Here is a 206,505-nt window from a genome sequence, read left to right as displayed (position 1 = left end):
AGCTCCAGCTCCATCTAGACCTCTCGTCTAGGCAAACTCCATGGAGGCAACCAGAAAGACAGGGTACTTTACTGTCAACCAGACCTTGGTTTGAATCTTGCCAAACTCCCTAAATTCTCTGGATTCCATTCTCACATCTACAAAAAGGAAACAAACCTCAGGGTTGCAGGAAGGATGAAGCCGAACACGTGGCGTGTGCTGTAAAGGGTTACACTGGAAGGCCGGGCGCGGTGGCTCACGCCTGTAATCCTAGCACTCTGGGAGGCCGAGGCGGGTGGATCGCTCGAGGTCAGGAGTTCGAGACCAGCCTGAGCAAAAGCGAGACCCCGTCTCTACTAAAAATAGAAAGACATTATATGGACAACTAAAAATCTATACAGAAAAAATTAGCCGGGCATAGTGGCGCATGCCTGTAGTCCCAGCTACTCGGGAGGCTGAGGCAGTAGGATCGCTTAAGCCCAGGAGTTTGAGGTTGCTGTGAGCTAGGCTGACGCCACGGCACTCACTCTAGCCTGGGCAACAAAGTGAGACTCTGTCTCAACAAAAAAAAAAAAAAAAAAAAAAAAAAAGGGTTACACTGGAGTTAGCCATATCCTCAGCTCCTGATGACAGTTCTTTCCCAAGCGTTAGACAGAGAATGCTCCATGCTGCTATTCACATTTACCCTGTAGAGGGATAGGGGAAGGGCCCAAAGTGAGACAATAAGGCTCTCACCTGAGTTTACAATCTGCTTGGTCCCTGGCCTCAGTTTCCTCACTTTTTCTGGACTTCTTGACCACTAAGGTAAAGAACAAAACTCTTGGACAGTCATTCACTCAACAACATCAAGCACCTACTGCATGCCAGCCTCTGTGCTAGCACCACCTGGATCTCAGTTTTCTCATCTGCAAAAGTACAAATTGTGCTTCTCAACAGTGAAACGAGGGGCATCTTGGGCAGGACAATTCTCAGTGCAGCTCTACAATTCTGTCATTGGAACAACCTAAAGACGCCCAGCACATTTGGAAATGGCCCGGAGGGGTGGGGGGCATTACCGCCCTCGATTGACAACCAACAGGCCACTTTCTATAGGAGCTGGGAAGGGGAGAGGCCTAATTTTCTGCTCTATCTCCAGCAGATTTAGGATGATGCCGAGGCCCAAAATGAGCAGGATTTGGATCATGTTTCCCCAGAACAGGGCCCTACACTGGCCCCAGGATGAACTCGTCACCACCGTTGGGGCTCTTGGTTCTGGTTCTTGGGTCAGCATCCCTTCTCAGGTACTCCCTATCCAGCCAGAATACAATCCAGGATCTTCAAGGTTTCCCTTCCCGTTCGAGTCCTCGGGTATTGGGGGGAGAGGAATGGGGTCTTGCCCTGGTCCCCCAACCCTCAGCACTCGGGAATCCAAAGGTTAACGCAGGTGGCCACGCAGAGGTCCCCACCACCGCTAGAGGGACCATTGCAGCTGCTCAGCCCGGCCGCCTCGCGGTCACGTGGGGAGAGGGCGGGACCAAACATGGAACCGACCAATCGGCTGTGCTGTCGGTGGGCGTGATAGCCAATAGGAGCGGGGAGCGGGGTCCCGGGACTAGGAAGAAACGGCTGCCGGGAGGGGGTTACGGGGACCATGGGGCTTTTGACCATTCTGAAGAAGATGAAGCAGAAAGAGCGGGAGCTGCGATTGCTTATGCTGTATCCTCCCGGACGCAGGAGCCGCGAGGGTAATGGGGCCTCGCCGGGCGGGCGGTGCCAGGCGGGCGGTGCCAGGCGGGCGGTGCCAGGCGGGCGGTGCCAGGCGCCCCCTGCTGGGCGCAGGTGCGCGGTCGGCGGCCTGTACCAACTGCCCACAGTGCGTCACGCACGTGGGCCCTACCAATCACTCTGGCGGGGACCGGTGGAGGCTGTACCACCGGCTGGGGCGGGGGGGGGCGCTCCAAAGGCCAAAGAGCTGGGTCTAAAGGCGTAGCGGCAGGACCAAGTGTCCCAAATGGAAGGGGAAGGTGGGGCCTATAGGTAACTCGGACGCCACCATCCGACGGTCTGACCAGAGCGTGGGGCCACTGTCCTCCCGGGCTCTGACCTTCTTCCCCCAAGTCCGAGGGTGCCAGGCCCCGGCCCCGCCCTAGAGTTCGGAATCCCGGGGGCGAGGGGGCCCCGCCTTCGGCCCTGGGGCGGAGAGTGTGGACTCTGCGGGTCACTTCTATTGTGGGTCCAATAGTAGGTTCTTTTGCTGCTACTTGAGCGGTCTGTGCCCTGGTGGCTGAGGACTTGTAGGCCCGAGGGTCCCGCCGACCTTCTAAGTCCGGTCAGCGGGCGCCTGCGCTCCTTCGTCCTGCTTTGTGTAGCTAATCTGTGATGCAGGAGCGGGCCGGCCGCCGGGGAGAGAAGACATTTATGTGCGCTTGTAACTTAAAAATAATACTCACATCATGTCTGTTTTAAAGAGCTCCGAGAACGGCACAGAGAATTCACTCATTCAGTACATATTCAGTGGGCGCCTACTCTGCTAGGCGCTAGGGTAAAACAGCAAAACAAAACAACTCTGCCTTCATGGAGATGCTGTAATGCAGTGGGGATGAGAGATGGTAACACAGCAAATAAGTAAAATATGCAGTATGTACGGGAAAGAGTGCAGTTAAAATACAACGGTCAAAGAAGGCCACTCTAAGAAAGTGACAATTGAGTAGATATGAGGGAGGTGAGGGATGAACCATGCAGATATCTGTGGGAAATCTGTTAAAGGCAAAGGGAACAGCACGTGCAAAGGCCCTAAAGGAGGAACGTTCAAAGGAATGTCAGAGGGCAGCGTCGTCGCTGGAGAGCGTGAGGAGAGGCAGCTGGGCAGCCATGTCAGGATGGCCTTTGGTTCTTGGCTTTCTGTTTAAATGAGAAGTGCAGAGGAGAGGAAATTGCAATAGTGCAGGCGAGATCGGATGGTGGCTTGGACCAGGATGGAAGTTTCTTGCCTAAGCATGAGGAGGATGAGGAGCCACTTGCTGAAATGGAGAAGACTAGGGAAGGAACAGGATCAGGGAGGGTGGGAGCTCTGTTTTGGCCACATGAGATGCCCCTGAGACATCCTAGAAGTGTCAGGTGGACAACTAAATAGAGGGACCAATATCCCGGGGAGCAGATGGGTGGGAGGCATAAACTTGGAAGTTGTCAAACATGAAGATGACATTTGAAGCCATGATCCTCAATGAAATCATCTAGGGAGTGAGTGTGGCCAGAGAAAAGAGCCCAGGCATCTAGAATGAAGTCAGAGAGATGAGGAGGAGCCATGAGGTGAAGGAGTACCAGGTAACAGGTGTGTCCCAAAGTGAAGGCCAGTCACATGTTGGTGTTGGGAAGGAGGGTGAGCCACTCTGTCAGGTGCTGAAGGTAGAGCAGAAGATGAGGACTGAGGGCTGCCCAGACATTGGAGAGCAGCAGGGAGATCTCTGGGGACTGACCTTGGTAAGAGCGGTTTTGTGGAGCAGTGGGAGAAAAGCCTGATCTGAAGGGTTCTAGAAAGAGTAAGAATACGGGCCTGGTGCAGTGGCTCACGCCTGTAATCCTAATACTGTGGAGGCCAAGGTGGGAGGATCGCTTGAGGCTAGAAGTTCAAGACCAGCCTGAGCAAGAGCAAGATCTCGTTTTTTACTAAAAATAGAAAAATTAGCCGGGCATGGTGGCGCATGCCTGTAGTCCCAGCCACTCGGGAAGCTGAAGCAGGAGGATCACTTGAGCGCAGGACTTTGAGGTTGCAGTGAGCTGTGATGATGCCACAGCACTCTAGTCCGGTGACAGAGCAAGAGTCTGTCTAAAAAAAAAGCAAAAATATAAAAATTAGAGAGGGTGACTATGAACAACTATTTTGAGGAAATTTCCTGCAAAAGGAAAGATATAAATGAATAACTAGATGGGGGAGAGGGATCGAGAGAAGGTTTCGTTTGCTTCTCCTCGGGTGGGAGAAACAACAGTGAGTTTGTCAGCTGGTGGGGATGATTGGGGAGATGGAACCATGGATGATGGTGCTGGGGGGGAGGGGGCAATCAGCAGCCAATTTTTAGGGGCCAAGGCTGAGCCTCAGGAGAGGTCCTCTCCTCACCCCCATTTCCTGGGTTTGAGTCACTGGCCCCGGGTTGGGTGGGCAGTAAGAGGTGCCCGAGTCCAGGACCTGCCCTTTCCCCACCACGCCGCACCAAGCTGCAAGCGCTGGAGGTGTGGGAAGACCCTCAAGCACAGAAGATGGTGGTTCCCTCCCACTGGTGAGCGCACCCATTCCTTTCCACTCTGCAGCAGAGGGTTTGGAATAGTCCAGAAACAGAGGTGAGGGTGGCTGCTGCCAGGTATTTGCTCTTCCCTCGGTCCTTCAAAAAGCTGGTCTTTGTATTTTGGGCCTCAGCTCAAGACACCTCAGAGAGGCCTTCCCTGGCACCTCCTCCAGTGACTTGGAAAGCGTCTTCTGCTGTATTTATAGCACTAGCCAGGATCAAGGGTGCCTTATTTTCTTGTTTGCACTTTATCTGCTGTTTCCCCACTAGAGTGTAAGCTTCATAAGGTCAGGGACTTTGTCCTCCACACCCAGAAGAAGGTCTGGCATGTAGTTACTATTCAACAAATATATATTTGTTGCATGAATTAAGGAGCTTTTGGTCAGCAGAGGTGATAAAATATTTCTATCTTATGTTTTCACATTTATCATGGGCCAGGCATGTGCTCAACTCATTTTGATACGTGGTGGGAAATGGTTAGTCCCCTAAGAGAGAGGCACTGTGATGATGTTACCACCTGGCAAAGCACAGGGACGTCTCCTTAACCTCCTGTGTCCCAGCGGCCTGGACAATGCCGGAAAAACAACCATTCTCAAGAAGTTCAATGGGGAAGACATCGACACCATCTCCCCGACATTGGGGTTCAACATCAAGACGCTGGAGCACCGAGGGTAAGCAGGGTCCCTGTGGGTGAGCAGCGTGGGGGGATGGAAGAGAGGGCCAGCTGACCCTCCGGCCACCCCCTCCCTGCCCAGATTCAAGCTGAACATCTGGGACGTGGGCGGCCAGAAGTCCTTGCGGTCCTACTGGAGGAACTACTTTGAGAGCACCGACGGCCTCATCTGGGTGGTGGACAGCGCCGACCGCCAGCGCATGCAGGACTGCCAGAGGGAGCTCCAGAGCCTGCTGGTGGAGGAGGTGGGCCGCCCCCACACTTTGCGCACATGCGAACACTTTTCTCAGCAGATTCCCAGAGGGGCCCCTGACCCCAGAGAGATGCCTGGGGCAGGGACTGTTCTTCACTGGGCCCCGCCGTGGGAGGCTCACGGTGCCAGAGGCAGAACACATGCTGTAGACTGAGACCTGGGTTCATGTCCCTGTGGTGTTACTCCGTCACTACTCTGAGCTTCAGTTTCTGTACCTTGAAATGGAGATGATGACACCCACATCATTTGGCTTTAGGGAGGATGACCCAAAGCCAGGAGGAAGCTTTGGGAGGCAGTGGAGCCTGGCTCAGGAGTCTGACTCTTTGCTGTGTGATCTTAGGCAAGGCACATAACCTCTCTGAGCCTCCACTTCCTTACCCCTAAAATGAGGATTATAATTAAGGTGATTTTATAGTTTATTGTCTGGTCCAAAACGTTTTTCTTTAAATAAAATTTTAGTTACAGAAAAGTTGCAAAGATAGTATAGAGATACTTTATATACCCTTCACTGCATTTCCCCTAATGTTAACATCTTACATAACGGTGGTATGTCTGTCAAAACTAAGAAATTAACATTGGTAGGGCCGGGCGCGGTGGCTCACGCCTGTAATCCTAGCTCTCTGGGAGGCCGAGGTGGGCGGATCGTTTGAGCTCAGGAGTTCGAGATCAGCCTGAGCAAGAGCGAGACCCCATCTCTACTAAAAATAGAAAGAAATTATATGGACAGCTAAAAATATATACAGAAAAAATTAGCCGGGCATGGTGGTGCATGCCTGTAGTCCCAGCTACTCGGGAGGCTGAGACAGGAGGATCGCTTGAGCCCAGGAGTTTGAGGTTGCTGTGAGCTAGGCTGATGCCACGGCACTCACTCTAGCCTGGGCAACAGAGTGAGACTCTGTCTCAAAAAAAAAAAAAAAAACATTGGTGAATTATTATCTTAACTACAGATTTTATTTGGGTTTTACCAGTTTTCTACTAATGTGCCTTTTCTGTTCCAAGATTTGATTCAGGTTGCTACATTGCATTTTATGTATGTATGTATGTATTTATTTAGAGACAGAGTCTCCCTCTCTTGCTCCGACTAGAGTGCAGTGGTGTCATCATAGCTCACAGCAACCTCAACCCCGTGGGCTCAAGCGATCCTCCTGCCTCAGCCTCCTGAGTAGCTGGGACTATAGGCATGCGCCACCCTACCAAGCTCTTTTTTTTTTTTTTTTTTTTTTTGAGACAGAGTCTCACTTTGTTGCCCAGGCTAGAGTGAGTGCCGTGGCGTCAGCCTAGCTCACAGCAACCTCAAACTCCTGAGCTCAAGCGATCCTCCTGTCTCAGCCTCCCGAGTAGTTGGGACTACAGGCATGCACCACCATGCCCGGCTAATTTTTTCTATATATATATTTTAGCTGTCCATATAATTTCTTTCTATTTTTAGTAGAGATGGGGTCTCGCTCTCGCTCAGGCTGGTCTCGAACTCCTGAGCTCAAACGATCCGCCCACCTCGGCCTCCCAGAGTGCTAGGATTACAGGCGTGAGCCACCGCGCCCAGCCCCAAGCTCATTTTTGCTATTTTTAGTAGAGATGGGATCTCGCTCTTGCTTAGGCTGGTCTCAAACTTCTGAGCTCAAGTGACCCTCCCGCCTCAGCCTCCTAGAGCGCTGGGATTTCAGGCATGAGCCGCCACACCTGGCCACTACATTGCATTTACTTGAAAATCAGGATACTTTTGAGAATGAAAGAGGGAGTTGTTAATAATTATGCAGGGACAACAGGTATAAATGGTCCTAGGAACACAGGGACATGTGGTCACTGGCTGTAACAGCAGCCCTTCCTGGGGGTGTCGAGCAGGTCAGATGAGATTATGGGTGTCAAATGCTGACATTTGGGAGGTTGAGGCCCAAAGGGTCAGATCCACTCACTCACATGGAAGAGTCTCCCAGTCACAAACATGTGTATGGAAACAACTAGAATCAGAGCCAGAGAGTGAGGCCTGTTGGCAGTGGAACAGCTAAAGGGCTATGTGAACTTGGAAGAGGGAAAGATCACTTCCAGGAGACCCTCATGGGCCCCTGGGACACTCATATTCTCTGTGCACGTCAGGTCATCAGATCGGAGCAGCCTAGAACCACAAGGGGCTCAGGGATCATCTTATCCAATACTCCCTTCCTGTTCAGGAAGAGGAAACTGAGGCATGGGAGAGAGAGGTGCCCACTGGGTGGTGGTTGGCTGGATCTAGAGCCCCAGCCCAGCCCAAGACTCCCTCTGCCCCGTGGGGGCCAGCCTCCATGGCTGTGTCCACACTGCCCACTCACCTGGGCCTCTCCCACCACCAGGGGCCTTGCCTGATCTTCCAGGTCGATCTTTGACCCCAGATGCTCCGGGCCATTAGAGGAGGGGTCAGGCTGTCCGCTGAGTCGCCACCCTACCCCTCTATTTTCTCTCCCCCAGCGTTTGGCCGGAGCAACCCTCCTCATCTTTGCCAACAAGCAGGACCTGCCTGGAGCACTGTCCTCTAACGCCATCCGAGAGGTGAGTCGGGCCCTGGGGCAGGCTCGCTGAGGAAAAGGAGCACACGTGTCTTTATTAATTTACTTTTTTTTTTTTTTTTTTTTTGAGACAGAGTCTCACTCTGTTGCCCAGGCTAGAGTGAGTGCCGTGGCATCAGCCTAGCTCACAGCAACCTCAAACTCCTGAGCTCAAGCGATCCTCCTATCTCAGCCTCCCGAGTAGCTGGGACTACAGGCATGCGCCACCATGCCCGGCTAATTTTTTCTATATATATTTTTAGCTGTCCATATAATTTCTTTCTATTTTTTTAGTAGAGGTGGGGTCTCGCTCTTGCTCAGGCTGGTCTCGAACTCCTGAGCTCAAACGATCCGCCCACCTCGGCCTCCCAGAGTGCTAGGATTACAGGCGTGAGCCACCGCGCCCGGCCTATTAATTTACTTTAAAGCATTTATTAACCCCTGCTGTGTGGCAGGACCTGTGCGGGGCACTGGAAGTTCACTGGTTAATAAGGTGTAGTGGTGGCCCACAGCATGGGGGAAAGCAGACCTGCGAATAGGTTATTCCACTGGATAACGGTGGCCAGCACATAATGAGTGCTTTCTGTGTGCTGTGTGCTTGCATGGACTAACTCATCTCGCTCTCACCACAACCTCATGAGGTAAGAACTATTATCATTTTACAGATGGCAAAACAGGCTCAGAGGGGTTAGGTAACTCACCCAAAGTCACACAGCCAGTAAGTAGACAAGAAGGCCTGTCTAACCCCAGAGCCTGCATCTTAACTGTTATTCTAGTACTCAAGCACTGTAGTGAGAAAGAGCAGGGTTAGAGTCTTGATTCTGCCACTTATTAGCTGTGTGACCTCAGGAAGGTTACTTAACCTCTTTGAGCTTTGGTTTCCTCCTTGATAAAATGGCCAACACAGTCCCTGGCTCATGAGGCCTTGGAAGAATGGATAAGAGGTCATGTAGGGTTCCTGGTACACTGCCTGGATCCTGGTAGATGCTCAGGAGTCCTTATTGCTATTACATCACTAAGGGGTGACACTGTACAGAGAGCCCTGGTGCCCTGGGGGGCCGACAAACCCTCACCAGAGGCCAGTGGGGAGGCTTCCTAGATGGGGTGACCCTTGAGCAGGGGCTCAGGGAGGTGCGGAGTTCCCCTGGGCCAGGAGAAGGAAGGGGCTGGGGACAGGCAGTGTCTGTGGTCACTAGCCACCACCAGCACCTTCTGTCCTCCCAGGCCCTGGAGCTGGACTCCATCCGCAGCCACCACTGGTGCATCCAGGGCTGCAGTGCCGTGACCGGGGAGAACCTGCTGCCTGGCATCGACTGGCTCCTGGATGACATTTCCAGCCGCATATTCACAGCTGACTGAGCCACTCTGGATGCTGCTCCCCCTAGCAGTCCAGGTCCCCCACCCCCTCCCTCCCCAGACACCATCCATGGGGGATGGGAGCCAGTCGCACTAACACTCCCTCACCAACCCCGAAACCTGCTGCTGCTACTGCCTCCCGCTGCTGCTCTGTGGCCAGCCGGCTCCCGTGGTGGGAGGGCTGTGCTCTGGCTGTCACCCTGGCTCCTGGCCTGCAACTGACATACCAAGAAGAGAGGGCTGGGGCTGGGAGGGGCTGCCTCTGCTGCTACTGAGGCTGTGGGCCTCATCCATTGCTCAGCTGTGAGAATAAACCACTCCTTGCCCTGGTTCCTGGCTGAGTCATTTGTTGATTCAACAGCATTAGAGACCACCTGGGGACCCACAGTCCTGCAGGAGACAGGGAGGAAGAGATCATTTCAGTCGAGGGTTAACTGCTGCTGTGTCAAAGGGATGTGCAAAAGTGTAGAAGCACAGGACAGGGCTGCAGCTAATTCTTTTGGAAGAGTCTAGGCGGGCTTCCCAGAGGAGGTGACATTAAAGCTGGGCATGAAGGATGGCTAGAGGAAAGGGAGGACAGTTCACCAGAGCAACTGCAACCCTCATAGGTGTGAATTAGAAAAAGGGAGTAGCCCCAGACCAGGGCTCACAGCTTGTTGAATGGAACATAAGCTGAGATCAGCTCCCAACTCGTCGCAGGCAGGAACCCATGTGCAGTGGACAACTTGCACAGCTGTACAAGGCAGCACAGGTTCAGGCAGGGAATCATGCAACAGAGGCATGAAGGGCAAGGGCATGAAGTCGGGTAGGGAAGGGTGTGCAGGGAGAGGGAGGGACGGTGGCTCCATCAGGCAGGGGTAGCTAAGGGCTTCCCTGATGGCTATAGGGCACTCCGAAGCAGGGCCAGGCTGGGAAAGGATGGGGATAAGGGGGCCCCCAAGGCCTCCATCCAAGTGGGGAGAATGAGCGATGTTTTCATGGCTGGTTCTCACAGCTGCTTACCCTACAGAGTTCTGTTCTAAGCACTATGTACCTGCCAGTGCAATTAGGCTCAGCCACATGCAGTACATGCGCAGTATTCCCTTTTATGTGGGAAACTGAGCCCGCAGGAGGTTAAATGACTTTCTAGCTCAACATCTCCCAGCTAGCAAGTGGGGTAGCTGGGATTTAACCCGGCATATTTGGCCACTACACCCTGCTGCCTCCTGTGATAGCTCAGGCCTAATCATCTTCAGTTTGGTCTCTGCTCAGAATGCAAATACCCGGGAGAGAGGGCCCAGCCTGAAGCCCATGCCGACCTCCGGGTGAGGACTTGCTGCCCAACAATCCCACCAGATTGTGTCCAGTGGGGGAAGGGCGGTTTTCCTAAGGGACAGTTGAATGCTATTATCAAAAGGTGAGGAAGAGACACTGGGGTTTACTCTGAAGCTGGCACTAGGATCCTTTCCTGGAGGGGTAGAGACCTGTGCAAAAATCTGGGTTTTGTTAGAGCAGAAGAAGAGAAATGAATGTTGGGTGGACAACCTTAGAACATAAACAGACTGCCCTTGGGCACACAAAATTAGAAGCCCCCGCCCGGAGCTGCTCACAGACAGATACTGTGGTCTGCAGGCTCTCAAAGCCTGCGGTAAGTGAACACACCCGGCCTCCGGAGCCAAATCCTGGCTCTGCCACTCTCTGGTTGATGCTGAGTAAGTTGCCTAAACTGTCTGTGCCTGGATTTCCCTCCTAGCATCGGGATGAGCACCAGATGGGTTGGTGTCTTGTATGTCATAAGCACTATGTAAGTGTCAGCTATCATTTTATTATTTGAACCAGTAGGAGCTTAAGCAAATTCAACCCACATGCATCAGTGAGCCACTATCACAGATGAGTCACTCCAGTGTTCAAGGCCCCCTGGGGGCCCTTAGGAAGCAACACTCTGATTGAAAAGATGAATTTTTCATGGTTAGAGACAAATAAGAAAATAATAAAGTTACATTATTATCACAAAGATCTGTGGCAGAAAGGCTCCATCCTGTGGCCAAGCAGACCCCTGCCTGGCGCCTTTGCAGCCTTTCCTTGTCCCCTGCCATCTTCTGTTTGCCCCTTCTGGTGACGGAGCTGGCGGGGCTGGAGATCTGAGGCCAGGGGCCAGACTGCCCTAGATGGAAAAGGGCTTGGAGAGAACAGGAAGAAAGAAGGTGAGAAGGAAACCAGGCAGTAGAGGGAACTTCGGAGAGTGGGAGCCTCGTGTAAAGGGGTCTTCAGAGCAGTCCCGGTGTGCGTTGTGCAAGGGGACATCTCCAGCTCTTCCTGAGCACCACCTGGATGAACCCCCCCTTTCAGAGCCTCCAGAGTCTGATTCCCAGGGCACCTGTACATCTGAGTTCCGGTAACGAGAGCAGCTCTTCTCTGAGCACTGCACCCACACTGTCGCATTGGAGCCTCACACCTTCATGGCGCATTTCTACAGATTTTGCTTGGGTTGTAATATTGGCTGGAGCAGAGGTGACCAACCATGGGGGCTTTGAGAACACCAGTTTCCACTCGGCCCCCAGGAACAGTACCAATCCCACCAATTCTGTAGGCATCCTGGAGGTGTCAGGACATCCAAGGGCTTGTCAGGTGGAGATGGGATGCAATCCAGAGCTCCAGGCAGCATAGCTCTGTTGGCACTGCCATCTTTATGGGTGACTTTCCATCCCTTGAGCCAACACCAGTGAGCAGTTGGCTCTAGCCTGTTGCCACCATTCCAACCAGAAATTGGCACAAACGCCACTGTGTCAGGGTTGTGGCCAATTTCTTAATGTAGGTGCTGACTTTCTGAATGATTCCCTCCTATCTCTTCTCTATGGCTTGGCTCAGTGGAATCCCTTTTGTTAACACAATTAGTGGTTTCGCACCCAACGTGTTAGCCAGAAGGATGTGCTCCTCTCATTCTTGGAGATGCCAGCTTCAGGTTCACCAACACCAGCGGCAACATTCGGGACAGTACAGTCAGCCTGAAATATGCCTGTAACCGGGTTTTTGATAAAGTCTCTGCACCCTGGGGCATCCATGATGGTCACATGGTAATTGCTGGTCTCACATTTCCGCAGTGGTTAAACCTCTCTCACATTTGTTCGGCTTTCACTTCATCCAAGACCAAGGCTTGAAGGAGCTCTTTCCCATCTCAGCAGCCTCCTCCTCAGATTTTTCCAGGATTCTTTTGTTGATCCGACCACACTTATAGATCGGAGGATGGCCAGTAGTCGTGGACTTGCCTGAAACTACACGTTCAGTGACAACTGTATTGACAGGAGTCTTTCCTTTCCCATTTTGGCTTTGATTTAGCGGTGGTTTTCACCACACCTGTGTTTCGGGCAGCAAACCCATTGCAAAAAACCTCCAGGGCAGTAGATGCTATTACAAACATTCCCCATCCTGTAGTGAAGGGAAACTCATGCAGCTGGTAAGAGTTGTGACTTCAGAGCCCATGGCACCATCCTCCTCCAGCATTTTTTTTTTTTTTTTGCTTCCCCCACGTTTCCAGAAAACACGAATTAACGACTCTTGTGGAGGGAGACCTGGAAATAATTTGGCCATGTCTGGCAGATATTGGACACAAGAAATGTTGGGTGGGTGGATGAAAGAAAGGAATTGGGAAGCGAGGCAGAAGTCGTTTGGAGGTCTGTGGTGAGCGTTTACGATCCGGTAGGGCAGGCTTGATAGCCCGGCAGAGAAGAGAGGAGTGATCAGAACCTCCCAACCAATCCTTACTCTCAAATTGCCCAGGTTTACGCTTCACCGATGACAGAGAACTTTTCAGACGCTCCCTTGGCCATCGCCCGAGCCGAGAACGGCGCTGTCACTTGCGAGCAGCTCCCTGGGCCGGAGGAAGGAGGGCGCAGGCCCGGACCAGGCGGCGGCTGGCGGAGGCGGCCCGGAGGGGTGGGGGCGGCGTGGAGGAGGTGGAGGTCGGCGGTCACCTCCGCTCCAGCTCAGCTGTCATGTCCCGCCAGGCGAAGGATGACTTCTTGCGGCACTACACCGTCTCCGACCCCAGGACCCACCCCAAGGGCTACACCGAGTACAAAGTAACCGCGCAGGTAGGTGGGGCCCAGCGGGGACTCTACCCTTTTAACTGGAGTGGGGGCCGTGTTTTGCCTTAAGGCAAGAATCTGCAGGAAGCTTCCATTTTAGACCACACAAATGAATTTCCCCTTTAAGGGGAGGCTGCAGTTAGCCCCTTGGTTTACTTCTTAACCCTCAGGGGGCGGGGCCGCGGGAGGGCGCTGTCCTTTTTAAAAGGGCGTGGACAGCAGTTTCTGGACTGGCCAGGCGTGCGTGCCCAACCCCAAGTGTGGTGTCGGGGTATCAGGCTGTCAATTTCTCTACATTAACATGAAAATTCTGTTTTAACCCAAATATGAGTTAGTACTCCAATCTCTTGGAGTAAGTTTTGTTTATTGATTTGTTTGATACTTACATGAAAGCCCTTTAAAGAGTTTAATTATGTTTAAATTTTCAAAAAAATAATATTAGTCTATGGTTTAAAAAATTCATACAGTTCAAAAAGACATACGGAGTGAACCTCTATTTTCAGGGCCACAGCAGGAAGTCGGTAGATAAAGTCCAAAGTTGATATATGAAGCAATAACAACATTATAAGCACATCGCATAGAGATGTGGAGGAAACCATGAAAAGAATTAAAGATAAAACAGTAACAGGATAGCAGTAGAATGATATACAAGACCTGGTAACAATGAAGGGCCCCAGGGAGAGGAACTAGGTGGCTGGGGACAGGGGTTGGGAGAAGACTTTTTACTGTAAAATATCTGTACTTTTAGAATTTTCAACTAGGCATATATTAAACTGGTGCATTCGTAACTATTAAAGTCAAGCAAACACATAAAGACACTTCCAAAGTGATCTAAGTGCAGAATCTTAGATGTTTAAAATATGCTTTCCCCCCAATTTTTTTTTTTTTCTCTCAAGACACAGTCTTGCTCTGTTGCCAGGGCTAGAGTGCCATGGCGTTAGCCTAGCTCACAGCAACCTCAAACTCCTGGGCTCAAGCGATCCTCCTGCCTCAGCCTCCCGAGTAGCTGGGACTGTAGGAATGTGCCACCATGCCCGGCTAATTTTTTCTATATATATTTTTAGCTGTCCAGATCATTTCTTTCTATTTTTTTAGTAGAGACGGGGTCTCACTCTTGCTCAGGCTGGTCTCGAACTCCTGATCTCAAGCGATCCGCCCACCTCGGCCTCCCAGAGTGCTAGGATTACAGGCGTGAGCCACCTCGCCCGGCCCCAAATCTTTTATGTTTTTCCCCTGCCTAAAAAATACAAATAAAAAGATTGTCTCTAGGAAGATGGACTCTGGGAGTGGGAAGACTGGCTCAAAGAACTGTAACCTTTTCCTGTAAGTCTTTCTATTGGCTTTTTAAACCAAGTAACATGCATTACTTTCATGTGTTTTTATAATTTTTAAAGATAAATAATTTTTGTTTACTTACCGTCTCTATTCCACCTCTTCAAAGGAACCATTTCTGCTCGTTTCTTATTTATCCTTTCAGGTAAACTCTATATTACAAGTGAATATATGTATCCACTTTATTAATATTTACACACAGTGGCCTTCTGTATCTTGCTTTTTTCACCTGCTGGTATTCCTTAATGGGTTTTTTTTTTAATCTCATTTTTTAAAATTTTAAAATTGAGGCTGGGCACGGTGGCTCACACCTGTAATCCTAGCACTCTGGGAGGCCGAGGCTGGTGGATCATTTGAGCTCAGGAGTTCAAGACCAGCCTGAGCAAGAGCCAGACCCCGTCTCTACTAAAAATAGAAAGAAATGATTTGGACAACTAAAAATATATATAGAAAAATTAGCCTGGCATGGTGGTGCATGGCTGTAGTCCCAGCTACTCAGGAGGCTGAGGCAGGAGGATCGCTTGAACCCAAGAGTTGGAGGTTGCTGTGAGCTAGGCTGACGCCACGGCACTCTAGCCCGGGCAACAGAATGAGACTCCGTCTCCCAAAAACATAAATAAATAAATAAATTGAGGAAGGGCGCGGTGGCTCACGCCTGTAGTCCTAGCACTCTGGGAGGCCAAGGCGGGAGGATCACTCGAGGTCAGGAGTTTGAGACCAGCCTGAGCAAGAGCGAGACCCCGTCTCTACTAAAAATAGAAAGAAATGATCTGGACAGCTAAAAATATATATAGAAAAAAATTAGCTGGGCATGGTGGTACATGCCTGTAGTCCCAGCTACTCAGGAGGCTGAGGCAGAAGGATTGCTTAAGCCCAGGAGTTCGAGGTTGCTGTGAGCTTGATGCCACAGCACTCTAGCCCAGGCAACACAGCGAGACTCTGTCTCAAAAAAAAAAAAAAAATTAAAATTGAAACATAATTTATATAAATGTACACAGATTTTAAATGTACAGCTCCATCAAATTTTCTGTATATACACATGTGTACAAATGCCACTCAGATCAAGACATAGACATTTCCATTACCCCAGAATGTTTCTTCCCAACTTTCCAATCAGTAGTCACCCTCCCACAGAGGTAACTACCGTTCTCTTTCACCATAGATTAGTTTTGTCTGTTCTTGAACCTCATGAATGGAGTCATACAGCAAGTAGTCTTTTGTGTTCAGCTTTTTTTACTCACTATAATATTTTTGGAATCCATCCATGCCGTTGCATGTATAAGTAGTTTGTTCCTTTTTATTTTATTTTATTTTTTAATATTTTTCTTTTGAGACAGGGTCTCGCTCTGTCACCTGGGCAATAGTGCAGTGGCGTCATCATAGCTCACAGCAACCTCCAGGGCTCAAGAGATCCTCCCACCTCAGCCTCCCAGAGTGCTGGGATTACAGGTGTGAGCCACCACACCCAGCTTGTTCTTTTTTATTGATGTGTTGTCCACTGTATAAATATACCACCATTTCTTTATTCTTTCTCCTACTGTTGGACATTTGGGTTGTTTCTAAAAGAAGTTTTAGTTGTAAAGTAGAAACTTTTGTGTATAACCTTTTTATAAACATATGCATTCATTTTTCCTTGGTATACACCTAGGAATGGAATTGCTGGTTCATAGGATAGGTATATGTATAGCTTTACTAGAAATTGCCAAGCAGTTTTTCAAAGTAGTTGTACCACTTTATACTCCCATTCTCCCTAGCTCTTGATAGCATCAGTGTCTTTAATTTGACCATTCTTGCTGGGTTGTGTGATATCTCATTGGAGTATTAATTTGTACTTCTCTGATGATTCATGATGCTGAGCATAGTTTCATCTTATTGCCTATTAAACTGGTGCAGTAGTGACTATTAAAGTGAAGCAAAAAGAATTGTCTTTTGTGAGGGGTGCTCATTCAAGTATTTTATAGCCTATTTTCAAAAGTTGGGTGGTTTGTCTTAATATTGATTTGTAGGAGACCTTTATATATTCTGGATATGAGTCCTCTCTCAGGTATATATTCCTCAATGGTTTTTAAGTATAGTTTCTTTTGCACAGTATTTTAGGCAAGTGTCTGTTGTCGAAAGCCAAGGCCAGGATTTTAGTCCCAGCAGTCTCCCTTACTTGGGGTGCGATCTTGCCTGGGCCGCATCCCCTCTCAGAGCCTCCCTTTCCTCATCTTTTAACTGGGCATGTTAATCCTGTCTGTCTCACTGGGTTCTAGGATAAGGAATGGGAGAGGTTTTGAAAACTGTCAAGTGCTCTAAACCGTAGGGCATTATTTTAAAATTATTATAAACATAACATGATGAAAACCGAGTTTTTTTTCAATCTCCAACCCAAGTCTGCCCTTCCAGGGGTTACCAGCTCCAGTGAGTGTTTCTTCTATGTCCAGAGCAAGCACAGGGCTTCCTCCTGAGCCGGAAGGACCGGCTCCTGAGACAGAGCCTCACCTTGCTGGAGAGTTGGGTTCTTTGGCTTTAGAAGGAAATGCAGGGATTTGGCCCTTTGAAGGAACTGGGCTGAGGTTGGAGCAGTCTGGATGGGCCTTTAGGGATCCTCCTATTTGACAGGTGAAGGAACTGAGGTTCACAATAGAAAAACCAACTGGGCGCAGTGGCTCACATCTGTAATCCCAGCACTGTGGGAGGCTGATGCAGGAGGATCGCTTGAGCCCAAGAGTTTGAGGCTGCAGTGAGCTGTGATCACACCACTGCACTCCCGCCTGGATGACAGAGCAAGACCTTATCTGGAGAAAAAAAAAAATCGCTTGAAGTTACACTCAAAACCTTAAAGCCAGGATGCCTTGATGCCAATGGCCAAAGGGCACTGTCCCTTTGAGGGGAACTAGAAGGCACCTGTGGGTGTTACAGGGTTCACAATGGGTGTCAAATGTCAGTCTCTGGCATGAGCCACTGCACCAGGCCTAGTCTCTGGTTCTTATCTGGTTCTTGCCTTTCGTTCTCAGTTCATCTCAAAGAAGGACCCAGAGGATGTCAAAGAGGTAAGGCTCCCGGAGGAAGAGGGACTGTTTTGTGATTCCATCTCTGGAAATTGTGAAGGAGCTGCCGGTGACTCTGTGAGGAGACCGGCCCTCCATCCTCCTGGCCCTGGGTGGAGGGGGTGCGGTCCCAGTCCTCACACACCCTGGGGCCAGTCTGGGCGTGGGAAAGGCCGCTTCCCACCATTGCTGGTCTAGGTTCAGTCTCATATTCCTCACAGGTGGTGATCTGGAAGCGGTACAGTGACTTCCGCAAGCTGCATGGGGACCTGGCCTACACCCACCGCAACCTCTTCCGCCGCCTCGAGGAGTTCCCTGCTTTCCCCCGGGCGCAGGTGTTTGGTGAGTGGGCACTCGGGCCCAGGACAGTGGGAGAGTTGGGCAAAGGGAAGCTCTGCCAGTGAGGGCTGGACAGAGGGGGCCTGAAACTCCAGGCAAGGACACGTTTACAGAGCTGAAAGGGCCCTTAGAGATAGCCTCACTTGACAGATGGGGAAACTGAGGCTCAGAGCAGCCTGGCCCTTAGCGTGTGTTGGGCCCTTTAACACCTCCATCTTTATTAGCCCCATGTTCAAGATAAGGGAACTGAGGCTCAGGGAGGTGAAGGGCCTTGGCCTGTAAGTGGCAGAACCAGGATTCCTTCCCACAGCTGGCACTCCCTACAGACCTGCGCTGCCCAAAACGGTGGTCACGAGTCACGTGTGGCCGAGGGGCACTTCAGCTGTGACTGGCCTGAACTGGGATGTGCTGTACATACCTAGTACACACTGAAGAAAGAATGTAAGCTATCTCAATAATTTTTATATTGATTACATGTTGAAATAAGATTTGGGATATATTAGGTTAAATAAAATACATTACTAAAATTAGACGGTGTGCACGGTGGCTCATGCCTATAATCCTAGTACTTTTGGAGGCTGAGGTGGGAGGATCACTTGAGACCAGTAGTTTGAGACCAGCCTGGGCAAGACACCAGATTCCATCTCTACCAAAAATAGAAAAAATTAGCCAGATGTGGTGGTGTGCACCTGTAGTCCCAGCTACTTGGGAGGCTGAGACAGGAGGATCACTTGAGCCCAGGAGTTTGAGGTTTCTGTGAGCTATGACGATGCCACTGCACTCTACCAAGGGCAATAGGTGAGACTCTGTCTCAAAATAATAATAAAATAAACTTGTTTCTTTTTCCTTTTTTCAAATGTATCCACTAAAAATTTTTAAATTGCCCGTGTAGCTCATATTATATTTCTATTGGACAGTGCTGATCAGTTACTTGGGTCTCCAGACTCCCATGAGATGTTCTTTAGTAGCAAGGTGAAGGGTCACTGCTGGCAGGTTAGGCCAGAGTTAGGTCACTCTACATAATACCTAGAACAGCAGTGCAACTGTAAAAAAGGGGCTACTTGCCCTGTGACCTTGGGCAGGTCACTTTCCCTCTCCAAGCCTTACTTTTCTCCTCATTACATCAAAGCCATCTGAGATTACTTTGTTTCTTGTTAATTCCCTCCTTTTTCCTGTCTAGGATGTGATTTCCATGAGGGCAGAGACCTTGTTTCTCTCCTCTCCACCTTCTGAGCCTAGCATATAGTAGGTGCTCAGTAAACACCTGGCAAATGAATGAATAGGGAGATTGCTCCCTCCTGCAAGCCCCCGCCCCAGGAGGAGCCAGGGAAGATTGCTGGGAGAAGGGAGAGGAGCCCAGTGGGTTACTCAGAGCCTCTCAGACAGAACCAGGAAAAGCGGGCCTTGGGGCCGGAAGCCCCTGTGGGGTCACTGCCCGCTCTCCTCACCCCCTTGTCCTGGGGGACTGCAGGCCGGTTCGAAGCCTCAGTGATCGAGGAGCGGCGGAAGGGGGCAGAGGACTTGCTGCGCTTCACTGTGCACATACCTGCGCTCAACAACAGCCCCCAGCTCAAGGAGTTCTTCCGGGTATGTGTACCTGCTCCCCCCCCCCCCACCCCCGCACGTGAGAAGCTTACCTGCCCACCAGGCTGCATCCCATGACTCCCCACCTCTGATCTTTCTCTCCTGCAGGGGGGAGAGGTGACACAGCCCTCGGAGGTATCCAGGGACCTGCACATCCTGCCACCCCCTCTGATCCCCACCCCACCTCCTGATGAGTCCCGACTACCCCAGCCACTCCCTGCAGAAAGGAAGGGCCTTGAGGAGCTGGAGATGCCAGGTACATGGGGTGAGGGGAGGGAGCCAGTGCTAGAGGGTCCAGAGTGGGGAGTCACGGGCTGGGGGGTCCACACTCCCTCCTCAGTGACTTTAGTGGAAAGCCTGGGGTGTGTCCCACCCCTGCCACTTCCTGGCTGAGGAACTGTGGACAGGTCATCTTCCTTCTCTGGGCTACAGTTTCTTAATCTAGAAAATGGGCATGACCAATAGGGCTTGCCTCTGCATGGCTGCTGCAAGGATTTAGTGAGAGAGTCATTCCATTCTGAAAGCTGGGAAAAGATAAGTGCGGGTGTTAACGTCCCACACACTCTGTTCCTCAGCGGACCCCCCACCGTCCAGCCCTGCACAGGAAGCCCTGGATCTCCTCTTTAACTGTGGGAGCACCGAGGAAGCGTCCAGTTCCCCTGCCCGAGGCCCCCTCACGGAGGCCGAGCTTGCCCTATTCGATCCCTTCTCCAAGGAAGGTAAGGAGCTGGGACAGCAGGAGTTGGGGCCGCAGGGGTGGGAGGCCCTTAGGGGCAGGGAGGAAGGCAGAGCTGCCGCTAGCCTGCAGGGTGCCTGTGTAAATCTGAGAAAGACGCCCCTCAGCAGTGCTGCCCTGCGGGCAAATGGCAGTCTCAGGGAGAATTAGATGCAGGTGCCCCTTCCCCAGGTGCCACGGTCCCGTGCCAGGGCGCGTGGCTCGGTGTGCTGCATGCCCCTGTGCAACCGTGTTGTAAGGGAATGAGCCATTTCCCGAGATGGGGTCTTCTCCCTGAGGACACTTTGGAAAGAGCAGGGTCACACTGCTATGGGAGGTTTTAGTTCCTTCTGTTGGAAGCCCGAGGTGAGAGTTCCTGGCTGGCTCAGGGTCCAGCTGCAGACCCGGAAGTCAGGAGGTCGACCCTGTTGGTCGGCGTGGGTGAGGTCTGGGCTCAGAGAGCAGAGAGAGGGAAGCCCCTCTGGAGGCTGGAGCCGCTGCTGGCACGTGGGATGCCAGAGACAGAAGGGCTGCCCCGTGGAGGTCAGGGTCCTGAGCACCTTCCTGCCCTGAGATCCCAGGTCCTGACAGTCCCAAGCTCTGAGACACTGGAGTTGTTCGTTCTAAAATGCTCCAAATTGAAGCTGTCACTGCAACCTGGGTATTGAGTGGCTGATTGCATTTTAAGTGACTTCATGAGTCACTCTCTGGATTCCTCAACGGTGTTTTCAAGCCTGTTTTGTTGGCTTCCCTTCTTCGCCCTTTGGCAGACCTTTGGTTTTCTGATCAGTTTCGGGCACTGCAGCTCTCACCCTTAGGTACGAAGCAGTCCAGTCCAGTCCAGATCAGGACATCAATGTCCCATCCAGTCCAGCCTCACCCCTCCACCTGCCTCAGGCCTGACCGGTGGCCCGGGCCCCTGCCACGGTGACAAGGGTGTGAGGAGTGTCCTTCCACTTTTCTTGTTGTGCTTTCTCCATTGCAGGGAAAGGCAGGGGCAGGGTCATGGGCCGCTGTGCCCAGCCTCTGAGGGGCACTCTGCCCTTGCTCCAGCTGAGTCCTCGGGGTGCCCTGTGGGCAGGAGCTTTTCAAGACCCCTCACAGGCTGCCCCCATGAGACATTCACTTGGCCCACCAGAAAACTCCCAAAGCCTTGCCCCCGACAGGTTGGAAGTGCAGTTTTCTCAGACCCTGCCTCATGTCCCTGCCCTGCCATCGTGGGCAGCTCCAGCGAGCCTCTCACCACTGGAATCCTCCAGTCTCCCTTCCTCAACCAGACCCCAAAACCAAGTGTTGAGGTGTCCCAGGCAGTCTTCTCCCTGCTCCGTGGGCAACAGAGGAAGGGCTGCAGGCCCAGCCGGAGCTGTCCTTCCGTAGGCCCCGGTCTTCTCAGGGCTCTTGTGGAACTCCTCACTTGGATGGGGCCGGGGAGATGCCCATCCCCTCCCTCCCCAGGATGGTGGGGAGTCATGGTACTCCCTGTTCCTGTCCCTGCACCTTCCCTTCAAAGGCCTTTGCTCTGTAGATTTAAGAGATTTCTAGGTGCCTCGCATGTGAGCTGCAGGGGGGATGTCTGACCACCCCCTAGCCAGTGCAGGAGGGTAAGCCCTCTCTGGAATGTGAGGATACCTGCATCCCACTGTCTTCACATTTGAGGGCCTCAGCTGGAATTGCAAGACCTCAGAAAAGCCCTGAGATTCTCTGAATCCATTATTCTGAGATTACTCAAAAGCTTGGAGTATTTCTACCCTTGGCCTGATGCACTTGGCCTAGCATCCTTCAGTTAAACTTTGTAGAGGGAATCCTTGGATTTCTAGGTTAACTGGAGTCAGGAGAGAAATAGGACCAGTGATCCAGAGCTCACAAACTAATGTGTACCTAAAGAAAGAAGTACAAAAGCACATGAACCCCACCGACCAAACAGATCGTGGCTAGTTTGCTATACACAGGCAACTTCTGGATTGCCCAGAATCGCTCCCCTCTACCGGGGACAGGTTGATACCCTCATGGACAAGAGAGGTCTGGGGATGGGCAGCGGGTCCTGGGAAAGGAAGGGCCAGTCTGGCCTGAGTCCTCTTTATTTGATGGCAGAAGGCGCAGGCCCCAGCCCCACCCACATAGGTGAGCTGGCATCAGTGGAGGTAGAGTCGGAAAGACTGGACCAGGAACCGTGGGAGCCAGGAGGGCAGGAGGAGGAAGAGGATGAGGAAGGAGGGCCCACCCCTGCCTATCTGAGCCAGGCCACCGAGCTCATCACCCAGGCCCTGCAGGACGAGAAGGTGGGCGCCTACCCTGCCGCACTGCAGGGCTACCGAGATGGCGTGCACATCCTGCTTCAGGGAGTGCCCAGTGAGTATGGACTGGAGGGTGGAGGGTCAGGCCCGTGTCCTAGATGGGACGGTAAAGAAGGGAGCCCTTGTTCCTCACTGACCAGCTGTGTAAACTTGGGCAGGGTTTGATTTTGTTTTTTAACGTCTTGTGGCTTCAGTTTATTTATAAAATGAGGAGAATAGAGACTGGGTCCCAGGGAAGAGGGAAAGGCACGTGATAATGCTCTGTAAACTGTAAGGGACTAGACCAAGTGTTCTGAAGGTAGCTGGGCACAGGCGCCTCAGCTGAGCCAGTCTCTCTACACAGATGACCCGTCCCCTGCCCGCCGGGAAGGTGTGAAGAGGAAGGCCGCCGAGTACCTGAAGCGGGCAGAGGAGATCCTGCGCCTGCACCTGTCCCAGCTCCCGCCCTGAGAGGGAGCAGACTCTTCCCCAGGACTCTAGCTCCAGCACTGCCAGACACCCCCTTTCTTTCCCCAGGGACTGGCCCTACCCCTTGATCTCGAAACCCCAGGGGCCATTTCTGTGTGTAACTGGACCAAGAATGAGAATCACAATGAACTCTCAGCTCCCTGACTACACCTGCACCTTGGCATCAGGGACTCACACTTCTGATCCTGCCTGTCTTTTCTCGATGTGTGAGCAGCGGCTCTGGTCACCAAACTGTCAGTTTACCATCTAGACCCTGGGTCTGCAAACTACAGCCCGCAGCCAAATCTGGCCCATGGCTTTTTCTTGTAAGGCCTGTGAGCTACAATGGTTTTTACATTTTTTTAATGGTTGAAAAAAACCAAAAGAATAATATTCTGTGACAGATGAACATTATATGAAACTTAAGTGTTTGTAAATAAAATTTTGTTGGAACACAAACAGGCTCTTTCATTTAGTATTGTCTATGTCTGCGTTCACACTGCACTGGCAGAGCTGTGCAGCTGCAGAGGTGAGTCTTTGCTGCCCACAAATCCCCCACATTTACTACGGGGCAGAAAAGTTTGCTGACCCCTGCTCTAGAAAATGGGGAGGATAGTCTTCAGGGAAACAGGAGAATGACAGGCCGATGGAACCAATTTGTTAGGTAAAAGGGATGAAGGAGAGAAACCGAAAGCGGAGGTGGGGGTACCTACTTTGAAGGCCCCAAAGTCAAGGACGGTCCAGGGGGCTGGAGTCACGCAGGGCTGGGGGGTGTGGCCCGCCGCCACCGCACCCCTCTATGCCGCGCTATGCTCCGCCCTTCCGGCGAGGCGATTGGTTACGGAAGGGACTACAAACTGGTGCATCCTGGGAGCGGCTCTGACTACGAAACCCTGAGAGGGGCGGTGCGCGGTGGCCTGGGTCTGTAGCCCCAGTTACCGGGGGAGGCTGAGGCGGGACGACTGCTGAGTCCAGGAGCTCGAGACCAGCCTGGGCAAGATAGCAAGACCCCCGTCTCAAAAGCACACTAATGGGAGTTCGTAAAGTTGGGCGCCGTGCGTGATGGGCGAGGGCTAACGCGGCCTGAGAGCGCGGAACGGCGGGGGCGTCGCGGGACGACTGCGCAGTGCATCTTGGGAGGCGGAGTCATCGCGACCCGCCGGAGACCGGCGGTGGGCGCTGCCGGTCGGCGCTGGCACCGCGGGCTGCAAGGACGCTGGAGACCCGGGCGGGGAGGCGGGGATGCGGGCCCTACTAGGTTCGGCCTTAGCCCGCGTCTCCGAGTCTCAGCCGGCCTCGGCGTGGCGTGCCTTCCCGCAGAACAGGGCGAGTGGGTGTCGCTGTCCTGGGATGCTGAGCGCCCACCCTCTCTCCGCAGCCCACCATGCCCAGTTGCCAGCTGCCCATGGGCACTTGCCCGGACATGTGCCCGGCCGCCGAGCGCGCCCGGCGCGAAAGGGAGCGCCGCCTGCACCGCTTTGAGGTGGCGCCGGAGTGCTGCGGCGACTGGCCCCGCGCCGACCCGCTGCGCACAGTGAAGGAGTACTGCCGGCCGGCCGCCGGCAAGCCCCGACCACCGCCAAGCGAGCTGCGTCCGCCCTCGGTGCTGCTGGCCACCGTGCGCTACCTGGCCAGTGAGGTGGCTGAGAATGCCGACGCGTCCCGCGCCGAGGTGGCCAGCTTCGTGGCGGACCGCTTGCGCGCCGTGCGACTGGACCTGGCCCTGCAGGGCGCGGGCGACGCCGAGGCAGCTGTCGTGCTGGAGGCGGCGCTGGCCACGCTGCTGGCTGTGGTGGCGCGGCTTGGGCCGGACGCGGCTCGCGGGCCCTCGGACCTGGTGCTACTGCAGACTCAGGTGCACGAGGGCTTCGGCTCGCTGCGGCGCTGTTACGCGCGGGGCGCGGCGCCGCACCCCCGCCAGGCCACCTTCCAGGGCCTTTTTCTGCTCTATAACCTGGGTGAGTCGGGGTCCCAGCGGCGGGGCAGAGCGTGGGGCCGGGGAGCCCTCCATGGGGAAAGTGGAGGTAGGAGGAGGACGCAGGTTTAACAATTCACCATTAGCTCACTCCCAGGATAGTCATTGCACAGGATCCTCCCAGCCCCGACCTGGGAGTTTGGGCCCATCGCTGGGTCTCAGTTTTCTCAGTAAAAAAGTGAAGGAGGCTGGATTGGAATGGGAGAGCTGGCCTAGATAGTGATTTTCAAACTTTTCTTTAATCTACACTCCCCAGTCAGTGTTGCAAAGCAACTAAGAAACACATGCCCACGAATGTGTCTGAGACAGCAGGTTCAAAATTTTAGATACTTTCTATGGGTGATGCATTCTAATGAACTCTTTTTTTTTTTTTTTTTTTTTTGAGACAGAGTCTCACTCTGTTGCCCGGGCTAGAGTGAGTGCCGTGGCGTCAGTCTAGCTCACAGCAACCTCAAACTCCTGGGCTTAAGCGATCCTACTGCCTCAGCCTCCCGAGTAGCTGGGACTACAGGCATGCGCCACCATGCCCGGCTAATTTTTTGTATATATATATTTTAGTTGTCTATATAATTTCTTTCTATTTTTAGTAGAGACGGGGTCTCACTCTTGCTCAGGCTGGTCTCGAACTCCTGACCTCGAGCGATCCACCCGCCTCGGCCTCCCAGAGTGCTAGGATTACAGGCGTGAGCCACCACGCCCGGCCTCTAATGAACTCTTTTGTCTCGGGGCACAGTGTCTCACACCTGTAATCCTAGCACTTTGGGAGGCCGAGAGGCCAGGAATTGGAGACCAGCCTGGGCAACATAGTGAAACCCTATCTCTGTAAAAAATTAGGTGGGTGTAGTGGTGTGCAGCTGTAGTCCCAGCTCATCCAGAGGCCGAGGCAGGAGGATTGCTTGAGCCCAGGAGTTTGAGGCTGCCATGAGCTTGACCATGCCACTGCACTCCAGTCTGGGTGACAGAGCAAGACCCTACCTCTAATAAAACCCACAAAAGAACTGTATTATGTCTAATTGTAATAAAATGCTGTTTACTTCACAACCCGCTAATGGGAGAGAAGCAGCAGTTTACAAAAGAGGCCCAAGGTTCCAGTGTCTGTGATTGTCCTGGAAGGGAAGCAGGGAGAGCCTCCTCGAAGAATTGGCCTTCCCTGGCGGTCAGGGGAAGGTATGGCAGAACTGGCTTCCAAAGCTCTGGGTGCAGGGCAGCCAGGGTAGTAGGAAATCCAAGTCAGAAAACTCGGATTTGGGTCAGGCTGTACTACATAAGAACTGTGGGACAATCTGAGGCAAGTCATTAAATTATCTGGGCCGGTTTCCTCATCTGTAAACGCTACCCACTTCTTCAGTGTTATAGGGGTCCAGACTGAAGGAGGTTGAGAACCTGTGACAACTCAGATGGTTCAGGGAAGGGGCCAGTCAATGGCTGGATCTTACTTCTGAGAGGGGAGAGAGAGGGAAGGTGGGCTAGGCCTAGAGAAGGAGCGTGGTCGAGGAGGGGTGGGTATGACCCCTGCAGGAAGTGGGCGGGACTGAGGTCTGGAGATGAGCTTGGCCTGGGGCCAGTGGAGGTAGGCGTGGCTGAGGCCAGAACAGGGTGGGAGAGGAGATGGGCAGGGCCTAAGAGGATGGAATGGGAAGTGGGCCTGATCCAGGGAGGACCAGGCGGCCACATCCTGGCTTTCCTCCCTCACAGGCTCATCAGAGGCCCTGCACGAGGTTCTGCAGCTGCCTGCCACCCTGCGTGCCTGCCCGCCCTTGCGCACTGCCCTGGCAGTCGTCGCTGCCTTCCGCGAGGGCAACACTGCCCGGCTTTTCCGCTTACTCAGGACCCTGCCTTACCTACCGAGCTGCGCCGTGCAGTGCCACGTGGGACACGCCCGTCGCAAAGCCCTCGCCCGCCTTGATCGTGCCCTAAGTACCTCCAAGGGGCAGACCTTGCCTCTGAGCTTCATGGTCTACCTGCTGGCTCTGGATGGACCCAGCGAAGCCCGGGACCTGTGCCAGGCCCATGGACTGCCCTTGGATGGAGAGGAGAGAGTTGTGTTCCTGAGGGGTCGCTATGCTGAGGAAGGGCCGCCCCCTGCCAGTAGCTGCAACGTGTTAGTGGGGAGCAAACTTCGAGGGCGCACCCTGGAGGAGGTAGTCATGGCAGAGGAGGAAGATGAGGGTGTGGACAGGCCCAGGTCCCCAGCCTGAGGAGGGAGTGTGCAATCTCCCAGGGCCCTGGCCTGGGTCGGAACACTTAGTTTTCTTTTTCCATGATTGCCAGACAATAAAAGAAACTTATTTTGTAGGGATCAATCTCTAGTCTGTATTTCTTTGGGGTAATACAGCAGGGAGTTGAGACATGCTAAGAGCGTGGGAGCAGAGGAACACAGACTGGGCAAGGCCCTATCCACCTAGGGCGTCAGTTTGCCCACTGGTCCCTTAAGGGGTGGCCTTGGTGATCTCTGAGTTGGCATCTAAGGTTGGCATCATACATGCCATCCTCATACACCCACCACCAAGAGCAGTTGGTGGTTTTGCCATCGTGTCCCCTGCTGTCCACCCTGTGCCAACTAAGCGCCAGGATGAGGAAGATTTTCATTGGAGCTTGCCACTCCCCTCAGGTGTCTGCAACTGGTGGGACCCCAAGCTATTGCCTGAGAAGGTTGAGAAGGTTCCATGGTTGTGCCCTCTCTTGGCATCGGAGAAGACTGGGACACACCCCAGGAAAATGGGTGGGAGAGGGTTAGGATAAAGGAAGAGCTGAAGAAAGATTGCTGGGATTAGAGGTCAGCCACAGGCCTCAGGGTGGCTGCTGCACCCTCCAGGGCCACCACCACGATGCTGAGCTGCCGCTGCACCTCAGCCCAAGCTTCAGATCCAGAGCTTGTGTTCTCGGCCCTGGAACAGGCATTGGCCAGGCCCGGGAATGTGGCTGTGGAGCCCGTGCGGGGTGCCCAGAGCACATGGCTGACAGGAGAAATGGGTCAGTCAGGGGCCAGGAAAGAGGAGCCTCACGCTGGAACTCACCCAGCTCCTGTACGCAGCGAGGCACAAAAGCACCCCCAACACCTGTCTCTTAGAGCAGTGGTGGCGGGAGATGTAGGGTCTAGTCCCAGCTCCAGGGTCACCCTCAACCAGTTTGCCTCCCCTCCCTGAGCCTCGAGTTCCCCAACCGTCTCGAGGGGCTGGGTTGTGCTCTGAAGGGCGGAGAAACTGACATCCTCCTCCCCGAGATGGGTGGTCACGGTCCAGCCCTACCTTGAGGTCCCTCCCTCCCAGGACCTTTGGGACAGGCTCACCTGTAGTAGTGTTCCTCTGGGAAGGCTCTTGGGTTCAGGAAGGCACGTTCCAAGAGCATCAGTTGGTCATTGAGCATCCGGACCTGCAGGGGGCTGGTGGATACAGCAGCAGCCGGTCACACTGGAGCCAGCAGTGTAGCTGCCAACCTGGCGTCCTGCCCTGGACGCCGCCCTCCCACACACCTGCCCGCTGCCCTTGCTCACTCAGGGCTGCCCTTCTGCAGTGTTGACATGTATTGGCCCAAGGTTGCGGCTGCTGCCTCAAACTTCTCCACTGCGGTCACCAGAGGCCCTGTGAGGAACAACCAGTGGCTTAGACCTGTGGGTGCAGGGATCCCCATGCCTCAGTGTCAGGGGTGTCCATACCCAGGCTGATGCTGTGCTGCTCAAGCAGGTCCCCAAGGTCCTGCTGGGCAGCCTGCAGGAAGCTGCGGAGGGTGTCGCTGTAGTCACTGACGTTGAGGGGCAGGAAGAGGCTGTCGCTGAGCCGGAGAAGCACGCTCCCAACTGTCCGCGCTACAGCCTGGTGGCTGCTGAAGCCTGTAGGGAGGGTGACAAGGTGAGGGCTCAGTCTTCAGCCCATCCTCCTCAGGTCTCAGGATGCCCCTTTCCCCACCTCCTCACCAGGGTCCACAAACTTGTCCACGTAATCAAAGGTGTCGAAGGCTGTGTGGTAGGTGGGGTAGATTCGGGCTGAAGTCTTGCTCTGGGGGAACAAGGCCCAGAGGTGACAGGCTTGGGATGGGAGTGGAAGAAGGTGTGCCTCCAGTGAGCTGCATTATCTCCATTGCTTTGTTGTATTTATTTATTTGAGACAGGGTTTTGCTCTGTTGCCCAGGCTGGAGTGCAGTGGCGCAATTATAACTCACTGTAACCTTCAGCTCCTGGGCCCAAGTGATTCTCCTGCTGGGACTACAGGTGTGCACCACCATGCCCAGCTAATTTTTTTATAGAGACTGGGTCTCACTGTGTTGCCAAGGCTGGTCTGGAACTCCCCACCTAAGCCTCCCAAAGTGCTGGGATTACAGGCGTGAGCCACTGCGCTTGGCCTGGCGTCATCTCCATTGAATCCTCAGCACATCCATGAGGTGGGTTCTAGGAGTCCCACTTTACAGAGGAGAAAACTAAGGCTCAAAGAGGCTAAACTGTCTGACATCACACCAGCACACAGCTAATGAGTGGCAGAGCTGGGTCGGTGCCAGTTTCAAGTTTCACATGAAGGAGAAGAGCTGGGGCTCTGCAGTCAGATAAGGGGATTCGAATCCCAGCTCTACCACTCAGAATCTGTGTGGCTGTAAGAAAGGGCTTTTGGGGGTGTCAAACAGGGAGATGCAGGCTGGCACTCGGCTTCCCTCGTCTCATTTCACCCTCATACCCACACTGTGGATCATCCCTGTTTCATACCGTTGTTTAATCAATGCTGAGATGACTGCCTCCCCCCGCCCCCGTTTTAAGATCTCTGGAATCAGGATGCCTCTTATAGTCATTGTCATCCTATAACTGATTGGCAGTGGGGCTTTTTCCCTCCTGAATAGGTATAACATAGTGGTGCATTTTACAATCAACCAGTGGTATCTTACGTTTGATAAAATACCATAGATAAGCATAAACAGATGCTCAGAGAGGTTAACAAAGTTGGCGGAGGTAGCACAGCCACTGAGTGAAGAAGCCAGATTCAGCCTGCCCTAGAACAGCCTGAAAGAGAGAAGGGGGCTGTGGAGCAAGGGACGGAGGCGGGGACGGAGGGGTGCTGCTCACCCGGTCATAGGTGTAGGCGATGTCCATGGAGGAGATGCCCAGGAAGTGAATGAAGGGCGCGTAGTCGCTGCCCGCACCCAGAGTGCCCAGCCTGCAGGAAGGAAGGGGCCAGGCTGGAGGGCGCTGGGCTGGACCGCCGTGCCACAGGCCCCCTTTGCACCCCTGGGCTCACCTGGGGATCAGGCCATACACTGGGCTGCTGCGGTTGAAGTACCGGATCCAGTTGTCGTAGATGCTGAGGTCTCCTGGGCCCGGTGAGCGGATCTGGCCGGGAGGGTAATCTAGTCTTGGTGTGGCCCCTCCTCAGCCCCAACAAGGCACGTCCTCCGCAGGTCTCCACCCAGACCCCAGTCTCCAGCCCACCCACCATCCAGCCAGTCTTACAAGGCTTGCCCCAGCCGCTGTCCCACCCCAGCCCCTCTAAAAGGTATCAGTCACCAGCTCTGCCCACCCATACAGCCCCATCCCTGCCCCGCCCACCCCCTTCCACCTCTTTGGCTGCAGAGAAGACGACACTCTGGACAGGGGGTGTCCCCTGCACCCTAAGGGTAGCATTGGCTGTGGGGGGAGGAGAGAAAGACTATTCTGGCGCTTGCCCCTTCCTTCATCCACCCAGGCCAGCCACTTCCCCCCATACCAAAAACAGAGATGTCCACGTTGAGGTAGGCCACCGTGCGTTCCTGGAGCTTGCTGAAGAAATCCTGTGGGTGCAAGGGACGATGTCAGCCCAGCGCTGTCCCACCCTGGGAACCCCTTTCAATCCACTACCTGTGGGGCTCACTCACCTCTGTGAATTCCGTGGAACCAATGAGCCCAAACTCCTCTGCCCCCCAGCTCGCAAACACGATGGATCTGCGGGGTCGCCAGGTGCCTGGGGAGGGGGATAGAGGGCTGGAGGGCAGGGTCCCCCACATCTCAGCGTGGCTTAGGGGAAAAGTTCGAGACATGGAGAGGAGGGGAGGAAAAGGCGGGGCAGCTGGTGACAGGATGTCCTGGTACCCTTCAGCCAGGCCTTCCAGGAGGCTCTGTCCTCTTTCCAGCCTCATCCTGTTTGTGACATCTCCCGCAGCAACACTGACCCCAACACTCAGCTCCTTCAGTCAGCTGGTCCCTTCTGGCGGTATGCACCCCCCCCCCCCATCGCCATAGGCTTGTCCAGGAAGACCGTCTATCTATCCCAAGCAAACCTCGTTCACAACCAGGGCTTTCTCCATAGCGAGCCTTTCAACAACACCTTGAGGGACATGCCATTATCATCTCCATGTCACAGTTGAAGGAACTGAGCCATAAGGAAGTTACATGACCTGCCCAGGGTCACAAGGCCAGTAAGCAGCAGAGCCAGGTTCACGTCCAGGCCTTGGGCTCCAGATCCCTGAGGCTTGTTTAACCACTGCCCCACACTGCCTCTCGGAACACCCGCAGCCTGGTTCCACCTCCAATTTCTATGCGCACACTGCTCCTCTTACCACGGCCACTGGCCACCTTCAGAGACCTTGATGGGTTTTGTTCTATATCTGCCCTGTTCCGTTTTTCGTAAATGGCACCACCATACATGGAGTTGCTTAGACCAGAGCCCTCTACTTGTCCTCTCCCTCTCCTCCATAGCCAGCAGACCCCAGGCCAGCAGATGGTCTCACCCCTCTGCCCCCCACCCTTGTCCAAGCCCCAGCGCACCTCCAGCCCTGGAAGACCTGGCCCCTCCCCCCATGCCCTTCCCCCTGCAGCACAGGAAGCTGTTTAGAATTTGGGCTCCATCACATCACTCTCCTGATTAAAATCATTCACCAGCTCCCCCGCCTCCTTGGGCTGAACTCCAAACTCCCTGCCTGTCTTGCCACCTCGCCTAGCCTTGCCAGCCTCCATTCCAGCTGCCACCTCCTCGGCCTCCTCCTGGACCTGCCTCCCCTTCCCCGAAGCACTGAAATGCCGCCTCCACAGAGAGACCTGCCTCAAACTGGCCTGGCACATCAGAGGCACAAGAGACATGTTTGTGGTTAACCATCATCTGTCGTCTGTGCCCAAGCGCGGCTGAAGTGCTCCGAGGGCAGAGCCTGGGCACGGCCTTGCTCATGGCAGCGCGGGGCCTCCGCCATCCAGGCAACAGGAGGCGCTCAGAAGCTGCTGCACGAGTCAGTCAGCAGCCCACTCCCGGTACCACACTGGGCTACGCCAGGCCAGGGCTGGTGTCCCGGGCATTTCTGCCCCCAGGGCCCTCAGGCTTGGCACAAGTGGGCACTGAAGAGTGAGGGAGAGGATATGGAACAGGAGGAGTGGGCTGGAGGTGACCTCCTGGGTGGAGAGTCCCTGGACTAGGGGAGGGGGCCACCTCACCCTCCTTCAGCAGGGTCCCCAGGATTCGAGAGAGCTCCAGGAGGACGGCGGTGCCGCTGCTAGGGTCCACAGCCCCGTGTACCCAGCTGTCGCGGTGGTTTCCATACAGCACATAGCGGTCTGGCCAGAGGAACAGTCAGAGAACCAGAGAAGAGGGAGGGGTGGGCGGGGCAGCAGGGCTGGATGAGGGCGGAGTGGGAACGGGGCACACTGAGCAAGAACAGGGGCTCACCAGGCTCCACAGCCCCGCGGATGATCCCCAGGACGTTGGAGGAGTTCCTCAGCTGCAGGTGATTGTGGACACTCACATTCACCTGGCTGGGGAGGGTGAGGGCTGTGACAAGAGTCTTGGCTCTGCCCACTTCCCCCACCCAATGCTGAAGAAACTGAGGCTCGGAGCAGGAAAGGGACATTTCAAGGTCACTTGCCCAGAAGTACCAAGACAGGCAAAAAAGGCTAGAGCCCAGCTCTTCTGCTCCTAATTCTTTTCATTCACTCATTCACCCAGAGTACTCACTGGGCTCCTAGTGTATGCCCAGCACGTTACTAGGCTCTGGGCAATGACAGCCGTGGACCCCCGTGCTTGTGGGGCTTCCCACAAGGATGTGAACAACTGCAGGAGGTGAAGGGGCCTGGGAGGACACCTGGTGGCCAGAGGGTGGTGCAGGCCAGGAGTGGCAGAGGCCCTGATTTGGGATGGAGCTTGGCATCTCAAAGGGAGGGAGTAGCTGGAGTGCACAGGTGGAGATGAGGGCGGTGGGGCAGAGGACCCACAGGACCTTATGTTTCCCGGGCTTCCCCAAAGACAAGACAGACACTTCGGGGTCAGGGGACCAGTTGGGAGACAGGAGAAAGGGGAAGGCCTTGAAGTGGGGAGAGGGAAAACCCAGGGTAGGAGAGGAATAACAAGGGAGGAGGAGAGGGGAGTTGGGGACAGAGGGCACCCAGTGAGGAGTGGCCCCACCTCACCTGTCTTCTGGAAAGTCACCTTCAGGGTGGAAGCCAGGCCCCAACCTGTAGTCACAGCCCAGTGCTCCCTGCCAGGCAGCTGGGGCCAGGGATCCCTTGAGGTTACTGAGGAGGAGGGAGAGGCTCTTCAGAGTAAATGTGGGTGTTGGGTTGAAGTTTAGAGGCCACCGGGGGGGTGGGCAGGACACCCAGGGCACAGACTCACCAGAGCAGGACTTTTGCATCCTCGAAGCCAATGGGCTGTGTGGGAATCGGGGGGAATCCGGAGACATTGGTAAGGTCCAGGCGGAAGGAAGAGGGGTTGGCTGGAAGGTAGGGAGTCAGGGGGTCCCCAAAATACTCATAGTAGGACCCTCGCTCCACTCCCGAGGGAGGCAGGTACCAGGAGTTGGGAAAGGTCTCGTTGGGTAGGCTCAGTCCGTCGTTGATGTCACCAGGGTCTGTGTACACCAGCACCCCAGCCACCCCGTACTTGGCGGCATTCACAGCCTGCAGGAGACAGAGGAGGCTGTGAGTAGGGAAGGGACAAGGACGCGGAACGTCATGTTGGCCTTCCTCTCTCCTCTGCTGCGGAAGCCAGGATGGGTCCACTTTGCATAAAGCATCTGTGGCAGTGCTGCTTGCAACCGCAACATACTGCTGGGCGTGGCCAAGCCAAGGCCTACCAGTGAGGTCTGGTTGAGTAAACGGGGACATCCTGCAATGGAATGCTATGGCTCTGCTGTACGACAGGACAAGCATGTCCTTGTGCACTCGGGTTCACAGCAGCATCCGCAGTAGCCAAAAGGTAGATAGACACAACCCAAGAGCCCATCACGGATGAATGGATAAACAAAATGCGGTATGTAACATGATGGAATATTACTCAGCCTTAAAAAGGAATAAAGTTCTGATACAACATCAACAAACCTTCAAGACTTTATGCTGGGCCGGGCGTGGTGGTTCACGCCTGTAATCCTAGCACTCTGGGAGGCCGAGGCGGGAGGATCACTCGAGGTCAGGAGTTTGAGACCAGCCTGAGCAAGAGTGAGACCTCATCTCTACTAAAAATAGAAAGAAATTAGCTAAACAACTAAAAATAGAAAAAATTAGCTGGTCATGGTGGCACGTGCCTGTAGTCCCAGCTACTTGGGAGGCTGAGGTAGGAGGATTGCTTAAAGTCAGGAGTTCAAGACCAGCCTAAGCAAGAGCAAGACCCCATCTCTACCCAAAATAGAAAAATTAGCCAGGTGTTGTGGCGTGCACCTGTAGTCCCAGCTACTTGGGAGGCTGAGGCAGGAGGATTGCTTGAGCCCAGGAGTTTGGGGTTGCTATGAGCTAGGCTGACGCCACAGCACTCTAGCCCAGGCAAGAGAGTGAGACTCTGTCTCAAAAAAAAGAAAAAAAAAAAAAAAAAAAGACTTTACGCTGAATGAAATAAGCCAGACACAAAAGGACAAATATTTTATGATTCCACTTATATGTGGTACCTAGAATAGGCAAGTTCATAGAGACAGAAAGTAGAACGGAGGTTAAAGAAAACAAAATAGGGTCTAGGGGAGGGCAAATGGGGAGGTGTTAAATAGTTTCTGTTTGAAATATTGAAAAGGTTCTGGAAATGGACAGTGGTGATGGTTAACATTGTGAATGTGCTTAATGCCCCCGCACTGTATGCTTAAAATGTCAAATTTTATATTATATAATATATATACTATACTACATATATATACACATATAGAATGTACTACAGTAAAACCAAAACTGTACCAAAAAAAAAAAAAAAGATGCAGTTTGTGTACTGATTAAGAATGATCTGCAGAGGGGAGCCTGCTGCGGGCTGCGAGGGGCCGAGCGCGGAGCCGCTACCACGCGGGGCCGGACCTCACGCCCCGGCCCGCACAGCCCGGCCCGGAGCCACATGGACGCGCGGGCCCGGAAATCCCCGGCGGGGCAGCGCTGCGGGACGCGGCAGAAAATCTGTTTCAGGAACTTCAAGAACATTTTCAAGCTCTGACTGCAACATTAAACATCAGAATGGAGAAATGGGGAATCGCATTGAGGACTTGTAGAAGAATGTAAATGACTTAATGGTGCAAGCTGGGATTAAAAACTCTATTAAAGAACAAATGACCTGAAGATGTTATTAGATAAGTCACTTGAAACTGTGGTAAAATGAAAACTCTTTGAGTAATAATCTATGTCATATGATTCTGATTTTCCATATTTAATTTAAAAATTCATTTTAGCAAAATAAGACATTAAAAGAACAAAAGCAACGAAGGAAGAATATAATTCAGAGGTGACTAAGTGCTTACCAAACACGGTTGTAAGTAACAGAATATTTCTCAATGCATACCTAATACCCACTGTGGATGAAAAGCATAGCCATATTAGTTCAAATATTTTTCCAAATTAAAATTCTATACAGATCTTTTTTCAAAAAGATCATAAGCAGTTTTCCAACAGAAGGTGCATTTGACTAACTGCATTCCAACTCATTTCTAGTCACATGCTTTTTAGAAAGACTCATTTTAATATGTCCAGTCCAAATAGATTCTCACAGCAATTGTTCTTCAAACTAAATAAGACTTAGAAAACTCCAAACCAAATCAAACCAAACTATTAATAAAAAACAAGTGGGAAAAAAAAAAAAAAAAAGAAAGAAAAAGAATGATCTGCAGAGGGCGGTGGGGGGGACAAGGGCAATATACGTAACCTAAACTTTTGTACCCCCACAATATGCTGAAATAAGAATAAAAAAAGAAAAAGAAAAAGAAATGTCCTGGTAAAAAAAAAAAAAAAAGAAAGAAAGAATGATCTGCAGGATGTATAAAGATGAAAAAAGCACAGTTCAGAAGCCTGGGTCTAGGACACTATTTTTATGTAAAATGGCTGGAAAAGGAGGTAAGATATATACAGTATTTGTACTGTATAGGCTTCTTCTAAAAGAAAACTGTGGCTAGATTATCCATAAACTAAAAAAAGAAGTGGTTACTTCTTTGGAGGATGGCATTACCGGAGAACTTTTTCACTTTATACTCTTTTTTATTAACCTGGAAATTTTCTAATCTGTTTATTTCCACTCTGTTTGTCCCCTTTCTTTTTTCTTTCTTTTTTTCCTTCCATTCTTTTCCTTTTTCCTTCTTTTCTTCCCTCGCTCCTTCTCTCTCTTTTCCCAGCACTTATCATAGGCACTTTTTAAAAAATTTTGGTAAAATACACATAACATAAAATTTACCATCTTAAATATACAGATCGGTGGTGTTAAGGACATTCACACTGTTGTGCAACCATCACCACTACCCATCTCCAGAATCCTTTTTTTTTTTTTTTCTTTTGAGACACAGTGTCGCTTTGTTGCCCTGGCTAGAGTGAGTGCCGTGGGGTCACTCTAGCTCACAGCAACCTCAAACTCCTGGGCTTAAGCGATCCTACTGCCTCAGCCTCCCGAGTAGCTGGGACTACAGGCATGCGCCACCATGCCCGGCTAATTTTTTTTCTATATATATTTTAGTTGGCCAGATAATTTCTTTCTATTTTTAGTAGAGATGGGGGTCTTGCTCTTGCTCAGGCTGGTCTCGAACTCCTGACCTCGAGCGATCCACTCGCCTCGGCCTCCCAGAGTGCTAGGATTACAGGCGTGAGCCACCATGACCGGCCTTTTTCTTTTTCTTTTTTCTTTTTTTTTTTTTTGAGACAGGGTCTCACTCTGTTGCCAGAGCTAGAGTGCAGGAGCGTGATCATAGCTCACTGCAGTCTCGAACTCCTGGGCTCAAGCCTCAGCATCCCAAGTAGCTGGCACTACAGGCACACACTACTATGCTCAGCTAATTTTTAAAAACAAATTTTGTAGGCCGGGAGTGGTGGCTCACGCCTGTAATCCTAGCACTCTGGGAGGCTGAGGCAGGAGGATCGCTCGAGGTCAGGAGTTGAAGACCAGCCTGAGCAAGGGTGAGACCCCATCTCTACTAAATATAGAAAGAAATTATCTGGATAACTAAAAATATATAGAAAAAAGTAGCCGGGCATGGTGGCGCATGCCTGTAGTCCCAGCTACTCGGGAGACTGAGGCAGGAGGATCACTTGAGCCCAGGAGTTTGAGGTTGCTGTGAGCTAGGCTGATGCCATGGCACTCTAGCCCGGGGAACAGAGCGAGACTCTGTCTCAAAAAAAAAATTTTTTTTTGTAGAGACAAGGTCTCAATATGTTTGCCCAGGCTGGTCTTGAACGAACTCCTGGCCTCAAATGATCTCCCACCTTGGCCTCCCAAAGGCATAGAATTGCAGATGTGAAGCCACGGCACCCAGCTTAAACATTTTTTTTCTTACGTTTTTAAACCATAGGTACGCAATACCTAGTCAAGTTTTAGGATTGAAAAGAAATGCGGAGGGGCAACAGGAGGGCTTTAGGTTTGAACAGTCTCAAGAAGTACTTCACAGGAGGACTGAGACTCCCAGCATACCAGAGCCAAATGTTTTGCCCAATCCCTTTATTTCCTAAGGCTCAGAGAGGTCGGGGGAGGCACCCAAGGCCACACAGCCCATCAGTGGTACAGCCTGAATACAGCTTGCCTCTCCTGCCCCAGCCCAGGCTTGGCTCTCACTCAACACTGCCCCTTCTCCTCACTGCCTCCTGTCACTGCCCAACTCCTCCCACCCAGGACCCGTACACTGGAGGCTGCCGCTGCTCACCTTGGCCCCACGCCCTATACCCCCGTAGCGAGTCAGGGCGATGGTGCCCTCCAGTGTGATGCCTTGAGTCTGCAGCTCCATGAAGTCTTCTTCCCTGCCCTGGTTGGCATAGACGAGGAGGCCCTAGACCCAAGAGGACGTGATCCTTAGAGCTGGGCTCAGTACAGGCCAATGGGGAAAGGGGCAGGAAGGCTGAGGGGCAGGAGGAAGGATTTTGATTCAGTTTCCCCACTTCACTTATAAGCTCCCCCAGGGACAATCATCCCTGATGTCCTCTGTGTCTTGGTGCCCTGTAACAGGCCTGGCCTTGAGCAGGAGCTGCTAGTGTTTGTTAAATGACTGCTGGAGGAAAGGAGTAGCGATGGAGTGTGGAGGTGAGTAAACTCCGGGGGGTGGCGCTGTCCCCCAATAGATGCACTTTCCCTCAGCTCCCCCTGGGTCAGGGTGGGGAGAAGCCTGGGTGGGAACCAGGTGGCCCTGAGCTGGGCCAGGGCAGTAGGGGGGTTCCAGGCCCACCTGTGGAGTTCCAGGGGGTGCATAGGCAGCGTAAGGTGGCACCACATCGGGTCCCCCCTGCTCCCCAGTCAGGTTCTCCTCGCTCCGGCGGCAGGAGTAGAGGATGTCCCCAGCGGAGCCCACTGCAGACAGAGGCAATGTCAGGGCTGGGCCCAGCAGCTCCCCCACTCCCTGCCCTGGGCATTCCCAAGCCTGGACAGGACTCACCAACGTCCACGCTGTTGGGCTGCTCCTGGCTGGGGAAGGACAGCAGCACCTCGTACTCAAAGGCCTCAGCGGAGTCCAGGCCTGACGCTGGGTCCGTCCAGCGCTGCAGCAGCAGCTGCACCAGGGCCTCATCTCGGGGGGTGGAGGCCAGGTGCGGCTCCCTGGAGAGTTCTCTGCAGGGTGGGCGGTGGGAGGGGCGGGGCCGGCGTCAGGGAGGGGCCCCTGGCATGCAGGAGGAGCGGGCAGAGCTGCCACTCACCTAAGGTTCTCCCGGATCCTGCTGGCATCCAGCTGCCCCATGACGGTCTCCAGGATCTCCAGGTCCAGGTCCTGGGCGGCTGAGATGCTGGGGGGATTTTTGGGGATGGCAAAGTGCCCCAGGATGATCCCCAGCGCCAAGAGGGCAGCAGCGCCCAGCCCCAGCCCCAGCCCCTTCACCCACTGCATCCTGTGGAATCTTCGCCAGCTGGGGTGGGCTGATTAGGGCCTCCTTATAGATGGGGCATTGGGCCTAGTTAACCATTACTCCATGGGTGGCACTGCCCTTTGGCCCCCAGCTGGCAGAGAAAGTGAGGGAACACCTCGTGGTAAGAGCCAGGAGCCGCTCACATCCACCACATTCTGCATTATTCACCTGGAAGGGGCCTCCAAGGGCGGGCGGCAAGTCCCCCAGGGACACTCAAGCCCAAGAGTGAAGGGTCTCACCCAGCGTCTCCCAGTAAAACACAGGCCAAGCCAGGACTGGAACTCAGAGCCCCTGCATCCAGAGCAGGGCTGTGCCCACCACCCACCAGTACCGCCTCTCTCCCTCCCACCAGTGAATCCAACACATCCTGCTCTGCCCGCCTGAGCAGAATTCGAGTTCAAATTCCATCCTTGCTGGACATAAGCTGCATGACCTTAGGCAATTCACTTAGCTTCTCTAAGCCTCTTTTCTTAGCTTGAACAATGAAGATAATAAAACCTACTTCACAAAACTGTGGTGGTGCTTTCATTAAACAAAATGGCATCTCCTAGCACTGTGGGAGACCAAGGCAGGAGAATTGCTTGAAGTCAGGAGTTCAAGACCAGCCTGAGCAAGAGCAAAACCCCATCTCCACTAAAAATAGAAAAAAATTAGCCAAGCAACTAAAAACAGAAAAAAAAAATTAGCCAAGTGTGGTGGTGCGTGCCTGTAGTCCCAGCCATTCAGGAGGCTGAGGCAGGAGGATCGCTTGAGCCCAGGAGTTTGAAGTTGTTGTGAGCTAGGCTGATGCCACGGCACTCTAGCCCGGGAAACAGAGTGAGACTCTGTCTCAAAAAAAAAAAAAAAAAAAAAAAGATGGCATCTATAGAAATGTCTAGTCCAACATGTGGCACATGGTGAGAGCTCGGTAAATTTTAGTCACTCTTCACTCTAAAACACAAGGCGTACAGCTAAAGGAAGAAAGGGTACCCAGAAGAATTCTCTGTGTCAATCCTGAAGGGGACCCGGTTTATGGGAGGAGGTGGGACTGTTGGGAAGGGAGGTGTCCAGAGGACACAGCAGGGGAAGCCCATACTTCCTTGGCAAGGTGACTTCCTCTTCCAGCCCCTGCCCTATCTGGAATCCATCCATCCGCCCTCCCGTTTATCCACCCACCCATCCTCCATTCTTTTATTCGCCCCTTGCCTGCCCATGCAAGCACTGTTCACTCATTCAGCTCTGTGCCGGGTCCATCTAGGCCCTGGGGACGCAAAGTCCAGCAGGGGAGACAGGCGTTGGGTTCAGCCCTGTGGTAAGTGCCCTAAAGAGGTAGGACCGCCGTGCTCCTAGAGGGGAGAATGAGGAGTTCTGCTTAGGAGGGGACATTTGGGGGATCCTCCGAGGAGGAGAAGGCATTCTGCATGCAGGGAAGGCGAGGCAAGGGCGGGCCGTCGTGCAGATGGCCCAGCATGTCTGAAGGCTGAGAGGGCAAGTGCGACCCCAAGTACTCGGTACAGAGTACGGAGGTGCTGGGCCACGGTGGACTGTGTGTGCCCGTGTGTGATTTCACAGCCCCCTCTCAGAGCAGCCCCTTCCTGCTCACAGCCCCGTTGTGCCAGCACCACCTGCCCTGCACTCATCTCCCCTTGTGTGCTGGTCAGGACAGTATTGTGTGATCAGTGACTTCAGGGAGGTGCACCAGGAAGCTGCCACTCTTTGCCAGGTGACTATCAGCGCCCGGAATGTGACCTTGGATCTTATCAGAGCCCCAACAGTTCAGGGACTGCACACCTTCCTTATGAGGCCACGGGAGGACAGGCACCACCAGCTGGGCAGCAGGACGCCAAAGTCAGCTCATAAGCTGAGGCCCAGACATGGGGATGACACCAAGGCAGCAGCCCCACGGCCCTGCCCTACCCACTCCTGGAAGGATTTAACCCCTTGAACATGTGAAATCACAGAAAGGACACCTGAACAAGTGTGTGACTTCTGAGTGGGTCACTCTGCTGTCAGTGTGGTTTACGTCTGAGAGTGTGTGGCACTGTGTGTGTGACACCCAAGAAATCAGCTCAGGTTGTTAGACTTCGTTGGTGTCTACACTGCTGTAGGCACCAGACATCAACTTGGTCAATTTTCCTTTCCCCTTCTTGGCTGGGCGGGTGGTGTGGCCCTTCCCAGAACATTCTGGATTGTGGGTGTTGATGGAAATCACTTAAAGTAGCTAAAGTATATGACCACCCTTTTATCTTCCCACTTACTCACTTGATGGCTCTGACTCTAAGGGGTCCTCAGTCCCTCCAGTAGAGTGCCGGCTCCTTCCCACTCTCTACCTCCCAGATGTGCTCTTCTCCATCCTTGCCCAGTTTGGGGACTTTGAAGCCCTCTCAACTTCCTATGCTCTCTGCTTTGGTCACATTCACTGGGAAAACCCCATCCTGGTTACATCTGACTCACTCTGCCTGCTGTGCACCTGCACCCCTGCCCCTGGATGTGCCTGCAGAGTCACATGAACTTACTGACGCCATGTTGTGAGGACGCTCAAGCAACCCTATGGACAGGTCACATGGTGAGGAGCTGAGTCCCCCGGACAACAATCAGCACCAACTTGCCAGCCGTGTGAGTGAGCCACCTGGGGAGTGGGTCCTCCAGCACCAGCCATGCCTTCTGAAGACTGCAGCCCCAGCTCACATCTTGACTGCAACCCCAGCAGACCACCCAACCAAGCCACTTCCAAATTCCTAACCAGTGGAAACTGTGTGAGATAGTAAATGTTAATGGCTTTAAGCTGCTAGGTTGTGGAGTCATTTGTTACACAGCAATAGGTAGTCAATGCAAATGACCAAGTGTGGGCTGAAAACCCACAGGTGTCTCCAATTCACACCTGGCCCCCTGAACTCTAGTCTTGTATTTCCAGCTGCCTACTTTACGCCCACATTTGTGTGGTCAAGAAGCATTCTGGACTCTCAACACACTCCAAAAGTAGCTCCTCATCTTCCTCCTTAAGCCTTGTCCTCCAGCAGGCCTCACTTTGAGTACTGGCAGCTCCATCCTTAGTCCCTCAGGCAGAAAATTGAGGAGTTGGGTTTTTACTCCCGCCTCTGTCACACTCCACCTCCACTCTGTCAGCGAGCTGTGTTGGCTGTACTTTCAAAACAAACCCAGAATCCAGCCTGGCCCAAGATCCTGTCCTCTTTCCCCCGGATTATTGCAGTAGCCTCTTACCTGGTCTCTCTGATGGCATTCTTGTCCCCTTTAGCAGTCAGAGTAGTCCTTGTAAAACACAAGTCTGGCCATGTCACAACTGTGCTCACAGCCCTCCAAGGCTTCCATGTCTCTCAGAGTGACAAGGTCACTATCAGGGCCTTGACCTCATCCCTCCTCCTCCCCCTCGCTCGCTGCTCCAGCTGCCCCAGCCTCCACCGTCCCGTCCCCAGAACCTACCAGGCAGCCCCAGCCTCCAGTGTCCCCAGAACCTAGCAGCTCCTCTCTCACTCCCTGGAACCTCTTCCCCCAGCTGCCCACGGGGCTCTCCCTCAGGTCCTTTGTGTCTTTGCTCAAATGTCACTCCTCAGGGACATCTTCCTTGACTACTCTACCTAAAATTGCATTCCTTCCCCTCCCTCAGCCTTCCCCTCCCCTCCGAAGCTTGGTTTTCTCCACTGCATCTATCCCCATCTGACTTGCTCGTTATTTCTTGTCTCCCCTCCCGGAGTGCAGGTCCCACCAGGGCAGGCATCTTTGTTTTATCCACCGCTGAAGCCCCACAGCCAGAGCAGTGCCTGGCACCTGGGAGGTGCACAGCGAGCATTTGTGGACTGGATGCAGAGCTGGCCTACACCAGCACAGCTCCTCAACGCCCCTGCTCTGGCTGTCACTGTCCAAGGGGTGTCCAGGAAAACAAGAGATAAAAGAGGTGGCCAAGGAAGCCCCGGGGAAACAGACCCCTCTGGGTAAGCCTCACTGGGATTGCTGAGCCAGGCATGGGCGGCTCGTGAGAGGGGAGGGGCATCTAACAGACCTCCAGAGCTGGATGTTCCCAAAGAATGATGCTGCAGGAGGAAGGAAGGGGCTGCAGGGCTGCCTGGCCACCCTCTCGGGCAGGAATAGCAGGGCTGCTGGGCGGGGCAGGGAGCCTGCTGGGAGCACTGGTACTCAAAGCTGCTTCCACTGGGCCTCTGAAGCCAGTCTGGGGGCCTAGGAAGAGCCACTGGAGGTCAGATAACAACTGGCAACACTCACTGGCCGCCAACACTGCTCGGAACCCACACCGAATCACTCAGTCCTCCCGAGAGCCCTCTGAGGTGGGCACGGTGGTCAACCCCACGTTACGGATGGAGAGGTGAGTCCAGTCACTCGATCAAGGTCACACAAGCTGCGATTAGAACGAGCTCCTGCACTCATAGTCACGAGGCTATCCCACCTCTCATCACCAGGCAGGGGAGAGGCATCCCGTTCTGCCCCTCTTGAGAGAGATGGTACCGAGGGGGACAGAGGAGCCTGGTTTGTCAACCCAGCCCAGGGTCTTGATGACAGACTAGAAGATCTGGGCACAGCTTGTGACTGACATGGTAACTCCCTTTGACTAACAGATCTTGGGGAAACGTGTGTGAATTAAAAGACTCGGTAACGCCCTGGGGCCCACCTAGATTTGCTGTGGGGGCTCCCATGAAAGGGACCGCTGGGCTGGGCTGGGCTGGGCTGGTACCGCTTGGATGCAGCGTCGACCCCAGTGGCTTCAGGGACTGAGCTCAGGGCAGCCAATGTGGGGGCCCTGGGCCGCAGGGCCATGGCCAGGATGCATGTGGGCATCTGTAAGCGCTTCTGTGGTTTGGAGATAACTGGGGAGGAGGCTCTGTAATGGCCTCAATTTCCTGCAGCCAGACAGTATTAATGTAACCAACTTGCATGCCTTCCCAGGCTCAGAGGCCTTTAGAGGAAGCAGGCTCAAATAGCACCTTGCTGAAGACTGTGTCTTATTGATAGAAGTCCTTAAATGGGCAAATTGATTTAAACATTTAGCTGTTGAGCCAACTATCTTCAACCTCACTGTCAGATGATTTCTTCTGGAAAAATGGCAAGACGGCTATTTGTACAGCTGCTCAAGGACAGGTCAGAAAGTAGGGGGTGGGGGAGGCCTGGGACCCCTACAGCCATCAAGTGGGGAGGGTGGAGTCTCAGGAGAGGTGGGCTGCTAAGTCAGAGATGTTAGCTGAGCTCAGCTCAGCCTGAAGCTGGGACATAATCAGACCTTCACTGATAAGTGTGTAACCAGGTGTTTTGCTGGGCATGGTGCCCTAGAAGTCTGATGTAAGTCAAGCCAGGCCTGAGGAGGAGCCCCAAACCTGAATTTCCATCCTCTTGGCTGGTGTCTCCCTACAGGAACACGGGACAAAAAGATCATCCCTGGCTCTTTTCATGTCATGCTAGAAGATTAGCAAGGGAATTCTGCTTGATTGATCTTTTACCTTGATTAGGCCTGGACTCTGTAAAGCTAGAGGTTACAGTACAGAAAACTGATTAAGATGCAAATGATTTCTGCCCAGTAAATAAGTCTTAGGGTTACAGACTTTTAAAAAGATTGCCCTAGAGAATATTAACCAATTTGGTATCTAATTTAGCAACCTTCTATCAGGATTCCTTCCTCTTTTGTCCCCCTTGACTATATATGTGTCTGCTTTTGGCATTCCCAATGGTGGAGGGGGGTTGGGGCTCACAGGAGGCCCCAGGAGACCCTGGGCCGGAGGGTTCTCTAGTGGGGGGTTGAGTGGGGCCAGATGCATCTCCAGGCCTGAGGAGTGTTGGGTGTTGAGCCCACTACCTCTCCCCCTGACACCCTGTGACTTACAAAGGGGAGGGGGCTTACCCAAGGACACCAGGTGGGTAGTGGCTCTTGCCACTACCCTAGTATTTTTCTGTACTTTGGAGTTAGAGCAGGCGCCTGGATCCTTCCGGGGAGGGCTGTGGCCCCCTTCCAGTCCCGCCCCAGCACTTATCATGGGAACATTGCCCTTGAGGATGTCTTTCTGTTTCTCCAAAGCTGACACCAACCAGACCTGGAAGCTTCTCTAAGACGGGGGGAAGGGCAGGGCCATGTCGGGGAGGAGATTAGGGACAGGCAAACAGAGGGAGCTGGGATGATGTCAGAAGGTGGCCCAGGGGCTGAGCTCAGTGTGGATTTGGTGACCTCCTGCTCCCCACCCCCACCACCCAAGACCAGGGCCCATAGACACCAGGCAGAGCTGCAGCTCAGGGGCGAAGTTTATTGCTGGGACCTAGAGAGGCACTAGCTGATGGAACAGCCTCCTGAGGAGGTGTCCAGACTCTGGCCTTGGGCCCAGCCAGGGCTGACTCTTGTCCCTCTGGTCGTGGGGCTGGTCAGGCGGCATGAGGAGCAGGGCTACGTTCTGGGAGCTGGGATGCTGCGGGCAGAGGCACAGGACTGCAAATGAGCAATGCTGGGCAGGCGTCCCCCCTCCCCACCTGCCACTGCTGCCCACGCACCTGGAACAGGGCCTGGGCTTCCTCCTGGATGGCTTTCACTTCCTCCTGGATGACTTCCACCTCCTCCTGGATGGCCTGGGCTCCCTCCTTCAGGCTCTGATACAGCAAGGTGGGCTGGGCAAAAGGTTGCAGGGCCAGAGGTGGGCAGCTGACCTGGCAGGACAGCCTGGGGCCCCTCGAGCACCGGAGCTGGGCTGGCAGGCAGGCAGGAGGCAAGACAAAGGAAGGGGGTCCTGGGCGGAGGGTCTCACCAGGTTTTGCAGCTTCTCCCCAAGGGCCAGGTTGTCCATTTGGGTACTGCTCAGTGACTCCTGAAGCCTAGGGTTGAAAGACAGACCCACCCCCCACCACCGCCTTAGTCCCCAGGCTCTTGTCCCAGGCAGCACCCTCCCACACTTTTCCTGCACCAGCCACCTGGTCCTATCGCCACCTGGGATCAGTGTGTCACTGAGAGCTCAGTCTTTTTGTCCTGGTAAAACCACAGGCAGGAAGGGAATTTTCTCCCTGAGTGACTTGTATCAGGGGCCCCAGACAGAGACTAACCATGCTTTTTGTCTTCCTTAGCAAGAGCAGGGCAGGCTGCTTCTATGGGCTGAGCTAGAAACCCTCTGAGGTCCCGTTTAGAAGGGGGTGGTTGGCACAGGGCTAGCCATCCCTTTGAGCTACAGTCAGGGCTATCACAGGGTTCTATGTGGTTCCAGGCCGGTGACAAGGTGGACCCTGGAACCAGCCCTGCCCGAGTGCTCCAGGTCAGCTGTGTATGAATGAAGAGCTGATCACTCAGACCCACGGCCTGGGTGCCCACATGCAATGTCACACCCCACCCCACCTCAGGACCTCTGTCGCCAGGTAGGGCTCTGACCCTGGCATTACCACAGAGCGGCAAGTGGCCATGGGAACATGCAGACCCCAGCCGCAGAGCCTGATACCCAGAGAACAGACACCCCTCCCTACAGACTGAACCACCCCTCAAGTTCTTGGACAATTAAAGGTGCAGGTCCCTGGTTGGCAGCTATTGGACTGCCTGCTAACCAGGCGTGTGGGCTCTGACCTGAGAACCTCAGCAGGGGGAAGCCCTGCCATCCTACCGCCCCCACCTGCCCGCTGGGCTCACCTCATACAGTCATTCTGCAAATGCCTGATCTCCTTTGAGGTCCGCTGGGGGCCCCAGTCTTCCTGATCTAGGAACCGGTATTCCAGGATCTCCAAGTCCCTGGAGCAGGTGGGCAGTGAGGGATGGACCAGAAGGTCTACAGGCTGGAGGAGGGGGGTGGGCAGAGTGGGGAGGCCCAGCTTGGAGCCCAGGCTCCTTCAGTACTGTCTGGGCCTCTGCTATGCACAGCCCAGGGCTGAGTCCTGGCTCAGGTTCGAATGCTCCTGGGCAGCGGGGGACACCCTAGGCCTCCCTGCACTTTACACATACATGCACTCATACACACTCACACAGCCTTACGAGTCAAGGTCTTTGGGCTCGGTGGGCTCAGACGTGCTCAGGAGAGTAAGCAGGAATGTGACCGTAGGTTCTGGCTGCAGGCTCAGCTTTTGCTCTGAAGAAGGCGGCTTTGCACAGAAGGTGCCATGGTCACTGAAGTGGCATGAGGCTGCTCACCCAGGAAGCTGGGTTCTCCCATGCCATCTCCCTGGTTTTCAGGGAATCTGTCCTCTGTGTCCCCCCCACCCCATGGAGGAAGTGGTGGTAGAAGGTGTGAAGGAGCCTCAAGGGGGCGCTCCAGCTCTGGAACCTCCTGTGCCTGTCCTTCTGGCCCTGGGCCGGGACTCCCCCACAGCGGGAGGCTGGGGTGTGGCAACTGGGGGCTCAGGCCTCCACCCAGGCAGAGGAAGTTTCTCCAGCTCTCCTGCCTCCCCTGCAGGCTGCATTAGGAGGCCCCGGGGCTTCCTGTCACCTCTGTGCTGGGCTCCTTGGAAACCTGAGGGTCTTCAGGCTTCTGCTCGTCAACAGGTTGCATGGCTGGCTTTACAATGGGCTTGGTGTGGGCTCTTCGCCTGCCCCTGGGAGACTGAGGGAGACAGAAGCCTACTGGTGACCACACCCACCATCCCCCTATCTGTCCGTTCTAGACTGGTTTTCTTGGGGTAGCCTCCAGCCTGTGGAGCCTCCATCACCAGCTCTGTCCAGCAAACCAGAGCCCCTCAAAGTTAGGGTTGCCAGATTTTGCAAATGCAATACAGAATGCCTGGTTCAATTTGAATTTCAGATGAAAATGAATACTTTTTCTTTAGTGTAAGTATGTTCCATGCAATGTCTGGGGTATACTTACACTAAAAAACTATTCATTGTTCACTTGAAATTTGAATTTAACTGAGTGTCCTGCATTTTATCTGGCAATCCTACCAAAGCTACAAGCTAATAGTATTTTGTAAACTGAATCCTTGCGAATGCAAAGTGGGGGTGGGAAGTGGGGAGGACAATATAAGGGACCCTATAGAAGTTTTGTAAAAAACTGGAGAATCCATCCTACGTTTGGTATAGAAATCATCTGTTAGACGGACACTGAGAAACAAAGGGCAAAGTGCCCAGTGTGCTACGCAAGACCCTCCATTATTGACACCCTTGTTTTTGAACCCATCTAATTTTCCATCACCCTCGAATGAGCCTCTGCTCAGACCAACCAGGGGCCTCACTTCCTGCCACCATCCCAAACTCATCCCTACAACCATCTCTTGGCCATGTTGTTCACTCTCCCTTCCCCCCCCCCCACTTGCTGCCAATCTGAATCCTGCCTACTTTTATCTGCTGAGCAAATGCCCCTCCCCCAGGACCCCATCAGAATGGTCCATAGTGGTGCCCGAGCTGGGCTGACCCTGAGGACGTTTCCATCTTTAGGAGGTGGTGCGAGATATTCCACCAAGGCAGCTTGAAATAGCAGCTCCTCCCCAAGTCACATAAAAGCTGAAGTCAATAGATAGAATTGTCACCATTTTTCATCAGATTTTTCAGAACCCTGTGCATCTGCTGGCCAAGTGACCTCAGATGTGGTCCTTCCTCACACTGAGCTCCATCTGGGCCTCTGGGAAACCTGTGGGCTGTGGCAGGGCTTCTCTGCAATGTGCTCTCTGTGTTATACTGAACTTTTCTGGGCAGCCTAAAATCACACAATTCCTGTCCACATGATGAAACATCTCTGCAGAGGGGCCCGTAACCCCAGAGACTCGTTGGGCTCCAGGGTGGTGTTGCTGCTCTAAAGCACACAACTCTGTCCCCAGGTTTGATCTGTCCCAGGGGAAATCTGGCTGCATATAACAAGACCCACAAAACTAGCAAGAACCATGACTCCGATGGTTCACTTTGGAAAGTAGGCCTAAAGAAATGACTCCATAGATGATAAAAATAATTCACAGACCACAGTAGCCGATTTACACCACTAAGAAAAACTGGAAGTGGCCTAAAGGGCCCAAATATAAGACAAAGTAAGGAAACAAAAATGACTTATTAACATGCTAGGATACAATTCACTCACACCCTTTCTGTTCCCCAGTAAACATGGTCTGTAGCATAAGCCTTGGGCCAGGTCTTGAGAATGTACAGATGAACATGATCTGGTTCCACCCAGGAGAAGTTCCCGGGGGATGGGGCTGATCCCAGGTTTGCAGATGAGCACAGTGAGGGGAGATGAGCTACAGCAGAGGTCTGTACAGAAGCCTCGGCCACAAGAGGAGGGAGCCACATTGTCCACTTTGGAGCTCCAGAAAGACTGCTCTGAGGATGTGCTGCTTGATCTCAAACGAGTGGGGTATCCTGGCCAGAGAAGGATGAAGGGCAATCCAGGAGGGCAAACAGTGTCAGGCTTACACTGTAAGCAAAAGCTGGACAGTGCAGAAGGGCAGGGTATGCTCAGGTGTGGGTCACCTCACTGGGACACAGGGTGAGTGGGTGAAGGGCCCATGGTAGGGCCTGGGCTGTGGCGCATAGGAGACGAGGCATCATGCAGATCTTTGTGTTTGTCTATGTGGTTGTTTGGCCACAGTTTGGAGGGTAGGTGGGAGGAGTAGACCCTGGAGGCAGGAAGCCAAGGGCTTTGGGAATGAAGGAGTGAGGCAAGCTGCAACTGCTGTATGTGACAAATGTCTAAATTGTGCTAGCACTGGGGAAGGTGTGCACAAGACCCTGTCACACCACAAAAGCAGATCTCAGCCCAGCGCAGTGGCTCACACCTGTAATCCTAGCACTCTGGGAGGCTGAGGCGGGAGGATCGCTCGAGGTCAGGAGTTGGAGACCAGCCTGAGCAAGAGTGAGACCCCGTCTCTACTAAAAATAGAAAGAAATTATCTGGACAACTGAAAATATATATAGAAAAAATTAGCCGGGCATGGTGGCACATGCCTGTAGTCCCAGCTACTTGGGAGGCTGAGGCAGAAGGATTGCTTAAGCCCAGGAGTTTGAGGTTGCTGTGAGCTAGGCAGACGCCACAGCACTCTAGCCCTGGCAACAGAGTGAGACTCTGTCTCAAAAAAAAAAAAAAAAAGCAGGTCTCACAGTGGTCCATACATGTGGAGTACCAGTGCACTCCATGTAGGGTTGCCAAATAAAATACAGGATGCCAGTTACATTTGAATCTCAGATGAACAATGAATTTTTTTTTTTTTTTTTTTAGTGCAGCTTGAGTATCCATTATCCAAAAGGCTTGGGACAAGAAGTATTATGGATTTCAAAATTTTTCAGATTTTGGAATATTTGCATTATACCAGTTGAGCATCCCTAATCCGAAAATCCAGAATTCAAAATGCTCCAATGAGCATTTCTGTTGAGCGTCACATCAGCACTCAGAAAGTTTTGGATTTTGGAGCATTTTGGATTTTTGGATTGGGGGTACTCAATCTATATAGGCATGTCCCAAATATCTCATGGGACATATTCAAACTAGAACATTAATTTGTTATTTATCTGATTTGGGACATATTTATTCTAAAACAAAATTCATTTTCCTGAGATTCCAGTTTAACTGGGTATCCTATATTTTTATTTGCTAAATCTGGCAAACCTAATGCCAGGCCCACCTGTTGGTGCCTATCAGAGGAAACTGGGAGGCATGAAAAGTTAGTATATGAGAAGGATGACAAGATAGATAAGACCAGTGTCCCCTGGCAGTCCCACCAGCCAAGCACAGACAGATACTTAATTTCAGACTTGGACAGAAGACAGCTCAGGACCCAGGTCTGAGTCTTCTGCTGCATACAGGTGGGCAGCCCTGGCACTCAGGCTCAATTTCCCAGCCTGTAAAATGGGTATTTAGCTCCACAAATACTTACTGAGCCCTAACTTTGTTCAGGGCTCTGACCTGAATGTTGGGAAGATACAAAAAGGAATTCCTCCTTTGAGGGTTAATCACTGCGCCAGGCACAAGGATACTAGCAATCAGTTACTAGGAACTGCTTTGCACGTGACCATCGACCTTGAAAACAACCCCCAAAGCAACTGTTAGAGAGATGGAATTAGCCCCGCTTTTAGTTAGCGAAAACCAAGGCTCAAAGAGGCTAAGTGACTCACAGAAGAGTCAAAGCTGGGGTCAGACTGACCCCCAAGCAGGTGGCAGTCAGAGAGCTTGACAATTTGTCAGCCACATGGTGGAAGTGCATGAGAGGAAGGTAGCCTGGTCGAGGCCCAGATGTTGGGAGGAGCACAGGGCCTTGGTCTAAAGCCTCATCTGAAGGGTGGCAGGCTACGGGGGCTTAGGACCCAGGTGAGGAGGCAGGGCCCGTGGGCTGTGTGGGAGCTGCCCTGTGCAGAGGGAGGGTGAAGTCCATTCCCCAAGGAACAGGGGCAGGTGTGAGCCTCGGGGCTGGCTTCCGTCTTCACATGCTTGCTAGTGGGACCAGAATGCATTGTGAGAGGCAGGGCTCATGCCTGAGGCTGCCGGGCACCACGGCTGCCATCTCCATCTGTGCCTCTCCTTCAGGGCACTCGGAGGCTCTCTGAACCCCTGTCCCCAGCTCCTACTGGAGAGGCACAACCTGCCCAGGCTGGGGGGAGACCACCACATTTGTTTATTCCATGACATTCCCAGACCCCAGTGGGACAGAGACAAATAATGACTATGACTCCAACCTCAGGGAACTCACAGCTACCGTATAAATGCATGTGCAGAACAGACAGAATAGAACTTACAGATGCTATGCTGGCAGTCTGCATGGGGTTCAGGGAGTTAGGGCATGGTCAGTTCTCCCTGAAGATAGCTATTGTTCGTTGAGCACTTGCTATGCATAAGCACTTTCCTTGTATTATTTCAACTCACTCTCACCAAAACACTGTGAGGTAGGTATTATTAATATTGTCCCCATTTTATGGGTAAGGAAACTGAGGCACAGAGGCTAATTAACTTGCCTGGGGTCACACAGCAAGAAACTGGCAGTGCGAGGATTCAAACCTCATCAGACTCCATAACCTGTGCTCTCATCCATTATGCTATGGCTGTGGCGGGGGCCAGCGGGGAGGAAAGGCGAGCAGGGGTGACGGAGCCAGATGCAGGACTCCGCAAGTGGGGCAGGGGCGGGGAAGGGTGTAGGGGGCAGAGAGCAGTCTGAACCAAGGCTGGAGGTGTGGACCTGTAGCAGCTCAGGGGCTGGGGGGGGGGGGGGGGGGGTTCTGCACGCCTTGAGACGGGAGGCTCGGGCACCAGCCTTGCCCTGGAGTCCTCGTGAGCCCTGCTATGGTGTCTGGATCCCCCAGACCAGCCAGGGTTCTGGGTTGCAAACAACAGAAAACAATGGTGGCTAATTTGAGCAAAAAGGAGTTTATTGGGAGGATGCAAGGGACTCACAGAACTCACGGGAAGAAGAGACTCAAAGGGCAGGAGCCGGGGACACTGGTGGAGTACAAGCACTCCCCACAATGCGGTGCTGCCACCTCCATGAATCCTCAGGCATCTCTCTTCATGTCCCTCCTCCAGGTGAGGAATCCCGTCAGCTTAGGTCAGGTGCCCAGGTCCTGGTTGCAGGTCGGGGGAGGAAGTGTCTGGCCTGTTCACTGGCTTGTGGGGGCCGAGAAGCCGGGCAGTCAAAACCCGGCAAACGTCCAACACACCAGCGCATGGGCGATGGTCAGTCATCAAAGGTTTTTGTTTTGTTTTATTGTGGTGAAATATTTAACATAAAATGTACCATTTTAACGATCTGAAGTCCACAGTTCAGTGGCAGTGGTACAGTCACGTTGCTGTGCAGCCATCGCCATGACCTATCTCCAGCACTTCATCTTCCCCGCCGGAAACCTGCGCCACTGCACACCGGCCCCAACCTCTCTCCCTAGCCTGACAACCACCGTCCTGCTCTCTATGAATTTGACTATTTTAGAGACCGCATATGAATGGAATCATACATTGTTTGTCCTTTTGTGTCTGGCTCTTTTCACACAGCGTATCTTCAGGGTTGTAGCAAGTGTCAGAATTTCATTCCTTTCTTTCTTTCTTTCTTTCTTTCTTTTTAAAGAGACAGGGTCTTGCTCTGTCGTCCAGTGGCGCAGTCATAGCTCACAGCAACCTCGAACTCCCGGGCTCAAGGGATCCTCTCACCTCAGCCTCCGGAGTAGCTAGGGCTACAGATGTGTGCCATCATGCCTGGGTAACTTTTCAATTTTTTGTAGAGATGGGGTCTTGCTCACCATGTTGACCAGGCCGTTCATTCCTTTTAAAGGCCCAGTGATATTCCACTGCATGAACATACTACATTTTATCCATTTATCCACTGATGGACTTTTGTGTTGTTTCTACCTTTTGGCTACTGTTAAATAATAGCCTATGAACTATGAACACGGGTGTACAAATATCTATCACAATCCCTATTTTTAATTCTTTTGGGTCATACATGCAGAAGTGGAATTATACTAAAAGATTTTAAGCAAGGGAGAAATAGGATCATATTTTGTGTCTTAGGAAATTCATCCTGGCTGCAGTGTGGACAGCCTGGGGACATGAGCAGATAAAAGGAAGGAGATCCACTAGGAGGCTACTGTCCAGTGGCTGTGGGGGTGGAGGGGTGCTGAGCAGGTTGGGGCTGGCAGACAGGGTAGGTGAGGGAGGACAGAGCCGCAGCTGACCCCAGGTTCCTGGCTTGTGTGACTAGGTCAGCTGGCGGTGACACTAATGGCATAGAGAGCACAGGAGCAGGCAAGCTGTTGGATAAGTAGTTTGAGATGACTTGAGTTGAGATTCTGTTCTCTGAGGCAGTTTTAGGCACTGATTTGTAGCTCAGGGCAGAGTTTTGGGTTGTAAATAAAGACTGACAAGTCTTGAGCAAGGAAGCAGCCCAGAGAGCCTGAGGTCATCGGCAAGAGCAAGCAGGTTGGAAGGAGGGTCCAGCACTGAACTCGGGTGTTGTGACATTGCAGGGGAAGCCAAGAAAAAGGAGCCAGCAGTGCCATGGCCCCAAGGAGGGTGCCCCCGGCCCAGGCAGCTAAGGCCTGAGTCTGGTGCCTTGGGCATTAAAAGATCAATGGTTACCTCTGTCCGAGCAGTAAATGGAATGATAAGGGCACCAGGAATAAATTCAAAGGAAGCAAATGGCAACTTGAGAATGTTCTTTCAAGGAGCTTAACCTTAAAAGGAGGGAGCAAAGGTAGTAGCTAACAATAGATGCCAGTCAAAACTTTTGGTTGTTGTTTTCAACAATAAAATGAAAATAAAGCATTTAGGACTTGGAGGAAAAAGGGGAGCAAGGTCTCAGAGTCAAGAGATTTGGATCAAAAGCCAGTGGAAAAGGCTTTGAGAAGGGCCCATCTCCTCTTGTGGGGGACGGAGGTGGAAATGGATAGTCTGGGGAGAATTTAGTGGCCTTGACTTGTTTGGACTAGGAGGCGAGGATGAGACAGAGGCTGGTTCATGCCACCTGCATGCATGTTCCCTAGGCTTTACCTCAGACCAAGTGGGAGAATTTCCAGAAATAAGCATCTTTGACAAGTTCCCCAGGGGGTCCTGGAGCAGCCACCACTGTACAACATCCAGTCTGGGCTCAAAGGAGCCTGAAAGGGAAGAGGGAAGAAGGGCTGGACTTGGGAGGGCCTTTGGTTCCCAGGCATCTCCCCTGGGCACCGGGGGAGCTCTCAGTAGCCTCACCCCAGACCTGATTTCTTTCCTCCTAGATTTGGAGGGGGTGAGACTCACCTGGAGGCCTCCATTTCAGGCAGCCCTGTCTGGGAGGGAGAAGATGGGTGACTGGACAGAAAAAATAGATGCTGCAGGGGCAGTGATCTACCACAGGGCAACTAGAGTGAGGCCAGGCTGGCAGCCCCTGGACAAAGGGACAACCCTGGTGACACAACACAAAGAAGGCTTGGCATCCTGGGCCTCACACCCTCAGCTTTGCCTTTGGTCCAATAAAAGAAACACAGTCTATAATAGGCAGAAACTCTTTAATCAGGATTTTTAAAACAATTTTAAATGAAATCCTAATTTTTCCTTAAACCGCACATTCTTAGTTCCTCAGGGAGAGAGAAGTTTGCAGTGGTGATATCAACTCAGCATCATCTGGCTACTTCTGATTCTGCAGCACTAACACATTTCCCAGAATTCTGCCCTGCCAGCAAGGGAGGATTAGAGTTCTTCAGGTATGGTCCAGCTCAAGGACATCTGGGTGTACCCTGGCAAGGTGGCTTGCTTGTAGGGTCTGACCAAGCACGAGGCATCGAGCAGATAGCCTTGGAGAGGGTTTCATGAGAGCCCACCAGGCCTGCACCGTTTCATCCCAGTGCCCTGACCCGGCGCTCAGTTGTTCCCCCAGCGCCTCTGCACTCCTCTCAGAGTCTGTCTCCATGAACTTGACATCCAAAGGTGCAACAGCCTGGAGTATGATGGGAGTGTGGTGGGCAGGGCAGGCTTTGAAACCATACCTTTTTACCAGTATTGAAAACAGGAAAAGGTGGAGAAAATTCCCCAGAGACAATGAGATGCATCTCTCACCCTTCAACTCCTAGCACCTACCTCAAGCAGTGTTCTCAGAGTGAGAGGACAATAAGAAGGCCAAAAATTAAAATTCCTATCAATTCCTGCTGCTTTCTAGTATGTGAGAAAAGCTTCTTAGAACTTTACAAGTGTAGTTGTAAAATGCAGGTAGGACTGGGACCCTTCAACCCATATTTTTTTCTCCTCGGGCCTAATAGACTCTGTGCACCTTATTTTGTAAGAAATGGATGTGGGTGACAAGATGGGGCACCTTCTGCCCCTGCAGCAGAGTGGCAGGGCCCCAGCCTGAGCCCTGTGTAGGTGACCATCCCAGAAGCGTGAATCTCAGGAGCCCACAGCACCTGGTGGCCCATCCTGAAGTGTACCCTCTTTGCCCCAAGCAGCCAGAGCTCCATCAGCCCGGCATTCGCCAGACATCCCAACAGAACACAGAACTATAACACACATCTACGTAGTAAACGCTTGTGGCCTGAGACCAAACTAAGGCTTCCCTCCCTCTTTCAAAACTTAGATTTTACAGGTTGAATGTGCAGCTTCTTCCTCAAAGATGGAACTGTCCCCCAGCCCATGAATGTTCTTCTGGGCCATCTACAGAATCTACAAGGAAACCCATACAACCAAAGCCTCTTTACATGGATGGGCTTGTGGCTGGGACCCAAGCCACCAACAGAGGGCAACTCAGGAGGGAAAGCCTGAGGCTGGCTCTGACTCGGGGCCTGTTTCTGTTGGGGCTGGTTCAGGACAGCCACCCTTCCTGAGAGCAGAGGTGCCCTCTCACTTCCATTCCTCATCTCTTTAACCTCTTCTGGCTGGGCCAGTGGTTCTCCTCCCCAGTCTGTGGCCCAACTGGAAAGTGGCTGCACTACCTTGGGGAGGAGGAAGGAGAGGATGACTAGAGACAGGACACCAGTGAGTGGCCAGGTGGCCCTGTTTCCTCAAACAGAGATTGCTATTGGCGCTGCACGAACCCTCAGAGGTGGCCAGGCCTCACATGCGGCAACGGCACATGCACAGGTAACAAGGCTGGGGGAGGGGATCCCGAGCATGCTCTCCACAGAGACGGGGCTATATACAAGGAGAGGAGTCAGGCCAGGTGGACCCCCACCGCATCTCATTCAACCAGGAGATCAAATTGCTCAGCAGCTTCAAACTCGGCATTCATGGCCACGGCCCACTCATCCAGCTCTGATTTCTAGGGGAAGACAAATGGGAGGCAGGTGAGTGGGGGTGGGGGGGACATGGTGGCTGGAGCATTTCACCCACACCCTGCAGGTGCTACCTATCCCCCAAAAGTGCCAGAGCTGAGCCCTGCCCCTCACTCACCAGGATCTCCGGCACCTTCTTCTTTCGTTTCTGTTTCACGACTGGAGGTGAGATTCCAGGGAGTGTCGTGTCTGGGGCCCAAGGCTTCGCAGGGACTCTGGGGTCCTTGGTTGACTTTGAACATATCACAGGCGAGACTCCCGACAAATCTTCTGCTCCTAGCAGCCGCTCAAAGCCAAAGCAGGAGTGGCGGCCAGGGGTGGAGGTGGAGGCAGAGCCCAGGGTCTCCAGCCGACTGTAGGATCGCCTGACTTTCTTAGACATTTCCATATCCCTGGCATCCAGGTCTCCTTCCCTAGAGTTGGACTCACCATTCAGGCTGTGCACAGGAGTGGTGGCTGGGGTGACTGGGACACTGTGGATCTTGAAAAGGTCCTCCTTAGGAGGCTCCCTGTTAGGAGGGTTGTTTTCTTTCTCCAAGAAAAAAGAAATCTGCAACATGACAGAAGAAAGAACGACTTCTGTTACTTAGCAGGAAAACCTGCTTCCAGAACAGCCCAAGATTTAGGGTGGAAAGACAGATCCCTAGGACAAACACTTTAAAAGAAAAGGGACAAATCAGCCCCTGAAAGAGATGTGGGGAAGAGGAAAAAACAATCTGTCATTGCTTCTGAGCTACTTTTGTGACTTTTGTGACACAAAAAGACCTGCCATCATCTGCTGGTGCTGTCAGCTGTTTCCAAAATGTGCCCAGCAACCAGTCGCCTCTGACTGATGCAGCCCCCTACTGTGCATCTTCTAGAACAGCTCGGTGACCTCTGGATTGCTCTCCCTGCTTCTGCCCTTGCTCTCTACAGTCTGTCTGCCACCCAGCTAATGAACATTGTCCTAAGACATCCAGTTAGTAAGTACTTATTGGCACTTGTCCTGTGCCAGGCACTGGGAGTCCAGCTGAGAATAAAGCAGAGAAAACCCCTGCTGGCATGGAGTTTCCATTCCAGGGGAAACAGACAATGAGGAAAAGGTTATTAGGTTAGAGGTACGAGGTGCTACAGAAAAAAAGAGAACTGGATAGAGTATTGGGGTTGGGTTAGAATTTTAAGTAGGTGAAGGTCAATGCTGGTCTCACTGAGATGACATGCAAGCTACAACTTTTTTTTTTGACAGAGTCTTGCTTTGTTGCCCGGGCTAGAGTGAGTGCCGTGGCGTCAGCCTAGCTCACAGCAACCTCAAACTCCTGGGCTTACGCGATCCTCCTGCCTCAGCCTCTCGAGTAGCTGGGACTACAGGGATTTTTTTCTATATATATTTTTAGTTGGCCAGATAATTTCTTTCTATTTTTAGTAGAGACAGGGTCTCGCTCTTGCTCAGGCTGGTCTCGAACTCCTGACCTCGAGCGATCCTCCCACCTTGGCCTCCCAGAGCGCTAGGATTACAGGCATGAGCCACCATGCCCGGCCTCAAGCTACAACTTGAAGGAGGTAAGCGAGTGACTTGTGGACAGCTGGAGGAAAAGTGTTCTAGGCAGCAGGAACAGAAGGTGCAAAAGTCCTGAGGCTGAAGCATGCCCGTCAGGGTCAAGGAAGGAGGAGGCCAGTGTGGCCAAAGTGAAAGGAAGTAAGGGAAGAGGAACTGAAGATGAGGTTCAAGGCTTTTTGCTGAGAGATCAAGAGAGCCAATGGCAAGCCTTTGCCCGGGAAAGGCACAATCTGACTTGTGCGTTAGAGACTCATACATTGTTCCTCGTGATTCCACTCTCGGCGCACACGCTGCTTCCTCAGGGAGGCCACCACCTACCAGCCCCTTCTCACCTTTGCTAGTTACTGTCATGTGACCTCTTTCATTTCCTGCACAGCACCATTGCTGTCTGATTTTGGCTGGTTCCCTGGTTGACTGTCACCCCGACTAGGATGTGAGCTCACGAGAGCAGGGTTCTTCATCTGTCTGGCCAACCTTACCTATGCCCAGTACCTACAGCAGAGCCCTGCATGTCACAGGTGCTCAGTAAGTATTCACTGAATTAATGCACATGGAACTTGGCACTGAGCTTTCTGGTAGACAAGACAAGAGGGGAAATGGGGCAAATTCAATCACTCTTGTGGTCTAATACAAGGAAGTATATCAGTTATCAAGAGAGACATTTCCTGGCTATAAGCTCTGGAGAATGTGCCCCTTGGGTCTTAGGAAAAGGGACACTGAATGGAATGGGGGTCACCCCTGACTACGTCTGCCTCATCCCCTACAGCCAAGCAGTCACCCAGGTCCTTGAAGCTTTATCCTGCTCAATGTCTCATGAATCTATCAGTTAACCAACAAGAATGAGTGGCCATCTTGGAGAGGCAGAAATCCCTGCCCTCAAAGCACTTATGTTTTTAGAGGGGAGAGAAAGTCAACATCCAAGCAAACGCTATCAGATATTGGTAAGGCCTACACAGAGAAATGTGACAGTGATAGGGTAAGAATGGTCAGGGAAGGCCTCTGGGAGGAAGTTCCCTCTGAACCCAGTCTTGTGTAATGGGACAGTTACATGGAGGGGACTGTCCCTTCAGGGAAGAGAAGTATCACCCTGCCATTACCTTAGTTCTGGTGCACAGACACACCACACTGCTGTTCCCCAAACCTCATGATTTTTCTTTGGACTCTAGATCTCTGCACCTGGCTTCCTTTACCTGGAACACCTCTACATGTCTTTAAAGACTCAGTTTCTTTCTCTTGACAGAGCCTCACTCTGTCACCCTGGGTAGAGTGCAATGGTGCCATCATAGCTCACTGCCACCTCAAACTCCTGGGCTCAAGCTATCCTTCTGCCTCAGCCTCCCGAGTAGCTGGGACTACAGGTGCGTGCCACCATGCCCAGCTAATTTTTTCTATTTTTAGTAGAGACGGTGTCTCACTCTCACTCTTGCTCAGACTGGTGTCAAACTCCTGATCTGAAGGGATCCTCCTGCCTCAGCCTCCCAGAGTGATAAGACTATAGGCATGAGCCACTGCACCCAGCCTAAAGACTCAGTTTAAATGTTTCCTCTTCAGTGAAACATTCCCTGAGTTAGGTACCACTATAGCATCTAGTATTTCCTCAGTGCAGCACCCAGTACATTACGTTGTAATCACTTGCTCATTTGTTTTTCTCCTCACTTGACTCTAAGCCCCATTAGCTCTTCAAAGGAGTTGGCATTTCTCATTCATTACATCTTCAGATTTTCTGGTAATGAAACATCCTTGATAATAACCTCTGCTAAAACCATAAAAATGTCATACTATGTGACTTTTCTTAGAACCATCATAAAAAACAAGGACAAAATGGATTAGAAAGAAGACAGAGTACCTGTAGTTAGGACACAGCTCAGCTTTTAAGGGAAGCTCTAAGGAGAATGGCAGAATACACAAGGTATAAAGAGCTAAATGCATTAAGACTGCAGGGAGTAACCAAGACTGGCAATGCATGCAGATGTTTCAGGCTGTTGCAAAACAGCTCCCCGGGCAGACGTGAGCGCTGCCAGCTCTAGAGTTCCACTCAACCTGATTCCATTCAACTAAGCAGATGAAAGCGAACTCACCCTAGGGCTTCTGCGAGGCGAGTGGGCAGCTGGGACCTGTGGGGACAATACCAATTGATCACATAGCTAGCTCCCAGTTTTGCCCCGCTACCACAACCTCCCCACCCACCTTAGCCCTTACCTCTACAGCATGGGCCACAATCTTCTTCAAGACGATGGGCTTTCTGCCTGGAGCCGCCTGGGGTGCCTGGAGAAGAAGAGCGAACATGAGCTCTACATTAGTCCAAGGACATCTAGGGAAGGAACTGAGAAACCCGGGGCTCACCTTCGGCCAGATTTCAGGGAGGACGCTCGGGAGATCAGAGCCTGATTTCCGTTGGGATCTCCGCAAAGACTTAGAAGGAGATGGGGTCCTGGGCCCTGGAAAGAGAAAAAAGTTAAGAGGTAGAAGTGGAATCCAGGCCCTAGAGCCTAGAAAACAGGCTCTAGAGAGAGAGAGAAACTTCCCCAACAAGCCCTTTAGGGGCGACTCCCTCGGCGGTGGCGGGGGGGAGGGACATTCTTCACAGTACTGCGTCCCCCAAACGGCTCGGCCCCATCTCTCCCGCGCGCATCTGCTCACCGGAGAGCTGAGCTGCCCCTCCGGACCGCGTTCGCCTCCCAGACATAACTAGTCTCGGTCTCGACCTCCTCCTGCGCCGCGGGCCCGGGTGCGAATCAACCGGGAGGGCCGCCTGCCTCCAGAAACGTTCGAATTACCCGCCCTGCAGGAGAGGAAGCGGAAGTGACGTACGGCAGGGGTCGCGTGACCGCATTACCACCCACCCCCGCCCTCACCCGTCTTCACTTTTAGCGTCAAGAGGCGTGGCCTAGTGGCGCGCTGGCGTCATCAGCGCGCGCCGCACCCGGAAGAGACGTGGCAGCGGAGGGATAATCGGAACAACCGGGGCTGAACACGACCGGGCGGGAGAATCGGAGAGCGCAGTCTCTGGCTTTCTGCGCCTCGAACCATCTCTCGCGCCGGTCGGGACCGGTGCCGCGGCCGATCAGTAACACGGAGACTGGGGTCTGTAGGAAAGGGGGCGGGGCTTGGAGGGGGTGGGGCTCAGGAGCTACCCTGGGGGCGGGACCGGTGGTATCGGTGCGTCGCTGATGGAGGTGTCGGGCCGGAGGAGGGATCCAGGAGGAATGAGGGGTCGCGGGAGGCGGGGTTTATGCAGGGGGCGTGACCCGGCATAAGGAGGGGCGGAGGGCAGGAATTTGGGGTCAGGGCTAATATGAGAGGTGTCTGAAGGAGTTTAAGAGTGGAAACGAATTGGGCCACCAGAACCTGGCTTCCTACCAAATTAGGCCCCTTCCCCAGGGTCGACCATGGGGCTTTGCAAGTGCCCCAAGAGGAAGGTGACCAGCCTGTTCTGCTTTGAACACCGAGTCAACGTCTGCGAGCACTGCCTGACAGCCAATCACGCCAAGGTGGGGCCTTCATAGGAGCAACTGAGCAGGGCACTGGGTGGGCAGGCGGTATTGACTCCTCCAAATCCATAAGAGGCCCGGCAATGGAGGGCCGGCAGTATTGACTCCTCCAAATCCATAAGAGGCCCGGCAATGGAATGTAGCTCCACGTGGGCAAAGACTTGGTTTATTTTGTTCACTGCTTTATTCCCAGCCCCGAGGACAGGGTCTGACAAACAGTATGTGCTCAATAAATGTTTATTGATTGAACAAACAAAAGGATGAGTCTCCTCTGCGTCGAGAGAAAAAGAGGCAGCTGGGCCTTGGGGTGATAGGCTGTGGAACCCCTGCACTAGTTGTGATATCTCTCTCCCACTCCAGTGCATCGTCCACTCCTACCTGAATTGGCTCCAAGATAGCGATTACAACCCTAATTGCCACCTGTGCGACACGCCTCTGGCCAGCCGGGAGACGACTCGCCTCATCTGCTATGGTGAGGCCTTGGCACCTTGAGGGGATCAGGGACACCTCAGGGCCCAGCTTGGTGACTGGTTTCCAGGCCTTCCTCAAGCAGCAGGACAGTGAGTCTCCCAAGTCTGAGAGGCCAGAGCCCCATATCGTAATCCTGTTAAGTTACTTACCTGCTGTGTAAGCTCACGCAAGTCATTTTCCCTTTCTAGGCTTCTGTGTCTTTCCTAAAAATTAAAACTCCTAGTTACTGCCCTGCGGATCTTAGAGGGTTGAGTGAGAGCCAGTCAAGCTTGTGGATATGGTTGTGAACACTACCTGGCCAGACCAGGGGCTTTCAGATATTCAGGATCCACTACTTATCCAAAGACTAAACAGAGGAAGTGAGTTTCCCATGTTAAAATTAGCTAAAAGAAGTCAGCAGACATATGTGTCATAACTGGAACCTGAGTCTGGCATAAGAGCCTGAGCTCTAGTTTTTGAGAGAGTTAGTGCAAAAGACGCAGCTCTGCAGGTGTCTCTCATAATGAGTGAGTGTGTCTCCTTGCATGAATGTAATGTATATTGTGTCTGCGTGAGTGTGTTCGTTAGTACTTGTGGGTGGGTGAATGGGTAAATGTAAGTATATGAACATATGAACATAGTATGTTGTGTGAGTACAAAGGAAATACATGGTTGAGGGTGCTTGAGTGTTAGCAAACATGTGAGTGTATAGATGTGTATATGTGAAAACTAGTGTGCTCGTAAGTGTAGATATAGGGAATGGCCCTTGTTTGATTACATGTTTATAAGCACACATATATTTGTGTCCATGGATGTGTGCAAGCTTATGTGTATCTGTGTGTTTATCTAGGTACCTTTTCTGAAACTCTTCTTTATTAGCCATTAGCCCAAAGAGTGTGATGAGTGCAGGCCCAGAGAGGACTCACTGAAAGGGGAGATGGCATTTTCTTCCCATCCAACCCCACCTCCCTGTGGGCTGGGCAGCTTGGTACCATTTGCGTTGACTTAGTCAAATGGTGGTAGCCAAGAAGGCTGAAGTCTTGGGGAACACTGATGGAAATGGACCCAGAGTGAGGAGGGAGAGGAGAAGGCTCTGGCATACATGTATGTGTCCATACATCCCTGCAGTAGTCTAGGGCTGTTGCTGGGTTAGGAGCCCTCAGTGTCTTCTTCCTCTTGTCTTTTCTCCCCTATCTCATGGGCCCTAAGATATCTTTCACTGGGCCTGTATCAATGAACGTGCCGCCCAGCTACCCCAAAACACTGCACCTGCTGGCTACCAGTGCCCCATCTGCAATGGCCCCATCTTTCCGCCAAACAACCTGGATGGTCCTGTGGTTTCTGCACTGAAAGAGAAGCTGGCCACAGTCAACTGGGCCCGGGCAGGACTGGGCCTCCCTCTGGTGAGAATCTGTCTGTCTGTCTGTCTGACTATCTGTCTGCCCTGGGCTCCACCTCAGCCAGATTGGTGGGTGGGCACAGTACTGGGCAGGCTGGTGACACAGGTTCCTTCCTCCAGATTGATGAGGTGGTGAGTCCAGAGCCCGAGCCCCTCGACACTTCTGACTTCTCTGACTGGTCAAGCTTTAATGGTAAGCAGTGGCTTCCACCTGCTGTTCGAGCCTTAGCCTCCCTGCTATGCTGACAGCTCTCTCTCCATCCACAGCCAGCAATACCTCCAGACCAGAGGAGACAGACAGCACCTCTGCTGCCCCAACCTTCTACAGCCAGGCCCCCCGGCCCCCTGCTTCCCCAGGCCGGCCTGAGCAGCACACAGTGATCCACATGGGCAGTCCCGAGCCCTTGACTCACGGTGAGCCGGGGGATTATCCAGGCCAGAGAAAGGTAGACAGGAGGTGGGATGGTTCACAGGGAGGGAGCTAAAGGATCCAGAGGCCCACCTGGGGGGGACTCTTCTCCACTCCAAGCACAGGCATTACCTTCCCCCCAATTCTGATATGGGCTGTCAGACTGGGGAGGGCAGGAGATCCCCTTCCCCTCTGCAAAGGAGCCAGTTTCCCTGAGTCTGTTGGTGCTAGTGGCTCCACCTTATAGCCCCAAGGAAGGTGTATGACACACGAGATGATGACCGGGCACTGGGCCTTCATGAGGATTGTGATGATGACAAGTACCGTCGCCGGCCTGCCCTGGGCTGGCTGGCCCAGCTGCTCAGGTACACGGGATCAGGTGGGGCAGGATGCTAGGAAGGGGAGGAGAGGGAATGAGAGCCAGAGGCCCTGGGAGGGACAGTTTCATGACGAAAGGAGCTTATTCTTGGCAATAATGGTATCTGGTGCAGGGGCTGTGCAGTAGGCCTCAGCTGGGCAGTAGAAACCTTGGTATACCCCCCTCTGGGGCTGTCTCTTTGCCTCCTTCGTAGCAGCTTTGGACTCAGACTCTTTGAGGCTCCTTCTTGCTCTGACACTCCTAATCTTTAAAACTCTCCCCCATGCCTGACACTTGTTGGTTTCCAGAACACAGTCCTGTGCCTCATCTGGTTTGAGCTGCACAGTAACCCTATACAGTGGCAGGTGCAGAAGTGATCATCCCCATGGCACAGATGAGGAAACCGAGGCTTAGGGGTGGTGACCAGGGCTCTTCTTCAGGCCTGGGGGCCACCAAGAGCTGAGAGCCTGACCTGACTTTCCCCTCGTCCCTCCCAGGAGCCGGGCTGGGTCTCGTAAGCGGCCACTGACCCTGCTCCAGCGGGCGGGGCTGCTGCTACTGTTGGGGCTGCTGGGCTTCCTGGCCCTCCTTGCCCTCATGTCTCGCCTGGGCCGGGCTGCGGCTGACAGCGATCCCAACCTGGACCCGCTCATGAACCCTCACATCCGTGTGGGGCCTTCCTGAGCCCTGGCTTGTGGCTGGGCCAGCCTAGGACCTGGGGTCCCGTGGAGGGGAGGCGGGGAGGCCTGGGGGCTCCTCTTCTGTGCTTCTCACCCTCAAGCCTGAGACACTAAGATCCCAGGCCCAAGCCGAGTCCACCAGAGTGGCTTCAGGCTGGCCTGGGGTCCCTGTAGGTCAAGGATTTGTCTTGACCTGCTTTCCCCGGGTTTCCAGCCTCCCACCCCCACACCATGAAGGAGGTGACAGGTGGAAATAAACAACAGACTTTATTAAAACACCCGAAGCAGCCTTTTCCTTCTTCCTCCTTGGCCCTGTCCCCAGGCCCCAGGCCTCAGTGGTTCTCCTCCCGGTAGTGGATGGCCAGAAACTCCAGAGACAGGCGGTTGAAGAACATGGCTCCATTGAGCACTAGGCAGAGGAGAGAGCCCCCATCAGCCCCAGTAGCCTTCCCTGCCCCCTCCTTGCCACATCTTAGGGTTCCAAAGCTCCCTTTCCCCTTAGCATCCCCCCTGCTCTCACCACTCACTCAGGATGGTCAGGGCAAAGCTCTGGAGTAACTTGTTTTCCATCATCTCAGAGTAGAGTGACCCCATGGCAGCCCAGCAGATGCTAATCACCTGGGAGAACTGTAGGCCATACAGTGGGAGAGGGCCTGACACAAAAGTGCAGTTTCCATCAGCCCCTCTGGCCTCCCCCAGCTAACCCTTGAGTCCCTGCCTCGGGCCTACCATCAGGACGACCGTGTAGTGGAAGCTCATACGCTCATAGTGGTGGGTGACACACAAGTTGTACACGTCGCTGGCAAAGACACCCAGGTGTATGAAGAAAAGCATCAGCGCAGCCACGGTGAGCATCATGCCCTGAGGGAAGAAGAGCACAGCTAAGCGGTCCTGCCACCGCATCGCACCCAGAGCATAGACACACGTTAGATGCGAGCAAGCAGGCACTGCCTGGGAAAAGCAGCAGAGCTCTGTGGTTCTAGAGTGCCCAGTCTAGACTGGCAGTGGGATTATAGAACCAGGAGGACAGTGGAGGAGACAAGATTCTAGAACACAGGCTGATTCCAGCCAACACAAGAGTGTTTCATGGGTGGCCAGGAATGCTTTGAATTGTGGAGGGGTGGGCAAAAGGGGCAGACCAGTGGGGGCCCATGGCATTGTTGAAGGGACAGCTCCCTCATCACCCCAGCCCTCATTCTGGATGCTTTTGGATGCATGTCAACTGTCCTAGAGAGGAGGTAGTGTAGGCACATTCTACAGATGAAGAACTGTGGCTCAGAAAAGTTGAGGGGGCCGGGCGCGGTGGCTCACGCCTGTAATCCTAGCACTCTGGGAGGCCGAGGTGGGCGGATCGTTTGAGCTCAGGAGTTCGAGACCAGCCTGAGCAAGAGCGAGACCCCATCTCTACTAAAAATAGAAAGAAATTATATGGACAGCTAAAAAATATATATAGAAAAAATTAGCCGGGCATGGTGGTGCATGCCTGTAGTCCCAGCTACTCGGGAGGCTGAGACAGGAGGATCGCTTGAGCTCAGGAGTTTGAGGTTGCTGTGAGCTAGGCAGACGCCACGGCACTCACTCTAGCCTGGGCAACAAAGTGAGACTCTGTTTCAAAAAAAAAAAAAAAAAGAGGAATGTCAAAATATGATTATTAGGTCAGATACAAAACTGGTTGATGTCCACCAGGACAGTAAAGGTTATAACTTTTGAGGTTACTTTTTCTACTGAATATAAATGTTTTTAATCTCTCCTGGACAATATCTACTTATAATTTCAAAGTCTACTTACCTTAATAGCAAAATTAAACAACTGCATATTCCTGTGGGTAATTAATCCTTGGGTGGGCTTGTGAAACAATGCCCCAGTATGACATTACAAGAACATGCTACACTCTTGGTCTTCCAATTTTTGGATAATTTTTCTTAACAGTATTCTGTAACTTTTAAAAAATTCATAAATTTCTTGAAGTAGATCTAAATCTTTATACTCTTCATTTTTTTCATTTTGTTAAGAAAATGAAAGCTGTGACAGCTTCATAGGCTGAAATCTTCTTGTGTATTTTGTAAATAGTCTCTAAACATTCCATTGATTCAGAGGTCAGCAAACTTTTTCTGTAAAAGACCAGATAGTAAGCGCTTTAGGTTTTGCGGGCCATCTGGTCTCTGTGGCAACTACTCAACTCTGCTGTTGTAGCGCAAAAGTGGCCATAGATAGATAATATATAAGCAAATGGGCGTGGCTGTATTCCAGTAAAACTTTGTTTATGGACACTGAAATGAATTTCATATAATTTGCAAGTGTCATGAAATGTTATTTTTTCCCAACTGTTTAAAAACGAAAAAAAAAGGCCAGGCATGGTGGCTCACGCCTGTAATCCTAGCACTCTGCGAGGCTGAGGCGGGCAGATCGTTTGAGCTCAGGAGTTTGAAACCAGCCTGAGCAAGAGCAAGACCCCGTCTCTACTAAAAAATAGAAAGAAATTAGCTGGACAACTAAAAATATATATAGAAAAATTAGCCGGGCATGGTGGCGCATGCCTGTAGTCCCAGCTATTCGGGAGGCTGAGGCAGAAGGATCGCTTGAGCCCAGGAGTTTGAGGTTGCTGTGAGCTAGGCTGACACCACGGCACTCTAGCCAGGGTGACAGAGTAGGACCCTGTCTCAAAAAATAAAAATAAAAAATAAAAATGAAAAAACAATTCCAGTTCACAGATCATACAAAAACAGGGAGTAGGCTGTTTTTGTCCTGCAGGACCCCTGGCAAAAAATAATTAAACCATTGGGTTTTTCCATTCCAAGCCTCCCCCTACCAGCCCATCATAAGCAATGTTTCAAGGACCACCTTGATGAACAAAGTCTTTTTCTTTTTCCTCCATTCCAACTCATTGTGTCCCAGTCAAAACTCCAAGTCATTCCCTCTCCTCTTGAACTCTTGACCTTTGTGAACAAGTCAACTTTGTTCAAGTCAGAAACCTGGGAATTATCCTCTACATCTCTCCACCCAACCCCTCAGCACATCCCGTCAGTCACTTAAGATATACGGAGTCTGTCTTCTAAGCACGACATAATAGGGGTTCTCAAATGTAAATGTGCACCAGAATAATTTGGGGACTTTTATAAAAGAAAATAGGTCAGAGAGGAGCCCAGGCTTACAACTCGCCATAGGTGATTCTGAAGGCAATTGTGATGCACGTGAGAGGAACAGGCCTTGAGAAGCATTGCGCTAGTGGCACTGTGAGGCGTAGTGCACATGCATTTAATCCTCGCAGCCCCGCTGTGAAGTATATACCCCAATTTTAGGAATGGGGACAACTGAGCCGATGCCCAGTTATTGAGGCAGTGGCGGGATCCCAGGCACACTCTCTCTGGCCCCACGTCCCGCATCCGTCCACTGCTTCTGGGCAGCTTGCCTGTTGGGGTGCAGGGTTGGGGAGCCACGACCCGCCCCTTTTTTGGGAGGGCCGTTAGCCGAGGCAGTTCCACGAAATCCTTGCATCCAGGAAACGGGGAACTCAGGGCTCTCCCGGAACCTCTTCACTCGGGGAGGGCAGGAGCGGGAGAACTCTAGTCTCGAAAGACCAGGGCTGAAGGGGGACGTTTCACCTGAAGGACTGCCTCGTTTCAACAACAACTTTATGGTTCCCGGAAGTACCTCCTCCCCATCCCCTTCCTGGCCTCACGCCCGTGGGCTGCAGTTGGAGCGATGGCTGCCGGGCCCGGCCACGGGTCTGGACCTGGGGACTCCCCGGAGGGGCCCGAAGCGGAGGCTCCAGAGCGTCGGCGGAAGGCGCACGGGATGCTGAAGCTTTACTACGGCCTCTCGGAGGGGGAAGCGGCCGGGCGCCCCGTGGGAACTGACCCCCTGGATCCGACTGATCTCAACGGAGCGCACTTCGACCCGGAAGTGTATCTGGACAAGGTGGGGGTGTGTGTGTGTGTGTGTGTGTGTGTGTGTGTGTAGGGAACCAGGCCCCGCTATATTGCACCCGCAGATCATGCCTCTGTCCTTGTTGTGAGGTGTTCATAAGGGGAGGACGACCCTCGGCCAGGCAGTAGGGGCAGAGCTGGAGTCTAAGGGGGCGGGGGCAGGCTTGAACTGGCCCGAGGTGATGTGGGATCTGAGGTCTCCTGGGCTGATGTTCTGATAGGCCCGGGGTAGGGGGCGTGGCCCAGGCGCTGAGTGGCGCGTGGCTGGGCATAGGCTGTCTGAGGATTTCAAATGCTGACAGACCCCAAACAGGGTCGAACCTAGTAACCCCTGAGCTATGCCGCTTGGAGGACCCAAGTATAGAATTCCTGACGGGTGGGGGCAGGTTTTCTTGCACCAAAAGACTATCAGAGGCAAGGCTGGGGGACATGAGTGCCCCCTGACCTGAACACTAACCACCCAACTTCTCCAGCTGCGGAGAGAGTGCCCCCTGGCCCAGCTGATGGACAGTGAGACGGACATGGTGCGGCAGATTCGGGCTCTAGACAGCGACATGCAGACCCTGGTCTATGAGAACTACAACAAGTTCATCTCAGCCACAGGTGATCCCCACTGGGACACACCCCTCACAGTCACCCATTCCTCCCCTGGTGCTAAGAAAACCAGCAGGGGATTTAGGGAAAAAGACCCAGATTCCACTCCTGCCCTGAAATTATTCCACTCTCACCTCTTCCTCTCTGAGCCATCGTGGTCAGACTACCATACAGGTAATAGCTGCTCTCAGAGGGTTAAGAACAAAAAAGGAGAAAGGACAAAATGAAATGAATTTATCTGAAGCACTTAATAGAATTCCTGACACCAAGGAGGCCTCAGGAAGTTTCTCTTATTAGTGGTAGCTTTCATCTCTGATCCAGGTCTACCTTGAGGGTGGTCTTGTCCTTCCTTTCCTATCTTCCTCCCTACCCCTCATCCCTCCCTCCTTCTTTTACTCCTTCCTTCTCTCCCTAATTAAGCAAAGAGAAAATTTATGGCATTAAGGAACACAAAGATCATGGAAAGGCTTCTTTCTTTCTGTCCCCTTTCTTCTCTAGTACTAGAAAATGTTCAACTAGCTAGCATTGACATCAGCTTCTGTCCTGTTTTAAGGAAATGCACTGCTCAGAGTTTTGTAGTAATTTTGGACCCACATGTACTTAGTCCAGGAGGCAGATCTAAAGGGTCTGCCTGCAGTCTGTCTCTGGGGTTGTGTTCTGATATCTGTTCCTTTCCCAGTGTCACAATAATGGGTGAAGTAATATATACTCATTGTTCTTTTATCTGATTTGAAGCAGGTTCAGTGAGTAGGCAACTCTTTATTTGCTAGTACTAGCATCAAAACAATAAGAAATTATAATTTCTGTGCTGAGAAATTTCTCACAAGAATTTTGCAAACATTACATTTGTCATGTTAGAATATGCATAATGTTTTGACTTGTAGCTCTTGCTTAATAGAGATGGGCTTTTTTTTTTTAAAAAATCTTTTTCCTAGGAAAAAGGAACAAAATTATGAAGTGAGGACAGGTGCAGTGACTCACACTTGTAATCCGGGTGGGAAGATTGCTTGAGGCCAGGAGTTTGAAATCAGCCTGAGCAACATAGCAAGACCCCATCTCTACAAAAAATTTTAAAAATGAGCTGGGCATGGTGGTGCATGCCTGTAGTCCCAGCTACTCAGGAGGCTGAGCAGAAGTTTGAGGCTGCAGTGATCTATTATTATGATGATGCCACTGTACTCTAGCCTGGGCAACAGAGCAAGACCTTGTCTCAAAAAAAAAAAAAAAAAATTATAAAGTGGGTGTTAGGAGTCAGGGGTTCTAAATCTGTCAAGACTATAAAGTCTTATATTCAGTGAAGAAATATTCATTGAGTGCCTTGTTTTTTTTTCTTTGTCAAAAGCTGTTCTGCACATTGGGGATATAGCAATGAACCAGCCAGGCAAAGCTGCTACTTTCATGGAGCCCACTTCTAGTTGGGGAGATAGACAATAAATGAATACAAATAAAGGTGGTAATATGTGTTACAAGAAAAAAATAAAGAGAAAAAGAGCAGTGTTGTGTGTGGTGTCTGCCAGTAGCTAGGATGAGTGAGTGAAGGAAGGCCACTCTGAGGTGGTGACATTTGAGCAGGGCCTTGATGAGGAAGATCCAGGCGTGGGAGGGAGAGGCTGCAGGGAGGAGACAGCAGGGCAGAGGCTTGGAAGACAGAGCACATGTGGTGGATTCAAAGTGCAGCAGGGAAGTCAGTCGGTTGAGGGTGGGGGGAGTGGTAGACATAGGTAGGGCAGAGAGTTAGTGGTGACCAGATTACAGAAAGACTTGTAGGTGGTGGTGAGGATCCTGCATTTTACTCTGAGTAAGATGGAATGAGCAGAGGGATGGGGTGATCTGACTTCTGTTTTATATGTGTAATGAATAATTGTATGCTCACCAATTGGATAACTAAAGGAAATGTACAAATTCCTAGATAGATAAACTCTAAAACTTTCTCAAGAAGAAATTAAATATCTGAAAGACCTATAACAAATAAAGAAATTACTAATCAAAAACTTCCCACAAAGAAAAGCCCAAGACAAGATGGCTTCACTGCTGAATTCTACAAAATGTCTAAAGGAGTCATACCAATCCTTCATAAACTTTTCCAAAAATTTGAGGCAGGAACACTTCCCAAGTAATTATGTGAGGCCAGTATTACGCTAAAGCCAAAATGAGACAAAGTTAACAAAAGAAAAGAAAACCACAGGCCAATATCCATTGATATCCCATATCCCCAAATATAGACACAAAAATCCTCAACAAAACACTAGCAAAGCAAACCCAGCAGCATATAAAAAGGATTATGTGCCACGACCAAGTGGGATGTGTCCCTGAAATACAAAGTTGGTTCACCATATGCAAGCCACTCAATGTAATATGCCATATTAATAAGATAAAGGGCAAAAAGCACATGGTAATCTCAATAGATACAGAAAAAATATCCCACAAAATCTAACAAACTTTCATGGTGAAAACACTAATACATTAGGAATAGAAGAGAACTTCCCTCAACTAGCTAATGATAAAACCCCCCAGCTAATATCATAATTAACGGCGAAAGACTAAAAACTTTCCTCCTAAGAGCAAGAACGAGACAAAGATGTCTGTACTCATCATTTCTATTCAACATTATACTGCAGAGTCTAGCCTGGGCACTAGGAGGCATCCTGATTGGAAAGGAAGTTAAACCATGTCTATTTGCAGATTTCACATCATATTATTTTTTTAGTTTTTATTTAAAGCATCTAATTGAAGTTAGACATAATCTTATATATAGAAAACCCCGAAGACTCCACACTCAGAAAGCTATTAGATCCCAAATCAGATATGAATGCTTAAGGAAAAAGCTATTAGAGCTAATAAACAAGTTTAGCAAGGTTGTAGGATATTAGATCAATATACTGTACAAAAAATCAATTGTGAAACAATTAAAGGTGAAATTAAGAAAACAATTTCATCTCCAAAACATCAAGAAGAAAAAATAGGAATATATGTAACAAAAGTAGTAAAAGACTTACATACTAAAAACTAAAAAAACATTGAAAGAAATTAAAGGAGAGAGACCTAAATAAATGAAGACATCCCATATTCATTGATCAGAAAACTTAATTTTAACTTAACATTTAAGATGGCAGCACTTCCCTTGTTGATCCAATGTAATCTCTATCAAAATTCCAACTGCCTTTTTGGGTAGAAATTAATAAACTGAGCATAAAAATTCATGAGGAATTGCAGAAATTCCTCAGAATTTCTGCAGACCCAGATTGCCCAATCTTACAAAGAAGAACAAGTTGGAGGACTTAACACTTCCAAGTAGTAAAACTTACTACAAATGTACAATAACTAAGATGGTGTATTACTGCCATAGGATAGACATCTAGATGAATAGAATTGGGAGTCCAGAAACAAACCTATACATCTATGGTCAATTGATTTTTTTGTTTGTTTGTTTTTTTGTTTTGAGACAGTCTCGCTCTGTTGCCTGGGCTAGAATGCCATGGCATCAAGCTCACAGCAACCTCAAACTCCTGGGCTTAAGCAATCCTTCTGCCTCAGCCTCCCAAGTAGCTGGGACTACAGGCATGTGCCACCATGCCCGGCTAATTTTTTTCTGTATATTTTTAGCTGCCAGATCATTTCCTTCTATTTTTAATAAAGACGGGGTCTCACTCTTGCTCAGGCTGGTCTCGAACTCTTGACCTCGAGCGATCCTCCCGCCTTGGCCTCCCAAAGTGCTAGGATTACAGGCGTGAGCCACCTCGCCCAGCCAATCAATTGATTTTTAACCAGGGTACCAAGATCATTTTTGAGAATACTCTTTTCAACACATGGTGCTGGGACAACTGGATGTCCAGAAGCAAAAGAATTAAGTTGGACCCTTACCTCACACAATATACAAAAACTTAACTCAAAATAGATCATAGACCTAAACATAAGATCTGAAACTATAAAACCCACTACAAAAAGAATCTGCTCATCTGATGGTTTTGGCAGGCCTGGAAGGAGATTGTGTCACAGATTAAATGGCTTATAAGCAAAACCAAGAATTCACTGAGTGAAGATGAAATGCCTCTTTTTTTTTTTTTTGAGACAGAGTCTTGCTTTGTTGCCCGGGCTAGCGTGAGTGCCATGGCGTCAGCCTAGCTCACAGCAACCTCAAACTCCTGGGCGTAAGCGATCCTACTGCCTCAGCCTCCCGAGTAGCTGGGACTACAGGCATGCGCCACCATGCCCGGCTGATTTTTTCTATATATATTTTAGTTGTCCATATAGTTTCTTTCTATTTTTAGTAGAGACGGGGTCTCGCTCTTGCTCAGGCTGGTCTCGAACTCCTAACCTTGAGTGATCCACCTGCCTCAGCCTCCCAGAGTGCTAGGATTACAGACGTGAGCCACTGCGCCCGGCCTGAAGATGAAATGCCTCTTGAACTGCCAAGCCTCTGCATGTCCTCCAGCAGACCATTAGCCCATGATCCCATTTGCTCTGCTTTTGTTTTTCACTGGATAACGCTGTCAGTGCTATGTTCATTAATTCACTGTCCATGAATTGGCAATAAAATAATCATTTTTCTAACAAAATACATGCAACTCCAACCAATGGCTCCAAAGCAACTTTAATCAATGGCTCCAAAAGTAATATAGATGTTTCGTATTTTATATGATTTTATATTGTAGTATCCTTTTTCTTTCTGGAATCATCTCTAAGAAGGGTAAATGGTCTTACCTCATGGACCACGTTGCTGATATGAAAGTTCATTTTGCTGATTTGTGATCTACGTTTTTATGTAATTTAAAAAAAAATCTCTTAATTGCTTTACAAGTGTTAGCTCTGTAGGTTCTTTGTCTTGTGCAGTTCTTTCTCTTTGATTTTCTCCACTAATTTTTTTCCTGCAATTTTTGTGTCTGTTTGTTCCTTGTTGTCATTGTTGCTTTTCTCCTCACCTTGCCCTTCTAGCTGTGTCCTCAAGTGGGGTTGCTCCCCGATCCTGCCTGGATAACCTTCCCATAGTCCAGGTGCCACACACAGATGGGTATGGGCGTGTGAAGGTTCACATGTGACTACAGTTAGATATTACCAGATCCCTCTTCATAAATATTGATTAATTTGCACAACCAACAGCAAATAAGAGAATTCCTCTTTCTAGACACCTTGGCCAACACTAAGTTATCAAAGTTTGCCATCTTTGACAATCTGAGAAATGAAAAGTACTGTCTCTCATTTTTTTATAGTAGTGTTTTCAGTCTTTTTATAGGGTTTTCTGTTTATACAATTATATCATCTACAAATAGTGATAATTTTACTTCCTTTCCAATTTGTGTATCTCCATAATACATTTCTTGCATCTAATTATGTTGGCCAGTACACGCAGAACAATGTGAGATAACAGTGGTAATTGAGGTCATCCTTGCCATGTTTTGACGTTAGCATTGCCTCATTAAACAGAATGCTGATTTTTGGAGGTTAAGGAAATGTTCAGTTTAAATTTTATTGAGTTTTTTTTTCAAAGTCAAGAACAGATGTTGAGTTGTCTCTCATCTATTGATATGGTGGATTAATCATTAATGTTAATGCTAATAGTAGTTATTAGTAATCCTCTAATAGTGAACCATCTTTGCATTCATAAACAAAAGCCATTTGATCATATTTTGTCAATTCTTTTAATATGCTGCTGGATTCTGTTTGCTTGTTTATGCATCTCCATTTATCTAATATGTTGACCTATACATCTCCATTCACAAAAGATATGAAAGCATACTTTTGAGGTATTTTTGTCATGTTTTCATACCAGTGTTATGTTTGTTCCACTAAGTTCACGTGAAAGCTTTTCTCATTTTCTCTGCTAGAGTACTGCTTACACAGAGCTTTGGAATGAGCTGTCTTCAAGCCGTAATAACAAGCCTAGACATTGTCTGGGCTTAGCGCCTTTGTGTGTAGAGGAAGGCGGTAACGATCTTACTTTGACAACATTCTCTATTTCTATGTTTATGTTGTCTTGTTTTCTGCACTCTATTTTGGTAAACTCTATTTTTGTGGCAAATTTCATCCATAGAATATACCAAGTCCTTACCAATTTAGTGTTTTTATTCCTGTTATCTTTTACATATGCTGTAGTTTCAGTTTTGATATCTCAATAGTTGGTTAAGAGTGAAAATTTTTTTATCTCCAAATGATGGGGTCTTTTGTTTTCTAGTTGTGTTATTAATTTCTGATTTCATTGCATTATGATCAGATAGTGCTTATTGTCTGTACCATGTCAATTTCTTTTTTTATTTTTATTTCAGAATATTATGGGGGTACACACATTTTGGTGACATAATTTGCTTTTGTACAGTTTGAGTTAAAGTTATAAGTGTGCCCTTTACCCAATTAGTGTGCCTTGTACCGTTCGGTATGAATTTACTCTGTCCCCTTCTGCCCGCTCCCACCTACTTGATTTCCCTTGAGTTTTATTTTCCATATGTGCACGTAAGTTTGATCAATTAGTTCCAATTTGGTATTGAGTACATGTGGTGTTTGTTTTTCCATTCTTGCCATACTTCACTTAGAAGAATGGTCTCCAGTTCTATCCAGGTTGTTACAAAAGATACTAGATCACCATTTTTTTTTTTTTATGGCTGAGTGGTTCTCCATGGTATATATATATACACCACATTTTATTAATCCATTCATGTATTGATGGGCACTTGGGTTGTTTCCACATTTTTGTGATTGTGAATCGTGCTGCTATAAACAGTCAAGTGCAAATGTCTTTTTTATAAAATGTCTTTTTTGTCTTTGGGTAAATATCTAGTAGTGGGATTGCTGGATCAAATTATAGGTCTACTGTTAGTTGTTTGAGATATCTCCATACTACTTTCCATAGAGGTTATACTAGTTTGCAGTCCCACCTATGTCAATTTGTTTTTGTTTTAAAAATGTATTGAGGCCGGGCGCGGTGGCTCACGCCTGTAATCCTAGCACTCTGGGAGGCCGAGGTGGGCGGATCGTTTGAGCTTAGGAGTTCGAGACCAGCCTGAGCAAGAGCGAGACCCCATCTCTACTAAAAATAGAAAGAAATTATATGGACAGCTAAAAATATATATAGAAAAAATTAGCCGGGCATGGTGGCACATGCCTGTAGTCCCAGCTACTTGGGAGGCTGAGACAGGAGGATCGCTTAAGCCCAGGAGTTTGAGGTTGCTGTGAGCTAGGCTGACGCCACGGCACTCACTCTAGCCTGGGCAACAGAGTGAGACTCTGTCTCAAAAAAAAAAAAAAAAAAAAAAAAATGTATTGAGATTTTCTTTGTGATCTGTATGGTACAGTTTTGGTGTATTTTATGAAGTCTTGAAAAAAATATGGTATAAATTACTTAGGTCTACTGTATTAATAATGTAGGTTTTCTATAGCTTCACTTGGTTTTTGTCCACTTGATCTGTCGTGGATTGATGGAGATGAATTAAAGTCTCCTATGAGAGATACATTTTTGCCTTATTCTCCTTGTTTTCCTTTAAGAACATTGATGGGCCGGGCGCATTGGCTCACACCTGTAATCCTAGCACTCTGGGAGGCTGAGGAGGATCATCTGAGTTCAGGAGTTCGAAACCAGCCTGAGCAAGAGCGAGACCCTGTCTCTACTAAAAAATAAAAAGAAATTAGCTGGACAGCTAAAAATATATAGAAAAAATTAGCCAGGCATGGTGGCGCATGCCTGTAGTCCCAGCTACTTGGGAGGCTGAGGCAGAAGGATTGCTTGAGCCCAGGAGTTTGAGGTTGCTGTGAGCGAGGCTGATGCCACGGCACTCTAGCCCGGGCAACAGAGCGAGACTCTGTCTCAAAAAAAAAAAAAAGAAAGAACATTGATGGTGTACGTTCAGGAGTGGAATTAAGTAAATTAGCTAGGAAATGTTGGCAATAATTGGACAAAAGATGATGGTGGGTTGGAAAGAAAATGTTGCAAGTAGACCTTCCTCAGCTTGCTGATAGATTAAATGTGAGGTGAAGGACAAATAAGAATCAAAGATGACTCTTCAGAAATGGCCGGGAGCCAAGATGGAAAAGATGAGCAGAAGAACAGGTTTAGGAATGTCAAAAGTTTTGTTTTGGGTGTGTTATGTTTGAGTTGCTGGTGTGCTGTCCACATTGAGGGGTTAAGTAGGTCATTAGGCAGGGCTCTGGTCAGAACCAGAGGCAGAAATGGCTCAAGAGAGGGATTGTGGAAGGCACAGATGGTGCACAAGATGTCGTTTGCTCTGCAGATTTGGAGGGAGTTGAGGTTTGCTTTTATTTTTCCCATGAAGTATGTGTATGAAGCAGGGTCCCCAGTTGAAAGTTAGTGAGCATGTATTGGAATGCTGAGAACTGAGGAGAAAATGGGAAAACAGACCCCTAAAGGGTTTGGAAGGATGGCTGGGCAGTGTGGAGTACCACTTTGGGACTTGAGGTCATAAAATTTAAAGGGAGACCAGTTGGGGTGATTTTGTGGCCCATCTGTCTGTTTAGGTGTCAGGGGTAAGTGGCTAGTTGGGCTTAACCTGCATTATGTTTTTTTTTTGGGTTTTGGTTTGGTTTGGTTTGGTTTTTGTTTTTAGAGATGAGCTCTCACTCTGTCACCCAAGCTGGAGTGCAGTGGCATGATCATAGCCTCGAATGCCTAGGCTCAAGTGATCCTCCCACCTCAGCCTCCCAAGTAACTGGGACTACAGGTGCATGCCACTGTGCCTGGCCAATTTTTTAATTCTTTGTAGAGATGGAGTTGGGCTATGTTGCTCAGGCTGGTCTCAAACTCCTGGCCTCCAGCAATCCTTCTGTGTCGGCTTCCTAAAGGGCAGGGATTACAGGCATGAACCCCCACGCCTCTATTCTATTCTACAAAAACTAGAAAAATTAGCTAGGTGTGGTGGCGCAGGCCTGTAGTCCCAGCTACTTGGGAGGCTGAGGCAGGAGGATCACTTAAGCCCTGGAGTTTGAGGTTGTAGTGAGCCATGATCAGACCACTGCACTCTAACCTAGGCAACAGAGCAAGACCATAAAGAAAAGGATGTGGAAAAATACATATGTATATACATACACTCTTTCTTAAAGGGAGAGCAGGGAAAAAATTAAAATAAAGAAAAGGAAAGCTGTTTCAGCTAGTGCTAAGTGCTGTGGGACCTCCTTCAGATGCGGGCATCTTCTGAGGGCAGACACTGAGGATCACCCCCACCTCCGTCCCCCGCCCCCGCCGTGTCCCTTGGGCACCAGGGCTAGGAGCACACAGAGGGGGTGTGGGTGAAAACTCCTGCTGCACTGACATAACGACCCCCATTTGTGCTGTGACCCCAACCCTGGCAGCCGTCTGGCTCTGAAGCATCAATGCGACGCTGAAAAGCGGGCTCAGGCACGTTGGGGAAGGGGGTGTAAGAGAGATTTTGTTCCATGTCTCAAGCTGAGGGTACGCCTGCCCCTCGTCATCTCCTTTTCCCTCTCTCTGACCCTTGCCCGCCCAGACACCATCCGGAAGATGAAGAACGATTTCCGGAAGATGGAGGACGAAATGGACCGGCTGGCCACCAACATGGCCGTCATCACGGACTTCAGCGCGCGCATTAGCGCCACACTGCAGGACCGCCACGAGCGCATCACGAAGCTGGCAGGTGGGCGCCGCAGAGCAAGCGGGGCTTCCCCTCCGGTGGGCCACCCTCGGGGTCTGGGGATAACCACATCCTGGTCCGCAGGGGTCCACGCGCTGCTGCGGAAGCTGCAGTTCCTTTTCGAGCTGCCTTCGCGCCTCACCAAGTGCGTGGAGCTGGGCGCCTACGGGCAGGCAGTGCGCTACCAGGGCCGCGCGCAGGCCGTGCTGCAACAGTACCAGCACCTGCCCTCGTTCCGCGCCATCCAGGACGACTGCCAGGTCATCACGGCCCGCCTGGTTCAGCAGCTGCGGCAGCGCTTCAGGTGTGGCCCTCGGCCCTCACTGCGCCCAGCCCTGGGCCTTTCTGGAGCTGTTGTCCCGTCCCACGCTTTGCTTTCCCGTCTCCCGCCCACCCACCGGTGGCCCTGGCCCTGCCCTTCACTGTGATCTCGCTCCCTGTAGGGAGGGCGGCTCAGGCGCCCCTGAGCAGGCTGAGTGCGTGGAGCTGCTGCTGGCCCTGGGCGAGCCAGCGGAAGAGCTGTGCGAGGAGTTCCTGGCGCACGCCCGTGGGCGGCTGGAGGAGGAACTGAGAAGCCTGGAGGCCGAACTGGGGCCCTCTCCTCCGGCTCCCGATGTGTTAGAGTTCACAGACCATGGCGGCAGTGGCTTCGTGGGCGGCCTCTGCCAGGTGGCAGCGGCCTACCAGGAGCTGTTTGCTGCCCAGGGCCCTGCTGGTGCCGAGAAATTGGCAGCCTTTGCCCGGGAGTTGGGCGGCCGCTATTTCGCGCTGGTGGAGCGCCGGCTGGCACAGGAGCAGGGTGGTGGTGACAACTCGCTGCTGGTGCGGGCGCTGGACCGCTTCCACCGGCGCCTGCGGGCTCCTGGGGCCCTGCTGGCGGCTGCCGGGCTCGCTGAGGCTGCCACGGAAATCGTGGAGCGAGTGGCCCGTGAGCGCCTGGGCTACCACCTGCAGGGCCTACAGGCAGCTTTCCTGGGTTGCCTGACTGATGTGCGCCAGGCTCTGGCTGCGCCTCGCTTGGCTGGGAAGGAGGGCCCAGGCCTGGCCGAGTTGCTGGCCAATGTGGCCAGCTCCATCCTGAGCCACATCAAAGCGTCTTTGGCCGCAGTGCACCTCTTCACCGCCAAGGAGGTGTCCTTCTCCAACAAGCCCTACTTCCGGGTACGGCCTTCCCTCCCCATATTCATCCTGCTGGTTGGCCCTCCAATGCCCTTTTGCCAGCACTTGGGGAACTGGGGACAGGTTACCTGGGCACACAATCATTCCCTGGCACTCTGGTTGTGGTTTTGGGTTCTCTTGAGGCACAGCCGGGAGGGTGGGGAAGGCTCTGGGGGCTTCTGCTGCTGGGCTGAGAGTGGGAGGGTGGCAGGGTCCCCAGGGTTGGCTTTCCCCTGTCCCCAAGCAAGTGAGCTGCTCTGGGGTGCTTGGAATGCAGGATGCTGCTGTCCCTTGGAGAGGGGCTGGGGCACTGGGGGCTTCAGCAGAGGCTCAGGAGCATCCCCTGCCTGGAAGACGGGACCTGTAGTGCATCTGGGCCCTTCTTCCTCACAGGGTGAATTCTGCAGCCAGGGCGTCCGTGAGGGCCTCATCGTGGGTTTCATCCGCTCCATGTGCCAGACAGCTCAGAGCTTCTGTGACAGCCCTGGGGAGAAGGGGGGTGCCACGCCACCTGCCCTGCTCCTGCTGCTCTCCCGCCTCTGCCTAGACTATGAGACAGCCACCATCTCCTACATCCTCACTCTCACTGATGAACAATTTCTGGTGCAGGTGAACTGCCAGCGCATGGGGGGAAGGGGACAGTGGTGCTGGGAACGCAGGAGGCTGGACAGTTCCCTCACGGCCAGACCCAGACCAGCTGCCTGTGCCCACCCAGCCTCTCCCTTGCCTGGTCTGTGTCCAACTACTGGTGGCAGTGGCTCCTGAGCTGCCCTCTGTACCCACTCCCTGTCCTCTGCCTCCCTGGCTCAGGACCAGTCTCCAGTGACGCCCGTGAGCACACTGTGTGCAGAGGCCAGGGAGACAGCACGGCGACTGCTGACCCACTACGTGAAGGTACAGGGCCTGGTCATATCGCAGATGCTGCGCAAGAGTGTGGAGACCCGGGACTGGCTCAGTACCCTGGAGCCCCGGAACGTGCGTGCCGTCATGAAGCGGGTGGTAGAGGACACCACGGCCATTGACGTGCAGGTGCTGCCCAGGCTGGGGGTGCTGGGGGACAACCCTCTGAGGAATGAGACAACAGGGGCCAGCGGTGCCTGTATCCATGGCCTTGTTCCTCCTCAGCCCTGGATCGTGGCATCATTACCCCCATTTCACCTATGGGAAGCTGAGGTTCAGGGTCACTTAGGAAGTCGGAGCAGGGCTTGTGTTAAAGATTGGGCCTCAGATTGTGTCCTGCCTTTGCCCCACTCCACTGGTTCTATAAGTAGTGACCATGTACCAACTAGATACCCGGCCCTGTGGTCACTGTCCTGTGATTCTTGTAACAAATGAGTAGGTAACTTAGAGCATCCTCAGCACCTGGTGGGCTGGAGGTTCCCCATTCTCTGGCCTCCTTGCAGTACCGCCTTTCACCACCAGGTGGGGCTCCTGTATGAAGAGGGTGTTCGCAAGGCCCAGAGCAGCGACTCCAGCAAGAGGACCTTCTCCGTGTACAGCAGCTCTCGGCAGCAGGGCCGCTATGCACCCAGCTATACACCCAGGTCTGGCTCCAACCCCAGAGAGAATGGAGCAAAGAGGACGAGGGTGCAGGGTGGGCTCTGATTCCTTGTCTCTTCCCATCCAGTGCCCCAATGGACACCAACCTCTTGAGCAACATCCAGAAGCTATTCTCTGAACGTATTGATGTGTTCAGCCCTGTGGAGTTCAACAAGGTCCAAAGTCCCCAGTGACCCAGACCCGGGGAAGGTTGGCTGGAGCAGCCCCACACCAGTGCAAGGAGCCCTAGGACCCTGTCTGTGTCCAACTAGGGGTGACCCTGACACCCCTGTCTCTGCCTCTAGGGCTGTTTTTAAGTAGTCCAGAGCCCCAACACCGCCATTCCACAGCCTTGATCTTGGTGTGTGCCCAGCCTGGGTCTGGGGGCTAACCTAGTATGTCTCTTTGCCCTGGTCCTTGTCCCCATAGTAGCCCTGGGTCCTCCCCAAGGATGCCTATTCACACCATGGTTTCTGCCCCAGCCCAGCCCAAGCTCAGGGATCTGGTGTTCTCCCTCTGATTCAGTAATGCTTTTCCATCTCTGCCTCTGATTGCTGGACTCTACTTGTCCCCCAGTGATGGAGCTAACATTGTATCGCTCTCATCTTACCTGGGCCCCGGGACTTTCTGCCTCGTTCCAGCTACTGGCATCTTATGTCTCTCTGGCCCTTGTTCAGAACGTGGGTGCCCCTCCCCCAACACCTGTCACTGAGCTGCATCCCTGTGTTCTTGCCTGCAGGTGTCCGTGCTGACTGGTATCATCAAGATCAGCCTGAAGACGTTGCTAGAGTGTGTCCGGTTGCGCACCTTTGGGCGCTTTGGGTTGCAGCAGGTGCAAGTGGACTGCCACTTTTTGCAGCTCTACCTGTGGCGCTTTGTGGCTGACGAGGAGCTCGTACACCTGCTGCTGGACGAAGTGGTGGCCTCAGCTGCCCTTCGCTGCCCCGACCCAGTGCCAATGGAGCCCAGTGTGGTCGAGGTCATCTGCGAGCGCGGCTAGGCCCAGCAGCTGCTGTGCGCAGGCCTACGCTGGCGTCTAGCCTGCCCATGCTCTGGTCTTGGCCCTGGTGGTCATTTCCAGCCCCCGCAGGTGTCAGGACCCGCCTAATAAACGTGTGTGGCCTCCGCCTCCCTCTTGCTTGTTGGGCGGGACTTGCCGGGGGTGGGGTTTTGAGGTTGAGGTGCCTCCTGAGGCGACCGCGTCGGGTCCGCCCCTGAGAGCCGATTGGCTGGTGCGCTGGGCCCAGGATGGGCCGGGGGCGGGCCTATTTAAAGCCCTTCGGACAAGAGCGGTTACTGTCCGAGCTCAGCGTCGAGACAGGTGCAGGCTCAGCGGGCCGGATCGTCTGCATCGCCCAGCCCATCTCCTAGGGGATGGGGCGGTCTGTGTTTCCTTGACCGACTTTTGTGAGCTCCCACTCTCCGGCAGAGCAGAGACCATGGCCCCTCCTCAGGGTCCCCGGGCCCCGCTGGAATTCGGGGGTCCTCTGGGTAATGGGACAGAAGGGGCTTGGCGCAGAGGCTGAGCGAGGGAGAGCTGGAGGGGGTGAGCTACGAGCCAGGACTGGGGCAGGATTTGAAGGTGGAAGGCTTTGGGGGAATCCTGGGGTTTGCGGGGGCGGAGGGGGGTGTTTGGAGAGAGAGAGCTGAGAAGGAGCCGGTCCTGGGTGCTGAAGAGCGGGGGATTTGTGGAGTGGACTGGGAGTTGGAGCAGGACGGTCTTCAAGGAGGTCTGAGGGTGGTGGACCAAGATGGAAGTCAGGGAACGGGACTGAGGCAGAGGAGAGCTTGGGGGCGGAGGGCTGGGAATGCTGAGGGAGCCCAGGAGAAAACTGGGCGCCTGTGGGGTCAGGGGGAGGGAGCTGGGAGCGGACGCCCGACGCCATGGCTCCCTCCCTCAGGCGCTGCGGCGCTGCTGCTGTTGCTGCCTGCCACCATGTTCCACCTGCTCCTGGTGGCCCGCTCCGGTCCCGCGCGCCTCCTGGGCCCACCCCCCTACCTGCCGGGGCTGGAAGCGCTGTGGAGCCCGCAGGCACTGCTGCTATGGCTCACCTGGCTCGGCCTGCAGGCGGCGCTCTACCTATTGCCGGCGCGCAAGGTGTGGGCTCTGCTCGCGGACGCTCAGGGGAGGCGGAGGGGGCTCGGCGAGGGGGAAGGTACCGCCTCAAACCCTTATCAGAGCCCCTTGTATCCTTAGGTGGCCGAGGGGCAGGAATTGAAGGACAAGAGTCGTCTGTGCTACCCCATTAACGGTGCCTGGGGGACGGGCCCTTGCACTGCAGTTGCGCGGGTGGGGGTGGAGCTCAGGTGTTGCTGGGAGGTCCGTGGAGATTAGCCCCGATTCCAAGCTCCCTTACGTGCCTTTTCTACGCCCAGGACAGACGCCGGGGGGATCTCTCCGCGTCCATTGTCCTCACACCCCTACCTCATTTACTGCTACTCTATGCACCAGAGCAGTGTGGTAGGGTGACCTCCCAGAAGGCCACGGGGGCACCTAATGCTTGGGGCGAGGTCTGTGGTCTCCCTGAGCTTTGGGGCGTGTATGTATGTATTTGAGGGGAGGGGGTACAGGTGCACAGCCCCAGGGCTCAGTGTGTGCTGTGGTTCAGGCTTCCAGGCCCTGGTCCTGACAGCCCTGTTGGTGGGGCTGGGGATGTCAGCCGGGCTGCCCCTGGGGGCACTCCCAGAAATGCTCCTGCCCTTGGCGTTTTCGGCCACCTTCACCGCTTTCATCTTCAGCCTCTTTCTCTATATGAAGGCTCTGGTAGCCCCTGCCTCCGCCCTGGCACCTGGGGGGAACTCAGGTGAGAGGGGGAGTCCCAGGGGGTGGAGATGGAGGCAGGCAGGGGAGCCTGCCTCCACCTTCACCCCCCATTATTCTCCAGGTAATCCAATTTACGACTTTTTCCTGGGACGGGAGCTCAACCCTCGCATTTATTTCTTTGACTTCAAATATTTCTGCGAACTTCGGCCTGGCCTCATTGGCTGGGTATGCTGGGCTTGACTGAGCTGGCTTTGGGCCAGGGGGAGGGGTGGGATGGGGGAGTCTTGCTTAGGAAGGGCAAGGCCAAAATTGTGCAGACATAAATCATTAATCATTCATTCATTCCACAAACATTTGCTGAGTCCACCATGTGCCCTAGGCACTGCTCTAGGTACCGGGAGACAAAAGAGAAAAAAATTATAGGAGAAAAAAAATCTCTGCTTCATAGAGCCTACGATCTAGAGGAACAGACAGACAAAAAAAATAAGTATAGATAGCATGCCAGGAATGATGAGTGCTATGGAGAAACAAAGCACTGTGGGAGCTAGGACAGCACGTGCAATTTTAAATAGAGCAATCGGGCGTAGTCTATTTCCAGGAGAGTGATCACATGCTCCTTGGTGGTCAAGGCAGTGCAGAACTTAAAATTAATCACTGGGTTAGCAATCCATCTGTCACTGGTGGCCTCTACAGCATTCTACAGCATTTTAACTGGGTTCTTTGGTTATAATCATCCATGCTGGACTGCAGCCAAAATTACAAGGTCTCTCATGTCACCCTGGAAATGATCTCATCTGAGGCAGGGGCGCCAAGTGCCCACCATGGATCTGGATCCTGGCCTGACCACCAGCACATCAGCCTCTGTGGCTATTTCCTCATCTGTGAAATGGGATAAAATTAAAGCTTTCAGCCAGGCACAGTGGTTCACGCCTCTAATCCCAGCACTCTGGGAGGCCAAGGAGGGAGGATCGCTTGAGCTCAGGAGTTCGAGTTCAAGACCAACAGTGAGGCCCCATCTCTACTGAAAATAGAAAAATTAGCAGGGCATCATGGCGTGCACCTGTAGTCCCATCTACTCGGGAGGCTGAGACAGGAGGGTCACTTAAGCCCAGGAGTCTGAGGTTGCAGTGAGCTATGATGACACCACTGCAGTCTACCCAGGGTGACAGAGTGAGATTCTGTCTCAAAAAAAAAAAAAAAAAAAAAAAAAATTAAAGCTTTCTCCCAAGATTATTGTGAGGATTAGAAGAGGTAAACTTAATGAAAGAATCGAGCTCAAAGCTACTAAAACACGGGTCCTCAGTACAGGTTGGCTCCAGCTAACCACTGAGTGCTTACCATGTACCAGGAGTGCTGTGCTTAGCGCTCCATGGCAGGATGCCATCAAGTCCTTAGCTCCATCTTCCACATGGGGGTGGGGAAAGTGGGCTTTGGAGAGCATGAGCAATCTGGCTGAGTGGTGAAGTTGATTCAAAACCAGGTCTGTTTGAACGCTGGAGTCCCAGTGCCCACCTGCTCCTGGGCTGCTCCCCACAAAGTGAGAGCAAACAGGCTGCCAGCACTTTGGGAGGCAGTGCTCCACAGTCCTTGTGTCCCTGGGTACGGGCCCTGAATCCACTCAACAAAGGGCTACCGTGTGACTGTGATAGGTGACAGAAGGGCAAAAGCCACCAATGTTCTGCCCAGGTGCTGCCACCTCTGTGGACATGACAACCCTGTCCCCTTTCCCCTCAGGTCATCATTAACCTGGCCCTGCTGGTGCAGGAGGCGGAGCTGCGGGGGAGTCCCTCACTGGCCATGTGGCTGGTCAATGGCTTCCAGTTACTCTATGTGGGTGATGCTCTCTGGCACGAGGTGAGGCTGAACTGGGCAAGGGAGATGGGAGGGTGTCTGAGGACCTGGTGGGTACTGAGCCAGCGTGTCTGGGTCCTGTCCCTGCAGGAGGCTGTCCTCACCACCATGGACATCACACATGATGGGTTTGGCTTCATGCTGGCCTTTGGGGACCTAGCCTGGGTGCCCTTCACCTACAGCCTGCAGGCCCAGTTCCTGCTGTATCACCCACAACCTCTGGGCTTGCCCATGGCCTCCGTCATCTGCCTCATCAACGGTCAGTCAGGAAGGGGCAGCAAGGTGTGCCTATCACTTCCCCTCCCCCTGTCATTCATTCCCTGTTTATGCAGCACCCACTAGGTAGGTGTTAAGCCTCAGGAGCTTCTCTAAAGCTAGGGGCAAGGTCCTGGGTGTCCAAGCAGAGTCTGGGCTGTGGACAGGTTGGGTGGATGGCCAGGGTCAGGCAGAAGGCTATGAACCTCAACCTTGACCGCCTGCTCATACTCTCCCCCAGCCATCGGTTACTACGTCTTCCGTGGGGCTAATTCCCAGAAAAACACTTTCCGAAGGAATCCTTCTGATCCCAGAGTGGCTGGTGAGCTGGGTCTCTAGGGTGCCATGGGTGCAGTCGGGCAGCTGGGCTTCCTGGGAGTTCCCCACCCTGCTACCTATCTTTCCCAGGCCTTGAAACCATCTCTACAGCTACAGGACGGCAGCTGCTGGTGTCTGGGTGGTGGGGTATGGTCCGACATCCCAACTACCTTGGAGATCTCATCATGGCTCTGGCCTGGTCCTTGCCCTGTGGTGAGTGGCCTGGGTGGGCATGGGCAGGGCCCTGTGAAGGGCAGGGGTGGCATGGTGACCACAGATGCCCAGTCTAGGTATACTGTAATATAGTCACGGAGCTGGGGATGGACCCAGTGTGGCTGGGGCACACCTTTGTGCCAACCTAATATTGTGGGCCTCACTGCAGACCTTGAACCTTTCATTGTTGAGCCCTGATGCCCTGTGAGCCATTAGACATGGGAACGTCTGTGAACTGTGGGGTGGTGGGGTGGTCACAGAGCCTCCCCTCCCTACAGGGGTGTCCCACCTGCTGCCCTACTTCTACCTCCTCTACTTCGCTGCACTGCTGGTGCACCGTGAGGCCCGGGATGAGCGGCAGTGTCTGCAGAAGTATGGCCTGGCCTGGCATGAATACTGCCGGCGTGTGCCTTACCGCATCGTGCCCTACGTCTACTGAAGCAGTTTCACTGCCCCAGGAAGGGCATGTGCCCACCCATCCACCAGCACACCCAGGACCAGGACCCTGGACACACTGGGGACTCACGGGCCTGCAATCTACCCAGCCTTCAGCTCCACCAGGCAGGGATGAATGGCCTCAGAGAAGAGGTGGTTTGAGGCAAGGAGAAAATGAAGCCAGTGCCCCCAAATGGAAATGCTCTTCCTCCTTTGGATAAACATCTGGAACCCTTGGTGCATTTCTCTCCCACTCTGGGGCCAGGGTATTGATGACTGGCTGGGTCAGCACTGATCAGGGAGAAGCTGGGAGTCGGTATGTGGACCCAAGAGTCTGCGGTCAGCTGGGACAACAGCTATCACTCAGAAATGGTCACTGATTGCTTGAGCCCAGGAGTTTGAGGTTGCAGTGAGCTGTGATCATGCCACTGCACTCCAGCCTGGGCAATAGAGACCCCATCTCTTAAAAAAAATAAATAAAGAAATGGGCACTGCCAACAGGGCAGACCAGTCACAGCTTTATTAAACTCAAGGATCCCTAGTTTAGCCAGGGAGCTCCTCAATGAGAGTCCTTGGGGCAGGTGGCATGGGGCCTCCCCACAGCCGCTCCAGCTCCCCAGTGAGGGCTGCCACCTCCTCCGCTGCCACAGCATGGGTTCTGTGGGCCCGGGTACAGTCTAGAGCCAGGGGTGTGAGGGCTGCCTCATTTTCGTTGGTCCAAGCCAGCAGAAACTGGCACTTCTTCCGGGCCCGGTAAAGGCGATCTCGCTCTTCCCTATCCACGGCCTGTTTTCGGGCCCAGCCCAGGGTCTGCACCAGGTGCCCCAATGCTGCCAACGTGTAGCCTTTTTGGTTGGCTGGGCCCTCGCCCTGCAAGATGCGGGCAGCCTCGAGCATAGCACCCCGCGTACCCAGGGGCCCAGGGGGGTGCTCGCCCGCTTCTAGCACGTGGGCTGCGGCCTCCAGGGCTTCCTCCGCACAGGCGAAGACTTGCTGGGTGCCCAGGGCTCCGGAAACGCCCAGCAGCGAGGCACAGAACTCAGACAGCAGCGCGTCGTCACCGCCATGGTAGAGGGCCAGAGTGTGCGCATAGGCGAACAGCACGTTGGGCAGCTGGAAGCGAACGAGCGGCGAGAGTGGGCCACGGCTCAAGCTGGCCAGCGCGGGGATGCAGGTGGGTACGGCGGGCGTACAGGCCCCCGGGGCGTCTCCAAGAACTCGCTCGGCGGCCGCGGGCTCCGCGGCGGCACCATCCTTCACCAATCCCAGCGTGGTCCTCGCAGGGGCGGGCTCCCGTTCCCCGGCGTCACTGCCCGAGGCATCATCCACCTCCTCCAGAAGCCGCGGTCCAGTCCTGCGGCCCCACCACCACGGCCGCCACGGAGGCAGCAACCGCCCGGCCTCGCCGCGGCTCAGCAGCCGCTCGAAAGCCGTCTTCTCGGCCGGCGCCAGCTGCTCCCAGAGTCCTGACAGGCCGCCGGGCGCCGGGCCGGGGCTGAAGCCTGCCTCCGCGGGCTCGTCCTCAGTCTCGCGTTGCTGGCGCAGCCGGCGCAGGGCGCTTGCCAGGCGGCTGGGCGAGGCGCTGCGGCCTCGGAGCTCTCCCAGCACCTGGTCTCGGTAGAAGTCTTCGGCGCAGGTGCCATGCGCCCGGTAGCAGCGCAGCGAGCAGTAGGGCACGTTACAGCGAGGGCAAGTGTAACGCGCCGGCTGGGCCTCTCCTGCCGGGCAGAAACCACAGGGCCCGGCCGGCTCCATGGCAACCGCGCTGCGTGCTGCCCGCGAGCGCACACCGCTCTTGTCCAACTTCCGGCGCTTCTTCGGTACTTCCGCCTCCGGCTGACGGAGCACTCAGGTTAGGCAATGCTTCCGAGGGTTCTCGGCAATGCCCACCCACACGCGGAAGCCACGCCCACCCCACTCCCAAGCAGTGCTTGGGCAGGCGCAGAAGCCGGTCGTCACGTACAAGCCCCGCCCAGCACGATGGCGCAGCGAGATCAGAAAAAGAGCTCAAGCGAGCCTTCCGCCGGTCCCAGCTCGCCCCCTAGTGGTCGCACTAAAACGTGGCCCCAGATTGCCTGAAGGAAAAAATAGCTTCCTTTAAGCACTGTGATGCGCTGTGGCAGAAACCAGTCTTTGCTAAGCATCTGACTTGGGCCACTAATTGCGCCAGGTCTGTGGAAGATGAGGGGGGACCTTGCGTGAAGGAGCCGCTATTTCACTGGGGGGCATAGACAAAGGGGCAGTTAGAGTGCAACAAAGACCAAGATGGGGACACCTAGCCTCCCCCGGGTGTGTTGGGGGCATTTCCTCTCTTCCGCAGAAAGCAATATTTAGGAAAGATCTGGGCTCTTATTTGATTTCCTCCTCCAAACCGGTCTCTTCATTAAATATCTATACTCTCATTAAGTATCACCGCCATTCATCCAACTTATTTTTTAATTCAGCAATACCATTTCTGGGATTCTATCCTAAGAAAATAATCCCGAGGGGGGAAAAGTCTTATCAAAAAATTGTTCATCTATGTGTTTATAGGCAGAAACTTAAGAGTTAGTGCCCTTCCCCTGCCACTCACACTTTCATCCAATAGTGAGGTAAACAGTAGAACTCTGGCCCAAGCCAAGATCCAGAAACCCAGGACTAACTGGGAAGATGCAGACATGGTTGGAAGAGGCAAAGAAGAAAGGAGAATTTAAGTCCAAATTCCTGGCAAGGCAGGCAGGCTTCTGAGAAGAAAAAGTTTAAGATGTCAAGTACGTCTAGGTTGAATAGAACAAGAAAGCCAAACTGAAGCTTGACCCCTGAGATCAGAACCCTCCAGGAAACATCCCATAATGTGGATCGTGTCATTGAACTTACTAGGTGTGTAGATTCCATACTAGGTGCCCAGAACACAATGAGCATCAAAAAGAGATGAGGTCCCTATCCTAGCAGAGCTTAGTCTTGTGGTACTATAGGGGTGACGAAGCAAATTGTGCTAAGCTAGGTGCAGTCTTAATCCACGGCACCCTTGGACGTAAGCCCTGTTTTTTTTCCTCTCCCCTCACATGCAATCCTACATCCTGTCATTTCTGCCTCCAAAATACCGTGTTATTTGTTTTGATACAGATCACACTATTTCCCTACCAATATCTGGATGTACTTAAAGATTTTTTTTGCATCCCTACTACTACTGGTGGTCTAAGCTACCTTGCCCATTCACCTGGATGACACCATAAGTGGTTTTCCTAACTTTCCCTCCAGCCCTCCAGAAAGAGCTACCAGAGAAATTGAGATCACAGTCGGATCACATCTGTCTCTTGCTCAAAACCCTCTGTGACACCTCCATTGTACCTGGACCCAAACCCAAACCCAAACCCCTCCTATCCACCCCGAGACATCACCTCTGCACCTGCAGTTCTGTTGGTGTCATTCTTTCCCTAGCTCATCACTTGATCAGCTCATTTCAAGTCTCTCACATCTCATCTTCAGAGATCTTCCCTAGGGACACTCTTCAGTATGTCTGTGTACACCCTGCCCGCACTTTCATTATAGCACCTTTTCTTTCTTTGAGGCCCTAACACTTATAACTGTTTTCCTCACTTTCCACCACAAAAATCTAAACCACTAGAAGGCAAAAGCCATGTTTTTTTTTTTTAAACACCAGAGTTAAAAATAGCCAATATTTGCACGCTTACTATGAGGCAGGTGCTAAGCTAAGCATTTTATATCCTTTGCTAGAGGGAACCTTGAATTGGCCCCAGAAGAACTCTACTTTTGCCAACGCCAAAACAAACATCAACTATCCAATCACAGGTGTCATTACATAAGCAAGGCCAGTCAAGCAATCACAGAAGTACAAACATGGTCACGGTCACTATGGTGCCAATGCAAAGGCAAAATCGATTTCTAAAGCTGAGGCAGACCAGTTTCCCGCCCTGGACTCTACCAAGGTCACAGCTGGTCCCAAATTCAGGGAAAGGCCAGATTCATCTTCTACCCAAACCGTTTCCCTCCCTCCTTTCCATTGCCGTCTCCATAACAAACCTCCCATCACAATGATTCCTGCTACCTTCTGTTTGTAAGATGAAAAAGAAGGACTTGGGGGTAAATTATCAGGGATTTCCCCAACTCTGCATCTGAAGGGCTGGCATCTGGGGTTACTGCTTCTTCACAGGAAGCCTTCTCTTGTAGTTTGCCACTTTCCCCCAGACAAAGGGCCTCGGCTCTATCTGTCTCACCATTCTTCTAGGGGACAGATGAAGAACCCTAGAAGCCATGCCTCTCCCTGCGGCCCTGCAAATGAATGAAAACAGTGAAATGACTGGGCTAAGTGGCTTTTTATTAGAGAAAGCCAGGATTACAAGGAACTTAAGAGTTGGCATTGGGGCCCTTCTTCTTGCCAAAGGTGGGCACAACATTGACAAAGCGCCGATTGTACTGCATCCGCCGCTTGGCCCGGCCTGTCTTCTTCTTCTTCTTCTCCTGTTTGGCCACCTGGGAAAAAGGAAGGCTAATCAAACTCTGGTTGACCTCTTCCACGCCTAGCATCCCTTCCCCTGGGTTTATCTCCAGGGAGGGAAAAGGCAGATCGGGCAAAAGTCCAGGGTCTCGACTTAGCTGTGATAGGAAAAAACAAAGTCCAAACAATACTCTCACTCACCTTAGGAGTCTGACCTCTGACTTTCCCAGCACGCGCCAGGGAACCATGGACTTTACCTGTGGTGGGAAAGGAGGACAGCAGCAGGTAAGAGAGCAAGAAAGCAGCACCCAACAGAATCCCTCCTCCTTCAACTCAAGCCTTTAAAGACAAGCTGGGCCCAACAGGTAGTGAGAACAAAGTTGCAGAAATTGGCCTATGACCAAGTTCAGGATTGTTCAGACTTTAAAGAAGAATCGAACACCACCTTCAGAATGCAGTCTGACCTACTGATTTTTTAGTGAGACAAATGAGAGCCACATAAGAATCTGGTAAGTGGCTGAAAAATAACTACCATCTGGATCAGTCTCCCATGGACCTCTTAGGAGTTCTTTCAGAGGGCGGTAAACATGAAGGATTACCCTGATACGAGGACACTGGAAATCACTATCTGTTTTGCCACAGAAATGACACTGAGCTGCCAGGACCACGCACCCCATATCCATTAGGAGCTTATAGGCAGCTGAAACAACGTTCCTCCCCCACTTACCTCCAAGCATGCGGCCGGCTACTTCCAGAGTTGTCAGGGCTTCCACCCCACACTGGCCCAGGGTAGCCTCATCCTCCAGGGGCGTGCCTGCCAGGAGCACAACTTGATCTTCCGGGGCGATGCCCTCTAGTGAGGCTACATGGGCCTACAAGGAAAAATAAGACTCAGAAGCGTTCTCGAGCGGCTCGACGATGAAAAGCAAAAGAGGATGGAGTCCAAGGAGCACCAAGTAACCTTACCTTGATCTGGGCGACCGTCTCCTGGCCGGTCACCTCGAGGGTGTGTAGCTCCTGGGCGCGGACAAAGAGCTGCATGTTGGCGACTGAAGAAATAAAGGCGGCTTGTAAGAGAAGAGAAGAAATGCTCTGTTAGAGAGACGGTCAGGGAATGGAAAGCAGCCCAGAGGGATCGCGCCGAGAGGGAACTGGTTGCGGTGGCTCACGTGTGGAAGGCCGGGTCTGCCAGGGAGCTCGGATCCTGACTGGACCAGGGCCACGGAGCAACCCCCGCCCCTCGATTTCCCCTGCGCCCTCTGACCTCGCGGGCAAGCTGCTACTAAGCCCTCCGAATTTAGCTGTGGCCCAAGTCTTACCTGAAGCACAGCCTCCACTGCCGCTACCACGAAGATGGAGTCGAGAAAGAGGAAGAAGCGAGGACGCGCACGTCCTCACCGCCGGTTGCGTGCTACGTCACTGCTGAGCGACCGCGCGGGCTTCTGATTTTTGCACCGCCCAAGGCCGCCCTAGCTCCGCCTCCTTACGCTCTGCGCAGGCGTTCTTCCGTCCCAGGCAGCGCATGCAAGACGGGGGGAGGCGGGGGTGGGACCAGGCCGGTTGCGCGCGCAGTAGGCTGGAGTAGGCGGAGCATTCCAACATGGCAGCTACCATGTTGCGGGTTACCCTACGCGGCTGGCGACCCGTCGTCCAGCGGGGCTGTGGGTTACGGCAGCTGGTGAGAGTTCTGAGCTTGGATCTGAGGGCAGCGGGCTGGGTGTGAGGCTCACTGTTATTCATTGTAACTCTGAAAGTCGCATCGCTAGTTGGGGCCTTAGTTTTCCCTTCTAATCGGGGTCACTTGTCTCGAGTGTAGATACAAGACTGAAAGAGAGTGGCAGAGACTGGAGTTCGCTTTGGGACCAGTGTGGTGGTTGGAATTTGGCTGCAGGACAGCCCAGGTTAGTCAGGATTCAGAGGAGCTGCACATCGACTCTCGCTGCCTAATTTTTCCAAGGGGAAACCGTTCCACAGAGTAGGGGCCGGTCCCAAATCATTGGCGACACCTTTGGGAACCCAGAGCTCCTGATGTGCAAGCCACGTCATTCTGCTTCCCTTCTCTCCTTGTAACCCTGACCCTATCAGAACTCCAGAGTGCCTGTTGGGAGAAGTGTCCAAAAAGGATCTTTAGGCTGGAGAATGAGAGGACAGACTGGAGTGTGACCTTGAGTAGATAGTTTTTAATTTAATTTTTTCTTTTCTTTCTTCCTTTCCTTCCTTTATTTTCTTTCTTTTTCATTCTTCCTTCCTTTCTTTTTTTCCTGTCCTTTCCTACCTTCCTTCTTTCCTTCCTTCCTTTCTCTCTCTTTCTTTCTCTTTCTCTCTCTCTGTTTCCCTTCCTTCTCTTCTCTTCTATTCTCTTCTTTTCTTTTCTCCCCTCCCCCTCCCCTCCCCTTTCCTGAGACAGAGTCTCGTTCTATCGCCCCTGCTAGAGTGCAGTGGCATCAGGATAGCTCACTGCAACCTCAAACTCCTGGGCCCAAGCGATCTATTCCTGCCTCAGCCTCTCGAGTAGTTGGGACTTACAGGCGTGTGGCACCACACTCAGCTGTATAATTATTTCTTAATGTCAACCCTTTTCAGGTGTAAAAAAATGCCTAATCTGTCACATTATAAGAATTAAGTGAAAACAATGCCCATAAAGCACTTAGTACAGTGCCTGGCAGTGTCTATATGAGGCTAAAACTTTCTAGATAAGGGGAGGGGTACTATCATGTGAGTGTAAATGGGGAATTATCGTGTTTGCTTCAAGTACCTAATCCAGAACTAGAATGTTTCACCAGGATGTTCAGAGGAAACTTAAATATTGACAAATGCCATATTGGTTGTTCTTACGGTTGATCGGCTTTTTGGAAATATACTTGTTTTTTGAGTCCTACAGAAATCCTAAGAGAGGCAGGCTGTTCCGTGCACCTGAGCTTCTCTTGAAGTCCCACCTGCAATCTGCACCCTGGAAAACTGAAGTCTAGTGCTTTCCTATGTCAAGCTAAATAATAGGCAGTGACTGTTTAAAAGAAAATAATATTTATTTGGTAATGGGCATAAGCTAAGTGTGTATTCAGGGAGGTAAAGGAAGACAAAAGCTTTTAAAGGAAACATGAGGATTACATAATTGTTTTGAGGTAATTATCCTTGGCTACCAGGATCAATAACAAGGGTGGCACCAGTCCAAGCTTCATAGTCAGTTGCTGGGCAGATATCCTTAAAGAAGTGTTTTTTTGTGTACAATTGCTGTGGCCTTTGTGCAAGTTTGTGGTTTTTGCAGTCTTTTGCGACAGTTCTCATTATCAGGCATTTGTGCATGAGAACCCTCTCTTCGTGGCCTTCCCCGGCTCTATTTGTCAATATTTTTAATCCACGTGACTTCATTTTAATTCTGACAACTTTCACACCTACCCCCAGCCTTTTATTTACACCATTTTCTCTGCCTATAATGTTTCCTTTCTCTTCCTGCTGAAGTTCTGCCTATCCTGTGTTGGGTGGGCTGTTGGAAGCAAGGGTTTTTTGTTTGTTTTGCCTCAGAGCCAGGCCCAGGGGCCTCCAGATTACCCCAGCTTTGTGGAGTCCGTGGATGAATACCAGTTTGTGGAGCGCCTGTTACCCCCAACCAGGATCCCCAAACCCCCAAGGCATGAACATTATCCCACCCCCAGTGGCTGGCAGCCTCCCAGAGGTGAGCTGGGTGATGGGGATGGTCTGAAGGCTGTAGGGAAGCATTCTCCCCGCCAGTGGTCAGCCTGCCCTAGCTGAGGTTCTGGATTCCCTAGTGGGTTCAGGACTCATGTTGAGATACACCCAAGGAAGGGCCCAGGAGTGGAGCCCTCTGATTCACTGGTACCCATCCATCGACACTATTGGGATGGGATCATCCCATACGGAGAAAAGTAAAGCACAGAGGGAAAACCCAAGAGCTCGGATCTCTCCTCTCCCCCTAGCAGACTATGTTCCATAATTGAGAACACAGCTGGGGAGTCACAGAGTTCTGGGTTTGAACTGGGCTCTGCTACTTACTGCTGGTATGATTTTTAGTTAATCACTTAGCTTCTCCCAACCTCGGTTTCAGCAAAATGAAGGTAATCTGTTCAGCACATAAAGCCCTTAGTGCAGAGCCCAACATATGGTAGGTTTTCAGTGCTTGTAAATCTCAATCCCTTTGTTCCAGAGATTGATTTCAGCCTCCCTGACCCAGTGGAGAAGGGCAAGGATTGGCCCCATAGGGGGTCCCTTGGGGTACCAGGGCAAATAATTTGGTCCTGACTCTAAACTGAGGAGAAGAGATTCTCTGACCTGAAGTCTGAAGGTGGCTTCATCCAGTTGGGTGCCCTGACCCTCTGCAGACTCTGTGAGGGGAAGGGCTTTGGCTGAGCTGGGGTGAGGCCCAGAAAGAGTTGGCTCATCACTCTCCCTCCTTGTCACAGACCCACCACCCAACCTGCCCTACTTTGTGCGGCGCTCTCGGATGCATAACATCCCTGTCTACAAGGACATCACACATGGCAACCGCCAGATGACTGTGATCCGGAAGGTGGAGGGGGACATCTGGGTAAGTGGGTGGGTAGGTTGGGTATGGTCCTGACCCTTTGAGGGCTGTAGGGATGGGAGTCCTCTAGAGGGGAGGGACTCTTGGCCAGGCCTGATTTGTCATCTTCCTCCAGGCCCTGCAGAAAGATGTACAAGAGTTTCTGAGCCCACTGCTGGGGAAGACACCCATCACCCAGGTCAATGAGGTGACAGGTACCCTGCGGATTAAGGGCTACTTTGACCAGCAGCTCAAAGCCTGGCTCCTGGAGAAGGGCTTCTGAGGCCCAGCTGAGCAACCTGCATGGTAGCATCACAACATACTGTAGGAGGGGACCCCAGGAGGAGGGATGTGGGTGTGGAGCCCCTGGGACAGGGATACAGAGAGGGCTAAGGGCTTGGGCAATGCAAAGTGTCGGGCCTTTCTTGCGTAAAGGGATAAAAGGGACCCTATGCACAGGTGTCAGCGCTGGGGGAGAGCTACCCAACACTGGAGACGAACCAGGAACACCCAAGCTAGTGGGAGATATTGGCTGCTGTCCCTCTCGCACACTTTGGCTCCTTCCTGCATTGGGGTTCCTTGGGCTCAGCTATTCAGATTCGAGGGGTTATTATCTGGTGGAAACAGTAGCCCAGTCTAATTGAGGGGGGGGTAGCACAAGGCAGACCCACTGGGCATGTTTCTTCCTTCGCCCTCTAGGGCTCACTGCTGCAAACATCCCTGAGCCATTGCTCTAGGCCAGACTTGATATAGGCCTCGGAGCACAGATTTCTCAGGCGTGGGTCCTGGAAGCCTTAAGTTCCAAGTGCAGTGCTGAGCACACCAGCACAGAGTGCCCGTTTGAGCCCCTGGGCTCTTTCTATCTGGTTGAGAGAGGTAGGAGGCCCTTTTTGGGTCTCTGTTCCATTTCAGACCAGGCTTGGGCCTGACAGCATTTCCAGCTCCTGGATGTTAAGGGATTAGCTCTGGCTGGTCCGACCACCAGGGAGGAGTGCCTGGAAGCTCCTCGCAGCCCAGCACAGGGCCACCCTCCCCAGCCTGCTGACCTGGAGTCAAGGCTAGCCTTTTGTCCTGCCATCCCATCCCACCCAGCTAGCCTTCACACTTGCCCCATCCTTGGAGTCACAGGCTAAAGGCCTGAGGTCCCACCCCATGGCAGCATCAAACTGGCTAAGAAAGACAGCTTTCAAATCCTGGCTCTCCTACTTGATCTCTTACCTAAGCCACTGTATTGAACTTCTCTGGGGCTCAATTTTTCCACATGTAAAATGGGCACATCTTCCTAATCAGTTCATGGTCAACAGCGTCCCAAGGGTAGTGCTGGCTTACGTGAAACCCTCACTCCTGGAGATTCCAGGCTATTCTCAAGTCTACAGCCTCAGCAAGGAAATGGAGCGACACACTGATGCTATGACACAAGCCCCACCAATCGTTAATGCAAGTTTTTATTTGGCTGTATATACAATTTAAGCTATTAAAATTTGTACAATATTTACAAATTAAATAATCATCTGAAACCGTCTCCAGCAACTCTTGTAACACAAAACCGAGGGGATAAAGACCGGGGCAGGCAGGCCTTGGCTCCTGTGGTCCCTCCCTGGCCCACAGCCTTTTCTAAACTGGAAAGATCAGGAGCCTGGCACTCCTGCTTCTCTTTCTGGAGTTTAAGCATTCAAATTCAAAAGACAAAATTTAAGCCAAAAGACACACTAGCAAGGAATTCCAATTCTAAACCCAAGAAAAGTTCTGCAAGTTGAGAAGTGGCCTTCCTTGGATTCTGGGGTCCGCAGTGGTTAAGGAGCAGGCACACTAGCCTTCAGCCTGGAGCGCGGCTGGGCAGTGGCTGCTGGGTGAGATGGGTCAGTCTCACCTTAGAGAAGCTGCAGGGGAAAGGGGCCTGGGGGGAGGGGAGGGGCAGGGTCCCTCAGTGCTGCCCGCCTGCCCCCCCACCCCCAGGCACTCCTTTCCCTGAGTTGTGTGGTTGCCAGTAAGACGTGGAAATGCCACAGGGCATAGGGGGCACAGCCACCACCACAAAGGGCTTACTGGGGAGATTAGGGTAAGAAAAGGAAATTGGTACCAGTCTTGTTGGGTAGGCCGGGGAGCAAGTTCCTGGCCTGCCTCCAGCCCCTATGGAGCCCACACTTGGGAACGGGAGCTAATACTGTTCGGCACTGCAGTGTGACTCCGCACACACAAGCAGGGCTAGGAGGAGCTGCCCCTTCTCCCAGAAAGGAATCGGGGAAGAGGGCTTCCCAGAGGCTGAACTTTTTGCCTTCATAGCCCCAGCTGGGCCCCAGCAGGACACAGGGCTGAGGAGTTGGAGAGGAAGGCTGGAACTGCCCCACCACCAAAGCCCCACAGCTGCCAGGGATTCTGAGGGCTGGAGTCAACTGGGAACTCAGGCCTCTCTGCACTTGGCCTAGGGGATGCCACCTCCTCTTCCTCAGAGCTGGGGGTTACTACTCCCTGGTGCAAATGGAGGGAGCTGGCACTTGGTGGCAGGATGTGTTCCAGCAAGGACTGCTCAAGAGAGCAAGGGCAGGGGCAGGACCAGGGCAGTGTCAGTGGGCAACAGGGGACTCCAACTTCTGCAGGCGGCGGCGACGCAGCTCTGCAGCATCAGGCTCTCCATCCTCAGGCAGCTCCTCGGTGCCCACTGACTCAGGAGCTGGGGACAGAGGTCAGAAGTGGAATCCAGGGAAGTCCCCTGCCCCACCCCCAGGGGACTGATCACACCTACCTGGAGGCTTTTCAGTTTCAGGGGCTGGTGGGGAGGCTCCTGGAGAGGGGGTGGTGGCCTCGGAGCTGGGGATGCTGGTGGAAGAGGCAGCAGCAACAACTGGGGGGGCAGTCTCCTCAGTGGGGTTGACTGAAGTGGCAGGCCGGGGGGGCCTGGGAAGAGAAGGGAGGAGAGGTGGGCCTGGCTTGGGCAGATTCTCCTGCCCATGGTGAGCCTTGCAGGAGAGTCTAGACTGATGTGCCTCTGCGGCCCCAGTGACCAGCAGACACAAGTGAACATGTGCTGAATGAACCCTCAAGGGCCAAGTGGTTCTGTCCCCTCTGGATTGTGAACCTCTTGTAGGCATGGACTGTTGACCTGTTCACTTTTACCCTGGGGTGTCAGGCATCTCAGAGGGTAAATAAGTCCTAGAGCACTCAAGCCTTGGACTCCAGTTCCTCTCCAAGCCTGTGCTGTCATTACTGGGTGCTAGGCACTGGGTACTTGTCACTTAAGGAGAGCACCTAAGAGGAAGGTTTGGAGTGGGGGTTATGAGACGAAACCTGTTGGGTACAGTGTACAATTCAGCTATGTAACAAAAACCACTTGTACCCCCTAAGTCTACTTAAAAAAAAATAGCCCTTACAACCCTTCTATTCTGATGAAGTAATGGAGGTCACAAAGCAAGTGAGCGATGGAACCAGCACCTGGACTTGGGCCAGGATGGCTCCAAGTGACTTCCTATTACTTGTTCCCTCAGTTCATGGGCAGCAATTCCCAGTCACAGTGTCAGCATACCTGAGGGTGTTATGTGTTGAACTAATAAAGCACCGCGAATTCTGAATAGTTTGCCTTTGGAAAAATACAGAGGCACAAGATGCAAGGGCAGCTCTCTAATAAACATCGCTCCTACTTAGATCCAGACATACCTTTGGAGCGGGAGGATAAAAAAGCACCAGGAGGCCGGGCGCGGTGGCTCACGCCTGTAATCCTAGCACTCTGGGAGGCCGAGGTGGGCGGATCGTTTGAGCTCAGGAGTTCGAGACCAGCCTGAGCAAGAGCGAGACCCCACCTCTACTAAAAATAGAAAGAAATTATATGGACAGCTAAAAATATATATAGAAAAAATTAGCCGGGCATGGTGGCGCATGCCTGTAGTCCCAGCTACGTGGGAGGCTGAGACAGGAGGATCGCTTGAGCTCAGGAGTTTGAGGTTGCTGTGAGCTAGGCTGACGCCACGGCACTCACTCTAGCCTGGGCAACAGAGTGAGACTCTGTCTCAAAAAAAAAAAAAAAAGAAAAAAGCACCAGGAGTCACCAAGAACTCCCCGAAACCCTGGGCGGGCCTGAAGATAGGTGGCCTGAATCAGCAGCTGTCACAGGTGGCATGAGAGCCAAAGGCTGAGAACCACTGCTGGGGACCTCCTGGCAGCTCTGCTCCCCCACAAACCCATCCCACGTCCCCCATGCACACGCACCCCAACGAGGCCAGCACAGTGAGGTACTGGTTGATCTGCAGCATGGCGGCGTCCAGCAGCGTGTGGATGTTGCGCAGGCTCTGCAGCCGGGCCTCCAGGTGCTGCCGCTCATGGCCCTCCAGAGCTCGCAGCTCCTCCGGGGTCAGCCCGGCAAAGCCCGCGGGGGGCACAGGCATTGGGGGGAAGGCTGGAGAGACGTAGAGGCTCAGTCTGGGCTGCCTGGGCCTGACACCACCCCAGCCTCCAGAACAACCTGGGGAGTGTCCCAGCTTACCAAAGGGTGGAGGCAGGGGCATACCCATCCAGGGAGGCGGGAAGGGGAAGCCTGGGGCAGGGCCGGCCTCTGCCGCAGAGCCAGAGCCAGAGCCAGAGCCGGAGCCAGGTGCTGGGGCAGAGGCAGCACTGGTGCCAGCAGCTGTGGTTGTGGCTGTTCCACTGGGCCGAGAAAGGGCTGCTGAAGCAAGAATGAGAAGTGACTGTTGCTGGGCCTCTCGTTCCATCCCTGCCATCCCCAGGCTGTCACGGCACCCAAAAGGCTCACCTGCACTAGTGGACGGAGGGGCCGCAGCCTCTCCTGAGCTGGGGGGAGGTGGGACAGGTGGAAAGGGACCCATGGGAGGCCACAGCGGGAACATGCCTGGAGGAAAAGGAGGCAGGAGGCCCTGGGGGACTGCAGAGAAAGGACAGAGTGGTGAGAAAAGGGCCGAACTGAGATAGACCCAACTCCCAGGCAGCAGGCTTGGCTACTGAGAGCTCTGTCCTCTTCCCATGGGCCCCTGCACTTAGCACTTGTCAAACCGACAGCAAGCATCTATTTCTTACCTTTTCACCCCTCTCCAGCTCTGATTGTGGGATGCTGGAGGACAGGGACTCTGATTCCCCAGCATCTCCCATACCCAGACCAGGGCAAGTACCCAATGGTGTACTGAATGGATAAATGAGGGGACACTCACAGTTAGGGGGCTGGGGCAGAAGTGGTGGGGGATGGGGGGCAGGGGGTGGCCCCTGATCTGCAGGCTCCGGGGGTGGTGGTGACTGGGCTGGTAGCGATGCCCGCAGGACATCCATACGGCAGGTAGGGCAGGTCTGCTGCCGCTGGAACCAGGAGCGCAGGCAGCTGGGGGTCAAGACCAGGCAGTGGTCAGCAGGTCACTAGGGGACTGCCTGTGGGGCCTGTGCCCTGATGTGCAGGCTCCCTGGGGCCTCTTTCACCTGGTGTGGAAAATGTGGTTGCAGGGCAGTCTCTTGGCACCAGTCACCATCTCTTCTCGGCAGATGATGCAGACGTTGTCCATTGCCTGGAGTTCCTCTGGGGTGGCATCTGGATACCTGGTTAGGATGCAGGGATGTGTCAGATCCAGAGCTGGAAGCAGGGGGACCTCGGGCAGAGGTTGGGAGAGCAGCCAAGAGAAGCCTACTTACAGTGTGTTCATGTTTCGGATGGCTCGGCGAGACATGATGGCATCTGTCACAGCTTTCTTGAACTGTCTGAAAGGACAGTCAGTGAAAACAGGAAGAGGGAGGGGAGGGGTCAGGTCAGGAGGGTGGAGGGAGAGGGCTGGGCTCACCTCATGGCCAGGTACATGGGCCGGATGGCAAAGAGTGGGAAGGTGTGCACCTTGATCATGATGGTCATGAAGGCCATGTACAGCAGAACCTTGATGAAGCCTAGGGGACGGATGCACAGGGCAGGGGGTCACTGGGTCTGGCAGGCAGGGTGGGGGATGCTGGTCCAGGTCAGAAGAGGCCCAGGCTCCTCTTACCTGTAAACAGCTCCGTGTAGAGCATGTACACGGCCTTGTTGTCCCAGGGGTTCTCACTCTGGAGGTCCACGGAGTGCAGCACATACTTGATGAAGATGGTGAGCACCATCGTCATCAGGATGGCGTACTGAAGGAAGAGGAGGATGCGGGGACATAAACACACAGCTCCCCTTGCTGCAGCCACACTTTGCTCCACCCAGGCCTGTGTACAGCAGGGTGCAGTGGTACAAGCACAGGCTCTGGACACAGCCAATGTCCTCCTAGCTCCCCGACTCACTAGCTGTGACTTTATCGGCAACTCACTGAATCTCAGTTTGCACATCTGTACATGACAGAATTAATTGATCCTTTGTAACCGTGTTGTCTTGCTGATTAAGAGATGTGGGTCAGGAGCTCAACACAGGGCCTGGCATGCAATAAGCACTCAACAAATATGAGCTATTGGCCAGAAAAGGTGGCTCATTTCTGTAATCCTAGCACTCTGGGAGGCTGAGGTGGGAGGATTGCTTGAGCTGAGGAGTTCGAGACCAACTTGAGCAAGAGCAAGACCCTGTCTCTAGCAAAAACAGAAAAACTAGCCAAGCATGGTGGCCCATGCCTAGTAGTCCCAGCTACTAGTAGTCCTAGCTAGTAGTCCCAGCTACTTGGGGGGTTGAGGCAGGAGGATCGCTTGAGCCCAGGAGTTTGAGGTTGCAGTGAGCTATGATGAGGCCACTGCACTCTAACCTGGGAAGACAGAGCAAGACCCTGTCTCAAAAAAAAAAAAACAAAAACAAAACCCAGCTGTTGTCACTGAACACATTCTTCCTCTGCCAGGGACTCGCCTCCCCAGTTTTCCATCAAGCTAATTCCCTCCTGTCCATCAACAGCCATCTCTGGCATCAGCCTCCAGGAAGCCTCCCCGAGCCGCAAGGCAGGGCTCCTGCTCCCTTCCAGCCTCTTTTTGTATTCTTCCCTGATCGCCTAGGAATGAACGTGTGAGGGCAGGGGCCAGATCTGACTGATCGATGCTCTTTGGTGGCAGCATGGGGCTGGCCACATAGCAGGTGCTCAGGCACGTGCAGTGCCACCTCAGGCTTGTACCCCCAATCTCCCAAGCCAGTTTTACCTCAAAACCAAACACCAGCTGCACAGAAGCCCCACGAGTCAGGATGCTGTGATAGGCGTGGCTGACGAAGAGGAAGTCCAGGATACCCAGGAGGAACATAAGGGCTGTGGGGACCCCCCAAATGGGGGGGGTGGGGTCAGCCCAGGGCCTGACAGCCATTTCCTGCACTAGGACAGCCCCACCCCCAAGCCCACCATGGCCCCAGCCATCTAGTCAGGTGGGCACACTCCACTAAACCCGGCCCTCTGGGAACTCCCATTTTGCCTTGGGGGGTCACTGGGGCTGCCCAAGCTCCAGGTGAGGAGGCAAAGAGCTACGGGCCCAGGCAGCTGAGAAGCCCTGGGGTGGAACAGGACAGAGACGATGCAAATTAACTTCCTAAATTATCTTTCCTGTACAGCTGTGGGCTGAGGGGGCAGCCTGTGCTCTGGGGCACGGGTCCATGCCTAGTGACTGTTCATGGTCCAGTCCTCCATGGTGCCTCTCCTCCCTTCGGTCCCCATCCCCCATGAGTCTCACTCACAGACAATGCGGCAGTGAAAGAGCCAGGAGATGTTGGGGCTGCGTTCCATCTGAGGCAGAGCAGAGAGGGGGCCTGTCAGGAAGGCTGGGGCTCACCCCACAACCCCAACCTAGGCTGCACTGCCCCACAAGCCTGCTCCAGGGAACCCCCTGACCCGACTCACAAAGTCCACACGGTCCTCCGCCAGCCAGTGGAAACATTTGAGGAAGAGAAGGAGAGTGAAGAGTGCAACAAAGCGGGGGCTGAAGTCATCCCGGAAAACGGTGAAGGCCAGACAAGTTTCAGTGACGGCATACCAGGAACGTTCCAGGAGGTGCTGGGGGTCAGGCAGGGAAGAATATGGAACCAAGACATGATGCTTGCCCCGTGCCCTGCCCCTCACCTTTGGGGCAGCCAACCTCTTACCTCCATCTCTGCTGCCCTCAGCTGCCCAAAGAACACCTTGCCCATCACCTTGCCCAGGAGGAACACAAGGACAAAGGCCTGGATGTACAGGACCTAGAAGTAGGGAGAGGCTATGGTTTGAAGTCACTTTCTGCTTTCCTCTACCTGGGGCTCATCATTCAGAAACCTCCCATGCCCATCACAGTTTATTTAAAGTTAGGCAGCTGGTATCTACTGCTCTTCTCCCCTCCCTACCTGACCTGTAGCCCCGCCCCTGTCCCAGGCAGACTCCTCCTTCCCTCTCAGGGAGTTCCTCCCTCCCTGAGGCCTGAACTCACAGCCATGCTGGGGCTGGACTTGGTCAAGTACACCACAGTGGGGTAGAACTGGTGTTTGAGGTAGTAGGCGTGAGCCACCACGGCCCCCGTCAGCGCCAGGCTGGCCGCCATCATCACTGCGGTGCGGAACATTGCCCTGGCCCGGAGACCTGCATGGGGAAGAAAACAAAAGAACTTATGTGATGCTCATGCTGTGCAAACCCAGCACAGTGCCTGGCACAGCGTCAATAAATAAAACGGGGGGGGGGATCGCATTTCATCCTCAGAATCATCAAATCAAGAATAGTACATGCTCCCCCATTTTACAAATAAAACTGAGACTCAAAGGGGTTAAGTGATCACACTGACGCAAGGCCTGGAACCTGGGTTAGTCTTGTTTCAAATCTAGGGCTCTTTGCACGCTGCCTGCCAAACCTCCTCCTCTAGGGAGGCAATGAGGGAAGGCAACAACGTCGGAGGAGGTAGGAACTGCCACCACTGACCCTCGAGTGAAGGTGCTGGGATGGGAGGCTAAAGCAGAAATCTGCTCCAGGGCGGGGAACGCGGCCTAGGCAGGGAGAAGCTAAGGCGAGGGGGGGGCCGCAGCCTGGGTAGGCTACAGCGCCGGTGACAGCTATGCCAGGGTGGGCAGCTCGGACGCGCGCCCCACGGGAGCGAGCTAGGTACGTCAGCCTGGAACCCTTGCGCCCCCCAAGCCCCAGGGCAGTGTCAAGTCAGGGCCCTGCAGAAACGGCCGACCGGCAGGGTGCAGTGGCGGGGCAGAGAAAGACCCGGGCTGCCTTCACGGCCGCGCACCTGTGAGCACCAGGAGTTGCGAGCGTCGCAGGCGGGGCCCAGCCTTTGGGAGAGCGGCCGCCTGGCGCTCCAAGTCTACGGCCAGCTGACAGGCCGAAAGCGGGCGTCGGGGCTGAGGGGCGCGCCAATCCCGGGGAACTCTAGGGGAAAGTCCAGGTCCCGACCCCAACCACAACCCGGGCTAGACTTCGCCATACTCACCAGGAGCCCAGCGCCGCGAGCCCGCTCAATCCCCGCGACTGCGGCGGCCGCTCCGGTTAACAGCACTCCCCACCCCCTGCGAACCGGAACTTCGGGGGTAAGACACCTCACTTCCGGCGGCGCGGGGCGCGGGGCGCGGCGTGGGTCGTACCAAGGCCGCTCCCCCCGCCCCCGCGGCTCTCGGCGCCCCCTGGGGTGCCGGGAGCGGCCGTGTCTGCAGCTTCGTGCCCACGGGGATGGGCTGAGCAAGAGACGCGAGAGGGGGTCGGAAGGGAGTAAGCGGGGCGGGGGGGAATCGAGTCCCCCTGTTTATTAGTCACAGATGGTATGTCCTGGACCGCTGGGTGGCCTCAACCTACTGGTGGGGGACTCTGGTCGCAAAGCTGGTGGAAGGTGGAGCGTGAGCGCGCCGTACCACTTGGAAGGGGAATGTGCAAGGGACAGACTTTACAGGCAAGGGGAATAAAATGTTTTAGAGCCTCATTCCAGGGAGAGTCACAACAGTTTGACAAGGTGTTCCCTGGGAGAATTGCACGCAGAAAACAAAAATTTGTCTTCTCCATGATCCCTCCCAGTGTTGAGTGAGTGGGAGTGAATTTGGTCCCGTGTCTGTCACTGATTGGTTGTGATAAAGTTACGCGGACCAATAAGGAAGAGAAAGGAAATTTGCTGGCCTATAGAAAGAGAAGAGCAGGTGAGTGGTTGCTAGGGGTGGAAGGCTGCGTTGCCTAGGACTGAGTCCTACCCCAGCTGGCTGATAGTAGCGAAAATGCAGTCCGTGGGCAGGTGATCCTTGTCCGGCCTCGGGGAACATTTGCTGCGCAGCGAAAGGGAAGGGCAGCCAGGTGTGCCCAGGACCGAGGAGAAGACAGACCTTTAATTTCTGCTCGTCTTGGGATGAGAGTGTTGTGTGCAAAGGAATTGACTTCAGCGCCGCATGCCCGCACCCCTCTCCGTGCCCACAGTTTTGCTGGCGTTGTATTGTTTAGCCCTGGGCCATAGCCCAGACTCCCATGGTCCTGGGCTGCCCCGTAATTCAGTTTGTGTCTGGGTCGCAGGCATCTCAGTCCGCTTATTGAGAGAATGGTGCTAATGCATCCACTTTGTGCCTTGCGTTTTCCTCCGTCATCTCATGTAACCATCAGTCACCAACGTTTGTGAGCTAGATGGTGCTATCCCCATTTTAAACGTGGAACCTGTGAGGTTCAGAGGCTTAACCAGACCTCTGCTAGGATTGTCGCTGGGTCTGCCTCTAAATCCCTGGGCTATTGGTCTCAGCCACCTTCCCCACCACCTGTAGACCTGGCAAGTTCGGCTTGTAACGAGTTACTGAGTGGCCCTCCACCCCCATAAGGCCATCTATCACTTTCTAGTGACTACGTCCAATGGTCAGCTTTCAGTCCTTGCCTGACTCAACCTCTCTCCCATGCTTGAAAGTCTTCTCCCTAAGCGTCTGTGACCCACACGACCTTACTTTTCTCTTTCCTCTCTGGCTATGCATCTGCCCCCTTCCTCTGCCCATCCCTTTATTTAAATGTTGGTGTTCACGTTGGCCCCTTCTCTTTACCTTTCTTGCATGATTTCCTCTGCTCCTGTGGATTCAACCCCCCACCCAGAGCCTGATGACTCCCAGCTGGGTCTCTCCTGCTTTTAAAATAGTTAAGTGCACCTAGACACCATCCACACCCTCACTCCAAAAAACTTGGGCATCGTGTTCACTGTGTTCCTCTCCATCTGCCCCCACATCTAAACTGGTAATAAAGTCATTTGTTCAGTTGATTAGTCTACAAATATGTATCAGCTGTCTCCTGTTCTAGGGACTTGGGGTGTCAGTGAACAAAACAAAGATCTCTGCCTTTGGGGAGATTATCCTCGTTGATGTGATAAGCCACCAAACCGTAGGCATAATGTGAGTGAAAAATCTAATATGTTGGAAGGTAATACGTGACCCAGGGAAAAAAGTAGAGCAGAATAAAGGGGATCAGGAGTGTGGTGGAGTTTTCAAAGCAGGTTGCAGTATCAGCAAGGATAATGGGGTAAGCCTCCTTGAGAAAGTGACATTTGAGCAAAAACTTGAAGGAGGTAATGGCATGAGCCAAGTGGATGTCTGGGTAAAGAGTTGCAGCTAAATAAAGGTGGACTAGCCCTGATTTGTTGAAGGAGGGCAACGTGGCTAGAGTGGAACTAGTAGTAGGAGAGGGGGCCAAGGCCAGATTGTGTTGGCCATTACTGGGACTTCGGTTTTTACCCTGAGTGACATGAGGAGCCATTGGACAGTGCTGAACAGAGGTGTGGCATGCTCTAGCTCCAGTGTTGGTATAGTCTGTGGTAGGATGGAGGGTAAATGTGGGAGCAGGCAAACCAGTTAGGGGGCTCTTGCAGTGTGTTACGCAAGAGCAGAAGTCCTGTTCACTCTACTTCCTGAGTATCTCTACAATTCATTCTTTTCTTGCCATCTCCACTAGCACTGTGCTGTAGTCCAGACCATCATCATCTCATGCCTGGGAAAATGCAACAGCCTCCTTTCCCATACTCTCCTCCTTATTTATTATCCATACAGTGGCCAGAAAGACTTTCTGACACCTCAGCTCACATCTTGCCTTCCCTGCCCGCACTGTCCTTCAGACATAACGCCCTGTTTGTGGGGGCCTCAGGTATACCATGCCTACTGTGCCCCAAGTGGGCCCATCACCTTTTGCATACGTCTTTTCCCTTCCCAGGAACATCTTTCTCCTCGAGTATCATCACAAGAAGCATTGCCTAACTTCTCAGGCTGAGTGGGGCCTCTTCCCACAGTGCTCTGTGCTTTCTTCATCATGGTACTTGGTACCCTGTGTTGGCATTGGCTAGATTTAAGTCCATAGCCAATGCCAACACAGATTACCCACACTGAACTCAAGGATGGGGTCCTGAGTCTTTTTATCTCACACAGAGCAGACAAGTCAACTTCTGAGCACAGACTATTACCAGTGTTAAAGAAGGTCATTTCATAACAATAAAGGGGTCAGTTAATCAAGCAGACATAACAGTTCTAAACACTTATGCATCTAATAATAGAGCTTTCGATTACCAGAAACAAAAACTGAACTGCAAGGAGAAATAGACAAATCCACAATAATAGGCAAAGATTTCAATAATCTTTTCTCAATGATTGATAGAAAAAGTAGAAAATCAGCAAGGATAGAATAGACTTGAGCCACACTATCAACCGTCTTGATCTGATTGATGTTTATAGAATACTTCACCAAAAACAGCATAACACATGCTTTTCTTAAATGCATACAGAGCATTTACCAAGACAGACCATATTCTGGGATGTAAAACAAGACTTAACAAATTCAAAAGAATTCAAGTCACATAAAGAATATTCTGCTGTGGCCACAGTGGAGTTAAATTTGCAATCAATAACATAAAAAATCCTCAAAATCCTCAAATATCTGGAAACAAAATAACACATTTCTGAATAACTCAAGGATCAAAGAAGAAATAGAGATAGAATTTTGCATTGCTGTCTAGTCTGGAGTGCAAAGGCATGATCATAGCTCACTGTAATCTTGAACACCTGGGCTCAAGCGATCCTCCTCCCTCAGCCTCCCAAAACACTGGGATTACAGGTGTAAGCCACTGTGCCTATCCTCTTAGAAACTCTTTTGAATCCAGTGAAAATGAAAACACAATGTTTAAGAATTTGTGGGATGCCAATAAAAGGTATTAGAGAAATTTATAGCTTGTAAGTGCTTATATCAGAAAACAGGAAAGATCTTAAATCTATTACTTGTGTTTCCACCTTAAGAAGGTAGAAAGATTATGTTTAAAAGGCAGCTAGAGGCCAGGCGCGGTGGCTCACGCCTGTAATCCTAGCACTCTGGGAGGCCAAGGCAGGTGGATTGTTTGAGCTCAGGAGTTCAAGACCAGCCTGAGCAAGAGCGAGACCCTGTCTATACTAAAAATAGAAAGAAATTATGTGGACAGCTAAAAATATATAGAAAGAAAAATTAGCTGGGCATGGTGGTGCATGCCTGTAGTCCCAGCTACTCGGGAGGCTGAGGCAGGAGGATTGCTTAAGCCCAGGAGTTTGAGGTTGCTGTGAGCTAGGTGACGCCACGGCACTCTAGCCCGGGCAACAGAGTGAGACTCTGTCTAAAAAAAAAAAAGAAAGAAAGAAAAAAAAAAAAAAAGGCAGCTAGAAAAAAGAAAAGAAAAAGAAAATAGAAAGAAAACAGCAGGACAAGACTCAGTGGCTCAAGCCTCTATCCCAGAAGTTTGGAAGGCTAAGGCAGAAGATTACTTAAGTTTGAGACCAGCCTGGAAACATAGTGAGACCCTATCTCTACAAAAAAAATTTTAAAATCAGCCACACATGGTGGTGCATACCTGTAACCCTATTTATTTGGGAAGCTGATGCAGGAGGATAGCTTGAGCCCAGCAATTTGAGGCTGCAGACAGCTATGATTATGCCACTGCATTCTAGCCTGGGCAACAGAGTGAGACCTTGTCTCTAAAAAATAAATAAAAAAACCCCCAGCAAATCAAACCTAAAGTAAACAAAATAAAGGAAGTAATAAAGTCCAAAGAAGAAATCACAGAAGAAAATAGAAAAACAATAGAGAAATCAATGAAAGTAAAAGTAGGTTCTTTGAGAAGATCAATAAAATTGATAACCCCCTTGGCAGGTGTGGTGACTCATGCCTGTAATCCCAACATTTTTGGGAGGCTGAGGCGGGAGGATCACTTGAGACTGGGAGTTCAAGATTGCAGTGAGCTGTGATTGCTCCACTGTATTCAAGCTGGGTGAGAGAGTGAGACCCTGTGTCTAAAAAATAAAAGTAAAAATAAAAATGCCTATCATACAAAGTGGTGGCGATGGTGTGGAGCAACTAGAACTCTCATATATTGCTGGTGAGAATGCAAGATGGTATAGCCATGTTAAAGGAAAGTTTGGTAGTTTCTTATATAGTTAAACATACATTTACCATATGACCCAGTAGTTACATTCTTAAGTTACCCAAGAGAAATGAAAATATATGCTTACACGACTGGTGACAGCTTCTGAAGTGGTTGCCAGGAGCAGGGGCTGGGGGAGGGAATGAATTGCACAGTGGCACAAGCAAACGTTTTTGGGTTGTGGCAACATTCTATCGCATGGTAGCAGTGGTAATTATATGACATACATATTTGTTAAAGCACACCAAATTGTATACTTAAAATTGGTAAATCTTATTTTATGTCATTGTATGTTAATTATACCTCAATAAAGTTGACACAAAAGTTGTTGTAAACAAATATACATTTTGACCTAGACTTTCCCTTTTCAGGAGCCTATCCTGTTTAAGAGCTTGTACATGAGCCCAAAGATGTAAGCCCAAGGATGATAGCTATGGCATTGTTTGAAATAGTAAAAAAAAAATAATAGAACCACATATTCATTAGGAAGAGAATGGTGAGATCAATCTGATCCAATAATAATCTTTTCAAAAAGCAGACTGAAAAGAATATCAGACTCTTCCATAATAAAAAGTACCGAAAACTAGAAATAGATGGAACTTCCTCAACCTGATAAATGGCATCTGTGAAGAATCCACAGCTAATTTCATACTTAATGATAAAAGTTCGATTGCTTTCTCTCTAAGATCAGACACAAGAAAAGACAGGTCCACTCTTGCCACTTCTTTTTAACACTGTACTGGGAGTTCTATCCAGGAGAGTTAGATAAGGAAAAGACATAAAAGGCTTCCAATTGGAAAGGAAGAAGTAAAACTATCTTTATTTGCAGATAACTGGATCTTGTTTATAGAAAATCCTAAGGAATCTATGCCCCCCCCAAAAAACAATTATAGCTAATAAATGAGTTTCAGCAAGGTTTCAGATTAAAAGATCAATATGCAAAAATAAATTATGTTTCTATAAACTAGCAATAAGCAATCCCAAAAATGAAACCAAACAAGCAATTCCATTTACAATTCATCGAAAAGAATAAAATGCTTAGGAATAAATTTAACAAAAAAGTATTAGACTTGTGCACCAAGCACTACAAAACATCATTGAAAGAAATTAAAGAAGACCTAAATAAATGGAAAGACATCTCTTGTTTATGGATTTGAAAAACTTAGTATTATTAAGATGGCAATACTCCCCAAATTGATCTAAAAATTTGACACATGCTTCTGCTGGGTCTTAGGAAAAAATAAATAAATAAATAAATAATAAATAAAAAAATAATAAAAATCTGACACAATCCCTACAAAAATTCCACCTGCCTTTATCGCTAAAATTGGCAAGGTGATCCTAAATTTCTTGTGTAAATGCAAGAGACCAGAATAGACAAAACAATCAGAAAGGGGAAATGGAGGACTCACACTCCCTGATTTTAAAACTTACTATTGATAGAAAGCTACAGTAATCAAGATAATATGGCACCAGCATTAGGACAGACAAGTCAATGGAATAGAACTTAGAATCCAGAAATAAACATTTATGGTCAATTGATTTGGGTTTGTTTATTTTTACTTTCTATTTTTTTGTGAGGAGGGGTGTTCAGTTGCTTTATTTGTTTGTTTGTTTGTTTTTGAGACAGAGTCTCACTCTGTTGCCGGGGCTAGAGTGCCGTGGCATCAGCCTAGCTCACAGCAACCTCAAACTCCTGGGCTCAAGCGATCCTCCTGCCTCAGCCTCTTGAGTAGCTGGGACTACAGGCATGTGCCACCATGCCTGGCTAATTTTTCTATATATATTTTTAGCTGTCCAAATCATTTCTTTCTATTTTTAGTAGAGACGGGGTCTGGCTCTTGCTCAGGCTGGCCTCGAACTCCTGACCTTGAGAGATCCACCCGCCTCGGCCTCCCAGAGTGCTAGGATTACAGGCATGAGCCACCCGCACCCGGCCGCCTTGTTTGTTTTTATTGAGACACAGTCTCTCTGTGGCCCTGGATAGAGTGCAGTGGCTTCATCGTAGCTCACTGCAACCTCCAGGCGATCCTCCTGCTTCAGCCTCCCAGGTAGCTGAGACTACAGGCCTGTGCCACAATGCCTGACTGGGCTTTCTTTCCTTCCCTCCCTCCCTCCCTTCCTTCCTTTCTCTCTCTCTCTCTCTCTCTCTCTTCTTTCCTCCTTCCTTCTTTCCTTCCTTCCTTCCTTCCTTCTTTCCTTTTTTCCTTTCCCTTTTCTTCTCTTTCCTTTCTCTCTCTCTCTCTTTCTTTGTTTCTTTCTTTCTCTCTCTCTCTCTCTTTCTTTCTCTCTCTCTTTCTTTCTTCCTTTCCTCCCTTCCCTTCCCTTCCCTTCCCTTCCCTTCCTTCCTTCTTTCTTTTCTTTCCTTTTCCAAAGTACCGTAAATACTTTGGAAAAGTATCTGGGGTCTCACTCTTGCTCACAGTAGTCTCAAACTCTTGAGCTCAAGCAGTCCTCCCAGAGTGCTAGGATTACAGGTGTGAGCCACCGCACCCAGCCCCATCAATTGATTTTGAACAAGGGTCCCAAGACAATGCAATGGAATAGTCTTGTCAACAAATGGTGCTGGGATACCTACCTCACACCATACACAAAATTTAGCTCAAAATGGATCAAAGACCTAAAACTGTAAAAGTCGTAGAAGAAAACTTAAGCATAAATCTTCATGACCATGGGCTAGGCACCAAAAACACAGCAACAAAAGAAAAAATAGATAGATAAATTGGACTTCATCAACATTTAAAAGTTTTGTGCTTCGAAGGACACCATCAAGAAAATGAGGGCCGGGTGCGGTGGCTCACGCCTGTAATCCTAGCACTCTGGGAAGCTGAGATAGTTTTGTATTTTCTTTACCACTTCTTATGCTTATACTTTATTTCTCTTATCTAAGTGCATTGGCTAATGCCTCTAGTAAAATGTTGAATAGCAGTAGAGATAGTTGGCATCCTTGCCTTGTTCCTGAACTTAGTGAAATGTTTCTAGTGTTTTCACTTTTAGCAACAGGCATGAGCTACTGTGCCCAGCTAATATTTCACTTTTTATTGTTATTGTAGAGTGTATTTCTTCTACTTATTAAAAAAAAAGTGAACTGTAAAAAATACCTCCTAAAAGGCAGGTCCTTCAGGAGATATTCCAGAAGAAGTCATTGTTATCGTACAAAATGACAGCTTCATGCATGTTATTGCCCCTTAAGACCTTCTAATGGGACAAGATGTGCGGGTGGAAGATAGTGATATTGATGATCCTGACCCTGTGTAGACCTAGACTAATGTGTGTGTCTCTCCTTTTAACAAAAAAGTTAAAAAAAATTTGTTTAAATATTGAAAAGCTTATAGAATAAGAATATAAAGAAAATATTTTGGTACAGCTGTACAATGTGTTTGTGTTTTAAGCTAAGTGTTATTACAAAAGTAAAACATTTTTTTAAATTAAAAAGTTTATAGAAGGCCAGGCGTGGTGGCTCACGCCTGTAATCCTAGCACTCTGGGAGGCCGAGGTGGGTGGATCACTCGAGGTCAGGAGTTCGAGACCAGCCTGAGCAAGAGCGAGACCGGCCCCCCCCCCCCCCCCGCCCTGTCTCTACTAAAAATAGAAAGAAATTATCTGGCCAACTAAAATATATATAGAAAAAAATTAGCCGGGCATGGTGGTGCATGCCTGTAGTCCCAGCTACCTGGGAGGCTGAGGCAGTAGGATCGCTTAAGCCCAGGAGTTTGAGGTTGCTGTGAGCTAGGCTGACGCCACGGCACTCACTCAAGCCTGGGCAGGAAAGCGAGACTCTGTCTCAAAAAAAAAAAAAAGTTTATAGAATAAAAAAGTTACAGTAAGCTAAGGCTAATTTATTACTGAAGAAAGAAAAAGAATTTTTAAATAAATTTAGTGTAGGCCAGGCGCGGTGGCTCACGCCTATAATCCTAGCACTCTGGGAGGCTGAGGCGGGCGGATTATTTGAGCTCAGGAGTTCGAGACCCTGTCTCTACTGAAAAATAGAAAGAAATTATATGGACAACTAAAAATATATATACAAAAAATTAGCCAGGCATGGTGGCATGTGCCTGTAGTCCCAGCTACTCGGGAGGCTGAGGCAGGAGGATTGCTTGAGCCCAGGAGTTTGAGGTTGCTGTGAGCTAAGCTGACGCCAGGGCACTCTAGCCCGGGCAACAGAGTGAGACTCTGTCTCAAACATAAATAAATAAATAAATAAATACATTTAGTGTAACCTGAGTGTACAGTGTTTACACAGTCTACAGCAGTGGACAGCAATGTCCTCGGCCTTCACAGTCACTAACTGCTCACTCACTGACTCACCCAGAGCAACTTCCAGTCCTGCAAGCTCCATACATTTTAAGTACCCTATACAGGAGTACTATTTTTTTAAATCTTTTATAGTATATTTTTACTGTACCTTTTCTATGTTTCGATATGTTTAGATACATAAATACCATTGTGTTACAGTTGCCTACAGTATTCAGTAGAGTAACAGTGTGTATCCTAGGAACAATAGGCCATACCATATAGCCTAGATGTGTAGTAGGTTGTACCACCAGGGTTTGTGTAAGTACACTCAGTGATGTTGCCAAACGACACATTTCTCAGAACATATTCCTGTCATTAAGTAGGTTATTAAGTATGAAATGTCCGATCCCCCTAAGTACTAAGTTTGACAGTTGATATCTCTGACATTTCACTTTGACGCTTCTTGTTTTATTTTTATTGTGAAGGTACATCCTCAGTCTTTCAAGCACATGGTTTGGCTTGTGATTATCTTTCAAAATTTTTTAGATCAATTTTTGTGGAACCATGGATAAGTCAAAAACTCGTGTTGGCCGGGCGAGGTGGCTCACACCTGTAATCCTAGCACTCTGGGAGGCCGAGGTGGGCGGATCGTTTGAGCTCAGGAGTTCGAGACCAGCCTGAGCAAGAGTGAGACCCTGTCTCTACTAAAAATAGAAAGAAATTATATGGACAGCTAAAAATATATATAGAAAAAATTAGCCGGGCATGGTGGTGCATGCCTGTAGTCCCAGCTACTCGGGAGGCTGAGACAGGAGGATCCCTTGAGCTCAGGAGTTTGAGGTTGCTGTGAGCTAGGCTGACGCCATGGCACTCACTCTAGCCTGGGCAACAAAGTGAGACTCTGTCTCAAAAAAAAAAAACAAAAAACCAAACTCGTGTTATTTTTGAACATGAGTTCCATCGTGAAACCAATGCAGTGCACACAGACAGCTCAAAATATCAAGGAAGGGTTTGGGAAGGATGTGGCTAATGAACACACAGTACATGGATGGTTTGAGACATTCCTTTCTAGTGATTTTAAGCTTGAAAATGAGCTATGCGGGCAACTTGAGACCAAGGTGGATAATGATGAGATGAAAGCTGTAGTGGAAGTGAATTCATCTCAACCTGCACGTGAATTAGCAGTAAGGTTTGATGTTACTATTCCAACAATATTGGACCATTTGAAACAAATGAGCAAAATAAAGAAGCTGGGTAGATGGGTACCACATGAACTAAACAAGCGTCAGAAGAGAAATCATCTCAAAGCTTGCCTTTCTTTCCTGTCATGACATAAAGCCGAACCATTTCTACACTGTGCTGTGACATATGATGAAAAATGGATTCTTTCTGACAATTGCAAGTGTTCAGCACAATGGTTGGATAAAGATGAAGTGCTGAAACACAGTCCAAAACCAAATATTCATCAAAAAAAGCTACTGGGGTCTGTTTAGTGGTTCAGCGCTGGTATTATCCACCAGAGCTTCATGAATCCTGGTCAATAGATTATAGCGATGTCCACTGCAACCGACTGTATGAAATGAGGAGGATGCTTGAGATGAAGCAGCCGAGATTTACATGCACAGCCATGCACATGAGAAGAAAAATAAAAATAAAGTAAAAATTAAAAAAAAAGCAGTTAAGATTGGTCAACAGAGACAGGCCAATCCTCTTGCAAGACAATGATCGACCACGTGTTGTACAAACAATGCTGTTCAAACTACAGCAGTTGAACTTAGAAACTCTCTGTCATCCACCATATTCACCAGACTTGCACCAACTAACTACCACTTCTTCCAGGCTTTCAACCACTTCTTGCAAGGAAAAATATTCAATTCTCAACAAGCTGAGGAAAATGCCTTTGGCGACTTCATCACCACTCTCTCTCCAGGCTTCTTCGCTGCTGGCATAGACAAGCTACCATTAAGATAGTAAAACTGTGACAATAGTTTAGGCACATACTTTGATTAATTGTACTGCTTCTTGTTTGAGATATAATAAACTAAACTTTGATTTGAAATTGAACATTTCATATTTAATGACCTAATATTTACATAGCAGTTACAATGTGTTAAGCATTGCAAGTAATCTAGAGATGATTTAAAGTATACAGAAGGACATGCACAGGTTATGTGCAAATGCTACCCCATTTTATAAAAGGGACTTGAGCATCTGCAGATTTTGGTATCCTCCGGAATCCTGGAACCAATCCTCTGCTGGGGGAACCAATCCTGGAACCAATCCAAGGGACAACTGTAGTGGCTCTGAGTCTGGGGGTTAGAGGATGGACAAGGCCGACTTTCTAGTGGGGAAAACACACAAGCGGCAGGGAAACAAGATGATTGCAGATTGATGAGCACTACAAGTAAGGAGTTTGCATTCGATGAAAAGATCATTCCAGCTCTAGAGAGGGCCAACTGCACAAGGAGGTCTGGAGACTGTGTAGGGGACCAAGTGGTAGTCCAGGCAGCAAATGACATAGCCTTGGCCAAGGGAGGAGGCAGTGGGGAGGAGAGGAGGGCATGGATTAGGAAGATCTTTTGAGCTAGAATCCACAAGGTTTAGTAATAAATTGAATGTTGGGGACAAGAAAGAAGGTAGAAATATTCCCTAATATTCATCTAGGGGAACAGCAACATTTCCCCAGCAGGGAGAACGAAGCAGCCTAAATGAATCTCATCCTAAGGCAGACCTACTGTGTGATTCTATAATATTTACGCAAAGTTCAAAACCAGGCGAAACTAACCTGTGATACTAGAGGCCAGAATGGTGATGAACCTTGCAGGGGCAGGTGGTGGCTAGAGATGGGAGTGGGGGTGTGGGGAGCAGACAGTGGGGCCGTTGGTAACGTGCTGCCGCTCCACCTGGCTGCTGGTTACACGGGTGTGATCTGAAAATCCATTAATCTATATTCACTTAGGATCTGTGCCCTCTTCCCTGTGGCTGCTGTGCTGCAATTAAAAAGTTTACTTACAAAACAATTTCCAGGTTTTTTGGTGTGTGTGTGTGGGGAGTAGTGGTGGTTTTTTTTTTTTTTTTTTTTCAACTACTGTAGTTAGATGGGGAAAACTGAGGAAGGCACTTATGGAGTTCATGGGGGCAGATGATGAATCCAAGTGCAGGTGTTGAAGAGGCAGCTGGGGGTACAAGTGCGAACTTGGGGGAGTAGTCACAGCTGGGAAGAGCTCTGGAGCCTCTGGAGGGATCTAAAGCCAGTAGAACGGACAATTTGGAGAGCAAATCAGGGAACACGTGCACAACAAAGGGGGCCAGAACCAGGCCTGGAGGGCTGGCTGCCCTTTGCCCACTGCACTCAGGGCTCATCGCCACTTTCTCCAGCTCCTCCCCACCCCCCCCATCCCCTCCATGGCCTAATAGACATCCAGCCAGGGCTTGGAAGCCCTGAGCCTCTGGCCCCTTCTCCTACAGTGGCCTGTCCTTCAGTACCTCTCTCCTCTCCCTGTTTTTTTCCCACTCTCTGATACTTCTTATCTTGGGGAGAACCCCTACCTTTGAAACCTTCTCACAATCCATTAAAAAAAAAATACTTGACAAATTGCATTTCATCGAAATTAGAAACTTTTGCTCTGTGAAAGACAATGTTAAGAGAATGAAAAGATAGGCCGGGAATGGTGGCTAATGCCTGTAATCCTAGCACTCTGGGAGGCTGAGGCAGGAGGATTGCTCACGGTCAGGAGTTCGAGACCAGCCTGAGCAAGAGTGAGACCCTGTCTCTACTAAAAATAGAAAGAAATTATCTGGACAACTAAAAATATATAGAAAAATTTAGCCGGGCATGGTGGCACATCCCTGTAGTCCCAGCTACTCGAGAGGCTGAGGCAGGAGGATTGCTTGAGCTCAGGAGTTTGAGGTCGCTGTGAGCTAAGCTGACGCCATGGCACTCTAGCCCGACAACAGAGTGAGACTCTGTCTCCAAAAAAAAAAAAGAGAATGAAAAGATAAACTATAGATTGGGAAAAAATATTTGCAAATCATAAATCCAACAAACAGCGTGCTTTCAGAATATATAAAGAACTCTCTAGGACTCAACAGTAAGGAAAAAATCTAGTTAACAAAGGGGCAAAAGGCTTGAACAAAGAAGATATATGGATGGAAAATGTGTTAGTTTCCTACCACTGCCATAACAGAGTGCCACAGAATAGGTGGCTCAAAATAACAGAAATTTCCCATCTGCTCTCTCCTCCAGCTTCTGGCGATTTCCCTTAATCCTTACTTTGTAGCTGTATAACTCCTTTGTCTCTGTCTTTGTGTCCTTTGTCACATGGCTGTCTTCCTTCTGTGTGTCTGCATCCTTACCTCTCTGTGTGTCTGTCTCTTTCGTCCTCCTCTTATAAGGACACCAGTCATATTGGATTAGGACCCACTCTAATCCCGGTGAATATGATCTTAACTTGATCACATCTGCAAAGACCTGAATAAATATTCAAATAATGTCACATTCTCAGCTGGGCATGGTGGCTCATGCCTGTAATCCTAGCACTCTGGGAGGCCAAGGCAGGAGGATCGTTTCAGGTCAGCAGTTCAAGACCAGCCTGAGCAAAAGTGAGACCCTGTCTCTACTAAAAATAAAAATAAATTAGATGAGCAACTAAAAATAGAAAAAAAAAATTAGCCGAGTGTGGTGGCGCGCACCTATGCCTGTAGTCCCAGCTACTTGGGAGGCTGAGGCAGGAGGATTTCTTTCTTTCTTTTTTTTTTTTTTATTTTGAGATGGAGTCTCGCTTTGTTGCCCTGGCCAGAGTGAGTGCTGTGGCATCAGCCTAGCTCACAGCAACCTCAAACTCCTGGGCTTAAGCGAGCCTACTGCCTCAGCCTCCGAAGTAGGTGGGACTACAGGCATGCGCCACCATGCCCGGCTAATTTTTTCTATATATATTTTAGTTGGCCAGATAATTTCTTTCTATTTTTAGTAGAGACGGGGTCTCACTCTTGCTCAGGCTGGTCTCGAACTCCTGACCTCGAGCGATCCACCCGCCTCGGCCTCCCAGAGTGCTAGGATTACAGGCGTGAGCCACCGCGCCCGGCCCTAGAGGATTTCTTGAGCCCAGGAGTTTGAGGTTGCTGTGAGCTAGACTGATGGCATAGAACTCTAGCCTGGGAGTGAGACTCTGTCTCAAATAATAATAATAATGTCACCTTTACAGGTATAGGGTAAGGACCTCAACATATCTTTTTGGGGGACACAATTCAACCCACAACAGAAAATAAGCACACGAAAAGATGTTCAACATTATTAGCCATTAGGGATATGCAAATTAAAGTCACTATGACTATTACAATGACTAAAATAAAAAAATACTGACAATACCAAAATAGCCACTCTGGAAAATAGTTTGGCAGTTTCTTAACATACAATTACCATATAACCCCTCCTAGGTATTCACTAAGTATCTCTGCTAGAGAAATAAAAACTCAGGTCCATATAGAAACCTATACCCAAGAATGTTCACACCTTTATCTGTAACAGCTCCAAACTGGAAACGACCCATTCATACCATGGGCTACTATTTGCTAATAAAAAGGAACAAACTATTCATACATGCAACAACCTGGATGGATTTTAAGGGCATTATGTTGAGTGAAAAAACATCTCAAAAAGTCATATATGGGCTGGGCACTCATTCCTGTAACCTTAGCACTCTGGGAGGCCGAGGCGGGAGGATTATTTGAGTTCAAGAGTTAGAGACCAGCCTGAGCAAGAGTGAGACCCCATCTCTACTAAAAATAGAAAAATTAGCCGGGTGTGGTGGTGCGCACCTGCAGTTCAGGTACTGGGGAGGCTCAGGTAGGAGGATCGCTTGAGCCCAGGAATTTAAGGTTGCTGTGAGCTATGATGACCCACTGCACTCTACCTGGGGTGACAGAGCAAAACTCTGTCTAAAAAAAAAAAACAAAGCCATATACAGTAGTTCCCCCTTATCTGTGGAGAATACGTTTCAAGACCCCCAGTGGATGCCTGAAACAGAGGGTAGTACTGAGCTATATATACCATGTTTTTTCCTATATATGTCATGATAAAGTTTAATTTATAAGTTAGGCACAGTAAGAGATTAACAACAATAGCTAATAAAATGATTTGGCTCACGCCTTTAATCCTAGCACTCTGGGAGGCTGAGGTGGGAGGATCACTTGAGCTCAGGAGTTCGAGACCAGCCTGAGCAAGAGTGAGACCCTGTCTCTACCAAAAATAGAAAAAATTAGCCGGGCATGGTGGCACGTGCCTATAGTCTCAGCTACTTGGGAGGCTGAGGCAGGAGGATCGCTTGAGCCTAGGAGTTTGAGGTTGCAGTGAGCTATGATGACGGCACTGCACTCTAGCCCAGGCAACAGGGAGAGATTCTGTCTCCAAACAAACAACAAAACAACAGTGATTATAACAATATACTACAATAAAAGTTATTTGAATGTGGTCTCTCTCTCTCTCTCTCTCTCTCTCTCTCGTACTGTACCTCAGGTAACTGAAACCGGGAAAGGGAAACCTCAGATAAGAGGGGCCTACTGTACTGTGATTTCATTTATAAAATGTTCTTGGAATGACAAAATTAGAGATGGAGAACAGATTAATGGTTGCCAGGGGCCGGCAAGGGGCAGAGGGTGTGACATGAGGGACAGCATATAGAAGTTTCTTTAGGTGATGGAATATTCAACATCCTCATGGAGGTGATGGTTACACAAATCTATGCAGGTGAAAATTTCTAGAACTAGACACCAAAAATCAAAACAGGGCCGGGCGCAGTGGCTCACGCCTGTAATCCTAGCACTCTGGGAGGCCGAGGCGGGTGGATCGCTCGAGGTCAGGAGTTCGAGACCAGCCTGAGCAAGAGTGAGACCCCGTCTCTACTAAAAATAGAAAGAAATGATCTGGCCAACTAAAATATACATAGAAAGAAAATTAGCTGGGCATGGTGTCACATGCCTGTAGTCCCAGCTACTCGGGAGGCTGAGGCAGGAGGATCACTTAAGCCCAGGAGTTTGAGGTTGCTGTGAGCTAGACTGACGCCACAGCACTCACTCTAGCCCGGGCAACAGAGTGAGACTCTGTCCCAAAAAAAAAAATAAATAAAAATAAAAACAGAATGCATGTAAAAACTGACGAAATCTGAATAAGGTTGATAGTTTATTTGTACCAATGGCAACTTCCTGGTTCTAACTGTACTATGGTTATGTGAGATGTTAACATTGGGGGATGCTCAGGGAATGGGACATGAAAATTTTCTAAATTGTTAAGGGACATCTGTGTGAGTCTAAATTCTTTCAAACCAAAGATATTTTTAAACTATTTTCCCCAGTGTGGAGTGTCAGATCTGGCCCTGAGGGGAATGGGCCTGGAAGCCCCCCCAGGGGACTCGCCCAGGCACAGGCTTCTCTGTGGTCTCCCTTACTGACCTCTAGCCTTATTTACGGTGGGGAGAGGAGAGAGGTTGAAAACACAGCTGGTCTGGGGGATTCATTCGGTTTCACTGAACACCTTCTCCGTGTCAGGTTTTGTCCAATTCGGGGCCCCGACACAGGACAATTCGGAGGCTGGAACTCTCCACTTCCCGGCTGGGTGGCTGGCAGGAAGTTACTTAACCTCGCTGCAAACAACCCAAACTCTGTGTGTTAGTTGTTTTTTCATTTATAAAATGAGGCTACTGATCATACCCACTTCACGGGGTTGCTGTGAAGAACACATGAGCTGATTCCATTCTAGCCTCTTCAATAAGCACCAGAAGATGTTTAGGGCTGTGGCTATGGAGGCTGCTGGCTTCACTGCTTCCTTTCCGGCAGAGGCCAACAATACACGAGAGGAACCACACGTGAGCATGTACACTCACAAAAACAGGGTGGCTTGATGAGACCATGTGGTCAGGGAAAGGGAGCATGGGAGGTGGCCTGGGGAGGCCAGGAAACCCAGACAGACCAGAGACGCCCAGAGATACCTAAAGACCTAGAGACCCAGAGTCCAGAGACATCCAGAAACTCTGAGAGATTCAGAGACCGAAAGACTCAGAGACCCATAGAGACCCAGGGAGACTCAGAGAAACCCAGAGGGACCAAGAGACCTAGAGAGGCCAAGAGTTTCAGAGATATTCGCACAGTTCCAGAGACCCTGCCCCAGCAAGGCGCAATCAGTGAGTTAAAACTTGCCCTTCAGGCCCTTGCAGCCCAGGCCTCCTTTCCAGGCACAGCACCTTGGCGCTGCATTTATCAAGAGAGGGACGGGGGTCATGGCTCTCCGCGCCGTCCTGTGAGGTTTCAGGCCCTGGGGTCCAGCTGGCCTGCCTTCATCCCTCTTGAAGGTGATGGAGCTTCGGAAAATCTTTTACCCCAGGAAGCCGCAGCTGGGAGGCGGGTGGTGCCTGGGTTCACAGGTAGAGGCAGGAGGTATGGGCCAAGCCCCGCCCCTCCTCAGGAAGGGCCGGATTGGTGGATGGGGGGAGTAGGGCGGGGCAGGACGGGCTATATAAGCCTACTGGCTGGGCGGCTGGGAGTTACTCTGTGGGTAGCTCCAGAGCTCAGGTAAGGTTTCTTGCGGGAGGAGGCTGGGCTGCTTGTGGGAACCTAGGTGGAGGTGCCCAGATTGACCCAAGGTGGGGGGTGGCATCTTCTCCTGAGCCCCTTGGTTGACGGCTCTCTCTGGGCATGAGGCCTAGTTTGAGAAAGTAGCTAGAAATGTTTTAGGTGGCCTCACCTCAACTTGCTCTAAATCCAAGTATTTGTCTAGTATCATTTCTCTCTCTGGGCCTCAGTATCCCCGCCCCCACCCCGCGGTGTACGGGGTCAGTGGCCCTTTCAACTCTCTTCTTTGGTGTAGGGTGGGGTGGTGGTGGTGGTTATGGGTTGGTGGGCCTGAGGAGTGATTAAACTCTTGGGATTTTGGAGTCAGTGGGCTTCACCTTTAACCAGCTGTGAGGCCTCATGCTTCAGGTTCCTAGTTTGAAAATAGGTCTTTTGTTAAACGTGCCTTCCTGCCAGGATGGAATAAAATGACAGCCCAAAGGCATTTAGCACAGCTCCAGGCACTTAGGAAGCCCTCTGCAGTGTTTGCTGCTGCTGCTGTTACCCTCTGGCCTGGCCTGGGGTGCCAGGAGGAAGATGAAGGGGTGGCACAGCCTACAGCAACTCTTTGCTTTTTTTCTGGCCTCGCCCCCTCCCCATGCATCCTCGCTGCCCTCTGCTCTGAGCCCCTAAGTCTCTGCATCAATCCCTCCCCCATCCTGGCCCCTTGTCGCCACCCCCTTGACCTGTGCAAGGGGGTAGATGCTAAGTCCTGAGCCTGCTTTCTCTACAGGCCACCCTGCCTCGCCCCACTTCCAGCCCCTGTGAGATGAGCGAGGCCCAAGACCCTGCCTATGGCCCTGTGGTTATGACCCAGGTGAGGCTGAGGGGCTGCAGTTGGCAAGGTGGGGGCAATGGGTTTCTCCATTCCCGGCAGCACCAGGAGCTGCAGGCCTTCCTCAACCTTCTGGGTGAGTTTCCTTGGGAGGTGGGCATGGGAGGGGCTGTGGGGCCTGGTGCCAGAGCAGATGTGAAAGGTGGGATCCTGCCTAAGGCCTTTGCGCCCTCCCCTCAGATGATCCAGCTTTGGCTGGTGGGAGGGGGTCCTGTCAGAAAGTGGGTTCAGTGGCAGCTTGGGCTTCAGAGCTTCTGATGCCACTCTTTGAGGGACGGTGGTTACCCGGGTTCCCTGTTTCTCTTCTCTACCCCTAGAAGACAGCTTTGTTCAGGATTTCCTCTCCACAGACCGCTGCTTCCGGATCTCGGATAAGGTGAGAGGCACAGTGGGGGTGAGGTTGAATTAGTGGGAATTGTGTGCGGCTATCTTATTGGGTCCCTGGTCTGAGATGGGGGGCACTCCCTTTCCAGCCTTAGAACCCCTGTCTGCGCAGGCCCCTCCCCACCATTTTACCTTTTTTTCTTCCCTGCACCAAAACCTCCTTGGGTGCAGGTGAACCTGGCTGCCAGGTCCTGCTTCCCAGAGGCTAACTCCAGCCCCACTTGTCTGTCTCTGCAGTATCTCCTGGCCATGGTGCTGGTCTACTTCCAGCGCGCCCACCTGAAGCTCAGCGAGTACACCCACAGCAACCTGTTCTTGGCACTGTGAGTGGCAGGGGCGGGCGGGGGAGGCACTGGCCGGGAGGTATCAGATGGGGCTGGGCAGATGCTGTGGCCTCTGCTCCCTGACCCGGTGCTGCTGTGGCTAGGTACCTTGCAAATGACATGGAGGAGGACCTGGAGGAACCGAAATGTGAGATTTTCCCATGGGCCCTGGGAGAAGATTGGTGTCTTCAGGTGGGGAAATTCCTGCAGCGGAGGGACGAGCTGTGGGCACGGATGGGCTTCCGGGCATTGGTGAGCCGCCAGTGCTGTGAGGAGGTGAGGCTGGGCAGCCTTCTGGGGGGGGGGAAGGCCGGGCCTCCCCCGAATTCACTGTTCCCTCTGCCTCTCCCAGGTCATGGCAAAGGAGCCGTCCCACTGGGCGTGGACTCGGGAGCGGCGCCCCCACCATGGTGGGGTTCAAAGGGCCTTTCCGCAGGTCCCAGCCTGCTTCCCCCGAGGCCCCAGCCTGTCACCGCCCCCTTGTTCCCTCTGTGACTTGCCCCAGCAGCGCAGCCACCACCATCCTTTGCCTGCATCATCCAAGTACCCTTCCCTGACCTCGGAGTGCTATCCTCATTCCCAACATTGTCTCTCAGGGGTCAAAAACCCCTGGGGTGGGGACTTCCTCATCATCTTGCCCCCCCAGATGCAACTGGAGCCAGGCACATACACCCTCCGTAGTGAGTTGGACACAGGAGCTGGGGGGCTGGCAGAGCCTGGGAGGCAGGAGTGGGAACCAAGAGAATGGGAGGGAGGAGCATGAAGGCTGGGGGCTCAGCTGGTTTCCTCTCTCTGAGCCTCACCCTCCCCTCCCCAGTCTTCCCGAAGCCTTCCTCATGGCCCAGGCACTGATGCTCCACAGGAGGAAGAACAGCCTGCCGCTGGCCACCGACCCATGGTCTACTGGCTGTGCCCCAACCTCCAGCCTCCTGTCTTGGGGGTCTCAGGCTGGCAGTGCCACCCCCACCCCTTCCTCCCAACCTGCAACTTCTAATAAATTTGTGTCCATAGGACGACAACTGGGCTGTGCTTATGTCCTGGCTGGGGTCCTTGACCCAGGGTTGGGGTAGGGGTGGGGAGGGTGTTGAGGGAGGGAGAGGTCTGCCAGGGTTAGGACGTGTGAGCACAGGCTCTGTAACAGCTCTGCCCCTTCCCACTGGTGGCCAGTTGCTATTGTCCTGAAATGCAGTTTCCTCTGTAACATCTGTCACCTATAGATGATGAGAGTTGCACAGTGTAGATGGGATTAAGTGAGATGAGGTATATGCAGCCCTGAGAAGAGGGCCTGGAACCTATTGGGAAAAAAGCTCAGATGGAAAACAGCTCTGGACTCAGTCTAGAAATGTCTTCAGGGCCAGGTCTATTTAGGAATAAGACTTGTTCTCTTCCCTGGGCTGCAATCAAATAGAATGTAGTAATTATTATAATATAATCGCCTATCCCCAAAAAAGACAGAATGAGAACTCAAAGGGTAAATTTCTTATTAACGGAGATGATGGGAAGTCTTCCCAGAGAAGCTGGCATTTGGACTGGACCTGGATATTCGTGGAAAGACAGTCTCATGCACCTGTAGTCCTAGCTATTCGGGAGGCTGAGATGGGAGGACTGCTTGAACCCAGGAGGTTTGAGGTTGCAGTGAGTTATGATTGTACCATTGTACTCCAGCCTCTAATAAAAATATTTAAAAATAAAGACTTGGTCAGTTTAAAATTTAAATTCTAGGTCCCTATGTGACTTTAGTGTGTTATTTAATCTCCCTGTGCCTCCATTGCTTCATGTGTAAAATGGTTTTTGGTTTTTAGTGACAGCGTCTCGCTCTGTCACCCAGGCTGATCATAGTTCACTGTAACTTTTTTTTGTTTGTTTGTTTGTTTTTTTTGAGACAGAGTCTCACTCTGTTGCCCGGGCTAGAGTGCCCTGGTGTCAGCCTAGCTCACAGCAACCTCAAACTCCTGGGCTCAAGCAATCCTTCTGCCTCAGCCTCTCAAGTAGCTGGGACTACAGGCTACAGGCATATGCCACCATGCCCGGCTAATTTTTTTTATATATATTTTTAGCTGTCTAGATCATTTTTCTATTTTTAGTAGAGACGGGGTCTCGCTCTTGCTCAGGCTGGTCTCGAACTCCTGACCTCGAGCGATCCTCCCGCCTTGGCCTCCCAGAGTGCTAGGATTACAGGCGTGAGCCACCACTCCCAGCTTGAAAGCAATCCTCCCTCCTTGCCTTCCAAAATCCTGGGATTATAGGTGTGAATCACTGCACCAGGCCTGGTGGTTGTGCTTTGGGTTTTGTTTTTTTATATATATATATTTTTTTTTAAGAGATGGGGTCTTGTGTTGCCCAGGCTGGTCCCTAACCCCTGGCCTCGAGTGATCCTCCTGCCTCAGTCTCCTGAGTCAATGGGATTACAGGTGTGAGCCACCACACCCAGTGTAAAATGGGTTTATATGAAATGAGTGTTGCGGGATTTGAATGGGTTAATCTCGGGGGAACGGCTTAGAACAATGTCTGGTATGAATAGATGGGAGCCATGGGTGTTCCAGTGGAAGGAGCTGCTGCCTTTGGAAAGGCTACAGAGGAAGGTGTGTTTGGGAATGGAGAAGGCTGGGGAGTCTGGACAGAGGTAAGAAAGCCTGGAGACTGAGGACATTAGGTGCTAAGACAAGGACTAAAAAGTATTTTTAATTTGTTCTTCCAATAGGTATTACATTCACATGTACATTTGGAACCAAGAGTCACTCACCTCCCCCGACTTTGGCCACCTGGTGTCCTGCTCTGGAAGCAATGACAGTAACAGTTTCTTTTGTGTTTCTAGAGCAAATCTAAACATACAGAATCAAATGTGGTGATTTGAGAGCTCCCAAAACCCTTGGGATTTTCCGAGTGATAGTAATGTCTTTTGTTCATAGCAAGTCCCTGAGTTATTCCTAACAAGATGACACCTGAGTTTATGCTAATGAGGTGGCAGGGTTGGGGCTGGGGGCTTAAGATTGGGTTATAAACACCCTTGAGCACATAGATGTGCTGGGAGGGTAGGAGAGGGCATGGAAGCTCTGAACCCCCACCCCTAACACCCTGCCTTATGGATCTCTTCCATCTGGCTGTTCCTGAATTGTTACCTTCGCAATAATGTAATACTGTAGCAAGTAAAGCACTTTCCCAAGTTTTGTGAGTTTTCTACCGAATTATCACACCTGAAAAGGGGTTGTGGGAACCCCTGAATTTGTAGTTGGCCAGGCAGAAGTGTGGGTCGCCTGGGCATCCTAGTTGTGGCTGGCATCTGAAGTGGGGTAGCCTTGTGCGATTGAACCCTTAACCTATTGCCTCTGTGCTAACTCCAGGAGTTAGTGTCAAAATGGAATTGAATTGTCAAACACCCACTTGATATTGGAGAATTGGTGTGAAAAAATGTGTTAATATTTTGTGTGAGAAGTGGTGTCAGAAAAAAGACACCACACCAAATATGCATACATTTCCCACCCCCTTTTCATTACGTGCTAGGATTCCATGCATCCTATTGTACGCTGATGACCATAGTCTGAAGATGGTTCCTTTTTCTTACATTCCCTTGTACAGCTGTACCGTATTCCCCTTCATGGATACATTCTGGAAACAAACTGGCGGCCTTCTGCTATTCCAAACACTGCTACGGTCAGTCACTTTGTAGGGTTTCTATTATTCAAATGTAAGAAAACGTATCTGTGAAATGAATTCCTAGAAGAATTGCTCAGCCAAGGGCCAAGTCAAAATTGTCATTTTGGTGATTTTTGTCAAACGTCCCTCTATAGAGGCTGTGCCCACATGCCTTGGGACTACAGGTGCACAAGACTGTCTTTCCATGAATATCCAGGTCTAGTCCAAATGCTACGTCCTCTGGGAAGCCTTCCCATCACCTCCATTAATAAGAAATTTACACTTTTGACTTCTCATTCTGTCATTTTTGGGGGAGGGGGTTGTATTAAAATAATTACAAGATTCTATTTGATTGCAGCCCAGGGAAGGGACCAATGCCCCACCCCCCAGCAGCAGCATGAGAAGGCCTATTTTCCAGAACACTCACCACACAGTGTGGTACCAGACTTTCCATCTTTGCCAAATTGATAAGTGGAAAACAGTCTCTTGGTGAAGTTTTCATTTGCATTTCTTTCTCTTTTGAGTGAGCTCAAGCATCTTTTGATTAAGAGCTACTTGTCTTGTACTTGAACAGTCTTATCTGTGAACCATCCTGTCTCATGCCCATTTCTCCACTGTTTTGAGTTTTTGATTGTCATATTTTTTTTCTTGTTTATTTATATATTTAGACACGGTCCTGCTCTACTGCCCAGGCTGGAGTGCAGTGGCACTAACCTAGTCACTGCAACCTCCATCTCCTGGGTTCAAGTGATCCTCCTGCCTCAGCCTCCTGAGTAGCTGGGACTACAGGTATGAGCCACCATGCCCAGCCAATTTTTTTCTTAACATCTTTAAGATGTTAATTGTAAATATTTTTTCACTTCATCATTTCATTACTGTATTGGTTTCTAATGTAGTAAAAAATAAAATTTTATGGCCTTTGGGTTTTGTGTCATAGTTTAAAAAGATCCTTTCCACACTGAAGTGACTGGCCATATTTTTATTTTCCTTTTTTTACATTTAAATCTTGAGTTCATCTGGAATTTCTTCTAAGATGCAAATTATGAATCCAAAGTTATTTTTTCCTCTTTTTTCTTAATGTCTCTTATTGAGTAACTCATCTTAACAGATTTGAAATGAACAGTACTTTCATCATCTACTAAATGCCTGTATGTATGTGGATCTGTTTCTAAATTTCTCCATCTTCCGTTCATCTATAAATGGCAGTATCCCTCTTTCATTATTACATTTGAAACATAAATTTCTCACGTTTTAACATCTGGTAGGGTTAATCTCCACCCATTACTTCTTTTGTTTTCAGAAGTTTCCTGCCTGTTTAATTTTCCGTAAGACCTTTAAATGAGCTTTTATGGTCTCTCTCCACCCCCAAAAAACCTCTTAGAATATTTTTTTTATAAAAAACAGAGCAAACTCTGGGATTAACTGTATTGCTGATAGGTGTTAGAATTTTTAATTGTGATACATTTATAGATCAATTTGAGAATTGACATCGTTATGAAGCAGCTTTGTATCCAGAACAAAGTGTCAGTCCCCTGTCCTCTACTTCTTTTGGGTGACATCAATGGCCAGTGATCCCCAAATTTGTACCTCTATTTTGAGCATCAGGCCTGTTCCCCACCCCCAGGCATCTTCCCTTGGATGGGGGATCCCAAAGATACCACACACCTGACCCTGCGCTGTTCCCCCAGCTCAGTGTGAAGTGCACCCTTCTCACCAATCTGCTCGGGTGCTCAAGCCAGATCAAGAGTCTGGAGTTTGTTTTTGGTCCTGGTCTCCAAGGCCGTATCTAACCGGTGATTAAGTCTATTGTTTTTAACAGCTTTATTGACATAAAATAAACCAAACCATACATATTTAAAGTGCACAATTTTTGTTTGGGTATACACACATCTTTATAAGCCATTATTATAATCAAGATAATCAACATATCTATCTCCCCCCCAAATTTCCTCAAGCCCCTTTGCAATCCTTCCCTCCCACCCTTTTCCACCTGCCAGTTCCACCCAGGCAACCACTGATCTGCTTTCTGTCACTAGATTAGTGCATATTTTCTAGAATTTTCATATAAAAGGAATTATGTAAATGGAATTATATAGTATGCATTCTTGTCTAGCTGGCTTCTCACACTCAGTAGTATTCTGAGATTTATCCATTGTTCCTTTTTATCGCTGAGTAGTATTCCATTGAACGGATATACCACAGGTTTTGTGTTTATCCATCATCTGGTGAGGAACATTTGTTGTTTCTAGTTTTTGGCTATTACAATTAAAACTGCTATGAATATTTGTGTACTCTTCAGTAAATGCCTAGTAACGGAATGGCTGGATCATATAGTAGGTGTATGTTTAAACTTTTTAAAGATAGACTTTATTTTTTACAGCAGTTTAAGGTTTACAGAAAAATTTATCAGAAAGCACAGAGTTGCCATATACCCCTTCTCCCTTTGGCATAGTTTCTCCTATTATTAACATCTTGCATTAGTGGGGTATATTCATTACAATCAATAGCCAGTATTGACACAATATTATTAACTCAAGCCCATATTTTACATTAGGGTTCACTCTTAGTGTTGCACATTCTATGGGTTTGAACAAATGCATAATATCATGTAGCCACCATCACAGTATCATACAGAGTAGTGTCACTGCCCTAAAAATGCCCTGTGCCCCACCTATTCATCCCTCCCTCCCTCTCCAAACTCCTGGCAACTTCTGATCTTTTTGCTACCTCTAGTTTTGTCTTTTTCAGGTCATATACAGTAGTTGGAATCATACAGTATGTGGATTTTTCATACTGGCTTCTTTTACTTAGCAATATGCATTTAAGTTTTGGCCATATCTTTTCGTAGCTTGATAGCTCATTTCTTCTTATTACTGAATTTTAAAGAAACTGCCAAACTATTTTCCATAGTGGTGGTATTATTTTACACTTCCACCAACAGTGTATGAGAGTTCCAGTTCTTCAACACCCTTGAACACACAGTCAATCTTTTAAATTTTAGCCATTCTGGTAGGTGGTTCTTCTAGAAGTAGTCCTTCTAGTAGGTGGTCAATCTAACGGTTTTAATTTCCATTTCTTTTTTTTTTTTTTTAAGGCAAGCACAAAAATGAAGTATATTGAGCAGAGAAAGATAGGATTATAGGGCAAGAGCAAGATAGGTTACAGAGCATGATCCATACACCACAGATGACAACCGGACCCAACGTCGAGGCAAAGGCAGAGCAAAAGGAAGGGCACAAAAAGGTTTAATTTGCATTTCCCCAAGAGTACTGTGTAGAGCGTTTTTTGTGTGTTTATTTGCCATCCATATACCTTCTTGAATGAAGTATCTGTTCAAATGTTTTGTCCATTTTTATTGGATTATTTTTTTCACTTGTAAACAAGTTCTTTATACAAGTTCTAAGTACAAGTCCTGTGTCAGACATAATTTTTGCAAATATTTCCTCCTATCCTCCTAAACTATGGCTTGTTTTTTTTAATTTCCATAATGGTGCATTTTTAAGAATGAGTGTTTTATTTTGATGAAGTTCAACTTATTGATTTTTTCTTTTATTGTTTATGCTTTTTTGTGTCATATTTAAGAAAGCTTTGCCAAACCCAAGATTGTTAAGGTTTTCTCCTGTTTTCTTTTAGAAGTTTTATAGTTTGCAGGTTTGTATTTAGGTGTGTAATCCAGTTTGAGTTAAATTTTGATATGGTGTATCCTAAAGTCATGAAATCCATCTTCTACCTGCCAACTCCCTAGTTTGAACCACCATTCCCTGTCCCTGGACACCTGTCCCAGTCTTTTGTTTGGATTCCCTTCTTTTCCTACCCCCTACCCCCAACCCACTCCCCTGCAACCTCCACTTTCCTTTGTACAAATCTGGTTTTTAATTTTTTTATTTTTATTTTTTAGAGACAGGGTTTCACTCTGTTGCCCAGAGTAGAATTCAGTGGCCTGATCATAGCTCACTGTAACCTCAAACTCCTGGGCGCAAGCAATTCTCCCTCCCAAGTAGCTGGGACTACAGATGTGCACCACCACACCCAGCTAATTTTTATATCTTTTGTAGAGATGGGATCTTGCTATGTTGCCCAGGCCAGTCTCAAACAGCTGGCCTCAGACAATCCTCCCAACTCAACCTCCCAAAGTCTTGGGATGACAGGTGGGAGCAACATGGGGCCCCTTTATACAAATTTGTTCAGTCTTCTACCTCAAGTTGAATAAAATCTAAGCTCCCATGGCCCATCCAGCCCTGCCACTCTCCCCTCCCTCCTTTCTGCTTAAGCAAAGCTAGGCAGACTTCAGTTCCCCTATCATGCCAAGACTTCTTGCAGGCAATTCCCCTAGCTGGCATCACCCTGACCCCTGCTGTAACTCCCTTTGATTAATACCTCCTTTAACACCTGGACTAGATCGGGCTTCAGTGGGCATTACCTTAGCACCAACTCTTTCCTCCCAGTTAACTATGGGTATAATGACTGGTTCAACATCTGCCTCCTTCAGAGGGGCCAAGGCCATGGGTCTTCACCATCCTATGCCCAGGTGAGCACAATGCCCTGTGCAGGTGGGAGTGTTCAGTGTCTATTTGAAGAACAAACAAATACAGTCAGCAGGAGTGGCAGAAGGTTTGTGAAAGTATTGTGGGGACTGTAGGACATACGGGTTGAGCCAGGGGACTTTGCTACCTGTGCGGCACATCTTTCCTCTCCCAGACTTCCCTTCTCCCTGTGATCTCACCACAGGGAACAAACGCTTGCAGTTTCCTTTATTGGTGTGTGTTCCTCCAGCCTCTAGACTTTTGCCCTCACTGTTCTTTTTTTTAGAGACAGAGTTTCGCTCTGTCACCCAAGGTGGAGTGCAGCGCCCTGATCATAGCTCACTGCAGCCTCCAACTCCTGGGCTCAAGCAATCCTCCTGCCTCAGCCTCCTGAGTAGCTGGGACTAGAGCTGCTCGCCACCACATACAGCTAATTTTTAATTTTCTGTAAAGATGGGGTCTCACTATGTTGCTCAGGCTGGTCTCAAACGCCTGGCCTCAAGCAATTCTCCCACTTAGGCCTCCCAAAGTGCTGAGATTACAAGCATGAGCCACCAAGCCTGGCCTGGCCCCCTTGCTGTTGTTTCTGCTAGGAACACCCTGCCTAGCACCTTGTCTAATTAACTCCTATTCATCCATAATCAGGACTCAGCTTCCTGAACCCTCAAAAATGGACCAGGAGAGCACCCTCCCCCAGCAGCAGCTGGTCTGTCTTAGTCATGGGTCTCTGCTATGCAAAGACCTGCCAGAAGGGTTTAGTCAAGATGAATGGTGAATGGTGAAGGGCATATAGCCCAGGAGCTGGCTCCAGCCCTGACTCACCAGGTGAGGGGGTTCAGACAAGTCACACCCTCTCAAGCCTCAGTTTTCCTCATCTGTAAACTGGGGGTGAGAGTGGGATCCAATTAGATCAGTGGCTCTTAACTTTTGGAGTCATGGGCCCCAGAGTCCTAGGAAAGCTATGCACTGTTTCCCCGGCAAAATGCTGTGTATAGGGCCTATAAAGAGTGCAGCAGCTGCTGGGCTGGGGCCCCAAGACCAGCGAAAAGTCCTGATCGGGGGACTACTGCAGTCCCCCCATCCCCTTCTTGGCTCCCCACCTTCTTGTAGTCCGTGAAGCAGGATCTCTGTGTGCCGAGTGGGCCTGCGGTCCTGCTTGCAGCCTCTGCCGCCTTCTCCCGGGTAAGGCGGCCGGCATATGGGCGCTTCCAGATGGGTGGGCTGAGGGCCTGGGGGAGAGGGCAGGAACGTCCACTTCTCCGTTTCCCGGTTCAAGAAACCCCAGAACGCTAGAGAGAAATGGGCTCCCACGGTTGCTCACCTCCAATTCATTCGCTGCACACATCGGGAGACCAAGGCCCCGCGGGCCAGTGACTTACCCAAGGTCACGAGGCGAGCCCGGGTCCCCCCGCGCCCCGCCCGCAAGCACGGGGCCGCGGAGCGGGGTGGCGGAGCCCGGGGCCTGAGCTCCAGGGCGCGGGGGTGGGGTGGGGGCGGGGAGGCGGCCCAGCCCGGAGCCCGGCTGCGGCGGCAGGGACCCGGCGGGGTGGGGCTGCCTTTTGCCGAGCGTCCGGCAGGGGTCCGCCGGCCGCCAGACCTGCCCCTCCCGGAGCGGCTGCCGCAGTCTGAGGTAATCTCGGCCGCGCGCTGGGGACCGGCTGGGAGCAGGTGAGGACAGCTGCGGTCGCGGACACAGGGGCTCCGGGGAGGGGGCGGGCCGGGGGCTGCAGGAGGCGGTGCCACCAGTGCTTGACGACGCGGGAGTGCCCGCCGGGGGCGCAGCGCGGGGTGGGGCAGCCCGGCCCTGCAACTCGAGCTGCTGCCCCTGGTTAAAAATACCCCCTGCCCTGCCCTCCCCCACCCCCCGCGGTGCCCTTCCGTCCCCAGCCCTCCCCATCCCGACAGGCGCTGGCCCCTCCCCGGGGACAACTCTGCCTTTTACTGATTTGCCCTCTTGTGGAGTTGCCTGGGGGCCTGTGGAGGGAGGGGCTGGGCGACACCGAGAGTAAGAGATAGTCAGAGACCTTGCCCGAGAGATAAGGGAGAGCCGAGAGGAAGCGGGGTAGGAGCCCGAGGAGGAGGAGGAGAGAAGAGAGGGAGGGCGGAGGGGCGGCGGGAGGAGGGCGGGGAGGAGCGCTCTTCCTGGTTGGGCCCTGCCCTGAGCTGCCACCGGGAAGCCAGCCGCAGGGACGGCAGCGGCCCCCCTAAACACCCCTCCCCCAGGTAAGAAGCTGGGTGGCCGGGCTTGGATTCCCTGACCCCAGCCACTGCTCCGGGGCTGAGGGCTGCCCCAGCTCGGCCCTTGCTCGGGGTCCTCTGCTTGCCTGGGACAGGGGTGGGGGCTCGGGAAGAGGCACAGCCCAGGCGCCTGCCCCTGCCTGAGCTCACCACTGTCCCCAATGGCTGGGCTGGGGCCCACCAGCTCTGCACCCCAGCTTGTTCAGGGGTCTAGGGAGGAGGACGCCGACTGCCTGGGGTTTTCAGCCCCAGGGAAAGGGGCCAGTGTGCTAGGAGCTTGGCTAGTTTGGGGAGGGGGTTACAGGCCGGCAAACAGGGTGAGAGGCCTTCCCGGGGTGTCCCACCTTCCCAGTTCCTTGTGCCATCAGGAGGCTCCGCCCTGCCCCACCTGGCCCTCTGGCTGACCACAGAGCTGCAGGCCTAGGACAATGGGAGCCCTGAAAGGAGAGGTGGTGGCAATGTATGGGGGTAGAGAGGTGGTGGCCGGCACACGGGAACTTGGGAGTCCCTTTCCTGGATTGTGGGAGCATAGGGAGGTGTCTGAGAGCCTGACTCCATGAGAGGAGCAGTGAGGCAGGCAAACCCTGGGTTTGGGGCAAAAGGATGGGTGGGGGCAGGAGGGTCAGTTCTAGTCCTGGGAAGGCCTGGGTTCTGAGCAGGCCCATCTGTCCCATAGGATGGCAGAGGAGATCATCACACCCGTGTACTGCACTGGGGTGTCAGCACAAGTGCAGAAGCAGCGGGCCAAGGAGCTGGGCCTGGGCCGCCATGAGAATGCCATCAAGTACCTGGGCCAGGATTATGAGCAACTGCGGGCACAGTGCCTGCAGAGTGGGGCCCTCTTCCGCGATGAGGCCTTCCCCCCGGTGGCTCAGAGCCTGGGCTTCAAGGACCTGGGTCCCAACTCCTCCAAAACCTATGGCATCAAATGGAAGCGTCCCACGGTGAGGGGGGCCATCCTGGGTGGGACTCGGCTGACTCCTGATCCTGGGTGAGGATAGGGGATGGGACTCCAGGTCCCTGGTGGGGAAGGGGGTCTCGGGTGGGTGGGAGCCAGTTTCTTGGAGAAGCCGACACAGGAACAGGACTCTGGGTCTCTCATAGGAGCTGCTGTCAAACCCCCAGTTCATCGTGGATGGAGCTACCCGCACAGACATCTGCCAGGGAGCGCTGGGTAGGCCCCTCGGGGTGGGGTTCTGGGTGTTTTTTCCACGGTAGTTCCCCATTCCCGTTCCTTTGGGCTCTGCCCCAACTCCTCCCTCCTGCAAGCCCAGACAGGCTCTGCCTATCAGCACCGAGGCTGGTTTGCCCAGATTCCTGGGTCTTTTCTGTAAGCTAAGCGGAGTTGGGCACCCCTGGTTCTCCCCTGAATGAGCATCTGCGTGCACCCCTCGGGGGCAGATTGGTAAAGCAGGCCGACGTGGGTCCCTCTCATCCCAGGGGACTGTTGGCTCCTGGCTGCTATCGCCTCCCTCACCCTCAACGACACCCTCCTGCACCGAGTGGTTCCACACGGCCAGAGCTTCCAGAATGGCTATGCCGGCATCTTCCATTTCCAGGTGAAGGGCCCTGCACCCACCTGGGGAGGAGGGGTAGCAGGCACTGGGGGAGATGCGGAAGGGTGACCCACAGCACTCTGAAGTTAGGGTGGCCAAGGCCACACCTTGCGGGGGCCAGCCCTCCCTCTGGAAGGTATTTGACCTCTCAGTGCCATCTCAGGTCTGTCATGTGTGAAACTGTTGGGCAGGTATCTCGCCTGGCAGTTTTCCTGGGTGGTTGTACGTATCGGGTAGAAAGTGCTGGGGAGAGTAGAAAGACTTCTGTTATATCTTGTGGGACAAATTTCTTTCTTCCTCGGGGTCTCAGTTTCCCCATCTGAAAAAGGAGTGTTCCACTGGGGCAAACAGATCGGCACATGTGGCCCTCCCCACCTGTCAGTCCTCCCATCTCCCACCTCCTCCTGGGCTTTGGCAACCTCTGACAGCCCCGCAGAAAAGAAAGTCTGTTTACACCAGCTTTTCCTGACGTCATTTGCACACAGGACCCATTTTTCAAGTCAGATAAATTAATTCTCAATGAGCTGGTGTTGGGAGAGACATACCCCAGCAACCCTGGATAAGACCCTCCAGCCTTGGTGGCCCTAGCCCTGTCCGGAGGACTCCTGGGTGTCCCCTCTTTCTGCCTAGTCAGGGAGCCCCTTATCCCACTCTGTACTCGTCCACCTTGCGCGGGAAGAGGTGGCCTAGAGGACCCACCGTGTGGATCCATCCACCTTGGCCGAGCGCCACACCTGCCAGGCTCTAGTCCGCAGGGGCGCGGCCTCGTCGCCCCTTTCCCCGCCCCCTTCCCTCATTCCTCCAATCTGTTCCTCCCTGGCCTCTAATTGGCCTGCTCAACACCCCCCCCCCCCCGCCCGCCGCATGTTCGCAACTGGTGCTCCTTGGGCCCCGCCTCCTCTCCACCCTCATTGTTCGGCAGTGGCCCCTCAGGTGGTATCTGGAGTACTTGGTCGCTTCTGGCTCCAGGCGCCCTGGGCCTGGGCCCTGACCCCTTCTCCTCCTCTGGGAAACCTGCCTCTTGTGGCATCTCTGAAGGGAACCCGGTGATTGCGGGAATCAGTCCTGCCCATCTTGTGGTTGAGGGATCCGGATGCCACATTTTCATTCTCCATCCAATGACATGCTTATCCCCCTAACGCCCACACCTAGGCCTAGATCGGGGAGGGAAGGTAGGGCGCATGGCCTGAAAAGGGGCTACCTCGTGGAGAGCCCAGCCTTGGTTTGTTTCAGTGCTGCGCTAAAAGCTTTACCTCTGTGCTCTTGTTTAACTTTTCTGTGCCGAAGGCACTGCTGTTCCCTTTTATGGCTAGGGAAACTGAGGCTCAGGGGCGCTAACTTGCTCAGGGTTATGTATCTAGTTTACACTATAGGGGCAAAGGAAAGCTTCCCCTCAGCCCTACGGAGGTTCGCTGAAAAATCACCTCACAAAAGGAGATTCATAGGAGGAATGGCATACAAATTTATTAGCATACTCGGGGAGGCGGGGGGAATCACAGAGTGATTACCCCAACCTCCCAATGGGGTACAGAAGCTTATATACCATTTTGAGGTGACAGAAAGAATGGAGGCTGGAGCATGGCCCAAAACGGGTTGCGGTGGCAAGACAGGTTATGCGAGAGGAAGAAGAGGCCTGGCCAGCAAAGGTGGTCTCACTCTGTAGACGAAACCTCACGGGTAGCAGCCCTCACAGAGATGGCAAATGTTTCTTTCAGACATTTAAAGTTGTTAGACTCAGTTAATGTCTCCTAGATCTGAACAAGGGAGGGCCTCAGAGAAAACCTGGCTGTATCAACACAGATTTTTCTCTACAGATACAAATCTCCCCCACAAAAGACAGCTGTACAGGGCTGCTTCTCTTCCCAGGCCTTCTGAACAGCCGTCTCAAAATATGTCAGACAAGTATATTTTGGGGTGGAATATTTTGATTTCCTTCAATACCTAGATACATGTAGCTAGTGTATATCTAGTATACATGTATTTAGCATATATGTAGTATACATAATCTAGTATACACGCATCTCCTGTATATCTAGTATATGTGATGATCTAGCCTATATGCATCTAGTTTGTATCTAGAATAATGCATCTAGTAAGTGGCAGAGCTGAGGGTGGAGCTCAGGCCAGGGGGATCCCGAGGCAGGTACTCACTGTGCCCCCTCCCCTGCAGCTGTGGCAATTTGGGGAGTGGGTGGACGTGGTCGTGGATGACCTGCTGCCCATCAAGGACGGGAAGCTGGTGTTTGTGCACTCTGCTGAAGGCAACGAGTTCTGGAGCGCCCTGCTCGAGAAGGCCTATGCCAAGTGAGTAGGGGCCCAGGGCACAGCTCCAGCCCACCTTGGAGGTGGGGGCTCCTGACCCTCTTATCAGGTCCTGCTTGATGCCACAGTGCTGATCTGGGGCTACCCACAGGGTAAACGGCAGCTATGAGGCCCTGTCAGGGGGCAGCACCTCAGAGGGCTTTGAGGACTTCACAGGCGGGGTCACCGAGTGGTACGAGCTGAGAAAGGCACCCAGTGACCTTTACCAGATCATCCTCAAGGCGCTGGAGCGAGGCTCCCTGCTGGGCTGCTCCATTGACGTGAGTGCGCCCAGCCCTGACCCTCTCACCCTGACCCTGGTACCCTGCAGCCCTGGTATCCCAACCTGTCCTCTCTTCCAGTGGGTCCCTCTCCCCAACCCAACCCTAGCTTCATCCGTCACTCCAGCCCCACCTTCCACCTCCACACCTGGTGTCACTCCTGTCCCTGCCTCCCTGCTCCTTCCTCAAAACCTTAGCTCTTCCCCAGACTTGGTTTCCCAACCACCCACTGTGCCCACTTCCCTTCTCACTCCTGTCATCTTGCCCCATGCCCACCCTTCACTGCTCCTTGGTTCCCATGACTCATCTCCAGGCCTCCCTCATCTTTGATCTCAGACTTGACCCCAACATCATGGCAATCCTTAGCTCTGACCCCAGCCCCCATTTCCCATCCCTAACTGGCTCTATCCTGACCTCACGTCCCTCCACATGAGGCCCTCTGCAGGCTGTATGGCCAGTAGCAGTGTCAGTGGAGGTGCCTGGGTTCCCCACCTCCCCACCCCAGTGGCAGTTTTGGTGGAATAGCCAGGCTGCCCCCCACCCCAAAAAGGAGTGGCATCTATATGTGGGGGTGAGGGACTGCATGGCTAGATGGGATCAGGGTCCCTGCCTGCCACTCCCAGCAGCTGTTACATGTGCAGGTGGGAATGTCCACGATCCATGAGTGCTTGGGGCTCTTCTGATGTGCGTGGGGGGCCTGAACCCCAACCACAGTGCATGTGTCTTTCTGCAGATCTCCAGTGTTTTGGACATGGAGGCTGTCACCTTCAAGAAGCTGGTGAAGGGCCACGCCTACTCTGTGACTGGGGCCAAGCAGGTACTGCCCTGAGTGGGGCCTCCCCTGCAGGGTGGTTCCTGCCTCCTTGCCTGTCCTGGCCTTTCTGGCATCTGACCAGGGCTTTGGGAGGCACAGGCTCCTCCTATGACCTCTGACAGCCTTTTATCTCTCTCCTGGGGACACCCATCCTGAGATGCTTATCATGTCCTGCCCTGATTGACTGTAGCTCATGTGCACAGCTGTAAATTCCTGGAGGACAGGCTTCATCTGGGTGCTGAGCAGGGCTCGGAGAGGGTGGGGTGGTATGGGAGGTGGGCTGGGAAGGGACGTTAAAGTAGGTGCCAGAAGCTGGTGCTGATGGGAGCTCTGGGGAACAGGTGAACTACCGGGGCCAGATGGTGAACCTGATCCGGATGCGGAACCCCTGGGGCGAGGTGGAGTGGACAGGAGCCTGGAGTGACAGGTGAGGGGCCGTGGGCAGTGCGCACTGGCTGGGGAGGCTCGGGGAAGCTCTTAGGTGCCCCTGACATTTCTGCCTGGGCTGGACTCAGGATTGAGTTACCGGGTCTGGGGACTGCCCTGACGGAGTCAGGCTGTGCAGGCCCCTGTGCCCAGCCTGTGGCTTTGCTCAGGGCATCTGACCCGCCCTGATAAGACAACCCTGTGGAACTGGGATCTCAGGGCTTGACCTTAGGAGGCCTTCTGACCTGGGCAGGGGTGGACAGGCCCCAGGGACAGAGCCCACCAGCCCCAGCAATACCCTGCTCCCCACAGCTCCTCAGAGTGGAACAACGTGGACCCTTATGAACGGGATCAGCTCCGGATCAAGATGGAGGATGGGGAGTTCTGGTGAGTGGCCCCGGCCCGGCTTGGCCCCTCTTGGGGCCGTCTGCCCCACCTCTCAGTCCCTATAAACCCAGCCCGAGCGGCATCGTCGTGCTCTGACTGGGGCTGTGACTCACCTCTGCACTTTGATGCTCAGGATGTCATTCCGAGACTTCATGCGCGAGTTCACCCGCCTGGAGATCTGCAACCTGACGCCCGACGCGCTCAAGAGCCGGTCGATCCGCAACTGGAACACCACACTCTACGAGGGCACCTGGCGGCGGGGCAGCACTGCGGGGGGCTGCCGGAACTACCCAGGTGACCGAGCCTTCGGGCCCACAGGGTACACAGGGGCTGGGGCTGGGCCTCGCTGCTTTCTGGCTCCGGGGACTCCGGCAAGGCACGTCACCCCGCGGAGCCTCTGTTTCCTCACTTGTAATATAGAGACAGTCAGGCTGATCTCTCAAATTTGCTTTGAGGAGTAAAATATTAAATGTCCTTGTAAATTCTAAAGAGCTGCGATTCACCCACCATTTTGGGGCTTGAGTCCTTCCCTCCTGGCCACCACCTTCCTCCCTTCTGCCACCTTTCCCTGGGCATCTAGATCCATGTGACCAACTGAGAGCAACCTTTTCTTCCACCTTAGCTCAGCCCCTGCCCTGAGGGCACACCAGAGCTGTCCTGCCTCGGCCGTTCTGCTCTCTGACCTCCACTGGGACCCTTTCAGCTTCCTTACTCCACAGTCCTCGTGGAACTAGCTAATCTGTTGAACCCACCGCTTCTACACCATCCTTCACCTCCCATCATGCCTTCTCTCCTTACCTAGGTTAGAGTCATCATTTTAATCTTGTACCTGCAAACTCTCTCAGTCTCCTGGCTCCTCCCTCCCGCTGTTCCTGCCACCTGGCACAACAATCCTAGTTGAACCCAGCTGTCCACCAGCTTGGGAACCATTGAATGTGGCAGGAGAGAAATCACAACTGAGGCTGTATTTTCCCTGTACATTCACAGCCACAAACCTCAAATGAGCACTTTGCATGCTCCCCTGCAATTCCACTACTAGCCAGGAATGTTCCTGTTCTCTTCTCAACCTCCCTCCACTATCACACTTTCACCTTTGGACACTTCATTGAAAAGATAGACCTCAGCCAGGTGCGGTGACTCACACCTGTAATCCTAGCACTCTGAAAGGCTGAGGCAGGAGGATTGCTTGAGCTCAGGAGTTTGAGACCAGCCTAAGCAAGAGTGAGACCTGTCTCTAATGAAAATAGAAAAAATTAGCTGGGTGCAGTGGTACGCGCCTGTAGTCCCAGCTACTTGGGAGGCTGAGGTGGGAGAATCGCTTGAGCCCAGGAGTTGGAGGTCGAAGTGAGTTATGATGACACCACTGCACTCTAGCCTGGGCAACAAAGCAAGAGTGTCTCAAAAAAAGGAAAAAAAGAAAAGAAGGCTGGGCATGGTGGCTCATGCCTGTAATCCTGGCACTCTGGGAGGCCAAGGCAGGAGGATCATTTGAGCTCAGGAGTTCGAGACCCCCATCTCTACTAAAAATAGAAAGAAATTAGCTGGACATCTAAAAATATATAGAAAAATTAGCTGGGCATGGTGGCGCATGCCTGTAGTCCCAGCTACTCGGGAGGCTGAGGCAGGAGGATCGCTTGAGCCCAGGAGTTTGAGGTTGCTGTGAGCTAGGCTGACGCCATGGCACTCTAGCCTGGGCAACAGAGCAAGACTCTCTCTCTTTTTTTTTTTTTTAAGACTCTGTCTCAAAAAAAAAAAAAAAAAAAGGAAAAGAAAAGATGGACTTCATCCTGTAGGACACCTAGTCATATTCCCACCTCCAAATCCCCCAGCCTTGTCTGCACCTGCGCCCATCCTCATTGCCTGCCCACCTGTGACAGTGGCAGAACTGTTCCTGTTCATGGGGTGCCCCCACCTCTGAAGACATTTACTCCTTTATCCGTCACCTCTTTCTCCTGTGTTGTTATGAAGAATCCTCAGTCTTCAAATAGAAGCGATCCTCTGTTGACCCCACTTCCCCACCCATTTCTCTGCCCCATTCAAAGCAGAATTTCTCAGGAATTACCACACCCTATGTCCTTTCTCACTTTGGGTTCATTGTTTAACCATTGCCAGTCCAGCTGCATCCCTACCATGCTGATGAGACTGCCCTTTTGAAGATCACCTAATGGCTGTGGCTTTGACAGTCCCCTGCTGCTCTGTCCTTCTGTCCTGCATCCTCCAGCAGTCCCCGGCGTGGCTCACTGCCCTCTGTTCTGAAGCATTCTTCTCCCTTGTAGGGATCCGATTTCAGTTTTTCCTCAAATAGGATAACCACTGTTCCCTGGCCATTTATTGAGAAGTACTTCCTTTCCTCACTGCCCAGCAGCGTCAGCTTGGCCATATGAGCTCTGGGTCTGTTCTGTTCTGGGCTCACCATTCTGTCTCTTGGTCTGTCCCTCTGCCAGTAACATGTTGATTTAATTGCTATAGATTTATAAGAAGTCCTGCTATTGGACAGAGTGAATTCCTTCTTCAAGAGTCTCTTAGCTGTTCTTTTCTTTTGTTTTTGCATATGAATTTTAGAGTCAGTTTACCAAGTCCTATGAAAAATCATTTTCAGATTTTAATTTGGAATTGGATAAGATCTATAGACCAATTTGGGGAGAATTCACATTTTTACAATTTAAGCCTTATCCAAGAATGTGGTATATATCTCTTTATTTTGGTCTTTAATGTCTTTCAATAGAATTATATCATTTTCGTCATAAAGGGCTTAATACACCTCTTGAGATTTAATCCTAGGTACCCTAGGATTTTGTTCCTATTGTAAATAGTTTCGCCTTTAAAATTACATCTCCCACATAAACGTTGCTGATACAATAACAAGCATTTGACCTTTCCCTGGGTAGAGTACAATGGTGCCATCGTAGCTCACTGCAACTTCAAAGTCTTGACCTCAAGCTATCCTCCTGCCTTGGCCTCCCAGAGTGCTAGGATTACAGGCATGAGCCACCGTGCCTGGCCTCTTTTGTCTTTATTAATCCTGTGAGGTGCTTGTTAATATTAATCTTCACAAAGAAATGACTTTTGACTTCGTTGGTCCTTTGTATAGTATTTTTTTCTATATTATTAGTCTTTGCTTTTCTGTTCATTATCTCCTTTATTCTACTTTCTTTGGATTGATTTTTACGTTTTATGACTTCTCAAATGTTCATTTCATTAATTTAGATTTTTTTCTATATAAGCACCTGAGGTGATAAATTTCCCTCTAAGTACCTCTTCAACTGAGTTACACAACTTCGATACATAGTGTTTATTAAAATTGTAATATAATTCTCATACCAGAAAATTCATATTTTAATAAGTACAATTTAGTGGGTTTTAGTATATTCGCAGTGTTGTACAAACATCAGCATTATCTAATTCCAGAACATTGTTTTCACCCTCAAAAAAAACCCTATATCCATTAGTAGTCACTATCACTTTCCCTCCCACCCCTGGCAACCGCTAATCTACTTTTTGTCTCTATGTATTTGCCTGTGCTGGACACTTCATATAAGTGGAATCATACAATATGTGGCCTTTTGTACCTGGCTTTTTTCTCTTAGCATAATGTTTTCAAGGTTCATTCATGGTATAGTTTGGTAACAACTTCATCTCATTTTTATGGCCGAATAATATTCCATGGTATGGATATATCACATTTTGCTTGTTCAGTCATCAGTCAATGGACATTTGGGTTGTTTCCAGTTTTTGACTCTTGTGAATAATGCTGCTATGTGCATGTGTTTATGTGAAGATATGTTTTCAGTTCTCTTGGGCCTATAACTAGGAGTGAAATTGTTGGGTCATATGGTAACTCCGTGTTTAATTTTTTGAGGAACTGGCAATTGTTTTCCAAAGTAACAGCACAATTTACATTCCCACCAGCAATGTATGAGGATTCTGATTTTTCCACGTGGTCTTCAAGACTTGTTATTGTCCATCCTTTTTATTATGGCCATCCTACTGGGTGTGAAGTGTTATTTCATTGAAGGTTTGTTTTGTTTTGTTTTGTTTTTAATCTCTCTTCAGTTTTATTTGGGGTCAGGGTACTTGTTGAGTTTTTGATCTACATTTTCCTAATGACTAATGGTGTTGAGCGTCTTTTCATGTGCTTTTTGGCCATTTAGATATCTTCTTTGGAGTGTCCAGTCAAATACTTTACCCATTTTTAAATTGGGTTATTTTTCTTTTCATTGTTGAGTTGTAAGTATTCTTTATATATTCTGGATATGACTCTTACAAAATAGATAATTTTCGTATTTATTCTCCCATTCTGTGGGTTGTCTTTTCATTTCTTGATAGTGTCCTTTGAAGCACAGAAGTTTTTAACTTTGATGCTGCTCAATTGATCTATTTGTTGTTGTTGTTGTTGGTCATGATTTTGGTGTCATAGCTAAGAATCCATTGCCAAATCCAAGGTCATAAAGATTTACTCCTATGTTTTCTTCGAAGAGTGTTACGGTTTTAGCTCTTATATTTAGGTTGTTGGTCCATTTTGACTTAATTTTTGCATATGCTGTGAAGTAAGGGTCCAGCTTAATTCTCTTCCATGTAGAAATCCAATTGTCCCAACATCATCTGTTGAAAAGATTGTTCTTTTCTCATTGGATGGTCTTGGCACCCATGTCAAATCATCAATTGGCCATAGATGTATGAGTTTATTTCTGGACTCTCAGTTCTATTCTTTTGGTCTATGTATCTATCCTTATGCTAGTACCGCATTGTTTTTGTTTGTTTGTCTTTTTCTTTAAGAGATGGGGGTCTTACTCTGTCTCCCTGGCTTGATAGAGTACAGTGGCGTGATCATAACTCATTGCAGCCTCGGAATCTTGGGCTCAAGTGATCTTCCTGCCTCAGCCTCCTGAGTAGCTGGGACTACAGGCACACACCAGCATGCCCAGCTAATTTTAAAATGTTTTTTTTTTTTTTTTTTTTTTTTTGAGACAGAGCCTCACTCTGTTGCCCGGGCTAGAGTGAGTGCCGTGGCGTCAGTCTAGCTCACAGCAACCTCAAACTCCTGGGCTTAAGCGATCCTCCTGCCTCAGCCTCCCGAGTAGCTGGGACTACAGGCATGCGCCACCATGCCCGGCTAATTTTTTGTATATATATATTTTAGTTGTCCATATAATTTCTTTCTATTTTTAGTAGAGACGGGGTCTCACTCTTGCTCAGGCTGGTCTCGAACTCCTGACCTCGAGCGATCCACCCGCCTCGGCCTCTCAGAGTGCTAGGATTACAGGCGTGAGCCACCGCGCCCGGCCCTAATTTTAAAATGTTTTGTAGAGACAGGGTCTTGCCATATTGCCCATGCTGGTCTTAAACTCCTGGCCTCAAGTGATCCTCTGGCCTCAGCTTCCCAAGAATGCTGGGATTATAGGCATGAGCCACTGCACCCAACCCACACTGTTTTGATTATGTGGTTTTGTATATAGTAAGTTTTGAAATTGGGAAGTGTGAGTCCTCCAACTTTGTTCTTTTTCAAGATTGTTTTGGCTTGTGGGCTTACAATTCTATATTAATTTGAGGATCAGCTTTTCCACTCTGTGAAAAAGGCTGCTGAAATTTTGACAAGAATTTCATTGACTCTCTCAATCACTTCAGTTAGTATTGACATCTTAAGGACATCAATTTGTCCAATCCATAAAAATGGGCTGTCTTTTGATTTTTTTTTTTTTTTGTCTTTAATTTCTTTCAGCAATATTTTGTAATTTTTGGTGTATAAGTCTTTCACTTCCCTGGTTAAATTTATTTATTTTCTTCTTTTGGATGCTATTGTACAGGAATTGTTTTCTAAATTTTCTTTTCAGATTGTTTATTGCTGGTGTATAGATAGAAGCATAACAGACTTTTGTGTCTTGATTTTGTAACCCATGACTTTGCTGAATTCATTTATTAGCTCTAATAACTTTCTTGTGGATTCTTCAGGATTTTCTATATATAGGATCATGTCATATGCAAATAGAGAGTTTTACTTCTTCCTTTCCAATTTGGAGGCCTTTCATTTCTTTTTCTTGCCTAATTGCTCTAGCTAGAACTTTCCGGAAAATGTTGAATAGCAATGATATAAGTGGTATCTTGTTCCTGATCCTAGAGGGAAAGCTTTCTTTTACCACTGAGTATAATATTAGCTGTGGGTCTTTCATAAATGCTCTTTACCATGTTAGGAAGTTCTCTTCTATTCCTAATTTTCTGAATTTTTTTTTTCTCACGAAAGGATGTGCTTTTTCTGCATCAATTGAGATGGATGATCATGTGGAGTTTTCTCCCCTTCATTCTATTGATGTGGTGTATTGCATTGATTTTCTTTTGTTGAACTACTGTTGCATTTCTGGGATAAATCCTACTTTATCATGGTGTATGTTCCTTTCAATATAGTGGTGGATTTGGTTTGCTAGCATTTTTTGGAGGGTTTTTGCATCTATATTCATAAGTGATATTGGTCTGTAATGTTCTTATGATGTCTTTGTTTAGTTTTGGTATCAAGGTAATGTTGTCCTCATAGAATGAGTTAGAAAGTGTTCCCTCATCTTCAGTTTTCTGGAAGAATTTGAGAAGGGTTGGTGTTAATTCTTCTTTAAGTGTTTGGTAGAATTTGCCAGTGAAGCCATCTATCTGATCTTGCGCCTTTCTTTGTGGAGAGTTTTTTGATTATTTATTTATTTTTTTTTTTGGAGACAGAGTCTCACTCTGTTCCCTGGGCTGGAGTGCCGTGGCGTCAGCCTAGCTCACAGCAACCTCAAACTCCTGGGCTTAAGCAATCCTTCTGCCTCAGCCTCCCGAGTAGCTGGGACTACAGGCATGCACCACCATGCCCGGCTAATTTTTTCTATATATATTTTTAGCTGTCCAGATAATTTCTTTCTATTTTTAATAGAGACGGGGTCTCGCTCTTGCTCAGGCTGGTATAATGTGCTTATTCTTAACAGTTGTCTGGATTGACATTATTTTCAGCCCATTGAAGATACTATTATTCCTTGTTCTGCTTCCATTGTTGCTGTGTGTGAGTCCAGAGTCTGTCTACCATGTTTTGTTTAAAAAAATCTTTTAAATTTTTTTCTTTCATATTCTATGATTTCACCATGATCTGTGGAGGTATGGATTTCTTTTCATTCTTCTTTGGATTTATTGAGCTTCCTGGATCTGAATTGACGTCTCTCAATAATTCCAGAAAATTTTTAACCATGACCCTTTAGAATATCACCTCCTTCCCACTCTATCTTCTCCTTTTGGAATTCCAATCAAATGTGAGATGTACCTTCTCATTCCATCTTCTCTCTGGATTGTGTCCCAGGCAGTTTCCTCAGCTACATTCTCAATTCATTAATTTTCTTTTTGGCTGTGTCAAATATTTGGTTAGTTCTTCTAAGTACTGAATTTCAATTAATTTTTTTTTATTTCTAGTAGAAGTTTTAATGGATCTTTTCAAATCTGGTAATTCTTGCTCATGTTTCCAAACTTTTCATTTCTTTCTTTTTTTTTTTTTTTTTTTGAGACTGAGTCTTGTTCTGTCACCTGGTCTAGAATGCCATGGCATCAGCCTACCTCATAACTACCTCTAACTCCTGGGTGCAAGCAATCCTCCTGCCTCAGCCTCCCGAGTAGCTGGGACTACAGGCACCTACCACCATGCTCGGCTAATTTTCTATTTTTAGTAGAGATGGGGTCTCACTCTTGTTCGGGCTGGCCTCGAACTCCTGACCTCAAGCGATCCTCCCACCTCGGCCTCCCAGAGTGCTAGGATTACACATGTGAGCCATCTCACCCCTATTTCTTTAAATATAGTAAACATAGCCTTTTATATTCCGTGTCTGAGAGTGTTAATATCTGAAGTCTTGGTTTGTCAGTCTTTGTCCATTGTAGCTGTGGGTGCTCAGTCATAGTGCCTTGTTTCCTTGTTAAGTCTCTGTCTCATTTGGCCTAGAAGTTCATGTGTGGGAGTTGTTTTTGAGTCCTCAGTTGAAGTTCCTCCCGTGTGTTTCTATCCGTCACTTGGGATGCCACCAACTTAGGTTGGACCCTTTTAAAACTAAATTCTTTCCTTAATGTTTCCTTGACCTCACAGGCAGTATAAATTAAAACTCAAGGGTCATGTGAAGGCTGGCTTGTGTTTATTTATTTATTTATTTATTTTATTTTTTTCTGAGACAGAGTCTCACTCTGTTGCCCAGGCTAGAGTGCCGGGGCATCAGCCTAGCTCACAGCAACCTCAAACTCCTGGGCTCAAGCAATCCAACTGCCTCAGCCTCCCTAGCAGCTGGGACTACAGACATGCACCACCATGCCCGGCTAATTTTTCTCTATATATTTTTAGCTGTCCATATAATTTCTTTCTATTTTTAGTAGAGACAGGGTCTTGCTCTTGCTCAGGCTGGTCCCGAACTCCTGGGCTCAAACAATCCGCCCATCTCGGCCTCCCAGAGTGCTAGGATTATAGGCGTGAGCCAACGTGCCCGGCCTGTGTTTATTTTTTTCCCCTCATCCCAGTGGGCTTTATTTTTCTTTCATACTTAACTGCTGGCATTCCTCATGAGGGTTCCAGTTTTGTCGCCGGAATCTTCTATTGGATTCTTTGCCTCCGGTAGATCCTGGACTTTATCTTCTGCCTGTGTATCCAGGGCTCAGGGTATCCAGGGATTGACAGAAGCCCTTTGGCATTATTTACTTTGCAAACTCCTAGACTCAAGCGATCCTCCTGCCTCAGCCTCCCGAGTAGCTGGGACTACAGGTGCACATCACTACCACTGACTGATTTTTTCTATTTTTAGTAGAGATGGGATCTTGCTTTTGCTCAGGCTGGTCCCGAACTCCTGAGCTCAAGTGATCTTCCCGCCTCGGCCTCCTGGAGTGCTAGGGTTACAGGCATGAGCCACCGCGCCCGGCCCACTTAAAGTGTATAATTCAGTGGCTTTTAGTATATTCCCAGAGTTGTGCAACCATCACATCAATTTTAGAACATTTCATTATCCCCAAAACAGACTGTGTATCCCTTGGCCCTCACTTGCCAGCCCTGGCTATCACTAATCCACTTTTTGTCTGTGGATTTGCCTGATCTGAGTATTTCATATAAATGGAATCATACAATATGTGGTCTTTTGCTACTGGCTTTTTTCAATTAGCATAATATTTTCCAGGTTCATTCATGTTGTCACGTGTATTAGTATTTTGTTCCTTTTTATTGCCAAATAACATTCCATTGTTTGGATATGCATTTTGTATATTCAATCATCAGTTGATGGATAATTGGGTTGTTTCCTCCATTTGGCTATTATAAATAGTGCTGCTGTGAACATTCACGTACAAGTTTTTTCATGGACATATATTTTAATTTCTCTTGCGTATATACCTAGGAGAGGAATTGCTGGGTTATATGGTAGCTCTGTGCTTAACCTTTTGAGAAACTGCCTGACTTTTCTCCAAAGTGGCTGTACCGTGTTAATTTTCACTAGCAGTATTCTGATTCCTCCACATCTTCGCCAACACTTACTTATCTTTTTGATTATTGTCAATTTGGTGGGGGCGGGGGGCCTGTGGCTTATTAGTGCCTTTAAAAAGAAATTTTGCATATTCTTTCCAGTACTGGGTGGTTTTAGTCAAGAGGGTCCTTCAAGCAGCTAAATCACCAAACTACCAGAAGCGCAAGCCCCGGCTGGCTCTCTGTGACCTCCTATCAGACCCCTGTTTTCTCTCTTGCCCTCATCTAAGCCATTGCCCACACAGAGGCTCCGAGTCACCTTTTAGAATGTTAATCAGTTCATGTCCCTCTCTGTTGCAAGCGGGTTGCAGGGTCCTTTTGCACTTTGATTCAATCCACATACCTTATCCCCTGACCAACGCCTGCCCACCTCTGCCACCTCCCTGGATCACTGGGCTCCCCGGGTGCCTGCTGTCCCGCAGATGTGTAGGGGCTCTTCCCCACCTCTGCTCTTGGATCTCCCTCTGCCTGGCTCGTGCTTCCCAGCATCTTCCCAGACCTGTGCCTTCAGGTCTCAGCTCACATGTCACCTTCACTGACCCACTTCCGCTTGCTCTCTGTCATTACTCTGTTCACTGACCTGACTTGCTCACGCTCAGACCTTTGCTTCTGGACTGCAAGCCCACGAGGGCAGGACTGTCTGTCCCGGCTGCATGCCGGTCACCTGGCACACGCTGGGCACTCACTAATGTTTGTTGAATGAAGGAATGGACACAGGGGAGTGTGCAGGTGAGGCTTGCGCAGGGCCATTCTGTCTGCCCCACCTCTGATCTCGCCTCCCCCGACCTGCAGCCACCTTCTGGGTGAACCCGCAGTTCAAGATCCGGCTGGAGGAGGTGGATGACCCAGACGACTACGGAGATCGCGAGTCAGGCTGCAGCTTCGTGCTCGCCCTCATGCAGAAGCACCGCCGCCGCGAGCGCCGCTTTGGCCGGGACATGGAGACCATTGGCTTCGCGGTCTACGAGGTGAGCCCGGGGGTTCCCCCAGCACTGGCAGGCTTCCGCCAGGGGGCGCCAGAGGCCATCGCCGCGCGGGCCCATCCTGGGCGCACTGGGCAGCCGCATCCTGAGGCTGGTGGCCCGGAGCGAGCCTCCAGAGGCACGTGCCGAAGCTCTCTGGCCGGACTGGGACCTACAATGCATCCCATGGGGGAGCGGGGAGAGGAATGTGGTTGGCTTGGCAAGGAGAGATTCTGGGATTCACCTTCATCCTCAGAGGGCGGGATGCTGCTCTGGGAAGGGGAGTTGGCTCAGCTGATACCTGGGGAGGCAGCTTCTTGGGTCAGACTTTGGCTCAGCTTTAGAGAGAAGAGGGCCCGTGCCATGGGCTGCCCCAGGGGAGTCGGGAGCTCCCTGTCTCGGAAGAGTGTCAGTGGAGGCTGGAATGGAGGTGTATGACAGGGACGCCCCCCCACCCCCATTCTCTGTGGTTATAACTCCTGACTGTGTTCAAGACGGAGGCGGAGGGGAGAGGGGACTTCTGGACCTCCCTGGCCAGGGCAAAGGAAGCGACAGCCTTGGCCTACACACAGAGCCCCTGGTAGCAAACTGGTGTGGACCTCTCATGTCCCTGGCCTCTAGGACGTTTTGGTAGCCACTCTGGGGGCTGTCCTGGAGACTGTGACTCAGAGCTGAGCCCTAGGACATTCCAGGGACAAAGAGAGCCCTGCCTGGGCCCTCCCTCTTGGGATCACTCTCTGGTGTGGGGACAGGTCTGAGTCCTGTCTCCTTATCCTGTCACTCCCACCTAAGAACTCAGGACCTCTGCCCAGGATGCACTCTGCCCTCTGCCTCTGGGACAAACACGCTTCTCTAACTTCCCCTGTCTCTCTTGCAGGTCCCTCCAGAGGTAGGTGTGGCACCTGACTCACCTGGATTTACATACCCCCAGCACGTGACCTGAGGGTGCCCAGAGGGGAGCAGCACAGTGGCAAACCCACCCTTGCATGGACAGCTAAGAAGTCACCTTGTTTTACTGCTTGAAAAGTGCTTTCCCCTGACTATTCAGTGGGCAGAACAAACATTGCTTTCCTGAGGGTCAGAGCAGGTATAAGTGAGGGGGCTTGATTTGAACCCTGGTCCTCAGAGCACCCCCGACATGCACACATGAGGCTCTTCCCATCTTGCCGTTGACACTGAGTAAGTGCTGACTGGGGCATTTTGGGTCAATATTGGGAGCAAAGTGTTGAGCAAGTTGCTTAAGCTCTGAGCCTCAGTGTTTGTCTGTAAAGTGGGCATAACAGCACTGCCTCACAGGGCTGTCGGGAGCATTAAATAAGGTGCCAAGCTCCCTGCAGCGTCTGACATGGGGAAACTCCAAGTAGTAACAGTGAGAATATTATTTAAATATGTGCCTTATCTGCATTTAATCACTCCTTATAACCCTCCACTCTTGCAGCAGGTAGGGTAATATTTTACAGATGAGGAAACTGAGGCAAAATGACTTATCAGGGTCACACAGGCTGTGAGTGACTTGGAGCCTGGGGTCGGGGTCTGGTCTGGGGTTGGCCCCTGAGGAGGGGCTGAGTGGGCAGCTGCAGCCCCGCGCCCCCTCCCTCCCTCCAGCTGGTGGGCCAGCCAGCCGTGCACTTGAAGCGGGACTTCTTCCTGGCCAACTCGTCCCGGGCGCGCTCAGAGCAGTTCATCAACCTGCGGGAGGTCAGCACCCGCTTCCGCCTGCCGCCCGGGGAGTACGTTGTGGTGCCCTCCACCTTCGAGCCCAACAAGGAGGGTGACTTTGTGCTCCGCTTCTTCTCGGAAAAGAGCGCTGGGACCCAGTGAGTCAGCCTGGACCCCCGCTGCTCTGCCCTCCCCCACCTCCAGGCCCCTTGCTTTGTCCCCCACTCTGACCCCGCTGTTTCTTCCCACTCTCTGCAGGGAGCTGGACGACCAGATCCAGGCCAATCTCCCGGATGAGGTGCGTGGTCCCAGCCCCACCAGGCACCGTCCTCTCTCCCTTTCCCCGGGTGTGTGATGAGGACCTGGATGTGGCAGCCCCTGGGTTTTGGGCTCCTGCCGGCAAGGCACACCCCCATCACCCCACGAGAGCCCTGAGAGTAATGCTAATCCCTCATCTGCCCAGCACTTCACAGTTTGCAAGGACTTGTGATCATAACGGTGCAGTCCCTGAGCTCTCTCTCTTCGCTGGCTCTGTGCTGAGCACTTCACCTGGGTCATCTCATTTTCCGCCGCATGACAATCATGTGTGGGTCCTGTCACGAGATCTCCTCTGAGTGGGAAACTCAGGTTCAGAGAGGTTAAGGAACTTGCCCAGGGTCATACAGCAAGGATCCAAACCCTTCCCTTTCGTCGCTGAGCTGAACTGCATCCCCCAGGGGGCAGGGCGGGCACTAGATTCCCATTTTATGGGTCACAAAAGTGAGGCTTGGAGAGTCGAGGTGACATGCAGCAAAGGAGTGGTCCCTGCCCTCCCTCCAGCTGCCGTCCACGTGGCCGGGGTGGGCCCCTTACCTGCTTTCCCCCCTTCTCGGTCCAGCAAGTGCTCTCAGAAGAGGAGATTGACGAGAACTTCAAGGCCCTCTTCAGGCAACTGGCTGGGGCGGTAGGTTGGGTGAGGCGGGGTGGGCGGGGCCACCGAGGGCAGCGGGTCCCCGGGGAGGTGCCATCCTCTCTCTTCCCCAGGACATGGAGATCAGCGTCAAGGAGCTGCAGACCATCCTTAACAGGATCATTAGCAAACGTGAGTGTCCCCAAGTGTCTTCTCCACCTTATTTCCTGCTCCCCCCCCCACTTCCTCCAAGTGTCAGAATCGGGCTTCAGGTCCCATGTTGAGCCGAACCCCACTCCCTGATGTGTGTGTGGGGGGGATCCCTCCACTGCCTTTCTGAGCCCGGCTCCCTGCCATTTTCACCCCAAACGCCTCATGCTGTCCTATTGCACCCCTCTTCCCTGTCCTGAGCTCTGTGCCTTGGTGCCAAGGGCAAGGCTCCCCTTCCTCCCAGAGATGCCCCCTGGGCCAGGCCGAGTGGCTAGGGGAGCGGAACGTGGCTGGCTTCACTCCCTGTGACACGCAGCTGAAGGCAGCCGCCCCGAACCGCCCGTGCGCCAAGCTGCCTCTGACCTCCATGGCTCGGTTCCCTCGGCCCAGAACCTTCTTCTTCTGCTCCGCTAGGGAAGCCCTGCCGGCCCTCGGAGCCCGCAGTGAACCCCACTCTGCCCAGTTTCTTTCACGTCTGTTTAGTGCTCATTTCATTTTAGTTTGGATTAATCTGTGGCTGTCAGGACAGTGGCTTGATTGCTAAAATCCTTTACCTGTATTTCCCGGTGAGAAAAACAATCCTGCCCACTTCCTCTGCTAGATTTCACATCCACTGGCAGGAATCCCACCTCCCCGACTGCGCCCTACCTGGCCCCAGCAGGGGCAGGCACAGGACGCTCACTGGGTTGAGGGCTTGGAACTGATTTTTCTTACAGACAAAGACCTGCGGACCAAGGGCTTCAGCATGGAGTCGTGCCGCAGCATGGTGAACCTCATGGACGTATCCTTCCATTTGCTTGTGCCTCCCGAGTGGCGTTTTGGCTTGGGATATGGGCAGGAGAAAGGCGCTGGGCGAGCTGTCCCAGGAGCAGCACAGAGGATGGGACAGAGCTGTGAAGTGTGGATGCACCAGTGCCCCGTGGTCAGGTGTCTTCTGGGGCATCTTCCTGTTGATTAGGAGGGAGAAACTGAGGCACAGGGCTTGCGTCACGTGAAAAGTGGAGCTAGGCCTGGTATTGTCTCTGCACCCCTGCCCAGCCCACTCCGCTGCACCCCAATTCAGAGAAGGAGGCAAGCCTGGTTGCAAGCTGGCTGCACGTGGCCCCTGCTGCTCCTGCCCTGCCCTCCCTCTGGCTTGCTCTCTGCCGCCCGCCTCCCCTTCTCAATTGCTCATTCTCACATGCCGGGTCTAAGCTGTGGAGTTGCCTTAACGGCCGCCCAGCGCAATGGCAATGGGAAGCTGGGCCTGGTGGAGTTCAACATCCTGTGGAACCGCATCCGGAACTACCTGGTAGGTCGTCCCCACTGGCTGGGAACCTCCCTTCCCCTCTGTGGCCTCAGTCATACGGGGCCAGGCTGCTCAGCTGGTGCCCAGGCTGGCTGAGTAGGCCAGGCCCTCCTCTGCAGCCTCCCGGACCCTGAGCCCCCACGTCCCAGCAACTGAGCCACCTTTGGGCCTCCCCTCCATCCACAGCCACCCTGGGGGGGTGGGCCGGCGGGGCTGGCTGACTCGGCCTGGCCCTCATCCTCTGCCCTCCGCTCCAGTCCATCTTCCGGAAGTTTGACCTGGACAAGTCGGGCAGCATGAGTGCCTACGAGATGCGGATGGCCATCGAATCTGCAGGTGAGCCCCAGAGGCTAGTGGCACCTGTGGGGCCCAGGACAGATGGCCTCACTGCTCCCAGGCCCCAGGCTGCTTCCTTGACAGCTCCCCAGGGCAGTGGCCCACCCCACTGGCCCATGTCCCCGAGGTGCTAGTGATGTGGTAACAGCCGTCCTTTGTCTTCTCCCTGTGGTTACTGAGCTAAGTGCTTTCTTGGCTTTCCTTCCTCCTCGCTGCAGCCTAGGAAGACGGGGTCTTTTATGATCCCCACTGTGCACGTGACAATAGTGAGGCTCAGGAGGGAAGGTGACTGACCTCCGGCCTCACAGCCAGGAGAGGCAGAGCCAGGCCGCAGAGCCTCCCATGGGAGAGGAGTGGGGCCCAGACTGGTGGCCCTGCAAGGATGAGGCTAGGGCATTTGGGACAAACGAAGCCAGACTCCTGCGTCCTCGCTGGCCAGCTCCTGCTTCTCTGGCACGACCTGGGCCCTGGTGCTCCCTCTGGGACTGGCCCTGCCCAGGAGGCTCCTGGAGAAGAGAAGGCCCCAAGCACCCTGTCTAGCCCCACCCCCTCCCTTTCTGTTCCCGGGGACCCTGCCCCTCTGCACCCCCGTCCTGTTGGGCAGGGGCTGCACCCGCCTGACCTCACTCACTCTCCTGGACCAGGCTTCAAGCTCAACAAGAAGCTGTACGAGCTCATCATCACCCGCTACTCCGAGCCCGACCTGGCTGTCGACTTTGACAACTTTGTGTGCTGCCTGGTTCGGTTGGAGACCATGTTCCGTGAGTGTCCCCAGTCGGCTCGCACCCTCCGGCCCTATCCCACCATCCAGCCCTATCCCAAATGCATCCCCTGTGAGCTGGTGGGAACAGACAGAGGGGTGAATGGCAGATACAGGCCAGTGTAGTAGGCATGTGCCAGAGAGGCTGAGGTCTGAGGTTGGGCCCAGGTGGCCTCTGTGCTTGGTCACCTGGAGGCTGAGGGCTAGGAGAGTGGGGGAGGGGAGGGAATTGGGGGGCTCTCAGGCAGCAGGAAGAGCCACTTCCTGCCTTCAAGGGGTGACAGCCTAGAGTACTGTGGGAAGGTGGGGGGAGGGTCACACGGGAAGAGGGGCCAGTCCTGGCCCTGTGCAAATATCCCACTGTGTTTTCACCCCATGTCATCTTTTCTTGAACACACAGGATTTTTCAAAACTCTGGACACAGATCTGGATGGAGTCGTGACCTTTGACTTGTTTAAGGTGGGAACCCCACAGTGGGGGAAGAATTTGAGGTGGTTGAGTTTCCTTATTTGACCAATATTCCCCTGTCCCTTCCTGGCAGGGGCCTGGGCCTCAGAGCCAGCCCAAAAGGCTGGGCCTCCTCAGTCCTGGAGGGCCAGGGTGGGAGGCCTGGGCTTTGGAAAGGAGGAGGAGGGCAGGCTCTGGGGGCCTCTGCGGGAGCCAGCAGCCTGGTCTCCTGGGGGCAGAAGAGTAGGAAAGTAGCCCCCCAGTAAGGGTCCCTCCAGGGGGTGAAGACATGGTGGCTGCTGAGCCTTGGGGCAGTGGGCTGGGCTTGGGGTTCGGTGGGGAGGGAGGCTGAGGAAGCCGTCTGCTCTCCTCCCGCCAGTGGTTACAGCTGACCATGTTCGCCTGAGGTGGGGTGTGGCCCCCCCGCCCAGCTCCTCTCCTCTCCTGTCTGCCAAGCCACACCTCCTGCTGCGCCACGCCAGCCCATGCCAGCTGCAAGTGCCTTCCTCAGAGCTGGGAGGTGCCCACCCTCCTGTCCCCTCCTCTCCCAGCCACGCCCGGTCATCTGCCCTGGGCAGAGCTGTGTGGCTCTCCCTGCCTGTACCAGCCCTGGGCTTGGGATGGCCCCCCAGACCCTCCCATCAGCCTACCAGGAAGGCAGCTTTCGCTTGTCCCTGCCTCAGGACAGCCCCAGGCCCCCCAAGCATCCAGATGTGTCCCCTCCCCTCACTTCAGAGGCCACCCACCCAGCCCGACCCCCGGCCTCACCTGCGGACTGTAAACTGTAACCACTAGCTCTGCACACGCAGTCCAGGCATGCAGAGCCCCCTCCCGGCCGGGGGAGCCCCGGGGCTGGGACGCCTGTGCCTTCCTGCAGAAGCCAAGGCCCCCTCTCTGCCCAGCAGCCCTGCCCAGCCTGCAGGGTGGTCAGGCCCTCCCTCCCTCCTTTTTTATATTGGTGATTTTAAAGGGGACTCTTCAGGAACTGGTGTACTGGTTACAGGGGTGCCAGAGGCACTAGGCGTGGGGTGGGGAGGTCCCATGTTTCCATGTGGAGGAACCCCAAATAATAAAGGAAAAGAACCCATACCTGTCTCAGGAGTGTATTTCTCCCCAATCTGCTGCCTGGCTTATGGGGACAGCTGGTGGCCTCAGCCCACCCCTGCCCTCCCACCTCTCCATCCTCCATCTCCTTCCGCATGGCCCTGGAGGCTTGCACTCCTGCTGGAATACGGGGCAGCTGGGTGGGGACATTCTGGCCCTGGCAGGTCAGGGAGGATGGGCCCCAGGGCCCCAGCTGCAGGGACAGGGTCCCAGCTGAGGCCCACAAGGTCCTGCTCACCCCCTGCCTTTCCTGCACACTCCCGCCCCCTGAGGTGACACTCCAGCTGAAACCTAAACCTCTACTTAGCACAAACCTGACCCCCGCGAGCTCCCCCAGAGCACAGAGCCTCTTTCAGGTCCTCCCGCGGTGGGGGGTGCCCCTGTGACCCAGACACCTGCAGCTTATGTAAGCCACTCCAGCCCCCTCTGGGATCCCAGCTTTTTTTACCAGAGATAAGAGCAGGTTGGGGGGTGATGGGGGGACGGGACGCTGCCACACATTAGCATGGCATCTCAGGGCAAAGGCTGACGGAGCCCGGGGGCTCCCCCTGGCAGCCTCTGCTTGGAGATTGGGGTGGAGCCCCTGCCTCCGAGTGGCAGACTGTCTGGAGACTGTCTCTGCTGTCCTGAGCTTGCATTTTGCCCTTGTCCCTTGGGAGCCCCTGGGCCAGGTCCTGCTGGGCTCAGCGTCCTTGTCAGTAAGGGGAATGGCTCCTCTCTTCCTGGAGCCTGGGCTGGGGTGGAGGAGGCAGGCAAGCGGGGGGGTGGGCAGTTGGGCCCACCCTCCTGCTCACACCCTTAGCTGTTCTCTGCATTGGGCTGTGTTTGATGAGGGGGTTCGGACACCATGCGTCTGGGTGATCTTGGAGGCCCTAATCCTCAAACATTCTGACTCTGAGGCTGAGAGTGCCTGGGGGGCAGGGAGAGAGGGGCCTCCTCTTGGTTGCCCTATTTGGGGCATTTTTAAAGGACTTTTCCCAAGTGTCACCTGTGCAGCTGAGCTCCTGACTTCTTATGGAGTGGGGGCGGGGCGAGCGGTGTAATCACTGGGACCCCGATAACCTCTGAGCACGTAAGCTCTGCTGCTACTCGGAGCCTGGTGACAGGAACTGTGTTCCATGTACCAAGGCCAGAACTGGGCTCCTGCAGATGCCTTATGGTGGCCTCTGGAAGAGAGAGAAGGTGACGGTGCTGCGCTCACTGCTGGGGTCCTGCCGATGGGGACGGGCAGGCAGGACAACTGTGCCTGCAGATCTGGGTGGTGGCTGTGAGGCGGCTCTCTGGGTGAGAGACAGAGACCTGGAGAAAGGGCCTGAGGGGCGGGGAGGCCTGCAGTTGTGGGGACACCGGAACCCTCCCGTGGGGTGTAACTGGAGCCCTCTGACATAGGGCACACAGGGCATGTTCAGTCCTAACCCCTAGCCTGTCCCTCCACCTCCCAGGGCCCCTCCCTGGCCCCTTTACATAAGGCCCAGGCAGGCTGGGCCTCAGGTCGGACCCATGGCCATGGCCTTCACAGATCTGCTGGACGCCCTGGGCGGCGTGGGCCGCTTCCAGCTCATCTACACGGCCCTGCTGCTGCTGCCCTGCAGCTTGCTGGCCTGCCACAACTTCCTGCAGAACTTCACGGCCGCCATGCCCCCCCACCACTGCCGGGGCCCCGCCAACCACACCAAGGCCACCACCAATGACTCAGGGGCCTGGCTGAGGGCCATTGTACCCCTGGACCAGCTCGGGGCCCCCGAGCCGTGCCGGCGCTTCACCGAGCCTCAGTGGGCCCTCCTGAACCCCAACACCTCCGTGCACGGGGCGGCCACAGAAAGCTGCAAGGACGGCTGGGTCTATGACCGCAGCATTTTCCCATCCACCATCGTGATGGAGGTCAGAGGGGGCCGCGTGGTGTGGGGGGCTGCTGCCAAGGCCGAGGCTGAAGTGTCCCTCTCTCCCTTGCAGTGGGATCTGGTCTGTGAGGCCCGCACCCTCCGCGACCTGGCCCAGTCCCTCTACATGGCTGGGGTGCTGGCAGGGGCTGCTGTGTTTGGCAGCCTGGCAGACAGGTGAGCCTTGGGATGAGGGTCCCAGCCACCCCCCGCGGGCTGGAAAGCCCCAAGCCTCTGCATTAAGGTTTCCTTATTCAAGTTGACTTGTGTATTTTTAAGTAGGTGGTACGTAAAACACATTTGCAGGGTTCAAAATTCCAAAAAGTGCAAAGCAACCCACAGGGAAGCATCCCTGTCCCATCTCTGCCCCTCCCTGCAGTACTTCCCAGAGGGCAGCCCGGTCTCTATGTCTCTTACCAGAGAGGTTTTATGACTTTACGCACAGGCAAGCGGAGCACATGCCGTGTCCACACACATTTATGCAAATGCCGGCACACTCCACATGTGGTCCTGCACCTGGCTCTTTCTTCGCGTTGAAGGCCTCTCCTGTTCCTCTGGAAACAGCTTTCCTGTCCTTCCTAATGTCCACACCGCATCCCGCTGTGTGGATGAGCCAGAACTGACCCTAACTGAAAGCCACTGGCGGACAGCAACACCAGGCGGCGGCTCTGCCGAAGCCGGCTCGCCTCTGTGCCTCTTCCCCTTCCTTTCCTGCTTTTTCTCCCCTTCTCTCTCCCTCTCTCCTCTGCCCCTCCTCTCTCAGTTCAGGTTTTGGGGGACCTTCCTGGATTCCAGACTCCACACCCTGGAGTGCAGATGGCTCCCGGTTCTGCAAGCCTCAGGCCCCTCACAGGTGGCTGTCATGGTCCTCATCACACTGTCCTGACACGTCCTGGTCTGTCTACATGTGAGCTTGTAACTTATCCAGAGAATTTTGTATGTCACCAGCCCTCAGCTCAGGCCTGTCCCTTAGAGGGGATCAGTGAAACTTTGTGTAACAATGAACGAGTGAGTGAGTGAGTGAACGCATGAACAAACAGATGACTGGATGAGTGTGTCGTGGAGTGTGTGGAGAAGAAACGCTGTCCCCCTTCTTGGCCTGCTGCCCTCCCAGCCATGCTGGGGCCGTGTGCTCTGACCCTGGACCCTCCTTTGCAAACGGAGCAGTGCCCAGGCCAGAGTAGGATAACCCTACCGCCCTGGCCTTGGATTCCTCTGGGCATGGCCACCCCACGCCCCACGCCAGCCTCCCCTGTGAGGCCAGTCCACACGAAGACCTGACCCCTGGTCCTGCTCCCACAGTCTGGGACTGGCCCAAGCTCGCCCCCTCTGAGTTCTGGTTTGAGGTGTCGCTCTCCCCAGCAGCCACACCCGCTCTGGGTCTTTGCAGGAATCCTTGCCCCTTCCCAGCCCTGGAATAAATCTCTTCATCTCCTATTTCTTGCCCCTCCACCTCCGGACAACCTGTGCCATCGGTGTCTGGGACCAGCGGCTATGAGTTCCTGTTTTGGAGGGGTGGCTTTTGCGGGACACCCCAGCTTTCCGTTGTCTGGTGGCAGGGTCAGGCGCAGGCTGCTGCTGTTTTGTCCCCTGGGGGAATGCCACTGCCACCTCCTGAACCCTAATACCTGTGCCTGTCCGCTGGTCTCAGGCTGGGCCGCAAGGCCCCCCTGGTCTGGTCGTACCTGCAGCTGGCAGTTTCGGGGGCCGCCACGGCGTACTTTGGCTCCTTCACTGCCTACTGTGCCTTCCGGTTCCTGATGGGCATGACCTTCTCCGGCATCATCCTCAACTCCCTCTCCCTGGGTGAGTCCAGCCGCGGAGGCCGGGAAGGGCTGGGGCTGGGGAAGGAAGAGAAGTGGCAGTCCCGTCATCAGACATCTTTCTTATTTCATTTTGTTGGGATTCTCCCTCCCACTAGAGTTCTGGGCTTGGGAGAGCTGGGACCATGGCCCTGTGACAGAGGGCAGGGACCCTGGGCAGCCTTTACCCTGGCTTGGGTTTCGGTTCACTCATCTGTAGACTGAGAGGGTTAGATTTGTTTCCTTTGTGAGTCAGCCAACAATAACCACTTAGTAAGCACCCATTGTGTGCCAGGCTTAGTGTGGGGCCACAGATGGCACCGGGACACAGAGAGGAGTGAGCCACAAGGGTCCCTGAAATTGTGTGGCTCTAAGAAAGGTGGGGTTCACCCAGGCTGCAAAGGCCAGCAATTCCTTAGCTTCATGGTGGAGAATGCCAGCTGGGAGTCACCCCCGCCGCCCAGTGACAAGGGACAGGGTCAGTCTTCACTCCAGTCTGGTTCTGGGCAGCTCCTAGGCGGTCCTGGCAGAGAGCATTGCAGTGCAATAGGAGGCCCACCCTGGACACAGACCTGCCACCTGCCTGTGCTTCACTTTAACTACTTAGCTTGCTCCTGGGGACACCACCAGACTTCAAAACTACTATCACCCTCCGCTGTCCAAAGACAGAATGGGCCTTTTATTTCAGAGCTTAGGGAGAAATCTGGGGCTGGAGAACCAGGACACACCTGACCGCCCCTCTATCTCCTGGCCATTAGTGGGCTCTCAGCAAATTGCAGTCTACACACCTCATTCTGCAGAGTGGGCATCCAGCCACGGCTTGAAACAGATATCTGAGGTTTATCCCATGCTCAAAAGGCCTCTAACAGCACCCCCTCCCCCCGCCCCCGCCACACACACACCAGAGATTGCTCGGCCTCTTAATACCTCCAAAGGCCAGGTGCTCTGTCTCCGGACAGCTCAGCCTATAAGGACGTCTTTGTAGAGACTCAGTCGGGTGCCCCGTCCCACATCTTGATTCTTTCACTTAACAACGCTGCCACTGGTCCACGGTTGATGGAGGGCCTCCTGCGCGCCTGGCGAGGTTCTAGGTGCCCAGACACAACAGTGAGCAAGGACTCCTTGCAGCCATGTTCTAGCGAGGGAAGGTGGAAGGTAACACCACAAATAAGTGAGTCACATAGTATGTCAGACAGTGATAAGTGCTACACAGGGAACTGAAGCCCGGGGTGGAGGAGAGGGGGCTGCAGTTTTAATTAGCGTAGTCAGGGAAAGACCTCACTGAAAAGGTGTCATTTTGAGCAAAATTTGAAGGAGTTGAGGGAATGAGCACTGCAGATATCTGGGGTAGAACATTCTAGGCAGAGGGAACTGCCTGCAAAGGCCCTGCAGGGAGATCCCTGTGGCTGGCGCAGAGTAGGGGGTGGGTGGGTGGGGGCAGATCCTGAGGGACCTTGTGACCATTTGAGGACTTTGGCTTTGCCTCTGAATGAGACAAGTGCCACTGGAGGATTCTGAGCTGAGGAGAGGGGATCTGATTCAGGATTTGAGATGTGACAAGATCCCCCTCCCTGCCATATGGCAGCAGAACAGGAGCAGGGAGGCCAGTTAAGAGGCTCCTGCTGTCATCCCGTGAGAGGCCAGGCCAGATGGGGCCAGGGCGGGGGCAGCAGAGCAGGCGGGGATAGCTCAGACTCTGGCTAGATTCTGAAGGCAGAAACCACAGAATTTGCAGATGGGTTGGACACATGAGCTCATTGCTCGTTGGAGAGAAGTCTCATTAATTTGTTATGGCTGCCTCGTAAGGGTGTGTCAATCAGTCCCCTGTGGGTGGACATTTAGGCTGTTCCAAGTTTTGCTTTTTACAAAAATGAAGGGTTTTTGTTTTTTTTTTTTTTTTTGAGACAGAGTCTCACTCTGGTGCCCAGGCTAGAGTGAGTGCCGTGGCGTCAGCCTAGCTCACAGCAACCTCAAACTCCTGGGCTCAAGCGATCCTCCTGTCTCAGCCTTTCGAGTAGCTGGGACTACAGGCATGCACCACCATGCCCGGCTAATTTTTTGTATATATATATTTTAGTTGTCCATATAATTTCTTTCTATTTTTAGTAGAGACGGGGTCTCACTCTTGCTCAGGCTGGTCTCGAACTCCTGACCTCGAGCGATCCACCCGCCTCGGCCTCTCAGAGTGCTAGGATTACAGGCGTGAGCCACCGCGCCCGGCCCTTTTTTTTTTTTCTTTTGGTCTTTGCATCAGTTTGAGCACTTTCGCCCATATTCCTCTTGGCTTGTTGGTCACTTTCCCATTGATTTGCAAGAATTCTTAATATTAGGGAAATTAGCCCTTTTTCTGTTATTTGAGTTACAAATATTTTTTGCATTGTTTTTTTTTTTTGTTTGTTTTGTTTTTTTTTTTGCTGACATTATGACTTTTCTTATGGTGTTCTATTTTGTTTTGTTCCAATGCAGACTTTTTTATTTTTATGAATTCAAAGTTGTTAACCTTCCCTTTTATTGCATCTGGGTTTTATGACATTCTTGGAAAAGCCTTTCCTGGATTTAAGACTGTAAAATAATCTGCCATGATTTCTTCCAACATTTTTGTGGCATTATTGTCTACATTTAGTTCTTCCATGCACCTAGATTTTGCATGGGTATGAGGAGTGAGGTGGGGACACCTTTGCCTGTGTCTCAGTGGGTCTCCAGAATGAGACCCAGAATGAGTTTAAGTTGCCAGAGTCGGGATAAAGAGGGTGGGACGGACTGAACAGCCACGTGGGTAGCGGAATCCCACTGCACGTGCTGTCGTTTTCTCCGCAGTTGTGGAGTGGATGCCCACCCGGGGCCGGACCGTGGCGGGGGTCTTGCTGGGGTACTCCTTCACCGTGGGCCAGCTCATTCTGGCGGGGGTGGCATACCTGATCCGCCCGTGGCGGTGGCTGCAGTTTGCCGTCTCTGCTCCTTTCCTAGTCTTCTTCCTCTATTCTTGGTATGTCCTGAGCAGAGTGAGGGGAGGGTGCACCTGTGTGGCTGGCCCTCACCTGGCCCTATGAAGGGTTGGGGTGTGCAGTGACTGGGACTTACTGGACTTGCTGGGGACACAAAGGATGGCAGGTCTCACGGGGGCCACAGGCTCTCAAGTGTCCATCAATGCCTCTAGGAAGCTTCAATAAAATCCCTTACATTAGTGTGGGGCTCCAGAACATACCAAGTGCTTGTGCCTTCATCAGCTCCTCTGCACCTCACAACCCCATGGCACTTTTAAGAGGGGAACTGAGACACAGACCAGAGAGGGTCCATAGCTTATTCAAGGCCACATGGCTGGGGTCAGAAACAGATTCAAAACTGGGTCTGTTGAAGTCCCCTGTCATTTGTAGTCTCTAAGTAGCCTTCAGTGAGTTTCTGAATAATGTGCTGCAAAAAAAAGGAAGCTGGCATGTTCCCCAGTCTTCCTGATTCTGCAGACAGGAGGACAATTCACCTTTTTTAGGGGTTAGAAGAAGGTGGACAAAGCTGTACTTGAGTTTGGGGAACAGAATGAACTCCACCCCATCCTGGATCCTTCTTCTTTCTCTTGGTCCCAGGTGGCTGCCAGAGTCATCCCGCTGGCTCCTCCTTCACGGCAAGTCCCAGTTAGCTGTGCGGAACCTGCAGAAGGTGGCTGCAGTGAACGGGAGGAAGGAGGAAGGGGAAAGGCTGACCAAGGAGGTAAGCGCTGGTGGAAGGAAGGGCAGGGGCCGTGTTCAGTCTTGAGGCAGTCTCCAGTTATGCTAGGATTTAGCAGCGTCCCAGGATTCACCTGCCTGCCAGGCGTAGAGGTTGGGGATAAGCAGGACAGGCAGAGTTCCGGTGTGAGAAGGACGTTGTTTGAACATCGAAAGGCTGTGTGATCTGCGATGAATAATTGAACTGCTTTGTTCATCAGTTTATCCATCTGTGCAATGAGGAAATAACCTGATTAACGACGATATCCAGTAGAAATTTTAATCAAATATTAAGATAAAAATGATTAAAATAGTGACCATAAAATACAATTGGAGAATCAATAACAATGTACCATTTATTGTAAATTCCATTTATTATAAGATGGTTACCATTTATTACCAATAAGTACCATTTACTGAGCCCCATGCCAAGCACAATGCTAAGAGCATTACATACCTAATCTCATTTAATGCCTCGTTTTGTCAGTGAGGAGACTGAAGTGTGGGCGGGCCGGGTAACTTGCCAGAGAACACACAGTGGGCAGTGGGAGAGTCACTTGCAACCACAGCTCTTATCTGTCTCCAAGTCTCTACCGGGCGGGGGGTGGCGCTCCAGAGCCACAGAACCCCAGGAGTGTTGGGGCTCGTGCTGGAGCCTCTCCTTCATCTCAAACAAAGCCCTGGGAACAGCTGGGTGAGGGCCATCAGTCCCGGGATGGAAAGGACACTAGGCCATCTTGCCAGAGACCTCAACCCCGGCTCACCTCCTCCCGCAGGGACGTAGGGTCTCAGATCCCTCACTTCCCCTGAACAGACTTTCCTCACCCAGGTGGTGAGCTCCTACCTCCAGAGTGAGTTTGCAAGCGTCCGCACCTCCAACTCGATCCTGGACCTCTTCCGAACCCCAGCCGTCCGCAGGGTCACGTGCTGTCTCATGGTGGTCTGGTAGGTCTCTAACCTGAGGCCGGGGCATGCGCTCTGCCCCTACTGACACACTCTGTTCTGAAATACTCTTAATGTAATGAGCAGGTGAGCTTTGGGAATCCAGTCGCATTCCACACCCTTGGCCTCTGCTGGGTTCTGAGATGTGGCGATAGGTGAGCCATGGTGCTGACCCAGCAACCCCACATCTGAGCAGTGGGTCTCACCTGCGGTGTGTATGGGAGGGGGCGTATTGGAATCACCTAGACAGCTTTTTCAGATGCACCTTGTCCCATCCTGATAAGCCTTTGAGGCTCTCCAGGGGATTCTGGGAAGTGTCCCACTCTGGAAAACACATCTGGATTGAGAAGGGGACAAACAGGGAGACAATAATTTCCACGCATTGTGACAAGTATCTCAACACCAGTTCTCCTGACTGGGGCTGCTGAGGGCTTCATGCAGGAGATGGCATTTAGGTGCGTTTTAAATGATGGTTAATTGAGTTTGCAAGGTGGGGAGGAAGGAAAGCCTAACAGGCTCAGAGGCATGAAGATGTGAAATGGATAAAAGTACACAGGCAACTCACAGGCCATAGGGCCACCAACTGGAAGCTGGCCAGTCCTAAGGCGAGGAGCCGATACAAAACGTCTGCCTTAATTTCATTCCTCTGGATTTCCCAGACATTTAAATAATTGGGGTTGATATTTATGCAGGGAATGTAGGCAATGGATCATTATCTCTTCTCTGGGGCAGACCCCGCACTCCCCTTTAGAAGTCACCAGCTGGGCAGTGAGGCCAGACTATGCATGCGACCTGAACAAGTCGGCCGGCCTCCCGGTGCCTCAGTTTCCTTCTTTAAGGCCCTTGTGAGGATTACCGGACACGTAGAGCACTGAAACCGCACATTGCCCCCGGGAAGCTCTCGGGGAAAGAGTCTTTGTTGTCCGGCCTGGATCTGGGCTGTGTCCCCTGCGCGCCGGGAACGTGGGGCGGCCCCACGCGGGAGGCTGGGGGGCTCGGCCCGACGGTGTTGCCCGGGCAGTTCTGGCTCCCGACAGCTGGGAAGTGCCTGCGAATCCAAGTCCGGGGAAGGGACGCGTCGCCCCGTCGCCCCGGGGCTTGCCCTTCGCGCCCGCCACCGCTTCACCTTCCTCTTCCCGCTAGGAAGAAGCAGATCATACGTTCCAAAAAGTCCAGAGTTGAAAGTCCTCCCTTGGACCCCACTGGAAAGACTAAGCAAAGACCCATTTTTGTTAACAAGAAAGTGACTCGGCAGTGACCCGGGACTCTGTCGGCAGGTGGGGCGATTCGTCCCCGGGGACCTGGTCCCCACCAGGGCTCCCCAACCCGACCCGACCCGCCTGCAGTTGCCCCGGGCACCGCGGGCTCGCGCCAGGGACCCGGCAAGCTGCCCTCCTCGCCCCTTCCTCACCTGCGTGTCTGGGCCGGTGGGGCGGGGATCCCGGGAGCATTAAAGAGCGGCGGAGAGGAGGGAGAGGAAGAGGAGGTGTTAGGAACCGGTAAACTCCCACAAAATTCCACCAAACTCTATGGGAAATGCCTTCCATTAACTTAGATTTTTTTTTCTTTACCAGCTTTTTTTCTAAATTACAAAAGTGATGCATACTCCGTTTAAAAAAAATTTTTTTTTCAAACAATCCAGAAACATATAAGCAGTATAGATGTTGGTTAAGAAGCATGACTCTGGAACCCGCTGCTTGGGTTCGAATCTCAGCTCTGCTACTTACTGGCTATATGATCCTGGGCAAGTTACTTAACTTCTCTGTGCCTCGGTTTCCCCATCTGTAACGTGAGTATCACAATAGTATCTACCACACAGAGTTGTTGTGAAGATTAGAAGAGTTAAGGTCTGTAAAGCGGGTGGAGCAGTACCTGAAGGTGAGGCGTTTCCTGTTGTCAGGTATAAGATGAAGGCGAATGTTCCTGCCATCCTGCTCCTCCTCCCTTCTCCCAACAGCAAACTCTGTCAAGCGTTGAGTTTGTATCGTTCCAGATCTTTGTACATACAACCCGCCCCACACACATGTTTCTCCAAATGTGGGATAATATTCTACATATTCTGTGACTTGGTTTTTATAACTTAATCATATCTGCACATAGCTTTATGGCTACTTACCTGTTCCTGGCGTGTGGGAGTTTGATGAGTGAATGAATGAATGAATTTTAGAATATCATGAGCCACAGAATTATAAGACAAAAAAGAATCTTAGAGAATATCTGGTCCATTCTCCCTGCCAGTGCCAATCTTGCCTCAATGGCATTCCTGGCTGGTTGTGGTCCAGTCTCTCCAGGAAGACTCAGGTTCTGGGCGCTCACTTCTTCACAGGGCTGCCCTTACATTTCCCCCTGAGCAAACGTGTTATTAAGCAAACGATCTGAATGTAAACCAGGTGGTTTCTGACTGAGTGTCCCTCAACCTTCTCAATGGTCACTTTATTTTTTGTATGATATTTTAGTCTTATATTGCTATATAACAAATTACCATAATTTAGCAGCTTAAAATCACATCCATTTATGGACTTACAATTCTGCAAGTCGGAAGTCCAGGCATGACATGGCTGGGTTTTCTGCTAAGGGTCTTACAAGGCTAAAACTAAGGTATTGATCTGGCTGCACTGGCTCGGGAAGATTTCACATCCAAGTTCATTTAGATTGTTGGTTGGATGCAACTCCTTGCAGCTGTAGGATTGACATCCCCATTACCTCACTGGCTGTTAGCCAAGGGACACTCTCATCTCCGAAATGCCACCTCCATTCCTGGCCACATGGCACCCTCCATCTCAGTGGAGCGTCTCCCTCACATCAAATCTCTCCCATGCTTTGAATCTCTGACTGCCTGTCTTTGACCTCTAGATCCAGATTTAAAGGACTTGTGTGATTGGATCAGGCCCTCCCAGAAAAATATCTCTATTTAAAGTCAAGTGATTTATCACCTTAATCACATCTGCAAAATCCTTTCTGAACACCTAGATTAGTGTTTGAATAACTGGGAGGTTTGTGTATGCCCGGGGCTGGGAATTTGGGGGGCTATCTTAGAATTCTGCCTGTCACATATACTTTTTATTGAAGTATAACACACATATAGAAATGCACAATGTTCAGCTTGACAAATTTTCACAAACCATACATACCCATTAATCAACACCCAGATCAAGAAACAGAACGTGATCAGCCCAGGACGCCCCCTGGTGTCCTCTTCCCATCATTACCCTCCCCTGAGGGAATCACTACCTTTATTTCTAATGCCATAGACTAGCCTATTTTTGAACTTTATATAAATTGAACCATACTAGTTTCTCTTATTTAATATTATGTTTGTGAGATGCATCCATGTTGTTGTATATAATTTAATTTGTTATTTCTTCTTTTATAGCATTCCATTGTATGAATATACTACTCGTGATAGACAGAATAATGCCCCCCCAAGATGCCCTAATCTATCTTTGTAACTTTTCTGTGAATATGTTTATTCCAAAATTTAAAAAATTATTTTTAAAAAGGCAAGCTATACATGAAATAAGATATTTGCAGAAACCAATATCCAACAAAAACTGTATCCAGAAAATATATCTACATATATACATAACTACAAATATATATAACAACAAATCAATAAGTAGTGTTGATCCCCATCCTAATCCCTGGAACCTAGGAATATGTTATTTTCCATGGCAAAAGAGATTTTGCATATGTAAACAAATTAAGGATCTTGAGATGGGAGATTACATTGGATTATCTGGGCAGGTCCAATGCAATCACAAGGGTCCTCATAAGTGGAAGAAGGAGATCGGAGTCAGAGAGCTTGGGAGATGCTCGGTCCCTGGCTCTGGAGACAGAGGGAGGGGCCAAAAGCCAAGGAATGTAGGCAGCCTCTAGAAGCTGGAAAAGGAAAGAAACAGATTCAACAGAGGACCAGGGTCCTCAGAAGGAACACAACCCTGCCAACACTTTGACATTAGCCTAGGAAGTCCCATCGCAGACTTCGGACTTTCAGAAGTGTAAGACAATACATTTGTGTTGTTTTAAGTCACTATATTTGTAATCTGTCACAGCAGCAATAGGAAATTCATACAGAAACTTTACCGATTTTATTGTAGACGGACATTTGGGTCTTTCCCAGTGTGGGCTATTACAGATAGGACTGCTATAAACATTTTTGCACATTTCTCTTGGTGAAAACACACATGCATTCCTGCCAGATATATACCTAGGACTGGATTTTCTGGATCATAAGGTATGGGCATGGTTCTCTGTAATAGATAGAAGCAAACAGTTTTCCAAAGTGGTTGTAGCAATTTACACTCCCATCGGCAGCATGTAAGAGTTCAAGTTGTTCTGCATCCTCAAAAACACTTGGTATTGTCTGTTACTTTAATTTTAGCCATTATGATGAGTGTGTAGTCATATTGTATTGTGATTTTAATTTCCATTTCTCTGATGTCTAATTGTGAGAATATTTTCGTAAACTTCGTGGCATTTTGGATATCTTCTTTTGTGAGATGCTTATCTAAGACTTCTGCCAGTTTTTGTACCAGGCTAACTTTTTTACTCATTGTCATGTAGAAATATATATATATTCTCTGGATGCAGGTTTTTAACTGGACATTGCTTATTGCAAATATTTTCTTCTATTGTTCAGCTTACCTTTTTTCATAAAATTTTTATTTTGTAATACATTTATTTATTTATTTATTTATTTTTTTTTTTGAGACAGAGTCTCACTCTGTTGCCCAGGCTAGAGTGAGTGCCGTGGCGTAAGCCTAGCTCACAGCAACCTCAAACTCCTGAGCTCAAGCGATCCTCCTGTCTCAGCCTCCCGAGTAGCTGGGACTACAGGCATGCACCACCATGCCCGGCTAATTTTTTCTATATATATTTTTAGCTGTCCATATAATTTCTTTCTATTTTTAGTAGAGGTGGGGTCTCGCTCTTGCTCAGGCTGGTCTCGAACTCCTGAGCTCAAACGATCCGCCCACCTCGGCCTCCCAGAGTGCTAGGATTACAGGCGTGAGCCACCGCGCCCGGCCTGTAATACATTTATATTCGTAGAAAAGTTGCAAGATAGTACAGAGAGTTCCCCTATGCCCTTCACTCAGTTTCCCCTCACACTATCATCTTAAATTACCATGGTACATTTGTCAAAAGTAAGAATTTAACATTGGTATTTTACTATGAATTAAACTAGAGACTTTATTTGTATTTTACCAGTTTGGATACCACATTACATTTAGTCATTATGTCTCCATCTCCTTTGATCTGTGACAATTTCTTAGTCTTTCCTTATTTTTCATGACTTTGACAGTTTTGAGGAGTATTGGTTAGGAGTTTTGTAGAATATCCCTCAATTTTATTTTTTTTTATTTTATTTTTATTTTTGAGACAGTCTCGCTCTGTTTCCCAGGCTAGAGTGAGTGCCGTGGCGTCAGCCTCACTCACAGCAACCTCAAACTCCTTGGCTTAAGCCATCCTCCTGTCTCAGCCTCCCAAATAGCTGGGACTACAGGCATGCGCCACCATGCCTGGCTAATTTTTTCTATATATATTTTTAGTTGGCCAGATAATTTCTTTCTATTTTTAGTAGAGACGGGGTCTCGCTCTTGCTCAAGCTGGTCTCGAACTCCTGACCTCGAGTGATCCACCCGCCTCGGCCTCCCAGAGTGCTGGGATTACAGGCGTGAGCCACCACGCCCGGCCCTCAATTTGGGTTTGTCTGATGGTTTTCTCATGATTAGACTGGGGTTCTGGATTTGGGCGATGAGCACCATGGGAGTGATATGCCCTTCTCATCTCATCATATCAGAGCATACATGATACCAACATGGCTTATTACTTATGACGGTAAACTTGATCACTTGATTAAGGTAGCATCTTCCAGGTTTTGCCACTGTGAAGTTAATAATATTCTCTCGTTTGTACAGTGGTGAGTTAAAAAAAAAACCCATAATATTCTATTTTAATATATTCTATTATTTGAAAGTGAGTCCAATTCACACTCAAGAGGAGGGGAATTAAGTTCAGCCTCCTGAAGAGGTGGACCATCTACATATATTGCCTGGATTTTTCTGTAAGAAAGATTTATTTATGAAATAATATATTTCTATAGACTCATGTATACTCATGTATTTGTTACTTTGGTTTGCAATTCAGTCACATTATTTCCTTTATTTAGTAAATGCTACATTATTTACTTCATTTCCCAAGGTGTTCCAGCTGTGGCCATGGGGAGCTCTTGCACTTTGGCTCCTGTGTCCTCTGACATATCTCCATCTGCTTCGATTTTTCTTTTTTTTTTTTTTGCTTTTTAGGACTGCCTTAATTCTGGTGCTGAAATGGTGTTGACAGGGAAAACTGAACACACTCCAGAGCCCATGGACTGGACTCAGGGGAGTGGGTGGTTGGAAAGGGATACGGAGGAGGGGTCTGGGCTCCAAGGCCAAAGTCAGAGACTTAGGAGACCAGAAAGGGTGTTATGGAAAGTCAGGGGATTTTAACTCTCTGAAGAGAGGGGTCCTGTGTTATCCATCCTTGTGTCTCCTCCCGAGTCCAGAGCAGTGAGCCGTGGGGTGAAACAGGACCGTTCTACCCCCTCTCCCAGGTTTTCCAACTCCCTGGCTTACTACGGCCTGGCCATGGACCTGCAGAAGTTTGGGCTCAGCATATACGTGGTGCAGGCTCTGTTTGGGATCATTGACATCCCAGCCATGCTAGTGGCCACCGTCACCATGATTTATGTGGGCCGCCGGGCCACTGTGGCCTCCTTCCTCATCCTGGCTGGGCTCATGGTGATCGCCAACATGTTTGTGCCAGAAGGTGAGCCATCTGCTTCTGCCCTACCCACACCAAGAGCTGGGAGCCTCTGGGCTCTGGTGGGCAACAAATACCACAAGGGAACAAGGCTGAGAGGTATTTTTCTGGATCTGGGAAAAAAGTGACTGTCGCTTAATGGAAGTTTTATTAAGCACTTAGTACCTGGTGTCAGTTAGTGGTGGAGGACTAGGACTAGAGTCTTTGCGCTCAGAGCACTTACAGTCCTGTCAGGGAGGTTAGACAAAAGTATATAATTATGGCAGCTGGACAGCCAAAGTGCTGGCCTGTGTGTGGCCACCTGGAGTCTGAGCAGGCAGCTGCCCAAGGGTTGAGAAGTTAGAATGTGAACCTCAGCCAGGCTGCCCTGCAGCAGTGGTGTGCAAACCTGGCTGAAGTGACCTTTACCTGGAGTCCTTTGAAAGCTCCCGGTGCTCAGGCGCTCCATGCCAGTGCGATGGGACTCTCCAGGAGAGGGACCCGATCCTCACCTCAGTGTTTTAAAACTGACCAGTGATCCTAGCAAGAAACCAGGGTTGACTGTCAGCAACCTAGAGCATGTGCTAAACCACGCATGCAGGTGTGAGCCCCGCTTTGCCACCAGGGCCTCAGGCAGGTTGTCTAACCTCTCTGTGCTTCGGTTCCTCACCTGTAAAATGGATGTTGTTATTGGTATTTCGACATATTTTCTTTTTTTTTTTTTTTTTGAGACAGAGTCTCACTCTGTTGCCCAGGCTAGAGTGAGTGCCGTGGCGTCAGCCTAGCTCACAGCAACCTCAAACTCCTGAGCTCAAGCGATCCTCCTGTCTCAGCCTCCCGAGTAGCTGGGACTACAGGCATGCACCACCATGCCCGGCTAATTTTTTCTATATATATATATTTTTTTTAGCTGTCCATATAATATCTTTCTATTTTTAGTAGAGATGGGGTCTCGCTCTTGCTCAGGCTGGTCTCAAACTCCTGAGCTCAAACGATCCGCCCACCTCGGCCTCCCAGAGTGCTAGGATTACAGGCGTGAGCCACTGCGCCTGGCCACGACATATTTTCTTCCAATCTTTTTTCCTATTAACAGATTTATTTTTGACATAATTGAGATTATATTTTACATATGTATATATATACACAATAATGTAAATAGGATTATACATGTATATGTGCATGTGTGTATACATATAATATATTAATATATAATATAACCTTTTTTCATTATACATCATAACACAAATATGTAATTACATTTTTTTTTGTAACTACAAATGTTTCATGGGCCTGACTTTTTGTTACTATGTAATATTTCATCTGGGTTGGTGTTTCTCAACTCTGGCTGCACAATAGAACCTCCTAGGGACTTTTAAAAAAAATACCCAAACTAGGCCAGGTATGGTAGCTCACACCTGTAATCCTAGCACTCTGGGAGGCCGAGGCAGGTGGATCATTTGAGCTCAGGAGTTCGAGACCAGACTGAGCAAGAGCGAGACTCCGTCTCTACTAAAAAAAAATAGAAAGAAATTAGCTGGACAACTAAAAATATATAGACAAAAAATTAGCCGGGCATGGTGGCACATGCCTGTAGTCCCAGCTACTTGGGAGGCTGAGGCAGAAGGATTGCTTGAGCCCAGGAGTTTGAGGTTGCTGTGAGCTAGGCTGATGCTACAGCACTCTAGCCCAGGCAACAGAGTAAGACTCTGTCTCAAAAAAAATAAAAAAATAAAATAAATAAAATAAAATAAAAAATACCCAAATACTTGAGCCCATCGCCAAGAGGCTTTGCTAGAATGGATATTGGGTGGGGCCCAGGTATGTGTGTTTTATAAAATCTCCCTGCCTGATTCTAGGGTGCAGTGGGGGCTGCCACCAAGCAGAAGAGGTACCATGATTTCCTTGACCATTGCCCTGATGTGGGACTCTTAAATTGGGGTTTGCTGTTTCCATACAACAGCAGGACAAGCATATTAATAATGAGGGTAACAGCAAACAATGAGCACTAAGCACTTTGCACTCATGACATCATGTCCGCCTTAGGACAAGCCTGTGAAGCAGGTGCTGGTATTTTCCTCATTTTATAGATGAGGACCAGGAGGCACAGAGAGAGTAAGCAACGGTGACCAAGGTCACCCAGCTAAGTCACAGCTGGGATTTGAACTGAGGCCTGGCTCCAAGCTTGTTCTGCCTCTCCAGCAGGACTTGGTGACAGATGCAAATAAGGAAGGAAAGAGAGAGAAGTCAGAGAAGGCAGTTTGGGGGCGTCTGGGTCTCAAGTGGGAAGGGAGGTGGTGGAAATCCTGGCTGGCTCCCCTCCTCCGGGTTCTAAGAAGCAGGCGCCCCCCCCCCACACACACACACATGCACACACACTATGGCTCTGCCTCTTCCCCACCCATCCCCTGCTGAGTCTCCTCTCCTGCACCCCGTTCTGCCCCCTCCTCCCCTCCCCCTCAGCTCTGCCTCCCTCCCCTGTCCAGACATGCAGACCCTGCGCACGGCCCAGGCGGCGCTGGGCAAAGGCTGCCTGGCCAGCTCTTTCATCTGCGTGTACCTGTTCACAGGAGAGCTGTACCCCACGGAGATCAGGTAAGCACGTGGGCGGGGCGCTCCAGGCTGAGACCTGCTGGGCTCACAGAAGCAGGACCCCTGGGTCGTTCCTGCTCTGCTCTCTCACACCTAGGGCCATCCGGGCATTGCTGCCTTCTGGGGGGTCCAGGCCAGGTGCTGACCTGTGCACACACCTCCCACAGGCAGATGGGGATGGGCTTCGCCTCCGTCAATGCCCGCCTTGGGGGCCTGGCAGCGCCTCTGCTCACCACGCTTGGGGAGTTCAGCACTGTCCTGCCGCCTGTGAGCTTCGGAGCCACCTCCATCCTGGCGGGGCTGGCCATCTGCTTCCTGACCGAGACACGCAACATGCCCCTGGTGGACACCATCGCGGCGATGGAGAGGAGGTGAGCGGCCTCTGGCACCGCGGGGTATGGCAGCCACACGGGCCATGGGTTCATGCGAAGCAGCCAGGAACAAACGGGATGTTCCAGCCACTGCTGTGTGTCAGGAACATCAGGACTGGACACGCCAGAGCAGCGATGCCTCTCCGCCTCCACCTACACCAGGAATAAACCAGGAAATACAGAAAGGTGGGATGGAAGTGAAGCCTGGTGGAGAAGTGGGGAGAGGACAGGGACATGCAATTTGGAGCAAAGATAGGCCCTGTGGTTGCCTGTAGGTCTTTGAATTTGGCTCTGAGCTTCCTCCAACAGAAAGGGAGACCCCACTCATGACTTTGCTCTTGTCGGATAGGAGAAAAAATGCCAGTTCCTTGGGGAAAGTGAAGCTTTTCTTAGCAATTAGCACTAGAAGAGATTTCTCTCGTGGGTCTCCTTAGAGAGGTTACCGGGTAAGGTGACAACAACATCCAGGACAATGTTTCTAAAATAAAGGCAAGAGGGGATTTGGTCTGGCTGCTTTCTGTGGCATTTCTCAGCAACATGGGGCTCAGGGAAGACCCTTAGTTTCGGGGAACAGTGACAGGGAAGATAACAGGGCCCAAGTCTGTAGTCTTCCCTGACAGTCCAGCTGCATCCCAAAGTCAGACCCGTGTATACCCAGAGGCCTGTGTGGGGGCTGTGTTTGCGACCCTTACATAATCCCTCCTAAACATCCCATCTCTGACCCGAACCATGGACAAAGGGCGGGCGGCACAGAGATCAAGGATATGTTCTTTGGAAAGTCTTCCCTACAGAACAAACTTTGAAATCTGTTCAAATCTGAAATCTAATCCAACCCTGGGGCCATCGCCCTACTCCAAGCCGCCATCATCTCCTCTCTGGACAGCTGTGAAAGCCTCCTGGCTGTCCCTCTCCATTTTATTGTCTATACAACTAGTGTAGGCGAACGGTGCAAACAGGACATGGCACTGCCCCCCTCAGAACCCGCCAGTGGCTCCCTTTTGCATTGAGGATAAAATCTGAAATCTCATAAGGCCCTCACAATCGGGCCCCTCAGCCCTGGCAGTCCGGCTACTGCCTGGGCTGCTCCCTCTGTCTAGAGTGTTCTGCCTGCTCCTTACCTCTTTGACTCACTTATCCCACAGATCCAGGTGTAGGTATCCCAGGTGCTGGGTAAGTATTTGTCAGGAACCCAATCCGGAACCTGGTTTGCAGGTTCTCTGAGATGTTCCCTGAGGGACCCGAGTACGTGAAAAAACACTTGGAGAAATGTCCTCCCCTGATGCTACAGAGAGAACAGCCAAGTTGAGTCTGGCCTGGCCAGTTTTTTTTTTTTTTTTTTTTTTTTTGTTGAGACAGAGTCTCACTTTGTTGCCCAGGCTAGAGTGAGTGCCGTGGCGTCAGCTTAGCTCACAGCAACCTCAGACTCCTCGGCTTAAGCGATCCTACTGCCTCAGCCTCCCGAGTAGCTGGGACTACAGGCATGCGCCACTATGCCCGGCTAATTTTTTCTATATAGATTTTTAGTTGTCCATATAATGTCTTTCTATTTTTAGTAGAGACGGGGTCTCGCTCAGGCTGGTCTTGAACTCCTGACCTTGAGCAATCCACCCGCCTCGGCCTCCCAGAGTGCTAGGATTACAGGCGTGAGCCACCGCGCCCGGCCTGGCCTGGCCAGTTTTAAAATCAAATTTTGCTCCCCCTGGCTATGGAAGAATCCCAGTAATGCAAAATGAAATTCTAGCTTTAGGTAATGTGACTCTTACAGGAGCAATTTGTTATAAAAGTTACCGTATGTTGTTAGTGGATATGAACCAATTAAATTTTGAAGACCATTTACTGAAAATAATTTTAATTTTTAGAGTAGTTGATAACAAGTCATTCTTTCTCATGACAATCTGCTGATTGGGCCTGACCTGGCTGGCCCCACTCTGGGCCACCCCAACATGTGGACACCTACCTTGCTCTGCCCCATGTAATGGCTTTGGGATTGACTTGTTCAGGAACAGAGGGGAAGAAATGCTTTTCATATATTTTTGATGACTCAGGTTGTCATTCTTGTAAGCAGCTGAAGTACAATCCCCTGACCTCCCCTGCCCCCAACTTCATACCCTCCTTGATTCCCTCTGTCCTCACAGATTTCCCTTTGGGATTGGAGCAAAGATAGACTAGTCAGGTCCGAGGCCTGTTTACATCTCGAGTAACCTTTGCACAAGAAATTTAAGCCTGCGGTTTTATTAAAGAGGAAACAGGCATGGTGCTTATTTAGCAGGAGAACAAAAAAAATAGGGCTTTCTTGAGAAAGCAAAGCCCCACCCTCGGTAGACACCAGCAGGGCACCAGATGGAGCCGTGCCGGAGGGAGATCAGTGACTACCGGCCAGCAAGGCTTTGCGGAGTTCTAGAGGCCAAGGATTTTACCCGGGGTTTGATTTAGGCCTTTTGAAATCTAATTCATTTATTCAGTTACTATTCACTGAGTTCTTAGTATGTGTCAGACACAGTGCTAAGTGCGGAGTGTAGAATGAACAAAACAGGTGTGATCTCTGGCAGCCACTGGAAAATCAGCCCAATTTGGGTTACATCCTTGACTACCATCAGCAATAGAAGGTCCAACTCCGGTTTCAGCCCTCTTGGAGCTTACAGAGTAGGGGAGACAGAGAAAAAGTACACACACATAAATCACACCAATTAATGCGGAGTGAAGAGACACCATGTAGGTGGTTAGGGATGCCTCTGGACTTGAGCCCAGACGTAAAGGAGGAGGAGGAGGGGTTAGCCAGGCTGAGAAGGAGAGAAATGTGTCCTTGGAGGAGGAAAAAGTCTCTGAAGGCCCCGGAGGAGGTCGCAGAGAGCTGGGAGTTGCTGAAAGCCAGCAGGGTGTGAACTCCCAAGATGGGGCCAGAGAGTGGGCAGGGGCAGCCTTAGAGACCATGCTGGGAATTTAGGCTTTTATTTTAAGTCTATGGAGAAGCCACCACACGATTTGGATGAAGGGATTGATGTAGTCTGATTTACATTTTTCAAAGTCTTTCTGTCTCATTATGACATCTCAGCCTAAATGGGGTCTCAGCCTGGGGTCTAGCTGGGCAGTTGCTCCAGAACAGCATTTCTCAAGCTTTTTTCGTTATCATCCTTCAAAAGCCTTTTTAGACATTTTTTTTTTTTTTGTTACTCACACTCCTCTACTTCAATAAAATTTTAATACCAAAGATACACTGTGTATCTGTTCATGTACCGTGGCCTTTCAAAAGGCCACAAACCACTGTAATATCTGAGATTGTTTTGCCCTCCAAGAAACAGTGTTTGCCCTGTTGGGGGCACCATTGCCGCCAGGGAGAAGCACGCTCTAGAACTCGGATTACGTGTTTCAATGGCCGTGGGACTCCTTGCAGTTAAGATCTTCAGAGCTACCAAGAAGCGCAGGATCAGATGTGCATTTAGTACGTCCTTGTGCGGCTTCTCAGGTGTTCTGGCCCACGGGCTTCCCATTAACCCGGCCAGGGTTCCTCTGGGCAGTTCTTGTCCAACCAAACCCGGGACAGGAACACCTCGACTAGTTCTCGTTCGGTAGGAGACGGACGCTGGAGGCAGGCGAGAGACAGCCTCTCGCGAGGGTCAGTCGATGGCCTTTCAGGTGTTCGGATGATAAAAATCCAAGAACTCCCAGGCCCATCTCATTTTTCTCAATTTCTGATCTTACCAAATAATTATGGGAGCCAGTCACAGGCTGGCTAATGGCCCTTTGCAAGATGCTCATCCCGGAGATGGCAGGGAGCAGAGCGGGATTAATTTTCTTCTCCCAACACTGCTCCTGCGGAGAAGATGCAGGTGGGCTTCCCCCGCGTTTATTTCACAGCCCAAGAAACCCATGTGTGAATACCGCAATGTATTTCTGCGTAAATTGCCAGGTAGGTCACTAATCATGAGACCAGGTATGATTCTTCAGAATGTTCCCAGTGCCCGATGATGTGCTGGGGTCGGCCCACGTGACCCAGTTAGGGTTGTGTCCCGGCTTGTTGGAGTAACACCCAACAGCTGACTAACCGCTTCAAGATAATCCGTTTAGGTAAGAATAGAACATCCACAGCGGAAGAAATGCAAATAGAAAGTTATCAGAGTAAAAGTATCTGCTGCAGGCAGAAACAAAGAAACGCAAATTAAAACAGGGTGATATAATTTTTAACTATCCAATAAGGAACTATTTTAAAACATAGTAATATTCAATGCAGGAGCATCTATGGGTAATGGAGAAGAAACCCCTACACTCTTTCTGGAAACTTCTTTGGGATTACTAGTCATGAGCTATAAAAAGTTTCATATTCTTTAAGTAGAATGACATTTCCAAGAATTTGTCCTAAGGAAATAAGCTGAAATGTGGACAGAGATCATATACAAAGATATTCATCACCGGTGTTTATTGTACCAGAAAAAATGTAAACTCTCCAAACATCCAACAATGTAAGTAAATTATGATACATTGTACTAAACTTAAAAGTTATATTATGAAGAGTTTTTAATGGCATGGGGAACGTTCACAAATACTGTTAAGCAGTATATTAAAATTACTTATGATATTGATATTTTCTTTTCTTTCTTTTTTTCTTTTTTCTTTTTCTTTTTTTGAGCACTGGACTCCTCATAGGTCATAGCAACCTCAAACTCATGGGTTCGAGTGATCCTCCTGTCTCAGCCTCCCAGAGTGCTGGGATTACAGGTGTGAGCCACATGCCCAGCCAATATTTTCTTAATTACGTCATGAAATAGAGACTTGAAAGTGAGAAAGAAATATGTTAAAGTAGTGACAGTGTTGCCTCAAAGTATGGGTGATGTTTTATTTTTTTCCTGGATGCTTTACATTTTAAAAATTGCCTCCAAATTATCTATATTGAGTAGATTTTCTTCAGTAATTGGGCGCAAAGGTACATAATTTTGAAAAATTATAAAAATTCAATGAAGCAGTTTCCCAGACCTCAGGCAGCCCCTCACTTCAGGCCTAGCAGCTGGGGGAGGAGCCAGGGAGAAAGTCCCAGAAGAGAGGCAGCCTGGCCTGCAGCAGCTTCCGAGGCTCCAACCACTTACCTCTCATAAGTGTTTCTCACGGGCACAGACAGATAAAACCAAGAAGCCGGAAGATACCAAGGGACAGAAGTCAGAAAAATGAGAAGGCTCAGAGGGCAGAAAAAGAGAGATGTAGGATGGGAGAATGAGAAGAAAAGAGTCTCACGTGTTAAGAAATGATCACAAAAAGTAAAATTAAAACAAAAAATTCAACTAAAATTAAATTAAACCAATGAACTAAAAGATTCGAAATAGAGTTACAAGGTAAGGATGGAAACATTGATAAAACGATTTGAATGTTGAAACATTTCTAAAAGTGGACGCAGCTAAAAGCGGACAGGAAAATGGGCAGGATGTGTAAATGTCTGGAACCAGAAGATAACAAAACTAAGGCAATCCAGTGAGAAAACCAACGATTATCAGTGTGTACAACATGAAGATAAAATAAATGAAAGGAACTAGAAAGAAAATTATTTCAAAGATTAGAGGAGTGAAACAAAGGCAAAGTTGGGTCTGGGCAAAGGCTGGAAAGCCGTGTGGGGTCGCCCTCATCTATTTGGGACTAAGGGGGGCCTCAAAGTCCAGGTGACTTCCCTGTCCTCACCCCTCCCCTGACTCGTTAAGGAACAGCCCAGACCCCTGACCCTCGTCCCTGTCTGCCCCTGGGGCAGGGAAGAAGGGCACTGGTGGTGCACAGTCCCTGGGGGTCTCTGCTGGTGGCCCTGGTCAAGGCAAGCATGTTTGAGGCCTGACCCCCCATTCACCAGCTGGGTGACCTTCGGTACATGCCTGGCCTCCAGGTCCTCGTCTGTCAAACCCTTTGTTGGACTCCTCGACCCTGCAGCTCTTCCAAGTCTGTTACCAGCCAGGCCAGCCTCTGCCAGCTTGAGACCCAGAGATGGAGCAGGGAGGGAGTGCGGGGGAGGGTGCCTGCCAAGGTGCCTGGGAGAACCCAGAGGAAGGGCTGCCGCAGCGTCCACCCCCCTTCTGGCTTTGGGAGGGTGAAAATACACACCGTGCATGTGGGACAAATCCTCCCTTGAGACACACACACCACCTGTCCCTCACCACCTCTCTTCTACCTTTTCATTTCCACAGAGTCAAAGAAGGCCGTTCCAAGAAGGATGCAGAAGAGAAGAGTGAAGAAATTTCTCTTCAGCAGCTGGGAGCTTCTCCTCTCAAAGAGACCATTTGAGCTGCCATGAACCTGGCACTGGTTAGCAGAACCTGAGGCGGGGTTCCCACTGCCCAGGGGCTTCTTCTGGGAGCACCTGGGGAACACTGGTGCCAAACTGGAAGAAAGGTCCCTGGAAAGGTCCTGGCTCAGCTAGAGAGCCACCCACAAGCCAGGGCTGGGGCTGCTCGGAAGGAAGCCCAACCAACGGCCAATTTGCATTACAAATATACAGAAAGCCAGGGGTCACATCTGCCCCTTAAAATGTCTCTTGTTTATTCCTGAGAACACTGTCTCTTTGCAGAGTTAGTGTCAAGTCTTTGCCACAGGGTTGTCCCTGGAACAGCCCCGCCTGTCCTTGAGGGACTTTGAGAACTCATTCTGCTCCACCTATTTGGAAAGAGTAAATATTTTTTCCTGCCTTATGGGATAAGACTCCTTTTCCCTGTGTGTGTGACTTATGTCCTCAACTGGCAAATGTCCCCACAGCAAGCCTTCATGCCTGCTTTTGTGGCCCAGCAGCCCTCGCTGAAGGCCTTGCACGTGGTACAGGCTTAATAAACAGTCGATGAGGAAATGGTGATACCAGACGCAGGCAATGGCTGGAGAACTTCGTCGTTTGCATTGCTGGCAATACCACCTTACAGAAATGGGATATGCTTCAGACCACCAGAAGTCTTAAGCGAGGGGAGAACCCCAGGCGTGGCACAGTGTCCCTCTGAGCACTGATCCATTCCCAGCCCAGGTGTCAGGCAAGTGCCTGCACCTTGACCCTAACCTCCACCAGAATTCAGATTAGACTCACAGGGTATTCAAGTCTTGTCCCATTGGATGGTCTCAGTCAGATTTTCTTGTCTAATCCCTTCCTTCTAGTGTTGCCAAGGAGTCAAATGAGATCAATGTACTGAGTCCTCAGTCCCTCTAGTGGATTTAATCTTTCCTGTTGAATGTGTAAAGGAATATCGGTCAGTGATCCACCATGTGAGCTTTCTCATTAGAGTTGTTCTCAACCCACAGCCTCAGCAAATCAGTAAATTCAAAAGACAGAGGGCTGCTTTGCCTGCCCATGCTTTACAATGGGGGTCACCTCCTCCAGGCAGCTCTCGCTGACTGCCCCTGCCTGCCCTGGGCTCCCACGATGCCCCCATACGTCCTCCTATTGCAGCTTTGCCAGTATGCTGTGATAGGCCCTTTCACCTGCTGATCTCTCCGGTGGCTCCTCGAAGGCAGAGTTAGGTCATCTTTGCCTGACTGTGGCCTCCACATAGTAGGTGCTCACTTCTCATAGTAGGATGAGTTAAATGCAACATCCACAGGGGGAAAAAAAGACCTAAACTTCCAAATGCCGAGGGAGGGAACAGAACTAAATGGGAGACCTAGGTAGAAGAACACGAACCTACACATCTACAAATCTTTCATAAGCATCATTTTATTTTTATTTTTGAAGAAAATTTAAAATAATGGTTCTCAATCTTGGAATTACCTGCAAGCTTTAAAAAATAAAGATACCAGTGCTAGAGCCCTGTTCCCAGGATTCTGATGTCATTGATTGGAGTTGGGGTCCAGGACGAAAACCACTGATCCAGAAATAGTTTTCTTTTCTTTTTTTTTTTTTTTTTGAGACAGAGTCTCACTCTGTTGCCCAGGCTAGAGTGAGTGCCGTGGCGTCAGCCTAGCTCACAGCAACCTCAAACTCCTGAGCTCAAGCGATCCTCCTGTCTCAGCCTCCCGAGTAGCTGGGACTACAGGCATGCGCCACCATGCCCGGCTAATTTTTTCTCTATATATTTTTAGCTGTCCATATAATTTCTTTCTATTTTTAGTAGAGGTGGGGTCTCGCTCTTGCTCAGGCTGGTCTCGAACTCCTGAGCTCAAACGATCTGCCCACCTCGGCCTCCCAGAGTGCTAGGATTACAGGCGTGAGCCACCGCGCCCGGCCCCAGAAATAGTTTTCTTAACCAGCAAGAGAATGTACACAACTTAACCCGGTAGATAAGGTTAATTGTAACAAGACTGTGAACTCCTAGTTACCAAGAGGTTAGTAAGCAAATGTGATTTCCCAGGACAAAATTCATACCTTTATGTGAACTAACCAGATTTTCTATAAATATTCCGACCATGACGTTTCCCATGACAAGCATAAATAATCTTGAGGTTGCAGGTGGCAGCCATGGGATAAAACCAAAAAGCCTTTGACTACTCTTGTCTTTCTTAGCAGAAAACACTGGCCAGAAACTATTAAATGAAGGCAAGCTCTCAGTGATGATACAGAGACTGGAGTGTTTAAACAAGACTCCGCTTGGCCGGTGCCCCTTGTGACAATCTGTATATGAAACAGTAACTGGCAAATAGCTTCCAGATTCCTTTACAGTTCCATCCAAAGGCACTGACTAGTAAGTGAGTTTTATTTTCAGGAGCCCCTGTGACAACAGCCTTCTGGAAATCTCTAGGCTTTTGAGTATTATTGGGCCTCGTGACTGTGGCGAGATGGCTTGCCAACGTGCTGGATTCAGTGTACCAGTGTTGCCTGGGCCTGGTTCACGGGCAGATCAGCTAAGTTCAAGGCTGAGGGTGTCCTGGGCCACTGCTGCTCTGCAGCCCCAGAGGAAGTTGCTGGCGACTGTGCATGGAAAGGGGGACTCTGCTCGACGCAGGCTGTGGCGCCTGCCCTGGAAAACGGCCCCTGGAACACACGGTGTTACACTTTCACTGACCCATGATCACGCTGGTCAGACCTGTGTGCCAGGTGGCAAGTGCCATCGAAGACGGACTTCAAAGGAGAAAGTGAAAAAGACAACTGGATGGCTGGGGCTCAGCGCCCAGGGGGGCACACACTTGCAGTTGGGGCTCTAAATGCAGCAATTCCACTGGAGGAACACCCCCACTAGCCTAGAATGTTCACTTATGAAACTGGGGAGGGGTGAGGAGGCCCAGGCTGGCTGTAAGGGAGCAAACCACAGAATTAACTTCTCACTCCGCTTTTTTCTTCCCATGCCTACCCTGGGAAACCAGGCTACCAGACTTTGCCAATAACAAATAAGAGGGTGGGGGGTGCAGTGCGAGGATGGGGGGACTCTAACCTGGTGCTTCTTTTGCAGCCACTCTGCTTGCTGCATTTGGGCAATTATAGATGTTGATGATAATGATCATGAAGGTCAGGTGATAACTCCTTAGGTGGACCTGGCATGGCGGTGGGAGATGGATGTCTTAGAATGGTACAAGGTGCTTAAGGAGAAACTGCCCAGCCTCCTAGGGACAAGACTGGGCAAATGGTATGGGGAAGACAAAGGGAAGATTGGAAAAGGGTGAAGCAGTGGCTGCAGGAACTGGTCACAGGGACCCTGGGGCTGTGGAAGGAGAAAAGAGCCATGGCTGGAGGGCAGGAAGCACCTATAGACCTGGGTGGCCAGAGTGGAGGCAGGGACACGAGCTCTTTCTCTCAGCTCTTGTCCACAGGGCATTTGGCCAGTTTAACTCAGACTGCCACCGCCACCCTCAACTTCACCACTGACCAATGAAGAACCTAATCAGAAACCTCCCAACACAACTGACTCCAGGAGGGAACAGCCTCTGCTCAAGATGATGGAACAAGATTCACTTTCTAGGCACTGGTTTGGTCCCTTTTGTTTCATCCTATTATTGTTGGGTGGTTTTATGTTTCTCCCAGACTGGTTGTTCAGAATTGTCCAACACGGGTGGCCATGGACAATCATATTGCCCTGGACTTCCTTTGGGTCAGTCAAGGCAGGGAATGTGTGGCAGCCAGCACCTCTTGCTGCACAATTTCTTTCTTTTTTTTTTTTTTGAGACAGAGTCTCGCTCTGATGCCTGGGCTAGAGTGAGTGCCGTGGCGTCAGCCTAGCTCACAGTGACCTCAAACTCCTGGGCTTAAACGATCCTACTGCCTCAGCCTCTCGAGTAGCTGGGACTACAGGGATGCGCCACCATGCCCGGCTAATTTTTCTGTATATATATATTTTAGTTGGCCAATAATTTCTTTCTATTTTTTTTAGTAGAGACGGGGTCTCGCTCTTGCTCAGGCTGGTCTCGAACTCCTGAGCTCAAACAATCCACCCACCTCGGCCTCCCAGAGTGCTAGGATTACAGGCGTGAGCCACCGCGCCCGGCCCCTGCACAATTTCTTTAAAAGCATATTTCGGGGCTTGGCTCTGGATGGGGAGCCTGGCTGTGAGCCTGGTCAGCCCGCTGGGAGTCACAGTCAAGTCACGCTCACTGATATTCTCTAAGGCAAATACAATGGCTTTGGTCCAAGTCCGAGTCTATCAGCAGCTAGAGTACCTGATGGGGGAGCCCATACTCCCGAGAATCCTTTCCTGGATACGAAAGGTCGGGGCAGAGTGCTCAGGCCAGCAGACAAAGGCTGGAGCCGCAGCGCGTGGAGTCTTGGCAGGACACTCTGTGATCTTCCTGCAGCACCGAGGATGGAGGCCTGTGGGAGCTGCTGCCAGGCCAATGCCACTGCCTCCCTGACTCCCCTGGGGCAGGAGGGCTGTCAAGAGAGGCTTTTGCATCACTTCTGGGTTCTGATGAGGTCTGAGGCTTTCCGCCCTGCCCTCCTCAGCACAGAGCTCCAGAGCATAAAGCACTCAGCTCGTCCAGAACGGCTCCTCAGCTGCGGGGTATCCCAGCACCCCCCTTGCAGTTACCAGCCCCTTATGTCTCAGGGGGTCCTTTATGGTGTACGGGACAAAGACCACAGGAGCCGGCACTTTGGCTCGTTCTTCTTTTTGCTGTCTATGTAAATAATAAACCCTAAATCTAAGAGTGGCTCATTGTGTCCATGTAGGTCTAATCAGTCAGGCCTTGACCCCGACCTGGCCTTGTCTTGGGTGCAAGCTCCACAGTGGCCGACGGCCTCACCTCTCATTTTAACCAAGGCCGAGTCAGAAAATTTGGGGTTAGAATTTTTGGCTGCCAGCTCTATGATGCCCCTGAGCCTGGGAGAGGACTGGTTTATAAAACCTCAGTAAGTGTTGGTGACTGACTCATGAGATTAAGACAGGGAATTGATCAGGAAGGCTTCCATTTAAATGATTCTCATGAAAGCTTTAGTCCTTGAAGGAATATTCATATATGGAGGATACCTTATTTCCTCATGGATAGCTGACAAGATGGAAATATATTAACACCATTGTGCTAGACAAATACCTGGAAGCTCTGTCCCAAGAACCCACTGGAATAATGAGGCAAGAGAGTATATTTCACAGACCACGAGCACATGCGTGGAGAAGCCTGGGTGACCAGCAGCAGCGAGACATCAGGATGGGACTCTGAGTTGCCCCACACCATCGGGGGCCCAGGGGACTTCCAAATCCTCCAGACAGCACTCTTGCTATCCCCTGCGTGCCCGCTGGCCTGCCACAACTTCCTGCAGAACCTCGCAGCCCTCACCCTGGAGCATCACTGCCGGCCGGGCTACTGGACCAGTGGGTCTCGATTCGCCAGTGGTGTCAGGGACAGGAGCCTGTTGGGGGTCTTCGTTCCACTGGACTTCCTTCCTCTCAGTGCACCAGCCCTGCTGACCAGGCCTGGGTCATTCATGCGCTCACACTGTGTGCTGCATAATTACATGGTGTGTAAATACTACATCATTCTGGTCACGTGTGGGCGAGGCCCTAACCCTGCCCTCCCTCTCCGTAGACACAGGGCAATAAGTGTTGGGATGTTCAGCTCCTGCCTGGGCTCCCTCCTCTTACCCTGGTCTACATCCTCAGCAGCTACAGCGCAGCGCTGCGCGCCTGGTCTGCCTGGCCCCACTCCTGGAGGCCGCACCAGGCTTCCTCCGACCAAGACCAACAACCTGCCACTGTGTTGCTCATTGCTCGACACCACGGAGGAAACAGAGAAGAGGTGGGCCCCTCCCCATCTCTCCAGCACTTCCGAAGGCCCACGTGTCCTGTGGGAATGGGGCAGTGGGGTTGGCTGGGTTATTTCTTCCTTGGCAGGAGCGGGAGCTGACAAACTATCCCCTGGCCAGTGCCAGGATGCCAGGCAGTCCCCACTGTTCCCGACCCTCCATCCGTAAATGTAATAACAGCTTCCAATTTATTAAACTTTGTGGTGACTGCCTGGGAGTCTGACAAGTCATGCAGGAGACCATGCACAATTCTGCCAAATTCTGCCCTTACTGAATACATCATCACTGTGTACATGGAATAAACCCACCATGCAGCCAAATTCCCTGAAAATCTCCATGGTGATTAAGCCAGGTCCAAAGCCCTGTCTGTCATTCCTGATGAATTTCAGCCTTTTTTAAAATTTTAATTTAGAAGGAGCATGGGTCTTCTAATCTATGCACTGAACAATTCTTTGCAAAAAGGTTCTTTTGGGTTGTCCGGGGCTTGGCTGATCTCAGCACTTCCGAAAGCTGGGCTGGGCCCGGGCATCTCCCTGGGGGCAGCTCTGCTCCCCCATCTCTCGTCCTGCTCTGGGGTGAGCAGGCTTCTCCTTCTCAGGGAAGTGACAGAGGCCCAAGAGCTCCTCCATCTACAAAGCATTCATCCTTCAGCCGCAGTATCAAAGCTGTTCTGTGCTTCTCCCCACCCAGGACAAAGAGGTAAGAACAGAAACATGCACAAAAGTCATCCTCAAGAACACTTCGGACCTCAAACCAGTAGCATGTGTATGCATGGGATCAACGTACAATCATTACTTTAGATTCAGTACTTTATCACTGTCACTAGCCAACCCTCCCAAAGCTAATACTCTACGCAGATGTGCTAAGTCATCCTGCTCCCCCTAAATCTCCCTTTGCTTCGGAGTCCTAATTTTCAGTCATACTCAGACACTCAGACATAAGTCCTAGGGACTTTGTATATACCTGGGGGTCTAAATCCTTAGAATACCATCTGCAACTATTAATATATCCCTGCTCTGCAGCTTGTGACCCCTGTCCTTGCTGTCTTTCTGGCAGATGACATGATGACATTACTATCATCACGTTTCAGGGTTGTTTCTATGACCAAGAGAGTTTAACAGCACAATCAGAAAAGGACTAAATAAGCTCTGGGTCACTTCAGCTTGTAGATGACATCATTTTTGTAATACATCTTGGTTCACGTTCCACGTTGGCGATTTCTCCCCATCAGTGCAAGCTTCTGGAAGCAGGAACGGGTGGGCTCCTCTGCAGCCTTCCCAGAGCTTCACTGCACCACGATTTGCCCACACCAGAACATTTCCTTAATTTAACCATTTTTTTTACATGATTTGATTTTGTACAAATATTTTAAAGTTGCATAGGGTTACAGTGTTCTAAATCTAAACTCTAGATTTAGTCTGTGCTGTCTAAACAGGTGCTACTTGCCACATGTGACTATTGAAATTAATTAAAATTAAATAAAATTTAAAATTTGAGGCATCCCTCATGGAGGCAGCCAGTGCAAGGCTGGGGAGCACTGAGCCACTCGTGCCCTGAGCTGCCAGACTAGCAAACAATACTGTCAGGATGGCCACGGTGACTCCAAGAAACCAAAGGGCAGGTGTCCGCTTACACCATCTGTGCGCAGACAAGCAGGGAAGGACATAATAAGAAAACCCAGACGTTCCTGTGAATTTTGCAGAAGTTTTCAAAAAGTGCTCTGAGAGATGGAAGACAATGTCTGGGAAAGGGAAATTCTAATCGTGCTGGAATGGCAAAGGCAAAGACAGTGCGCTATGATGGGAAACAGAGCACAAAGGGACAAAGGAAGAAGGACCCTAATGCGCCCAAAAGGCCATTGTGTGGATTCTTCCTGATCTGTTCAGAATTCTGCCCAAGATCAAACCCACAAACCCTGGCATCTCTACAGGAAATGTGGCGAAAAAGTGGGGTGGGATTTGAATAACTTACGTGACGGTGAAAAGCAGCCTTAGGTCCCTAAGGCAGCCAAGGTGAAGGATAAACAGGAGAAGCATGTTGCTGACTCTAAGTCTAAAGGAAACGTTGATGGCTCAAAGGGTCCCGGAAAAAGGTGGAAGAGGAAGACGAAAAAGACGAGGAGGAAGAGGAGGAGGAGGAGGAACAGGAGGAGGAAAAAGAGGAAGAAGATAAACAAAAAACTGTTTATCTGCCTCCTTGTGAATACCGCTGACATGGTCCCTACAATACCAACTGAAAGCAAGGGGTTAAAACCTTGCTAGAATTCTAAGCCTTACAAGGAATAGCCATAGTTAAGGATTAACCAGCTTCTGCCCCTCACCTGCTTCCCTACCATTGCTTGCTGCTTAGGAGTTTGCTAACTTCCCTTAATTGCTTCTATAGCTAACACCTCTATTGTAAAACCTGGGACTGAACTGATACCAACCAGATGTGGAACTGACTCAGTGAGAACGCAGTTTCTACATCCCTGTGATTTCACCCCCCACCCAACCATCAGCAATGCCAATTCCCAAAGCCCCCTGCCTGCCAGATTCCCCTCAAAATCCCCAGCTTCCCTGAGAGGCAGATTTGAGAAATTTCTCCCCACGCCGCATTCGCATTTGGCTGCCAAACGACTATTAAACTCTGCTCCCCTGCTGTCTCAGTGGGCGAAAAGAACCCGGCTGGACGATAACACCTTAGAGCAGGGTGGGCACGGTAATGGACACCCCTCTTATTTAGGGCATGTCTATTGCCTGCATTAAGTTTCATTACAAAATTTGATCATGATCATGTCGTAGCCTCAAAGTGCTCTAGAAATTGTCAGTGGTTTATGTGAAGTGGCCGTGAGCATCTAGAGCTCCCTGAAACAGTCAAATTTGTCCATATTTCCAAGGATTTTCAAAATGAAAAGGTGCTTTCATGTTCTCCTTACTCTGTGCACTTTGCTGTTGGTGTGACAAGGTATTTAAACTTGTTTCTGGAATTTTGTTTTTTTAATTTGTAAGATGGTGTTAACTATATGGTTATTGGCTAGAAATCCTGAGTCATCAACTGTATGTCTCTGTAGTTTGAAAAAAGAACAAAATATCCGAGACCTGCTCTTGGTGCTTCTTGCTTGGTGTTGAGGCTGTGGTGGAAAATGCCCTCAGGAGGGGCTGTACCTGTGTGGGCATCCATCCAGCCGCAGGTTGTCTTGTTTCTGCATAAGGCGACATAGCATTCTGCTGCCATTCTTAGCTGTGGACAAAGTGAGTCAGCTGGCACGAGAAGTGTTTGAATTTTTTTTAGTTAAGCGTGGTAGTTTCAAAGCTGTTTATAAACAAACTGTAGGATTCTTCATGGTCAGCAAAGGGAAGAGCTGCTGCATCGAGAGTTCAAGAACCTTCTCTACTTAAACACGATTTGCAACGTTCTGTTATTTCTTTCGTTTGCTTAGAATGCTGAAATGTTTTTGAAGTTAAGTAAACAGTATTACATTTTTTAAAAAATTTATCCAACCCATGGAGCAGCAGGCAAAAAAAAAAAAAAAGAGTAAAAAAACTTGAAATAAAAATTATAAAAAAATTTAAAAAAGAAAAGAGAAATAACAAAATAAAAAAAATTAATTCCTCAGCTTCTCTAGACCCATTCAAAGTACTCAGTAGGCACATGGGGCTGGTGGCTCCTGAGTTGGGCAGCACAGATCTAGAACATTTCGGCTGGGCGTGGTGGCTCATGCCTGTAATCCTAGCACTCTGGGAGGCTGAGGCGGGTGGATTGTTTGAGCTCAGGAGTTCGAGGCCAGGCTGAGCAAGAGTGAGACCCCCGTCTCTACTAAAAATAGAAAGAAATTATATGGACAACTAAAAAAAATATATATATATAAAAATTAGCCGGGCATGGTGACACATGCCTGTAGTCCCAGCTACTCGGGAGGCTGAGGCAGGAGGATTGCTTGAGCGCAGGAGTTTGACGTTGCTGTGAGCTAGGCTGATGCCATGGCGCTCTAGCCCAGGCAACAGAGTGAGACTCTGTCTCAAAAAAAAAAAAAAAAAAAATAGAACATTCCCACATTGGCCCTGCTCTGGCTACTTCCACTCCAAGGCCAGCATGTCGATGTTAGAGTCCCGCTGCTGAAGAGGCAGTGGCATAAAGTCACCTTCATTTGCAAGAGGGGCCCCTCTCCTGATGTGTCCTAATTACTTCTAACAAACAGGGCAATGTATGAAGAATAGGACTGCTCTGGCTGATTTCCTAATACTTCTGGAGGGAAGTTCTGTGCAAGAGAGGATGACTGTGCAAAATGTCCAAAAGAAAAAGAGTTTAAAAATAATGCATCCATTGTTATCTCCTCAGGGCAGCCTTTCATGGGCTCCCGGGGCCACTTCTCTCTTTAGCAACCATTCACTCAAGGACAGCCCAAGGTCAGTTGTCACATAATCCTGGCCCACATCCAGCTGTCTGGGGAGGGAACCCAGCCAGGTCTTCTGGCTCCCCAGCCAAGGTTGTTCCTGGCACACTCCTCCCCTCTCACAGGCCAGTGGCAGGTCCAGAAGGCTGTGGTGAGAATTATAATACAGCCCCACCGAGCAGAAGTGGAGCAGCTGAGAAGCCCAAGTCCAAAGAAGAGCAGCTAACCTGAGTGGTCATGGCTTCAAGCAAAGGGACCCTCTGGCATCAGCTGGAAATGGCTGTAATCACAGCCAACATAACGGGCATGCAACACTGTGCCGTTGCATGGGGCCACAAGCTCAGATGGGTCCCACTTTTGGTCTCATGCTCTGCTGCCACCATCTTGAAATTCTTAATCATTTTTGAACAAGGGGCCCTGCATTTCAATTTGCATTAGGCATCTTAAATTATGTAGCTCGTCCTGACTGCATAAGGGCAGGCCTTTTCCATGGAAGGTGTTAATATGTGAGCAAGAGACCAAAGAAGCAGGGAAGAAGGGACGTGGAGAAGAAAGGCTGGGAAGAGAGTGGAAGAGCCGGGCAGCAGCTTCAGAGAGCTAAGCGCCCGGCCAGGCAAAGGATGGAAGATTCGAGGAGGCAGCAGCTTTCCAATGCGGGGCACCCTCAGGTGCAGTACTTGAGGTTTGGGCATTTAAGCAGCCAAATGCTTGCTTACTGCAGAAACATTATTATTCAGAGAAACTCTGATTACACATAACAAAGGTTTTTGTGTTATAACTTTGACCCTAATGTCAACAGTTCATTCTCTTCCCAAACTTTTGTCTAACTTCATGTTAACTGCCAAAAACTCAGAACTGACAGATCCTTAATGTCCATTTGAAGCAAAAACTCAAATGTTTAAAAGTAACATCAATCATTAAACCTGTAGTTGTAATTTTTCATCCAATGTGCCAAACAAGATACTGTTATTTGCCAGCAAGCCGCACCGCATGCAATCCATTTCTGGTATTTACAAGCAAGAAGTAACTTTGGAACACAAAGGGATCATTAAGTTTACACAGAGGAGTAGAAATAGCTAAGTTCCCTCTTTTATCTGAGAAAGGCTCAAAATGGTCTAGATTTCTTTTTTGCCTGATTAGAAAAGGAGATATAACCAATAAACTAAATACATTCATTGAAAGAAAACAGAAGAACGATTAGAAAATGGAACCTCAAAGTCAACCTGCTAAAGAATTACGAAAAATAGGACGTCAGCGCAACCACTAACACAGATCGAATATGTGCTGTTTACTAAAAGCAGGATGACACAAACAACCATAGATTTAATTCTATATAAATAGAGCTGAAAACCCACCACAGCTTTGTAGCTACTTGCTAGTCATCTACATGCATTCAGGGTGTTTGCTTTGTTTAGTAATAAAAATCAGCTAATTCTAAAAAAAAAGAAGAAAGAAAAAAATTTGCCTCCTTGACAGCTGCATCTTGCAAACCTTACACACCCTCTCGTCTTCCTGAATACTTATACAGAAGAACATTTTGATTTGTTAAACTTGGCCTGGCCCTCCAAGAAAGCCAGAGCACTGAAGCCGACAGCATGACAGCACTGCTCTTACTGGATCTTAGGATGAAACGGCACCCCCTCCCTGGGAGAGGCGCCGGGAGGAGGTGCTCTCAGGGAGGATGCGCTCTTAGTTGCTGGATAGGCAGGGAGGAGGGGGAAGCAGAGGGAGCACCGTGTGAAGACGGGCGGCCTTGGGTTGCCCTTGAGTGAGTGTCTGCTAAAGAGAGGAGCAGTGTTCATCTGGTACGTACACATGTCCACAGGTCCTTGGAGACCCAACTCAACTCCTACAATGTCACCTGTAAGGACAAGACAAGCAACCAAAACTGGGGCCCCAGCTCAGTCTAGCCTGGTCCTGAGGAAGAAAGTCTACTTGGAGAGAGTCGTCCACCCTGAGAGCAGGGCTGGGAAGGTGAGGGGAGGAGCAACTGCTATTATTTCCATATTTTCTCTTTTGTACACAGCACTCCCAAAACAAACAGTTCCCTTTTTCTTCCTAAGTTTCTAGATTCCTAGAGTGGAGAATGTTTAATTGAACTGAATCATGCAAGTAAACCCATCTTTTTTTTTTTTTTTAGAGACAGGGTCTTGTTCTGTCACCCAGGCTGGAGGGCAGTGGTCCAGTCATAGCTCACTGTATCCTCTAACTCCTGGGCTTAAGTGATCCTTCTGCCTCAGCCTACCAAGTAGCTGGGACTACAGGTGCACTACTATACCCAACTGATATTTTTATTTCTTGTAGACATAGGGTTTTGCCTGGGCTGACCGTAAATCCAAGGCCACCTAGCCCATACACCACCCTTGTGTGAACTTGAAAAATCTACCCCTCAGGGGAGATGCAGCTCTCTGGGCACTCAGCTTTGGTGAGTGGATGGTGCCTTTGTGCAAGTCAGCAAGAGTCACTCTTTCACCCATGGGAAGATGTAGCTTAATAGCATGATGTACCACTTGACTGTCAAAATCATGGGCTCGATTTCAGCACCACCTGACCTGCTTGTCCAGGAACCCTTGCTCAGTGACCAGCCTGCACAACTGCACTTAGAAGTTCTGCTTAACCACTAAACATTAAGCCATTCTACCATATGGGGAAAGCAAGTTGCCTGCCTATTTTCCTGTCATGTGAAATTTACTGATATTTCTTAAAACCTACTAGCAATAACTATTCTTTAAAAAAAAAAAAAAAACCAAAACAGAAAAGACCTGTTAACTTAAGAGAATCCCAGGAATATAGCAGGTTATATAAAAGAAATGAAAAAGTTTAGCAAGATTCAGGAAGCTATTTGGACAAAGGTGCAACAGAGGGATGGGGGTGTGGCCTCTAGGGTCAGCTGGAGCATCTTCATGACACGGCAGCTGGCTTCCCCCAGAGCAAGTGATCCAAGAGAAAGGCTGAAGCCACCGTGGGTTTTAAGTCCTAATTTTAGCCATCACACATGGTCACTTTGACCACATTCTAGTCACTAACCATGAGTCACTAAGTCCAGCCCAGGAACAAAGGGAGGGTAACTAACCTCTACCTTTTGAAGGGAGGAGTATAAAAGAATTTATGGACATACTTCAAACCACTATACTGAAATTACATAGTCAAATTCTTTGACATAAAACAGCTCCTTTCTCCGGGTTTCTCTATGGCTTTCCACATTTTGAGGGAGTGGGCATCGTACCAATTTCTATGAATTTCCCCGGCTTGGCAATGACCACCTGCTATTACACCCAGAGCTTTCATTCTATCCTTTTGAGAAGACAAAAAGTGAGATCTAAGTTGGGAACTGACACCCCTGAAGGCCTAATCGTCTACACTGCACCTCCAAGGCTCTGAAGGCCTTCCAAGTCTGGACACAAAACATCATCACATCCTCAGGAATGACCAGGCCCTGGGGAAGTTGTTCACACTGAACTCACTTTTCAAAGACTAATTTGTAAACCAGAACACCTGGGTACTTACAGTCACCAGGAATCCTTCAGGCCTGATAAATAAAGGTCTATCCGGGGCCACGCTGGATCGTGCACCCACCCACTCTGGGCAGCTCCAAGAGGACCTGGCATAAATAGAAATATCTGTCACTTTCCAGTCCCCCCAATAGTCCAAGTCAAAGCCTGCATTTGGCCCACCCAGCTAATTCCAGAGCATGTCTAAACCACCATCACCTGCAACAACGCAGTCCAGTAGAAATGCAATGTGAGTCACATATGTAATTTAAAATTTCCTAGTGGTCATATTAAAAGAAATAAAAAGAAAGGAACATATAATGTGCATTATAATTAATGTATAATAATGCAATAAAATTATAATATACATTATAATTATAATGTATACTGTAGTGTTGTCAAAACTCCACCTCCATCCTCTGACGCTCCTGGCTGGGCCCAAGAAGTAAATTGACATATGATAGGTCAAACAAGAGACATGCACACAAATGTATTTAACACAAGTTTTACCGGGCATGAGAGTCCTCTAGGGAAATGAAGACCAAAGTAAGCAGAATCAGTTGTTTATATACTGAATTGGACAAACATAGTAAGTTGTGAGGAAGCTACTAAACTATCTGAGGAGGCTTCAAAGATAAATGTTATTTTAGTAAAGTCTGTACGGGATTCTCTTGGTTTCAACTGTCCTTCCTTGATGATCGGATGTACAGGGAGGACATCTCTCACATGGGAATTTCATCTCTCGCTTTTAAGAAACAGCACCAAGGTCAGAGTGACCTTGCCTCTGCTGCTTTCAAGGGTCTTTAACTTAAATAGTCATTATGCCACAATGGCATATTTTTAACCCTTCAATACATCATATAACATTTTATTTAACCCAATATATTCAAAATAGTATCATTTAAACATGTAATCAATATAAAAAGTGTTAATTAAGATATTTTACATTCTTTTGTTGTTGTTCTGAGTCGTGCACACGGACAGTACAACTCAGTTCGGACTGGCCGTATTTCAAGGGCTCAGTAGCCACGTGGGGCAGACGGCTGCCGTGTGGGGCGCTGCAGCCCCAATCTGCTCCCGCCCACTTGACTCCGGCTTCCACCTGGGGCTCTACCCTGCACTCCAGGGGCTTGATCTTTGCCTGTGGCAACTGGTTCCATCTTCACAGTCACGCTGGGGTCTTCCAGCAGTCCTCCCACGTGGTTTTGTACCCACTTGACCAGCTAGGAAACCGAAGTGCAGAGATCAGGTAATTGTCCAAGGTCACAAAGGGCTCAGAGCCAACTTGAGTACAGAGTTCAGATCTGCACCCGGTCTAGATTGGCACCTGTACTGCCTGCGGGACCCTAAGCAAGTCTCTCTGACCTTCAGTGTCCTCCTCCCTTCCTCAGGCAACGCTGTCTGTGGAGAGCCTGCCATGTGCCAGGCGCCAGGATGCAAGAACGGGACATGTTGTTGTCTGCCCCTGTGGAGCTTACAGTGAACTGGGCCAGAAAGACACTCTTCCAAGAATGACAAAAATAAATGTGAAATTAAAGCTGTGATAAGGGCTATGAAGGACAGATCCCAGAGGCCAGGGAAGACAGCCCTGAGAAAATGCCGCAGAGATGAAATTTGGATGAGGAGTTGGCATTAGCTCCTGGAAGAGCAGTCCAGGCAGGGGCACGGCGAGGGGGAAAGCTCCGGTCGGGTGGAACGGTGTGGCCCAAGAAAGCAGAAAAGGGTAATGAACAGACCTCGGGTTGGGGGTCCTCGAGTCAGGCTGAGGGCTTGGCCCTCACCCTAAAAGCAAGAGGAACCCACTGAAAAGGTTCTACGTGGGGAGTGGGGCTGACACTATCATATTTGAATCTCAAACAGATCACAGCAGCTGAAATAGGGAGAACACGTGGGGCGTGGGGGTGGGGGACAGTATGGCACCACTGGGTTGCCGAAGGAGCAAAGAAGGAGAGGCGTCCAGCATGAGCCCACCCCAGCTGGTGTTTTTCATTTGTTCGTTTGTTCTAGACATGGAGTCTCACTCTGTGGCCCAGGCTGGAGCACAGTGGCAATTCACAGGCATGATCACCACAGCCTGCAACCCCCAGGCTCAAGAGATCCTCCCACGTCATCCTCCCCAGTAGCTGAGACTACAGATGTGCACCACCATCAGCTCCAGCTGCTGTTATTAACCCTCTGAGCTCCCACCATCTCCCCACAACATGTCTAACCCAGTGCCTAAGACATAGTAGTAACTCAATAAACAGTTGTTCATTGGTTCAAGGTTCATAGCTTTGTTTTTAAAAATCTTGCCTCCCACTATCCAGAAAGCCTTAGTTTCAGATGACAACGTTTGGGGAGTTGGGGAGGGAAGGACAGAGTTTGAATAACAATAATCTTGGAGAAACTTAGACCAGACCGGGAGACCATGCTACACTGCCGCCACCTGGTGGCAACATACTGCAGCGCAGAGCAGTGCCTTCAGGCAACATTAGCATCGAAAATAGAAGGTGGACCTTACGCTACTGAACTGTACGCTTCAAAATGGTTAAGATGGTAAATGTCATGTTATGTGTTTTTTATGACAATAAAAATAGATAGAGAAGTGTAAAATAAATGAGATAAAAGAGTAAAATAAATCCTTTCTCACCTGATTTAGGAAATAATGTTGCTTATCCCAGGGTTATGTTGTAGCACCTTCAAATTTTACTCCCCACGTGTAATGTTCAAAGTATTTCTGTCCTATCTTTACACTTCTCTCCAAGCCCTTTAAAATTCCTCTTTGGCATCCTTGGGGGTGTGCGTAACTATATACTATTATACATTATATCTTATTAATTATATATGTTATGTATTATATATATTATATATAAAATATTTGTAAATATATAACATAAAATATTATATGTTATGTATTGTATATACCACTGTTATTTGACTCAGTTCTCTGAAAGCCACCATTTACCCTTTTGCAGTTTCCATACAAATTCTCAGCACCCTGTTCCATCTGATTTCTACTCTGTGCCCGTTCCTGCTGGGCTACAGAATGCACGTGACCTACTCACCCTGTGTGTGCCAACGACAGTGTATAACTGGACCTTGACATTAACCTCTGCTATCATTTCACACTAACAAACATCTCAGCTGCAACAGAAAAGAACTGGCCCACAGTTAACTGTTACTTAATAGCTTTGTGACCTCTGGCAAATTACTTGCCCCTCTGAATTTATGGAATTCATTGTTAATCCCCACCAGTAAAATGGGATTAACAATGTCTTTCTCATAAATTGTAAGGCACTATGTAAATATTGTATTCTTATTTTAAGATAGCTTTTTTTTTTTTTCTTCGCTGCAAACATGGACTTGGGGTGGAGACCTGGGCTGGACTGAATCTGCCCTTGCCATTTAACAGAGGACTTTCCCTGAACATACCGTGTCCCTCTCTGAGCTTGCACATGAACATGTGTGAAATCGAGGTAGCAATACCAATGACGCACAGATTGCCGCCATCATTACATGACATAGCAAAGGACAAAGGGTTATCCCAGAGCAGGTGCACAGTACATGGTACTCGAGCTGAGAGCTCCTTCAGATCGAAGACTGGTTTGGGGGCCGGCCAGTGGCCCTTCCCTGACTGGCCACTTGGACCAGGAGCTGCCCCACCCCCCACATAGGTAGCCCGGGTTTTCCTCCCACAAACTTAAGTTTATATTGGGAGAACAGCATGCCATTGCACGGGACGTCACGCGTATTTTATTCCGTAACCAAACCATACCTTCAAGATGACAAGCCACTCTAGAAAATGATGACAAATCCTCCCCATCCCACCCCTTCAGGATAATAAGGTTTATTCACAGCTTAGCAGGCATTATGTTAATTACATAGTATCTCACATTAAAGAAAATAATGAACATTTATACTGTCCTATATTGCTTACAAAACACAACTACATGATCTTTTTAAAAAACAATAGCTTCATTGACATAATTTACCCTTTCAAAGTGTAAAATTTAGTGATTTTTAGTATATTCACAATGTTACACAACCCTCACCACTATCAAATTCCAGACCATTTTCAACCTCAAAAAGAAACCCTACACCCATTAGCAGTCATGCTCCATTCCTCTCTCCCCAGCCCTTGGCAACAGCAATCTATTTTCTGTCTCTATGGATTTGCCTATCCTGGACATTTCATATCAATGAAATCATACAATATGTAACCTTTTGTGTCTGGGTCCTTTCACCGCACATAATGCTTTCACAGTTCACCCATGTTGTGGCATGCATCCGCGATGGCTGGATAAAATCCCACTGCATGGATATACCACATTTTATTCATCTATCCCTTGGTCAATGGATATTTCGATTATTGCCACTCTTTGAATATTATAAATAGTGCTGCTATGAATATTCTTGTAGAAGTATTTGTGTATACATATGCTTTCAGTTCTCTTGGGTATATACCTAGGAGTGGAATTGCAGTTCTATGTTTAACTGTTTGAGGAACTGCCAGACTGTTTTCCACCGCGGCTGCACCATTTCGCATTTCCACTAGCATCTTTAACGGTTCCAATTTCTCCACATCCTCAACAGCATTTGTAATCGTTCATCTTATATTATAACCATTCTAGTGGGTATGAAGTGATATGATAGGCATTTCCCTAATGATTACTGATGTGATTGAGCACCTTCTATGTGTTTATTGGCTATTGGTACACCTTCTTTGGAGAAATATCTGTTTTAGGCCTTTGCCCATTTTTTAATTGGGTTGTTTGTCTTTTTATGGTTGAGTTGCGAGAGTTCTTACCAGGCACAGTGGCTTATTCCTGTAATCCCAGGACTTTGGGAGGCCAAGCGAGGTGGGAGGATCATTTGAAGCCAGGAATATGAGACCAGCCTGGGCAATGTAGCAAGACCTCATCTTTACAAAAAATTTTTAAAATAGGTGGGGTGATGGCATGCACCTGTAGTCCCAGTACTCTGAAGGCTGAGGTAGGAGAATCACTTGAGCCCAGGAGTTCAAGGCTGCAGTGAAATACGGTGATGCCACTGCACTCCAGCCTGAACAATAGAGCAAGACTTTGTTGCAAAAAAAAAAAAAGAGTTCTTTTTATGTTCTAGATACTAGAACTTTAACAAATACATGATTTACAAATGCTTCCTCCCATTCTATGAATTGTCTTTTCACTTTCTTGTGTTCTTTGATACACAGAAGTTTTTAATATGTGATATTTTAAAATAAATGTCTGTCCTTATAAAAGTGACACATTTTATTACACCCATGAGTTAAAGGAGAAAAATCATTCCCTTGTGGAATTGGGTGCAATTCAGCAGCCATTCCTCATAAACTCTCTAACTAAAATAAAACTAGAAGAAAACAACTAAACCCTAATTATGCATTCTTAACACAAACCAGTAGCAACCATCAAACTAAGAGGCATGCTGAAGCCGTTGCCATCAGAAACAGGAAGAAGGCACGGATCCCCACTGTGATTCAACAATGATTTCAAGGTTTGCTTCAATGCACCAAGACAGGAAAATAAAATGATCAGTATTAGTATTTGAAAAGAAGGAAAAAAAAGATATTTTTATTTGTAAATATTATTACCTGGAAAATCTGAGCCTCTCCTAAAACATTCATATTAATAAGAGAATATGGTAAAAGAGATTGGTTGCAAGAAACATGTCCAAAAGCCAATAGCTTTTCTTTGAACTGACTAAATAGAAGACAATATGAGAAAAACATTCCATTCATAAAAGCAACAAAAAATATCGTATCAATAAATTGAACAAAAATAGGATCTATATGGAAAAAACTATAAAACTGGATGGATAGACAAAAACAAAACACCTGGAAAAATATGAAGGGATATGCCAGTATCCTGTTTGGAATGTTTAATATCATAATTGTATCCATTCTTCCCAAATATATAAAAATTTTAAGAACTTCCTATCGGAATGGAGGGGAGTGGGATGTACTGTATAAAATGATTTTAAAGTTTAAAATGATTTTTTAAAAATTTTAAACAAAAACATAGCAAAATGCTTCAACTGTTTTTAAAAAGTTACTATACAGCTCTTTGAAGCAAAGGCAACTAAGTGCTTACCTAGTACTAACTTTCCCCTCTTTCCTTACTGACAAATTTGTATATTAGTGGCGTAGTCATGTGTCTCCCCAATAATATTACATCATAACTTATAAACTCATATTTCCCAGCCTCCCTTAAAAATACAGCTATGTGACTAAAATCTTATCAAAACTTGTTGAGAAGGACTCCTAGAAAGACTCCTTCAAAGAGAGGTAGACAAAGGTTTAGAAAAGTCATTTTCTTTTTGTTTCCTTTCATTTCTTTTTTTCCTCTCTTTTTTTATTCTTTTTAAAATATTTATTTTTTGATTGACTTATTAATTGCTCTTTCCTTTTCCTGTTCCTCCTTTCTGCTACCTGGAATGGAATGTGAACATGATGGCTGGAATTCCAGAAGCCATATTGGGCTATGAGGTTACCTTATGGGTAGAGGACAATTTGAGGACAGTGGAACACAAAGACAGAAAGACCCAGTCCCTGATGAACATGAGGCTACCATATCAGCCCAGAGCTACCTATCTCTGGAATTCTTTTATCTGACAGAGAAATAAACTCCTGTTTTGTCCAAGCCACTATTGCCTTAGGATTTGGCTATGTTACTCATCCAAAACCCACTTGAGGCCGGTCGCGGTGGCTCATGCCTGTAATCCTAGCACTCTGGGAGGCCGAGGCGGGTGGATCACTGGAGGTCAGGAGTTCGAGACCAGCCTGAGCAAGAGCGAGACCCCGTCTCTACTAAAAATAGAAAGAAATTATATGGACAACTAAAAATATATATAGAAAAAATGAGCTGGGCGTGGTGGCGCATGGCTGTAGTCCCAGCTACTTGGGAGGCTGAGGCAGTAGGATCGCTTGAGCCCAGGAGTCTGAGGTTGCTGTGAGCTAGGCTGACACCACGGCACTCACTCTAGCCTGGGCAACAGAGCGAGACTCTGTCTCAAAAAAAAAAAAAAAAAAACCCACTTGATATACTACTGTAAACAAAATATTACGACACAGAAAATCCAAGTAGTATTATTGACACAGAAAAGACAACAAATAAATCAATGGAATAAAACAGAAAACCCAGAAACAGATCAAAATATTTATGGGGACTTGATAATGAAAAGATCATAGTTTGGTGAATGTTTTACTTACTAAGTATAACTGACATATTGGCTGTTTGAAAGAAAACAAAGCAAATCCTTCCTCACATCATAAATAAGATTAGTTCTATGTGGATTAGAGATTTAAAGTTAAAATGCAAAGTAATTAAATTAATAAAAGAAAAATTAGGCTGGATGCAGTGGCTCACACCTCTAATCCCAGTACTTTGGGAGGCTGAGGCAGGAAGATCACTTAAACTCAGGAGTTGCAGGTTACGGTGAGCTGTGATTGTACCATTGTACTCCAGGCTGGGCAAGAGAGTGAGATCCTGTTTCTAAAAAAAACTAAAAGTATTTTTATGAGACTGATGCGCTGCCTACTGCGCTAAGGAGGCAACTAAAAGTATTTTTAAAAAAGGAAACATTAGGAGAATATTTACATAAGCTTAGGTTGAGGAGAACTAAGCAAAGCAGGAAACCTAAAAGCCATAAAGGAAAACGATAGAAAAAAAAAACTGTAAAATTTTGTGTGGTAGAAGAAGCCTCAAAGTTAAAAGTCAGGTTGAAAAAAAAAATTTTTTTTTTCATCAGATTGGCTGGGCGTGGTGGCTTGAGCTACTTGAGAGGCTGAGGAAGGAGGATTGCTTGAGCCCAGGATTTTGAGGCTGTAGTGAGCTATGATTACACCACTGCACTCCAGCCTGAGCATCAGAGTATGGCCCTGTCTCAAAAAAAAAAAAAGGTAACTGATTATAAATTTTAATCACATCCACAAATACCTTCACAACAACATATAGACTCAGAGTTGATCAAAACCAAAAACATCAATAGTCTAGCCTTTTTGACACATTAAAAAAAAAAAAATCAGACCAGGCGTGGTGGCTCACACCTATAATCTCTAGCACTTTGGGAGGCCAAGGCAGGAGGATTACTTGAGCTAAGGAGTTCAAAATCAGCCTGAGCAACATAGCAAGACCCCATCTCTATAAAAAATTTAAAAATTAGCCGAGCATAGTGGCACACACCTGCTGTAGTCCCAGCAACTCAGGAGGCTGAGATAGGAGGATCACTTCAGCCCAGGAGTTTGAGGTTGCAGTGAGCTCTAGCCCAGGCAACAGATTAAGACCCTATCTCAAAAACAAAAACAAAAACAAAGCCTGATGTTGCATAACTCTGTGAATATACTTTTAAAAAAATAAATTGCTTAAATGGACAAATCGGATGGTGTGTTCATTATATCTCAATAAAGCTGCTTTTAAAAAAGATTAGGTTGGGAAAAATGCGTACATAATACATTTTCTATCCAGTGATTACTGTCTATAGCAGGAATCTGCAAATGTTTTCTGTAAACGGTCAGATAGTAAATATTTGAGGCATAAGGGCTATACGTCTCTGTTGCAACTCTGTGTAGTGCAAAAGCAGCCATAGACCATACATAAACAAATGATCATGGTTGTGTTCCAATAAAATTTTATGGGTGTTGAAATTTGGATTTCATATAATGTCTACACATCACAAAATATTATTTTTCTTTTGTTTTTTTCCAACCATTTAAAATGTAAAAAATGATTCTTAACTTGCAGGCCTCACAGAAACAAGTGCCTGGCCAAATTTGGCCTGAGAGACATAGTTTGCAACCCTTGGTCTATGACATACAAAGAATTCCTGCTACTTGGTAAGAAAAGGCAAAAGACAAAGGATGTAAACGTGCAAGTCACAGAAGAGGAAATCCAAGTGGTCAATAAACATTTGTAACAAGATGTGGAATGAGTTTTCCTGTTGTCTTAAGATATGACAAATGACCCCACATCGTAAAGAAAGGCTCGTAACATGCTCTCAAAAACTTTCCATTAGAGACCAGAACCAGTGCTTTAAATATCAACTCCCGTCGTCCACCTCTAGACAATTAACTGAAAAAAGGATTGGAAAGGGTGTGAGGGCCAGTGTCATACCTAGCCCATTAGACACCCAGAGCAGATCACTTTCTAACTCCTTCTCCTCTATACATTATTTTTAGTAATTATTATGAAATGAAACTAAACTCAATGTTGAAAGTATTAGATATTTCAAAACAGATTCAGCCATTGTTTCAATAGCCTCCTACTTCACCGTTTATTTTTCTTTGTTATGCTCCACTGGGTCAATGTCTTTTTTTTTTTTATGTTTCAGTCAATGTCTTTCATGTTGGGTCAGTGTCCCTCCTCACACTAATCCAGGTACTTCTGTAAAGGGATTTTGCTGATGTAATGTAAAAAAGGTCCCAAATCAGTTGACCTTAAGAAAGGGACATCATCGGCCAGGAGTTTGAGCCCAGCCTGGGCAACATAGCAATACCTCATCTCTACAAAAAATTAAAAATTAAAAATTTTTAAAAAGCATTATCCGAGTGGGCTTGTCCTAATTATATTAGTCCTTTTTTTTTTTTTTTTTTTTTTTTTTGTTGAGACAGAGTCTCACTTTGTTGCCCAGGCTAGAGTGAGTGCCGTGGCGTCAGCTTAGCTCACAGCAACCTCAAACTCCTGGGCTTAAGCGATCCTACTGCCTCAGCCTCCCGAGTAGCTGGGACTACAGGCATGCGCCACTATGCCCGGCTAATTTTTTCTATATAGATTTTTAGGTGTCCATATAATGTCTTTCTATTTTTAGTAGAGACGGGGTCTCGCTCAGGCTGGTCTCGAACTCCTGACCTTGAGCAATCCACCCACCTCGGCCTCCCAGAGTGCTAGGATTACAGGCGTGAGCCACCGCGCCCGGCCTATATTAGTCCTTTAAAAGCAGAGTTCCTCTGGCTGGTGGAAGAAACCTCTAGGAAGAAATGCAGCTT

The 206,505-nt window shown here is 50.4% G+C and overlaps 16 protein-coding genes and 1 pseudogene across 28 annotated transcripts; 11 read left to right on the top strand and 6 right to left on the bottom strand.

Moving 5' to 3' along the window:
* The first annotated feature begins 1,561 nt into the window (after positions 1-1,561).
* Positions 1,562-9,366, top strand: ARL2 (ARF like GTPase 2). Of its 3 annotated transcripts, XR_011233678.1 has the most exons (6): positions 1,566-1,674; positions 4,799-4,909; positions 4,994-5,156; positions 7,607-7,687; positions 8,139-8,324; positions 8,908-8,965. XR_011233678.1 is itself a non-coding variant. In XM_069470212.1 (5 exons), the coding sequence occupies exons 1-5, from the start codon at positions 1,610-1,612 to the stop codon at positions 9,040-9,042; spliced, it is 555 nt and encodes a 184-aa protein (XP_069326313.1). In that variant the 5' UTR covers positions 1,562-1,609; the 3' UTR covers positions 9,043-9,366. The 3 variants fall into 3 exon arrangements, 2 of the variants coding, with proteins under 2 accessions (XP_069326313.1, XP_069326315.1); XM_069470212.1 differs by lacking the exon at positions 8,139-8,324 and having other exon boundaries at positions 1,562-1,674; positions 8,908-9,366; XM_069470214.1 differs by lacking the exons at positions 7,607-7,687; positions 8,139-8,324 and having other exon boundaries at positions 1,562-1,674; positions 8,908-9,366.
* Positions 9,367-12,907: 3,541 nt separating this feature from the next.
* Positions 12,908-23,237, top strand: SNX15 (sorting nexin 15). Of its 3 annotated transcripts, none has more exons than XM_069470209.1 (8): positions 12,908-13,109; positions 17,435-17,470; positions 17,689-17,809; positions 19,278-19,393; positions 19,499-19,646; positions 19,966-20,109; positions 22,197-22,454; positions 22,743-23,237. In XM_069470209.1, the coding sequence occupies exons 1-8, from the start codon at positions 13,011-13,013 to the stop codon at positions 22,847-22,849; spliced, it is 1,029 nt and encodes a 342-aa protein (XP_069326310.1). In that variant the 5' UTR covers positions 12,908-13,010; the 3' UTR covers positions 22,850-23,237. The 3 variants fall into 3 exon arrangements, with proteins under 3 accessions (XP_069326310.1, XP_069326312.1, XP_069326311.1); XM_069470210.1 differs by having other exon boundaries at positions 12,946-13,109; positions 22,197-22,384; positions 22,743-22,844; XM_069470211.1 differs by lacking the exon at positions 22,197-22,454.
* Positions 23,238-23,764: 527 nt separating this feature from the next.
* SAC3D1 (SAC3 domain containing 1) lies at positions 23,765-27,110 on the top strand. The gene is made up of 2 exons (XM_069470208.1): positions 23,765-24,804; positions 26,517-27,110. Exons 1-2 carry the CDS (start codon positions 24,231-24,233, stop codon positions 27,017-27,019), a joined length of 1,077 nt encoding a protein of 358 aa, XP_069326309.1. The 5' UTR covers positions 23,765-24,230; the 3' UTR covers positions 27,020-27,110.
* NAALADL1 (N-acetylated alpha-linked acidic dipeptidase like 1) lies at positions 27,110-39,037 on the bottom strand. Its single transcript, XM_069470207.1, has 18 exons — positions 38,821-39,037; positions 38,562-38,734; positions 38,355-38,476; positions 37,839-37,961; positions 33,374-33,657; positions 33,169-33,273; positions 32,432-32,517; positions 32,200-32,319; positions 30,654-30,739; positions 30,506-30,569; positions 30,359-30,426; positions 30,041-30,132; positions 29,869-29,959; positions 28,735-28,816; positions 28,477-28,650; positions 28,315-28,402; positions 28,111-28,203; positions 27,110-27,778 (listed from the first exon to the last, which is right to left on the bottom strand). The coding sequence occupies exons 1-18, from the start codon at positions 39,006-39,008 to the stop codon at positions 27,592-27,594; spliced, it is 2,226 nt and encodes a 741-aa protein (XP_069326308.1). The 5' UTR covers positions 39,009-39,037; the 3' UTR covers positions 27,110-27,591.
* Positions 33,881-35,282, top strand: LOC138383621 (heat shock factor-binding protein 1-like protein 1; annotated as a pseudogene).
* Positions 39,038-55,246: 16,209 nt separating the features above from the next.
* CDCA5 (cell division cycle associated 5) lies at positions 55,247-60,843 on the bottom strand. Its single transcript, XM_069470206.1, has 6 exons — positions 60,798-60,843; positions 60,501-60,595; positions 60,357-60,422; positions 60,236-60,271; positions 56,739-57,170; positions 55,247-56,607 (listed from the first exon to the last, which is right to left on the bottom strand). Exons 1-6 carry the CDS (start codon positions 60,841-60,843, stop codon positions 56,527-56,529), a joined length of 756 nt encoding a protein of 251 aa, XP_069326307.1. The 3' UTR covers positions 55,247-56,526.
* A 237-nt stretch (positions 60,844-61,080) lies between these two features.
* ZFPL1 (zinc finger protein like 1) lies at positions 61,081-65,220 on the top strand. Of its 2 annotated transcripts, none has more exons than XM_069470203.1 (8): positions 61,081-61,241; positions 61,539-61,648; positions 62,009-62,120; positions 63,308-63,501; positions 63,618-63,690; positions 63,765-63,911; positions 64,154-64,271; positions 64,762-65,220. In XM_069470203.1, exons 2-8 carry the CDS (start codon positions 61,547-61,549, stop codon positions 64,946-64,948), a joined length of 933 nt encoding a protein of 310 aa, XP_069326304.1. In that variant the 5' UTR covers positions 61,081-61,241; positions 61,539-61,546; the 3' UTR covers positions 64,949-65,220. The 2 variants fall into 2 exon arrangements, with proteins under 2 accessions (XP_069326304.1, XP_069326306.1); XM_069470205.1 differs by lacking the exon at positions 61,081-61,241 and adding an exon at positions 61,310-61,316.
* A 29-nt stretch (positions 65,221-65,249) lies between these two features.
* TMEM262 (transmembrane protein 262) lies at positions 65,250-65,847 on the bottom strand. The gene is made up of 3 exons (XM_069470202.1): positions 65,674-65,847; positions 65,472-65,571; positions 65,250-65,353 (listed from the first exon to the last, which is right to left on the bottom strand). The coding sequence occupies exons 1-3, from the start codon at positions 65,845-65,847 to the stop codon at positions 65,277-65,279; spliced, it is 351 nt and encodes a 116-aa protein (XP_069326303.1). The 3' UTR covers positions 65,250-65,276.
* A 2,677-nt stretch (positions 65,848-68,524) lies between these two features.
* VPS51 (VPS51 subunit of GARP complex) lies at positions 68,525-82,879 on the top strand. 2 transcript variants are annotated; one of them, XM_069471620.1, is made up of 10 exons: positions 68,525-68,862; positions 69,344-69,473; positions 78,911-79,057; positions 79,139-79,358; positions 79,498-80,215; positions 80,606-80,821; positions 81,023-81,241; positions 81,635-81,756; positions 81,840-81,927; positions 82,491-82,879. In XM_069471620.1, the coding sequence occupies exons 1-10, from the start codon at positions 68,647-68,649 to the stop codon at positions 82,749-82,751; spliced, it is 2,337 nt and encodes a 778-aa protein (XP_069327721.1). In that variant the 5' UTR covers positions 68,525-68,646; the 3' UTR covers positions 82,752-82,879. The 2 variants fall into 2 exon arrangements, with proteins under 2 accessions (XP_069327721.1, XP_069327722.1); XM_069471621.1 differs by lacking the exon at positions 68,525-68,862 and adding an exon at positions 69,194-69,228.
* Positions 82,880-83,049: 170 nt separating this feature from the next.
* Positions 83,050-88,064, top strand: TM7SF2 (transmembrane 7 superfamily member 2). Of its 3 annotated transcripts, XM_069471616.1 has the most exons (10): positions 83,050-83,242; positions 83,653-83,849; positions 83,949-84,003; positions 84,361-84,555; positions 84,637-84,740; positions 86,250-86,369; positions 86,457-86,625; positions 86,863-86,943; positions 87,030-87,152; positions 87,431-88,062. In XM_069471616.1, the coding sequence occupies exons 1-10, from the start codon at positions 83,191-83,193 to the stop codon at positions 87,589-87,591; spliced, it is 1,257 nt and encodes a 418-aa protein (XP_069327717.1). In that variant the 5' UTR covers positions 83,050-83,190; the 3' UTR covers positions 87,592-88,062. The 3 variants fall into 3 exon arrangements, with proteins under 3 accessions (XP_069327717.1, XP_069327718.1, XP_069327719.1); XM_069471617.1 differs by lacking the exon at positions 86,863-86,943 and having other exon boundaries at positions 87,431-88,064; XM_069471618.1 differs by lacking the exon at positions 83,949-84,003 and having other exon boundaries at positions 87,431-88,061.
* A 38-nt stretch (positions 88,065-88,102) lies between these two features.
* On the bottom strand, positions 88,103-89,671 carry ZNHIT2 (zinc finger HIT-type containing 2). The gene has a single exon (XM_069471619.1). It carries the CDS (start codon positions 89,340-89,342, stop codon positions 88,131-88,133), a length of 1,212 nt encoding a protein of 403 aa, XP_069327720.1. The 5' UTR covers positions 89,343-89,671; the 3' UTR covers positions 88,103-88,130.
* Positions 89,672-91,888: 2,217 nt separating this feature from the next.
* FAU (FAU ubiquitin like and ribosomal protein S30 fusion) lies at positions 91,889-93,404 on the bottom strand. 2 transcript variants are annotated; one of them, XM_069471614.1, is made up of 5 exons: positions 93,345-93,404; positions 92,992-93,092; positions 92,753-92,897; positions 92,227-92,282; positions 91,889-92,060 (listed from the first exon to the last, which is right to left on the bottom strand). In XM_069471614.1, the coding sequence occupies exons 2-5, from the start codon at positions 93,064-93,066 to the stop codon at positions 91,935-91,937; spliced, it is 402 nt and encodes a 133-aa protein (XP_069327715.1). In that variant the 5' UTR covers positions 93,067-93,092; positions 93,345-93,404; the 3' UTR covers positions 91,889-91,934. The 2 variants fall into 2 exon arrangements, with proteins under 2 accessions (XP_069327715.1, XP_069327716.1); XM_069471615.1 differs by having other exon boundaries at positions 93,363-93,396.
* An 89-nt stretch (positions 93,405-93,493) lies between these two features.
* MRPL49 (mitochondrial ribosomal protein L49) lies at positions 93,494-96,832 on the top strand. Its single transcript, XM_069471613.1, has 4 exons — positions 93,494-93,703; positions 95,548-95,698; positions 96,444-96,568; positions 96,681-96,832. The coding sequence occupies exons 1-4, from the start codon at positions 93,626-93,628 to the stop codon at positions 96,825-96,827; spliced, it is 501 nt and encodes a 166-aa protein (XP_069327714.1). The 5' UTR covers positions 93,494-93,625; the 3' UTR covers positions 96,828-96,832.
* Positions 96,833-99,063: 2,231 nt separating this feature from the next.
* SYVN1 (synoviolin 1) lies at positions 99,064-105,937 on the bottom strand. 2 transcript variants are annotated; one of them, XM_069471609.1, is made up of 16 exons: positions 105,857-105,937; positions 104,861-105,009; positions 104,544-104,636; positions 104,302-104,454; positions 104,139-104,187; positions 103,616-103,719; positions 102,508-102,634; positions 102,313-102,412; positions 102,167-102,232; positions 101,957-102,073; positions 101,698-101,861; positions 101,286-101,414; positions 101,019-101,198; positions 100,745-100,931; positions 99,288-99,439; positions 99,064-99,215 (listed from the first exon to the last, which is right to left on the bottom strand). In XM_069471609.1, the coding sequence occupies exons 2-16, from the start codon at positions 104,990-104,992 to the stop codon at positions 99,109-99,111; spliced, it is 1,860 nt and encodes a 619-aa protein (XP_069327710.1). In that variant the 5' UTR covers positions 104,993-105,009; positions 105,857-105,937; the 3' UTR covers positions 99,064-99,108. The 2 variants fall into 2 exon arrangements, with proteins under 2 accessions (XP_069327710.1, XP_069327712.1); XM_069471611.1 differs by having other exon boundaries at positions 101,019-101,195.
* Positions 105,270-126,044, top strand: SPDYC (speedy/RINGO cell cycle regulator family member C). Its single transcript, XM_069471612.1, has 7 exons — positions 105,270-105,321; positions 124,371-124,548; positions 124,790-124,848; positions 125,094-125,179; positions 125,284-125,455; positions 125,532-125,859; positions 125,997-126,044. Exons 2-7 carry the CDS (start codon positions 124,407-124,409, stop codon positions 126,029-126,031), a joined length of 822 nt encoding a protein of 273 aa, XP_069327713.1. The 5' UTR covers positions 105,270-105,321; positions 124,371-124,406; the 3' UTR covers positions 126,032-126,044.
* An 8,806-nt stretch (positions 126,045-134,850) lies between these two features.
* CAPN1 (calpain 1) lies at positions 134,851-158,460 on the top strand. 3 transcript variants are annotated; one of them, XM_069471607.1, is made up of 21 exons: positions 134,851-134,965; positions 136,250-136,517; positions 136,678-136,747; positions 137,014-137,132; positions 139,300-139,433; positions 139,543-139,711; positions 140,445-140,528; positions 140,867-140,952; positions 141,264-141,338; positions 141,472-141,632; positions 151,627-151,814; positions 153,402-153,613; positions 153,714-153,753; positions 154,333-154,398; positions 154,479-154,536; positions 155,271-155,335; positions 155,777-155,845; positions 156,100-156,178; positions 156,823-156,939; positions 157,339-157,397; positions 157,765-158,460. In XM_069471607.1, exons 2-21 carry the CDS (start codon positions 136,251-136,253, stop codon positions 157,789-157,791), a joined length of 2,145 nt encoding a protein of 714 aa, XP_069327708.1. In that variant the 5' UTR covers positions 134,851-134,965; position 136,250; the 3' UTR covers positions 157,792-158,460. The 3 variants fall into 3 exon arrangements, with proteins under 3 accessions (XP_069327708.1, XP_069327709.1, XP_069327707.1); XM_069471608.1 differs by lacking the exon at positions 134,851-134,965 and adding an exon at positions 135,343-135,397; XM_069471606.1 differs by lacking the exon at positions 134,851-134,965 and adding an exon at positions 135,435-135,558.
* Positions 158,461-159,995: 1,535 nt separating this feature from the next.
* On the top strand, positions 159,996-182,809 carry LOC138384626 (solute carrier family 22 member 20). The gene is made up of 10 exons (XM_069470201.1): positions 159,996-160,370; positions 160,443-160,546; positions 162,021-162,175; positions 164,989-165,157; positions 165,753-165,876; positions 166,702-166,817; positions 173,410-173,624; positions 176,081-176,189; positions 176,354-176,557; positions 182,713-182,809. Exons 1-10 carry the CDS (start codon positions 159,996-159,998, stop codon positions 182,807-182,809), a joined length of 1,668 nt encoding a protein of 555 aa, XP_069326302.1.
* Positions 182,810-206,505: the final 23,696 nt, after the last annotated feature.

The sequence above is a fragment of the Eulemur rufifrons genome, chromosome 6 (assembly GCF_041146395.1).
Source record: "Eulemur rufifrons isolate Redbay chromosome 6, OSU_ERuf_1, whole genome shotgun sequence".
NCBI classification, from domain to species: Eukaryota; Metazoa; Chordata; class Mammalia; order Primates; family Lemuridae; genus Eulemur; species Eulemur rufifrons.
The sequence above is the reverse complement of the archived record's forward strand: the minus strand, read 5'-3'. Positions and strand labels throughout refer to the sequence as shown.

Coding starts and splice junctions, on each gene's coding strand:
- FAU (XM_069471614.1), bottom strand. CDS start 93,066: ATGCAGCTCTTTGTCCGCGCCCAGGAGCTACACACCCTCGAGGTGACC. Junction 92,898..92,991: donor AGACGGTCGCCCAGATCAAG/GTAAGGTTACTT, acceptor TTTTCCTTGTAG/GCCCATGTAGCCTCACTAGA. Junction 92,061..92,226: donor TCAGAGGTCAGACTCCTAAG/GTGAGTGAGAGT, acceptor CCTTTTTCCCAG/GTGGCCAAACAGGAGAAGAA.
- SPDYC (XM_069471612.1), top strand. CDS start 124,407: ATGAGCGAGGCCCAAGACCCTGCCTATGGCCCTGTGGTTATGACCCAG. Junction 125,456..125,531: donor GCCGCCAGTGCTGTGAGGAG/GTGAGGCTGGGC, acceptor TGCCTCTCCCAG/GTCATGGCAAAGGAGCCGTC. Junction 125,860..125,996: donor AGGCACATACACCCTCCGTA/GTGAGTTGGACA, acceptor TCCCCTCCCCAG/TCTTCCCGAAGCCTTCCTCA.
- MRPL49 (XM_069471613.1), top strand. CDS start 93,626: ATGGCAGCTACCATGTTGCGGGTTACCCTACGCGGCTGGCGACCCGTC. Junction 95,699..96,443: donor TGGCTGGCAGCCTCCCAGAG/GTGAGCTGGGTG, acceptor TCCTTGTCACAG/ACCCACCACCCAACCTGCCC. Junction 96,569..96,680: donor AGGTGGAGGGGGACATCTGG/GTAAGTGGGTGG, acceptor ATCTTCCTCCAG/GCCCTGCAGAAAGATGTACA.
- LOC138384626 (XM_069470201.1), top strand. CDS start 159,996: ATGGCCTTCACAGATCTGCTGGACGCCCTGGGCGGCGTGGGCCGCTTC. Junction 166,818..173,409: donor TGCTGTCTCATGGTGGTCTG/GTAGGTCTCTAA, acceptor CCCCTCTCCCAG/GTTTTCCAACTCCCTGGCTT. Junction 173,625..176,080: donor CAACATGTTTGTGCCAGAAG/GTGAGCCATCTG, acceptor TCCCCTGTCCAG/ACATGCAGACCCTGCGCACG.
- ZNHIT2 (XM_069471619.1), bottom strand. CDS start 89,342: ATGGAGCCGGCCGGGCCCTGTGGTTTCTGCCCGGCAGGAGAGGCCCAG.
- ARL2 (XM_069470212.1), top strand. CDS start 1,610: ATGGGGCTTTTGACCATTCTGAAGAAGATGAAGCAGAAAGAGCGGGAG. Junction 5,157..7,606: donor AGAGCCTGCTGGTGGAGGAG/GTGGGCCGCCCC, acceptor TCTCTCCCCCAG/CGTTTGGCCGGAGCAACCCT. Junction 7,688..8,907: donor CCTCTAACGCCATCCGAGAG/GTGAGTCGGGCC, acceptor CTGTCCTCCCAG/GCCCTGGAGCTGGACTCCAT.
- SNX15 (XM_069470209.1), top strand. CDS start 13,011: ATGTCCCGCCAGGCGAAGGATGACTTCTTGCGGCACTACACCGTCTCC. Junction 20,110..22,196: donor CGATCCCTTCTCCAAGGAAG/GTAAGGAGCTGG, acceptor ATTTGATGGCAG/AAGGCGCAGGCCCCAGCCCC. Junction 22,455..22,742: donor CCTGCTTCAGGGAGTGCCCA/GTGAGTATGGAC, acceptor CTCTCTACACAG/ATGACCCGTCCCCTGCCCGC.
- ZFPL1 (XM_069470203.1), top strand. CDS start 61,547: ATGGGGCTTTGCAAGTGCCCCAAGAGGAAGGTGACCAGCCTGTTCTGC. Junction 63,502..63,617: donor CAGGACTGGGCCTCCCTCTG/GTGAGAATCTGT, acceptor TCCTTCCTCCAG/ATTGATGAGGTGGTGAGTCC. Junction 63,912..64,153: donor TCCCGAGCCCTTGACTCACG/GTGAGCCGGGGG, acceptor TCCACCTTATAG/CCCCAAGGAAGGTGTATGAC.
- SYVN1 (XM_069471609.1), bottom strand. CDS start 104,992: ATGTTCCGCACCGCAGTGATGATGGCGGCCAGCCTGGCGCTGACGGGG. Junction 103,720..104,138: donor CTTTCACTGCCGCATTGTCT/GTGAGTGAGACT, acceptor GGGTCCCCACAG/CCCTTATGTTCCTCCTGGGT. Junction 102,413..102,507: donor CTACACGGAGCTGTTTACAG/GTAAGAGGAGCC, acceptor TCCGTCCCCTAG/GCTTCATCAAGGTTCTGCTG.
- VPS51 (XM_069471620.1), top strand. CDS start 68,647: ATGGCTGCCGGGCCCGGCCACGGGTCTGGACCTGGGGACTCCCCGGAG. Junction 69,474..78,910: donor CAAGTTCATCTCAGCCACAG/GTGATCCCCACT, acceptor TTGCCCGCCCAG/ACACCATCCGGAAGATGAAG. Junction 80,822..81,022: donor ATGAACAATTTCTGGTGCAG/GTGAACTGCCAG, acceptor TCCCTGGCTCAG/GACCAGTCTCCAGTGACGCC.
- TM7SF2 (XM_069471616.1), top strand. CDS start 83,191: ATGGCCCCTCCTCAGGGTCCCCGGGCCCCGCTGGAATTCGGGGGTCCT. Junction 84,004..84,360: donor TCTGTGCTACCCCATTAACG/GTGCCTGGGGGA, acceptor GCTGTGGTTCAG/GCTTCCAGGCCCTGGTCCTG. Junction 86,626..86,862: donor CGTCATCTGCCTCATCAACG/GTCAGTCAGGAA, acceptor ACTCTCCCCCAG/CCATCGGTTACTACGTCTTC.
- TMEM262 (XM_069470202.1), bottom strand. CDS start 65,847: ATGCGGTGGCAGGACCGCTTAGCTGTGCTCTTCTTCCCTCAGGGCATG. Junction 65,572..65,673: donor ACTACACGGTCGTCCTGATG/GTAGGCCCGAGG, acceptor TATGGCCTACAG/TTCTCCCAGGTGATTAGCAT. Junction 65,354..65,471: donor CTTTGCCCTGACCATCCTGA/GTGAGTGGTGAG, acceptor TCCTCTGCCTAG/TGCTCAATGGAGCCATGTTC.
- NAALADL1 (XM_069470207.1), bottom strand. CDS start 39,008: ATGCAGTGGGTGAAGGGGCTGGGGCTGGGGCTGGGCGCTGCTGCCCTC. Junction 30,427..30,505: donor CGTGGACATCTCTGTTTTTG/GTATGGGGGGAA, acceptor CTCCCCCCACAG/CCAATGCTACCCTTAGGGTG. Junction 30,133..30,358: donor TCTTCTCTGCAGCCAAAGAG/GTGGAAGGGGGT, acceptor CCTCCCGGCCAG/ATCCGCTCACCGGGCCCAGG.
- SAC3D1 (XM_069470208.1), top strand. CDS start 24,231: ATGCCCAGTTGCCAGCTGCCCATGGGCACTTGCCCGGACATGTGCCCG. Junction 24,805..26,516: donor TTTTCTGCTCTATAACCTGG/GTGAGTCGGGGT, acceptor CCTCCCTCACAG/GCTCATCAGAGGCCCTGCAC.
- CAPN1 (XM_069471607.1), top strand. CDS start 136,251: ATGGCAGAGGAGATCATCACACCCGTGTACTGCACTGGGGTGTCAGCA. Junction 153,614..153,713: donor GAAAAGAGCGCTGGGACCCA/GTGAGTCAGCCT, acceptor CACTCTCTGCAG/GGAGCTGGACGACCAGATCC. Junction 156,940..157,338: donor TCGGTTGGAGACCATGTTCC/GTGAGTGTCCCC, acceptor TTGAACACACAG/GATTTTTCAAAACTCTGGAC.
- CDCA5 (XM_069470206.1), bottom strand. CDS start 60,843: ATGTCTGGGAGGCGAACGCGGTCCGGAGGGGCAGCTCAGCTCTCCG. Junction 60,596..60,797: donor AGGGGCAGCTCAGCTCTCCG/GTGAGCAGATGC, acceptor TTCTCTTTCCAG/GGCCCAGGACCCCATCTCCT. Junction 60,272..60,356: donor TTGTGGCCCATGCTGTAGAG/GTAAGGGCTAAG, acceptor TTGTCCCCACAG/GTCCCAGCTGCCCACTCGCC.